This window comes from Balearica regulorum, chromosome 5, assembly GCF_011004875.1.
Source record: "Balearica regulorum gibbericeps isolate bBalReg1 chromosome 5, bBalReg1.pri, whole genome shotgun sequence".
NCBI classification, from domain to species: Eukaryota; Metazoa; Chordata; class Aves; order Gruiformes; family Gruidae; genus Balearica; species Balearica regulorum.
In genome coordinates, this window is record NC_046188.1 from 61,849,249 (window position 1) to 62,093,041 (window position 243,793).

Sequence of the window (243,793 nt, forward strand, 5' to 3'; positions counted from 1 at the left end):
TGAAGAACCACGGGACAAGCTCTTTCCAATTGTCTGCAGCATTTATTCTGTCAGTGAAGTTCTGGAAACTCACACATCAAGTATGACAGCAGTGGCAAGACTCAAGGATATTTGGAAACTTTTCACATTGGCTCCTCATAAAGTTTCTCACTTTCCGACCATATGTTTGTTTCTTGATTCTTATCCATTATTTCCTCTTTCTGCTCTGTAATTTTTAAGTTCTTCTTAACTAGTGCTATGGGTATACTTCCCTGTGTTTTATTTCTTGAAAATGCCTGTCTGTGACTCTAAAATCCCTAGACCATTCTTCCTCATCCACCACTCAGCCAGATTTTGTGGGTATCAGTTAACTTCAGGCACCCAGCATGCAGGATTGAGTACAACTAACAAGGAAAGTTTAAAAGTTTAGGCATTTGCAGTGAGATGGCTTTAACTAAGTATTGTTAAATATTTAAAAGGTCAAAAAATACTAAAGTGATCTCACGTTAAAACAAAGGATGATTAGTCTTACATAAAACAATTTTCAACCTGCACATCTGTGGTGGGTTGGTAGACTGGTTGGTGCTGCCAGATGCCCACCCAGGCTCTCCCTCCCTCTCCCTCCCTCTCCCTTCCTCTCCCTCCTCAGCTGGGCAGGGGAGAAAGTAAGATGAGAAAGCTTGTGGGTCAGGAGAAGGACGGGGAGATTACTGTCATGGGCAAACCAGACTTGGGGGAAATTTAATGGGGAAAATTGCCAATTAAACAAATAAACAAAGACAAAATTAACGTGAGACCCCCTTCCCCCCACTCTCCCCATTTTCCCTGGCCTAGCTTCACTCCTTCATTGCCAACTCTACCTCCTCCCCAAGAAGTGCAGAGGGATGGGGAATGGGGGTTTGTGGTCAGTCCAAAACAGTCCCCTGCCTCAGAGCAGGCCCCTCTCCCAGGCTGCAGTCCTTCAGGATAAACCTGCTCCGGCCTGGCTCCTCCACAGGCCACAGCTCCTGCCAGGAGAACCTTCTGCAGCATGGGTTCACCATGGGCCACTGTTTTCTTCAGGAAACACCTGCTTCAGCATGGTCTCCCCCCAGGCACCGGGGAATGCTTGCTCAGGCGCTTGGAACACCTCCAGCCCTCCATTTCCTCTTACCTTGGTGTTGCACAGCTGTTTCTCACACTTTTTCCTTCACCCCTCAGTGCCACACGGTGTTTTACACTTTCTTAAATGCCACAGGTGGCTGAGGTGGCTGGAACCGGCCATGTCCAACATGGGGCAGCCCCGGCCTCTCCTCACAGCGGCTGCCCTGCAGCCCTCGCTGCCAGCGCCCAATGTGAGATTACGTACTGTAACTTCCACGTTACATACTGGAACTATAGCCTCAAGCTCTCAATTTAGAAATTGTTTATAATATAGCCAGTTGTACTACATAACGAATACCCTCCTGGAAGGAAGGAGTTCACCATCTCAAATGCACAAGTTACTTGCAACAGGGAATTGACTGGGCCTCATGGCTCTGCTCTGGAGAAGATTAAAGACAAAGCACTAATATTACCTGTCAGAGGAGGTAATACCGTAGAGCTAGAAATGGAAATTTCTAGCCCCATGGCAGGGGGGTTGGAACTAGATGATCTTTCAGGTCCCTTCCAACCCAAACCATTCTATAATTCTATGATTCTGTGAAATCTGGGCTAAAAGAAGATATTAAACTGTTAGCTACAGCTAAAAGCATGAACAGTTTTGTTTCTTTCACCTCTCAAAATATTTTAGATGCTTGAAACATGTTGCTAAAAATAACAGGTTAGAGTGAATCATTACCATTCAGGACACAACAACAACTTGCACAAAGGGCTACACGCCACTGTGGTGGAAATTACAGTCCACACATCCTCCTGCTGTCTGCTATAAATTTAATGAAAAAAACCATGTTTTATATTCATCAGTGGAGAAAGAAATAGGAATTACTTCAGCTGAAGAATAGTTATATCAGGAAAAAAATTGCCTCTGTAACTACCTTGTTAAAAATGCTTCTAGTCTTCCTCAGATGGCATTCATTGCTACTGCAACCTTTTAAAAACAACTTGGGAGACCAGACACAAATAATTATTGCCGGTGTTCAGAACAAGTCATACCTGACCCATTATTTAATTATCTACAGATGAGGATATCACTAACAACAGAGTTTCAGAGACAACTAATAGCCTTCTATCTGTTGTGTTTAATTTTTAATTGTGAAACTGCATATGGCAAGAAGTTAGTCTAAAAATAGACAATTACCATTGTGATAAATTGTTCTGTAAACATAGCTTGCTAAAATAATACATAATGAGCTTCTCTTGTTTTGTGCAGTGTTGGATAATTGTGAACACTCATGAAAAGAAGCTTTACACACATTTCTGTCTATCTGATGAATATTTTTAGATCATTAATGTTATTTGCTTTGAAACCACTTCTGTCCTTTGCAGTGGAGAAGGTTACTTCATTTCTCTGGCTTCTTGCATAGGTAAATTTAGCAGGATAGTTAGGCAGAAAAAGGTTTTCCTGTCTTACTCTGATTTTCTGCAGGTTATTGCCATACCGTTCTACTTGTGTAACTAACTGCTATGCACAGCTGAATTTGCTATGACATTCGCTATGAGATGTTCTGACCAGTTAAAAGATGTTCCCCATTCTGCCACACAAGGGAACAGAAAGAACAATCTCTCTTCCTGGTCTTACAGATCAGCCATTGTCTAAATGCTGTTATGTTCAGTAGGCACGGCTCTAGTTTTAAAGATTCTGGGCTGTGCTTGCATACAACGGACTCTTTTCTGTCCTTGATTCTACACAAAGACTCACCCCCTAAAATCACTGCTACATAATAAAAATGTCTACAAACACATCAACCACAGAGTAATATGAAATTCACTTCTAGTGGTTGTAAGTCTAGCAGTAAAAAGTGCACCTCAGACCACTTGTGCTCATTTCCCACAAGTAAACAGGAAGATTGAAGAAGTTACAAAATATTAAAAACACTGTAAGACTTGCATATATTGATGATCTTCAGAGAATACTTCCCCAAAAAAATACAACAGTGGAGGAAGACGTATCCCTTTCTTGTAAAAGTCATGTTGCTACAGAGGGCAGCCTATTTCATCCTGGACAGAACAAGAGATGTGTCAGCACCTTTTGTTTTAGGTGCATAACCACAGCACAGAGACAGGAAATAGACCTGTGAGATATATGACATCTTCCGTTTATACATCACTTGTTTTCCATAAATTATGAAAATGTGGGGCAGAACTAAGAAAGCTAAAGGAACTGTGAATAACGACAGAAGTCACTGCACTTGCCAAGTTAAACCTGTCAATGATCAGTGGCTGGGCCGATTGGGATTGAATCATCAGTTCAGCTACATTTGAGAAGCTACATTTCAGACAACAGTGTTCCTTTTCTGGAATACTGAACTATAAAACAAACTTTATTGAAATGGAACATAGCACACAATGAAAAGAAAAATGAATTTTTACAGTAACTAACTAGGAAGTGTTCTTCACAGAGACAGAGTTCAAAAAGACAACTGTATTTAAGAATTTGGATTAAACAGAAATCTTTCCTACAAATTTTTCAATTGATTTCTTCACTTTATCTACAATTAAAGTACTGTGCTTAGATAAAACAAACCAGATCCTGAGCATATCTAAACAGAGAAAGCTGCTAGCAACTACAAGAATTCTGGCTTACTGGATTTTCTCTTGCACAGTGCGTGCAAGTTATTACACTAGTAACAGACTGCAGCTAAGAATAAGAATTTAGAAAGCTGGGAGTAACAAACACTGATATCTTCACTCTTCTGTAGTATCAACTAGGAGAGGAGCAAAGTTATTTTTTTTCTTAAAAATTAAAACCTTGAGATTCTAATATGTATTTAGAAATTGGTCTAACAAGAACAAGAAAACATGTAGACATCTTTTAAAATTAACATCTAGAGAAAAAACCTTCATTTTTTATAGGGAAAAAAAATGTAAGTATATCCTGTAACTGTGTTTCACTTGCCTTTTTCCAACTAGACAAAATGACTTAATCTTTAGATAAGCTTATATATAGCAGGAGAGGAACAATATTTGCATTCTGTTTCCTCCCCTTTTCCCCCATAAAAAAGGACAAGGAAACAAAAAGGATAATATTTTTTGGCAGGAAATCTGTTTCTAACACAAAATATTTTATCTAATCTAGTATTATATATTCTATGAAAAAATAGAACAATTTCATATTCAACATTCAAATCTTTAACTGAATATAATCCGATAACAGATAATTTTGTGGTGATGTCAGTCCACTGAGACTAGAAAAATTTAATTTAGCATATTGCAGGGAAGGAATATTTTCTTTCTTAAGGTCATATCATGCCCACAGGATATATGCTTACATTGAGACAATGCAAAGTTCTACTCAGTAGCACTACAGAGCTAAGCTTCTCCCTAGGTATATTTCAGATGGATTTTGGCTTAGGGTGAAGGGTAAGTAGTTGATAAACAATACTCAGAAAATGCAGGAGAAATTGTATCAAGTTTTTGTATGAATAGAAATACAAAGGTGAGAAAGTTGGCTACTCAGGTAAGGAATTGGTAACATACTGATAATATGGATTTTTAACAATTACACACCCAGTAAAACATAAAAGATGAGCTGTATTCAAAAGGCTCTCTAAAGTGTGGTTACTAGCCCTCGGCCTGTGTTTTAGTCAAAGGGGAAAGAAACACTACAGAGATGAACTCCAAGTGTCAAAGTTAGTCTTTGGAGAAACCTCTCCTTATTGACTGGAGAAACTACTCACCCAAGCACCTGTAAACTGCTCACACGCACTCAAAATAAGACAACAATTTTAAAATGTCTCAGAGTTACCATTCTTGAAAAAGATCCAAATTTAGCAGTTTGTCTTTCCATATTAGGAAGCATATATACTTCCTAAGTAAGTAAGTACGTAGTAAGTTACTCCTAATGTAAAGAAGGAGAAATGTTATTCCAGTTATGTCAAAGTTCTAGCTATGGTATAGAAAAACCTCTGAAGGCCTGGACTAGCAAAAAAATGGTATTTGTAGGAAAACACAGGAGATAGATAGTCACTAGAAATAAACAGCACATTGAGGTTGGTAGGCAGACTGGATAAACCCAATAGGGAGAGGAAGGCAGAGACAGCAGGGGACAAAACACCTGGCTTGAATGACATCCAGACAGCCCCATCTGTACCTCATCTGCCTACACACACGCTCTGCTTCTTATTCCTTCTTCAGAACTTTGAGTCTGCAAAGAGAAACCTCATGTCTTTAAGCCACCCCGTAGCTCTCTGATCTAGGTCTGCTCTACTTTTGTGACTGGATTATTCCTGTTTATCAATTGACTCTGTTCTATCTTGGGAGACATCAGTTCAGAGAAGTTTCTCTCCTTGGAGGCTAAGTTGGAAAATAATTTCCCTGTGTTCTAAGTAGAACAGTAGGAGCAGGAAGAGAAACAGGATTCAGGGTAATATTTCCATCCTGCAGTGACTGCCGAAGCCTGGCTCTTACATGATTCACGATTTGTGGCACAGAGCCTGACCAACAGGGATTTGCCTAGTGCTGACCCTGAGATGCCCTACCAGGGTCTAAAACTCTACAGGGCTTGCTCTCCACTCCTCATGATACACATTGTTCCTACCAAGGTCTGTAGACATTATTCTAAGCCTTTAAGAAGGAGGGGAAGGTGAGAATCAGATCCCCCAGTCGCAGTAGATTCAGCTTTCTCTGCAGTCCGTTCCAAGGGAAATAATCAGTAAAACCCACATTTTGACTATTGAGAGGTATTTTCAAAAAAAATCAATCCACAAATCAGGAGGAGGAAAATTTAACAAGAGGCTATAAGATAGGAAATAAGACCTGACCAGAATAATGAGGCCAAATAAACACACAGAAAAATGAGGAGCATTTAAAAGCAGCAGTGACAGAGCAAGGATTTACGGACTCATGTTCTCCATCAACCTCACTGATCTTTTACCTGAAAGTTGTCACTGAACTCAAGGTTTCACAGCCAATAGTTACAGATAACGCTAGAGTATGAGAGTACATCAGAAAAATGAGACCTTACTTTGAAACAAGCAGGAACTCATGACTGAAATACGTAAATTTATCTCGGTATTATTCCCCCCTGGGTAACTCAATTTTTCTTTCTTTCCAACAGTAGCAGCCTTTAATAAACAGGGAGTGCTCACATGCACATACATACAAATGGAGGCAGGCAGCTTTATTTGGAGCCTTTTCAGACCAGTTTGTACGCATTCTGCCTATTAACTTTGGCTATTCTGATTTTACTCACACAGTAGGGATGTGGTCATTAATATTAACAACAGCATGGGACAAGCTGGGGTTCACGTCCTATTCAGAAAAGCATCAAGGGGACACCGTCAGTCACACAAAAGTGGCACTAAATCCAAATAGGTAATGAAAAATATTATGTAAGCAAAAACCACAGCACAGAATCCAGACTATACAACAAAATACACCAAAAAGATCCACACTGTGTTCTTCCTCTCACCTCCCCCCCCCAAAAAAAATACCCCGGCATTTTTCTTGTGCCATAACACAATATCACTTCTACTGCTGTCCTTAAAACTGCTTTCCCGTCAACTATATATGTGCGCTTTTCATTGAGCCAAAATCCTGAATAACTGTTTCACTGTGCCTGTGAAGGGGAAGAAGAAAGCCCATTTCTTGCAATTGTACACAACTAAACTTGAAAACACCTTCTCACAACACTGCAACTACAGCACCACCGTACATTGATTTCTGTTTGAGTGGGCTTGCCGTTTCATTGTGGAAAGTGCTGTATGTAATGAACTTGATTTACTTTGCACAGACCACTTTTGAGCACTAGAACAGTGGAAAGCGTTTAAGTAACTGACCAGGCACTTTGTCTGCGCTTGGTGAAAGAGAAAAGCAGGGATTCCTTCCCACCATCAATTTTCCTGACAGACCATCTTCTTTCTGTGTTATCTCTTTCAGCATTTTACAAGGAAGGCTTCAGTAAAAGATATGTTTCAGTTAAAGGTTTGCTGTCACTGCAAGACTATCTAAAAGAAAAGCATCACCCGGGACCAGTATAGAACCAAGAAATATTACTGGAGGCTTTTGGGTTGGGATTTTTTTTTGTGGATATGGGGGGAAAATGTGTATATCCAGACCTTTTTTTCCCTTTCATAATTCAGTCTAGTTTGATAAATATATTTTCATCTTGTATTGATCAGTTATATCAAATGAACATACTTCTATGACTGTAGCAAGCAGGCTTGGCTTGCAGGAACAAGGACGGCTTTAATAGACTCCTGATAGAGTTCCTATTCATTTCTTGCTTTCTTACTCGTCATAAAACATTTAGCTCTCAGTCTCCATGAATCTGAAACTTGGTGTTACGTGAATGAGCCAGCTTGTATCGGATGCTCATGTTTCAAACTTTCCAGAACAGTGTGTGTAATCCAGAACAACAGAGAATTTGGGCCTCTACCTTTAAAACTAAAGGTATTACCTGAAATGACATGACATTTTGGCACACAATAGACTATACTAGTGTTATCAAGAAAAGCCATTTGACTCAAAAATTCCTTTCTACGTGATCGGAATTTGCGATGAATGGCAAGACATGGGGGATGTTGTTTTCATACTTGCTAGTAGGAAAATGGAACACGTATTTTCTGTCTTGTTTATTCTGATACCTATGGAAGGCAACAGTGTTGGAATTATTTAAATTTATTTTATAGGGTACTTTATAAAACTGTAGATATTTCTGAAGATTTGTTCACTCCTTATTCCAGAATACAAGTTACTGAAGTATTCAGATTTGTGCCCCGAGTCATTTGTGGAAGAGTAGAGATCTGGAACCTTTCACAAAGGCTTCTGCTTCTCATTTGAGTAAATTACCAGTCAAAACCAAACAATAATTATTTGAAATGATGACTAAAAACCTTCTTGACTCAACTGGATTTCAGTGACAAGGTTTCACTGATAGTTTCATCACATTTCTTTTGACACCAAAGCTTCCAAAAAAGGCTGAGTAGGCAGCATCTCTATTGCTAACATTAAGGACCTTTTATTCTAGGTAGTAAAACCTTCAGGTTTTCAGCCCTTTTGTATACCAGGAAGGAATAAAAAGTACAACTCAAAAAATCAAAAAAGAAACAAAAGTAGAAAAAGACATTTCTTCTTCCCTTTGTGGATCACTTTTTTAAGAGAGTATATTTAAGATCACAGTGAATTGCACACAGAAGTTCCCCTGTATTCAAAAGGGATCCAGAGAAAATTAAAAGGACCGCAGAACTTCTAAGTATACCCTTAGTCCTTTAAGATATGTTCCAAGGTTCTCCATCTAAAACAATCTCCCTCTCCTTTACTCCTGACAGCTTCAATTATAAAATCTGCTGAGATAAGGTCTCTGCTTCATGAGACTAATGAACATTTGAAATTATGTACCGAACTAATGGATATTGAACACAATAGCTGTTTGGTAGGGGATTTCATCATCTCACACTCCTTGGAAGTTGTTGTCAAAACGCAGTAGTTTGTAATGGAAACATATTGCTATGATAACAATATTAACTCTCTAAAAACCAATAGCTAGTGTATTCATTGAAACGGGGGCTTTGTTTGCACCGCTTGGATGAAAAAGGAATATTCCCATAACACAAAGACATTAGATAGAACTAGGGGTGGGTTTTGGTTGGTTGTTTGGTTTTTTTTAAACTAGGATCTGAGACCTGCCACTATATTCTGCTGATTTGATGTGTTCTTTTGATGATATCTTGGTCATATACTCGTAGTCTCTCTTTTCCCAACTATAATTGAACAGCATTTGAGGATCAGTTGAGCATCGATGTGATTCCCAGTTAGCCATTGTTTTCCAAATATATTCTCTCAAGAGCAACATTTACACGGTTTTAACACAAACTAAAATAACCTCAGTGTCAGTTGTGGTATAGAATATAGAAGGATATTAAACTATGAAGACACCTGCAACTTAATTGACAGGTTGCTAGGAAAGAATTACTTTTGAAGACATTACTTTGAAATGTGGATTTGAGATTCAGATTCCACTCATATAAAAATGTTTTGGGATAAAATACAACTGGTTTTTAGTAAGTTATTGCCAAAATAAAACTCTGCTGTAGAAGGACACTACCTCAAAATAAAATGGGTATAAATAACATTGATGGGAAATGCCCTGTTTAATGTTCTAATGGCAAAAAGAGCAAACTGTCATTAAGCATAAAGGTAATGCAAGAGGGAGTACTGGACAGGTGAGTCTGCATGAACTGAAAGAATAATTTTAAGCAGTAATTTTGGAATTACATTTTAAAACAGCAATTTCCACATTTCCCTTAAATCTGCTTGAACAATAAATACTATCATCTCATGCATGATAACTGCTAGATGACAGTAAAGAAGATTCAGATTCAACTGTTTAACTTCTGCTGTCACCTTAGGTCAAACCATTTGATCTCCCTGGCTAAGAACTTCAAAAGACACTAATAGAATTCAGTAATGAATTGTTTTTGCTAATGTAACCGTGTGAACTGAGTACTAACTCACATAAACACCTTTAAACCCTCTGCCCCCAAGTCTTCATCTCCTGTCATTTTCTTTTTCTGACCACTTTATGTCAATGCTCCTGGAAATAAAAGGAGGAACTGGGTATATCCAGGTCTTCGGCCGATGGAATGGTAAGAATACTGCACAGGAGGAAGTTACAATTGGTCAGCTAGAAATGTGCTTAGCCATGGATGCCAACTAACACACCATTGAGAACTGACAGTTTTGTACTAATATCTTTGATTTAAAGTTTTGCCACCTCCAGCAATTATCAATCACAGAATACAAAAAGAAAAACTTCTGAAACTGTGGAATAAATTTTGGAAAGTGTCATCTCTCTTTTTTTTTTTTTAGAGTACTAATTTCCAAGCTATTTTCTACAATGGCAAAGTTAGAAATTTTTCTTTAAAAGAAATTCAGATGAAAGTTCAATTCAAGAGCTGATTTTTGTTTTCCAAAAAAAATTACAGTTGGCAACAATATCCACTCTAATGAAAATATCAGGACCAAAGGGACTTTGTGAGACCAAAGGTGTTCCCACCTGATAACATCTTTTATATACGCAGATCTGACGTTCTTTTAGCAAGCAGTAACCAGTAAATAAGCAGTTAGGAGAAAGCAGTGACCATTTAAAAAATACCAAAATCCTCCCATTTTGATCTAAAAGAGGTCTTGCAGGCCATTATGTGATGGTGTGTACAGTTCCAGCATGCAAGTTCATTTATAGCTGGTGAACAACTGAGCCACCCTCGGCACCCAATGTTGTCTCTACTGCTACTATAAATGACAACAAGAGGTCTGGTGAATTTAACTTGCAACTGCAACAAACTAATTTCCAAATTTTAAATTTCAGCTTTTGATAACTACTTAAAAAGGATCTAAATGTCCTGAGTAATTCTCTCTGAAACAGGAAGAAAAATGGGGTTTTCTTTCTAAGGTGTCTTGGGAGCTGGCAGAACTCTCAAATCACCTGGGAGGAATTCTAATTTTGATGTTTGTTTTCAGTGATTATTTTTTTTTCTTTTTAAACTTGTAATAACTTACTGTTGCCAAAGCACAATCTCTAGGTACAGGCTGTGCAAAATTGCCTTCCATTTACACAACTCTCCTACAACAAAGTCCCTGGTGAGTGCACAAACAGAACCTGACCCAGCTGCCTGGAAAGTCTTTGCAATAGAAATGGTCCTCAAAAATGCTCCACAGGAAACTCTTGAGCTTTCCGCATCCTTCTGCTCCCAGCAAAAGATCTTTGTACCCAGAGGTGTGGCATGCTTTCTCAGTGACCAGGTACAAGGGTACTCAGACATTATTGCATTACAGTCATGTAGAATTTCCCCAAAACACTTCTTCCTGTGACAATAAAAACACAAGTGGATTTCAAATGGGAAAATCCTGTTTAAATAAAAAACCAAGAGCCTTTAGCACTGCCTCTGCTGGGAGCTGGAATGGTTAGGGGAAGAAGGCTGGGAGCTATTCTGACAGACAAATGAAAAGTAAACTGGGTAGAAAATGTGTCTAAAGTAGAGCCTTTTCTCAGAGAAACCTAGTTTAAAGGTTTAAGACACTCAGAAGTGAGTGTCTAACCCTTTTAAGTAAAGTAAGGGTCACCAAAAAAGTAATTTCCATAGGTGAAATAGAGAACATGAGGCCACAGGCTCAGAAAGATGACACAGGGAGGTGACCACTGTTTAACTAAGATCCTGCTGAGGGGGTGGAACAAGCAGGAAAGACTGAAGGCCCCAGAAACATTGTCTACAGAAGGATGAGACAATGCTGAAACATCTTCTACAGGTGGAAGACAAACACCAACAGGGCTAGAAATAGCACCTGCTTTCCTCAGATTTAAGAGACATTTTAAAATGGATCTGTCCCTGAATGAAGAAAAAATCCAAAGTACTTCATCACATGCAGTTTCAAGTATTCTTTTTCCATGCATAGACGCAGATTCTGTGAAGCAATGGGTACAACAACAACATATGACATAAGAACTAGAACTAGACGTAAGAACTAGAACTGGAACTAGATGATCTTAAAGGTCCCTTCCAACCCAAACCATTTGATGATTCTATGATTCTAAATTGCAGAAATTGGGTGGGGGGAGGCTATCAAAATATCAAGAGAACAGGAGATGGGGTGTCCTGATAAAGAGCTAACTGTGATGATTAACCAAGTTAGAACTATTTTACTCATGCCTGGGCACATAAAAATAATCTGGATGCTTCCTTTGTTACCTTCTATAGCACCCAGTGAGATTATGATAAAATGCATGGAATCAGGAACACAACTGAAAGAGGTCCCAGAAACAGACTGCCTCTGAAGCAAAAGATCCTATTTTTCTCAAGCACAGAGAAAATGTTCTTGAGTCATCTCCAAACATAACTGATGATGATCTCATTTTCCATTAATATCTCCACTCTAAGGAAGGAACTTCCCGTGCAGGTAAACCACCTTCATATCAACCTACTTGCACAGCAGAGGAGGTGCAGACTGGCTAAAATCTGTTTATGAGGAACAGTTCAGTGATGGTATCAGTCATCCCTTGGATATGATCCCTCCCAGTGTAAGAGGGGATCTCCCACATGCTTTATTGGCAGCTTGTGCACTTAAAATAGTGGTATGGGAGAAAAAATGGAAGCTGACTAAATACCTTGGGCAACAAACTCACTGGAACAAACCTCTTTTTGAGGTGTTTGTCATTGTAGTTCTGACAGGCTTGTATGACTAAAAAAAGGGATTGTGCAAACATGCTCATCAAGCCAATGTATTACTACAGTGAATCTCAAATTGTGTCTGTATAACAGCAAATTTGTACATAAATTTAATCTGGCATGACTGCAAAACCTGGAGAAATATGAATGAATACAGGTGATGTCCTAGAACTGCTATACAATTCTTTATTGATGTTGCAGAGCAGGAAAGGAGATTTATATATCATGAGTGGGCATATGCCCAAGTGCCAAGTCAGAGCCTTTAAATGCACATTTATTTCAATATTTTCTGAAGTCTCTTTTTAATAGTTAGGATTTCTCAATTGCTGTTCTTCCTGGCCATTTCAAATTTAAGTAAATCTAACAAGCTGAGCAAATATCTGAGGTACTGACTGACTGCCCTTTCTCTGGGAAAACGATTTTTCATTTTATATATCATTCACAAATCGCTGCAGAGTTCACACAAAATCAAAATGTAGGCTTATCACAGTGAAGGTGAACCAGATTTGGGTTTGATTAGAAGTTTCCACCTTCAGTGTCCTGGGTTAATAACAACAAAGTATCACATTCAAAAGTTAGGAGATTATTGAGCACCTTCAGCTTCTATTTGGATCCAAAGTAATTTAAAGCTATAAAGCACAATGCTGTATTGGATCACACAGGAGAAAACAGTGAAGAGCTGCATAGTATCAGGAGATGTTCCCTGTTTTAACCGATGTAATTTCTGTACAAGATGCTACACGCTCAGAAACCTTAATACCTTGGCTATCAAACACAAGTAGGAAAAAAAAAAAGGTAAACATTTCAAAGTAGGCATTGCTATTAACGTATTCAATTGCTGTCGATTGAAGTTTCTTCACTGGGTACACCTGTATGAGTAGTCTTGGTTTGGGTCATCATTACAGGTTCCAGCTTTGCCGGTACATACTCTCCAAGATTACTATTGCAAGACAGAAGAAAGTCATTTTTAAAAAATAGTTTTATTAAATTTAAAGTGAGCTTTGTGATGTTTCAGATGCATCTATAAAACTAATCTCTATTTTTGAAAATATTACAAACCATTTTCATATACATGTAAGATTTAACTTTTGTTTTTTCAATAACACAGAACTAAGAATTTAGTTACTCTGTTTATACAACTTAGTATGATTCCACTGTGAAATAGCTTAGAATGACCTGAAGTATTTTTCTTAAAAAAGAAATAATTTTATTGCAAGACAACATAAGTTAGAAGTTAAGGAAAACAGAAGTGGCACAAGTTAAGGAAATGTAACATAATAGTAAAAAAAAAGAACAAAACCAAAAAAAATCACCACAATTATTTAGGAAGTATTTCCATTCATTCTGAAACCAGCAGTTCAGTTCTTTCTAGTATATTGAACAAATATGTGTTATGGTCTGTGGCAAAGAGCCAGAAAATTATGGTCATATTGTATTCCTGAGCCATAGTGATAATAACAGAAGGTTTTCCACCAAAATCAGAGGATAACACAGTCACAAGATACCGACAGAATAAAGGCAAAAGAAATACAAAATAAATATGAGAAACTAGGTGAACAAAAGTCTTGTAAATTGTTCTCATTTGCATGTTTACATGGACATCTATGCAATCCTAAAAGACAAATGATTTCAGAGAAATGTTACACATTATAGCACTGTATCTTAGTTACTAGCATGAGAATTTATGAGCAGGCTGTCTTACACACATAAGGAATGTGGTTTTCACTCACCAATAAAGGCAAAATCCATAATTGAACTGCATTGCAGTATCCATCTTCTTAAATGGAGTCTCTAAAACCTGCATTTTTAAATTTAAAAAGTGAAACTGTTGATTATAAAGAAACTGTTGCACCCTCACTGTAGTAAAGCCATTTTTATTATGAACGCATTATTCATAATTAATCATAGGGTTATGACAAGTAAGTGGCATTACAAACAAAACAAACCAAAAGCAACTGTTTCAATTTGCTTATAATCATATCTTATTATGCAGAAAATTAGTGAATTTAGAAAGGAGGGAGTTGCATGAAAATATAATGAGCAACTTGGAAGTAACTATGGACCTGCAAGAAAAGGTTTTCTTAAAATTGCTAAAAATTGTGTCACTTCAAAGAAACAGCTCAGTAGGGTTGGACCATTAACAAGTAGTCCTCTTTTCTGAATTCTACATGGATAGCATTCTTAATTTAAAAAAACAAAACAAAACAAAACAAAAAACAAGCAACAAAAAAAATGCCAATATCCTACAGGAAAGATGGAAACTGAGGACAAAACTTAATTCATTGTGTTCCAGAATTTATCTGTGTGATCAAGCCTACACAATACAAAGACCATAGCAAAAATCACTGTCACCTTTTTTTCAAGCTAATTTACACTCCACGCTTAGATCTTTTTCCCATTCATCCCTACTTCTGTCACATTAAACATTTAGGTTGCAATTATGAGAAACTGTTCCATGTGACAGAGATAGTAAGAAATAATATATTGTAGCTGGAAGCAATTGATATAACTGTGATGATAGTGGGCATTCCCTCACAACTACAATATAAAAACTTTCATACAAAAGAAGGATATAACAGTACAAAGATCTGGATGTAGATAAATATTAAAGAGAATAAATTTCAGCTGAATGTGTTTATAGCTATATTGGGGCGTTGAAAGACATCATATATATTTAATGGGTAGTGAACAGGAGTCACAGAGTGTAGAGTCCTTAAAGGCAGGCAGTTTGACTGGGTATTAATTTATCATGGGAACTTTGCCATCCTTTGAAATGGTTCAGTGTGCTCTCCCATCCATTTATAGACAGGTTTAATTCTAGCAGAATAAGAAGGATGAATGTAGTCATGACCATGCTTCCCTTGAAATACACCTGCAAAGGAAAAAATTAGTAGATTATAAATATACCAGCCAAAACATTTTTGTTTGTATCACTTAGGCACCTACCAAAAATATTTGGGTTTACAGAAATTTTAATAGAGCTGTACTAATTCAGGAGGTTGTACTGTTTGGTTGTAGAAATGCTGAAAAGAATGCACAATTTTTATCCTGTATGATTTAACATTTTTTTACTCCTTCAAAAACCTCAACTGGATCTCATTAAAAATACACAGGGAAAGTTTTCAAGTACATCACATTATTTTTTATTCTTTGTTCACTATTTGCTTTGTTTCAGTGTAAATACTTCCATTTGTTCAAGGTCCAGAAATATTCTTTAAAGGGGCATTTCAAATTATTTGGCCTGGCTTTCTTATTCTTTAGCCACCGAAATGCAATATCTGCTTGCAAACATTCATTGGTTTTCACTTTAATTAATTTCCTTTTTCATTTTATCACCCTTATTTTTTCAAAACCTTCTAAACCAAAGAAAAGGGGGAGTCTAAAAGCATCAATCTTTCACATTTAATCACTAACATTTCTGAACCATTGATATTCACAAAAGTTAAAATGGAAAAGAAGAAAAAAGGGAACCTCCCCTAGATACTCAGTTTATTGTCTTCCTAAGAAAAACAAATTACAGAAGAAAAAAGGAGAAAATTAAAACTCTGTGTTCCTCCGAGGGAAGAAATCAAAACTCCTGGAAAATAACATTTCTGTTTCACTTAAAGATTCTAATCTAAAATTTATCTCAAATTGCTTTTCCATTTATGACTTTTCTATTGTGATTTTTCTACTAGGAGCAAAAGAAATTTCCAAGATTCGCGTAAGGTAATAAACACACAGAGGTGCCTGACTTGAACCGTAGTGATATTTTTATGGAGGAGAGATCAGGCGCATTCTAGCAGATGGGGGTCCCAAGAACGCTGCAATAATTTTGCCACATCCCCTTCTCTGAAAATAGTACATACGTATGGCCTCCATAGAAGTGGCTAAGAGGATAATAAAGCCACTGCTTAAATTAATTCTTTACCAACAGAGGAATCAGTATGCAGAGGACATATTGTCAGCAGGACAGATCAGCAGATCTGGGCCACCAAGAGAGCTCCAAACATATTTACAGGGTGTCATCATCTGTCCATTATGTTTGCTAAGGCAGAAATTAAGAAGGCTTCCAAAAAACATTTTCATTCTTTGGAACATGTTTAAGGCTCTGGTGACAGTAAGATCAAGAACTGAAGTCAGGAATCATTAGTACTGCCTAAAAAAATCTGAGTGAAAACACAAGTTTAGAATGTTAAGAGGCTTAATCGTTAATTTCTTGAACTACAAATAATATTCATCCCTAAAAATATTCCTTACAGAGCTCCTAAGAGACAAAATTACAATAGATTGCTTTTTAACAAATGCTGGTGGACAATGCCTTTCAAACCATTTATATACATAAGTCTCCTCAAGTGAATAATCAAATTTACAAATATGCAAGCATATCTCCATAAATATGCAAGAACAAGCCCTTCTACAAAATCAAAGGCCTGCTTTGATAGTTATTAAATCATCACCCAAAAACAATTCTAGAAGAATAGCAAAGTGGCAAATGTCAATCACATAAAAGCTAGCAAGCCCCAGCATAAAACCTCTTTCTGTTTATGTACAGTAATATTGCTATGATCACATTTCCCACTGAATCACTGGCTAATTCCATTTACAGAGGGATTGTTCTCATTAAGCAAGAAGCCGTTAAGTATTTTCAGTATTTTTTTTTTTTACTACTAAGCAGCTCCATAATCTACTTACTAAACACTACTCAAACTTCGATGGTAAAATTATCCATTTCCTCATGGGACTTTACAAGATACTTTTCACAAACATTAATGTAGTTTCACAGCTACTAGGAGGTAAGGGGATAGTAGAACCATTTTACAAATGGGGAGCTGACACCTGCAGAAGTTATGATCAAAAGTGCCTTTTAATTTGTGGATCCAATTTAAATGCCCCCATTGGATTTTTCAGAGTGACTCTCATTATATAAAACACTATACTGAACGTTCGACGCACAGTTTCCATTGCTTCTGTTGCTACTAGGAATGCTTAGCACTTTGCAAATCAGATCTCTAAACCTCAAAGAACACAATTAGGAAGTTCTAATGACACAAAGTTGTAATTTCTTTGTTAATAACATTTTTGTGAGCTATCAAAATATACTATAGAAAGGATTTTCAATTTGCTTTTAGTTAGCTTAATTTGTAAGCTTTGAACAGGCATCTACTTGAAGCTTGAAATTGCCAAATTCGATGTTCCCGAGTCATCCGCTTCAAGTTAGACAGCGTCACGGCACCCCTGTGATGCCAAGGCACTGATGGCAGGAACACGGGCAGCAGACATCTCCTCGTCCTCACTTCCCACCATCTGGGACTGATTCAGGGAAACTCGTGCTTGGGTTCTGCAACTCCGGCCTCGAACATGCCCCGTACAGATGAAAAGACTTAAAAGATTTAAGCTGCCAAACACACACACCTTTACTGCACATGTGCAAACTGCAATTTTTTTGAAACCTTGCAAGTTGGTTAAAATTGGGTTATTTTCAACAAATGCCACATTCCTGACTCCCTGCCAAATGTCAATCCCTGCTCCAAATTATGAACATATCAAATTTCTCCACAAGTTGTTACAAACAATATTTTAAAATATGTACAAAAGAGTGGTTTTGCCCAGTCTTATTCTCAAAAATATTTGAGTCATTTTACCTAGAAACTTCTATGTTATTCCGAAGAAAACATCTTAGGAAAGGGGAAAAAAATATCTGCCCAAACAATGACAGTCTGACAAGGCTACGAGCATAATGCTGTCTTGACCATAAGCATCACCACCAGTTGCATCTACAATATGTAAAAGATCAGTGTGGGGAAGGACTTAAACAGGATCTTGAACAAGCAATCCAAATGAACCAAGACACGCTTTTGTAAGGATTGCAGCATTATTATTGTAGAGTTACTGTGGATTGCTCATCTGTTTCCAATTTGTTTTGATGAAGCTAATTTTATAGGTTTTTTTGGTCCAATTTCCTCTTTTTCAGGCCATCTAATTAAGTACAAAAGAATTCCAGTTTTATGACATGGCTTAAAGTGGTTCATTAGTTTTTATACATAGATAGTAAATCTGCTAACACGTCACGATTCTGAAGGTGATCAGAAACACTGAGGCTCGTTCCAAATTGACTCCCCTTTATATCAGAGGAAGCTCCAAAGAATCTTACCAACCAAATGTAATAGATATGCATTGCAACAAAATATTAGTTGATCTGCAAGTACCAATATTAAACACTTTATTATTGAAATTACAGCTACATGCCATAGTTTAATGGGGTGCAAAGGTACATAAATTATTCATTATAATTGCTAATTTTGTATTTTAATGGGAACAGTAATAAAAGCCATCTTGATCCAGCCACATCCTAGTGATGCTCAGGTCAGCAGTGCTTATATGGCTTAAGTAAATGGACTCCAGGACACTGCTAAATGACCTCGACATCATTTCTCTCCTGTTACTAAACATGCATTCGGAAGTCCACAGGTAGAGATTTAAGAAAATATATATTTTTGTCCTTTTCCTTAAATTACAAAAATCAGCATGTGAAAAATACTGTGAAATTGTTGCTTCATGAAAACCAGCAAGATATTCAGCTCAGCAGTGCTAAAGCATATACCATCCTTGCCCATAGAGGTCCCAATTCAAATTAACCAAGAGTAGTGTAATGGAAAAAAATACGCACACTTTGGTTGTGTATTATGGACTGCACTACACACCCAGCACTTATTACTGTTTGATCAAGATATTATTCTACACACACTACCCAGACATTATTTCTATGGAGAATAAAAGCCACAGTTTGTACACATATAATAATATTAAGGGAAATACACTAATGGATCTTTATGAGAAACTAATGTCATAAAATGACTCAAACCATACAGCATATTATTTTATTAAGAAATGCTTAAAAAAAACCCAGTATTTGAGTAGTCCTGCCTTTCTGCCTTATCTATATACAACTGCCTTTACAACTGGACTGGAGAGGGGCTCGCGGATTACCTGAGCAGGGTAAATATTAGAATTAAGCCAAAGGCAAAGAAATTCTTTGACACGTGGTTATAGTACATGTAGTATAAGCATTGGTAGGCACAGCCGGAAATAGAAGAAAATTATTGTACCGTGATGCCAAAACACACACCTACACATCTGGACAAGATTGCAAGAGATTTTCAAAAGCAAAATGAGAGATATTTTCTTTTCTAGGTGGGTTAATGGAGCTACTCTAGTAGGTGAGCTCGAGTAGGCGGAGGTGACAGTTGTGGAGCATGCACACACTTGTGCGTGTAGTCACATAAATGTGACATTAGTAGCTCACCACATGTGTTAGTGGCCTGACAAAACCATCACTCATTGCAAGTAATATGATAATCATGAGGAGGAAGTGATTGAGAAACTGTTCTTTGCTTGCTGATACTGCCAAAATTACATGGAAGCGAAAGCGTTCCTGTTCTAACAAATACTGTCATGAATAAGACAAGGAAACGATACTCCTGTCTGACCTCAAAACTAATGACAATACTGTCCTCACAAGCCTTGTTCTCCTAAAATCAGATCTCTCATTCTATGCTTAGTCCTCTTTCTATAAAGCTTTTACTTCCAAACCAATGACTTGATTGTGCATCAGACAAGGACATTTGTAAGGGGTGAATTTATGATTGGCTTGAACGGAATGGCAGTTGGCTTACCTAGCGTCAGCAGCATTATCAGACTGCACAGTCACCGATGAGACAAAATGAACAAAGTTTATGTGCTACAATACAATTCTGGATTGATAGACTCGTGCATCTTCACTGAGATACATTTTAAGAGCAAATCAAACTGGTTGTCGTAATCCGCTTTCTCAACAGCATCAGTGAATGGAAGGTGTTGCTAGAGTTAAAATCCAGCCAGAAAATCACATCTAAAGAAATGAAGGACAATAAAGGATGCATGCTTAAGGATAGATACAGTAAGAATTCAAAATGAGGGGGGAAAGGCATAAGAAGAAAAAAATCTGGTGTCCCTGAAGTGGTTTCAGAGTAGCCAACACTTAAAGTATCTACTTTAAGGACTCTAAGGACTACATGTTTACCAACACTCGCACTGAGAATGCTTTTAAACAGTAGAGTTACTCTTAGAATGATGTCCAGAATTTGTCCAGAAATTTCAGAAACCTATATGGCAAATTCAGTTCAGAGTGTTCAGATATGACATTGCTGATCAATCCTTTTTATGAAAAAAAGAACTCATTACAATAATATCCAACTTCATTATATTTCAGTCTAATATTCCTACAAAAGACAGACAAGTAAATACACACATACAGTGCACTTCAGTCTACATTACCTTATTCTCTCATTTCAATTATGCATGAATTTACATAACATTAATTCACACAGGCAAGTTGTATTTATAAACCAAGGAGATTATAGATTTGCTACTAATTTTAAAAAAACCTCACATAGTGGATATAAATTATACCCAACACATTCAACAGTTTCTTAGAGTAAGATGCTATCGCATTTAAAAAAAAAAAAAAAAAAGACAAATGCAAATAAGTTAGTCTGTTTACAGCATTCAAGCATTCACCAAGCCTAACATTTCAGCATATTTCAGCTTATAGGGTTTCACGAATCATTCATGAATGAACACCACATGCTGCAGAAATATTTCACATCTGAAAATGTTTGCCAACTAGAAAGGACAATTAGTTCTCAGACATTGTTTTGTTTTCAGGTAGCTCTCTGTGATATGTGATTGCTTACATAGATGTGTTTTGATCCCTGAGTTTCTAAAATATAACTTCTTATAATATCATCAGTTTCCAGGATATGCCAATATCTTCATGAGTAATCAAGAGCTATCCAGTTATTCACAATCACAAATTGTGTGACCTTTACATAGTACTTCAAGCTCTGTTTTCTCAGTTCAGGATTTAATGAAACCTCTAGCAAAGTGACGGAGCTGAGCACTAAATGCCATGGAAGGGTACACCACAGTGACCGAAACAGATGAGGGGGTGGCACAGCACCTTCTGTTCTCGCTGCTTCTTCTCCCAACATATTCACACCCACCACTGGTGGATAAAAGCATTGCCTTAATCCTATCTCTATTTTATGTTCTTTAGTTTAAAGTACCTCTACCATGCCTCAAATTAAAAAAACAAAACCAAGCACACACACACAAAAAAAACCAAACCAAGCATGAAGGGAAGTGGGCACAATTTGATATTAATTATCTTCCCATTTGAGACATCCCAGAAGGAAAAGCATATTCCTAACACTACCTGACTGACATACAAATCCAGAACTTTTTCCTTCTTAGTAGTTTCTAACTGGCAAATTCTAACTACTCATTTTGTATATGTGTGATACACAGGAGCACAAAGTTTTTCTTTGTTTTTATTGTCACCACATTCACAACATATTATGTTTTAGAAGTAAAGAATGTGAATGTATATTTTCATAGATCAAAAAATAAAGTCAATAGGCATTTTTATATTGTAAATGAAATTAATTAAAATCAGTAACTACAGTAAGCAAAATAGTAAAATTAGTGGGAAATTCTGAAACAGAATTCTATTTAAAACATAATTTTACACTTTCTAATTGAGACCCTCTTACATAAATTTTTTCCCTCCCATCTCTTGAAAAATTAGGACACGGGGTTATTTTAGGAAACTCTCGCATATATGACTGCTAGGTCTGCTTGCAGCACCAGGGCTCTTGCAAATCAATGTAAATACAGGATGCAGCATCCTACATAGCCAATAAGCATGTTTTCAGACACCATAAATATTAACTTTGAAATTTATCTTACAGTTATCTAACAATAACAGGTCTGAATTGGATTATACTGCTATAAAATTGCACTTTTTGAAGCCTTTCATTTCCCCACACTGCTTCTGATGACTGTGATGGCATTTGTGGATCACCACCTGTCACTGTCATATGGTGATGTGATGCTAATAACAAACATTATGCCTTCTGTACTGTTTGTTGAACTTGGTTACATTATTTGACTTCCTGTTCTGGAACATTAGACATAGCTTTTTAAAAAAAAAAAAGTTATTAATTTTTCAGTTGGAAGATTGCTATTATTTTAATTGCAATCTGATGTTCCTTTTCCTCAGCAGGGATGTTTAATTCTACTCAGAAGAAATGTAGACTCTTCACAAAAGAAAAAGGTCATGCAACAATGGTGAAGAATTACTTTATTCTTGTAAGTGAGGACAGAAGTAGAAGAAATATACAAAATTCTGTTTGCTCTTGTAGTGCTCTTCAACTCTAGTTCAATGTTTCTAAGTCAAAATGTCTCTGCTTTCTACTAAGTAGCTTAAAAAAATAGATTTAAGCACAAACCCATAAGTAAGCCACATAGCAAAGCTATCCAGCTGGTTCATAGCTAATAATTTACAATGGATAACACCAGCATTGTCCCTGTCAAAGTCATAGATATGGAATTCTGCTATACTACTAAATGTATAACTGGTAGATTCTATTGCTTCAGGAATGGATATACAGTCTTTTAAAACTAGTATTGAAATATGCTGATCTTTCACAATGTTATTACCGCATGTGCAATTTAAATATGAACTATAGCTGTTCCTGGATAAGAGAGGAGTAGCAATTCATCACTCTCCCGATCCACACAGACCTGTAAAGACAATCTCCTTGGGGAAGCAAAATTACTGAGGATAGTTGAGACTTAAAGAAATATAAAATTGATCACAAATAGTGTAAACATCATAATCCAACATGTTTAAGAATTTATCCTTATCTTTAAAAAGCAAATTTAGGTATGCAACTAATTCAGAACTAAACAGACCTATAAGTTTAACAGAAATATCCAAAAGATGAAATAGCATAAACCACCAACACTATTCTGTTGTCAATTCACAAACAGAAAAAGTAAAACTCTACTCTTTAGATTGTGGAAATATTCCATAATCACATTTCAGGGGTTTGCACACTTGCAACAGTTTCCAGTTCTTTTTTATTAATAAGCCAATTAAAAAAATAAATATAGACCATTAAACTGTGCACTTAAGGGGATTAGACTTCTAAACTTTCCAAACAGCTTTCGTAACAGTTTGAAGATCATTACTTCTTTATTTTCATTATGATTGTGATAAGAAATATTCACTTTTTCTTTTGCAGATGCATTTCATTCATTTAAAACTTAACTGAAGTCTCCTCTGAGTCTTCTCTATCAGTTCCCACCCCTCATATGGTGCTAAAAGCATCCAGAAGCTCAAGTGGCTTAAGTCTCCTTGAAGTTCTCAGTATCGCAGTTGACGCTGTGATCACTTCAGGAGGAAGAGACCCAACTTCACTATAGGTCAGAGTTAAAATACGTTCTCACAGGACCCCAATTCATCCAGCTCTGCAGGCATCTACCTAGAGTTTTCCACATAGCAAGACACCCAACAAAGACTCAAATGCAGAAGAGCCCGGTTTGGTTAGAATAAAAACCTAGAGAAATAATTTGAAACAGAGAAAGCTCAGGGAAGTTGGGGAATGCAGAGCAGAAATGAGAAGGGCTTATTGATAACTGTCACCTGCCCACTGTATCCCTGTTGCTGGGTCCTTGCATCCAGCCAGCACAAGCGCTGGCTGAGTGACAAGCAGCTCCACCTTAGTGCCCTCCGTTTCCCAGGACTTTGTTTCCTAAGAGAGATGCCCAGGCAGACACGATTTCCATCTCCCTGCAGAGGGACCTGCCTTAGCCAGGAACAGAGCTGTTTTGCAGAATATATTGCTCTGTGGACTACAGTTCCTGTGGAAAGCGATCAGCATATGAATTCCCAGCTGGAACTCTCCCTGAACTTGCTAAAACCATTAGCTCTCACTTGCCAGATTTTTTTCAGAGGCAGGTATCGCCTCATACATATTTACATATGTTTGCTGCAATACTAATTCAGTACACACAAGCCAGAACAAAAAAGTTGAGAAAAATGTCTTCTGGCAGCTCCGGCAACCTTGTAACCCAAATTTATACCTTTGGCATGTAAAATTCCACTGAAATAGGGAAGACTTCAAAGGGTGCACAGCTGTTCAGAGCCAAACTACAGGGAGACAGAAGCAACAGGGACTAATAACAGTGAGGCAATTTTTTAACAAAAGGTAACACCATAATTCTATGTGTGGCTCACTCAATGATTCAAGCAATAAAATATCACACGGTAATTTGTGAAGGAATTTTCTACCTTACATCAATGAGCACTGCCACACCCAAACAGCCGTGCTGAACTACAGGTCTCTTTTAGAAAGCTCCAAGCTCTTTTTGAAAACTTCTAAGTAATAGTAATAACTTTATGAGTTCCTCTGTTTTGTGGAATATTATCATGTCACATCCATCCAGAAGTCTTTGTTTCACTTTTGACCCAGTCTAAGAAATCTTTTTTCAATCCATTTTACAGCTCTGCAATTTTGATGGCCATGTACAATAAACAAATGGATTAAATAATGCTAAAGAGAACTGGCCCAGCTATGGCAGTCCCAAACACAAAATAACTAATAGGCATATGACATGGGAAAAAATCATTAGCGTGATGGAACAGAGTGGCTGGGGAATCTTGTTTCTAGAATCAATGGTAAACAAGTAGCTGTTCAACATAACTGAGCCATGATTCAACCATGACTGCATCCAGGAGCTAAAAGAAAATGCTTAACCTGTTGCTACAGAAGTTGTGAGAAGTCCTGCCAGCCTTGACTTGCCACAGTAAGGAACACAGGGACAAAACTTGGGAAGAAGAAAGGTCCTAAATGGGTGCCTCTCTTAGCCCGAATATTGCACGCATAGTGATATATAGAGGCAAGCACATGAAGGTCTCCATAAGAGAGATTCCTACAGTCAAAAAAGACAAAAATCTGGAAACATTAAATTACAGCCCAAGATCCTTTGGGAAACGCAAGACATCGCTAGAACTACAAGCACTTTCTTTTCAAAGAATATTCTACATTTTATATTTATACAGATATTTCTATATCCATAGGACTCTTCAGAAAACTTTATCTAGAAATCAAATTTTCATTCATATGTGTAATTAAGAATTAGTAGACCTAAGTCCTAATAATACATGTCATCCTGAGAAAGTGCTTTGAAAATGTCAAATGACAGAAATGCTAAATTATAACTATGGGAAGTTATAAAATTCCAACTTTTCTATAAAAGACCCTTAAAAAAAAAAAAAAGAACAATTTTATGTATTTGCTTAGAAGAAATGTCTTGCACCTTTAACACACATTGTTTATGAAACCCTCTGGGTTCAGAGACACTCTCCACATCTACATTCCACTGTCATCCTTTGTGCTCCAGCATTTTTACAAATTGCATCTGTAGCTCACCGTATGGTTGACGTGTCATGGAAAGTTTCTGCAGCTACATTTTCTTACTGCTGTTGTTCAAAGTTGTTCAAAGCCTCTGCTCTGAGTGACTTGCTCCTTGCTCCTTAGAAATGAATACAATTAATCACATTCTCCAACTGTCATCAAATTACATTTTAATTCATGTTTATATTTTAAAAACATCAATTCAATTCATATCAGGTTTGGATTGCAATCCATATAAACAGAATAGCCCTACTACACTACTAGCGCTTTGACACACACCAACAAGAAACTGTGTTCCACATCTATTTTTGAAAAGCAGATGTTGGCTCAGCAGAAGTCCTTTCTAGGCTGCCTTCAGAATATATCCTTTTTATCATAAATCATTACCAAACTATGTGGCTCAGAGTTGTGCGTTGCACATATTAGATGAGAGCTGCATATCAACCAGTTTGTTTTCTCTCTGTGGCGGGAGAAGAACCAGCTTTATGTCACTTGCCATGTTACTGAGCATAGATCTTCATGGACCAACGCTTAAATTTCATTAGTGTGGGAATATTGTGGATAAGGACCTTTTAAATTAAAGAGCTTCAAAATTTTTGTTTGTTTGATTGTTTAACAGAGCAGTTACAAAATACAAGGCATTTCTAGTGCCTAGGTATTAACAAAGATACTATCAGCACTGATGGTCTATTCTGTTGACTAATTTGTGCAAAAGTGTAGGTATGAAATATCAACAGAAAATACTCAGATGCCTTATTTGGTGGTGATAAAATTCTCTGAAAGTACTCATCCACTGAATGAATAATTCATCAGATATTAAGAGTATCAAACAGTTGGATTAATATGTGTTAACATTACTGAAGGTTAAAATTTCTTCTCCACAACTAAAAAAAAATTTTTAAAAAAACAGAAATCTCTCTTGCCTTGACATTTGAGATTCTTCTGGCCAACTCTCCTTCTCTGGAGATATTCAAAACGCACCTGGACGTGATCCTGTGCAGCCTGCTGTAGGTGATCCTGCTTTAGCGGGGGGGTGGACTAGATGATCTCCAGAGGCCCCTTCCAACCCCTACCAGTCTGTGATTCTGTGACTGTGGACATCTACAGCATAAAAAAAAGGTTATATTAAAAAAAAAAAAAAGTGCCTCCATCTCAGCTAGTCATTGAAAGTTTCATTTATAGGCAGCAGAAAGAAATAAGCACTTAAATTAACCATACCTTAAGAATGTTTTTTCTTTTTCTTATCTTCAAAGGGAGCTCTAGGCGAGTAGCTCAGGCATAGATATTAGACACAGATATTGCACAGCAGACATCAAAAGTGAGGTGAGAGAAAAAACAGTCAGAGATCCTGTTCCAAAATTTGTCTTGCAAGGTGGACAGGATTTTCAGGTTATCCAAGTCTTTAAAAAGAACAGTTATGTTCCTACATTGTGTTACAGAACTGAAATATTGTATGGACTAGGTCTGGCAACAGATACCTTGCCACGAGCTCCCATCGCTGTGATGTAAGTGGACCTCCAAAGTGGGCAAAACAGGCAGGATGTGAGCCTGAGCTTTACACATTTTTCCCTTCAAAATAAAAAGCATGCTGATAAAATAGATGTCATCTTCTAAGTGTGAAATGCTTGTGCTGCAATCAATACAACTGAGTAACTTCCAACTACAGAATAACATTTCCTTCAGCACTCCCGCTCTTGATACACTTCGGGGCTTCTGCAAATCAAGCTCCTCATCGTGGCATAGCCATGCTGTGTCCCAGTAAAGTTCTTGTGCTATTTATAACGAAGACATACATAAAACATATACCCAGGAGTCGTCTGAACCGTCAGACAGAACAGCAGTCTAGCTCCTACTGCTGCAGCTCTTTGTCCCATCCCTTTCACAGGCTCTCTCATTTCCTCTCATTAGCAGGTTTAGCTGTTTAGTGCCACAGCCTACACAGCGTCCGCAGCATTATCTGAGGAAACTTCTCTATTCTTCGCACGCAGCAAAGCACTATCAGCCATTTCTTCCTTCTCCGAGGCTCAATTTGAGCTGCACTGGTTTTTTGTATTGTTAGCTAATGTTGGCCAACAGTAGAGCACACACTGATTTTTTTTTACATCTGCTTTTTTCACTTTCACTCCGTCAATTAATTTCCATCCTGTTTAATAATTTCATAGTGCTTTGGCTGTGCTTATCACAAACCTGAGTTAAACATGTTCTTGGCATCACAGTGAAAGTCAGAGATCCTGTTCCAAAATTTGTCTTGGCAAGGTGGACAGGATTTGTCCTGTCCACCATTCATGGACAGCGTCCTGTCCATGAATGCATCTATCTGAACATCATATTTCACATTTATATTCTTCCTGAAAGTTGTCAGATATATTATGTTGTGTCCAATAAGTACTTTATAAATATCATCTTATTTTAACAAGAGCAATCTTTTCTTGTGTGCCTGCATAAGGCGATACATCTCAGCAAATAAAATTTCTGATTGAAAGATTATTTCTGTATCTGCTTTGTTTTCCTTATGATATTAGTTCTTGAAATATTGAATTTCTTACTTCTTGTCTCTACAGTACTTCAACCCTACTGACAGCACAGAGCAAATTCGACTCAAACATTTTACTCCTATCTTGAAATTAACTTTCTTGAGGCAATTTCATTCTTTTTCATTTAAATACATCTATGCAATTTTATTCTCCATCTGGATAAGATGAAAGAAGGATTTTTGTATCATTGCTGAGTTGAAGCCTATAACACAAATTGTCATAAATTCATGTCATAAAGACAGTATAAGTGTGACTTCCATTTCAAGATGTCAGTCAAAACATTTCCCCCCAACTTCAATTTATACAGGTAGCATTAAAATACAGCAAAGTTTCCCCAAATTGAGATTTAAAGCATATAATTTCCACTGAGAAATTATTCCACAGGCTACATACCCATTACCTGGTATAAATTAACTTTAACATTGAAGCATGTTTGTGACATGCCTTGCAATTCTTTAGGGATTTTTTTGAGGAACTTGGATTAAGCTCTGGGCTAACAGAAGAATAAAAAAAATATTCAATTTATAATTTAAATAAATATTTTTTTAGTGGTATTCCAAAACTTTTTAGCTTTTTATTTTTTACATAGAAATGACTGAAAAGTGCTACTTTTTATGTCATTTGAATCAAGGGCTTTAAAATTTGTATTAAATTTAATACAAGCCACTACTGCAGGAAGAGTTATGTTAATACCTAGAAATAAAGTTGGCAAACGTATTGTTCCGTGAGGTGCCATTCCTTTATGTGGCTTTGCAAGTAAGACTTGAGACTTACTTTGAGTCCTCCTCCAGTCAGAGGACTTCTTTAAAGACTTTCCAAAATGCGCAAGTTTCCGCATAGACTGGAAAATGAAATCGAAGTTTATTCGGTATCTGCAGAGAATGAATATTGCATTTAACTAAACTATAGTGCAATCAGTCAATTTCTCTTTTTAAGAGAAAGCTGGGTTTGCATATCCTTTTTTCTACAACCTTTAAGAAAAACACAATAATAAATTTTACAACAAAATTTGTCAAACATATCTGAAATCTTAATTTCTGATTTTGAAAAGGATATTGCTGTAAGCACCCCATCTGTAGTAGCTAATTAGGGGCTTGCATTCCAGTTAATCAGAAACCACTTGAAATAGGGGCAGGTTTTGACTGAACATGAAAATTTCTAGCCATCTTGGCACGTGTGTTTCTGTTTAAAATATTCACTGGCTTTTTATTGCTTTGTCATTGGTGAAGAAAAAATAATTTGATATCAGTTGTCAAAAATTCTTTCATCCAGGAAATAAAGTAGTATGACTACTAATGGACCAAACTAAACTAACACATAATGTGCATGGTTAATGTTGATTTAATGGCACAAGATATACTTAAAACTGGTTCATAATCTGACAACAGTTCCAAAAATCTCAGCTCAAAATGGGAGGATAAATGCTACTCTGAGTCCCTAATTGTGTGGATAGCAAGTACAAAATTGCCTTTCATACCAGGCAAATTTCCTGATGTCAGGTATGATGGTATTATATCTTTCTTCTCCATTTTGCAAATGGTACCTAAGTACCTAGTGATATATTCTGCAAATGTTAAAAAAAAAAAAAAAAAATTTAAAAAAAATCACTCAGAACTGTTTCCGTTTTATCTTTTCTCCTTTTTTGGCAATATGTTATTGCAAAACTTAGCTAGTTTCAGTTGCCTCAAAATTCATTTCTCATGGATAAATTGTTTCTCAGAATGTTTATATTTTGTTGTCAAACTTTGTTATTATGCTGATTCCATGCTGCTAAAAAATAGTAGTCTGCAGCACATCAGAACACAAGTATTGAGCCACCAGTTTAATCATTAACAGATAAATAGACTAAATTCACAGGGGTGAAAGAAATGCCTTAAAGGGAAAAAAAAATTAAGAGAAGATGATATCTGTTTGTATAGATGTTTCTCTAAAGAGAACATGATTTTTTTCTTCCCTTGGGGCACACCTACACTCTAGCAAATCACTAAAATACCATGAATATACTGAGTCCTTGGTGTTTTGAAGCCATCAACTGGTTTGACTCATTTATGAATAAAACCCACCAGTTTTGTCCACAAAGAAAACAAATAAAAACAAATACATTCAAACACTTGAAATACCAATACCAGGCACTGCTGGGCATACTGTACTGCTAACAGACTGAATGCATATGGAAATCAGTGGGAGACAGACGTATTCCTAAAGTGAAGGATTCCTACTGAAGTGGGCTCAAAAAGGGATTAGATAAATTTATGGAGAAGAGATCTCGTCCCTCAGTGGCTATTAAGCATGATGATTCAGCTGAGCTCACTAAACTGATAATTAGATGGTAATTATTCAAACCAAACCACAGCACTTTACACTTGCTGTCTTTCTCACACTCTATCTCCCTCATTGTCAACGGTTTCGCATAGGACACCAAGTGTCCTTTGGGGTCGATCTTATCTTCTTCAGATTTAGTCTTGCTCCAAAAGACATATTTCAGCTACAACTGTCAGCTTAAAAGTGTATCTTCATAATGTAATCCATTACATTGTGCTTTATCTTAATTTTCCATATCAGCTCCATAAGTAAATAGTCACTGTCATGAGTACAACTTCTTGAAAGTATTTAGGGACATATCTGGCGAGATAGTAAGTGTTTTAAAAAGCATGAATTCATCAAAATACGGACTACCTATTGAATTTTAGTTGAAGTCAGGCACATAATTTTTACTTAAACGCCTGTATAGGATCATATTAAATGCCAATTCAACTGTTATGTAGCTCTGTAAATCCAGTCCGCAGCCTCAGCTAGTATGAACTCATCAACAGTAGCCATGTATACGTAGTCTCTGTATTCTTATGTTAAGAAAGTCATACATTTTTTGATTCAAAATACTTTGGACATGTTTCATAGAAACAATGCTTTCAAATCTCAATACACAAAGCAATACAGTACAGCACATACATGTGCTAGTTGTTGTTAAACTCTCCGTGATTCAAAACATACTCAGCCTCCAACGGCAACAGCACAAACTATGCACTATACATTAATAATTGTAATTTATCTACCAGAATCAGTACAAAAATACTGTATTTGTCATTTCCAAACACCAAGAAAGAAAGAAAGAAAGAAAAAAAAATCCCTTTCTATATGCTACTTTCATTAGAGTTGAATTCAGTGAATGAGTTGAATCTTGTAGCAGTGTGTTCCTACTGCTGATTGCTGTATAGATAATATTTAGGAGGACTGTTCATCTTTGCACTCGAACCACTGGGCCTCTGCAACCTGTGTAGAAATTGTGATGTGATTCAGATCTTTTCTTTATTTTGTAATCTGATTCACAGTGCAGAATTTTTCTGCAGATTAAGAAAGCCTTTGTTTATCCAGATTTCTTAACTCTTGATACTCTATGCAAATTAACACCCACTTTACAACCTCACTGCTAATTGTTATTTGCAGAAGGATTAGTGCCCTATGCCAGCAGTTGCTTTAGTTGCTACATGAATATTCATTAGAATTTCGTACATTGCACCCTCAGTATTCACAGCTTAATTTCTTTATTTTGTGGCTTTGTTTTCCTGCTTTACCCATCTGTACAAGTAACTGCCATTATCACAATCATGTAACTATCTATGTTTTAATCAGAAGATGTGTTTTGTCGCTACTCCTACACAATCTTCTGCAGGTGCCAATACAAATTACAGTCTTCACAGCTTCTCATACATTTTATCCAAAGACACAAAAGTACTTCTGGTGTTCTCAATAATGCACGAGTAACTTTGCAACAACGGGGGGGGGGGAAAGTGTTTGCATGTAGTTTTGATGTAACTATCAGCAGTACTCCCAACACTAAACCAGATTGGCCTGTTCAAGGCATAACTATCAAAAATGCCAGGATGCACCAGGCAGGCAGCCATGCTGGATGCGAACACCCCTTTTCCCAGGAGTGGTCAGGTTCTCAAATCCTATGGTGATGTTATAAAACGCAAAACTAAGTTTAAGGTTGGAATATTTCCAACCTTGTTTTATAGGAATATATTTCCTGATATGTATGTTTTATTCTCAGCAGTTATACCCTGAGAGCAATAGAAACCAAAATCTAGATTACTTCATGATATTGTGAGCCTTGATTTGGCACCTGTATTATTAACTGACTCCACAAACAATAGTCATTTCAAATTTGATCCAAATTCACTTATTTTCAAACAGTGTTTCTTGGAACTATTCATCTTTTATAAAGTGTTTCATCTCTAAGATTTAGATTTATGCTTCTGTGTCTTTTCCCTAGCCATTCCATTTTTTTCTCTATTAATAAACCTTGCTATACACAATGACCTCTCTGAAAGCCTGACTTTTGATACAAATATGAAAACTATTTCATACTGTTGTCCTTCTTACCATGAATAAACAACAAACAATGCAATTGTGGAAAACTGAGCACATCTGATAACAAACCACCTTGATGATACAGAAGAAACATTACCTGTAGAAATCGTCAGATTTGTAGCATATACTACTATACATAGATGGAGAAGTCAACTATTCAGGAATAAATCTACTCCAACCTGTCTAGGTTGAAACAAACTAGGTGTTTGACTACTGCAATTGACGACTGCACAATACATTAATTCTACTCAATCACCAAATATTACCAAAGCCACCGAAAGTAACTTCTTTAGCTATCTCTTCACAGCAAACATAATAAAATCCTGCAATACCATTTCCATATGATTTTAATTAGTAAAAAGAAATCCTTGCTGATGGGGTAGACAGCTGATTTTGGCAGGCTACCATGACTAAGAGCCATCTCTCTCTTGACGCATACAGAATTTTAGGTCACGATAACTAATCCAAGACAATGAAGAACCATTAAGAGGTTTTGATGTCAAAATCTCTCAGTATTTTTCACTTCTATCCAGCCAATAACCAGTAACGTCTGTGTTCAAAGTTCAGGTACCCGCTCTCTGCACGTGCAACAGCATGAGCTCACATTCTTTTCATCTTGAAGCTGCAGCTGTTGGTGGGTTTGAGCAGCTATGATCGAATGTAAGGTGAATAAAACCGATTTCTGTGGCCCCTGCTACAGCTTACACATATAATGAATCTTCTCAAAACTTCTGAAGTTACTGTCAAAGTTATATAAGCAACACTGCTGACATCTCGTTTCATATGCCACCCCTTAAAACAGTTTTTGATGTGTGGTTTCCTGTGTCTTTTGAAATGGAGCATGACTATAACAACATGTCTTTTTTCCTGTCTCTAGTTGACAGCCCCATAGCTTCAGGAGGGGAAGCTGACAGCCCTAAGAATAGTTTATACGCTTCTGCGTATTTAGTGATCTGGTAATCACAGCCTTAGAGAATTACCTCTACCGTGTCATATTGTCCTTTAAAAGCTGTTGCTGCAGAAAAAGCCATAAAGTAGCTGATAAAATTGCAATACATAACACAAGATGCTCATAAGAACTTTTCTCTAGAAATACAACACAGGTTTTCCTAATACAACAAATATGTCATCTCGTTAGCACTGCATACACGTTACAGTTTGTGTGCAAAATACACAACAGTGTGTGAAGGAACATGTACGTTATAGGAACATCATATGCTATAATCTAGCACCTCATTTTATGACATGCACAAAACATTTTATTTCCGTTCACGACTCAGGATAAACCATCTTGTAAAAAGAGAACATATATTCAAATGTGTTACATAAAGATGAAAAGACGTACTCTTCTAGCCTGCTAAATTGTTTTGCTGTTCACCTAATCTCAATGCCAGTGAAAATTGTCATGGCAGGCAAGGATTCATCCCAGAGCTAAAGCAGAGGAAGGGCACTGAGTTAAGAAATTAAAATATTTAAGACCCTTTCATGGGACAGGTTGGATGGAGTGGATCAGCTATAGGATACACTGAGACACAAATCTTCCTAAAATATTGCAACCATCCCATTGTGGTGACCATTTTAGACGCTTCCTATCTCTATCTGATGGAGGAACACGCACGTTGTTGAGAATTAACATTACAGGAAGATACGATGAAATAACCTGAGAAGTTTGATTAAGGATCAAGAATGAATCCTGGCCGTTACTTCTTCAGGACTGAGAAGTCAAAGTGACTGGAAGCTGTGCTGGGGACAAACAGTCTCTCCTGTTTGATTACTTTCACTTCCAGTGTAAGAATTTGGTCATTTTTTTATGAATAAAGAGGATCAAACCATAGAAGATCTGGAGTCTACTTATTTCTAAGCCAAGCTAGAAGAGGACCACAAACACTCATGTAGCTGTGAAGTCAGATGGAAGAAAAATAAAAATTATAAGTCAATCTAAATAATTTGGAAACTTGCTTAAATATCAGGAAATCAAGAAGGGGGAAAAGGCTTCAGTTCCTTTTATCTGCACATTTGTTTCTGCTTTTGGAAACTCCTGAGTCATATTTTTAACTTTTCTCTGCAGTCAATTAAGCCTGAAAGGGCAATTCTTTTAAAAATGAAAGCTGAGAGTCTTCCATCGTCAAGTGTCTCCAGCAAGTGGAGAAATATTGCAAGACTCACCAAAAAAATTCCGAAAGAGTCATTTTATATGAAACCAGAAGAGATGTGAGACTTCTATAAATTCCATTCACAGGCTCAATTGTATTTCTATTCTGCCAAAAGTCACAGTTTTCAAGTGAAGAATTATTTGGAAAGATAAAAATGTAGCAGCCTCACTAATATTTTCAAGATAGTTTTCATTACCATGTAGTACTCATTTTATCTATCTAGTGACACATCACAATGAGAAGACTGTTTCATTTATTATCTCAAATGACGTAAGAATCCTAAACAATATTTTAGCAGTACTGAAGAAAAAAGTAAAGTGACAAATGTTAATTTATTCATCCATGTTACAGCAAGACATCAGAAAAATTGAAAAGGACAAAATTCAACAAACATTTGTTCATTTAGTTGTGTGTATCTCCTGAATTTCCTAAGAAGAAAACAATCCAAAACTGCAACAGGAAAGACAGATCTGGAAAGCAGTAAGCCTGAGAAAAAAGAAACTTAGAAGAAGAGTGTATATGCAGTTCAACTTAAATGGCAATGTGGCAGGGGGAAAAAAAAAAAAAAAAAAAAGCTGGTGCACCTATGGACAGCTCAACGAGTGGTGTGAGAGCACCAATGTGCTGTAATGCACTCCAGATGATGCTATTGCTCAGTAGCTGTCAGAAATGTGCTATCCACAAATGGTGGAGGGAAGAGACAGAAAAAAGAAAAAAAAAAAAAAAAAGAAAAAATGTGAAAAAAGATTAACCACAGAAAGCTTAAGGGGACTGAGCATAAATCTATACAGAAATGTTAAGATTAGATACTAACCAAGCAACAACTGAACTAAGTGTGAATGTAGTTGTCCAGAAATATTTGACAAGCTAACTACTTAGGAAGTAGGGGAATTGTTCAGTGTGATACCTAGGGCTATAACAGCAAACAATGGGATGAAATTAGGAGGGAAGATTTAGGCCAGATATCAGCAAAACATCTCAGCAGAGTTATTGTACTGTGAAATAATCTCCCAAGGGATGTAGCTGAAACCCCATTGTACGGGAAATTGAAAAGTAGCTCCAATTAGAGCTAAAAACTTCAATGCAGCAAACAATACTGCCCCTGTGGAATGATGGCCTGGATTGACTTAATAGCTTTTTTTTCCCAATTTCTATTATATTCCATTGTAGAATGCACAATGTACAACAGTTTTAGAGGAAGAATATTTTTCTGAACAAAAGATATTGTTTTAGCTAAGTATGCTTAACAGTTTAAACATCTATCACCCCACCAGACATTACTACAGTATCTGAATATACCCTATAGATGATGATATTTTTAAAAAAGCGATCCTGGCCTTCAAAATTCTGTTTGATCTCCCATTTCAATAGCTGAAGCAGATCAATTTGAAACTCCATCTGAAGAGATGATTAGGAACATTCATAATATACAGCAGCATATCAAAACACAGAACGATATTACTGCAGTTTAAAAAAAAAAACGGATGCAATGTTTATCACACAAAGCTAAAAACCCTTTAGAAAGACGGCAAACTAATTGTAGCGATCCTACAGAGAATACACTTTTCAAACCTACTTGTGCGCAAATAGTTTGCACAAAACAGCTCGTATTTTGTTTGTATTTTCTTTCCCATCGCGTACTTACGTTTTCTGCAATGCCTTGCTTTGTATCTGCGCAGAGCTCCTTGGGTGACCCCACGAGCAATAAAGCCATGTAGAAAACACTCCAAGGGGCACGATCCTTCCGCACAACATGTGCAAGTCACTGGTATGATTCCTGGGTGTAGTTTTTCCTCAACAAGCTAAAACATTTTACTAAGCATGAAATGAGAAGCAGCAATAAGAAGACTCACTACGTGTAGACTTCTTCCTACATATATGTGTCTCTGATAATCGAATTTTCTACTGCTGTTCACATTTGCCTTCTCTTTGGTCAATATTTTCTACAGTGCTACCTCTGGTTAAACGCTGACGTGATTGCAACACGATGAGATACAGGCAAATTTCAGAAGTTACTAATTATTTTACACTATGCATGAGCAACTGAAAAAATAAGAAAACACAGCAATTTCATCAAAATTGTATGAACTACTTCCATTCTTTTTGCTTATGGATAAAAGGACCTTTTGTTTGACCTACTGACTGATTCTGAGTCCTGATAATAGCTGTGATATGAAGGAATTAAACTCAATCTTCCTGAGAACAGAAAACAGTCTCGCATCTTAACAGCTGGCCATATTCAATAACTGGTATGGTTATAAGCAATATCACAGAAAAGCTGATGTGGCTTTAAAAAATTTTTAATAGGCACTTGAATTAATCTAGAGAAACATCCTCTCTTTTGATGGTACATAAGGCAGCACATAAGTACAGAGTGTGCATATTTCAAATTAAAATTCAGTGTAAAAAAAAACCTCACCCAACTATAATATTTTCCTTTAATTTTAATTGATTTTTCACCTGCTTATACCACATACATGTTATGTTACAAACAACAGTAAATGATAACCAAAGACCAATCCGCCTGATATTCTGAATATATTTTATTCCTATTCTAGCAGCAGCTGCAGCAGGCTGTTGTATGTGCACAAAAATAAATTGGTCTACCAAAGCAACACGGTATTTACCTGTTTCTGAACAGATTCAGAAGTCTCCAGGCTGAATTAACAGCTGGCCACACATTGTCCAGATTTCAAAATCTTTCAAGAGATAGACTAAGTTGCAAATTTTACACTTAAGGTATGATTTAATAGCTCCCTTATGACCTACAGGGTGTGATACAGGCAGGAGCTGTTACAGTGCCAGGGATGAAACTCTAAACACATATTCTGTGCGTGGCAGCCATTCAGCCTGGAACAGCATTAGAAGCCACAGAATATTATAACACTATCAAGACCTCAGCTCCCGTTAAGCTGCTTGCTGAAGTGCCACAAAAGCTGTGTGGATGTGCATCCCCAGTTTCCTAGGAAACTTCTCTCTGTCACCCCAGCTGTCCCAAGGTGCCTTGGAAGTATGCAGCAGCAGAAAGCATTTTTGAGCTGATGAGCTGTGACCGGTGCTGTCAGTCTCCCCAGAATCCTCCCCGTGTCTAGAAACATCAGTGATTTCATGGGGAATGTTCATGACGTTCATCCCAACCAGTTACTGCAGTCTACCAAATGCATTTAAATTATCTATAGCAAATATGTGGCATAAGGGCTGGTACAAGGGTAATATCAATTTCTTGAAATAAATCACTCCAGAAAATCTTGCAGCTCTCTTGGGCTAAAGGTGAGTTTTCACCATCTCCAGTAGCTATAGTTTGAGGATCCACAGAGACCTGGCAGCAGCCTTGTAATGTAGGAGGATGATTACATTCTCTTTGGTGTCTTAAAAGTGAATCCCATCATCTTCCCAGGAACAGAGAGTCCATGGAAACTGCTTACACTTGCAAGAATTTGCAGAAGAGTTGTTTCCTGGTTTAAATAGAAAAACGCACAGGAAGCCTGAATCCAGCAGGTAAACAACCTGTTTTCAGAGCAACAATGCTTTTCAATATATATATAGCAGCTTTTACCTAAACAGAGCTCAAATTAACAACATGGCTGCACAGATTTAACATAGCTACAGTTTCAGGTGGTTTTAACTAGGAATTTAGGAGTAGGCTAAAAGAGAAAATTGTTAAGAAATTTTTGATGGACACAAGCAGGAAGAATTTTGGTTTCATGGAACATCCAAAATGCAGGAATTGCCACATTTGAGTACTCTACCACCAGGTTCAAAAGGGAGAGTGCCCCTCACAGATCAAGGCTTCCTGTAGTGGATAGATATTATTTTCAGCCAAATACTATTCTGGCCTACCCTCCTCCTTAACAGGATTTGCAAAGAAAAAGAAGGCTATTTATTTTATTTAAAAAATTTGTAATTTAGTAGGATTTGAGGTAGCAGTAATGCAGACTAGTTTTGATATTCATACATATGTAAAGTGTGCAGCTTTATGTTGCTAATACTGTATCTTTATCACATTTATTTCCAGTAAAACCTTTGGGTTCCTATAGTAACAACAGGATACTACCTTAGCACTCCTAAAGATAATGAGCTATCTCACTAGGAGCAAACCTCACACCACTTTTTCTGTCATTAAAATGTGTGGCACCTTCAGCAGAGGGTCCACGTACCTTTATTCACAGAATCACAGGATAAGGGAGGTTTGGAAGGGATCTCTGGAGGTCACCTTGTCCGACCCCCCAACTCAAGTAGGGCCACCTAGAGTCAGTCGCCGAGGACCGTGTCCAGACATCTTTTAAATATTTTTGAAGACTCCACACCCTCTCTGAGGAACCTGTTTCAGTGTCTGGCCATCCTCACAGGAAAAAAAGGGGGGGTTTCTTATGTTTAAACAGTTTTCCCTGCATTTCAGTTTGTGCCCATTGCCTCTCATTCTATCACTGGGCACTGCTGAGACAAGTCCGTGTCAATAATTGATTTTTCATGGTTTAGTTCCTTATGTGCCTCAGTTCTCATGCGAGGTTAACCTAAGGCAACACATTGGCATGGGGCACGAAAGCTAACGAATAAAAACTTGGCTTGTATCAAATGAAATATTTGATCTAAACCAAATATTTGTGCTTCAGTTTGGAGCAGTTTAACTCTTTAAAAAGAAAGCTAAAAGTGAAATCAGAAAACAAAAAGTCACATTAACAAGGGAATTCAGTGCTAGTTAAAAAAAGGTATCTATGAAACCTTCCTTCTCCTACAACTTGGTGGCTAATGCCATTCCTATTTGCTTTGCATCTGCTTCTCCCAGCAGAACAAAAGTCTGAAAGCTCAGGCCTACCTCGTGTCTTTCCTTCGCTTCCCCTCTCCAGGTCAGACACGGTGAGTCAAAGAGAACCCATGGAACCGCAGAGCAAACAGAGAGCATGAAGGAGGAAATCAGTTTTCCCATTCAGAGTAAGCTGTGTCTGCTGCTAGTTTCATTAAACTCAGGGGTTTTGGCAAATTAATCAATCACCAAGCTCTACTAAGGTCCTTGTGAATAAGAAACCGTGTCCCTTTTAAATAATAATAAAAAAATCATCCTTAATCATTTTATTGCTTGGTTTTTGTCTTTAAAATGGAGACACCGCCACTTGCCTCTACTCAACAAGTGTGTTATGAATAAAAATGATGTGCTCAAAACCTAATATAATAAAGACCAGATAAGCACCTCAGAAAGACAGTATGGTTTGGACTAATTTATCCAAACTAAACATTACTTTCACCGCTTCCTTAGGAGAACTTCTCAAAATATGGCAGAAGTAATAATGGACTCTGATTTTTCCAATGTATCTCTATACATAGGAATCTGCATTCTGATCCACTAGACTGCAAAGTACGTCAGCATACCTGCTCTTACCATTGAGGCACTAACTAGCAGCATTTGATATATCTGGTATCAGAGATATTTGACGTTAGAAAAAGGAAAGAAACTTGTCACACACTAGTGTCACAAAGTGATGGAGGGAAAGCGTTATCCCAATGTTTGCTGTAACTACATTTTCATCCCAATTAAACTTTCCCAAATACACAGAGGAATTTCAAAGAAGTTTGCAGTGATTTAACTGTGCAGCTCACAGTGACATTTCTGGGAGTCAGGATGATAAATCCCTTCACATTGCTCTGAAAGTTCCTCAGCATGTTGGAGGCATGCGTCAAAGTCAGGAGAGTTCTCCTAATGAGCCCTGCTCCCTTTGATGTTTCCGCTGGATAGCGTTCTGGCACTGAATGAATATTTTAGATGTCTTATGCAAAAAAAGTCAAACAGTTTTCACCTTTGATAACGGTACATCTTACTTTAAAGGCCTTAACTTCTAAATACTGGGGATGAAAGGTGATTCTTTTATGTTCTTTTTGCCATTGAGAAGTAATGCTTTTGTTATTAAAAATGAATAATGTTTCACATTTTGTAACCTTAGTATACATTAGTCAGCCAATGGCATTGAGGTTAGAAATCAATACATCAAGTTAAGCAGTGTTAATGTAGTGGATAGTTCATTTCTCAGTTAAAAGTCTTTTAAAACTAAGCACATTCATTTTCGTGTAGTCAGGTGAAAAAGCCTATGGAGAAAATATCTGGAATTTTAAGGAGATTCACCCAAGATTTTGCTGAGCCAAACTTCTGAATGCAAAGCTCAATCAACATGTCTGATTTTAGTGTCCTTAAGTACAGTGTTTGCAGTTCACAGCAAACAGTAACATTTAAAGAGAGAGTGAACATTAGCATTATTGAAAATCAGTGCCTAATCGACTTCATCAGGATGCACTTGCAAAGATCAGAGCAGAAAATATTCTGCCTCTTTTATGCAATTAGGGAGACATCAGAAATTCATAGCAAGGGAAAAAGGTTGAATATACATAAATTTAAAAGCCCTAGAGAGCAGGAGAATTATTTCTCCTATTGCTGTTTTTGCCTTGCAAACCTTTGCTTAGTTTTAGGGGAAGGAACGACAGCAAACCTTCCTTTAGTTTTAGGAAAGAATGACGGCCCCTGAGGTTTTGAGATGGTCATTTAAAATCTCTTTGCTGGTCTAAAAGGGTCTATGCCTTTGCTCATTCAAGAAAGTTCAGAACTTGAAGAACTCGTCAGTTCAGAGTCAGCTTCAGAAAAATCTAAGCAGGTTATGGGTAGGTTACAATGGGAAAGCAAAATCCAAGACATCAGAAAGCACACGACAGAGCATGTCTGGGGAAGATTTGCAGATAGATTTTTAAAGTTAAAAAAGTGGATTTAGCACTCTGATCCTCTAGCTCTAAGGGCAAATCTCCTTGCCCAGCTACAGAACCGAAGCCCGTGGAGACACAGCCGTGCTAACACTGAACGACACAACAGTGAAACAGCGTTGGTAGCTTCTGACTTCTGCCCAGGTATCTCCATCAATAAATCACATCCATGTGTGCATCCTAGTTCTGAGTTCTATTCCAGAAACACAACCACTAATCTAAGGAAGATTTGATCAAATAGCACATGTAGGATTTGACCTGGTGCTTTATAGTGAGATCTCCTGGAGACTATACCAAAAATCTCTGTAGCTACAACAGAGGCTACCTAAGGAAACCGAAACGTTTTATTACAATTTCTTTGCACTTTTTATTCTGATCCTGTGTGGGGCAGAGGTGTCAGAAAAGGTTTCTTGCTCACTTTTCATGGGCTGGTGTAAGGACCATCGCACTAGCGTACATACATGAGAGTTTGTTCCTCATCTCATAGATATCTCCCATGAGAAGGCTTCCACAGCTACAGTTGAACACAAGAAAACCTAGAAATAAAAGCTGCATCTGGTTTGTCGTTTTCAGCCCTGTTCAGCTTCATCCCACCAGCTCACTGCCGTAGGCCAAACTTCCTAAAAGCACTGCTGCAACCACAGTCAAGGACATGATTCAGCCAGTGCTGCCCAGTCACATGGCTCATTAAAAGCTACCGAGGCTCGTTCGTCGTCGGTGATTTTATTTCAGATGTTGCATTCACAGAGATACACCAAAAACAGGAGCTGGCTGGAAAGTACAGCAAAATGTTAGAAGATGATTTTGATTTTCAGTTATGAGGTGAATTTTTGAATGCCAAACTATCCAGCATTGATGAGATATTATGAAAGCAAGATTTCATGATGCGGTGTGCGGTGTATTCTCTGAGTATGTTTTGGGTCATATGTGACAGAGAAGAAGAGGGGAAAACTGTTCTTCTCCATCACTCTGACAGATATTGCTAGATATACCTTTCAAAGTTTTAGCTATCATCTGAACCAAGTGTCATTACCTATATAAGCAACCTTCTACTTTCCAATTTACATCCCTAAGCTCATGTTTCAAAGTGTCCCCACTGCATCTGCCTACCTAACGAGGAGGAGCAAATGATCCAGAACACATTTAATGCCTTCCTCTCACACAGAACCAAGATTGCTTACAAACACCAACTGTAAACTGCATTTACACTTGGCAAGTTTCCAGCAATACACAGCATCGCCAAGAAACAACAAGGAAAAAATTGTTGTACTCAGCAAAACTACAAGGGAAGGCTACTGTAAAAAGCAACTTAATACTATTATCCAACACAGAGTTTGACAAGGACACAAAAGTCCCAAGTTAAACAGAATTTTAAAAAAATTTCTATATCGTCTGACATCTGAAGGAAGAAGCTTAAGCACTGCAGCACCAGTGCAGTGCAATCATGAGACTGAGGCACTGAGTAATAATGAATTTCAGTATTTCTGCAGTAAGAAACACTTTGAACATCAGTAAATAAATGTAAGAGTGGAAGACATTCCCTGCAAGGTATCACAACTATTGCCTTGGATTCTAATGCATTTCAAGACATTAGAAATTGAAATGAAATTTAAATAACCAACTTTACAGGCCTCCCTGTAGAGCCAAATGTACATATTTGGGCATAATTCCTTGATGACAGATTGAGAAGAAATTAGCTTTGAATTAGAGTAAGTGGGAATTCTTTGCATCACAATATCTATAGCGGGAAAATCCCCTTACCCTGGATGACCTTTCAGTAGTGTACCAAAAGCCCCAGCTTTCCTCAGTATGCTTTATGCATAATACACACAAAAACTGTAATAACATAAAGCTGGCACAGCTAAACTCAAGAGCTTTGAAAAGAAAACACTATGATTTTCAGCATACATGAAATGAAAAAACTACGATTATCAGCATACATTTTATTTGCCACTCCTTCCCTCCTTTCAGCCTTCCATTCTGATGCAGTCTATAAATACATGATCTGCTATTTTTCCCACAAGATTGTGATTCATTCAATACACAAACACAACTGACAAGAGAGTTAAGCTCAAAATAGAGCAGCAGTTCAAACTGAAATCCATTAAAATTATTGCATTGTAACTAGCATCCAGAAGACAGTAAGCTTTTAAAAATAAAGCTGCATATGCAACAGAAAATCTACATGAAGTCGTACTGATATCACAATGAACACTTTTTCTGCTAAACCCAACAACATTCATTAAGGTAGCAACTACCATGGCAAAAAAAAAGTGCAAGATTAGAAACAATCATAGAATCAGAGAATGGTTTGGGTTGGAAGGGACCTCAAAGATCGTCTAGTTCCAACCCCCCTGCCATGGGCAGGGACACCCTCCACTAGACCAGGTTGCCCAAAGCCCCATCTGAGAAACTACAGTAAATGAAAGTTAAATTGTTCTCATCTGCCACCTCTAATCATGTCAGCCTATAAGCATACAACCGAGTGGACTGAAAAAAACCCGATTCCAAGTTGTGTGAGTGTGACTGTTGCTCCTATTTCTCCAGCAAAGGGTTTAGCTTGGTGGGCAAGAGGAGAGCTGTGGATGTTGCTGCTCAGTGGATCCTCACTGACAAACCAATGATGTACCAGATAAATGGACAATGAGCTGGAGTGGTAACTGGCCAGACCGTGGGCTCAAAGGGTTGTGACCAGAGACACCAAGTCCAGCTGGAGACCAGTCACTAGTAGGGTACTCCATGGGATCAGTTCTGGGGGTGCTGCTGTTTAACATCTTCATTAACAACCCAGTCAGCACATTTTGGAAAGTACTTTGCCTGAGGACAAAGTGGTTTTCTGCTATTCTCTTTTAAAAAAAAAAAAAAAAAAATTAAAAAGAGAGACACTGAATGGGCAGTGAGACTTTTGCGAGAAGGAAGCTCTGAGCTGAGAAAAGCTCTAGTTATTCAAGCACAGCTCTGCATTACAAATTTTCTAACATTTTTAAGACTAAATATCTCTTCTCATTATTACATCATTTACATCATTACTGTTTTTAGCAAAAAGTTTAAAACATCAAACGTATCTAAATTTTCAGTTCTAGTTTACAGTCACATTTTACTGTAACTCAAATGCTGAAGCACTGATTTTAGTTTTGCTTAAAAAAGTATAGCTAGATTTAAATTCTTAGTGAATGCGCTTCACTCAGGATAAATCACATTTAAACTAAACTCGGGTTTTTCTACTGTTTTAACTGAAGTAATTTAAAATTGTACTATTCATAGAATCATAGAATGATTTGGGTTGGAAGGGACCTCAAAGATCATTTAGTTCCAACCCCCCTGCTGCGGGCAGGGACACCCTCCACTAGACCACGTTGACCAAAGCCTCATCCAACCTGGTCTTAAACACTTGATTCATGAAACTGGAAAAATTCTGAATGTGACATAATCCGGGTGCCAGAAGCTCAGGGAAATCTAAGGGAAAGCAACCCCTAAGTGACTTTGCACCTTTAGCAATTTGATCTCAGACCTCAGCCACACTTCCCAGACATGCGCTCTGCATCAAGACCGATCAAATGGACAACATACCGCTTGCACAGGCACATCTTTGTAGCCTGTTAAAATCTGTTAAGCCTCCTAAACACAGGATTTAATCAGAGTTGTACCTTGGACACTCTTTGCCTCTAGGTAAGAATAGCTTTGAGAAAATTGCCAAAATGGTATTAAATCCCTTGCTAAAAGAAGCTGTTCTAGTTTTCCTTGCTACAGATAAGGACAAGGTCACGTGCTTTAGTCCTCAAATGTTTTTTTTCACTCTGTTTATTTTGATACAGGTTGGGTTTGGATTACAGCCTAGTTAATCTCTGCTGCAATAAAGTTCTTCCTCCTCCTCACTCCATCCTCCCAAATCCTTACAGCAAAACCTCACCCGACAGCTAAGTGCCTGCCATAGTGCCTAGTGTTGGTCAGCTTCAGCAAACAGAAAATAATTCCTCTAACAAGCCAAATGAAAGACTTTCATCTTTATATCCTGTTCCTCTAACGCAGCCTGTTCTCAGTAGTTTCACAAAAGGCCACTGTAGTGGGTCGACCCTGGCTGGGGGCCAGGTGCCCACCAGAGCCACTCTATCACTCCCCTCCTTCTCTAGACAGGGGAGAAAAGGTGTAACTAAAAAAAAAGTTATGGGTTGAGATAAGGACAGGGAGAGATCATTCTCTAATTATCATCACGAGCAAAACAGACTGAACTTAGAGAGGGAATTCATCTTATTTATTACTAAGCAAAACAGAGTAGAGGAATGAGAAATAAAACCAAATCTTAAAACACCTCCCCCCACCCCTCCCATCTTCCCGGGCTCAACTTCACTCCCGGCTTCAACCTCCGCCCCCCCTCAGCAGCACAGGGGGACGGGGAATGGGGGTTACGGTCAGTTCATCACGCGGTGTTTCTGCCGCTTCTTCATCCTCAGGGGGAGGACTCCTCTCATCGTTCCCCTGCTCCAGCGTGGGGTCCCTCTCACGGGAGACAGTCCTTCACGACCTTCTCCAACGTGAGTCTCCTCCATGGGGTGCAGACCTTCAGGAGCAAACTGCTCCAGCATGGGTCCCCCACGGGGTCACAAGTCCTGTCAGCAAACCTGCTCTGGCGTGGGCTCCTCTCTCCACGGATCCACAGGTCCTGCCAGGAGCTTGCTCCAGCGCGGGCTTCCCATGGGGCCACAGCCTCCTTCAGGTGCCTCCACCTGCTCCAGCGTGGGATCCTCCACGGGCTGCAGGTGGAATCTCTACACTCCCTCATCCTCCCTCCATGGGCTGCAGGGGGACAGCCTGCTTCACCATGGTCTTCACCACGGGCTGCAGGGGAATCTTGCTCCGGCGCCTGGAGCACCTCCTCCCCCTCCTTCTGCACTGACCTTGGTGTCTGCAGATGTTCTTACATCTTCTCACTCCTCTCTCTGGCTGCAAAAGCGCTCTCTAGCTGTTTTTCTCTTTCTTAAATATGTTATCACAGAGGCGCTGATTGGCTTGGCCTTGGCCAGCGGCGGGCCCATCTTGGAGCTGGCTGGCATGGGCTCTGTCAGACACAGGGGAAGCTTCTAGCACCTTCTCACAGAAGCCACCCCTGTAGCCCCCCCTGCTACCAAAACCTTGCCACGCAAAACCAACACAGCCACCTATGCCACTTTACCCAGAGAATATATTTTAGTGTATGATTTTGTGTGATTTACCTGCAGGGGAGATTTGAGTACGAGGCACGAATATGCACGGCATCAGCAGTTGCTCACTCTTCTCAGTTTCTGACAGTTATTTTAGTTATGGTTAGAGCTCCTTCGAAAGCTATAAAGGTCATGTAATTGTCTACTTTTACTGGTCCCATCTTCCAAGCTAGCATTGTCATATTTTGGGACAACACACACCAAGAGAAGGAAGACTGAAGTCACATTCCAGGGAGGATTCGCTAATGCTATGGACTGCATGCTGAAGATATTAAGCCTAAATATTCCACTCTGGTATCGCAGCTGATTATCACCTGCACCTATTTTAATCAAACACAAAGACCTTTACAGCACCCATTAGAACTAATGATGCAGGATAAATATGAAAGAGCATAGTCTCACCGCTGCTAAAAGACAGACATCAAACACATGCTACAAGTACCTCAAGGTAATACAAAAGGGGCTATTAATTGTTATTTCAATAGCAAGACTTGCTTTTTTGGCTGTGAAAACCATGAGTTTGCACAGAACACAACAATTTTCTATTCTAAGTCGGATTTTTAGAAGTACTTTACGTCTCCTGCAGAGATAGATCATTAAGCTACAATGCCTTTAACAGACTGTGTAATGATTAAGGCTTAAAAAACCCCCTTCTCTGCCATTTCAAGAAACTTTTCTTTCACCACCCAGATGAAATGGAGAGGTCCTAAAATTTTCATGCACCAAAAAAATCCAAAAGCAGAAACAAAAATAACCTCCAAACTGGAAAAGATATATTATTCCTTTACAAGCAAAAGAATATTTGCACGTGGCTGTGAGTGACCTGGTTCATGTCGTTACATCACAGGTAAAATGCCTTAGGTATCAGATTGCATGTTAATTTAGGGAGGGTCTTTTTCTTCTCTTCTGCCTGTTTTCTTTTTTGACCACAAAATCTGGTCCAGAGGTATATTTTTTGATGATTTTTTTCCCCCCATAACGAGAACATTCCCAAGAAAAGGTCTGGTTTCAATAATTCAAGCATTTCTGACAAACTAAGTTTCATAGAAAACAATAATTCCTGAGTAGTTCTACTAATTTGTGATGTAAAAAGAAATACGTAAATTTCTGACTGAAAACTTAAATAAAGCATGTCCCGGGGAAAAAAATGGTTTCCTTCTTAAAATGCGCAGGGGCCACAAGTGTAAAACACAGGGGACTGCAGAGAGAAATTCTGCCATAATGAGTGGAGGTTTACAGAATAGCTACAAATATATTTTTAAAACAGAACAAAAACATATAAAAAAAAATCAAACTAATGCCTCAAAAAGGTTCTTTTTGAAGCTGTTTCTAAAAATGGACAAAATCATGCAAAAACATAAGGTTTTCTTAGGTCATTGTAAGGGTAAAGAACTTGATTCAGATTAGCCTGTGGTATAAAGAGTGCGTCAACCTGGGTCATAATTTGAACATCAGTAAAAGTAATTACTAAAATATGTAAACTCACATCTTTTCATCAACTCATTTTTTAATGCTCCCTCAGGACCTTTTTGGACTCTGATATTTTCTCCAGGACCTCGTTATGCGTGAGAGAGTTACCTGACTAGCACTGGTCACAGGAAGATGCTTCTTCCAGAAGAACACCTGGCAACGTAACGTCCCCACGACGGCCCCAGTTGCTCTTTGGCTATATCTGTACCAATAAATTAGAAATACTCTGAGCTGTTCTCTATCACTGGGGCCAAATCCTCTGGAATGGTGCATACAGAAATCAGTGAATCTCCAGCACTGAGCTGGCCACATCTAATATCTCTATTGGGGATGCTCACATCATTAACTCTGAAAATACACCCAGGAATTGTCTGGGAGGGTGAAGCCAAAATTGTGTCAGGGTCCAAGAGAACTATTTAACGGTACCTTTATAAAACTATCTTCCTGTACATGTGCCTGCAGCCTGCCACTGCTTAATTTACTAAATTATATACTATAGGGGTGGCTTTTGCATATTCTTGAATTATTTGAAGTGCCACATGCATGAGCCAGTGTCACAGTTTAATGGGTCATGCCTATATAGGAATGGAGCAGTTTACAGTTTGACAGATTTTTATGGTTCAGCCTTATTGCTAGGTAAAATTTAACTCAGTGCATTTTTTTTTCAAAAACACAGATTTATGAAAATAGGACAAAGCCGCATTAGAACCAACATAGTACTAAAATTACTTTTTACATCAGAGATTGACTCAGCTTCTCAAATGGCTGCTAATGTAGGACAAATGTCTTCTACAATAGTCTCCTGACTATTCTGGGAGTTAAATATTGCTTGATCCTGTCACACCCCATGGTGTGACCTTCAACATCCTTATGCAGTGATATATCACAATCAGTCTACGGTTCCTAAGTATTCTCCAAATTACCCCCCAAAAGCATTTCCTTTCCTATAAAGAAGACACAAACAAGAGATAACAGGAAGAAACTGTACTCTTTCTTTTACACCCAGTGTGCTTAACCATGCTAGAATGCAGAACTAGGAAACTTCTAACTTCTGCTGTTGCTGATATACCAGTTACATTAGGGAGACGGGAGTTGCTCTGATAGAACTTGTCTTGAAGCTTCTGCCCAAACTTTTCCATTCCTTGCCTTGAATTATTTTTATACATGCTCTGAGCTATGGGAAACCTAAATTTCTTTTCCCAGGAGCACCGTGAGAGCTTGCAGAGCTGTCACTTACTTCACAGAATTTGTTAATTGTTTGTTTAGTCTAGGGGGAAGAAGATTTTTATAACACTTTGGTTTGAAGAAGGGTTCCAGGAGCATGATTCCTTATTATGACAGAGGCTATATCACAGCTTATTGTATTTCTTATCACTTCTTTTGATAAAAGAAAATAGCTTATTTTAGAATAAACTTTCTGTGGTATTGAATAGAATGCATAATCCCTGCTTCAGGGTTTGCAGAGGCTCTAGAGATCAGCAGGAATATTATTCATTGTCAAAAACTGATACTAATACAGCATTTTATTTGAGAATTTCAATGCCCAAAAGACAAAAGACATTCTTCAGTTCCCTGGGGAGGGGAAGGTTATATACTGGTGTCTGTTCTACATTTAGCACTTCACAGTTAACATGGTTCTGTCAGGCTTGTTCAGAATAGGAGCAATCAAAATGAGGGCATCAAAACCTATGCTTGAAGTAGTACTTCACAGTGCCAGAGGAACAAACTTTGCTGCATTAGATTCGCACCAGTTCAAAATATTAGTTTAGATTTTGCCCTGCCTTCATTTACGAATCCCTCCTGGATGACGAAAGAGCCTAACTGGTGTCTCACAGTTAATGGAGATTTGTTCTTAGAGGAAAGTTTGCTGAGCCCACGTATAAAACCAAACAGGCAGGACAAAATAAAGAAAAAGTTCTCTGCAGGGGAGAAATTCAACATCTGTGAGGACCGCTGCACTCCTGCTGCTTTAATAACAGTCAGAGCTGACTTCACTACTCTGCCCAGCCTATAAAAGGAAAATCCTCATTACCTGTTAAAGAGTCATTCTCTTATATAAGCAGGATGTATTTTGATAGTTGTATTTGTCCCTAGTGGAGAAGCCAGTGTCTTTAAATGTCCAGAAAATGTATTCTACCCACCTGCCTTCTTGCAATGGTTAGCAAAATAGAAATCACCATAATTACCAGTGTAAGCATCTCCGATGGTACTTACTAATAGGCTTTTCAGACCTGGGGAGAAATTTTATAACCTGTAAGGCAGGAGATGGCTGAATTCCACCAGTGGCTGAATTTAAAAAGATAATCACTTGCAAAATCCTCACGGTCAAAAAAAAGTCTTACCTTTTTTTCAATAAATTTGTAATACATTTATTTATCTACTTAATGCATTAGAAACACATTGCTTCATCACCTGAACACTGAAATGCACAGGGAGTAGCAGTGCTTCATAACCGCCGCAAAGAAAAGCCAATGCTATTCTGAAAAAAAACATGGGCTTTGACTTTTATTGAATTCTAGAATGACTTTTATTCATTTTTTATTTTGAAATCATACCAGAAACACATTAATCTAACTTTGGAAGACAATAGGCTCTGCTTGCATGAGGGAAAAATCTGTTTAAGGGTTGTTATTTTTCCTCAGAAGAAAATGGAAACAAACAACATTGTTTCAGACCAATTTAGGGTTGATGGGAATATTGGAATTCCTTGTATCCCCTCCCATGAGTTACACAGACTTCTAGTAAATTACATCGTGTTCAGCACAGCTTCAGATTGGGAATTACAAACAATACACCAAAAGCCTCCAGCTATCAGGCTTATAATAGTAAATATGATTTGCAGTAGATTATGTTTTCCTAAAATTATATTATTTTTAGCTAAAGAACGATGTGTGCAAAATCTTTTTTCATTTTCTTTATAGAGTATGACAAAAGTAAAATAAATGCTTCACTGAGCAAATGAAGTATATATAAAATGGCAACAAATAATTATCTGCAACAGTGTCTTAGAGAAATAACACATTTGCTATTTTTGGCATTTCCTGCTGTATACAAAAATGTCTCAATATTTAACTGTGATATATCAGCCACATTCACTGACCAGATATTTTCTAGACAGCTCCCTGAAAGGATAATTGTTCTTTTTCTTTTCTACGGACTAGCAGGCTGGAATAATGTTTACAGGTTTTGACAGACACCTTACAAAATAAAATTAATGTTTGCGGGAAGCAGACAGAGCACAACTTGCAAGCGACTGAGAAGTCTTGTTCGATATCTGGTCTTCAAATTAGGGCCCAGACACCTAAGGAAGGTAACTGGTTTTATACAACAGTTTAAGCATTAAAGATTGAAAACTGATCAATGTATTTACTTCCGTGATTAGGAACAAAAGAAAAAAAAAAAAAAAAGGCCATATCTGCCAGTAAAGAGTATAAGAGTGATACCATTTTTAATATCCAGAGGAAGTCACTATTTTCAGCCACCAAGTATTTCCCACCAGGTTCGGTGCATCTGTTAGAAGTAATGAGGACCAAGAAAATAAGGCAGGGATTGCAGTCCGGAACCAGTGCTTTGGCTGTCTGCTATGATATTGGAAATGGACGTGAAACATCTTCAATATCTTTTTTTAGATGTGATTGACAAGTTTAATTTATATGATGTACTCCTTAGTTATAGGAACAGCAATAATTCAGTGGAAGGATGCTGCACGGCAGAGTTGCCGTGGCAACGAAGCAGTCAAAGTTAAGGAATGAAACGCGGAGAGACTGGATAGAGAGAGCGAATTCTCTCTTGGCATGGGAGAATGAGAAGTTTTACAACACAAGGCAAATTGTAGCAATATAACACCACACTTGCCCACAACACGGGTAATATCTAGACTATACGACTTCAAACAACCAATGTCACAATTCCGAATGTGCGAACACTGATAGGCAGTCTGCAAATCGTAGCATCCATTTAGGAAAGCACAGAAGTTAACAGCCCAAATGAACGAGATAAACCAGGACATCGGCACCCGCTCTTGTGCCTTCTTACGGCTGCAAAAATGAAACCTAGAGGAAAACAGATTTCACCTTTTTCCCTATTACACTTCCTGCCCCGCACTACGGTGCCCTGAGACAGGTGAAGCTATCAAACCTCCCGCTTGCTGCCAAGCTGCCGTACGTTCTTCCTAGGGTAATGACAGGCAAACACAAATCTCGATGCTCTCTTTCCAAAGCAACTACTATTTTTGACAGATGGATGTAACAGCTTCCATTTTCATTAGCTTCGTAATCACCAGAAAGTGCCAGAAAGACATACTGTATTTGAGCGAGTAAATTTTCATGGCAATATTTTTAGGGCCCGCTTGTATTTCCTTGCAGCAGGCGCTTCCTTTGCTTCCTTCATTGGAAATCAAATGGTAACCAGAAACACTAAGCTTTGCATACTAATAGCTGAGAAATAATTGAAATACAGTACAGTTGCCACAGTGTAAACTCTAAAGCAGTCAGCCTGCCTTCTGGAAATATTGAAAACCCCCACGTTTTGTTAATTTGACTGTTTCTGGGATGTTGCGTGGCTGCACAGCGGGGATTCAAACATCCCAGGAGTGCGCATCCCAGCCAGGCTTCCCGAGGCACGGTGTCAACCCAGACACAGCGACAGTGCGCAGGGGAAAAATGACACCAACCCCAGGGAAAGAAAATGACTGACCTTTTCTAGTCACCAGTGCTGCTCCATGGTGAGGCCAGACGTTGGCAGAGGATGAGAAGAAATGTCACATGGGGTGGCAGCCAGCTGATGGGGACCTTTGTAGGCCAGAGGAAAAGGGAAGGAAAAAGGGTTTAATTCAATACTTCTTTTTGAGCTTTATTATTTCTCATTGCGCTTGCAATTTGCAACAGAACAACAGTTCGTTTTCACTGTTTATGTCATCTTTGGAAGTTCGGAATCACTTACGCTCAGTATAAAGGAAACAATCACAACAGTGACTTACAATGTAATTATTTGTGCTGTAGAATTTGTTTTCATTATAAAACATCTGCCCTGCTTTTAAGCATAAATGTACCTTTGGTTTTGGAGCACTTTCTATAGTTTATGTAATACTAAAGCTTAAGAGATCTTCTGTTCGCTTTGCACATGGCTTTACGATGAGCAATAATATCACAATTAAAATTTCCTCCATATATCTTTTTACCAGGACTGAAACTGGATCAATATGGTACACTTCAGCCTGCTGCATCTCTCAATTTAATGAGTACAACAAGCTGCATTAATCACTGCACGGTCAAATTGATAGCACCAGGCATCCTTGAAATGTCTCTTGATATTTAGCTACTACCATTTCGGATGGCTGTGGAGTTCATTCTATAGCAACCATGACAAAAGTGTCTCTTCCAGGAGTCCCCTGAGCACAACTACTCACTAAAATCCAATAACTCTATAGGCTATACTCTATTAACGTTTCATACTCGCTTCCCATTCAAGGGCTCTGTAGCAGCCTGACGCTGTTAAGCTGAACAACAATTATTTATCATGACCACCATATCCTTTTCTACACGTGAGAAGCTTGAGTACAGCATGCTGAAAATGTCTTTACCCCAAAACTTAAAGTTTTACATATTAAAACAGTAAGTGGACTATATGTTCTTGTGTGCTGGCGGAGTCGAGAAGAGAAACTCAGTACCAAGACCCCAACCACCCTACCTCCAAGACTGAGCTACTTCATCTAGTACATACTTAAGCACAGCGAAGTTCCAAACAGCCACAAAAATAATGTTCCGGAAACCAAAACTATTCTTGGCAATGACTGCTACACGCAGGAGTGAAATAGTACAGTTTCAGCTTGCAAGAACCGTTTTTTACCTACATTTCATATTAGTATGGTGAATAAAAGTGTGATAATAATTTGGAGGAAATTCTACAGTTACCATGGGATCATCAAAATGCATTTTATGTGCTTTGAAATTAGTTTTCTTCATTAGCATTATAAATCTATAATTTTAAAAATGTATCACTTGTACAAACAAATAACTTAAATAAACTTAAAAGTTAAAGTATGTGCTGTTAAATCTACTAACCGCTGAGGAAACCTGCTCTTCAGTGATTTCAGATGGGGAAACCATCCTGCACTATATGTGCTCAGCCAGTGGTTTGGTAAAACGACTTTACAAAAAAAACATAAGTAGCACTAATCGGCAGCTGAAGACACTTCTGCCTATTGTACCTTATTATTTTACAATCTCAATCACGTTGTAGTGCTGTACACCTTTATATCCATTTGTTATCTGTTCCAATAGAATTTCTTAATAAAGTTCATTGATTGCCAAAAGAATAAAGTTGAACTTCCAAACTACTTTAGAGAAACTAAAAAGTAACCTAGCATTGAAACTAGTTGTGTGCCATCCAATGACTCTATTTCTTTTTCTGCTTTCTGTTTTCAATAAAAGCATGAAAAAAATAATAGAAGCAAAAATACTTGCAGTAATTTTTTTCCAAAAAGACCTGCTAAAAATTAAACTTCACATTACAGCAATCGATAAAAAGGCCTAAGTGTATTAACTTAAGTCTTATTAACAAAGCAATTTATAAAGAATTAAAGGTGCTGCTTTATAGCTACAAGTAAAACTACAAGGCAAATACCTGTTCTCATGTCCATGCAACCATTACACAGCTTTCAGCGTTCCGCGCTATATTAATACCTATACATACTGCTTTTGTTCTTTACAATGAAACAAATGTTAAGCTACCCAACTGGTGGTAACTAGTTTCTGTTGTTTAGAAAACTCTTTCTTTGGTTATGTTTGGTGTCAGTTTAGACAGCAAGTTCTAGCAGTCATTAAAAGTTAGAAATTCAATGAGAATGTAAAAAGCAAGATAAATTATTTTCCCTTTCCAATCTATGAATGCAAACCAGGACGTATACTTTTTTTTAAACTCTGGAGTTTGGATCAGATGTTAAGATAATTACACACCCAAAATTAAAATTCACTGTCAAAGCACCTGCCTCTTTCTTTTCAAAATTTGAGTGGGAACTAACCTGAAAAAGTAGGTTTAAATATTGGGGACACAGAGAACAGAAATATTTCATTCACTACCTTTGGTGAGGTTCCTTTGTTCACGAAGCTTAAGTGATAAATAAGCATCAATTTTTTTTAAAAAACTATTTCTATTTAAAGCAATTATAAGATTAAAAGGCATTTAAGTTGAATTTGCATTTGTACGCACACAGTTGGATATGTGCAAGTTGGACGTGTCCAAGTAAATAAAATTCTAGAAAAAACAAAGTTATCCACCTAATGAAAATATGAAAATGAAGGCTCTGGATAAATGCATCTAAAGCTACCTAACTGGGCATACCCCTAAAACAAAGCACAACTTTGAGTACGTGTCACAAATCAACTTTTAAAAATTACACGCACTGAGAAATAACCTCTACTTGGGGGGAAAAAAACATAAAGCATATAGTTTTAACTAAATTTTCCGACAAACCTTTCAGGGGAGTAATACCTATGTCCTGTGTTCGTGTCCGGCAGAGCTGGCCGCCACGCAGCTACGCGAATACAGCGCAGAAAGTGCCTTTTTCTTCTTGCAATGTAGCAATCATGGGAGGATACTATTTTCTTCTCTTCCATTTGGTTTTGACAGAAATGTTTTTAGGAGCCCATGACACCCCTGACTCTGCTACATTTTCTCGTTATGGCAACGCTTTGGCTGCAGACACGCAGGCAGAAGGCTATTCCTTTGAAGGTATGTGGCATTTTCCAGAAAATAAAAAAAGGAGGGGAGTGGAGGGGGCACACATCATGTGAGGCCTCAGAAAACCTTGCTTTATAGAAAGCTTAAGGGCCAAACCGGGACTGAAAACATCGCTTTACTATTCCCGCTCTCGGGAAAGTACGCCAGCTCCCAGAAACGCGAGCTGAAGCATAAAGATAAATGAACTCCATCGTGCCAAGAGAAACCTGCAGCATTGTGTCCCTGCCTGCTGGGGCCGGCCCTGCCGTTCCAGCTCCTCCGGCTGCCAAAACGGGAGGAGTCTAGCTGCTGGAAAACGGAGGGATCTGGTCACGATTTCCCCACCTCTGCTCCACGCTGCCCGAGAGAGGCGTAATTGGCACTTGAGTTGAAGCATCCGCAAGGTCCTTTTGTATCCGCCGCTTGCTTAGCTTGAAAATTAAAAGAAGCCATTGATAGCAATTTATATGCACCAGGATGGCTGCGAGGGGAACTTGAGCATGCTAAATTGCAAGTAATAATTCACCCTTCTGTGACAGCTGAACAGAACGTAATCACAAAATTTAAGAAATAAGATTGGGAAAGAGGACAAGAGGACATCGAGTCCTTCGCTGCTCTTCTCACAGTTTCTATTTACAAGCTTTCCCATAAAAGCTTTGTTTGGGGATGGGAATTTAAAAGTGCCTAAGACAGTATGATTATGTGGAATTTCTGCAAGCAGACGTGCATTAAAAAAAAAAATCTCTTCCTGTGACAGTTAATCCAAAATTTGTACACAAACCTAACACCCTTCTCATTTCCATACTAGAGAGAATGCCACTTTGATAGAAATTATATGTACTCAAATGGATGAAAGACTAAATTTTGTAGATTGGACTTCACTTTTCTCATCTTTGTGTTAAAAGACTTCTTTGTGCCAGTAAAAAACCCAACTTTTCATATATGTCCTTTCTGCAGAATGTCCATATCAAGAGCTAAATACATATTTCATGTTTGCTACTGCTCCAAAAACCCCATTATCTTAGGAAGGGGGTTTCCCTTCTTATCTTCAATTGCAATTTGAAAATATTTCTTGTCCATTTCTCTTATCTTTTCAGCTTTAAATCAATTTCAGCGGCTTGAGAGAAATGCCGATGTTTGGTGCAAAGATGAAGGTGTTGGCAAAAGGCTGAAAGATAATACTGGAAAGAGAAAGCCAAGTGCCTGAAGAGAGGGAGGAAAAGGAAGGAGACCAAAAGCAGAAAGGAAAAGAGACAGATGTGCACACACACTAGACACACAGTTCAGGTAAAGATAAAAACCATACTGTATATAATAAGCTCTATAGTATTTTGTGCTAAATGGAAATACAACAAGCTGTGTTGAATGGAACAAATCCCCTTTCCAGGAGTAATGCTAATCCCTCAAACCTCAGGCATCTGAGAGACTCCGCACATCCCTGTTAAGCTACAAGGGCAGAACAAACCGAGTCTTTTTAATCTTGTATGTCTCACCCTGTGTGAATAAACTCATTTAAATTGCTGATTGCCTCACCAATCCACACTCACGCACGTGATTTATTGTGCTTAAATCATATCATTTTTGGACAGCAAATTAAGGTTGAAAATACTTCTCACATTTGATTTCAATTCATCTCACTTTCCTGCTCAGTTCATAAAAGCAAGAGGGAAAGAGACATTTCACCTACCCCCTCTTGCTTATTCCTTTTAAAATGACAAATGAAACAGACTTAAATACATTCTGGATTACTGCACAGAAGAGGATGCTTTCGCCACCAACACCTGAATGAGACAGAAAGTATCAACAGCAAATACATTCATATATGAGTTTTGGTATTACGCAGATGGTACCACTAGTCAGGAATTCATTTGAGTGAAATAAACCATATTTTTCCACAATCTTGAGATGGAAGAAATATCAGAGGGTAAAAATCTTATCTATGGGGATTCTTTATACCCTTACAGCGAGCGGTCACTATGTATTTTACTTCATATAAAAGAGATTTTACCCACCCGCTCTCCTCTGCCTTTATTTCCAACTTTCCTCACGTAGCTGCTCCCTTACCTACCGCGACTGCAATTGGTACCATAAAACAGTGTGCCGAAGAGCTTATACAGGGAAATTTATTGCCAAGGGCAACAACAACAGATACTTACCAATACTACAAGTGAAACTAATCACATTAACCCTTATAATTACTACTGACACTGAGTACAGCTGTGAGCCAAATTGATCACACAGGGGCGCCCGCAATGGCATTGTCACAGCCGGCGCCTTGCAGAGCTGGGGAGGCAGGGGGGAGCGAGTGGGAAGTCACTTTGCATCCAAGTTAGCATGACGAGGATAAAATACTGTCTCCTGCATAAACTGAAGGCAAAGTAAATCCTCAGCAAAAACCCTGAGACCTCCAGATCCAGTTGGTAAAGGAAGAGTCTGCCTGGCCTGGCTGCACAGGGTCAATAAACAGCGCTAAGCGTTTTCCGTATCACGGGTAAGAATCTTGTCCAGAAGCGTTCTGTCTGACACAGAAGCCTACACTTCATCACTTTCAACGGAAGTTGAAAAATACCCTATCTGGAGATGGACTATCTTCAGCCTAGATGCAACTGAATAAAACATATTTCTGCAGCAGTTATTCTTTTTTACAATCGAGATAATGATTTGTGAAATATCTTCATGTCTTGCAGAACTGATTTTCCACGGGCTAAAGCTTCTCAGAAAGATTAGCATGGCATAAAGCGGAATTAGAGAGTGGATGTGCATTAGCATTTAATTCAGACGAGGAGTAGACACTTGAAACAAACCTCCTGACGGCCTCCGCTCACAGCGCTCCGGCTTGCTTCGGGCGAGCCGCTCCAGAGCACGAGATCTGAACTCCTGCCAACGAAACTAAATTGGGAAGTGCACCCCGGCCACGAATCGGCACTCAGACCAGAGCCAGCCTGAAGTAAAGCCACCAAAAAAGCGCACAGTGCAGATGCTGAATCCTCAGTAAAATTTTACCCTACGTCTGGACCCACAAGGGTATTCACACACCTAACTACCTTTAATTTCGTATGCTGCCAGGGGGTTCAGGCTTCCTCAGTAGCTCAGCATCCACAGGATGTTTGCAAGTTAACAGTCTTAGTCTGCAATAGGCATAGCCAGCAACAATTAACCCCTTAATTACAAAGATGACCCCTGAAGGTCAAAGAGCCCTTTGCTAAGTAGTATGAAAAGGAATGCTGTACTGCGGTCGACATTACATTTACACTGAGACCAAAGGAAGATTTTCACCATCACAAATCTCAGCATGGCAACTTTCACAAGATACGCAGAAATACAGAATCAGAGTAAGAACGTATGTTTCGAGCTTTCCATACTAAGGGTTGTGGTATATGCTTGTTGCTATTGCCTTTTGCAGGTTTTCATTTAAGTAAACTCAGAAATACTAAAAATCACCTGTGAAGAAAGCATGCAATATATTCACTTGCACAAAAGGTCTTCTTCAGGTCAGTATTCAAATGAATTTTATTTTATTTCATTTTAGAACTTCTTTACAATGGCACCGAAAGTGCACCAGTGGGTAGAAGAATGAACAATGAAGGAGCAGATTCTGCAGAATTAATCCTTTTATAACCTTGGAACAGCAGGTCATAATAATATCTTAAGCACATTATAATGTATATTACTTTGTTATACATTTGAAATGCCATTTATCAAGGCAAACAGCTATTATTTCAGCTGAAATTTTGTAGAAATCTTAATTTTATCAATAAATTAGGATAAAGAGTTCCTTCAAAAGACGATTCCAAGGATAATAATTTTCAGTGTTCAAATCATCCCTACAGGACATGGCTGGGACTGGAGGACACAGACTTTTTGTCTTTTGGAAGAGGAGGGGGATGGTAAGAAGAGAGACCCAAAAACGCAGTCAGGACTGAGGCGGATTATCAATAGCAAGCTATAGAGGCAGAGGGGACAACTCAGGAACTGACGGAAAGATGACATAAAGCACTAGATGTTTTGAACAAGGATGGAAGAATGTGGACGTACTTTCACAGGACAGAAAGGGTCTATTTTCAGCCTGCTTTTGCCACACTGGAAGTTTCCATGATGGAGAAGAAAATAGCACTGTAGCAGAAAATGATTGTGACCTCCTCAACGAACCTGACCTCTGCTAGAAAATGTGCCAGTGTGATGAGGGAAACGAAGAATCTTAATGAGGTAAGAGGAAAGCCGGTCATTCTAACACAGTGGGCTTCTCCCAAGAGATCAGCTAGAAAGCAGCATTCACTGCATTTTGCAACTTTATTTGAATTCATCCTGGTTTATCTTCTAAAGAAAAAGCAAGAATATTCAGATATTGACATCATCTATTTTTAAACTTCTTTTTTCCCCCTCACATTTTTCCTCTGAAGAATTAAAATGTACATGCAAATCCTGGCAGCTGTAGTACAATCCTGGGGCAGAGGGGTCTGAGGACCCTGTGCAAAAGGCAGGGGACCGGGAGGTGCTCATCGGTTCTAGTTTGCAGGAGGAAGACAGATTAACAGAAGGCTCAGGAAAAGCACCTCCGCAGTCCGAGATACAATCATGTCCCTCAGATCCACTTCAGTGTTACAGACAACTGACAATCTCCTGACTCCATCTCCTAATAACCTGAAGAATGAGGTTAGACTGTGCTATAATGGGATCTTCCACCCTTCTCACCCATCTGACACCACACAGCCCCCAATGCAAAGCTTATGTCCATAGTACTAAATTAAACAGGCCTGCTCTCTGCCCCTGAGGGCATATAGCTCAGCATAGTTTGCATTCATGCATCTATGTTGGTTTTATCCCCAAAACAGGTCTCATCCATCCTGCTATGGGGAACCGTCCCTCAGCATTTCCCAAATCATCCATTATATTGACAGGGAGTTGCAAGGGTCCCATCCCTGCCAAAGAGCACACAAGCATTTAAATATTATAGCTGGTCACGTGCCAATTGTCAAATCTGTTCTCTAGCTCTGTTTAATTTATTGGTATAGACATGGCGATGGAAACCACACGGCATGGACGTAAGTCCCTTCTCAGAAAAATAACCAAAAACTTCCCACATGGACAGATTATCCCATGGTTTGAGGGTGAATACAGACAGCTGTACATTATTGTCAACATTACCATCCATTTCTCTTTTATCTATTGTTTCCTTTTTCTATGTCTCTTTCACAGGCAGGGAAGCAAATCTAAAAATAAAGTCCTTTTTTTCCTTGAAAAAAGTTACTTGCTGGTAGCCCTTTTTAATCTTCTTCCTTTGTTCCCAGTCAGCTGCTCTTCTGACACAACCTGCATTTGATAAAAGAAAGCTAAAGATGGAGGATAAAACTGGGGTTTTTTAGGAAAGCATCTTCCAAAGGAAAGCTGCAAAAATTATTAGATTTCAGATGTTCCACCCAGTGGAGAACCTGGAGATATTGTCCTGAACAATTGCTGCTTTTTATGTTCCTGAACTTGCTGGGGGTTTGTGGGTTGGGTTGGGTTGGGGTTTTTTTTTGTACGGTGGGGATTTTCATGTCATTTCCAACTTGACTGGGTAAAAAATACTAACCATCACTTTTCCTTCCCAAGCCTCACTTTCTAGCTTATGCATTTCTTTTTTAGGCTCCTGTGAGATCATTTTCTTATTTAATAATAAGGGTCTTATTGTTTCTCAGTATTCTATGAAATGAGTAATTTAAAAAATGCTCAGATCATATTGTTTTAGCTCAGAACTAGATCTTTGCACAAAGGACTGATAATTCAGCAGCACTAAGTTGATACTTCTGTGCCTAGAAGCTGATCTAACGTGCCCTGTAGCACAGGGTAACAAACCAGCAGAGGAGAGCTCTGCTTACAGCATTATTCCACCCCTCTGCTCTCCGGCTCTGGCACTCAGGGAGCCCAATGAGTTTGATCAAGCCCTGGTGATTCTCCCATGCCATAATATTCTGTAGGAGATCTTTGTATGAGAAGCTGCGTAGTTTCACAGCATTTCTTTCTCGTTCTTCATTTCTTGCACATTGAATCGACTCTGAGGTACAGAAAATAGCACATGGACCTTAACTCCATTGCTGTTATATTAGAACAATAAACTTTCACAGCACAAGTCACTACTGCTACCAGAACGGCACATGCAGAAGTGCTGCAGCCAGGTGTGAACTGGAGTAGTCCTGATTCCCTTCCAAATTGCACAGAGGTTAAAATAAATCCAGCACCTCAGCAGACCACAATGGGAAGAACAGAGAGATACGCTTGATCCTACCTGGCCACCTCTTACAGCTTCATCAGTGGCCCAAGGAGCAATTCAACCTTTTTTATTTTACATTTGAACTTTTTTCTGTAGCTTCAGCAAATTTAGTGGTATGCTTCGGTGCTGGATATATTCACTTCAAGAAATGACAGTTAATAAAACCAAATGCCATATCTTACCCTTTTACAAAACATGGTTCTAATCTGAAAACTTTGTGTATCTGTTACTTGTTCATTCAGAGACGTATATCCTGACAATCTAGATAGGCAAGTAATTTCAAAAGATTTAAAGGAGGACTCTGATGGTGGTCTATATTAGCAAATTACTGTGTGAAAAGGTTCTTTTTGGTGCAATTTGTCCTCCACCTGTACTTGGAGCCTTGTGGTGCATGCTGCAGGCAGCCCTGAGCGCTTCCCTGCTTGGTGGAACCAGGGTGGACTCAGCAGCAGGTAACGCAGGAACACTTAATACAGTGCAGTAGGTCGCAACTTCTTGAGCCAACGTACCAGGCAAAATTCACACTGGGATCCAATGCAGCCTTAACTGACGAGTCACTTGGAGCATAAACTCCACAGCTCAGTTTTTTAAGAACATTGGGCACAAAAGATTTGGTGAGATGACTCTCATATGCCCTATCTATGACAATGATTTCAGTTTGCAAAGTCTTTACAGCACCCTGTCTCTCACAGGAAGACTGGCCAGCAGTGAAATTTCCAGTCCTCTTAACTTTTGAAAACTAATGACTTTGCCCCTTCTTTATAAGCCAAAAATTGCTTATGTACATGTTCATAAAGACTATCAAATATTAAATGTCTAAGTGTCATAATGTACCACCAAATCCCTTTTGTCTAACTTTAGGTGCCAAAAGGTTTCAGCTAGATGCTTTTTATTCTTGCTGAAGAGTTAACAGGCATAGACAGAGAGTACTGTAAGACTTCAGTGGGATGAATCCAGAGCCTCGAGACCACCAAAAAAAAGGAAAATAATTTCTGTACCTTCTGGATTCTCCCAGTTTGATGCCAATAGGATGCCCATTATAAGTAATATTTTAGTTGCCACACAATATAATACAATCCCACAGTACAAAGACATGATGCCTGCAATACATTTGCAGAGATGGGCCACAGCATCCTTGAGAATAAGAGGATCAGAAGTTTTGGGCAGATACTTAAAACTCCTCAGAGCCAGCCAGACCGCCTTGCACCAACACAAATAAGAAAACTCTTCTCTGCAAGCTACTCCTCACTCGCAGTCCTAGCACGATACAACTAGTGGACTCCAAGTAATGAAAATAACATTTTTCACAATTTTTACTGTTCTCAGCTACGTAGAGTTACAAACAGCTCTGGGAAAGAGTGAAGGAACTCTTTACTTTTTAAACAAAATTTGTTCACCAAGTTCCAATTACAGGACTAAAACCCTACCCGCTTATCTGTACCTGCCATCACATTAAACCTGATGATAATTGAGTTAAACAGATGTATAAATCAGGGTAGAACCTGACCTGCCAAATCTCTACTATTAGTGATGTTATTCACTGCATAAAACTCAAATTAACTTTCAGACTCTGGCTGAAATCTGCATTTCTGCCCATTAAAGAAACAAAATATTTTTCATTTAATGCCATCCAAATTTTTAATTGGAATAAATAAGGAAAATGCATAGCCCCTAAATTGTCTTTTAGTGCCACCAAATACAAGTAGACATATAGCAAATCTTGGAAAGGGAACATCAGCTAAGCCTGGGCATACAATGGGAACAAACACTGTTAAGGAAAAGATTTTCAGCAATCTTTATAGGAACCTCAAAGATGGCATTAGCACACAAAAAGCAGAAGTCGGTATCTTGCATATCCTGGTTTATTCACAAATAATGATGTTTTCTTATCTAGACAGTAAATGTTTAAATTACATTTTCAGTGCTAGAAAAAAAATGTTGATTATTCTTCTCAGAACTAGCAATTTAAACAACTTCTAGCATTTCAGAAATGTTGCTCTATCACACAATGTATACGCCTCTCAAATCTTCTGTTTTGCTCAACACTTGTGAAACAATTTCTGATAAACAGCCACCAAGGACCCGGGGGCATGCCTGCTCCGGCTGTTCCTCACTGCGGCAAGACAATGCGCGTGTGCTGCCAAGTGAGCATGGTAGGACTGCTACCTCCGGGAGACAGAAATATCTCTCACTCCATTTATTACCGCTCAACAGACAAAATGTGCACAGTTCCTGTTTACAGAGAAGACAAGTCACACGTTTTCAACACTCTGTTCCCAGCAAAACCCAAAATTCATTTCTATTGTTGAAAAATGGAATATCTTTTGCCCCCCATCTGCACTGCCATCTCAGCTGGAGTTTGCCAAGTAGAGCTCCTACGCAGCCCTGAGGCACCTAACCTAGAAAGCAATGTATCTCTCAACAAGGAAACCCAAAATCAAGAACACTGCCAAGCCTTCCCTGCAATCTGTAAGCCTGTTCCTGCTTTCACCATTCCTTGCCTTCTTGAGCTCTCTATCAGGAAATCAGGTGTACCAAGCAACTCAGTTTAGAAATGGCAATGTCATCCCCAGAGTCTTTGAATGCAATGAATCCCAAAACAAAGGGAATTTGTCTCCAAACTTTTCAGAAGGCCAAGGACATCCCTGCCTGAACCTGGCAACCTCCTGTGAAATGCTCTGGTATCTTGTCGTTAGTCCTCTTTTCTCCAATCACCAGATACGTGTCTCTGCGTGTTAGTGCCAAGGAGCTGGCACCCCGTGTGAATACGACATCTCCCCAGCGTGACCCACTCCAACCAACTCCAGCTCCTGCAGAGCCAGTAGCAGTGGCTGGTGACGCTACTGCCCATCAGCTAGCGGCCAGCCAGAACTGCCACAGGTTGGTGCAGGAGCTGTTTGGTGGAGAGCTAAGGAGGGTTTGCTTCAGTAACCAGGACTCGCAGGTGCATATGGTAGTTGCCAGAGGCCAGGTGCAGCACCCTGGCATTGACTAGCGGCACCTGGTTTCTGACAGATTTGGTCCGTGTGGCACATGCTGTCACTGCGCTTGGCCCCAGTGTAGGAACAGAGCTCCCAGACAGCAGCATCGTCTCTGTGCGCCAGTCCAGCTGGGTGCCAGCATTTGGCAGGTGAGACCACCCCAGGCTCAAGCTCCGGGTCTGTGCATTACCTGCTAAGGCAGGGCTGTCCTGAGACACCTCCGATGCATCTCCCTTCCCAGTTGGCATCCTGCTGCTGCTGCGTAGCCAGCTCAGCTACACACAGGGCTGAGCAGCTTCCCTCTATGTTTTTGAAGAAGGCTGCTACACACAGGGCACCGGAGACCTGGAGGAGAGAAGATGGTGCAGGCCATGCTGCACAGTCCTGTGCACCATACAGTCACCTCAAGCAGGCAGAAACAGGCTCAGGTACCCATGCAACCCAAAATCCTAAAGACCAGTAACAGAGTGAGTCCAAAGAATTTTTCTTCAACATGCCAGTGGGGTGTTCTCAGTACCCCTCACCCATTACAGCTCCCTAGCTGTGCTCCATAGCCAACAGCGTGGACAGTCAGCAAACCCCAGCACTCAGGTATCACTCAGAGTGCTTCAACAGGATAGAATAAATTCAACCAACCTACGTCAGTCTCGTGTAATTGCCATTAATGTCAATCACAGCTACCCCAGTTATTTGCATAATTGAAACTACACCAGGGAATGAAATCCCAAAGGAGACATGATCTGTCTCTCCCATCTAGATACTGAAAATTACACTATTCTATTTTAATTCCATGTATCAAATTCTCACATGGGATCTAGAGCACACAATTTAAAGACCAAGAAAGCTGTTGGTGAATAACTGCAGACTACAAAATTTGAACAAAATCTGTGCAAGGAAAATTTGCAAATATGAAATCCATCTCAGGTGTTGAGATTACCAAGTTCAGTTTTTTTGACAATGGACAGACAGGAAAATCAAAACTATTAATCATAGAAAAAAGGTCTTCAGTACAGAAGTCTTTAATCAGGTTGAATGACTGAATTTTGTCTGAAAAGCTCTTACATAAAATATTTCTCTGTGATTAATAAGTAATTACTATGCATTGTTATCAATCTAGAATGTCTTATGACGCAGGGCATAGATCTATTAAGCTCACAGATAATAGACTGAATCATGAAGTTCTTCTTTACACTGATTTTACATGAACTATTGTTCCCATTTCCTTTCAATGAAATTGGTCACTTAGTATTGTGTTTTTTTCTTTCTTTAAATGTCTTAATTGGACAAAATAGGCAGAAAAGAAACCGTCTAAAAACTAAAAATAAAATTCAGATTAATTCATCCATTTGTCATTTTGTTCTAACGAATTAGTCATAGCAAAACTACAGTGTCAGGGACATCTGAGTTGGAAAAGAGTTCCTAAATTATCTGCTATGCCCTCCAATTCCTTAACTGTCAAGAAATATTTAGTTGTATTAAAATAAACTACCCTTACCTGTTGTTTTATTTTTCTCAATAATGCTTCTTCTCATACTGCATATTTCATGAAATACCCATCTTCTTGCAAACCTTCAAATGTCAGGTTTTTTAGTGCTGGAGAGGAACACCAAGAGCTGTGGTCTACATTTCACCTCGTGCAGTCCAGAAACTGCATTCTGCTGGCAAAGTGCTTAGTTCTACTTTTTTCACTTCTAAGCAACAACTATTTAAATTATTAATGGTATTTTTCTCTGGTGCTTAAATTTAACTATTTTCATTCTCTGGTGCTTAAATATTCTTTTATAGTTTTATAGTTTAATATTAACTTTTATTCTTGAGAAGGGTGGAATTACAAATGAGTGGATTCACTTAGCAAAAATCTTGCCTTTTAGCTCCCCAAAGCTTCAATAATTCCAGAGCTGAATTACAAATCACCATTTTAGTAGATGTCCTCAGTGGTTCATCTTAGACACACTGATTACTGCAGCCAAAGTGAGTAGGTAAGACCAGAAAATCAGTTCTGCAGTCATCTGTAAGGGAATTAAACACGCTTCACTTGAGCTGTGATATTCATGAATTTGCTTACCTTTCTGAGTTTGATTGGCTAGCATTTCCTTACTTTTCATTTTTCTTTCAATAGTTTCGGTGTGCTCAGGAATACATAAATTATCAGGGCTTGTGATCAAATCAAGTCACAGCTCAATAAATTATGATTCAGAATTCTTGCCAATTCCTGAAATATCTTTAATCTTTAATTTGCAATTTAAGGTTAACATCCAAAGAGAAACTATTGAAAAGGAGTACTACTAAGAAAAATATCAACCCCCTAAAGACAGAGATTTATTAATGTCACTTATAACTATTTAAAAAGAAATCTTCAAAGTTAGATATGTAACCAATACACAGAAATGTAGGTTTCTGAAAAAGGAGAAAAATCACTTTCAAAGCAAAGCAGAGATAAAGAGGTATTGATGTAGTGCAGACATCTGCCTGTGCAACAGCAGTATATTATCTTCAAATGATATATAGAAACTGTGTAAGTGCACTTTAGTTATTAGCATTTTAGAGGACACTTTTTTTCCTACAGTTGAAATCAGTTGTCATTATGTGTTAGCATAATATTTTACAGAATTTTTTAAAAGTGGACATACAATGGTTTTTCTCATAAATACATAAACAACACAAAAATGCAATGACGTAATAAATGTAAAGCAAGTAAAGCAGCGTGTTCTTTCTTGACTTCCCCCAAAACCTGCTGTGACCATCTCTACCTCAATTATATATATAATAAATGAATCTACCTCAATTATACATATAACTACCTTCAAAGAGGAACAGAGATATATGGAAAAAATCTATCAAATTTTAAAATTCAGAAACAAACCATACCACATTTACTCAAACAGTATGCTAGTTAACTATTTTGTTTCTTTCCTTGGAAGAAATTCATTACTCAGCACTAGATAGCAGAGTTAGGACCTTTATTTATTCTGAGAACACTCCCAAACAGTCCAAGTCCCAGTTCACTTTAGATAGTGTCCTGTTAAGTAAGTCCGCCATTGTTAATCAGAAATGCTGCTAGTTATAATAATGCAATTAGAGAGACATAAAGATGGACTAAGTGAAACCAGATGGAGCCATCCTCTCCAAATCCCTCTGGACAGTCCTCCATGAACTTCTCCAATGTGAGTCCTTCCCATGGGCTGCAGTTCTTCACAAACTGCTCCAGCGTGGGTCCCTTCCACCGGGTGCAGACCTTCAGGAACAGACTGCTCCAGTGTGGGTCTCCCATGGGGTCACAAGTCCTGCCAGCAAACCTGCTCCAGCGTGGGTTCCTCTCTACAGGGCCACAGGTCCTGCCAGGAGCCTGCTCCAGCATGGGCTTCCCACAGGGTCACAGCCTCCTTCAGGCACATCCACCTGCTTTGGTGTGGGGTCCTGCACAGGCTGCAGGTGGGTATCTGCTCCCCCATCAACCTCCATGGGCTGCAAGAGGACAACCTGCCATGGTTTTCTCCATGGGCTGCAGGGGAATCTCTGCTCCAGCACCTGGAGCACCTCCTCCCCCTCCTTCTGCACTGACCTGGGTGTCTGCAGAGTTGTTCCTCTCACATATTCTCACTCCTGTCTTCAGCTACAATTGCTGTTGCCCAGGGTTTTTTCCCCCTCTTCTTAACTCTGTTATCCCAGACATACTATCACTGTCACTGATGGGCTCAGCCTTGGCCAGCAGCGGGTCCGTCTTGGAGCCGTCCGCAACTTGCTCAGACATGAGGGAAGCTTCTGACATCTTCTCACAGAAGCCACCCCTGTAGCCCCCCGCTACCAAAACCTTGCCATGCAAACTCAATACAGGGAGTTAAACAAGCAATTCAGCTCATAAAAAAGCATCAATCCAGTTTACTCCAGATCATACACATTGGACAGTGTTATTTCCACATTAGGATACATAAACCTCTGTATGTTTTGCCCTATCCCAAACAGGGATATCACACAGCCTTCTTCAGGAGGCATTAGCTGGTATCACCAGTGGGAGGCAAAGGATGGAAGTTTTGCACAGAGCTCCCACTTTCAGCAAATAGTTGCAATGTTATTCTGCATACAGCTATCGAGAAATTCCAGCATCCCTTATCTCATTCGTGTATTAGCTTAACGCAGTCCCCTCTAGCACTCTCGAGGCTCAAAGCAGAAAAGAGCCCTGGCACATGCCATCTCACAGGATACAGCTCCAGAGGAATATTCTGACAATTAATCTCTTCCCTGACTAAAATTACACATTGGAATGAGAGCTCCTTTAATCAGTGCTCAAATGAGAGTATTTTTCCTTAGCAGTTGCATGGGGAAAACTTCGTGCTGACTCCCCCAGCCAAGCATGAAGCAACTCGAACACACAGCGTACCCACAGCACAACTGACTCCTAGGGCAAACCATCAACCCAGCGCTTTACTCATTGCCAAAAAGACAAGTAGCTGGAAAAATAATTCCTTGGCCAGAAGAAGTAGGAATGTTTCCTGTCTTTGACAAGGTGGGAGAATAGTGCTGATCAACTTGCTGGCAGGCTGTGTATATATGTGGTGTAGATGGTTCAAAAAGGAAGGGGGGGGGGGGAATATGTAAACAATTAATGCATCTGTGGCAAAGTCTCAAGTAAATGGGTTGGTCTGCCTTCTGGTACTTAATTAGTACGCTCTGTTCAGTACATACTGCGTCCCCAGTAAGCAATGCCTCCAAAGCAAATAAAAAGGAGCACAATAAATCTTGCTTTCTCTCCAGACATACAAATCTCCCTGTACACATATGTACACAAATACATATATATGTATATGCAGGGAGAGAGAAAAGATCAAAAAATCAAGTTGCAGGAGGAAAACAGAGCATCAGCCATCATGTTCATTTCTTATCTTTCTGAGAAATTAGCTTTGTAGGGCTGTAGAGCTGATGACAGCCTGCACAAGAACAGAGCTTGGTGAATAATTCAGACCCAGTAATTTTTAGATATCTCTTACAACTTCATCATTTTGCAGATCAGTTAAAGGTACCGGTATGTCTGAGAAAAAAGTAGCAAAATGTAAACTAATTCACGTAAAAGTTTGAATGCACATCCATGAAAAAAATGTATGTGACAATATTTTTTTTTTCTCGTGTCAATAATTTTCTAACAATTATAATGCATTTCACCTAAAGATGAACCTTCTACCTACTAGTGTCTTGGGGTTTTTTCTGCATTTGACTCTAGTGGGAGCAGGCTGTAACACCTGAGTGTTTCCTTACAAGTCATTAATACAGTAACGAGAGGGTTGGGCTTCTCAGCATTAGTATCCTTGTGCTTTTCAAAATGGCCACACTGTGTAAGATGCTGCTCACCCAGCAAGGGAGAAAGAATGACGCTGTAATTAAGGCAGAATAGTTTACTTAGAGACTTAAAGTGATACACAGCTTGTCTTTACAAAAATTCATAAGCATTTCAAGTGCACTCCTAAAGGAACTGCGTAGATGCTGCAACAAATTATGATATAATATAATTAAACACAAACCCCTGTAATAGTAAAATAGCATTAAGGGACAGATTTTCACTGCTGTAGCAGTGGCAGATTGCAAGCAAAGATCCCATTAGAGGTAATGGGAGCTGAAGTTATAATCCACTGTGCGCAGTGTTGAAAATAATGTCCCTGTGGCTTTGGCTTAACCTGGCAGAGTTAAGGCAGCAACCTGATTTCTAATTCTCCCCGTTGTGTGCAGGCAGCAACCCTCACAATGCCTCTCTTCCCCTTCTGCCGTCCACACACATTTTCAAGAAATCCGCAACATTTGAGCACAAGGGAGGAAGGGAGGAACAGAGGAACAGACATGCTATATATAATTGTGCATTTCCTTTGCTTTCGTTGGTTTAAATCAAGCTTTTACTTTATTTTAGCATGGTTAACGGTTAGAGCGAAGGGCTACCACTGAGAGCTCTGATGTTTTTCACATTGTAACCATGGGTAAATCACCTTTGGACTGGTGTAGCCAGGCTGTTAGCAAGGTGAAGTAAGCTGCTCTTCCTCTCTAAAATTACCCTTCACCTCTTAGAGGAACAAATTGCACCAGCCTGTGGCCAGTGCAAACCATCAGGGACTCCACAGAGCTACGGCTGGTAGCAGTATTTTTTAAATGAAATACTTCTTGTGACCTCATTTCGTATCCCCCAACCTCTTGTTACATGCTGCAACAGGTTGTACTTTGTCACTTAAGCTCTTTTAGAGGATGGCCAGCTTCAGAAGAGATGCCCACAGGCAAATGCTGCAGTCCTGCTCCAATCCAAACCTGTGGGCTGGGGCCGTCTCCCATCCTTAAATTAGACTTGCCTACTCCAAACTGCTGGAATAAAAAGAATGCACACGTGGAATCTCTACAAATGCACATAGGGGTTTTATTACTTTTCATAACTTGTAAGTGTTTGGGGTAACGTTTACTGCTGGAAAAGAGTCTTACCCATGCTGAGAGGAGGTGGGCTTTCACACCTGCACGTGGTTGATAGGGTGGACTGTGCTCTCTACAAGCTTGCAAATGAGACCAAACTGGGGGGAGTTAGAGGGCAGAGCTATCATTTAGAGGGAACTCAACAAGGTGGAGGAAAGATCAACAAAAACTTCATGAAGTCCAAAACCAACAGATGCAAAGCCCTGAATGTGGGATGGACCAGCCCTGTCAGTCCCTACAGAGAGGGGACTGACTAGCTGGACAGCAGCTCTGCAGAAAATAACCTTGGGGTTCTGACGGATGAGTCGATGACCACTCGCTTGAACTACGCAGCCTAAATTTCTGTATCATTCTGCCTTCCAAAAAGCTCACAGCAAAGCCATCTTATACATAAAATGGATTGCTTGCCCTTCTTCTCCATCCAAATGTGGCAGGGAATTAATCCCATTTTATGTCAAGGACAACAGACATCTGCAAACTTGTGTCTGGCTCAGCAGTAGCTACACTGGCACCAACCATCCAGTGAATCAGTGGCAGAAGCAGAATTAGAAAACAAGAATTACTGGCTCCCAGTTCAACCCGTTACCTGTTCAACCATAGTGATTTTACAGGAAAACCTTGTCTTGCCTGGGACTGCTTTCGTGATGTGTTTTAACAGCACTGAGCACAACAGCTTTCTGGCCTATGACTGATAATTCTTGGCATTACTGTAATGCAGATTATGATAATTATTAATAATGTGCTGGCATATGAATAAATTATGTAGAATATACAAAATTATTCTGGTGCAGAGCAGTGAGCTCTAACACAACAGAAAAAAACCCCCTCATTGCAGAGCATGTGTAATAAAGTAATAATTGTCACACAAGTGATAACCACTAGGACAAAGGTTTTTTGGGAAAAAACAGGCTTTCGCATGTATGTTTTTACAGTACTTAGCACTATCCTTAATCAGGCCTGCTACATACTATTATGCTCCAAATAAATTAAAAACAAAAAACAGAGACAAAAAAATAGAGACCTTGTTTCCAATACACAGAGAGAGAGAGAAAGGGCGAGGAGGATTCATGCAGTAGGGGAAAAGGTTTGCTACACCTACTCCTCTTCCTCTTTTTTGACCCTCTTGACTGAAAAATTTAATAACTGAGTAATCAGAATGAAAATTTCTGAATCAATATCCAATAAAACTAATGAACTTGGTTTACCATGCAAAGCATTTTTGGATTTGGCACACTGTTCAAGCCGCTTTTGTACTCCTCCAGAGTACACACAGTCACAAACTCATTGCAAACATCAGTGTGAATGTGACTAGGACAATAAAACGTTTTGAAGGTATTGTCCTGGCCTCAGCCATTCTGTCATTTCTAAAATTTCATAGACCAACCTTCTTGTCCAGCAGATTCAAAAGCTCACTTAAAAACCAGATATATATGACCTAGGCTCATTTCTCAGGGACAATACTAAGAATCCACCAAACTTGTTAATCCTCTGTAGTGAAAGGGTCAAGTACAAAGTCATGTTTTACTTGAAGTTTGTTCCCTCCTGGAAAAAAATGGTTTTCAGATGAACTGAAAAAAGGAAGGGAAAAACCCCACAGTATCGTGTACTAAGTCAGAGGCAAAGTCTATAAATATCACCCTGAAAGGATGAGAGAATTCTCTGATCTTTTCCAAGATACCTGGGATGTTATTCCACTTTCCGCACTGCTTTTGCACTAACTGTCTCTTAATTGTTTGATTGTTCTCTGCTTTAGTCTTTTGAAATATCTCTTATTACATTCTATCCTTAATTTTGTAACACACAAAAATGAATTACAAATGAAGCAGTAGAGAGTTGATACACAAGCTAAACAAAAATAATGTTTTTATCAATAGTATTTAATACCTTTCTCAAAATCCAAGGTTTGAGTCCTGCCTCCAGTAAAGTAAATGGCAGAGTGAGGCATTTCATCCCACTTTTTGGTACAGCTCCATCAGTGTGCTTTGGAAATGAGTGAGAAATCTAGGTAATAACACAGTATAAATGCTATGATCCTTTGGTTTTCTAGATGGCACCTGCTAGAACAGGTGCAATAATTACCAATTACTTGGGCCTAAGTGTCTATGGTCGCATGACAGCAAGGATGACTCACAATTCATTTCATATAGACAACTGGAAAGAAAATAATTTTCAGCTCTTGACTCTATTTTAAGCATTTCTAAAGCATTATTCACCATAGTATAAGTGAGGCTAGATTCTAAAATTGAAAGTCTTCACAGATAACCATTAGTCCCCTGGGTCATTTATACACAGGGCAACATTTATCATATATCCTTTAGGGTATGCCAGCAATATGGGCTCCTATCTCCACATTCAAATGTAGCTCTTAATGAGTGCAGTACATGCCCAGAAAGACCATTAATCTCTTGGGTCTTTAAAATGAAAAGCACTTTTCTAGCAATGACTACGAACAGCTAAAGTCATGGAAACATATTCATAATTGGTTTAACTAACTCATTTTGGCACCAAATAAAATTGTTGTTTCATCTTTTAATTCAGTGGAGACTTGCTTGAAAATTAATAATTTAGTATCTCCATTAAACAGAAAGAATCTTTATAAATTGTACATTTTGATAAAGTCCTAACAACTGTACATATAGAGCTACATCATTCATGCTGACACAGTCCACCGTTTACTAAGTTTATGTTTTAACAAATATCCATTTCACTTTTTTTTAAGAATTTACTTATTTTTAGATAAATCTAGAGTCAATGATGGTAATTCTGTGCCCCGGAATTTTTAATAACACATATTATTAAATGCCTTGAAATGTTTGCATATCTGAGACGCAATAAAACAGGATCTTTAAATAGAAGTTAAAAATATATTCAATTGTAATACATTATATACTTGAACATGGTATTATAATTAGCAACAATAAAAACTATGCTCCTACTCTCATATCAAAATCAAGTTGTGCTAGACACTGCACAAACACACAGACTACAAGAATTGCCAATCTGAACAGACAAATTAGCAAATGGAGAAGGAAATGGGTAAGGTGATTTGTCTCCTCTATCAATAGCAAAGCCTGAAGCAGACTCGATCCGCAGACTCCATTCAGTGGACTACATTGCCTCTTAGAGAAGACCAGGCACCGTTACGTGTTGGACTTGTACCACCACAACATATGGCACTAGTCCGTAATGCAAATACAGAGTACGCTAGTAGTTCTATGCCCTGAAATGGCAAGCACTTCCATGCAATAAATATCTGTTATAGCACTATGTTACACACTCTGAACACTGTAAGAAAAAAATGCCTATTAGGTAAAACTCTATGAAGAAAGCCTCACACTTACAATTTATTAGCATCTCCACTATTTAGAACAAAAACAATTCTGAGAATATGTGCCCTTCTTCACCCTACATCACTTGTGTTTAGGCTAATGAAAATAAACCTGACAGTAACAACCAACACATCTCTAACATAGCCCAGTGCCCACCCTCCATATCTTATTTTAAAAGCATCAAGAAGCAGAGGAAAAGACAAGAATATCAGTAAACCTCATTGTTCTTAGCATTACCAAAGCAAAAGGAGACAGGCAGTCAGACAATAAATACTAAATTAAACAGCAGAGATTCATTCTCTATACTCAAAAGAGTTCCTTCTAAAAAAGAAACTGTCAGCATTGACTATAAATGTTTGTTTATTATTGATCTTTTGGGACCTGCAGTTGTTATGAAGTACTAGAGATTGCAAACTCTCTGTGTTTTGGAAATCAGGTATTGAGCATTTTGATAGCAGAAGACAAGGGAAATAATTCATCTCTTTAAAAAAAAAAATTATCCTTATTTTATAGCTCTTCTTTCATCAGAGCTTCATTTGAAGTTTTTAGTCTCTCTTGTATTACAAAAGAGTTCTGATTCTGCAGGAAACACTCTCAGTGGGAGGTATCTTATAAATTAATACACAAAATTGAGGACACCTCTTACAGTGCAAGAGTATAATCTAGAAATAATTTATGGAAACCCAGATTGAAGACGACCAGGGGAAAACCACAGTAAGTTCTCAAAAGTGGAGAATAAGCTAAACATTAGAACAAGAAATGCTGATTAAAAAAGACTGTAATCATGCAATACCCTGGTTACAGTCTCAAGCCTAGGCAGAAGATATCCAAGTTGGCTTGCAAACCTTTCACTGAAGAAAATACCTTCTTTAGTGTTTACAGAATTAGATCTTCCAAAATTTTTTTTTGAGCTTTTGTTGTAAAATTTCATCCAGTTGCATTAAATAAATTATAGGATTAACTCTTCTGGCTATGTCTCATCAGCTGGGAAGAGAGGCAATTCCACCGCCTTGGGTGCACCTACACTGCAATGTGGGCCATGACAGGGGCACTGGACCTGCCAGTTGGGAGCCAGTTTGTCTACTGGGCTGTGCAGAGTTACTTGCTCCAAAACGCACACAGGACTTTTAAAAGCCAGTGACGCACTAGTCTAACATTACTATCGTACATCATGCATGGAAAGTTGGAACGGAAAACTAGGTAGGTGCATAACTTCATGCGTTCCAGCACAGCTCATAAACGTTACTGTGCTGAGCCGGAGTCAGTTTTTTAGGAGATTCTTTGGCACCCAAAAGCTCTCCAGGGAAAAACAAACTTTGGCAAGGAGAGACCAGGACAGCACTGCTGGACGGAAACAAAAACTGCAGGAAGATGAGATGGGGTTACTCTCCATGCTTACCAAAGTCTTCCACCATGAATCAGAGACACTCCCTGTGCAAGGGGTGAATCATGCTGCAAAGCAAGCTGAAAATGGAAAACTGGTCTTCCATCATGACGACAGACTATCAGACCTCTCCTGAAAATGAGCTGGTGAAAAAAGGCACGCACCCTCCTTAAATCCAAGGTGATCCTCACAAAATGAAAATGGAGTGGCCTTGGATCCCAATGAGTCAGCAGAAATGCTGTTTGGGAAGGAAATCAGACCAAGCAGGGTTGCAGATCATTCCAAACACTTGGACAGCACTTCAGTCCCCAGTGCTACAGCTGGACCCACTACCAGACGTGCAAGGACTCTGTGACCCTGGAGGTCATGGCCTAGGAAAGCACACAAAAGGCATCTGTGGTCCGCAGCACAGTGGATATAACGCTCTTCAGGATGTCAGTTGGAGCTCAGTTCTCCACAGGAAGAAATGAGCCATGCTTGAAGGAAAGGAGGATCTTCGCTGACAATGTCTGTATTCTGTATTTTGACGTACGTTATTGCCATTCAGCTGAAAAAACAGCCTGTGCAAAGGCTGTAGTAGAATGGAAGGGAGAATATGTAGCACAGAGCAGGAATTTAGTCTTTCTCAGATTTTTTTCATCTTTTTCTGCAGATTTACCCGCAGTGTTTTTCAGAGGGGAAGTGGTAGCTGATGCCGTCCCATCCCTTGCTTTTGATTCTTGTAAATCCCTATTAGGTTAAATTCTGATTTAGTAACTTGACGTACTGTGAAATGACTATAGATTCCAGCTCTAGCCAGGCAAGAAGCCAAGGTAACTGCATTGTGAGAGGGATGGGCCTTGGCTCTGCTCTTGAAAATTTAACACTTTTTAACAACTGATTTTCAAATGAAATACGCTTATGTCACATCAAAACAGAGCAGCATTGGGTTTCCTCCATACTTTGTGATGCTGAATTCAACTGCCTTGTTTGATCCTAATTGCAGTAAAAAAAGACAAATGGCTCCTCACATTAATAATACTAAAGAAAAAGGTAACCGCTAAAATTGCCTCTAGCAACAACCTGGGAGTCAGCACAACACCACTACAAACTAACTGCAATGTATATGAAGCAAGAGAGACAGAAACTTGTATTGTTTATAACTGAAAATTCAAAGCCATCTCTAAATGTAGTATTGCCAAGTCCAACAGAAGTAAAATTTTGCTGTGACAAAGCATAACTGCACCAAAACTGGCCCAAGAAGCCTAAACCAGCCCACAGTGGCACATGAGAAAACAGAGCCCCTGCTCATCTCCAGATGTTCAGGAGCACCTGACAATAAAGCAGAACAATAAGCTCCAAATCTGAATCACAATTCCCATATTGCAAAGCTATTCCTATCATGCCTTACTGCTGCTTTGAAAAAGCAAGGTTACTTGTTTCTTATCCTGGGCAGCTCTTGCTCATCCAGCCTCTGCCTGAAGGAACCGATCAAACAAACACACAGGGCCACGTCCCACCCACATACTTTCAAAACACACAGCTCCCACTGCTTCTTCAGCTTTCCTTTAACATTTTCAAACATATACGTGACTTTTGCTGTGGACTGGATATTTCCAGAAAGGAAAACACAACATTAACTACACGGATTTCTTTTTTCCTGGAAAGACTTCATTACAACTGCTATGTTCTTTCATATGAGAATCAACAAGCTTAAAATATGTTTCCCTGTAGAATATCTAATTCTAACTACAAAAATAACCAGGCTGTTTGCTTTGATCTTCATAATTGCTGTAAATTCTAAGTATTGCACTAATTGTATATTCAAGCACTATGAGCAATTGTGTTTATTTCAATCATTTTTCAATTACCAAATCAATTTTCATAGTCACCTTAAAAAATGTTTCTAACAGGGAGCTTTGGGTATTTTAACCTAAAATGACAAAGAAAGTTCAGGTGAATAATTATGAACCAGGATAAATTGTGACTGCACTATATACTTACTAAATTTTGCAGAACTATTAAGGCAATAGTTACTGGAATACAGTATCACATGAAGTTCATATATACTGCCAAAAATCATATTAAAATAATATATTAGCAATAGAACACAGAACGATGAAGGTCAAAGAAATAATGTTCACTTTGATTCATCTTAATGTGAATGAAACCTTGAATAATGGCATCCTTAGTTTGGAATTTCATAGCTCTTGTTGTTTTGTATCGTGCTTCTAGTATCATTTAGGAATCAAATTATCAAATAATTCAAAGGCAAATTTTAGATATTACATAATAGATTTGACAAAACATTACAAAAATTATTTCTATCTTTCTAATGGCACCATTTACATAAATAATACTACAAAGCTTTTAAAATCAGGTTTATTTTAACTTGATATTATTCTGCAATGTTAAAACCAAAAAATATATTGTGGTCTTAAAGATAATAAAAAAGAAAGTGTCTATACAGAGATGCGTATCTACTTTAACTTCATAAATGAAATATAAAAAGAAAACAAAATCTCATATGGTGAAAGACATACTGATTTCTAATATCAATCAGTATTAATAACTTAAATGGTCTTAAGTAGCTTTTAAAATTTATTTTATTAGACATTTCACATTATATGCAGTTTCTATATTATTTTACAGCAGGATTTTTTTCCCTAGAAAAAGGTAATTCTAGAAAAGGATTTATTTTAAATGAGGGCAATTACATAAAAATTAAGAAAATTTTAGCATGTTTACATTAAGTGAAAATCCAATACCGAATGCATCTCGGTAGATGATGAAACAAAAGATTTATGTGTGGCACCTGTTGTGCAGCACTATATAAAAGCAAAAAAAATTCATTTTGCCCATAAGATGCAACCAGCAGAGATTCTGAGCGTTATTTGATTAACATTTCCTCCATCTTTGCAAACTGCAGTGCTGTTAATAGTCATAAACTAATTGACCATCCATCTTTTAAAGTCCAGACATCACTTCCCGCGTCTTAAAATCCATGGCAGTAATGAACATGTGTTCATCTATGTTACTTTGATTCAGAGAGGGAAAAACCATATGAGATTGGGGCAAGGTTGACACAACAGGGATGTTATGACTGAAATGTCCTTATTCTCTTGCCTGAATTCCAGGGACAGATAACTACTTGAAGTCAAATTACTTGGATTTCCACAGTGCATGGTGAAAGCAAGTAGTTTCTCCCTGCAGTGAACCCTTCCCAGCGAAGCACGGTAATTCAGTAAATCAATGTTAATGTTACGATCAGCAAGTTAACCAAATTCCTTATCAGCATTCCTTATCCTTTCCTATCAGCAAAACCCACAGTCAGTATTTTGTGCAATACTCACTGTATACATACACAAGTGGAGTAAGGTCTGACCAGCTGTACAGAAACACAGCTTCCAACAAACTGATTTGTGTTAATCTAGAGAGAGATGTTCCACTGTTTCCTGGAGCATGCAGAGCAGCAGGATGTGGGAGCACAGCAGCCCTAAGTGGCCTCTCTTAAAGGTTGGATTTGTAAGGAAAACTCCATGGCTGACATTTGCAAAGCCAGCTAGGAAAATGGACACCAATTGTGCATTCATTTTAAAGGTAATTTGCCATCCAGGTATTTTTCTTCCTTCTGCATATCTAGAATTCTACCCTCATAAAATGGCTGCTTACAGGCTTGGAAATAACTCTCTTCCCTTTTCTTTGCTGCAGAGTTACCAAGGGCCTCTTTGTTCTTACGTTGTGTGATTCATTAAAAAAGGAGAACTTTAATTTTCCTTACAATGGACGTTGTGCCCTCAGAAACTACACATATCCCTGAAACAACCCTATGTGGAATCTGTTGATATCAGATACGTATTTCCCACAGAAACACTCTCACAGTGAAAGAGAAATAGCTTTTCATAAAAGAAACTAAAAGAACTTGAAAAGTAATAGAAAACACAATAAAAGAATTTATTTCTAGCAGTGCATTTCTGAAGTACCTATCCTTTTGGAGATGTGTCACAGTTTCCTAAAGGGTTTGTATTAAAAACCACTTTTAAAACGCACAGCAGGTTTCTTCAGGGATTCTACCAGAGATCACTTTTAACTGATTTTCCAGAAGTGTATATTTTAATAGAAAAAAAATCCTGCTACACTAAACACTAATGTCAGGTAGCAGACGAGATCCTCCACTGTAGCACTCCACTCATGTTGCACCTGAAGAGTATTCAGTGGGGAAAATTACCTGGCTCGACTGTTAGACAACTGAATCTCTGCCCTCACAGCCCCCCCATCTCGATCATTGAGTGAGCTGTGTGTAAAATGTATTTGCATTTCAGTGACATCTATTTTTAAGCTCATGCTGATGCTGCACACACTTGCTTGGACACACCACCTCCATTTACATTCAGTATGTTAAAATTGGAACCTTTCCGTTATCGCACTTTCACTACTCGGTAACCCCTTCCAGTTCTGAAGTTTCTTATCCTTCTTGTGACCCTTTATCTAACCAGCAGACTGACGGAAGCACCAGGCTGTGCTAATAAGGAGAAAGTCCCTAGTGAATCCAAGTCTGGTTTAATCCTTATTCTCAGACCGCTTCTTCTGCAACATATACTAATTAATTAATTTCCACATTTACTTGCCAAACTGTATTCTATAACAAGTGAACCTCCACTGTGACTCCTCTCTCTTTCTCTGTGGACCTCTACAGTAAGTACCCACTCCTTTTCAGCATGTCAAAGTTTCTGCCACCCAACACAGCAGCTGGTATTTCAACCACATTTCATCTTTGATCTGTCTCTGTACTGATAACAAGACAACTTAAGCCTTGCTTTCATCATTTCAACATCTCATCAACATTTAGTTTCTTGTCTCAAAAATTCCACCAGTTTGTTCCTTGCAGCAGCTGTCCCCCCATAAAGCTTTCCCCTTACCGTACACTGGACTTACTCAAATTCCACCCTGCTCAAACTTCTCAAATTCCACCTTCTCATTCAAAATCCTTCTTCGGTACTAGTAAGGGTAAAATAGAAAATGTTACAGTATCTACTTGCCATCCCTGCTCAGACTACTGTCTTATTTCAGCTCAGACTATGAATTAGGGAATAGGATCTAAAATGGCATGTGAGTAATTTCATGATTATACCAGAGCCATTTTCTCTAAGCTTTAGGTAAGTGATTTTTTTTCTGCCTTGTCTAAGCCCTCACTTTCTTGAGATATTCTTCACCAGCACAATCAAATGAGATATTTTTCAAATTGTCTTTACTGCAATGCATTATTCCATTATTATTTTTTATGAAAGTGAAGCACATTTGGATGACATTTGTGCGCATTCATTCCTGGATACCATTAACTCAATATATTTCTAGATGTCTGTGTGCAAAGCCACATTGCTGCATAGAGCAGAAGAGAATTTCAGTTAATTGGGAGCCAGCTAGAATGAGGTACTTAACAGCTGTACAACCTACACACGGACCTTAAATCAGAGTTAAGATTATCAATTGTCATGCTATGCAATATTCAAGAGAGACATCTGCTGGCAATGAAAGGAAAGAGCACCGATCATGAACCATCATGAAAGCACTACACATTTAATTATGCAGATATATACTTATCCATGAAAATGAACTATTCAGGGCTAATTAGAAATACCCTATCTGCTGAAATCATACATTTACTTTCATTACACCATTTTCCAGATGCATCCTGTTTCATTTATGATGCATTTCATCTGTTTATGTTGGATATGATTTGCTACATTACGCTGCTTCGCAAATGTTGTCAGTCAGATGGATGCAGCTTAATACAAGAGGCATTTATTTACTAAAAGGATCATACATCTGGTTTAAAGCTTGAGTACGTGCCCTGAGTGCAAGGTATTTCATAGATATGAGTTCCGTAATTTTAACAAATCAATGACAGGATGCCATCCAATAACTAATTAATATGTATCAGTTAATAGTAAACGATCCAGCTTTGATGATACCTTAACTAGTGCCATCCACAGCAATGGCACTGAAGCCAGAGGAAGTACGATGGTTAGGACAGCACCAGTGAGATGAGACTCCAGCCAGCCTTCCAGTGCTGAAGCTATTTCGCTATAACCGGGCCGAAGATTTAGACCACTTTCATGTGGGCTATAAAGGAAAAAACCTCCTTAGCCGAGGTCTTAAAATGACACTTAGCCACAGCCTTGTTAGCTTGGTTTGGTTTAGCTCACGTTTTAGTCTTCATATTTTGAACTTTGTCAAGAGCCAAAGAGGAAAATGTGCCACAGGTGTGAAAACATTTGTGACTGTCCAGCAGAGGACATTTCAAGGAAGCAGCGAGGCACAGGATTAGCCATTGCTAGTGCAATATTGTTGATGCAGCTGCCTCGTATTTTATTCCACCTACTTTTTAAATTTTCCAGCCTTCTTTTCCCAGCTACGAAGCAATTTCTTTCAGCCCTGCTCAGGAAGGAGCCCATTGTTCCACCACCCTTCTGCAAGATGGGAGAAGGTATCCGTAAGCAACAGTCATGCTGGTCCCTCTCCAGGATTTATCCTTGGGTCTTAGGAAAACACTTGTGACCAGACTTTCCATTTTCCTTTGGAATATACCAGATTACACAGAATACTGTATTTTTACAAAACAGCACTCTGAAGGGGTATCTTACGCTCTTAACGGCACATCTATTCACATGGTCCTCCTCCTTGTCCACTTCCCTCTCTTATTCCTTCTTCTAGGTTGTTTTGACAGACAGTTGCCGCCTCTGATATTTTGGTGACCGGGTGGCAATAGACAGCAAGTCTTCGCTGTATTTCCCCTCCATTCCCAAACATGTGCTTAAATTAGACACCCTTTTTGCATTCTTGCTACAATTTAGTCCTTAAAGAAAGAAAACAGGACAGGTGCCCCAGAATTAATAGCAAGTTCATCTTCCATTGCATTAGGGCATTGAACTATTGTTCAAATGACTCAATTGAAGAGATGGGAAAACAATTTCCCAAGAGGCAGCGGGAAATGGACAGTAACAGACTTGCCTAAACAGTAAGAAGCCCTAGAAAGAATACTAATGCTTCAGGGAAAATGTATTTTAACCAAAGTTAAAGCCAGGGGGAAAAAAAATCCCCAATCATTTCCCTTTAGGAGCTTTAAACTGTTTTCAAATTGTTTTAATAATTTCAGCTACATAATACAAAAATCACTTCCATGTATATAACCGCAAGATTCCTTCTAGGTTTCCTTTCTCATTCAGTCTTACCCTAAAAAGCCCAGTCCTACTTCTTGTCATGTCTCTCCCAGGTTAGGAGATGCCTTAACTCCTAATTGGCTCCAGTCTAATGATTTCCAGGGCTTTACTCCAGTTCTTTCCATCCACCATGATCCACCTCATCATCATAACTACAGGAACCAGGCTTATCTAAAAGTTCTTTGTCAGAAGTGACCATTTTACATGACAACAGGCTATCCACCAGAATTAGTATTTCTGAGAGGAATACTCATCACTCTACATCATCTGTATTTTTGAGGGCGTCAATGCCTAGAAGCACAGGTATTGTCTGAAACGCACTAACTTTAAAAGCGTGGAATACAATCTGCCTACTGCTCAGAGGCTGAAGCTTCAATCGAGCACGTAGGTGGTTCTCAGGGAGCTAATGAATAAGGTCATCGTACATCTGCTCTTACAGACAAGTATTTGGTGATCTTTTCAAACTCCTGGTTTATTAATTAGAATTGTCTTGACAAGATGATAGATGGGCACTCCATTGTATTTTTTTTTAAAAAAAGTTATTTTGTTATTGATTCAGTGTATTCTGTTTTCTCCTCTAGATTCTTTATACATAGGGTTAACCTCTCTGCTGGATCATTTGGGTTTTCAGGATAAACAGCAGAAAGAAATATACAGAAAGAACTGCCAAATGCAGTGCTGCAGCAACCAGCTAGCCACAAAGTTATCTTCCAGTGGAGGGAATGAGGTCGCAGCAGCTGAAGACAGAACTGCACAGAATCCATTTAAACCATGATATACTATTGATAGAGTCCATAAGTCATCCAAATACTTAAACTGATGGATCTTGCAAAGAAAAAAAGGAAGAAATTCAGTGACAGACCATGATCATCTCAAAAGCCTAAAACACAGCTAAAACATAAGGTCATGATTTTTCCTGAGAAAAATCATGGCCTAACTGTAAATCTGTTTAAGATTCATCTAATTTAAGCTGCTTAAAGTAAAAGAGGAAAGTTAAATAATCAGTCAACCTACACCAGTTGCAATTCCTGTTTATGAAACATATATCTTCTTCATACACTTAAAAAAATCAGCCTAAAGTAGCTTCAGAGAAAATGCTACCTTTATCATAATTTCTGTTCATCAATGCATGGCGCTAGTAACAGTGAGCAAAGGCATATTGGACTGAAACACTTGAATGACATCTTTGCTCTGAATCAGCTAGGCTGTAAGATGAAAATGCCTCTTAATGAAACTCAATGTACCATTATAATACAGTTTCACTGCAATCATTGTACTTTTATGTTTGGCATGAGCCAGTCTCCATTATTCCAAGTAGTTAATGTACGTGGCGCAGATTGTACTTGCTGATATGATTTCACATTCCTTGATAGGACGGGCTGCAGCTCTGAAGAAAATTATTAGTGAGTCAGAGACCACTCACATTCCAATGCTGCTAAAATTAGGACCCATCCACATCTCCAAACTGCAGCAATTCTAATCCTGAGGATAACTGGAGCCTATCTTTTACAATGATTATTGGCAAGTATGAATAAAAACTCACTTTATATGCCAATAATATTTACACAGTTCTGAAAATATAATCCTACAGAATGCTAACCCTTAAAGACATAACAGGTTTTTAGCACAGTGCTTAGCCCATAAGTATAGTGAAAATTAATGAAGAAATCTTACAGATCCGTGCAAAGGCTTTTTCTGTTAATGCCTATTTGAGTTATGAGTATAGGCATATTCACAGTAAAATCCATCTGAATTTTAGAGGCTTTGCATAAAATCTCCCAAATAAATTTTGATATATATAGACTATCATCATCTGAAAATGCATGGATTTATGACACTGTCAACTCCCAACACACAAAGGAAAATATTTGAGCGACATGCAGATTCTCTTCCAACCTCTGTCATTTTACAACAGGAAAAAAATAAAATATGCAACCATTCCAGTACTATTAAATAAACTTTATTATTGTCAAACGTATTAGTGTTTACTGAGCCAAAATGAAATAGTTCTGCAATTGGAATTTTAAAAGGTGTTTGGAGTACGGCACACGGACAGCCAGGAGCAAGGTGCAAGACTGCCTTCAGGTTTACTCACGAGTTCTAGTATTTCAAAGCTGGCATGGATCAGGCTCTCTTTAATTTTTTATGTGGTGAGCTGTGCCTTTTTTTGTGCAACCTTATCTGCTGTGATGACTCGTTTCATGTATGTGTGAGGTAGCACCAAACTCAGACCTCTGCTCTAAAGCTCTGTGGAATTCAACTTTCCTACTCCTCAGGGGGTCTCATTACTTCCTTTAGATTGCCAAGTATACTCCTAAAACAATATGATTTCCAGAAAAGAGATAGACAATCAAAAAATAACATTTCCAAAATGAAGTCGTCCTAGAGATATACTTGGTGGCAAGAAGTGGGGTTTGACAAAGGTTCATGTTTAAAGAAAAAGCACCCATCATTAACTCAGATGCAAACACAGCTAATCAAAGTACTTACCTGCTGAATTAACATGCAGGCATTACTCTGTCGAAATAATCTCATTCCTTCTCCATCACCCTACACATACTCATACACAAGATACAATGCATAAAAACAGGCAACTTCAAAAGATCTTTTCAGTCTCCAGGTACATCAGATTTTAATGCTGGTTTTATTCCACTTATGCACCCTTCGCCAACTTTGTCTTGTAAAAATGTAGCATCTAAACCACTTCCGAAGCCACTGGATTCTCATTCCAGATATTCCACAGAAGAACAGGACACAACAGCAGAGAAAAAACTCAAAACATACAAAGCTCCCCCAGCTACCAGACTTGAATGCCTTTAAACAAGCAACTCCGTCTTCCACGCAACTTCCATCGTGTTGTTTCTTACCTCACTTTGTGTTCTTGGAATAAGGCAGGCATTTGAACTCAGTAGCACAAAAAGCATCAGAGATGAAAAGAGTCATGGTCTCTCTGCCAAAATCTCCAACTTCTGTGATTGAACACATCATAAACATGTATAAGACTGAAACACAAGACACTGAAAAATAGTTTGACTTATACTTTCTATCCAAAATAGTGTATCTTCTTCTGATCCTAAAGATTGGTACAGACGTACCTGAAGAGAAAATTAAAAGTTCATTTCTTACACAGCTACTGCTTTTCACATTTCTGCTAATCAATCCAAATTTCTATTTCAGGCACTCAGTCTCTGGCTAATTTTGTATTTCAGTTGAAAACTCATCTCTTAAAAACTTTTTAATTAGCACTTGTTTCAAGTTGTATAATCGTTAATTAGTTGCTCACTGTTAATTTTAAGTTTGCTGGCATAGTGCTTTGAGACTTTATAAGTAGCCCTCTTCATATTGGTTTCTATTGTGGTAACGTGACAGATCTATCAGACCAGACACACGCATCAGGGAAGGGAGCAGCATACTTCTGAAATCAATTTCACTAATAAATCCTACAGATTATAAACTGAAACCAGTATGAACTCAGTAAAAATAATTATATTAATAGCAAATCATATAGATTAATATATTGTGGTGGGTTGACCCTGGCTGGATGCCAGGTGCCCACCAAAGCCACTCTATCACTCCCCTCCTCAGCTGGGCAGGGGAGAGGAAATATAACAAAAGACACGTGGGTCGAGATAGATAAGGACAGGGAGAGATCACTCACCAATTACCGTCATGGGCAAAACAGACTCGACTGATATTAATTTACTGCCAATCTAAATCAGCGTAGGACAATGAAAAATAAAACCAAATCTTTAAACACCTTCCCTCCACCCCTCCCTTCTTCCCAGGCTCAACTTCACTCCCAATTTCTCTACCTCCTCCCCGCCAGCAGCACAGGGGGATGAGGAATGGAGGTTGTGGTCAGTTCATCACACGATGTCTCTGCTGCTCCTTCCTTCTCAGGGGGAGGACTCCTCACACTCTTCCCCTGCTCATGTGGGGTCTCTCCCACAGAAGACAGTCCTCCATGAACTTCTCCAACATGAGTCCTTCCCATGGGCTGCAGTTCTTCACAAACTGCTCCAGCGTGGGTCCCTTCCACCGGGTGCAGACCTTCAGGAACAGACTGCTCCAGTGCGGGTCTCCCACGGGGTCACAAGTCCTGCCAGCAAACCTGCTCCAGCGTGGGTTCCTCTCCACAGGGCCACAGGTCCTGCCAGGAGCCTGCTCCAGCATGGGCTTCCCACAGGGTCACAGCCTCCATCAGGCACATCCACCTGCTTTGGTGTGGGGTCCTGCACAGGCTGCAGGTGGGTATCTGCTCCCCCATCAACCTCCATGGGCTGCAAGAGGACAACCTGCCATGGTTTTCTCCATGGGCTGCAGGGGAATCTCTGCTCCAGCACCTGGAGCACCTCCTCCCCCTCCTTCTGCACTGACCTGGGTGTCTGCAGAGTTGTTCCTCTCACATATTCTCACTCCTCTCTCCCAGCTGCTGTTGCACAGCAGTTTTCACCCCTTCTTAAATATGCTGTCATGGAGGTGTTACCAATGTCATTTGGCTCAGCCTTGGTCAGCAGCAGGTCTGTCTTGGAGCTGGCTGGCACTGGCTCTGCAGGACATGGGGGAAGCTTCTGACATCTTCTCACAGAAGCCACCCCTGTAGCCCCCCCGCTACCAAAACCTTGCCACGTAAACCCAATACATTTATTCAAATTATTACAATTGATATTAATACACTGTGGAAGTAGTCACATGTCTAAATCAGGATCGGGTTGAACACCTTTTCAAACACAGAGAAGAGAGGCCTTCTGAAGGGACTCCAAACACAAGGAAACAGAAACAACTGACAAATTAGATGCAGTACAATAGTTCACAAACGCAGTGGGACTCTTCTACTTATTAAGAAACAGCATGAAAAATGGCATAAATGTGAGACACAACATGCATAAGGAGCAGAAACGAACAAATGGAGTAGAAGTGTCACAGCTCACTGCCTGCAAACCCGTGCCTCTCAAGTACAGCACGGCAGTTCCTGTATAGATTTTTAGATTTTCCCCTATAAAGGAGAAAATGTAGTAATTTTTGTTGGAGAATCTGAATGATGGATAATAAAGGTTGGGGATTTGGTTACTGAAAGTGGGAAGTTGATATAAAATACATTATGGGACCAGCGAGGACACCAACATAATGAAATCAACTAAAAGAGGCAGAAAAAAAGATGACTAAACTAAAAAGCTAAGCTAAAAAGAAGAGATGACAGAATATCCATGCTGGAAGACCAACACAACTCTCAACTGAGTGCAGAAAATATGATTTATTAGTATACATTTAAAATAACACATTAGATGTTAAATCCAACTTTTTAACATAACTTTTCAGGGTATCTCAGTGATGAAAACATGTTTGGGTTTGTTTTTTTTTAAGGCCATACAAAATTCACTGTAAAAGTGGAAGACCTGTAGTTTCTGTGGCTTTTACAGATTCTTAGAGCAATCGGTATGAAAACATGAGTCCACACACGTGCACACTCAAGACTTCTGAGTATCAGTATTTAAACTGCATATGTTGCCAGCAGCTGTAACTTTTCAAACTGTAAGTATCAAGCCAAAATGAAAGACGCTCTCCTAGGTATCATTGAATGTAAGTACGAATGAATGTCTTACAAAATGCAAACTAAAAAAATCTCTATAGCTTAAATGGTGACACAAGCAGTTAACAGCACAGTTTACCATTCCCACCATTTTAAATGTTAATATTGTCACTGATGATGCAGACTGCATTGCCTGCTGCCGCTAATACAAGAATATTTCAGCTGCCCTCAGACTTCATAACCTTAATTGACTCTCCTTAACTTCTCTCAACAGAAAAGCCTTTCAAAAAGTTTTTGAGTACTGTAGAGGAGTGGTGGCTGGAAAACTATCACTACTGTCTTTGTTGGCTGGATAAGTAAAAGACTTGCTTCTCCAAAATTAACATTTTCATAAGCACTTCAAATATCAACACTTAAATACATGGAGATGAATGTGCTAAATTTATCAAATTATAACACACTACCAAGTGTATGTATATTACTCCCTCTATTGGATCAAATCTGTATAGTTATTAGCCATACTGCAATTGCTGGCCTACAAAACACATGTAGACATTTTTTGTCTCAGAACTCTGATCTTTGTATCATTTATGGTCAGTTTAGCTACATAAAATTTCTGTCTACATGATGTATTCATTTCCATAACCCAGGACTAAAGGATCCCAACTTTGGCAAAAAATTTTTAATGCCAAAGATGAGGGCACATGTCTGACTGCTGTGTAACACTGTATAAATATGGTAAATAAACATACCTTTCTTAAAAACAAACGGTTTTTCTCACATCTAACGGCATGACATCCTTTCTTCACCTCACACAACTAGCCTTCCTGGCAGGCAGACAGAAGTATTTCCTCTCCCTTCCCTGCCTCTTCCCAGATGTCTCACCTGCTCACAGGAGGCAGCATCCAAAATGCAATCCTGCTTTACCATGCACTAGCTTGTGCTTTAGGTAGGACCTGCATCGATGTGTGAAAAGGACCTTATTCCTGAGGCCTAGGATACTTCTAAACTCCGTCACTAAGCAAAACGACAGTACTTTCTCCCATGGGATAAGTCCTACTGTAACTCATATAATTGACTCAAGCCCTGAAGACATCTAACAATAATGTACATAGTGACAATTCCAATATAAAATTTATATAAACCCTTTTGCTATTTACTACAATTTTGGGGGTTATATTAATAGCAATGGACCACCTCAAGATGCCTATACAAAAATAAACCCTAAAATATCTTGATACCATCCCCCTCCAAAAAGGTTAGATTGTAACTCCAGATCATCATCATCTTAATTTTGAAGTATCATTACCAAGAACATTACTTGCTTCACAGTAAAGAAGGTATCACTAATTATACATTAAATGAAGGAGAAAATTTTAAGAGTTATCAGAACTGGAAATCTCTGAAACCCATACTATAAAGATGTGCATTATAAGCTAACTCTCCCTGCTGCAGTCTTTGCACTCCCAGTGTTCATCTTTATCTGATCTCTGTTATCTCTAACTTTGGATTCTTGCAGCAACCTCTTCTGTGCTCAGCACATACATCTCTGCATGACTAATGCCATCAGAAAGAAAAAGCAGCACTTGCAGCACGCTGTAAAAACTCCACCAGATGGCACCTAAAGACAACACGACCCACGACATCAGCATTAGTATCGCACACTTTTTTTGCTGTAAGGATTAAAAAAAGGAAGCTTCGGGTTCATGATTTTAGCATCTAGCATATAAAAACCACGGATCACTGTGATTCATTAGTCCACATGTTTTAGGAAAATAGAAATGTTTATAAACTGTGTATTTGACTGGTACCAAATGTTGAAAGAAAAAAAAAGTATGAGTACAAAAAGTACTCATAAATATCTGTGTAATTACATTTGTATTATGCTCTCTCCTCCAAAACTTTTCCTCTTTAGTGAATGCAGGTACCTTCCCCTTCTCAGCACCTTTTTTTCCTGTTTTGTCCCTTTCAGCTGAAAATCTCCATTCTCTGTATTCCAAAAGAGTTCTCTTTCTCTTTTCATTAAGACCTATCTTCAGAAACTTAGAATTGCTGCAATGGATCAGGACTAAGATCGACCTTGACATCTGTTGGCATCATATCACCGCTAGTTGTAATAAATTACTAAAACTTCACAATATACACACGTGTTAATGAATATCCACATTTCATCTCTCCCAAATTAAGTACAAATACTGGCTTTTACTCTGAAAAATGGCATTAATAACCCTGTCAAAATATTTATCAATAGCCTATCCTTGCTTTTCATACAAACATCCTTAAAACTGTAACAGTAATACGGCAGACATCCTTGTGCATCACCTATATAAAAAACCAGTATTTACAATATCTCTAGGACATTCTAGGATAATATGAATCACACCACTACTGATGAACAAATAATGGCTAAGACTGTTAATACCACAGCACCAAAAAAAATGTCAGTCGTAAGAGCTAGTTCATGAAAAAAAACCACTTTTACTAAAGATCTGATCTTTTTCTATTTCTCAGTTATTTTGAAAGAATTCTTTTAAATTCTTCTTAATTCTTTTGAAAGCAGATGCTTTTCTTTATCACCCCCTACATAAGGAATACACTATACAAATTTACGATTAGACTTTAAGGTCATGGCGACCTTACTGGTTTTCTAGTACACCTTCTCTTCCACCTACATATATTGTTACACACACTTTGATATACTTAGATTTTGGGTTTCCCTACTGAATACTAACTAATAATATTTTACTTAATCTGCTTTAATAGTTAAGAGGTGGGGAAGCAAGGATGTGCTTGATAGTGCAACAGCAAGACAGTAGTTACTCTGCTGTGGTGAGAGGAAAAAAAGTTCAAATCCAGTTATTCAAAGTATTGCTTAATAAAAAGTATGCCACTATTACCCCAATGACAAAGTGAATTGTATCAATAAAAGCTAAATGAGAGCATAAACAGATTGAGTCAGATTCAAATAAAATAGCAACGTGTCTGTTTGTTTTGCATGTTCACAGATAAAGAGAAATATATTTTAGGAAAGACGAGTGGATGCACTGGGCCTCCTGCTGGTTTCAAAAGCAGAGCTCCCAGCAAATTCTGCATGAGCACTGCTGTGCTTTCAAAAGCGACCCACAAAGACCTAAGGAAGGAAGGGTTATTGACTTTTACTGACTTCCCAAATTATCATGGGGGAAAAAAAAAAACAAACAAACCAAAACACACTTGCAGGTGCCATGTCCACCTAATGTTTGGCACCTCTCCTCACACCATCATGCAGAATCAACTAAACTTGTGGTTGTCTAATCCATTAAGGGGGGGGGGGGGGGAGAAAAAAATCTTATTGTCAGCATTCTTATCTGATGGGTGCCTATTTCAAATGTCGTATTCCATTCACAAAATATGCAACCCGTACTGGTATTATACTGGTACTAGTATTTTAATAACGTAAGCACACTGCATATACCACAACCAGTTCTGAGCTCGGTGCGCCGCGGGAGAAGGGGAGGAAGGAAACGGGCCGGCCCCTGCCCTGGCTCCCCCGGCGCTGGCCGCCGGCGCAGGGAGCGGGCCCGCGACGCCCGGTATGGAGGGCCCCGAGCCCTGCCAGCAGGCCGACTCGAGGCCGGCCCGTCTCCCGGACGACCACCGTTGGCGGCCGGGGGCTGGCGAGCAGCGCCATGACCGAGCAGCGCCCGCCGCGGCCCCTCTACTTCCCCCACTTCCACGACCGCGCCGAGGCCGTCTCATCCCCGGCCGACGGCGGCATCCTGCGGCCGCCCTTCGCAGACCTGTGCGGGCCGCGGCAGCCCTCGCTGCCTGCTGCCGGGGTGCCCCGCTGGGCCGCGGGGCTGGCGCCCATCGCCTACGAGCCGCTGCGCTTCTTCTGCCCGGCCGCGACGGCTGCGGAGGGCGGGGGCGCGGCGCGGCGGCCCGGCGAGCAGGCGCAGCTGGAGAGCGAGATCTGCGAGCTGGGCATCCGCCTCAAGGAGCTGGAGCTGCTGGCGCTCGTCGGCGACGGCTTCGACGCCCAGCAGTGTGCGTCCCCCCAGGGCCAGGGGGCGGGCATGGGGCCAGCCGCGGCCCCCCTCGCTCCGGGACCGTCCCACGGCGGCCAGCGACGGGCCACCGCTCCCGGGCCGGTGGAGAGGGGCTCCCCTGGGCAGCGGGGTACGGGCCCCTCAGCCGCTTGCTCTGCACACAGCCCTGCCTCAACGGCAGCAGGTTCCTCCGTGAGTAACCCCAAAACCTGATGTGAACAGGCGGTCTGGGGTACCCCTGCACCCACAGCGCCATCAGCCAGCCCAGGGGACACAGCAGTGCTCCTGCGGGGTTAGGTGCGAGGCTCGCCAGGTTTGGTGCTCAGCACCTAACTCTTCCCAGCCACAGGTGCCTTGGGGAGCGCGCATGGGGTGCGTGGAGCAAAGCTGTTGTCTGGTGTCATCTACCTCATCACTGGTCGCAGGCAAATGGCTGGGGGCACAAAGGAAATGACACACAAGAATTACAGATGTGGTTACTTGTGCACAAAGGAACAAAAACCCCAAACTCCCCAAAGTCATTAAGCGTTAGCAAAAAACCAAGTCAGACACCACTAAAATCAGAGGGAGTTTGTATGTGCAAAATGTATCCACTACCTAATGGGGTCTTGCAGCTGTAAATCAGCATTGATGTAAAATAAAGGTCACTGATGACTGCGGATAGTTGGAGGCATTAAAAAAAAAAATTAGTTTGGCATTTTAGTTTTAAAACCTACTGGTCATGAAGGAAATACAGGAAATAAAATAGTTCAGCAGATAGTGATTACTGAGAGTTCCAGTAGGGAAGCCAACAACTGTAAGGATGCGATGCTCATCATTTCCTTCAAGGCCACTGGCTGCCAGCTAGGAAACTTTGAGGAGTGCAAAGGTGACAAGAACACAGAAAGAATATCCATCAGATATACACATTGAAAGGAAGATCTCAAAGTAATTTTGGTAGGCAATTTGCATAGCTTTACTTTTTAGAACAGGAAATTAATAGGGTGGGGTTTTTTCTTTGTCATAGCTATACGTACCTTTTTCCATTTTAATACCTTCTATTTTCAATACATCTGAGAAACTTTAGTTTTCAGATATTTACTAGACAATAAATTGTCAGAAATATTACTAGTTTGCTTAACACATTATTCGATTTTCTTAAAGGTACTGTAAAGTGTTAATGACAAAAAATAATGACAAATTATGTTTTGTTCCTGTTTAGATAAACTTCTCAAGGCACTGAAAGAAGAAAAGATACAAGGCATGAAAGCAAGGCAGAAGCTGAAGAAATAGCCACCAACATGATGAGGATTATTTCTGCTGGATATTCTGTCACTATATCACTACAGAGTATTTTAATGGATCTTCGATATGATTTTTCTACTTGTTATATGCTATTCTCCTACCAAATAAAAAAAATACAATATATTTTGCTGATTTTTTTCGTATTATTTGTCTGGTACTAGTTACTGATAACACTACTATGTACTTTAATATTTTTTTTACTCCAATTACTATAGGCAAACAAGATGGATAATATTTTCCTCAAAACCACTAAGAAATTAACACTGCTGATGTCAGATTCCCAGCAGTCCATTGATGATGTTCAAGATACATGTAGCAGGGAAACACAGTTATTCCAATACAAAATACTGGGGGGGGGGTGTGTGTGTGTGTGTGTGTGTGTGTTTTAATTCTAAGTACCTTAAGTGCAACAGAGTAAATAGATATGGTCAAAAGTCCTATGCCTCTAAGCAAGCTTTAGAAAACTACTTTCACTTTAGCATAAAAATCTTTGCTACAAACAATCACAGTGTATTCTTTTATTGTCTTTAGTGTACTACAAAATTATGGAAGTTATGGCCTGTATTAGTTTTTGACAGAATAGTCTTATAACGGTGACCTTCAACTAACATATTACTATTGTTTTAGGACTAATAGTGCTTAGGCTAAAGCCTGTGGCAGTTCTTGGAGTGACAACATCCTTACGTTTGGAAGGCACGTCCTTTCATGAGAAAAAATGGACAGAGGCAGCGATGACAGATTGAAGATCTGGAGAACATCTCCCATTAAAAAAGTAATGCCATGTAGGGCATCCAGAATAACCTAACAAAGCACTAAATAGGCTCATCAGACTGATAAAAAGATACCAATTACTTTTTCCTGTTCTAATTCAAGAGCAGTAGGTGGCAGCATGAAATAAAGTTGCCAACCCTGAAGCTATCATATTTCAGCAAGCAGCTTTTTTTTTAAAAAGAGTACTATTTTAATCTGTTTTTTTTTTAAAACTGCATTCAAGTTGCTCAACTGTGTAGCATTTTAACACAATACAATATCAAAATTTTATTTCCTATTACTGCTTATTACAGCATTCACCCTTTTACTATCTTAATCTTTCCAGTCAGATTTTGATCTGCCCTACACAGAGTTTATATTAAAAATATATCTAGTTTATAAGTCCCATTTGTCAATCAGCAAACTATAATAATCACATTTTATCAAAGCAGCTAGGAGATCTTAAGCAGGATCTTACCATCCACAACTGCCGTTGTCAGCCGGGTGTCGCCACCAATACGGCAATTCACGGTTTCATCTGCCAATTAATATGGTTTTTAATGAAACAAAGCCTGAGCAGGGCCAGGGGGAGCACGGTAAGGTGGGGTTTTGTCCCAGTGCTTCGACGTGCCTCAGGCAGGGCAAGGCGAGGGCCCAGGCCCCAGGCCGTGCAGGAAGCCCAGGGGCAGGACTGGCGACAAGGCTGCCTGTAACATGGGCCCACGGAGGGCCTCACCAAGGCAGCCCTAACACCCAAAAGCCCCCTCGCAGGCACGCCAGGCCAGGGTGGGAGCTGGGGCCTGAGCTTAAATGGGGCAGAGAGCAGGTTGGGGGGCCCGGAGGAGGCTGGTCAGGGCACCGGCAGCCGCCCACACATGGGGTCAGGCGCACATAGGTCAATAGAAGCTATGGCGAGCTTCTCCTTCTACCCTAGAGAGGCGTTATTCACACTGACATACACACCCTCACCCTTCTGCTGTCGTAAATCTACTCTTAATGCCCACCTTGGCACCATTTAATTGCTGCTTAGCTCTTCAGAGCCTAATTAATGACATTGTGCTTCTGGCTAAACAGTTCTGTTTTCACTAGTTGGCATATTTTAAGCTGTTTTACTTAGCACATCACAAATAACTTCCAAAGTGGGCTTCTTAAACCAGTTATTTTTACACCTGCTAGGGAAATTCTCACATAACCACTGATTATTTATCTCTCTCTCCAACCACATCTTGGAGGCTGAGGCAGTAAATACACAAAAGGTAAATTTAGGTGCCTAAACCTAAAGTTTTATCAAAATACCTTGGAAATCTGGGCTTCGGTGGTTTAAAGCTCCCTCTACAGAATGAGGTTTAAAAGTCTCTCTCAGAGTTTTGAGGCTAAGCCTATGAACAGATACTGTAATGGTTAATTACTATGTAAATGGAGACTGTATTCATACTTAAACTAAATACCACAACACAAAGTTGGACAGGACAAAAGGGCCAATATACAGGGGCCTTCAAAGGCCTTGCACAGAAGTAAGAGTTTTTAAATCAAATTAGGAAGCAGAGAACTATCTTCATTTTTCCAAATCTCCAGAATAATTTCTCTCCTAAACCACTCTAAGTTTCCCATGGTTAATCCAAGGGCCTAACAAGGATATCCATTGCATATCATCGCTGCCCCCTAACTATTAGTTCCCCTCACCTTTTACCAACTCTTTCACTTTGCATCCAGCTTTCACCAGACATTATTGACTCAGGTTTTCTTGGCTTAAAGAGAGCTACTTTTCCCAGCACACACTTTAAATCTTTTTCCATCTGTTGTTCAGTTTCTGTCATATGGCCTTTATGCTAAAACAATGCTTCATGTTTAATTACTGGGTGATAACGCAAGGAATAACATCAGTTAATATGTAATTTCAATTAAAGTTGCCTGGGGACACACATCTACTGAAGAAAAAAAAAATTATTTGATTCACATGCCAAAACAAGACAGAATGGTTTCTCTTGGCCAGCACCAGCCCTGGCACTCTGCTGTCAGGATGCTTTGGTCAAAGTCCTTTCACTGAAGCACCTCAGCATTCCAAGATCATTACAGGATGGTGGCTGTCTTCACCAGAAAGCCAATTTGGCCTTCTGTGTGTGAAGTAGCACCTACAAAAGTAACTTAGAGACTGTAGGGGAAACATGGGACATATGATGAAATATTTCTGCCTGGAAAGAATCACTGTCTGTAGTTTCAGTTGGAAATGCTAACACATTCATGTGCATGAATTTGGTGAGAGAGTAATAAGCTTGTTTTAATAGCCTGGACAAAGAGCCAGTTAAACATAATAGCACATATGCTGGTTCTTACTTGCCCATGAATGTTTTATTTACTTTTGTTTTTCTTCTCTGTTTCCACCCGACCTTGTTACATCCACTAATTTGCTCTCATCTCTCTAGGCTTATGGGTTTTTTCCTTTCAAATCAGTGCATCTCAGAACTGTTCTGTTTATTGTTTCCTTCATAAAAATTAAACATATGTTAAACAAAACAGAATGAGCATTCTTACTACGTTATTTTTATTCACAAAGCATTCATCATCCATTTTTTCAGTTGTTTCTGTTCTTTTAGACTGTTTAGGGAAGGCTAAACCTGACATTTAGATGCAGGCACAGCTCAGATCTCTTTCATATCGCTCTCTAGTGACTCGACAAATCTATCATTCAAGAAACATTTGGCTACAATTTTGATTCATGGGCAGAGGTCTCAAAACATCAGTAGGTTGCTCCCATTTCCAATTCCTAACAAAGAAGGCTTCTCAAAAAGCAGAGTGCCATTTCTTCTGAGCCAACCTGAAGGCTGAGCACTGACAGCTGTCTCACTGAAAGAGCGGTGTCTACACCCACAGTGATACTCATTGCCCTCAGGGCTTTCACTTCTGAAACCTGAAGCCGTCTTGGCTGCTTGATGATGGGAAAAATTAGCTACAAAGTCATTTGAAAACAAGAATGCATTTAAGCTTTAAAGTATTTTATACCAAACAGTTGGGTTCATCAAATTTCAGACTGCTTTATTTTAGAGTTTGCTACATTAAAATTCACCAAATAGATACTCAGCCTTATTACAATGGATCATTAGAATGTAAATTAGTCTTCAAGTAAAGCTGCCTTAATTAGCTCAGGGACAGATTACAGAGGAAATCCAAAAGCACTAAGCTATCATAAAATGATTTTTCTGTTTTCAGTAGTGAATGCTGCATGATAGATTCACCTCTTCTGAAAATTCAGAACTAATATCTCAACATAAAGTAGAGAAATCAAGAGCAACACTTAACTCTAGGAAACTTGTCCTCTTTTGTTTGGTTGGGAGGTAGTGTTTCTTAAGATCACTGACATCTAGATACTGCATCAAAGGGGTTATATATAAGAGGTGCTAATCAGGAAGCAGTCAATTAGGTCTTTCTAAAGAAATACAGAATTATTAGTAACACTAGTCAGTTGTTTAATGTTACACAGTAAAAACATACGCTTGCAAAACAGGCTGAGATTTTGGTCTATCTTGAGAAAAGCCAGAACAACCCCTTGAGGCAATTTAAGCACTCACAGTCACAACTTTTATATATAAAGCTGTATCTTAATTTACCATCTGTCCAGAACCTTAGTCCTGATATGTACACTAGGAACTTCATTTATCCTCTATTTTGGGAAGATCCTTTCCTGCCTCTTTTTTACTCTGAAACTACAGAGGGCAGAAAGGTTAGATGTGTTCATTGTAGTAAAATGAATTTTTTAATTCCAAATCTCTTCCATGACAAATTGCACAAAAGCAGTATTGTCAAAAGCACGTACCTGCGTTTTCCTTTTTTTCATTTCACTTCAGACTGACAGCAGGAAACTCAGGCCTGAGTAAATACCAATAAACAAACACAGTAACCAGCTGAATAATAGGGAAAGGCATAGCGGGCATTAACGTGAGAACAAAAATTCACAAAGGAAACACAGGATCACAAGATGTCCTCAAAACCCACAGACTTCCTGGGTACTGTCCTGCTCACCTCTGTAGGGTAGGCAAACACCCTTCTTCAGAGGGAACGTCACCACTGAAATACATGTTTTTAACTTGCAGAGTTCTTAAAACTCCTTTCCTGTCCTTTGCCAGGTTCTGCCTCGAGAGCATGAGCAGTGGGAGCCCTGCACAGTCCAGAAGCCTGGCAGCTCCAAGGGGAAGGCATGCTCATGCTTTAAAGCAGCTGATCTACAGAAAAGGACACGGCAGGAACAACCAGTAAGTAGCAACATAGATTTTAAGACATATTTTATTTAATGTGCAAAATTGCCAAGAAAAAACATGTACAACTTCAACTAAGCTATAGCCACTAACATGAAAGAAACTATTCTATTTACTTGTAAGCTTCATTTCTAGAATCACCCTACAGTTCAGAGTAAAAACACAGCCATTTGGTAATGACCCAGAACATTTAAATGCCTCCTTTTCAGTGATATGTAAAATTCTACCGTTGGTATAGTTGTATGTTTGTAATTGCAAAAGGAATCAGTTCTTGGAGATTTCCCTTCTGATTGCATAGTATGAAATTTTAATTAATTATTTTCTTCCTCTTTCAGTTTAATCCTTAGACTTGGCTTTACAAATCACTCTTCAATTTTGCAGCTCTAACTGGCTTCAGAGAACCAACTTTCCCATTTACAGCTGAAACACATACATTTTGAGCAATTTTTGCAGACACAGCTATTACAGTTTAGTTGAATCAAGCTGTGAACAACAAGGTTAACATGAATATTTGTAATCATGCAGAGCTAGTCCTTTCTATAATCGAAAGACGTAAGAAAAGTTCATTTCATCAGAAAGTGAGATCTGTTGCATGTGAAGTGAGACAATTTATTGATATAACATCTCTGTAAAAAAAATGTAGAAGCTGTTACTGGAAAGGCTTCCTAGAGCATACTAAAATAGTATCAGGAGGTGTTTGGGGTGTTTTTTTTCTTGTAAATTCACATATATTTAAATGCTACCAGAGGAACAGGCAATTTATACTCTTGAACAATTACCAAGCTCCATGAAATACTAAAGAGTTCTTCATACTAAAGTACCACTTCCACTCCAGGGTTTCAGTTTTTCTAACATTATCAGTTGGTTCAACCTCTCACCAGGGGTGTGAGAAGACGCAGACCAAAATTATGAAGAAGGGACAACCAACCTCTTATATCCTAATTTTCCATCCTTCCAATCTTTGCACAATTTAAAGGTACTTGTGATAGTTGATTCACTGAGAGAATACTGGATCAGTCCTGCTCTCCTTGAAGTGAGCAGACGCTTTGCCAATCATTTCAATGGAAGACGTTATTTATATTCACATCACCTTAATACTAATATGACATCAGTAAGTATCACAAAGCAGAACATGGGCCAAAGCCACACAGTGCCATAGCTAATTAAAGATTATATCACACATGTTGGTTACTACTTCTATCACACCAGCAGTATATGAGCAAGCTAAAGAGGGAACCTGTTTGTGTACACCAATGTAAAAGTCAAATTCAAAATGCACAGCTACAGCAAGAAAGACATTAAATGAAAATAAAAAGTCAAAGAACAGAGGAGTATCTGTGCTATACATGTGTTCTTTCTAATGAGACCCAAAAAACTGCCCAGAACAGACCCTTGGTTGGGTCTGAGCTATTTCTGCTTGGTTGCTAAATCCTAAACCAAAATTCAAGCCTCAGTGAGATGGGTTCTATCTTATTTTCAAAAAATTTTGGCTTCACTGTCTTTTTTTTTTCTTTCTTCTATCAAGTATGACCTTGAATACAGTTTGAAGAACCCAATACCAACATGAAATTAAAAAAAAACCCAAACCCTTCCCAGTCTCTCTGTCATAGAAAGAAATACTAAAATTAATTTGGTGAAGAGTAAAGTTGGGGTTTTTTTTCTCCTACTTGTAGTGTTGAAAGTAGTAGATAAAGGCAAGGACAAAGAGTAAACCTTAAATTTACTTACATTCACATGTCCCATATTTATAACGCTGAAACAGAATATGCTGTTAATGTTGCTATTTTTGCACTGTTTAAACAAATGAAGAAATCAAAAGCTAACCAAATACATAAAATTGATTCCAAGCAGTTAACTTCAAGCCTCTTTGACCTGCCATAGTAATCAATTCACAATTCCTTAGTGTCCATCCACTGCTGAAATAGAAGGTTTACCACCTAATTCTTCTACTATAGTCACTTGCTTTTTAGATCCTGGTGAATCCCTGGCATGGGCTGTGGTATTCTGCTGCATCACATCTCAAGGTATCTATTGATGAGTTCACTGGTGATGCAGGACCTAAAAGCCACTGATTCATTGCAAAAAGCCAGAGTTAAGGACCCACAAATTTCTGGTTTAATAGTTTTAAAAAAATAATCTTATACACAGGCACTCTTTACTAGGTCCCACTAAAGGCTGCAAAAGTCAGTGCTGTTTGCCAGATATACGAGATTTTAACTCATGCCAATGTGCATTATGGTGTTTAGACGCTGGTTTACAAAGGATAGAAATGCATTGAGCTGCAATGAAGAGGGACATACTTCGGAAGAAATAAAATCACCTCCTCTCTAAATATTGTACTCAGTGGAATCAACTTTCTGTATAATTTACAATCCTTTGGACCCATTATTGCCTAGTATGTAAATGTGTATTTATAAAGTTACAAAATTATTTACAGAATGTAATATAGTTTCAAGCTACTCCTCAGGAATGAATGGAAATTCATGAAAAGTCAGGCACTTCTTAAAATAAGAACTATTTTTAACAAATGCAAAAGAATCAAATTCCTGAAACATCTCTTCATGGTATTTGCAATTATTTTCAAGATATCTGCTATACATTTGACCACCTAACTATTTAAAACCCATTTATCATCTTTTATGAGCTTCATAACAGAAAAACTGGGAACTAACTCTTCTTTACTGCCTCTGTACACCTTAGGGAACCTGAAATATATGGGGATGAATAGATAGATCAAAGAACTAGTTTTCAAAAAATATTTTTGGACATGCATATATATATATATATATGAGTATGATGCCATCCTTTAGGATTTTCAATAGGAATATGGTATCAAGGTGATTTTAAAAACATGAAATATTACATGAGTTTGGGGCATCTCAACAGCTTCAAAAATCAGGACCTAAACCACCTTTCTGCCACACCACTTTAGTGGTTGTAGTTTTCTCATCTGTTGGTGTTAAGGGCCACTCAAAGAGCAAATGTGTTACACAGGGTAGTCTACCCAGCTCTGAGCCCCATTGAAATCCCTGTCCCATCTCCCATGTCTTGTATACAGCCCAAGCAAAAATTTTTCTGGATAGCAGGAATCCCCAGATGTGCAGTTTTCCAATTGGTTTTCACTCTTTGGGCATGGCAAAACATTTTTGATCGAGGATGTGCAATGCAATTATTCTCAACAGAGATTCTGCGGTATTAACCAGGTTTGCCTTTATGACTTGGTCATCTCTAATCTTTCTTTTAAAGAGCAAGTCACTACCCGATTCATTTACTGACCTATATAAATCTCATTTCCACAAGTCAAGTTTTGCATTATTTATTTGTGAGAGAAAGGCAATACTTGAAAAAAAAAAAAAAACCAAAAACCCACACGAAAAAAAACCCCCACATTCTAAATGTGTACTCTTATCCTCATTTTGCATGCCTACAGTTTAAAATGGAAAAATATAACTTTGACATATTTTGATAAACAAACAAACAAAATCTTACTCAGTCCTGGAGTTATGGTGAAAAAATTAATCCATGAAAAGAAAATTTAGCACAGAAAGTCTAAGGTACCATTTGACATACTGATTCCACATAGCACTGTTACAAAGTCTACAGCACTATGTCAAAATAACATTACAGTAAACAACTTGAGCCAATTCATTTCTCTTTGAATATACACTGTGTTGTACAAATTGCTTAGCACACCAGTAATACATCTGGAGTGGCCACAGGGAACTAGATATGTGTTATTTACCCCATATACTTATTTTCAGAATTACAACTATCTTTAAAAAAAAAAAAAAAAAAAAAAAAAAAAAAAAAGCTGTGTGCTTGTACCTTTTTATGGAGGGGCAGTAAATGGCAAGAGGAGAGATCAGCTCCACCAGCCACAACAGCGTACTGAGCCCTGCACGCACTCAGACTAGGAAGCAGTCCTGATCTTAGCAGAGCAAGCTTTCCCTTTTTCACAAAGCATTTCAAAAAAAGACTAATGGTATTAATATACTAACGTACTGTATGATCATGTCTTCCCCCCTACCCCCAATGATGTAGTAGAATATATATAAGATGCCATACTACTTGGTCTTTTATTACAAGAGATTACTCTGAGTAACTGGAAACCACTCATGTCAATTATGCCACTCTCATGTGGACCTACACAGACAATGCACATGGCTTACACGAAGGAGTGGAAGCATTAATTGATACAGTCTGTTGTGATAGGACTGAGTCTTAATTTATACATATCGGTCACTGACAATGAAAGGAATGCACCTTGCTGAGGACAGCTGTCAAATACAACCATTTTCTGGTTGGCATGAGTAAGCACACAACAGAAGAACCACAGCTTCCAGACCATTAAGGTACTCCTGACCTGTTAATATCCTTCATATTATCTCACACTTGTTCTCTTCCTATCCCATTTCATGTCAGTGAGGTATGGGAACCCACTGAGATTTGTTTATGTACAGGAAATGCAAGGTCAGGACCATAACTGCTTTACAGCATCCTTGGGCACAGTACTCAGAGCTGCTCAGATGCGTACAGGAGGAACAAGGTCAGCAAAATGAAGTGACTTCTCCTGCTAGCTCAGAAAATTTGCGGCTTCCAGACTTTTACAAGAGCTAACTGCCAACTTCTATTTGCAATGAGGGACTAAAACCACACATTAAAGTGTAATTAATTCTTTACAGTCAGAAATATTGAAATATAATGAAAATTGTAGTTAGCTTGTATGTGTCATCTCTTAAATGAGACAGAGCCCTCACTTCAGGTCTGCCACTCAATCCAATGCTGCTTTTTCTACCTGCTTCGCATTTTTATCTTACATTTTCTTTCCTCTGTGTCTCAGCTTTTCAAAGTTAGTCTGAAAAAGAAATGATCATTACTTAGGATAATTTCCCCATTTCTATAGAGAGGATTTACATGCATTTCTATCAAGTTCTATCCATGATATTTTTAGATACAAATATTATTCATATTTCTACACTGAGTGCTAGAGCTTCTCTCAAATCCAGATATGTTTTTTCTCAAAAAATGACTGTCAAAGAGTACCCTCTTATCCTCTTAAAGTTACTCTTCCACTGATGTTAATAAATGTCACACATAGTATACCTATGAGAGTAGGGTATACTATGAGAGTATACTTCACATACTGAGAAGTAATTTTACGTGCATTTCATTTGCAGATGTTTCTACTGATGATTTACAAGTCTGAAGACAAATAGTGGTCAGAACATCAATATTTTTGTACACAGAAAACAGTATTTTCACCTAAACATTAAACATAATTTTAAACAAAATTGGGACATTTAGTAGAAAAGCCTTAATGACTGAATTTTTATCAGTAAAAATGGCATGAATATATTTTGATGAGGTTATAACTTTAAACAGGTACACTTTCTTCTTTGAAATCAATGTTGAAAAACTATATTGTAATTGTAGCCATACAAAATGTTTATTATATTACAAATTATTTGTACACTATATTTTCACTTTATCATTGCTTTGTGCTCAGACAGTATAAATATTACAGCATGATTTTTCTTTCCCAGAAATGTCCTTACTATCTTGCTATAATCTTACTTTATACTTAAGAAAAAAATACAGAAACAAATTACAAAAAAGATAAAAAGCCATTATGAATGCAGAATGTAAAATGTATTTGTGAATCAAGTGCACCACAATGGTTTTAGAGTGATGGTTGAGGGAATATTCAATAGACTGCACATCATCAATACAATACCAAACAAAATTAAGTTTGAAAGTCTAACAGGTCTTCCTCAGTAGTATGAAGAGTACTTTGTTTAACTTTACTGAAATGGTTTGTCTTTCTAGAAAGCTATTTAAACGTTTTTATTTGGGTGTTTTCTACTTGTTCTTTTTGTTTGCCTGTAGGCACTCAAGCCCTGTACATGTAGGTCATTTCCAAAGTTCTTACTTTCCAGTATGGCAAGATATATGCTTGGCTTTATCCTCACACATTTTTTGATAGAACTGCTAAATCGCTTAAATTTAAGAATTGGTACAGATTTACAAGCAGAACTAAGTGTCCCAAAGATGCTGTTTAAATCTGCTATGTCCTACCTCCTGTGACTCTTTTGGGAACACGTCGTAATGTTACCCTTCCCAGCTATATTGCTTCAGCACTCCCATCCATGTGATCGCTGCTGCTTCCGTACTTGCAGCTTTAGGGTAACTTTGCAAAACTGGAGTCTAAGATACAGAAATTTATTTCACAGCACATTTCACTCCTGTTGCATAGGAGGGCCTATCTACTTGCAAAATTTCACTGGGCTAAATAGAGGAATCATTCAAAAACTGAGGTAATAAAGCTGATGCAAAATGTGGCTGGCACAATTTAGTGTAGATTTCACTTACCGAGTTAGTTTAAGCCAGTTATGAACCAGCTTAGACTAAATAAAAGTAAAGCCACTCTTCAATTACATCTGTGCTTATGTTACAGTGATTTAAATGACTGAAAAATAGGCAGAATATTGTTTAAGGGATTCTAGTGAAACTTGCACGTGTAGATGAATCCTAATAGAGAAAACTCATCCTTGCTCTCAGCGAGTGAAGTTCCCACTGAAGCCACCCAGAACTAGTCTTTTTATGGCACACTGAGTTTGGCGCAGTATTTTTAAGTTGTCATATTAAAGAAGTGTGATACTCTTAGGCAGCTATTAAGTCAACACAAAAACACATTTGGATGTATTGTATCACACTGATAAGATCAGTATTAGTTAGCTGACAGGTAAGAGACAGCAGTCTGTCTTCACTAGACTTATATTTATATGAAAGATTGAGTTTCTTTGGTTGTTTAGTATCCAGGTCCCCAAATGTGTATTTGTGTACTCCAGACATAGCATGCTTATATTGAGCATTAAAATTACTTTTTTTTTCTTTTTTTTTTTTTTTTTTTTCAGTTGGTTTATGGAAATTTTCTGACTATAGCAGACTAGTCACATATAAATATACAGCACATATATACATAGAAATTACAAAAATACATTTTATTTATATCTGATTTTTAAATAATAAAAATGAAATTTCACATTTGTTGAAAGATTAGCTAGCATTCCAAAAGCTTCTGCAATATTTAAGGTATTGGAGCAGAAGAGATCTGTATATTTTAGGATAACTATATATCACAATCTCAGTCAGGGTTTATAATATAATTATTTGGGGAAAAAATAGCTCTGCTTTAAAAGTTTGTGCTTCATCAGTTTCTTCTTCTATCCCCTGTTCTATATCCTCTCTCCTTCTCATTTCACTGATGGCCAAAAAGCTAAACCAAGTTCCCTTTCTCACCTCAGTAAAGACCAAAGAAACTCAGGGAAAAGAAATGATCAGACAAAATAGCATAAGCAATTGAGGATAACTAAATAACTTACTGAAATGAAGGACATTACCTTTAACTCCCGTTGACATCAAACATGCCCAACACAACATAATTTGCAACAACTTCAGCTCCCGAAGCTAACTGCCAAAGGAACTGAAAACATGTTCGTGATCTCCAACTGTTTTGTACAACTGCAGCAGATGATCTATTGTCTCATTCAACTGGTTTGCTTTTCTTTTGGGATTAGATTCATACAACAATGCAGTTTAACAACTAGTGACCTTTATCTTGCACAATATAAAGTCAGCATAATTTCTGGAAATGCTCTTTTTCACAGAACATTAGTATGTTTGTTAATCCATGTAACCATCTACTTATTTACATGTTAATATAATAATCAGGTCCTCTACATTCAGAACTTACTAGGTGTGCATTGACTATTCCAGCATAATCAAAATCAACTGCAACTTCAGGTAGCACTTTCTGGCATCACTTTAGTACATATCATTGTTTAAGAAAAAAAAGCACTGTGTTAAACAGAGGTTTTCTTGTCCAAGCAGATGTATTCATTATTCCAGGTTTGAAAGACTTGCTCAAAGGTCTCGGGTTTACCAGCTTCACATGCATTCAGAGCAAAAAGCCTGAATATAGAGCAAATGCGAATTAACCTTTTTTCATTTCTCCTGGAAGCTTCTAGCACCAATATCCTTTGTTGGCTCTTCACACATTGTATTCTCTCATGCTGAAAAAATCTCCTCCATAACTCATCAGTGGCATTCAGGGACAAGGTAGCCACCGATTATCAAAATATCATTAACGTTCTTCACAGTCTTTTCTTCTTTCACTTCTTTGTACTGTTAATAGGATGAGAATAATTAGGGCTATTTACAGGACATTTATTTGTATTACTTACTCATCTCAAATTCTTTTGGTATGAATACGGTCTCTAGAATGAAAAGGCTGAATGACTCTGCGTTGCTGAAATCAGCATCCCTTATACAACGTCCTGCAGCAAACAATTAACACGGCCACCACCACACTACCGTGGCCTTTAGCTAACAGTGTTCTACTGTATTTTCTTCTTTAATCAAAGTTTTGACATGCAGAAGTTATTTTCAGCAGCTCTACCTTTGGGTCTGCAAATGAAACATGGTGTTGCGCAGACACGTTCAGCAGCATCTCTAGTGATGATGGGTCATAACACAAGAGCTAAGTAACGAACAATTGCAGATGATCAATTTTATCCATATTAAACAGTTACCTGGCAGCATTTGCTTAGCTGGCAAGCAGAATTATGTATCTTCAGAGTCCTGCTGCTCTACTTTAAGTCATTTCATAGTGTTGACTTTTCAGACAAAGAAAAATGCCATCACTTTGGCACAATTCACAGCAAGTTTGTAACTGAAAATTAAAGGAGTCACTTTCTTGGCTACCTTAGGTTGCATGATACAAGCACTGTGCACAAAAGGCATTAGACCTGGAACTCAAACATGTCTGTCTGCTTCTTAGCCAGTTTAGCAACTTCTTCTCTTATTGCCTTTACGAGGGCAGCGGTAGAAATGTTGGTGAGAGGAGCATCAGATGGGTCATTTTCTGTCAGGCTCTGCTGAGAAGCTGCGGTGGATGGCAAAGGAGCTTGTTCCAGGCTGGGATGCATGCTCGCTTGCTGGCTGTATTGGCGAGGAAGTCGTGAAGGAGAATTATGTTGGTAGCGGGACCTCGGATAAGCCTCGATGTATCCAGGTAATGGAACCTGTAGAGCATTGTAATTACACAAAATTATACAGAACAGTTGATCTGTAATGCCACCTGCCAGGTAACACAAACCTCCCTGGGGCAGAATAAGATGTAACAGGTGGGACCATATGAAGAGATCGTAAGCCTCATACTCCGAAGCGTCCATTTAAAACGTTTATCTTGGCACGTGCCATTTCCGCACATATTTCAATGTACCAGCTACTCAGCTCCCCAGACTGTGGCACCAAAAACAGCTAGGAGGGGAAACATTGCATGTCCTAATTTATCATCACTACAAAAAGTCAAAAGGAGAAGGCTTTTCTGAAAGCGTGTTCTCTGCTTACTATTCCTCCTAAAAATTTCATTTTTAAACAGACAGCACCACTACATTTCAGGACACTGAAAAGCCTAGAATAGAAAAGTGGAATTTGCTGATTTGCAGCCACTGTCTAATCCAAGTCAGCCAAGTCTCTGGGCTTACTGTTCTAACAAAAATTCACTAGATCCAGACAACAGGGATAAGCTCAGGTATGCCAACCTGGAAACTCAACACCAACAAGGAGGCTTGACTTCTCAGAAGTATCACGATTTCTGGCCACATTTAACAGATGTTTACAATTTTACTCTGTTATAACTTATAACTTCACTGATTTCAGCCCCTCATTACACTGGCTAAAACTAAAATAATAACATAGGCTCTTTAGTCACTGTGAGACATTAAATTTCCTTCACAAATCCACAAACCACAATACCAGTCTTTATAGTCCTCACAAGTTTTTAATGCATCAAATAAAAATAGTATTTATGTTTTGCAAAAGCCTGTAAACCAGGAATCTACAGCCCTTCGTTTTGAAGAAGGCTTTACACAGAAGGCAACCCATCACCTATTACTAGGACAAGATAATATCTCCTTGACGAAAAGGTTACCAGTTGATCATTCTAGTCCGTGCCAATAAAGGAAAGTTCAGTGATGCTTTTTTATGAACTGACTCAGAAGACCACACTTACCTACACTATTCTCAGAATACTACACTTATCAGTTAACTGATAAGTTTCCACAATGTTTATTCACTAAAAAGTTAACTTTGTAATTCTTTTTGCTTTAAATGGAAAAAACCCATGTTTTTTTGACTTTCCAGATACATTAAGGTCTCATATAAGCATATAATATTGGTGGCCAGGCAGATGTCTCAGCTAATTTTTGGTTTTCAGTCAGGCTGAGTTGTAAGGTGCTTCACCCACCAGGGCTAAGGATTTGGTGGGTATGCCAGGAGCAGAATTTCAGAACTTTAGGTGTCTGAAAGCAGACTGAAATGTCAAGATGTGAAACATCTGCCAATTTTATATACCTTCTGGGAAACGTGGAACTTCAGCATGGACTTCGGAATGACAGCTTTGGAATTTTGCTTAAATCCCATTTTGGCTCTGGCCCTGTGAGAGTTTAACAACCCCTCGCATGCTTTTGAAAATCTTGCCACTTCAGGCATCTAAGAACCTGTGAAAACCTGACCACTAGGATTTACACATGCTCTATGCAATCTTGGATACCCATCAAGCGACAAAGAGAACGTCAAACACGTTCATATGGTGTGATGAGACAAACATAGGAAGCAAGTATAATATGAAAGTGATGACTAAATGCAGTTGCATCTGTTTAGTTTACAATAGATTATTCAAGACAAACATTTTAGTTGTACAACATGTGAACATACCACTAGAGGCCACCAGGTTACTACCATCACTGAGTAGCATCTGGCAACTTGGAAAAGAAACGCTTTGTCGGATACAGTTCCCTTCTCCCACAAAAACTTAGTGCTTCAGTACTTACCTTTTAACTGAGAAAAGAGTACCTTACAGTAAATTGAGCTTAGATAGTTCTTTGTTGTCAATTCTTCTGTTTCCTATGTCCCCTTGTTTATAGTCCAGCCAGGGGAAATGCACGAAAAGTAAAGAATTCCAATTTTCACCTTATAGATATTAAGCCTCTGTTCTTACTAATTGTCAAGAAAACCTTGGAAGCATGATTGAGCTATAATGTAGAGGCTCAGAAACCAGAAAGCGTCCAGAAACTCAAACTCTGAGTATTAATTTAGATCTTTATTTTTCAGTTTTATTCAGGTTTTCTGTCCGTATTATGTTGCTAACACTATTACTAGTTCATCTAAAAATTATTTTCAAATAAAGATAATTTCTTGACAGATTTGCAGTCATTGGGAGGTGGAAATTCACTGTAGAAACTGAAGCGGTTTAATTTTACATTTTTCCCCTCTTCTCCTGCAAAAGTTACAGGAGGGCTGATAGTCTGAGTAACAAGAAGTTGTTAAAGCTCTATAACGGGTAAGTGAAGTTAAAAGGAATATTTCTTTCCTTTGAATTCTATATTGCCACAGTTCTTTTTCAGACAGCTTCTCATATCCCTCTCCATTCCTCTATGTACGATCCACTGGCAGTAACTGCTCTTCCCACCTCTTTCCCTGACAAGAGGGAAACCCACAACAAGATTACACTCTTCTCCTTCCAGAGGAATTACATTCTTCTCCCTCCAGAGGAAGGAACTAGGGGCTGAAGAATTGCATTCTAGTTTTGTCCAGTTTGTTTTCAGTCTTCCCTTTTGACAAGTGATATCTGGCTTTTTTTTTTTTTTTATGGGACTGCAGCCAAGGAGTAGGGATACAAAAGGGAAAGAATGGAAGACAAATAAAAAATTTACCTGTTTTGTTTTTTGGGGGGTGGGGGTGGTTCTTCTTAAAAAAAAAAGTTTAAAATGATTGCTCAGACATAACAGGCCTCCTGGATTTAAAATGTCAGTAGGGTTAAAAACAATGACAAAATTAAATAAACAAATGCAGAAAATAATTAAAAGAAAAAGGGTTTCCTTGCTTTAAAGGGCAGCTCTGGGAAGGGAATCTCTACGACAGCACCGAAAACCTCCAGGTGTCGGGGCACATGAGCAGATGTGCTCAGCTTACAGATGAACATACTTTTTTTTTTTTTTGACAGTTCAGTCTACAAATTCAGATTTGCATCTGACAGTCAAACTGAATTCTTTTCCTCACAGGCATCAGGAGCAATAATAAAGATTTGGCAACAAATAGCTGCCCCCAGGAACATTTATATGACTGTGCTGTCTCTTGCTTAGCTGCTCAAAGCCAACTATTAGACTCCAGCTGCAATTCACTAAAATACTCTGTTGATGGTATGCACAATACAATCCATCTCCCAGTTTGTTTAGCTGAATTGGTTCTGCATAAATACCAGATGTGAGCTCAAGCACCAGAACTGATTTTTTTTTTCCTAGTGGAAAAAAGCCCTAAATTTTAGAAATTGTTTCAAACATGATAGACTACTGCAATTCATTTTAGGATGTCTCAACTTTCTTTCTTTGAAATGTAGGTATACTTGCGCTAAAAATTACATCTATCCCAGACTAGGATTATGCAATTCATTATTTAATTTATGATCTGTCACTACAGCCTGCAGGAGTGACACTGCACAGCAGAGCTGCGGCAGAGCCAGGAGATAGGATTCGGGCAGCCGGGCTGTCTTGAGAGAAGCCTCCAGGACAGAAAGGTGCTCTCCAGTTTCCAAACAGCACAAGGCCACCTTGAGAGGCAGCATCACCTACTCCTGCCACATGCCTATCCAAATATTTAACCTCTGTCTTCGGAAAGAAAAAATGGAACCTAACCCACCAACTTTAAATGGGTGCCAGCCCCTAAACCTAGTGAATGATTTAACTTTCTGAAAGACCTTATTTACAGTTCATAGGATGTACAGCTATAGTATCTATGCCCCCTCTCATAACTTTTCACTACTAGAGATTATTGCCATTCAAGGAACTATTATCTCACTCAGATTCTTTGCTGATCACTTAGCATTGCTTAAAACCCCTCCACTGCAAATCACAGAAAATATATGTATTTAGAAAAGCAAGGATGCTTACCGAATCTGCCCACTGCCCTGGTAATTCATTCTCTCCAGCATAGGGCATCCAGGCTTGGTTTCTGTATGCGGTGGGTGGCGTTGGGATAAAATAGCCTGTGAAGCCAGGTCGGTTTGCTGCTGGTATGGCAAACACTGCTGGTACAGTATTTCCTATTAAGAAAGAGAGTGAGTATAATTAAGAGCTGATATTTTCAGTTATAAATTAGAAGATAATGCTTATAAAGTAACTAGCCTCAGTTGGGGTTTTTTGAGGTTTTGGTTATTTTTTTATTTGGTGAGAATGTGATCACCATCATTTGGATGTAAGGCTCCCACCATCTGACTAGAACATCTCTATAATGCTGGGAAATACCGGAGAAGGTAAGATTTGCAGTTGTCTATATAATCATGCACAGCCTTCAGATAAGGATATGAGGACTTAGTCCTTAGGACTTGATCCTTGTAACAGCTTATCTTCATTAAAACTTTGAATCATTAGGATAAAAAAGGCTTTTTTTCCCCTCTTACATTTGTTTCCTTTTATTCAATTTTTAGCTGTTGTTACCATGGGTTTCAGAGTAGTGCACCTTTCTTTTCAACCGCAAGTTATAGAGGATTCAGTTTGCGCAGTAAAACTGTCTTAATATCTCTAGGCACAAAATCTAAAAATGAGCGAGCGATAAATTTAAAAGGCTGTAATCTCAACAATCTCATCATAAAACTTCAACACTTCCATAATAAATACCAAGGCTCTACCTGCTCAATTCCTTTTCCAGGAAAAGTCTATGACTGCAATAAATTATGCAGCTATGACTTAAATATTTCCAAGGAAACTTGTTGACACCAAATCTCTTGATCACATCTTGATCAAGATGTAGGCATGAGGATGTCCAGGAAGCCTTCTACTAAAATTCCACTAACGTACTGGGTGGGAGAAAACAGCTTTCCTAGTGTGAGGTTCAGCCAAATCTCTGGATATGGTTACATCTGCTCTTTCAGGTAGGGTTTATTCCTGGGGTTCACAGAGATGCAGGGAACAACGTGGCTCTTGCTGCAATTACTCAGATTATCCACAGGCTATAACCAGGCTGTCTGGAAGACCAGCACCTCATTGCGTGCTCCTGCTATTTCCCTTGAGAGAAGCCATTCTAACTCCATGTATTTGCCAAGTTTAGAATAAAATACAACCAATTTGCTTGTCCAGTAAGACTTCCTTCCTCTAGTGTCTATAAGATTTGAAGACAGACACCAGCAACGTACCACTGCTGCACTATAGTCATAAAATCCTCATTCCTAAATCCTGGGTGGGAAAATTCTGTATCATTTTCATCAGGTAGTAAATAAAGCACGTGGATGGTGTGCTTTGAGTAATCAGTTATAATACATGGACATGTATTTTACTTTTTGGAATCACTGATTATAGCAAAAATAACATCATTTATATGAAAGCAGAAGAGCCAGTAACCCCCTTAAGAACACAATAAAGTACAACTCCTTTTCGCTGTGGAATAGAGGTACAGTAATGTTGCATAGATGGGCACTGGCTCTGTACTAGAGTCAATGCAGAGAAAATATAATTCCTCTCCTCTCCAACTGCACATCATTTGAATGTTACCACTAATTGTCCTCAGTAGATATGATACTGCTGTACAAGAGGTGCTGACAAAATGACATGACATGGGCATTCCCCCAAACTTCAGAGAATAATTGATAGAAATTAGCATCATTTACTGTCTACTTCAAATATCTGCCCCCCAGAATGTAATTTACAGCCCTGGCACATCCTCACTTCTGAACACTCTGCAAGAAGGTTATGCTGCCTACTCCAGTAGATACTGGGAATGCTGCATGGGCTCATGCATAGAGATAGAAAGACTTGAACAGTGACACCCATCCCCAAAGGAGTCTCCACAAAACCAGCAATTTGTAGGTTCTCAATGACCTCCCATACAGTTCTACGACAGAAGGGCTACGAATACAACCAGGGTGTGCAAAGAAGACAAAAATATATTTTATAGCACAATTGTCTCCAGAGCACAAACATATCATCTGTCTCAACGTGGTCTCAAAAAAAAAAAAAAAAAAGAAAAGAAAAACCCAAAACAACCCACCACCAGAAAAAAACTGGAAGAAAAATGAGGGGTATGTAATCCAAAATATGAACTAAAACCTCTTTACAGTTACAGAGGGTTTTCTGCTGTTAGAGACTGTCTTAGCTTTCATTTTGACATTGAGTTGTAGGTGAAAAGGCACTATGTCAGGGAGGATGCTGGAGTCACCCAGCCCTTGAAGAAGCAGTCATTGTGGAATTGCTATGGACCAGTGGGATCTACAGATCTGCCGTCTGTCTGGACGGCAGGTAGCCACACGGTATCTCACAGGACCTCTATCCCAGTTCCTCCAGCCCAGAAGTGGGCTAAGAGAAGGTGTGGGTGATCTTTGTTCTTCCCAGGTCACAGACAGCACAAGGGTTGCTATTTTAAATGAGTTAGCAAGACCGGAAATAGGTATTCTTTGGACACGTACAGAGAAGAAAGTGCTGTTCCTGTAGACAACGCATGGCTTCTACACCAAAATTGTCTTTTAATATAACCACAGCAAAATGAGCTACTATTCAAAATGAACATCCAATTAGTTGATGTAATACTTTATCGCAATTCTTAATGCAACTTCATTATCTAAAAGGTGATGTTGATGGGCTACATGAGCCAACATTAGGCTGTTTCATGCCAAATCAGCACCTGCACCAATGTTTCTTCATCTATTGAGGCAATAAAAAATTATTTTCCTATCAGAACTTTAGAAATCCTCCTTCAATTACCTCTGCAATTACAGTTGCGGGTTTCTGACAACTCTCCTTGTCTTTCCCTGTATTATAGCCATTTGTAGCATCTATCTTGTATGAAAGTTTCCTCCAACTACCCCCAGAATAATTCTGGCAAATTCCACAATGTACACAGAGGTCACTTGTCTCTTCTGAAATGCAGCCACTCTTCAGTGGTAACACAACTGGTTTTAACATACAGCAAGAAAATCTGCATGTCACTGGAAATTATAAAAAAGTATCTCACACAGAACACATTACTGCAGACATGAAGGAAGAACTCTTGGTAGCATGGAATATTTTATAGCTTGAATGCTTTAAAATGAAAGGGTGAGCATCTGCTCTTTTCAGATTCACATGCACCGTTTGCAGAAGGTATGACAAGTGAGGAGAATGGATCTTTCAAACCTACTATATTTAATTAATTGACAACAGATTTGCATATCCACATTATTATTCTCAGTAGAAGATGTTGAATACAATGCAGATAACTTTCTATTACTTCTGAGAAAGCTAAGAAAGAAATTTTTCTGGCAGATTAACAGGGCAATGTCTAACAAACCTCCTAATTTCGAAACTTTGAACTGACAACATAGATTTTTTTTTTAATCTTGTAAGCTCTTTTCTATAGAAGCTCTTTTCTGTTTTCTTCAAGAAAACATATTTTGCCAATGAGAAGCTATGTCAAATATTTTCCCAGCTAAATGTTATCCAGTTACCATCAAAACAGTGTATCAGCTGAATCTTATGATTAAATCAATTAATTCATAAACAAAATTCATATCAAAAGGACCAGGAACTCACTAGGCCTTTAAAACTGGGACATTTAGACCCAAAACAAGTTCTGCACTTGAGCAGGAACTGCCTTCTCCAAAACAGGAGGGGAGACGAGCTAACGAATTACCTTTGACTATGCAAAAGCACTGCTGCCGTGTGTTTTGGAGGGAAGGGGGACACATATCTTCAACTTACCCCCCTCAGCAGCCCACTGTTGTGACAAGACCAGGGGTTACATTTCTCAAGAGGAAACAGGGAGTCATAAAACTCATCCCACAGTCAGGTTGGAAAACCTCAATCTCGCACGCGCTATTCTGCACATCCACTTGTTTTTCCTCCCTTTCCTTACAAACCAAGCGGAGCTGAATGCCATTAAGCCTCCTTCTGCAGTACTCCTTACAGCTCCGTTGTACAGACTCTCTTTTCAGGCTCTCAAAGCTGCAAGTTAGGCCTGTGTTATTTTTTCACCTGAGTGAAAAGCTGATTGATCAAGCGGACCAACAGACATCGGAGCTCTTGAACCAGGTGCAAAAGATGCCTGATCATGATGCTGGGCCTGATCTGCCCCACTGGACTCAGGTATTCGCACTTTGCTGCCAATATCTGATGTAGACCTGTGCATTAAGAAAGAAAAAATAGAAAACTTTTGTCATTCTGACTGACAAATGAGATTCATAGCCACATACATGCCTATCAGCTACAGTATGACAAGCCAGCTAGGAACGTGCTATCTGATTTTGCTCTGGCATGACAGCAGTTTGGAGAACCACTGGAGAACAATAAGCCTCGAGAAATCTGAGAACAACTTTTTCAGCCTGGTCACTACTTTGTCAAAGCATGTTATTTCCATTGCATAAAGCCTTTGCTTGCTGCTTGAAACAAATGCCTGTGACATGCAACACGAAACCAGAGCTTTACCATAATTCATCAACACAAGACTGTAGACAGTAACATATTACTACATAATATATAATATGGTATCACATACTAAGAGGCTATTATGGTAATTAACGTTAACTGCACTTGGGAAGTACTAACATCTTTTGAAATGGCATGTCCCAGTTGCTTCAGAGCTAAAATGTAATGAATGAACAAGAATATGTCAGCAGACAGAGTCTGTATCCTGAATATTTGGAGGCAGCTACGATATCATTGGCAGCCACTCAGGCAAGTTTCCTTTGGCCTCGGAGCTCCGCAGCAACTCTCAGCAGGCCTGCGGTGCCTCGAATTGCAGCTGGCACCAGGCAGTACCTAACAGCACAGCACTGAAGGCTAAATGAGTTCATCCACCACAGAAGTGTAAAAATTCCTTGAAATGTATTTTATAGAGTGCCTTACTGTGAGGAAGAGACAAAGCGTATGCACTGAGCTAAGGCAGTCAGGCTTTTGCACGTATTTGGCTTCAGAAACGCCAGTATGAGATACCTGAAAGCTAGGCAGAAATCCCCAGACCCGGGGTAGTGAGAAACATCTTACAATTCATCTGTATCCTGTTGCAAGTCTTTACAATAGAGAAAAGCAGGGAGAATGACAGGGCGAGTTATCTACCACACATCTGCAATACAATACGACATTATGCGAGTTGAAGCAAAGCATGTTTTAAAAGAAATCAGAGCCTGGATTTCTTAATTTTATTGAAGTCGATCAGCTAATAGAAGAGCAAATTCATTGTTATTCCTTTCCTCTTCGTGTTAAAATGAAATAAAACCAACATGTTTCTAACTTCACGAATGTGTAAGTGCCTTGTAAGTGCGCCTTCAGGGTTTGCCCCAATTCTTATTACAACAGTGGGTTTTTTAGAGATCAAATCTAAAATAAACCAACAGATAAATACCTCCTGAGAGAGGCAACAGCCACAGGACCTGTTCTGGGAGGGACAGGAGGAGGAGGAGAACCCATTACCATCTCAGGAAGCTGAGAAAATCTGTAAGCCTGTAAAGGAGAAAAATAAATATTTTCTGAAACACCAATAGATCTCAGTCAGATTAAAAAGCAAAAAAAAAAAGTCAGAAATTAAATACCTGCTTCACGTGCCGGCCCACAGGAAGTTAACTTTTTGCGGCATCAACAGTAATCGCCTTTTATTTGAGAATTTACAGTGCTTGGGTGATTTTAGGATGTGGAAAAAAACATGAAAAGATGAGTTCAGAGCCAAGATGAAGTCTAATTAGAATAAAACGTATTAAACACTGTCTCTGACATTTGTAACCTTGCTGGCAAAGCAGATGTGTTATGATTGTGTGAGACTCAACAGCTGCTTTGGACAGGAAAAAGATCTCAGTATTTTCACTTCCTCCAGAAAGAAAGTATTTTAAAGATTCAGAAAGCATCCTCAGAGCAGCATCTAGTGAAGTGAAGCTGCCTGTAAGCAATGCATATTTCCATCTCTCCCTTTCAGCCTTGAAGAGATGAAAACAAATTCTTCACTAAAACCCCAAGCTCTGTAACTTTCTAAAGCAATAATGAAGGTCTCAAACAGTTCTGAAAAAGCAGAGGAATTCAGAGGAACACAGAACCAACCCACTAAGTCACAAAATTAAACATCTTGGCCATAGTAATTCTGGATTTCATCACTAATACAAGTGAAGGACAAGTAATCGTGCACACGAAACCCACGGCACCCAACAAGTGACATGTAGGACAACATTTCTCTTCTGAATTCTTTGTAATGCTATAGATTAGAGGTCATAATTTTGCTAAATATACTTAAAGACACAGAGATGATCTCACTCTCTCTCTCTCTAGCATTTCATTGACACTTTTCTTCAACACATTGTGGTTTTGGTTTTTGGGTTTTTTAATGATGCTTTCATTAATGCTACTTCAGAGCAACACACAGGATTAAAGATAAGATCAGAGCAACAGCAAATAGCAAATTATGGGGAGGCTGTCCAGTATCAAGACATAGGCATTTTGACAAAAAGTTCCTCAATGGTGGGACTTTGGCCCTCTAAACAAGAGGTATCTGGTTTGGCCCTCTAAACAAGAGGTATCTGGTTTAGCCAGAGAAGTTCCTTCCACAAACAGCAGAGAAAGCTAAAAACACCTTACCATGGGATGAGTCACACTCTATCCTCTGCCTGTAGAAAGAGCCTACAGGATTTACATGATTAGCTCAGACTTAACACCTACATCGAGGTTTGATTTTGGCAATATAAATCCCACACTAAACATCAAAACCCACTATCTTTCAGTAATCATCTTTAAAAATTACACATTTAGACAGTGTTCCAATACCTTCTTTCTCAAACAACTGCAAAGCTGGGTTAACACACAGGAAAGGTAACTTATCAAACACTGACTTTTGATGTCAGTGTCTCTAAGGGAAAAGCAATACAGACCAAGCATCTTTCTCCCGCCTCTCACTGCCACCCCTTTTAAACCAGGGTAGAGTCCCTCAAAGGCATGTCTGTGAAAATCATTTTTCCTTTCATGCCACCTACAAAGTCTCCTAATATTTACTTTCACCATGATACAATGATATTTAAAGTATTTCTATATTTAGGTGGGGAAAAAAAATCTGAAAAGGCAATGGTACATTTCCTAGCCAAGAGTTGGAAATACTGATTATTTTAATGAAAGAACTGTATAGAAAAAACAATTGCTATTCGCATCAAAGAAAACCTCAATTAGATTTCCTCTAATAGCACTGGACTTGAAATGGTCCACAATGCCTCTTCTGCATCTGAAAAGCTGGCAGTGCTCTCTCAGGCTGAACTGAATCCTTCTTTCTGGCTCCACAAGCCTTTCATCCCACATCTTGCTCTCAGCATGCATTTGTACCAAGTATGAAGTTCTTTCCCCCCGCCCGTTTTGAAGGAACAGCACATGAGCTCATGTTTCAGAGTGGTCGGTGGCTCCAGATACTATTTCAGTATAACAGGGTAGACATGGACTCAGAGAGAGATTTGGGGTTTATCTTGTGTGTTAGTGGATGTGCTTTGGAAGATGGACATCAAAGGAGGCATTTTAAGGGATCACAAAGAACAGTTCACAAGCATGCTGTGACTTCCACTGAAGATTTTTGGGGAAAAAAGTAAAATAGAAAATCAAAGCATTTATTTTGCTGCTTACATAGGAGATGAACACTTGTGAGTGAGTGGCAATATTTTGCTAATGGTTGGCCAGAGGGAATCGTATTACAGTGAAAAATCTTGTTACGACATCTGCTACGCCATGCCGAGGAACACTCCGTCCTGGTGGACAGCAGCCAGTCCTCTTTGTGCTAAGCTTCCACAGACACCAAAACTGTTACAAGAGGAACTCCAATAAAATTTCTAGAATTTCTCCAATGGGTCGGGGCATTAGTATTTTCCTACATGCAACACGTAAATAGAAAAAATGTTTAGAGGCTAAATTAAATCAAAGTTTTACTAAAGAGGCTGGTCTATTATAGATATAGATGAGCCCCTAGGGTTCTAGGTTCACTGTCATGACTGTAGAAATAAAATCACTTCACTGAAATTCATACACTTGATTTGTAAATCCAATCAGGAAAAAAAAAAAAGCTGATTTCACAAAAAAAATTGCTTAATTTTATTCTCCAAAATGAGTTTATCTTTAAAAAAAAAAAAAAAGTTGCATCACTTCTGTTCACCAAAAAAGAAAGAAACCACTAAAAAGCAAAAAATTTAAAAAGAGAACGATTCTGCATGGATTCCAAACTCTATTTTGCTGGAAAATGAGGACTTGTATAATACAAAGGCTATCACAATCATGGGCAAAAGTAATCGAATTTGAGATTCAGGACAGACTGCACTGGTACCAGGCTGCAGACCCCATGGCACCCTTTCAGGAAGAAACGCCAGTGAAGGAGTCTGTTGCAGCTAAAACACTGACAATTTAAAAAGAAAACCAATGAAGAATTTTAAAAAGTAGTAAGTGCATTTTGGCAGAGAAACGTCAGCCTTTGGGCCCAGGAGACATACAACACAACCCTCTTGAAGATGAAGTCCAGCCACCAGCAGATACCTGCACCAGTGTCTTCTACAACCCACAAAAGTATAAGGTAACGCCTGCCAGGATGCCGGAAAGAAAAGTTAAATCAGCAATAACTAAAGTCTAAAGGAGAAGCTTTGCAGTTAGCTTTAAGGCTACATTTCCCTGCTTGCGGTATTAAAATATTTTTACCACCTCCAACTTATAGATGTATTTGTCTTGGGTGAAATTACTCAATGTTACTTTCTAATTACAGAAATATCCATCTCCTGACATCTCACCATAGGAAGTAAAAGGGCAGTGTCTTTGCTCACTCATTGAATTAACTAATTTGATTATTAAATTGCAATCCACAAATAATGCAAACTTATGGATTTCAGCTGGATTTGGTTTTGCTTTGCTAGCTGTCCCATTTTAAATTTAGTTTAGTAACTGTTATTGAAAGCGGCTGAACTTTGGTAAAATACTATCAAATAAAGAGAAGCTCTGAGGACTTGGATACGTTACCAGCCACCTAGCCTGTACATCTGTCCATCAGTGCCTGCTGTACAGTGCTAGGTCTCACCTTGGGACCCAGAGCTCTGTTACTCTCACTCCTCTTTCCAGAGCTCTATGGAGGAGAGATGGGAACTTGTCCAGCCTTATAATCAAAAGGGTTTTTTTCCCTGGCCATAGCTCTCTGCTTCATTCAGCCGTGCTAATTTCCAAAGCAGTAACGTGGTACAACGCTGGCAGTCAGGCTTGTTATACACTCAACTCTAACTCCATCCTCCAGTCCTTATACACCAGCCGGATGACAAGGACCCAGCCAAGCATTGCTGATCCAGTGTTTGGAGGCTTCAGAACAACATTAAGAGTTTGCATTTTACTAGCTTTTCTCTGCCAGGAGAAGGCACGAGCTCCAGATGAAGGAATCCTGTTATCACAGGTCACCCATGAGCAGTTTGACAGACCGACATTCCCTCACAAGAGCTACAGAGAACCTAGGTATTAATGCCAGCATATAAAAAACCCACAGAAGGCCTCAAAAGGAAAAAAGAAAAAAGGGAAAGAAGATGCATGCATGCTATGGAGACCACACACAACTGTGTGATGGTGGGACTAGCCAAGAAGTTGACTGCAAAAAAAAAAATCAAAGATCCATAACTTGCAGAGGACCTGAGGAAACATAGACTTGAAGAGTGGTTCTGGTTCCCTGAAAGCATATGGCACAAAGGCAAACACTGAGATGGAGATTTGCATGCAGATTTTTGTTGTTTTGCCTCAATCTGTTCACCATTTCTGCTTTATAAAGCTGGAGAACGTCTGGTCACTTCCCACACATCTCAGCTGGATATTTTCAATTCTAATCCTCCATCCCCATTTAAGAACAAACCTGTAAATGGTTTAGTTAAAGTACAGCTTGTATTCGTGAAACTAATATGCAGAAAGCTATGAATTAGCAGCCCTTATCTGAATTCCAGCAGCCTGTGCCTATCTTAATCTGTGGTGATCAGTTATCTTCAGGGAACTTTTTAACACTATCTTCAAAACACCAGAAAAATAAGCAAATGCTTAAAGGTCCTAAACATGCAGATGATTTAGAAGAGTAATGAGTCTTAGAAAGAAAATAGTGAAGTAGTCACCAAAAAAGTATGGTTATTGCATTTTTTTAAAAAAATCTGTCACCATATAATATTTTTAATTTCATTTTAGAAAGACTTTATGAAGCATCAAAGTAATTCGACAACCCATTAGCTGTCTCTTAAGCTTGTAATCGAATTCTAGCCATAAAATATGATTATATGCTGTATGAAGTTCATCGGACTAATTTCTAAGTGCCAGAAATAACCTTTAGTATGATTCAAATAGCACCAGCATGAACCTTTGCAGGCAGTGCCATTGGCTTTCAAATATGTTCAGACTAGCTGAAAAGCAGCATCCCTTAATGTATTATTTTTTTATTTATTGTCATGGAAGGAAGCCATAGTAATAGTTGTTTTGAACTGAGGACATTTTTCTGCATTATTCTCTTATTGTAGCCAGAGTAAGGAACTCCATTTGAAAAGCATTCTTTAAAAAAAAAAATATTCATTTCTGACCAAAAGAAAAAAAAAAGCAAGCTTTAAAATGAACAACTTTGCACACTCTCATTGATAGATGGGCTATTTCTCATCTGAAAGCAATCATCTCTTATTTAGATTTGTGCCTGACATACGAGAAGGAAAATATTTTGTTGAGTTTCACAATACCACATGTGGGAATTCAGGGGTGGTTTAACATGCTAATAGTATGCACAGTGCTACTGTGACTGCTGTCTAGATACCTACAAAATTCCATTCACAATTTCCATCCATGGATTTCAGCTCTTAATTTACTTATTACTTTTTTTCAGGTAAGGACATATTAGTCGTGATTTAAGGCTAGAAAATGAGGGATAAAGAGTGACTTACATAAGGTCAGCCAAGAAACCTGTGAAATTAAACCATCTCTAGAGTCCCAAGTCAATAGCTATAACTGCAAGATTGTCAATCACAGCCCACATTTCAGGTCACTGTACTCTCAGTTCCCTCTCTTGCGATGATGCCCTTCAGTGATGGACCTCATGCAGAAGTGCTGAATGTTTCATACCCAGCTGCCTACACAGCTGTTCTACAACACCAGATTGCTTCCTAATGTGCATTCGGTGAATAGGAGGAAACATGCAAACAAGTTCTTGATCTCCTGAACAGCCAGGAGCTTAGTGCAGCCCATTCTTTCAAGCACAAATTAGACAAGACCATCTTGCTGCTAAAATAGATACTACAAGTCTTCATGCAAGAGATGGGTATGGGTAAGCATACATACATACACCCCACAGCTTTACATTTGGTGTTAAGCATGTAAATGGGGCTCCATCTTTAAAAAAATGTGTCTCAGAGTAGAAATATATTTATGATATTACTAAAGAGAAGTTTCACTTACTGGTCTTGGTAAACTGTACTGATACATTTCTGGTCTGTATGTGGGTACCCACTGTACCCCCCCTCTAGGTCGGGTCATGGTACCAGGAGCACTGGTCACAACCTCCGAGTAGGGCAAGTGCGGTGCTGAGCTGTACGCCTCCTGCCTGCTCTGTCCTCCGTGGCCTGCAGAGGCCAGGCTGAAAGCCTCTTCCAAGAGCATATGCATCTGCTGTCGAACCTCATCAATGGAGGGCTGAGAACTTAAAGTTGAGGTCTCCGAGTGGCCTTTGGCCTGACGGGACCTGGTGTAACTCCGAGGCTCATTGACACGGTCAACATTTGTTTCTTCTATAATTTCAGGCTCAGTCTGTTGGATGGAATAAAAGCACGTATACGTAAAAAGCTATACAAGACAGTATTTGTGCTGCCTCACATAAAACATTCTCAAACACAGATGTAACGTATACAAAGTCAGGAACTGTGACAATATAGACACGTGACAAATATTAAAAAGGAGTGATATGACGCAGGCAAGTATAATAGCCAGGGACTCAAAAGACCCGTTTACATACTCTATTGTTTGCTGCAAAAACTATCAGGGACACTCTGTAGCAGATTAAATTGTCAATGGTTCACTTAAAAACAATTAGAATTAATGTTTAAATTCTTTTCTTAGTTGTTAGTATCAATGGGAGTACAACTGTGCCAGGAGGAGTATGGCTTCTGAAATAGTACCATCACTATGAAGGACCCCTTACAAGGGACCGCTTGTTACGGCTACAGGGACTGAAATTCTTTTGTCCATTCTCACACGTTAAGATTTCAGAAGAATTAAAGTTTAGGAGTTTTCCTGAACTGTCTGACCTAGTGAGGACCACTAACAATGACACTACAAACTAGGTACCATCTCTTGCAGAAAATATCCTGACCCAGCTCAGTCAGCTTACCTAGCCACCAAACAGAAGTTACACAGAAATTTATCCAAAACTAACATGGGAACAGTGAATGAAGCACGTACTCTAATGAGCAGATAGTACTCGCGCAGCTTAACTTGAAGGGTTACTCCTAGGGTAACTCCTTCTGTGCAGATAACTACAAACAGAAATCACTCCCTTGACTTTTTTTTGCCTGTAACTCCAAGACAGAAAAAAACATCATATAAGAACTTGACAGTGAGATACCTAACTTCTTCTGTCTTCTGTAAGATTAGTTTTACAGGCTACAGATTCAAAAAATACATGTTAAATAGGCAGTCTGAAAAAGCAACCAATTTCTTATTCTTTAAATATCAGTAAAATAAATTCAGGATGTTAGGATAACTAGAATGAAGAATAGGATATGTACCTCCTTTTATGTATAGCATATGGTTAGAATTGTATTAGCATTTAAAATAGCCACAAATAAAAGAATACAACAGGATGTTATTAAAAATTCCAGCACTGCCCTGATAATTTACTTGAGTGCTCTGTAGTTCCTGCTGTGGCGTACTTTTTCAATGTAATAATAGTGCAAGAGCTTTCTATATATCTGACTAGAGAAACAACTGTGCCGCCAACCTGTTGCAAGCTATGTATGATCATATATTTTATAGGACAATCATAGTACATATTTCTTTATCTGCAGAGTCAAATATCAAACCGACTTTCTTCTTCTGTTGTCAGCCATTCAGAGAAGAGTTACATGGTTAGCCTAAAAACTGGCAATAAATTTAAATAAGAGATCTTAATTTGTTTTCTCTCTTAGCTGTTATACCTAAAGCTTTCTTTTGTATTTAATGACAATACAGCAATAAAAAAGGAAAGTGAAGACCATATTTAATCCTTTGAATATTAGAATTTAACTATAATTTATACATTTATATGGTATATTATCCAAATTCAAAACCACAAACCCAACTTTAGGCTTCCTAAGTGGTACACACATCAGATTGTTCCTCCCCCAATGTAATGACACAAAGTTATCTTAAACTGAAAAACTTTGTAGGAAATCTTCAACTAAATAGTTTTCCTTCATTTTCTTCCTGCATTTTTATTCCACTGTTATCTGTGCTGTTACAGGGTAGGATAAATAAAAATCAGCTAAATTTTAGAAGCCTGACTATAAAATGCAACGGCAGTTTGTATGTATAAGTGCAACCAAAGAGCCTCTGAAATCATACTGTCCCAACTGGGTGATTAATAACCATGGCTCTAAGATTTCCTCATGACTGTAAAAATGTCAGTGAATGGAATCCCACAAGAGACCTATTAGTACCCAAACCTGAAATAAATCAGGTTCTCTACTACAACCCCCTTGGTGAAGCCATTAGACCTCTAGAGAATGTCTAAAATATCTTGTATGAATAAAGGATGCATATTAGCAGTCAACATTAAGTCAGCTCTGATTTATCAATATAAAAGTTGAAGATTTATGAGGAGACTGGTGACCATTGCTTTTCCTCAAGTTTTAAAATTTATTTCAATTCATGCTATCACTTTCTGATGTATGTCATTTGCTTTCCTAACAATTGAAACAAGTAAGTATCATAAATAGATGCCATTATGCATTAATGTTACCATTATAAAAATCCAGATATTGCTTATACACCATTACTGTATAACACAAGGAACTGGAATTACATGAAGAAGGAAAAGAAAATCCTGTACTGAGAGACAGACCTTATACACTTCTGGCATAACTCTGCTCCTGCAACTATATCAGTAAAATTCTTCAAATGAACATTAATCCATAAGCTTTTTGAGGAGTTGCATTAATTTAACTATATCGATAAAATTATATCAGTACATTCTTTTGGATATTGATCTCTTAGATACGTGTAATATGGTCATTTTCTTCCTTTTACACCAAAACCAGCTTAAATATTTTCTGCCCTAGTATAAAGCACGTTAGCATTCTAGGGGTTCTAGACTCTCATTAAAGCATTTGCTATACTCACCATTGTCTGTGTTGGAAATAATAAACATGTTAATAAAGTCTCCTTAATCTACTTGCTAGGTGATAATACTAAAACCCTGTTGGGATTATTTAAAATTGAAAGATAGGTACTGTTCAATAATAATCCATTTATAAAAGATGATATAAAGGCAAATAATATACTCAGAACATCAAACAGTAGAATGTACGCTCCAAAATAATGTAAAAAGCTACGTATTCTATGTGGACAGGTATGTAACTATCGACCTCATATCCTGACCAGTTTTTAGCTCCGAGAAACAGAACCATGATTCAGAGAAATATCACAAAAAATATCATTATAGGGAATGAAATATTTTTGGAAAAGCATAATTGAAATATTAGAAAGGGGAATCATACTTAAAAAAACCCAATAGCATGGAATGGTGGATTTCTGAGTTCTTACTTCCCTCTCCTATTTAAAGGACATGGCAAAATCAGGCAGATCATAAACTCTCAGGATCCCGTTGTGCATATCAGTCTAGCAGTCTTTAAGGAGTTTTTCAAGAATCTTAGGATCTTTTCTTAAAGAACCTTAGTCTCTTTTCTTAAAAAAAAAAAAAAAACACCAAACAACAAAAAACCCCCCCACGCAAAGCATTTATCGTGGTTGGGAAGATAAACCTCAGCACACAACCTGGGCATACTGCTAACAGCTTAAAAAACAAACCAAAACAAAACCAAAAATACCACCACCCCACAAACAAACAAACCCCCCCAAAAAAAAAACCCACACCAAAAGGAACTGCTTAATTCATAAAAATATCTCATGACTTGAAGATAATATGGACTATTCATTAATTTGATCATTTGGAACTGCTTATGAAAGACAAATTTCACCATTCATTGGTGGGACTTGTTGCTAAATAATCTCGGAGGAAGAGGTTAGCAGGAGTTTGAGGAAGCTGGAACCTTTAGAATGACAAAGTGGATGTCAAAAAATGGTACAAGATGTTACTAGATAAAAAAGAAAGGACACAAGATCTAGCATACAAACCAGCCCTTTTTCAGAGCCCTTTTTCACCCATTTTCAGAGGTCAGATTTACAGAGGTGTTTAGTTGCACCACTGGTGAGATCCGTATGAATTCCATGCATAAATATAGATATAAGTGCCCACCCGTGGGTATCCTGGGAGACCAAGCCTGTCAGACGCTCGGCACAGCTCTGAGGAACCTCAAACAGCAGCGAGGGAAACCAGCCCACGCTGCAAGCTCAGGCTTGGGAACTAAATTTCAATATCCTGGCCCATTTTCCCCTGGCATTTTTCTGCTTTCAGTCAGGAAATACATTCAACGTTAGAAGAGGTGCACCGCAGTGAATCTGCAGTGCATCGGGCAAAAGGAATTTTATGTAACTTATCAGTAAAAAAAGACTGTGCCATGGACGGCTCGCCCAACCGTAACCTTAAAAAAAAAAAGGCTAAAGCAAACTTGTGTGTGATGTGCACAGATCTCAGAGGTTATTATTACTTTTAGGACATTTCAGAATCTGCATAAGCTCATTCACCTACTTTCAAGGTTTTAAACAAATTTTCTTTAAAATATATTTTCTATATAGTATACACAATATATGAAAATATATTTTAAAAATCTTCTGCTAACTGCTTATGGCATTCTAATTTTGAACTACTAGCAGAAGGCCATGCCTCCTCCTAAAATGTTTTCAACATTCATTTCAGGAAGATATCACCTATGAAAAACTACCTTTTATTAGCATATTAAAAAAACCTCTTACTTTCCTGAAGCATATTTTTCAGGATACTGAGGGAAGGCTGGCCTGACAATGTTTTTATTATCTAAGAAAGCTCCAATAATAAAGGAAACATTTAAGTGGGGTAAAAAAAAAAAACCCACAAAAAAAACAAAACCCAAAAAATATACCTTTTTGCAAAGTGTAAAATCTATTTTAACAGGTTATATAATTCTTTTTCCAGGCTACAGCGACGTATTCTAATGCCTCAGAAAGCGGTGAACCAGTCATCCCACTTGCATGGCACAACATGACTCATGCAATCTGATGGGAAGTGTCCAAATGCAGGAAATCGTTTAAGAAATCTGACACCTACAACATGCCCTGAAGAATTCTGAAAAAGATTTAAACTGCCCTGAACACATCCCCTGACCTTGGTACATTCCTTCACCTTGCTAAAATCGTCGCTGGCAGCTGAGAGAGTTGCCTGTTAAGCCCCACATAAAATGCTCATAGTCTACAGATTTTAGAGGATGAACAACCACCAGATGAACTTCCTGATTTTCCAGAAGTGTTTAGACCTTTTCCAGGGACTGATCTACAGGGTTGGCTGAGCCACAGCATTTTGTGCATGCAACAAAGGATTGAAAAGTTCTACGTTACCCCAGCGCGGGGACTATTTTTATCCTCATTCTGGGTGCACAGTGTCAACTTGCACCCAGTGTATGTTAAGACTGCACAAGACAACTAATCTGCCTTGTGTTGGCCGCAAGAGTTCCTTGGACCATAAACTAGTACCTCCTCTGGCTGGTTTTGATTTTTACCTATTCAAAACTCTCCCAGTTCTGAGGTAGAAAGAGGAGGACAAGAGCATGGCCAATACCTGTTCCTAGGGGATTTCCACAAAACACTGACATCTGGACTTAAGAAGTTGGTTGTCCATTCTTCTGAATCAAGAGAGCAGCATCAGGGGTACAGAACAAACAGAGGATTTTAATTGCAATGAAAAAAAGCTCAATATCATGTAAGTGGTTGCATACTTGGAAGACCTATCTAAATTCAAAAATCAATATTTTGGTGAATAATGAGTTTCAGGGCGAATGTTGTTTCCCTTTCAGACTGTAAAATGATGTACAGCTTAAAAGTACATGCAAGAGTCTCTGCTGTGAGTATCCTGAGTTTTTTTCAGGATGCTGAGTGCACATCACACACTGTAACATTAAATACGTGGTGGCACTCTGGCTTGTAGCTTATCAATAGTTTCCTGGGTTTAGGACTTAATTAAGGCTTTGCTGAGCAAATTCACTGCATATATCTGATGAACTTACATCATATCCACTGTTACGGATTCCACGTCTCGGTCTTTCTCGAGTCACTAGAAGATCCATCTCAGTTTCTCCTGGGCTAGGACTGTTCAAAGACTGCCGGCTTCTGTATACCGAGTTCTTCATTGGTTGCCTAGAAAACATGAAACAACAGTAAAATCAAAATAAAACAAACAAAAAAAAAATTACAAGCAGCAGTTTTCAATACTTACCTTTCCTCTAAAATGATGAGGTTCATAAAAATGTCACTTTATTATAGGATATTCTATGTATACGGAAGTGCTAGAAATAGTAACGTTATTAAGAGATCATTAATTTTGTTTACTGTAAAAGAAAATAAAGCTACGTAGAAGACATGGACATTGTATGTGGGAGCTTATCAGATGAAAGATATCCCAAGATGGTATCAGAACCATTTTAATCTCAGCTGATATGATTCAAATTAGTAAAAAAATAAATAGATGCTATTATCAAAAAAATAATAGGACCTCCCACACACTCAGATGGGGAGCAGAGATTTTGGTTGCTGATCCTGAGGAACGAGAGAGAAGCAGAATAACGCTCCACTGAAACAAACGCCCAGCAAAGTGAACAGGAAGGGAGACAGGAGTGGGAGGGAGCTGCTTGCAAGATGTTGTTTTTCAATAGTCGGTTTGGTAACTTGGCCACAACTTGATCAGAGAGCTGTACTCCCTGGGATTAAATCACTTCCAGCGTAACTGAGCAGCACTGGGGCAAAGGCATCCCTAGGCACTGAGCTTTCACCACTGCGTGCTCAGCGGCAAAGGTACTAGAAAGACAGCATATAGCTCAATACACGAAATATCCTAACACAACCCTTTCTTTCCTTGTTATTAGTTATACAAAAACAAATACAGCATTTCTCTGTAAGACACAGAATACATCTGTACCTAAACTCTTCAGGAGTGGTTGCCAAATCGTGATACAGGAACTTCATGCTTCATCAGGCTGCACCTTTTAAGAAGGCTACATCTAAACCAAAAAAAGTTTAGGAGATGCTGTTCTCAATGTGTCTGGCCATTAGTCTGTCTTGCATATCCCAGATAAGCGATCTTCCCATTGGAGATCAGTAACCGATAATTACTTACACCGTTATTAAAGTCTGCTATGAAGTTATCCTTGCCTAGTCAAGCTCTTTTTCTGCTTTGTGCAATTGTTCCATTCAAAATATTAACACCACAGATTTTGAAGTGAGTTGCTGCTTCAGTGTCTGCACTTAGGTCAGATGGACAACTATTCATACCTGTCAGGATACATCATCCCTTCCCCTGGCACGTGAAGCCAGTAGTTCCCAGCTAACCCTCACAGACTGACTGGAAACGTACACTAATTCCTTGTTTTCCCCAAGGTTGTTTTGGGTAGCTAGACTACCCAAGTAGCGATGCTGTAGCAACGTTGCGTGCCCACAACGTTATTTTGCTCAGTTATTCCTGAGCAAGTAAAGCCATCCCTAGTGTATCGCATTCATCCGAGTACATTTTTACATTTGATATGTTCAGTAAGGACAAGCATTTCTTAGCCTTCGATCAGATCTTAGCACAAAATTGCTGCTGTGGTAGGGGGTTCAACACAGCAGTGGGATGATTTTGAGGCTACAGCAAGGGAGGGTTACAGAGGCAATAAACATCAGTCAGAGCACAACAGCCTTTTGGCCATGATTGATAAATCTGTGGGAATCAGAGAAGAGTTGAAAGCAGAAATTTGAAAGGGGGCTATTGAAGGGAGAAGACTTGGGTGACTTTTCTGTCATTCTTCTATGCTTGCCAGGTAACTTGAGACAAAATGCGATCTTGTGCTAAGATTCGATTGAAGGACAAAAAATGCTTGTATTAAAGTGTAGTGAGCCTGTGGCTGTGAGCTCTATTTGAGTTAATAAGTGGGGTAAAAATAAGGTCTTCAGAGTTAAAATGTTTGGGGAATCCTGAACTGTTTACAAAGAGATCTACTACAATATTTAAGATAGTGAAAAGCCTAGGACCATTTCTTTAAGTGACATAAGATGAAACCACATTTAGTAGCCTCTGTTCCAGTCAGCAATTACAAAGACTTCATGGTTTAACATCTCAAGAACCATCAATGAAATGAAAAGACAACACAGCCCAAATAAATTCACTCATAGGAAGAAATAATTCTTCAGATATTACAGATTTGGTTAACAGAGCTTTTTTGCCTGGACAGATTAGAGCAGCAGAAACTGGTTTGCAGAAATCCAGACATTTACATGATCAGATAGGATAAAAAGTAGGGCAAAAAAAAAAAAAATCACACTTCTGATTAAGCTAAGTACTTAAGCACGTAGTTAACTTTAAGGCAACTTTCAAAAACTTCTGTGTGACTTTTAATCGCAAATCTCCACGCACATGTTTGAAATTCCCAAATGTACTGCCAAAGCAGAAGGCAAGCAGAGGTTTTGGAATAAAGTTCCCCTATAAATATGATATTAAATAAATATATATTAAAGTGCCTTAACTTGTTTCTTCCAAGACTACACTGTCGGTATTACCAGAAAACACAGGGAACTAGGTTATGCTAAGGCTAATCAGAGCTGACAATCTTTATGTTCTTACATAAATGTCTCTAAAATTTCATACACGTTTTACAATAGGTCCATAAATACTTAGTTGATGCAGGTGTGATATATTTTCTAAGGGTTTCAAATATACAGATCTCTAATACGTGCGGATTCTTGACCTGATTACGAACTATTAAAGAAAAACCCAGAATAGTGCATCTCATCAGTAGGCTCTTAAAAATTGCCTTGAGATTGCCAATTAGCTCATTTAAGAAAGTTTTCGTAATGAGAAAGGAGGTATGAACGCTAACAACTGGCATTCAAATGGGTTAGCAAGCGCCTTCTGGGAACACAACTGGAACATTTTAAAACGTGAATTTTATGGTACAGAAGACTCAAAGGTACTAAGAGCATAAAGCTGTTTGTTCTTGAGCAAATCAAATTATTGAGTGGCAATATTTTGTGAATCACTTTTAAATGCAATTTAAAACAAATCCAAAATGTAAAGGTGATCTTGAATAATGTAATCCACTGCATCTTTATTTTCTGATATATTTTGGAAATAATGTGATTAAAGTTAGTGGAATATACACAAAATAAAAAAGAGTGGAATAGACCTTTTCCCTAGAAACTTTAAAATCTTTGACTGACTCCTAAGTGATATTATTTTAAATTTCAAAAATATCAATTTTTCAGTTTTTAATTGCTGTAAATATAATGATATGAACAACGGCACAAAGCAGAAAAAGTCAGAAATCAAATCTTTTCAATTTTATGCTAACCTAGATTGCTTTAAAAGCAAGTTTATTTCATTACAGAAATATAATTGTATTGATTCATTTACCAATAACCAAAATGCACATTACCTTGCATTATTATTCAAGGTTTTCCTCCAGCAGTATGCCATTTTAGCTATCATTTTTAGGTAGAAAAATGAAGACAATAATGCTGTTGTGTGTTGCAGCATATCAAATTCGGTTCCAGGTCTTAGTTTGGAAATTTTAGCATAGACTTTGGAATTGGTTTGCTTGAAAACATCTGCAACATCTGTGAAGTTCTGCAAATGCTTTGTGTCTTTACAGAAAGTGCATCAGAAATGGTTCTTTTCTCTTCCTATGTAGCAATATAGCCTATATATTTAACAAGTAAATCCAGCAGTCAGCCTTTTATGGTTCAGCTACGCAATGAAATCATTGCTCTACAGCAGTATACCTGCCTTCAAGCAGTTTATATCCTGCCAGTGATCACTATCTCAAATAGACTATGACAGGTTTACACAACACATTAGAAAACACACAGGAAAAAAAAATGTATTCCAGGACCTTCCAGCACATTGGCACATGAACAAACATCAATCTATTTAACAAAAAGCAGATGGTTAGCATTAAAGGTTCATGTGTAATATTTTAAACATACCCTACACAGCATGTGACACATAATAAATATCCAAAGTAATGCCTCAGTCCTTCACTACATGCATAGCACACAGTCATATCAATGTTTCAACTGTTTCATTTATGTCTTCTGGACAGACTGTGCAGACAGAGCAGGACTCCTGTGTACTGAGGGTTCAGGATCTTACCTTTTCTGTGTATTTGGAGAAATTTATTCCTTCTTCACTGGAAAACTGTACAAGTAAATAATGCCCCAGACCCTCCAGCAAGGACATAACATGCAGTTAAGTCAGCATCTTTTTTCTTCATTGACCAACGCAACTCTGGGAAACAGCCCATCAAGGGCAGTATCCCTCAGTCATTTAACTCTAGACCTATAGAAGGTAATCTCATCACAGTTTTTGCCCAGGTTCTGAGCTAACACTGCTTTTCTGATTCCCATTACAGTCTTTTTCATCTCTGTGCCCCAAGGGTAATTGCTGAAGTTGCACTGCGTGCAAAGACTGTGTCACCACCGACGCTTTGATTGCAGTCATGATTTATGCTCATAGGAAAAATTTGGTCTGAACTTTCCAGGAGATGGGATACACGTCTGTACCTCCAAGCATCAGACCATTTCCAGAGGAACTGCATTTCAGTATCCCTTTTCCTCTCATGGATCAACTGCTGCTGGTCCCTGATTACAGTAAGAACCAGAGTCCTCATGGTGTGAGGTGCAATGGCAAACACTCTCACTTACAATCCTTCACACCACCACCACTCAAAGGAAGAGGAATCTGCATACTGTACCACTCCTGGGGTAGGACTGGTGTGATCTTCTCTTTTCAATGTGTCAACTTGTGCTTCAGAGAGCACCAGCAAGGGAGCAGGTCCACCCACCCACAGTAGGCTCAGGCAGAATCAGCATGTACACACACACCCCTCATTTCTAAAATAGGGAGAGGAATACTACTGGTGTGCCATCTTCAAGAGACAGTGAAGCATTAATCAAACATTAGTACTGTTATACAATATGCCAGCTTCACATCACAGATAAGCAAATTCTGACTTTCTCTGTTAAAGGCACAGGAAGATCACCAATAATAGTTAAACACACATCTTTTTAGATACTAGCCCTGCAGCGCGGGACTTACTGAAATGCATGGACAACATACTAGTTGGGTTATCTTATGCCTACCGCAATAGTTATATTCAGATAAAAATAATACCAAAATAATAAAACCACTGAACTTTGGAAAAGAATGAATTCAGATGCTAACTTCCTGGCTTAAGTTCACTCCCAGTATTACCAAAAAAATTACTACCACTTTATCTACCTGACTTGGAAAATGACTCACAAGAACTTGCAACAGTCCCTTCCCTTATTTGTTTGTCTTTCCATTTCTTTCTTTTTAACCACACTGCAGTTTTACCAGATAACATACTTTCATACACAATCACGGGTGAAACAGCCGAGCTGAAAATACATCAAACAATTGCTTATTAAGAACAGACCCTTTGATTCCCTACAACCCCGGGACATCAACTTTCCTCCCAGATGAAGAACTGCATATAAAAAGTCTCACCTGTTCTTAGGCTCAGCAAATGGAGACGAGACATCTGCATCTGGATCCAAAATGTGGTCCAGTTCTTTCTGGTTTTTTTCATACATTCTTTTTCTCTCCGTCAGCCCCTTGTTGTTATCAACCTGCGGGAAGTCATAGTACCCTTTCCTCTTGGCTTTCAAACGCAGCTTGTTGCGGTAATGTTCTATATCGGACTTCTGCTTCAAAGCCTTGTTCACCTAAAAGGCAAAAAGACATTTAAAGGATGGTGCTGGGCTGGCTACTTCGAAACAGTATTGTTGGAGTGTGTTTGATGCACTGCATGTGTCATTTTACAGAGCGCTTTTTGTACCACACCGTGCCATCTGTAAGCAGCAAGGAACTGCAAGTGAACAGAGTCGCTGCATTTTTATGGCTTGGCAGATGGTTAAATAATTTTAGCCTAAAATCTTTGTACCATCACAACAGTGACTCAGATACACCCACTGAAGAAAAACACCGATGATGTTAGCCAATTGTCGTGACCCAACGCCATGCTTGCTTTTGGGCACCACAGGGAGAACTCACCGATGAAAACTCTTCTAGGGTCCCGTATGCCCCTCACTACACAAAACCTTAAATAAGCCATCATTTGTGTCTGGGGAAGAATTCTGGTGAAATATCGTCATAGGTTCCTTTTATTTATATGCTTCCCTACAAATCTGTTACGGGTCCCTGTCAGAGATGGGATCCTTAAATAGACGGGTGTTTGGTCTGACCTGCTAAAGGTCAAGTCCCATGGATATTCCTAAGTATTGAGAAAATTTCCCTCCTGCTTCAAATTGTCATGGAAATGAGCAATTCACTTGGGCTTTGTGCTTCCAGAGTCAAATTCTACAGTCTTCTCACATATTTCAAGAAATGTACGTACAAGAGAGCACACAGCAGCGGGAGTGCCATCCTGCTGACTTACAGAAAATAGATGCTGAAATCTAAATAAGCCTTTCTCTGAGTTTGGAAACTATGTGGCACATCAGGGCTTAAAATACAAGTACGCAATGGAGCACGCCAGACTGCTGTAATCCAGGCCTACATGGGAAGCCTGATGACGCTCTTTTATTGTGTCTCTGGCAGCAGCCCTCCCTGTTGCTTTTAAACAGCATCAGGGAGATTCTGGCTGATCTTTAAATTACTATTGCAGCATGAGTTTGCAAACAAGACACCTCTCTGGCTTGTCCCCTTCATGTTAAACAACTACATAAAAGCCTCAGTACTTTGTAAATGGACCAGTCTTGATTAAATCTACATAAAACCACAAGCAATCATATAAGTGTTGGAGCCAAAGCATGGGTTTTAGCCATCAAATGCTTGTGCCATCCCACTTTGTTCCCAGGAAACAACTGCACCCTCTGTGCAGAGGCTGGAGTGCAGACTGAGCAAAGCCAAGGTCCTGTTTCACCCCTTCTTGCTCTGAATGGGATGTATCGCTCAGTATAGAAAGATCAGCTTGGGACCCAGATGATCTATATACATTTCCATGTTCAGCCACAGAATTCATGTAGACAAAGATCGTATTCTGCTCTCTGCCTTCATTACTCATCCTGTTAAAACTAATAGAATAGGAGAGAAGGATATTGAGAAGGTACGAATACAGACAATTGCCTCTTCCGAGGTCTCATGCATTCACAGGTGCATCACAAAACAGCAGATCTTAAATTCTCAGACCTCCAAGCCCCCAATGCTAAAGGGACTTTATACAGCATAAGGGTGAAAAGCTCCTACTAGTCCTCAACTCTAACAGGCTTAGGATTGTTCCACCCATAGATGCAGCCAAGGAAGCAGCTGGAGACATTATCAGACAGTCCTTACCTCTCCGTTAATGATGGCAGATTCCTGGCTCCTATCTGATGCAGCATGAACAGCAGGTAGCGCCACGGGTTTGATAGCTATCAGCTGTACCGATCCAGAAGAGGTGTCAAAGGGGTCGATGGCAGATCTGGCAATGTTATCAAAGAGAATGCCTCCTTCCTCTTCATCGCTTACAGGCACTAAAGCACATCAAACTTATTTAGCATAAAGACACGGATATTTTTACTGCATGCTCAAGGTGAAATTCAGCAAGCACATGCTTTATATTAATGATGTGCTCAGTAGACTCGAGGAGCAGACCTGGGAGACCTTTACACTGGAAAAAAGTCCCATTAGATTATAGATAACATTATGTATTCAAACGATTATCTAGTACTCCCCCAAAGAAGGTTGATTTCCAATCTGCACTAATGAGATGGGGGGAAAAAAAAAGGAGAAAGAATGACACAGAAAATTGTATGAAAATGACACTGAAAGTCAAAGTATATCTTTTCCTAGGTTTCATATGGAAAAGACATTATATGCATACACACGCATCTCCACATGCCAAGGCATCAGTAGTTATACCTGCTCTAACCCAGGTATTTGTGTGTTTTATACAGCAAGATCATGGACATTCTCAAAATTTGAAAAATAAACCTACTGATTTTAGCAAAAGTTATCAATGCTAAAAATGCCATCTGTTAAAATGAAAGCATTATGGTGCATGTTAAAACATGCTTAAGAAACTGATGGCGTCAAGTTTATAGGGGTTTTTTGCTTTGCAAAGCAGTACCTCAGGTGGCTGTAAGGTTAAACCATTAAAATTTCTTAAGAGACAGGAGAAAGCTTCTGAAAAATCTTTAAAATTAAATGGCATGATGAAGCATCTTTAGTTTTAGACTTCTATATAAATGAACAACTCTTTCACATACAATTGGCCACTTTCTCCTCCAAATTTTGTTTGTAAAACCTGCACCACTTTGTCAGCTGTTGAATCTTAACCCTTTTATCCTCATTTTGGAATAAAAGAATGACTCTAAAGCATGAGCACAAGTTCTACAAAGAGATTCTTGCAAACATTTTTGAATAATTATGCTATTAGAGGGAAGAATGTCTGCTCTATCTCCTAACTGACAGGAGCAGAGATCCTCTGCTAAAGAACAAAGTGGTCTGCTCTAAATGTATTTCCTCTGAAAATACACTCTGTTTTAATATTTAATCACTGCACAAATTACAATGGACTTGTATAAACTCAGCAGTTTAGACAGCCAGTGATTTTGGTAAGAAAATATTTGACAGTGGTAACATAAAATATGAACCCACTGAGTAAACTTATCTTTTTGTCTGTACTCAGTGTGGAGTGGAGTAGACACTACTTGAGCTATGAGAAATAGATGGGTTAAATCACTCTGTCATTAAATATTGTCTCTCTGGCTCCACAGAACTGTCCAAATATGATAGGGGAGTCTTTAGTGGGTCTGAAATCCCCTCGTCCCTCCTGGAGTTGTTCAAACACTCTGAACTCGTACGCTCACCGGAGCGAGCGGATCACAAGCCTGGCTCACTGAAATTAGCCACTGGACTGGCACTGACGACCACGCCGCCAGGACACCACACCAGCAAAATCAGACGGAGGAACTGTAACTTGCCTGTTACAGACCGCAATTGAACAGGAGAGCATTTACAATGAGTATAAAAGCGAAGCATGGATGTTCTTTCCTCGGGGCGTTTTGAATCAGTTTGATTCTCACATAAGTCACCAGATGCAGTTCTGGAAGACAGGTGGTGTCTGTAATCCACCGCTGAAACTTCCACGCTACCCTAACAACATTCCTCCATTGTGAGATGACTATCTCCAAGAGAGAAGAAGTTTGTCTGAACTTATTTTTCACCAACAAAGATGGTCTCTCATGATGATTACAGCTCAGGTAAACCTGGATAGTATCTCATCAGCAGTCCAAGTACTAAGAAGTTGTGAAATCGCTTCTCTTGGCTGCCTGTCCCAGCATTTGCCTGAACCAGGCATTCTTGAAAAGCTGGCTGAGCATCAACTTGCAAAACATGATTCTTTCCAAACATCCCCTGTATACCCCACTTCAAGCAGAAAGCACCAAGAAGTGCAGCTGCGTTTCCACCCCAGTGTTTCAGAAGGACTGCACTTGCTGAGACCTCGGCAGTGATCTCCAGGCACCCACAGAGAGCATTACTAGCTACAGATGCGTGGGTTGTCTCCTCAGACCTCATTTCGGGATCAGAAACCAAGAGTTCTGCTTAATTAAACAGAATTCCTCTGGTTCAAAGACTCATAAATAAAAGAAAAATTAAGGGTAAAGAGAATCAGGAATCACGGTCAATAGGTACTTCTGATGTTCTACGATTCTATGTGGTGTGTTAACACCAAAGAGGACCCTCAGTATATTGGGCCTCTCATTTGTGAACACATCTCCTGCATCTACTGCAGTGCTATTGGCATGGAAATAATAGCCAAATAGGACTAGAGATAAGAAGTTTATTCCACCTTAGCTTAGCATTTGTTCATTAATTGGCATTTATAATATAAAAGTAGGTTTTTTCCATTGCCATTTTTTAACTGATAAGTGATAAAGACAGTCTGTGATCTGCAGTTACTGGCATGCTGCTACAGTTTGTATTGGCAGTGAACCATAAGCAAGTACTGTGGGAATATTAATATTTGTTCCTATCCGTCCCCTTCTGAGAGAATTTACAGCAAGTATTTATAATGCAATTGAACCACAGCAACCTCTAAACTTTAAAAAACAAACCAAAGGGAGCTCAGAGAAAAGCCGGAGCGTTTGTTTCTGCTGTGTGTCCCTGCCCCGGGCCAGCCCACCCATCCAAATGCCTCAGCTGGGCAAGTGACTGACGGGCACAGGGACCTTCAGAAATCCACCCCATTGTTCTTTACGGTCACTCACAATAAGCATACTTGCTTATTATAATTAGCATCACAGATTTAAAGCAATGCTTTTGATTTCTGTTTTTAAACAGATGCATACCAATGTTTTTATGGATTCATTGTTGTTCTACTCTTGCTTGCACTGCCTGCATGCACACATAGCGAGACTTAGAACTTCAGTGGCGGAAAAGGGCAAAAAACCAACTTAATCACCTACTTAACAGTAATTTCCCATCTCTGAAACATCTTGTGCTAGAAATCTAATGCCACATGATCCATTGAGATTGAATTACTCCTCCTAATCTTCCTGTGACTGAAGTACATGAAGATAGATCCAAAACAATCATTTATTCAGGTTAAATGCCAGTTGTAGTGAAGATCAGCGTGGCGTTGGGTTTTTGAAAACCAGGACCATCGCTGAAGCTTTATCTCCACATTGCTGCAGCTATTAGTTTACAGGATTTGCTAGATTAAAGCTGCTTCAGGGGTGCTAGGCTCCGATTTGGGCACAGCTCTGCACTATTCAGCTATCCCCGTGGCAGGGGGGGTGGAACTAGATGATCTTTGAGGTCCCTTCCAACCCAACCCATTCTATGATTTTATTTCCCAGCAGGTGGTGCTACCCACTCGTGCCACTGGTCCTCCAGCCCGTGGAGGAAAGGTGCTGTCAAACTGTAGCTCTGAAGGGTTAAGAAACAATTAGGTGAAATATTCTGGCTTTACCTAGTTATTAAATTTTTATATAAAATAAAAATTATATTTCTGTCAGCCTAAGATTTCGATAAGAAGCCACACAAGATTTCTTCTCTCCTCTCTCTTTCCCTCCACCTTGTCTTTCCTCCCTCTCTCCAAATATGTTGGACAAAAGAAAAGGACTGAAATATCTGTAAAGAAAGAGTAAGGAAATCTAAATTACCTGCAGATCGGTAACCTTACAGCAAAATACTTGAAACAAAGATATGTGCTGTCCTGTTCAGAAGCAACCATTTGACCGATTTTGGAAGTCCTCGGAAAAAGAATTACATCAATGGAGAAAAACATGTAAAACCAACACCTGGGAAACTCACAAGCAGGTAAACATACTCTGCCTTTGCTTAGGTCATTCAAGGAAACATTAAAAATTTTCAAAGATTTATGAAGGGAACGTAAATATTATAACCACACCTATAGTGTGAAATGAGTTCTCTGAGTAATGGAAGGGCTTAAAATAATAGGAAAGCAAATAGATTATATTAAATGAAAATCATAAGTTTGACAAAGAGCAAACTATGTCACAGATCTAAAAGACAAGAGCTCTTAGCAATAAGAGGCATATGCTTCTGAAGGAGTTGGAAGCCTATAAGTAAAATACAGGTTTCCTAACATCAGTATCTGAACCTATTCAGGACTGAAATACCTCTCTGTAAGATACTGCAGTGCAACAGGAAACAAACTTGTGTACACATACACACGCTTTCCAAAATAACACCCATCTGTGAGACAGTGTGATTCTAAGCCTTTCATGCACAGCACAAATATGATATTTTCAGAGAAGCAGACAGCTTGCAGACTAATGGAAGCAGCTCATGATTCCTCCTGGATATTATTTTCTCAGATGCAGAGTCTGCTAAATGCCAGGCCACATGTCTGAGGTGTTGCAGTCCTGGGTTTGCCTGGGATTCTAAAATAGGAGTTACCTGAGCAGGTCATTTCAGATCTCTAAACTGATATTTGCAGGCTTTTTATGAAACCGTATACATGGGATGTCTGCTTTTCTAATAGCTGCTTGCTTCATTCACTTTCTATGAACATTTCCTGTCCTTATAAGCAGAAGCAAAGGTATTTTTCCCTGTAGATCCATCTTCTCCTTCAACCACATCTGCCTCATCTATGTATCAAAGTCTTTCAAAAAGAGACCATGAATTTCATAATGTTTGTACACAATCCATCAAACCCTTTTTTTGGCTGGTACTTCTGTAATACCATCCTAGGCATGTTTAATAATTAAAAAAAATATTTAACTGGCAAGGATGATAACTATACAAAGAAGATAGGAATGGAATAGAATTTATAGCAGGAGCTGCTTCTTAAAGAAATTAGTGCTCTATAAGCTTTGCAGAAATTTGCGGGTTTTCTGTTTGCACAATAGAACCATGCATTTGTCTTCTTCAATGCTGACATATTAGTGAAAGATCACAACCATCCAGACTGTCAGTGGATCTGATGGCATGAACATCTAACACACTCTTTGCACTTTTCCTTGGATGAGAACTGCTGTCAGACTCAATTAGTGGCAGAGTAAAGCTCATCCGGATGGGCAGGCAGACATGAATTAAGAAATACTTAATTGCTCAACCACCTGCAGATCCCAGTTCCTTCAGAGGTCTGCTGCAACAGGCACCTTAGCAACATAGGATGAGGTATTTTCTTGCCATGAGAAAAGCAATCAAAAAGATTGGCTGAAAAAAAGGTGAGCTGGGTTAGCTATGCTCACCTAAAAGAGGCCAAGCAAAGTATTTTCCACTTACTCTGTGCAAGTTCTACCACGCCTGTGAATAGAGCACCTGGGGGGCCCCAGTCACGCAGTGTGGACGGCTCGGAGGTGCTGTTTGTCCTCCCAACTCTCTCTCTGGGGAAGGAGGTGGTGGGGCAGTGGCACCTTTTGCTTTCGTAGTGGTGTGAAGAGGCTCAGAAATGTGGCTCAGAGTTCACAGAAGAGCTTACAACACTTGGCTGCCTCTTGCGAACCAAAACCAAGTGGAGAAAGCAGTGGGAAATGGTATTGGCTACGTCTGAAGAAACAAAGGGTTCACTGTCACCAGCAGGATGCTAGCAGGGTCACAGTGCTCTCTGTATTTAAAACAAATATAAAAAAAGGACAGTGGAAGAAATGGAAACAGTATGGGGAAATAGTAGGCTATGTCACACAAGGTGAAATCTTTGGAGGAAAAAAAAAAAAAAAAAGAGCCAAGGGGTAAAGCTTCTGGGAGGCTCAAGGAGAACAGTAACCAGTGTCAATATGAGGGATTTCAGCTGAACAAGTGGATTTTTTTTTTTTTTTTTACACCCTGCTATGGTTAAATGTCAGGAAATTACTCCAGAAAAGCCTAGGAGTTTACTGTGAGGGGGTGAAGAGTGAAAGATCCCCACTAACACTCTTTCTGGTCAAAAGAAGCTAATGCTTCAGGATGAGGAATGAATGATGAAAAGAATAGACTTCTCTCTCTACACCATAAATTCTTCCTAGCACTCTCATTTCTCAGCCTTTCAGAGACACAGGCATCATGAAAAGAATCCTCTCACTTCAAATCTGTGCATATGCTCTAAAGCTGCTGTCTGGGCTTCTTCCATACTGGAAAGAGAGAGGTGAGTACCTCCAGAGCAGAGAGATCTGCCCCAATTAGCTATGACCTTCTGGAGTCACTAGAGAGCCTACCTGCTTATGTTAGATTAGGAAGCCAACTTTAAAGGACCAAAGTTTGGCCAGAAGAAGCCCTTTCCACCATAACTTGTATTTCACCCCACCCAGCACAGAAAAGGCAGATGAAGGGTGCTGGGTGTTTGCTAGGATACGCCAGATCCTCCAGCTACCTCTGCATCAAAGCAGATGGCTACATTGCTGCTACTGGATTCAATTGCTGTTGCCATGTTTCATTTTCATTTGAGTCGCTACAGACAACTGCTCAGATTCAGAAACGCTGGCTCTGACACTGAGCTGCCACATCGGACAGTATGAAAACTGGCGGCCCACACTTCTGTAGATTAAAGGAGGCCGTGTATCATAGCTCGGCTGAGCTACATCCAAAAATCCCTTTGATTTTAGATAAGCCAATAATACAGCCAAGTTTTCCTCCCTGGTACTTTGTTCCTGCAGACACTTGATTTTCAGATATCCCTAGAAAGAACAGAAGGAAAAAAGAATTAAAAATTTATATGACAGCTTCTGCCTGGACAAAGTGATAGTCTTATTAGAGTCTGATATTCTAAAAAGCAGTGAGGCCCTTGACTGAACTATTTCTGAAAAGTTACATCTATTTTTGAAGACAATATCCAAATCCTTGGAAGATGAGAAGCAGTCCTCCAGCTGGGATTCCTAGGAGGAGGAAAGGAAGGTTTCTTATACAAGTTTGACTCTTTGCAAATATTCACCTGTGATGCGTATACTTTCATGATGACGAGGTTCCAAGTACAAAACTAGGCTCAACTATACAAGTTCAAAAAAACAATCTAGATAACTTTCACCACCTTCATTTTGTGAGGAGCAGGTGAAAGAAAAAACTTCTTCTTGTAGGCTACCGCAGTTCTTTAAGTACGTGTGGGTTCAGCCATTTGCTTCTCCCCGAGTGATGTTAGGCCTGATAAAAAGATAGGTGGAAGTGCTAATATCCTGTTGTTCTCTTGCACGCTCTCTCACAAACCTGTCTCGGAAATTGCCAGTACCTCTGTTGGCTGATTCATTCATGTCACAGTTCTCTAACATATGCAATAGGGCGCTTTTGGAAAGGAAAGTTCCTATTAAAATACTAATAAATGTTTTCCAAGAAAAACAAAATGAAAAACAAATGCAATTACCCTACCAAAATTCATCACTATTGTAATCCAAATAGATATTTTATTTGTGTTTTCTGTAGAAATAACACTCAGCTAAAGAGTTCTCCTGATCTTCCAAAACATCAGGTCCCTAAGCCAATCCTGTCAGTCTATGCTGGTTTCACATTGTTCACTCTCAGCCCTGACACACTCCATTTGGAGTCAATTTTGATACAAGCCATATAGAGTTTATGTACTGAGGTAACATCCAGTGCTGTCATTTTTCCATGTAACTAAATGTCAGCAAGAAATAGAATCTAAAATTGGTCTGTAACTATGGCAACTAATGAGCCATTCTAACTTGGAGTCCCCAAATCAAACATGTGACCATCAAGGGATTCATTCCAGTTCTAAGATGCTGCTTTTCAGAGAAGAAAATATGCTGCTGCTTTTGCTGACATGCGCATTAGAGGCATCAACCTACAACCAGGCTTCAGAGCTGGAACAGGTTCAGACAAACAACTAGGAGAAAAGTAGTTTCTTAAACTGGGAGGAAAAGCAGCCAACCTATTCTATTGATGCTAATCATGTTGGATAAAGATAAAACCCTGCAGAAACAACAAAATATCAGAGACAACAACAGTGTTTGAAATCATAGCACTGGGGAACAAAGCTTAAGCTTCATGATGAAAAGTAATGGGTGTCTAATTTCAACAGGCATTTGGGACCACACAACTCAAAAGTCAAAAACATGCATATAAGAATAAATGTGGGGCCATCACCATAATTCTGGTAATGGGGAGGCCATTTCATCTCCCATGACCACATCTTCCTTCTCAGGAGCTGTTCTGAAAGGGTTGTATCAGGAAACTCTCTTAAACGCATCTTAAAACATATGCCTACAGTTAAAATTCCCCATCTCTTTACCAGGGAACAATGTATTTATTCCCCTTCATATCTCTGCCTGGAAACTACCAGGTGACTCTTTGTAGGGCCATGGCAGTTGAGTGAAGGAAGTTCCTCTAGAAGTAGCTGAGGTCTCTACCAGGAGGGCTCTGTAGAAAAGATGTTTCATGCACAGATTCCTTCAAAGCCAGAATAATCAGATGGAAACAGCCTGTTTTGTATTTTTTCTGTATGCTGTGCTACTACTTTTTAAATGGGCAAACCCAGCTTTTCCTTTCTGCCCCAGGAGCTTAAGATCTTGGTGCCAGCATGTGGTAGGAACAAATGACAAGAATCCATAGTATGAATGGAGTATACACTAAAGATGTTTTCCCTGTGGCAATAGAACTGGAAATCATTTAGCTGCTTTTAACACGGAGCACTTTGTCCATATTAAGTAACATCATTATTCAGGCTTTTTTTTTTTTCCAGAAGACAGAAGAGAGAAAGTAAAATAAACATGTAAATAAAGCAGCTGTTAGTTTTCCACCATAATTTGAAAAGTGCATTGTTATTTTTGTCAAATAAAAGTTGAAGCTAGAATTATAATGAAATCAAGATTTAAAATAAAGGGTCAGTGTTCCCTTATCCTATATTGCAAGGTTTCTTTAAGTAGCATGTGTATATTCCAGAAATGCACTAAAGCCCAGATCAGAGGAGAGGATGTTAGGTGTTAGTCAATTCTTTAACAAAGAAACTGGAAGTTCTTACCAATTTTCTTTGAAGATTTGAAACCTAACAAAACAACAAAAAAAAATACCTTCACTAAATTACTTTGCCCATACATATAAACATCACCTGACACTGTTTGCGAATATTGGCTTTCCTGGGTAGAGAAGAAAGAAACCAGCATAAATTACAGCTTTTAACACTGAAAACCATAAATGTTGTTGTCTCGTAAAATGAGCTACATTTGAAACAGTGAAAAAATAATTACAACCCTTGAAATTTAGAACAATGAAATATTGTTATGCTGTCTGTGAGAAAAAAAAAAAAAAAAAGACCTCTTTGAGAAAGACCAGTCAGAATACTTATTATTACAGGTCTAGAGTAATCAGTAAAGTCAGAGGTCTGCCAGAGGAAGGCAGTACAGGTGACAAACACATAACAAAAGAAAATTAACAACTTCACTTCTCTATGTGTGAATTTGCAAATGTGCATAAATCTCAGTGAAGCTGATTTAAAAACCAGAGTACTACAGTTACATCAATGATACGGTCCTCGCAAGATGTCATGCTCTATGGTACGTGTACAGAAAGAACAGAGGCAACTTAAAAAGTGCTGTATGATTTTGCTGTACAGAACAAAGGCCATCTCTGGTGCTATGTATCTGCCTCTGTATCACAGTGTGTTCCTGCTAAAGCAGCAAAGCCTTTGTGTCACACCTTAGTATTGGGCAAAACGACCATCAAGGGATGATATGATTTGATACCAGGATCACCTCCACAGAGGTTACTCAGGTGATTTACTGGAGAAAGAAGAGATCTACACTAAGATTTTCTCTTTATCCGAGTGCTCCTTTCCACACTTAGATTTTTAACAAAGAATTACAGACTTGCGCTCATGACAGAATCTGATGACCCCACATCCAGTTTAATTCCCTCCCGTTAGAGGGAAATGATCAATCGGTTCAACCACAGCGTTTCCTATTCATACAGAAAATATAGCTATGGAAGCAAAGCTATAACTCAGGAGAAATAAGCAGAGAGACAGACAAAAGAATAGCAAGGAAAAAAGGGGATTGCATTCTGCTCTCATCAGATGTTCCTGATACATCTCCAGTCACAAGGTCACCACCATCAACCAAAGGCTTGTAAAAAACATCCAGCATAACATCCTAGATGCATCAGGAAAAGCTGTCAGTAAGTGTTAAAACCAAAAAGGTGTAAGGAGGATGATAAGAGATGGACATCTCACACTTTCTCAAATTAATTTTTACTTAATTAATTCATCTCCATCAGATCTGGGCCAGCTCAGCAACAGCAGTAATGGAAATTAATATATTAGGGCTCTACACAGGAAAAAAAAAAAAAAGCTGCAAACCCTGTCCACCTACTACACAGCATCATGTCTTCATTAGTTTACTGGTATTTAAAGGAAAAAAGAAAAAAGAAGAAAAAAAAGGAAAGAAAGAAAACTTGCAACGGCCCACACAAAGAGTAAACACCACACTGTTTTGTGTGAGGTTGAGAAACAGTTATAGCAGTAAAGAAAAAAAACAACAAAACACCCAGCTACAAACAGAAAATGTCTAAGTACTGCTGAAAGTATAGGAAGATGATTTCAACATAGCTAGTGCATGTGTGGGTACGGCTACCGGGGCAACCGCAAGCAGCTTTCATCAAGAAACACTTCTCACCATTTCTTTTCCTTCCTTCGTCTTTTGTCACTTTTTGCGGTGCCATTACTTTCTGGAGGGAGCTCCGGCCAGAGCTGGGCTTTCCCGACCCGTTGCTGATGATGGAGCCGTTCTGACTTGGAGACCGGCTGCAAGTAACCATAGCAACAAGAGAGGCTGTGAGTTCTTCCTTATAAACCTCATTTCAAGGTTATTTCGTTTGCACAGTTTGCATCACTGAGTTTTCAAGTCTGATTTTGTACAAAAAGGAGAGAGAATGTAAACTGCACACAGCAACACAGTAAAGGCAGGAGTGGGGTGACGGTAGGAGAACACGACTTCTCAATTAGCTCAGGGCTGATAGGCGTCTTAGTGGCATCAAAAGCAAACACTTCTTATGCACAACCCCCACAATGACAGAAGCAGCACTGCAGAGGACAAAAAATCCTATTATCAATTCAGTGTCATTTATACAGCTAAAATAAAGCAGACCTTTGTTCTTATATATATGGATAAACTAATTCCTTTATTATTTAGCCTGTATTTGCACTCAACTGTTTTGTCAGCCACAACGCAAAATTCACCCACTTTACACATACGTACATGCAACATGATAAGAACATTATCTTTTTTTTTTTTCCTTTTTGCACATTTAACCTGCTTTGCTTGTTTAACCAGCACCATCATTTGCTGAAACTCCTAAGAAAATGCTTGTTTTACTCAGCCATTACTTATCCTTGCCCTGAAACTGGTCCCTGCACAGAGTGAGGAAGGAGGGCAGAGAAGAACTGCTATGAGCATTCAGTCTCGATGAGGAGCAAGACCAGAAATGAGCCGCATAACTCTGGGCTGCACTGGGAGCAAGCTCTCGGCAGAAGTTCTCTTCTTTTTGGGGTGGGTAAATTACTCAAATCCTAATGCACAAGTTGGGAAAAGCAGGCCAAAGTAGAAAATGTTAAATCTGGTGCTACTCTACATCCAGTCATGGTATCACTTTGTTTCTACACATGAAACTTGCCACAATGGGAATGAAAACAAGCCACAGGACCTGTAGAGTTACTCATGCACCTATCTGCAATCTATCACTGAATTGTCATGGCCAACCACAGGACAATGTAAAGAGGTTGCACTGGAGGAAAAAAAAAGGAAATGGACTTAGTGACAAGGACTTTCATTTACAGAGAAAAAAAAATCAAATCAAGTTCTATTGCTGTCACAATGGCTTTATATCCAGAACGTTGTTCTGAAGCAAAACAACTATAAAAACCATCATGTAAATTATTGCCAGTACTATATGGCCAGCTTTAAACATTGATTTACCTCCAGTTCTGACTGCCCTGTCTGGTGTGAGCAGGGAGCATTTACTGTGGTCAGAACAGGAAGTGACAAGCATGAGAAAAGTAATTCTTAGGGACCCCCTTTTGAAGATAGCCCAGGTGGAAATACATCTAATTTGAGACAGGCTCTTTCCAGCTACAGGGCTTTAGGAGAACTCAGTGTGCAACCCAGCTCAGCCCAGCCCAGCCTGGGGATTTTCATGTGAAACTCTATTGAGAATAAATATTCCTGAAAAGTAGCATTTCTCCCCCATAAACCTGTCTGTCACTGCTAATGAATAATCTCAGCCCAATAAAAAAAAAATTCATCCAGGGACAGCCCAACACCTGAAGAAAATCTGCTCCACTTGGGAACAAGGAAAAGAGGCAAGCACGGATAGCTTGCACAATGGTTTCTGCTACCTAATATTCATCCTTTTTAAACGGCCCTCATGTTATTAACTGTGAAGTTTCCTTCAGTGGTAATATCAGAGAAGATACTCTGATCAGTTACCAGCCCCTTCATGGCAGCCTGATTTAAATTGACCTTTCCGGGCTGCAAAGTAGCCTGGATGAAAGAGCAAATACATAAAGGTCAAGAAATATTTCTTCATCTTCAGAAGCCATTAAATTCCATCCCCAGGCACAGCTCCTGGGAATGAAAAAATACTAAAATTCTGAATGTTCTCACTTACTCAAGTAATCACCCTGAAGGAGGGAAAACTCTTAGTTATTTGCTTAGAAAGGCATCAAGGTTCAACACATTTTATAATGAGAGTAACTTTCTTGTGAATTGCTGGATGAAGTTTGCTTATCAAGGTTCGTTTAAAATTGTGCAGATTAAGTAGAGGGGAATTTCTGCGCTCATTCAAAGGAGCGAGTGAAGTGCTTAATCACTTTTGTTAGAGGATTAATTAATAGGGCTGGTTTACATTTTTTTGTGCGTATTTACACATGGCTGTGGAGAGGCTTCAAAACATTTTAAAGAACAGTTCCTGCAAAGACTTAACCTGTGGTGGCCCAGCACCAGCCAGAGCTGGTGTCATGGTCATCTTCCATTTGTCATTTCATCAGAGGACAGAAGACTTCAAAAGGGATAAGTACTGTTTGGTTCACATGGACCATATAACCTGACTCTCATGGTTCAAGTGATTTATGGTGCCAACGACGCATCGCTGACATTAAAGGGCATAATAACAGTTTACGCCCAAACCCAGCGAAGCTGTTGCAGGAACCAGGGGAGTTCCCAGCTGGGTCACTCTTCCGTATTACCAGGCCCTGCAGAGAGCTCGCTCTGTATTCCAGAGGATTTACTATACAACCAGAGAAGTATGCCAAACCATGCATTAGCTCAGGCTCCTCCTGTTTCCATTTTTCTGTGGGGAAAGCCTTACAACCGATGGGGATGTCTACCCACCATAAAGAGCAGCAGCACCCGATCCTCCAGCCTTGTGACATGTGGGCTGACACCTTCCAGCCCAAGGCTGCAGCTAGCTCCAGTGCGTCCCTGTCACTGCATACAGCAATATTGGGCCGAGTTTTCTAAGCTTTTCTGTTAGTCCAAAGGGGCAAATATCATTGTGCATTGACAAGTACAAGATGAGGTGACTCAGCTATGAAGATTTGATTTTCTATAGAATTTCTCTGCACTAGCCAGATACTCTTCTTTTATGCTACCAAGTACCTTCAAAAGGCAAGGACTACGTTATGCCAGTGAACTAGACAACAACTGTCACCCCTATTCAGGCGGTTTACCTAACACTTACTTTCATCTGTTCCCTTCAGTATCATTCTTCAGCAATAAAAAGTTGATGATCCTCCACTCTAAATTAATTTCAAGGAGAGCAGGTCAAGGGGATGGACTTGAAGCATGCAAAACAACTAGGATAAAGAGATACACTGCTTTCCTTGCCTTGAGACAAGAAATAATGACCTTCATCAATTCTGAGGACGATACAAGGTAGAGATGAGGTAAAACTTCCTAATGGGAAAGGTAATGAAGAACAGATTGCTTGAGAAGTCTGTGATCATGGGATGGCTCTTATGACTGGAGTGTTGGAATGGAAAGATACAGGCTCTTAGGAAGGACAGGCAGGGGAGACAAGGAGAGGGTGTCACCCTCTATGTCAGCGACCAGTTGGAGTGCATGGAGCTCAACCTGGGGATGGATGAGGAGCTCACCAAGAACTTAAGGGTCAGGATTAAAGAGAGGGCAGGGACAGTTGACATTATAGTGGGAGTCTGCTACAGGCCACCTGGCCAGGACAACCAAGTGGATGAGGCCCTCTATAGACAGGCAGGAGCAGCCTCACATTCACAAGTCCTGGTCCTTATGGGGGACCCCAATACTTGTTGAAGGGACAACACAGCAGGGCATAAGCAATCCAGGAAATTCCTGGAATGTGTCAATGATAAACTTCCTTCTCCAAGTGACAGAGGAGCCAACAAGGAGAGGTGCCATGCTGGACCTGATGAGATGCATCCACAGGTCCTATGAGAGATGGCGGATGAAGTTGCTAAGCCACTATCCATCATATTTGAGAAGCTGTGGCAGTCCAGTGAAATTCCCACTGATTGGTAAAGGGGAAACATAACCCCCAATTTTTTTAAAGGTAAAAAAGGGAAGACCTGGGGAACTACAGGCCAGTAAAGTCTCACCTCTGGGCCTGGCATCATGGAGCAGATCCTCCTGGGAACTATGCTAAGGCACATGGAAAATAATCAGGTGATCAGCTACAGCCAACATGCCTTCATTAAGGGCAAATCATGCCTGACAAATTTGGTGGCCTTCTATGGCAGGGTTAAAGGGTTGGTGGATAAGGGAAGAGCAACTGGAGTTGTGCAAAGCATTGACACTGTCCCACACAACATCCTTGTATCTAAATTGGAGAGACATGGATTTGATGGATGGGCCCATGAGAACTGCATGAAGGCCAAGTGCAAGGTCCTGCACATGGGTTGGGGCAGTCTCAAGCACAACTACAGGCTGAGCAGAGAATGGATTGAGAGCAGCCCTGAGGAGAAGGACTTGGGGGTGTTGGTGAACAAGAAGCTCAACATGAGCTGGCAGTATGCGTTTGCAGTCCAGAAAGCCAACTGTATCCTGGGCTGCATCAAAAGAAATGTGACCAGCAGGTTGAGGGAGGGGCTTCTGCCCCTCTGCTCTTGTGAGACCCCACCTGGAGTACTGCGTCCAGCTCTGGGGTCCCCAAAACAAGAAGGACATGGACCTGTTGGAGCAAGTCCAGAGGAGGCCCACGAAGATGATCAGAGGGCTGGAGCACCTCTCCTGTGAAGACAGGCTGAGAGAGTTGGGGTTGCTCAGCCTAGAGAAGAGAAGGCTTTGGGGACGCTTTATAGCAGCATCCCAGTACCTAAACGGGCCTACAGGAAAGCTGGAGAAAGATTGTTTACAAGGGCATGGAGTGACAGGACAAGGGATGATGGCTTTAAGCTGAAGGAGGGTAGATTTAGATTAGATATATGGAAGAAATTCTTGACTGTGAGGGTGCTGAGGACTGGAACAGGTTGCCCAGAGAAGTGTGGATGCCCCATCCAGTCTGGAAGTGTTCAAGGCCAGGTTGGATGAGGCTTTGGGCAACCTGGTCTAGTGGAGAGTGTCCCTACCCATGGCAGGGGGCTTGGAACTAGATGATCTTTGAGGTGCCTTCCAACCCACATCATTCTATGACTCTATGATCATCCCACCACTGGAAGACTTTAAAAAAGGTAGATAAATTTCAGTTAGGGGTGTATTTTACCCTGCAGTGGAGAAGAGGAAGAGCCAGATAACTTCCTGAGGACCCTCTAATCTGTAATCCTACAACCCTGTAGACTTACTATGAAGAAACTGCAAACCTGGGACACTTTACCCTAGGCACTGATGTCATCTAGCCTATTCTTACACTCTCAAAAATTTTGTCCTGCTATAGACTTTGGATCTAGAGGTACTGCATAATTTAGTGGCTGTTTGGGGTTTGCCCTTGTGCTAATGTAGACTTTGGGTCCAATTCTATAGCAATAGAATCTGTCAGTGGAGCTACAGCAACTTGCAGTGGCTGAGGTCCTGGTTTCTGGTTCATCTGAGAAATGATCAGTGTTCGTATTCCAGATCCGATGTACAGTTTGGGTTCATCTCTTGTACAACACCAGCATGCATATGAGAGCCACTTCCCATTTACCTCCTTTATGTATGTACAATCTGTGAAGTCTTTGCTTTATTTTATCCTGTATTTTGCAGCAATCTTACACATCCAGCGCAGACCACTGTTATGCCAAGAATATATTGCGGAGGAACCATCTGCCACATGCAGAGCCTGGGTGCCAAACCTTACAGGTTTTTCCTAAGCAACCAGCAGCATGTACCCTATTCCACCCCTCTGTGGAAACATGCCAGTCTATACCTTTTCCTTGTTTCATTGGATTTGGCAGTTTTGATGGTGCTCCCATCCTGCGTAATTTCTCTTTCCTGGGAGGCAGGAGCATCTCTAACTGGAAGTGGAAGTACGACGGTCTCCTGAGTTACAGGTAAAACCTCATCTTCAGCTCCCTGCTGACCTAAGTGTTGCTTGGCATAGTCAAAGCCTTGTACTGGCTGCAAAAAAAGTGGAAGAAAAAAAGAAATTTCCAGCATGCATCATATGTTAATATAAAATTTCCACTTCAGTATAAAATTTTCCACTACACCTTAACTTCTTTAATTATGTAAGCAACAGGTAAAAATATATAGATTGCCATATGAATGCCCAACAAAAAAGCAATTTTCTGATGAGATCTCCATTCCACATATTTCAAACATGATTAGTTAGTATAAAATTTATCTTGGCTAACCTTTCTTACCCTGCCACAACACCCCCCGAAATTCCTTTAACAGACAATGGAAGAATCAATATACAGGAAAAAATTTAAGAGGGAGAAAAATAAGCCTGTACAGAAAATGGAAAACTTTCTTTGTGAAAAAATTCTTCTCTTTCCAAAGAGGGTGGGAGTAATTTATTCCAAAACAAGACAAAGTTCAAAAAAACAAACACATACATAAAAGTTTCATGGGCAACATTTTCCAGAAAAGGATCTTTTTCAGATCAGTGAAATTATATTTCCCCTGGCTTGCCAGTTGTCTACTGGGAAGGTTGTTATTGACTTCACTTGTTTCTCTTGGGAAGTGGCATTCGCAAAATCCTTGCAGCAAGGCAGCGGAGGGCTGCGTGCCCAGCCTCTCCTGCCCCAAAGCCCAGCTGCGTTTTCCCTGCTGCCTCTGCAAGGAACCAACAGAACTGACACATGCCCTCTGGGTAAAGAGACCACCAAAAGGTGGATTCTTTTAATGGAAAAATTAAAGCATTTAAGCAAAACTTTCCAAACTGCATTTTCTATTGGAAAAAAAGAAAAAAAAAAATCACTCAAAAAAATCCCTCGCCACCGGTAAAACAAAAAATTTGTCATATAAAAAAAGTTCTCACTACACTAAATTGAATTAATTTACTAAACTGGAAGGATGCTCTTCCAGAAGTACAAAGGCTACTGACGGAATGCTAAAAAAGCACCATAAAACACTTCAAAGGTGAGCAAGGTGATTTTAACCCTCAAACGTACTTTGGGAAACACATCAGAATTAGACAGTTAATGCCTGAATGGTCTCTCTCAGCTTCCTGTCATGTTGTTATTGAATATATTAGTTCCAGAAGAAAATCAGCTGGTTACAAAAATTTGCTGATGGCACAGAAAAAGGATGTGCTCTGAAAAAAAACATTTTCTCTTGTTCTGTCCTTTACTAGATTTGGGCTATAGCTACAAATACAGATAAATTTCACAGGCAATCTCAGTCTGAAAAATAAAAATGGGGCTGTCTTCTATTTTATGAAACAAAACATGCTTTTTGTTTATGGGGATCTACATCGTATTCCCAATCTCCTGTTTGAACCGAGGCTGATGATTTCTGATGTGCTCATGTACTTCAGTGTTGCTCTGGTAAGTAGCTCCAGTGCATCAGAGAGATGCTAACTGGGCTAATGCTGATTTGGGAGAGCAGATGTCTCCATACATTACCACGATGGAACTTGCAATGTACCAGAGAAATGCCAATTTACCATCACCACCCCATGGCAAGTCATGACGATATCACCCCTGACGGAGCCTTCTGCCTGCCCTCCTCTGAAGGCAGGGTACCACAAAAGCAGCCACCAAATTAGCTGTGAAGGGAGGAAATGAAGAAAGGGGAGGGAATGAAGAAATGAGAAGTAGAAGCTGTGTGAAGGACAACTAGGAAGAGCTACTGCACATCGTCCTAGACAATAATATTTTTAACCAAAATAATGTTTTTCAACCTTATTATCTAGATGACGTGTTAGTCAAGACCCTCCTAAATATTCTGCAAAAAAGGTAACAAAAGAGAACAGCTAATTAAATTGGTTATTTCTCCCTCCATGCCTTTAAAAGAGTAGAAGTTGTTACAACTTATATTGCATATCTTATTTTTAAAATAAGTAAGTAAATAATGAAAAAAGATCCAAACAAACCCAAACCAGAAGCAGCAAAACATCAGAATTACTAAAGAACTCTGCAGAGTCCCAGCTCAGATCTGCCAAAGGAAGAAAATGAAGGATTATTTTAATCTCAGTTCTACTTACCACCATGGCTAGTAACAAACTGCATTAAAGGAAGAGCTGAAAAAGCCATCCTCATCAGCAGACATATTGCGTTAAATAAAACTTGATCTTGGAACCCTGCTCTGCAAAACCCCACAGGAGCAGATGGTTTTACCACCCCTGAAGGGAACTGGCAAGACCAAATCACCATCAGGCACTGCTGAAGCACTGCAAGCATAGACATCGAATACGGCCACAATACTGAGAAAGACCGAAGGACTGGGATTTGAATATTGCTTTTGAAATAATAAATGAATGATGAGACCATTAAATGACATTGCCTGGCAAAGAGGAGATTGAATATAGGGAGTTGTTTCTGGGACTTTTTTCCTCGTAATGATCATGAAAAAGACACTCGTATTTAAAAAAAAAAGAAAGGAAAATAAAAAGAAAAGAAAAAAGAAAAAAGGATTATCAGCCCCTTCCCTCTACATATACACCCATGTACACAGACAGTTTCTCTAATCTTTTTTTTTTCCATGCCCTTTATCAAATTGATAGTGGTTGTTTTCTCATGGCCTGCAGTATTTGCTTTTGCTTGAGGGTCTTAGACTGCAGATCTTATCTCTGTTTACCTGCAAGCTTATTCTTTCATGCTCTAAAAGAAAGGAAAGGTGACAAATCAGATTACAGCCTTTAAAATAGCATGCTGTGAATTAGAAAGCAAGGGAGGTAAAAAGCTAACATATATCCAAAAACCTCAAAGTTTAAACAATATCTCAAAATTAAAACTGCATTGAAATAATATTAAAATAAATTCCAATCAGAATTTCACTGATTTTAATTTATATCACTTTTAATTTTAAAAATGTAGAATCAATTGGGGAAAAAAAAAATGGTAACAGTCCCTTTTCCCTGCAACTTAGTGCAGACGTCCCTGACTGCTAAGGCAATTCAGAACAGCAACACAAGATACTATAAACTCCGCCGCATATGAGAGGTCATTTTTTAAACTCCATTTATTTAGCCTTCAGTCTGTGACAACAAAAAAGTCATTCCTTAATTACCAGGCACAGGCAGCAATCCTGCTGTTATGTTCCATCACCTCCCCCGCCTACCGAAGGATATTTAACGCTAAATGTTTCATTACCCCTCCGTGCCGTGTTCGTGCATCCTATCCCGCTGGCACGGGACGGGGCTTCGGGAGGGACATGGCAGGCAGCTCCGCTCTGCGAGCGCCCGCAGCCTCCCGCCGCTCCCAGCAGCAGCAGGACCGCAGCAATGAGCAGGCAGCTCTGCTCTGCCAGTCCCCTTGGTACAGGACTTTTGAAATCCGAACGCATAAAATGGCACCGCTGTAAACAAAACCAGCTGAAATCCAATGTCGTGGGTATCCCATAATATTCTCTTTCCCTCTCTATACCGCTTGCTGGATATTCAAAAGAGATCCAAAAAATTGCTCCAGCGATTCAACAGCAAATCTCAGACGCACAAAAACAAAACATTAAAGCTGCTGCTTAAAATAAAAATCACTCTGCTGTGACTCCACTTACAGAACAGATCCAGCATTAATCAGTCGTGGGCACTCTTCTAAGCCATGAAATAGAATATATTCATTTTAAATGTCATATAGATATGTGCTCATCAGCTATTTGTATTGCCAAACTGCATGAAACATAGCAATTACAGTTCAAGTAATTGCCACTATTCCTGATATTCCTAGTGCTGGAATTAAAAATAAAAATAAAGCTGTTCTTTTCAAAATGACCTTCTTTCATTAGCTTCCCAAAATACGTTTCTTAGCCTAATTTTAAGTAAAGATGCCGAAATCAGGAATGACAAAACCGGTGTATTCCCAATCGCGCGGCAGAATTATCTTCCACAGTCCATGTAACAGCATATACTCTAAACTAGACCTGGTTGAACCTTTTGATGGAGCCATCAAAGTGAAACTAAGCAGAAATCAATTTAGCTTTCATTTTGAAATGCATCACTTTATATATAATGAATTAAATTAAATTTTATGGAATCTCAAAATATACCAAAAAGGGGAAATGCACTCTAGAAGTGGACCTACTGCACTCCAGCTGCAAATGTGAGCAAGTCTGCAGGAAAATCTCCTGAGATGAGTGTAGTGTGGATACTGGGAGCTCCGCACCAATTCTTTTGGTCTGCAGACCCGACTCGTGTCTGCCCACATTCACTGCTGATGCAAACGTAACCTGACTGAACAGGTTTTAACCTGACCATGTGTCTTACAGCCCGATTAAATCTCATTTCTCAGGAAAATCAAAAGTTCAACTTTCTCTTTCTTTTTGGAATGACAACTGTGGAATATTAAAATAATTTCAAGTTCTTTCTGCAGCATAGTTTCAACCAACAGTTTGTTGGTTTTTTTAAATAGCAACTTCTTCAGCTGTAAAGCATCTTATAATGATGGCCAGCTCAAAACAGCATACAAATTTAGTCTCACTTTGTCCTTTAGCTGGGACTAAGATTGCATATAAGAAGAATCAAGTGGTGCATAGTATTTGCAACAGTTCCTAATAAAGGACAATTTGCATTTTAGAGGTTTCAGTGGGACATTGTGCAGTATCGCTGCAGTGGTATTAATTTTTGTTTGTGTTTGCAATATTGCTTGTTTCACTTTTGCAGATCTAGTCTTAACACTAGTTTGATTACACCAGATAAACAGATGAGCATACTGGAACCAAGACGGAAATGTCTTTTTTACATCATTTTTGATACAAATGTCTTTTTCCAACTGGCACCAGCTGCACCCATCTGCAACTAACCTAAGATGAGGAGAAAAGAGCTGTCATATGCATCATGCCTGCCTTCAACTCTCCCTCCAATCTACATTTTTCAGCGAAAGCAACAGAGCTGAAATCACAATAATCCTGCTGTCTGTAGCGTTAAGAAACCAAAGAAAAAATTTATCATTTCCATCCCATGCCAATGGAGAAGAACAAAGCCAGCTGAAAGGGGTGAAGGAACAGTAGGGCTTACACACAGGCTCTGTAGGCTAAAAACTCCCAGCTTTGGGTGGGCCTGCTTAAGAGCCATTTAATAGCAGCGTTGAGAAGGCAGACTTTTTTCACTACAGAGACAAATCTGCATTCTGTGACATTTTTCTGTTAGAGACAGATAATCAAACTGGAAACACATTTGATTTGGGAAAAAAAAGATCTTACAATTGATATGGGTTAGTAACTTTAAGGAAAATATAATTGCTTGAACCCAACCAACAATATCCACAAATAAATTAGAAAGTTCAAAATATCTAAATGAAAAATAGCTGTGGGAGAAATTTCATTTCAGCCATTGCCGCTCACAGCAGGAAGGATCAGCTCAGGCCATGGGTTTTGTGGGTTTGAGAAGGAGGTCCTACGGGAGACGCACAGAGAAAAACAGTTAAAACCTCAGAAAGTAAATGGACATCTTGGATTTGATCACTCACTTTAGCTCTCTGAGGGAGGTTCATCATGGTGTCTGGTTTGAAGTCATTCTTGTTCTTTCTGCACAGAACCGCTGTGATGATGATGATGATAACCGTAACCACAGCAATGGGAGCCAGCACCGCTGCAATGATCCACAGGTTGTTCGGGGGGTTCTTCACCACAGCTGCAGAAAATTGCAAACCAACATTGGTGAATTTTACTGTGCAAATGCAAGATTTAAATTGCTTCCAACAGTCTTCAACTCTCTCCACATAATAATTAGTATAAAAGGATTGTTAGTAACCTAGCTATACCTTTGTATCCCTTAAGTTAAACAAATGAATCAGCAACACTGTTTAATTCACAAATCCCTGGGCTCTCTTACTTAGTTACAGCCAGCTGCAAAAGCAGCCATTAGCTCCCAAGTCAGATGCCATATTAGATATTACTCCAATGGTTCATTTCAGAATAATAAAAAAAAAGGTGCAAGTAACAGATCTTTAATTATTTTTCAAACACAAAACCAGCTTATAGTAAGGTAGCATGTGTGTCAAAAGTATACACATGGAGTCCATACCTGGTGTCGAAGACTTACTGGCTCAGCAAAGAGTAAACTGGCAGAGCTTTCTCAAGAGCAATGAAGCTAAGCACACTAACAGTTATTATTGATATCAATAGGGCAATAAGAAAAATGCTTCTTTTGTGCTCTAGAAACACTTTGTCATAGTTAGGGTCAAAATAAATCCATCATTTCTGAAGGAGGTTGGAAAGAACTACTTGCAGATGTATTAATAAAGGCACCAGGAAAAGGGTACATTTCAGAAATGCAATGGTGCCAAAAGGTTTTAGTTTCCATTCTATCAGAATAAAGTCTCTTAGTATGAACCTTCAACTTGTAGGCACATAAGAGATGTTCCTGTGGCACACCCCCAGTTGTCTCATTTCATTTCTTTCTGGAAAAACACCAAATAATCTCCTTATGATGCTGAATTTTGTTTTAGCGAAATATTTTGTGGACTTCACAATGCTATCACTATTTATTTTCCTATGCCGCTGGTCGCTGGCATGGACAGGCAATTGTGGAAATACCAGTGTAAAGCAGCCTTTCCCATTTCCTACGGGACTAGCACTTCCAAATGTCATCGAGCTTATTAGCCGTCAGAGGCACTCAGCAACTTTCAGGCTCAGACTTCAAATGCAAACCATCTTGTTGAGCAGCAGTTCCGAAGGCCAGCTGAAACTCTACTTGAAGTTTGAGCCTAGCTGCTTTGTAGATCTACAACTTTTTTGCAAAGGCAACGTAGCTTTTTGGGTGATGTAGGAATAGCACCATTAGGTAGATATCTTGTGCACAGTGTAACAGTAACCGCATGCCTAAAGACTGTCCAAAAAACCAGGTTGGCGTCTAAGATTAAGCAGCTTTTCAAGGTTCAATTTTCAATGGATTTGCATAGTTCTGAATTATTGACTTTGAACGCATAGTCTGGGAGTGAAAGTGCTGTGGGGAAGGAAAGTGAATCTGAATTTTATCAGATAACAGTAATTTTAATTATGGACTGCTGTTGTGGGAACAGCAAACAATTATCGCAAAATTATAATTATTCTTTCTAGGGAATGCAGAGGAAACGATGACCTTATGGCTAATAGGCCAGACATTTAGGAATCCTGGTTTACATCTTTAATTCAGTTACCAGCTTCCAATGTGACCTTGATCAAGTCAATCCACAATTCATTCAGCTCAATAAGACTTCAGTGGATTTTGAAGCAATCCTTTCATTTTGCTATAACTCAGTCTCTCACTTATAAAACAGGAACATCCATATTTTTTGTTATTATTCATCTGTCTTGTCTAACCAGACTATGAGCTCCTGAGGGTAGACGTCTCTTCTTACTGCATTTTGGTACAGAACTTTTCATTCTGCTGTAACAGAAATTATAATGAGTAGAAATGAAGTGCACACAATGTATTTTCTTTGGGAATACAAAGACAGACTACGAATACCACATCCAAAATGAAAGAAATTATTTTTTTTCCATAATCAGGTATAAAGATAAAACTATCTCCTACATTTCAAATACTCTAGCTTCAGAATCTCAGTTATCCAGAGTCATAATTTCAATTTCTGAATATTATCTTCTTACAATATTCTGTGCATATTTAACTTGTATGAAAATCTACAGATGAACGAGGCTGCTTTATCAGACCATGGAAGTATAGAGTTAAATCATGAGCAGCTGATGTCCAAAATAAGACCAAAGTACCCAAATAAATAACAAAACTGCACAAAGAGCTAGGAAATTGCTATGTACTATCTATAACTGCTGTAGTAAAAATTACATTAAAGAAATATTCTCATGGAAAACAAAGTCGTTCAGAATTTAAATGGTAGACTTTATGGAAGCAGGAATGGAGATCCCCAGTTTCAATCCAATTAAAGTCAGTAACAGACCATGATCAAATCAAGGATCAGGTACAGTATATAGTGCAGTCTCTGCAAATTATATCATACTTAGTCTTCTAACTCAATCGTATGTTTACGGATGATCATCAATTACTTATTACAGTGGTTCCTTCTTTTCCTGACACCATTAGAGGTAATTATTTCAATATCACTGCTCCTTCAAGCAGAAATAATGTCATCAGGGAGTCCCATTTTATATGCTGTTTATCCAGTAAGGAGATCTAGTACAGAAGCTCACTATATAATTTTAATTCCATCTGGATAAATTCCTTTGCAAAGTGGAGAGATTCAGTCAGCTAAAGGCATTGACGCATTCGTTAAGCTGTTACTGCACAAACCCCCCTCCAAGCTCCACAACAGTTTTATGACTGTGGGTCAACTACACAGGAATATCCAAAACCAATTTTTTAAGAAAACACCTGTGCTCACAATCAATCAGTAAATGGTGCAGTCTTAAAAGAGAAATTAGAAAACATTTTACTTTTCAAGAATGGATTACTTTTTTAGCCACATTATTCTGAATGATGCAACTGTATCTTGATTGTGACAATTGCCCATACACATCAGTAGTTCTGCCCAACTTCACTTTTCTGATTTGTGTCTAAACAACATCTTAAACAATCTTATGGTGCACTTTACAAAGCTCTTGGTGAAAATAATTTTTAAAAGAAATATCCTTTTGAGATAGAAATAATCTGCATTATTCTGAACAAGTCAGAAATAATGGACATCTTGACGGCCCCCACATAGTTTCATTTTACTTTGGGTCAAGTTATTTGAATAGCAATTTAGCCCTAGCAGTCATCAGTCTGTGATGTCATGGTTTTGTTAGCATCAGAATTAATTCTGAATTTACAGTTCCATAAAGTTGTTCAGTTCATAGAACTGCACATGTGTAAAATTAGTTGTACAGTAGAATTTACATGATTGGCTAAATAACAGTCAGTATATAGCTTTGATTTAAAGTGATAAATGATTAGTCTGTCTTCCATATGAAAGAGAGCAGCCTGACAACCAATTGCTTACAAAGGTACAGCTGAAATTTCTCTGTACGATCAATGGAGGCTCCCCACATCTACACTGGTGTCTTCACAAAGAAGAAAAAAAAAAAAGAAAAAGAGCTAAAACAGAATTTTTAAAAAGAACTCTTACGATCAGCTTGAACTTGAATAACATAACCTAGTGTCAAGGCCATCCGCTGGGAGTCAACAGTACTCAAAATTTTGGCAGCTGCAGTGCCCAGCAAAGGTTTCCCATTGTATAAAGTATAGTATGTCAGTTCAGCCGGCTCCTTGGGTCCTGGAATACGCTGGATTTTTACCATCTTTCAGGAAAAAGAAGAAAACGAGATAAAGAGAAATAAACTGTGTTTGTATTATACCATTGCAAAACCTGCCAGAAGCTACTTGAAGGCAGCGCACAGAGGGAACTCCTTCAAGACCCCATATAAAGCATAAGCTCCATGCAAATATTCTCACAGGATCAGGGCTTCTCTTCTTCATAGCCTAAACTATTAAGATTAGTGAGGACTGACTGCTGCCTTAAAAAATTTTTTTAAACATAATCCTAAGGTAAAACCCTATACTAAGAAAAGCATGCAGTAAAAAGGAGGAAAGGATCAAATGTTTGGACATTACAGTATTGTGTAAAGAGGAAATTCTCAAAATCTGTCCTAATATTGAAAATTATACTTTACTGGCATATTGCAGTTGAAAAATTCCCTCACATTTTACTTCTATACTCATTATTTTTGATCCCAGACTGACAACAGAGAGAACTATGCTTTTTCCATTTCATTCTGCAGAACGCCAGCAGATTTTTACATTGTACCTCTATCTTTTCTGAGAGTAGAGGAAGTGTCAAACACCTCAATGAGAGGAAAAAGGAGTTTTGTGATTCTTCTCCATTATGTTATGGACTAAAATATTTCATGTTTTCATGGAAAATTTTACAAAGGTTCACACTTTTGGCAAGTAAAAACGTGTTCCTTCTTTAAATTCTTTCAGTAGGAAAACACACAGAATTGTGGGCAAAGGAGAAAAGTATTAATTTGTTTTTATATCTCACAACCAGCAATTCTTGAGAAACATCATGTAATTAAAAAAAAAAAAAAAGCAATAACTTGTCATGCAATTTTTCAAGACAGATTCTCTGAATCCCCCACAACTAGCATCAGTTGGCTAAATTAGTGGGAAAACAAAATAAGATCATTGTAAAGTACTGAATGGGAAACATTGCTAAATAAGAGAAAGATGATTAATAAATTACTCAGGATTGAAATCTCTATTTCACAATGTGATCTGTGGCCACATGATTTGATGACTAACCCTGTATAAAGACTGCTTCATACATTTTTTTTATCAACAAAAAGAAAAAAAAAGAAGTTCTAGCTTTACTGAGTTACCTAGGAAAGAAAGACCTAGGAAACTTCTTTTTTTAATTTAAGAACAAAAGCCTGGAACTCTTCATTATGCTGAATACGAGACTTTATGCTAAAATATGTACTTTGTACTAATTTTCATAGCAACCAAAGAGAAAGTGTTTATTAACACTGATTAACTGACAATTTCTAGAAGATGAGAGGCATGCAAACATGGTTGACTTCAGAAAAAGCAGCCCATTAGTAATGCCACGCAGATTGCACTCGCTGCTTTGGTATTCATGAAAAAACACAAGAAATCTCAACCCAGTTAAACGATTTTTTTCCACACAAATTGAGGCAGTACACATGCAAACAAAGCCCTTTTTTTTTCCAACACATATCTAGGTGCAACCAATGTCACATTGACCACCTGCACAGTGTAGCTGCCCACAGTCGTGGCACGTTTGAATCGTCTTCCTTGCTGATGGGACATCATAAACAGTGGGGCCAAACGCTGCTCCATTAATCTTGCAAAGCTCTGATTGTTCAGCCCCAGTAATGCAATATCAACTCCTTGAATAACTGTGGGAATGAAGAAAATCACATATCAGCACATCTTACATGGACAGATTAAGTAACACGAGGTCTGCAGGGCAGTTTGGGACAGGGATGTACCAACTAACCTAAAAGAAAAATAGCTGGGCACTGTTACACTCCCTCAGTAATTCCCGACGGGGATATAATGTGCTTCTGATTCAGCCCCTGCACTGCTCTTCTCAGGTAACGTCAACCATGTGAACTGAAGGCAGCGCACAGAGGGAACTCCTTCAAGACCCCATATAAGCATAAGCTTATAAGAGTAAGAATAAAATTGTCCAAAAACATTCTTAGGCCTTCAGTTTACCAAAAATGGCTTTGGAAGCACCTAATCAGTGATCTTCAAAGTTAAAACTAAGGGAAAACCTATTTAAGAGCTGCCAGTTTTTATGCTTATTGCCAGATGCTCCTGTTAACTAAACGACAGTTTTTCATCCAGCAGTTTTGAAATCTGATGTTAGAATTCTGTACAATTCGGTTTGAAACAAAACGCTATTTGTTTGAGAGCACTGAAAACTGAATAAACATTTCCTAAACAAAAATAAAAGTAAAATTAAAAGGCACTGAATTTACATTAAGTTCAAATAAGTGATATTGCATGCTAATTTACTTTATATAAATGTATGATTTTTCAATATTATTTTTTAAAAAATATTTTGGTACCATCATGATTTTTTTGAAAACAGCATTTCCATTGTAATCTCAATAACAGTCCATTGCAGTAAGTGCACAAAGGCAAGAAATGGAGTGCCAGGTTCATGGGGTCCAGATGGGGAAGAGATATTCCCTTCAGAGGATCATAATCTCTGCATACACTTATTTTTAAACTCAAAATGTCTCTCTCAGGTACCAAATCACACTGACTTTTGGAAGCAGAGTATAGAATTTAATCTGTTTCACGTCAGGTTCCTTTTCTCTTGTTCTCCTGAGCATTAAACAATTCCAGGTACAGACACACCGATTAGAAAGCTTTTGGTATCTACTCACTCAAAGATGTCTGGGGAAAAGGGGCTATTTCTTGCCCAGTTATCACTTCTAAAGTCAAAATGATTGCGAATGAGCATGTGATACCAGTGAAATGACTGTGATAAAACAAGTATTTTGAAGCCTAATAGTATTCTCCGCACCTTCTTTCCCATCAACAGAAATTTATGTGCTCAATGCTTCAGGTGAAAGATGTAAAAATTCCTGGACCCAGAAAATCATAACAAACTTCCTCAGTTTAACAGATCACCTTTTTTCCTGGGTTCTGTCTACGAGCCTCTTTCGATTTCAGATTTAAATCCAAGTTCCAGGGGAAAACAAACAAACAAACAAAAACACCCCCTATTTGTGTTTTAAAACTCTGAGAAGATAACGCTACTCTCAGAAGCGCTTAAACCAAAGTGGCATAAATTCTGAGGTGAGCGTTGGATGCCAGAGACGTGTCTGTTCAAGATGATGAATCACAGTTATGCCCCAGAGTATCTTTACATTTGCCCAGTTGAATGCCACGCAAAGGTTCAGTGGGCAGCCACTTATTTTTGTGTGAAATTACTGCATCGATGTGGTTATATAATTGAGCACTAAAAATTATCATCTGAAGCCCACGGAGAAGGGAAGGAGATTAAAAAGTACCTGTTATCACCCAGTAGTCTCTAGTTGACTCTGAGACATCAAGGTTTGGATACTCCAAAGCTTTAAAAGAAAAGTTGAAATTATGTCATAATATTCCAATGTCCTACACTACATATGTCCCAAAACTATTTGGTTAACCAGACACTGATAAATAAAATCGGCCTATTACCCAGAAGGAGACCTAGAGGTGTAATTTTAAGGATTATAATTTCTTTTCTGTCTGAAAAAGGGCACCAAGTGTAAAAAGCACAAGCACTGCCACACAGAGTAGAACATAGATCTTCTGTTGCCAAAATATTGGTTGGTACATTGCCTGGGGCAAAGCCAAGGATTGCCCGTTATTAAAATGATACGTAACATGCATATGTCTATGTTATATACATTTCTGCTGCTTTCTCTCTGTGAGTAATCCCCTGGGGAAAACAAGATGACATTCTATGATGATTCCGTGATTTATTCCTTACTTAACCCAGACTACCACATTAACCTAAAATAATATTAAAATAAACCAGGATCAGATTCCACCAATCACAGAGCGAAGTTCCACATGAATCACAAACGAGGCTAACGAAACTGTGAACACACCTTAGAGCACAGTACTCTCACTCTGCACCATTTAGGGTATTACTACCATATGTGTTTACATCTGCGAGAAGCTGATGTTTGCTGGTTTGATACCTTTTGTTGCTTTTCCATCTCCAAAGTACATTAGGCTGTAAAGTTCAATATGCTGTTAATTCATTATACAGCTCGGTATTTTTTTCCAATAGATTTATGCAACGTGGAAAGCATTAATACTTAATTCAGAAATTAATTCAGAAAATATGCATGCTTTGCACATTGATACACTGCTATTGAGTTACCTTGATTTTTAAACTCTAAAGGGGCTTGAAATAGTAAACATTGTAAAGCATCTGACTACACACAGTAACTGCTTTTGAGGAGGGATTTCACGGCGTGTCCTGAGCTCTGCATTTCCACAACAAACCGCGAAGGCTCCGGAGGAGCCGCCAGAGTCTACTGGGAAATAACAGACTCTGGAAACAGCCGCAATATTTGTTTGATAAACTGAAACAACTGCACTGCCACATGAATAAGCATCAAACACTTTTCAAAGTAAACATTTTCACAAGACACACTACCAGTCTGAAGTCATAAATACTACATGCACATTAAGTTCATGAGTTTGCTGAATACCTGCTGTGCTGGGAATAAAACCAAGAACTCCAAAATGAAGCATAAGCCATTACTTGTCAAAGGAGTGCTAGGTAAAGACTTTATCAGGTCAGTTCATCACGTACAGGGAGCAGCAGAGAACTGCAATATACCACACGAGACACTTACTGCATGACAACTGTCTTCCATAGTTCCTGACTACCAAGCATACATCTGTATTGCCTTTGTGAAAAGCACCATAATCATCTTCCTATGCAAGAGGCCTACTTTGGAGGGCAAAACCTTGAACAGGGTGAAGCCATCATCAAAACTGCTTTCTCCTTGTGTTCCTGGATGCCCCGTGAAGACAAGTCCTGCACACATGGCACTTCTGACAGGCTCACCCCCCAGCCATGAAAAGGAAGGAGCTTGTCTGGTGATGAATAGTCTACATCCCTTTCTAGGTCCCCATGCAGCCTCCCTCCACCTCCCTTTGCCTGTGGAAAGACCTGAAGAAAACACAAGCCTACCCCGAGATGGGTCTCTTACCCTGGGATGGAAAGTCTGATTCAAAAGCACAGCAATGCAGTACAAGAACTCATCATCGAACAGCTTCACCAACAGGTTGCAAATATCTGATTTGGATTGGTAATGCCTCAAGAATAACATACGTTCCTTATAGAATCATAGAATGGTTTGAGTTGGAAGGGACCTTAAAGATCATCTAGTTCCAACCCCCCTGCTGCGGGCAGGGACACCCTCCACTAGACCAGATTGCCCAAAGCCTCATCCAACCTGGATGGATCCATCCTTCTTTTTCAACTAACCAGGGTTAGCTGTGATTCCTGATGGCCTCACACCAGAGAGCGACCACTTACCCCACTGACAGCAGAGTGCTCGTTGTGCAAGTAACTGATGAAGAACTGCACAAGATCATTAGTCTGCTGTTTGGCTGTCTGTAAATAAGATGGGCTGACCAAACAGTAACTTGTGTTCTCCCCAGTGCTTGCCTTCCAGCAGCCTGGTTTTGCTTTTTCTTAGAATCAGAAAATGAATAAGCACTGTAATAATTTTATGTAAAGTTACAAAATCCACTCACTTCAGTGTTCTGATCATAATGACATATTTGGTTCTACCCTTATATGCCCAATTATTTCAATACTTGTGAAATGAAAAATTACAAACTACTCCATCACTGGTTTAGCCTTATCAGTGAGTTTGATTGCTACCAGAAGCTTAACTAGATCTTTACTGGTATTTGAGCACAGTATTTCAAATTTAACAAGTATTTCATGACGATTTACACAGAGTGAACAGATAACCTGGCTCTACAGTGAGCTTAATTTCACGTGCCAAGTTTAACAAGCAGATTAAATCCCCATAATCAAATGCCCTGTCACTTTATTCATTTTAGAGAAACTAGCATGCATAGTCAGAGAGCATATATACTGCACAGGCTGCCCAGACACACAACTTTTGCTCTCTGTACCTCTGACTCTTCATTAACAATTGAAATGCAAGCAAATTATTGACACTAAAGTGCTTAGACCACATTTTTAAACTGAGGATGAAGTTCAGCAAACACACCAACAACTGTTTAAAGAAAGAAATGCAGATGGAGCTCACCCGCTACCCAAACACACACGCAAAGCGTGACGCCCAGCCCTGCGGCTGGAACAAGCACTGGGGGCTGCGTGTTCCACTGAAGTAATGGGCTAGGCTGCAGAACGACTTTATGTGCTGCACTAAGTTTTCCTGAAATGGAAAACTGGGGAAATTCTGTGGTTTGTTTTATATAAAACTACAATTTTATTTTGTTAGGAACCCAGCACAGGCATTTTTTTTAAATTAATGACAGCATATATGTGTTTTTCTTAATTATCTCCCAGTGTTTCAAGCAGCTGTAGTAATAGAACCCAGAAACTACCCCCAACCTAACCCTCCTCTATTTTTTTTTTTTGTGGTTTTTTTTTTTTAAAGAAAGAGTTTAAAAAACAGTCAGCAAACCCACCTACAATCTGTGAGCCTGACAAAAAAGCTTATGGTGCTTGCAAAACAAAAGCCTGACTGGCTAATCTTAAGGAGTGGTGTGCTGGGAAGTGCATACTTACATTCTGCAATGGTGAGAGGTGGGTAGGTTAGATAGAAACCCACCAGCTCAGCTGACAGCTGATTAAGAAGGTTGCTGGAAATCGTGCCATTTAGAGTTGTGCTTTGATTGTTCACTACATAAAACAGAGTGACAGCTTGGGAGACATTGGAGGTGTTCAGAATCTGAAACAGAGGTAAAGGTATAACATGTAGCTGTGTTTCAGCTCAGCTGGAAAAAAGAAAAAAAACAACACAAAAACCTACAAAACCAGTGCAAACAAACTGGGAAGAAGTTAACTTGAACAATGGATTAGATACAGCTCACTCAACCAGATTGTGTAAAACAGTTTGTGATACTTTAACTCCTATTTTAGCACATGCAGAGTTACTGGAGGACAGCAGCAGGCAGAAAAGGTGCAGGCAGGACTGAAAATATTTTCCCCTGTTTTTTACCAGGAAATGTAAGATGAGGGAAAGGATGCTTATCAGAAAGCATGTTTTCTCAGAAAACTCATGCCCTAGGACAAGGGGGATGTTTTTTGGCTACTGACACTGTAGATAGGGCCGACAGCATTCATGAATGTTATTTGAATACCCCATTTTTATGATTTGGATCACTAACTAAAAACATAAAACATGGTATAACAAAAGCGTCAGAAGAAGAGTTCGAGGTCAGACCAAAGTTCTGCCTAGCCAACATCCATTTCCAAATGGCAAGGAGCAGATGGTTGGACAATGAGCACAGGGCAAGAGGAGAGGACTCTCTTCTGCAGTGTAAGGTTAGCCCACAGCTACGGTCTGAGCCATAAATTATATGCTTTGGTTTAAAAAGGGGTGATGACTTTTTATTCTCTATGTTTGGCCAATTGCTTTTTGTAACTTCCATTCTTTTTCTCCAGTTATAACCAGCCATCTTCAAGATCTTATTACCCACTGTGTGAAAGAATTTTTATTGAAATCTGAGTAGTTCTATTACGGTGAAACGCTAAATGATCATTCCTGATTCACTACATCACTCAGAACCATGGCTGATGTAATTTCTCCTTGCATAGAAGTTGTGTCATGCCATTTACCCATGTTGCTGCTATTCTCTCTACTCTTGTAGTGCAGCAACACCTTTTCTGAATCAGCTCCGTCTGCTCCAGAACCGTTCCTCAGTTTGTATTTAATCTAAAACCCTCATATTATTTTCTGATGCACATAGTCCTTTGCATGGTACTGGAATAATTTCAGAAAAATTTATCATGAAGACCACATCCTTGAGCACCTTACTTGCCTCCAAGACCTCCGTCCCATCACTTTCTAAGTTGGCAATACCTGCAAAACCCACAACTACCACCTTCTTCTAGGGCTATTTACAGAATTGCCTTGGTGCTTTGTAAGATCTGTGACTTCTGTGAGAAAATTAGCCACCCTGAAGGTCCCCTCAGCATCACGGGTCCAGCTTTTGAAAAGCTTGATAATCACTCTACCTACTGCTGCAGGTGATCTCTTGCCATGTACTTTCCTGCCTCTCTGCGCTCCTCCAGTTTGAACGCAAGCTCTCAAAAGACAGTACCAAAGTAACTAAGCAGAGCTCTAATGACCAATTTTCTCCTGGTAAGCTACATGCAAACTATTCTGAGGAGCACGAGTCCATACACAGAGTTTTATCGCACGTCAAATACATATCATAATATCACCCAGAGGATAATTTATTTATTCCTGAAGTGTGGCACAGAGCATAAGGGTGTTGGCCCACTAAACATATAAAGTCCTGCAAAAATCAGGCCCTTAATAGTGAATTTGGGTCTGCGAGTGTAGAACTGGAATGCAAAAAAAAAAAAAAAAAAATATTCCATTAGCTTAGGTCTTACAAACAGCTATGCATGACACATGGCAAAGCACGCAAGGTTGTACCTGAACTGTTAAGTTGTTGCTGGTGTTTAAGACCTTTCTTTCAGCATCCTGAAACGCTCTCTGTAACCGTTGCTCCATGGTCTGAACAAATTTGCATGACTGTATATTGTCCGTTTGACCCACAAACTGTAGCTCTGGAAAAGGAACAATGTGTTTGTATGTGGATAAAATATTCTTGGTTGCATAACTCCTGAAATACCTGACAGCAAAATGATCAATTTACAAATTAAGCAGGTGCAAATAATGCCACATAAGATCAGTTTATGCCATTGAAGCACTGCACTAAACTAGCCTTAATTGAAACAAAACGTAAGAATTAAATTGTATTGTTAGAGCTGATACTCTCACAAACAAATGGAGATTGTTTCTGCAGTGATATACAAGACTGTAAGATCAGTTCACTGTACAAATACTCAGAGCCAGGCAGTAAGTGAAATCATTCTAAAACACAAGTTATACTCATAAATCTTGCAAGTCATTTGCTCGTGCAAGACATAATTAATCATAACATTGATTCTCATTCTGTTTGTGCTAGGAAAAATATACTTAACTGGGTAATTGCAGTAAGTGTATATAAACACGTAAGTACACACATAAGAAATCTTTTTACAATTGAATATGTTGTTTTACAGCACTCTCTGCCCTCTCGTAGCTGATACCTTTCTGCTGCACCACAACTGCTCTAGGTTACACAGTGACTCTGGGTCAGATGGCAGGGACCCAAGTCAAATCCAGTGGGTCCAGCCAGAACAATATATACATATATTATATAGCTATGTTTCTCATCTGATCATCCTTAAAAGAAATGCACAGGTTACTGCACAACCCGTAGATTAAAGTCCATTTTAAACAAACACCAAGTCTCAGTCAAGCATATCGGCGTGACTCATCCCTAATGCAACGCCACTTCATTTCACAGCAGTGTCAACGAGGTGACAGCAGAACACCACGCAGGACAGGGACGCACACGTTGGCTGTCCTGCTTGTGCCCAGAACATCAACACGTGGAACCAAAGCAGAGCTCATCCTGCTGCTGCGCTGGAGAGCTGGGGCTGAGGCAGGACAGCACAGGGGAGGAGGACCATCACCCCTGTGCGCTAACCATGAACACACACACACACAGCCCTGGGCACGGATGGGCAGGACCTCACTCACCTGTCTTCAGCTGGAAGTGGTACGCGGGAAGGGGGTTCCACGGCAAGGCCAGGGCTGCCACGGACTGGAGATGCGGAACGTGCTGCTTTATGTCTGCTGTGGCATTGCTAATGCCATATGCAAGAAGCCTTTCAATTACAGCAGCTGGCATAAAAACCAGTCTGCCCCGTGTAACGTAGTAACCAACTGTTACATTATTTGATTGCTCCAGGATTTCAACCTAAAACACACAAGGAAACATTTTTTTTTATTATTATTTTGGTTGCAATTCAAACACTTTTTGATGGGACTTCTCATCCTGAACGTGTAGAGTTTTTATCCTGTAATTCCCGATAAACCCTCCAGGATCAGTTAGTGTCATATCAGACACAGTGTTAGTGGAACCGCTCAGGGAACTTTAGACCCAGCCCATGCAAAATGTGCTCCAAACTGTAGCAGTGCAGTATTGCTACCACAGCTCACGTACCTCTAATTTAGACTGGGGCTTCATTCATGTGTATATACCAGGGCATTTTACTTATGAATGTAAAAATAAATAGAATCCAGAGAACATCCAGGTCCTACTTCGTACCTGAAGTTCACTGACTTTGTGCACGTGTCTGTCATTGCAGGTTTGGAGACAGATGTTTGAAAGACAAAAGTTTCCAATATTTGATTCTTCAACCTCAACTGTCTCTTCTATACTACTTTTCCTATCCTGTCCCAGATGGTTAAGTTATCACCTATATGAGTAGAAATCACAAACTACAACATGAACACACTGTGAGCCAAAACATGAGTTGAGTTTTACCTCAAAATTCTGTGTTTTCCAAAAAGTTTAAGCCATGGAACTGGTCTTCCACACTAAGTTTTAGCTGGTTACCTCTGTTAGGAAAAGGCAGCTTCTCTCAGGTTTACAAGAAGGTGGGAGAATAAGTCTGACGGTTTTCATTACTGCTGCTGAAACTCAGGAACTTACAATTCCCAAACCAAATAAAATTATCGTAACTTACAGCAATAGAGCATGGGGACAACATCAACCTGATGTCCTCTATGTGGAGCAAAACTACTTTTTCCCCTCCCAGTGGCTCGGTGACTATAACTCGTAACAGCCTTGAACTCAGCACAAACCCCTGCCTAAGTGCACGGAAACCTGTGCTGTAGAGAAGAGTGTCCCAGCGAGCCACCTAAGCCTGCTCTTACACGCAGCAATGCAGAGGTTTGTGCAATTTAGCTGCCAAGTGATGAACACGTCTCCCTCGTTTATTTTCAATAAAACGTGCTTTTTACCTGCTTGGGATTTTCATCCCTGTGCAATTGCACTTGTCAGGTACCGGGTTTTCAAACCAGGGAGCAGACTGACAGCAGTGACACCCCATTTACCAGCCCTGCTCTTGCAATTGACCCAGGCTGAGCCAACTGTGAACTGGAGCCATTCCTGAGCTACAGAGGGAGGAGGCAACTGCTGTCAGTAGTCATTTCCCAGAACATACCAAACAGAAAGTTGTGTTTCTCACTTGTACTTCATCAGATAAAACAGCAAAAGCTTTGGAGCGGTCCTTATCTTTTTAGAGCCCAGAGCAGATGCTACCTATGCCTGCTTTCCATAGGAAAAGCTTGGTGCTCTCCTCCAAGGTGTTTCCTGCATCCAGAGCCACCACTAGAGCTGCAACCAACTGGGATTCTCTTGGTGGGAGAGCTGTTTCAGCGAGATCACGCAGGCAAGCCAGGCACGCTTACCTGAGCGCTGACATTTTGGTTGAAAGCCTGTCTCAGCACTTGGCTGAGTCCTTTTCTCACGCTCTCCTTGAAGGGATTGCTGATCAGCATCCTCCTTGTGTTCAGAAACAGAACTATGGAACAACAAAAGCCACAGGTTAATTTGAGACATTACTACCGTTTACTTTTTTAAAATCGTTTTAGGTTGTGCTAGCTGGGTGGAGACCATCAAAGCAGCTAACATTTGCAGCAGCTCCAATAGGAGCAAGAACTGCAGGGGCTCAGCAGCGTCCTGAGTTCCCTATTCATCGCATGGCAATAGCCCGTTGTTTCCAGGGTGAGGTCTAACAAATGCAATTTCTTTAGCAACAACAAGAAGTCTTTGCCGTGCTGCCGTTCTGAGTGAGGTATGACGCCACGCGATTGCCTGCAGACAGACCGGTGCAGTATTCCCAGGGGACTGAGCTGGTGCCGCACAGGCAAGCCTACAAAAGGACGTGTGCTTCATACCTTCACAAACAGAGTTAAATAAACAAAGAAACACGTTACTCCGCTGCTACAATTATTTTCCATCTTGGAAGTGTCTGTACTTTATTAACATTATCACTAGCTTTTTCTCTTATAATTTGCAGAAATAGTTTTATAGCTGCACTTAAATACTTTCAATCATATACTGTATACAAGCTACTTCTACCTTCAGAAACAGTTGCTGTACTCATCATACTACTGATGTAGATATTTAGCAACTACTAAACACATATTAGGTCCAAAAGCTTCTCGGTTTATTATTCCCAGTATCATTCAGTTCTATACAAGGTCATAAACCCTTTTAAGTATCTATTCTTCTTTGCTGAGATCTCCAAGACACACACGTCTTCTAGTGCTGTGCTACCATAAGGCATGCATATGAAGCCTGGGCAAGGGACACCTCCAGATCCCCTTATTTCAGAGTTCTTACAGCTAAGGAAAAGCTGTCTGTGAAAAGACAGCTAGAGCCAGAAGTGGTACCATTGACATAGAAAGCTCAAAGTCCTCCCATTTTGAAGCGTTCAGCTATAAATACTAACCATTCTTTTCAAATGAATCTTTAATGATAGAATTAGGTGTTCACATGAAAACAAAATTAGGTATTCATATGTAAACAGGGACAAAGACTGAGGCAGGTTACTGTCACCATCTTCTTCAGTGATGCAGACTCCTTACTGCAAAGCAGAGACCAAACCATCACGTCATACCAGGTTGGCACTCCACGTAGATGGTTCTACTAGATCCCTGCAGTGACCCACTGAACTTCAGAGCACCTGATCTCACTACTTCATTTGACAAGTTCATTGTAAAATCCAAGCTACAAATAAAGCCAATGCCATCCCTAAACTAGTAACCCTACTTTTATCTGTCTGGTTTGGCAGTGCAGCAGCCTCATCCCCAGATTAATTACTAACATCCCCACGTTCTTCAATGCTTGAGTGTATTTCCCACTCGCCACCAGTTGCCCCTCATAGACAAGCGAGGTGCTTTCAGCAAATTCAGTGGCCCCACGTACCTGTTTTAACCATAAGGTTCTTGGAGAGCTGGCAATCCAGGGGAGGAGCTGCTGTCATGTTAGCAAAAGCGGCTGCTGCCGTGGTTTCGGGAGGAGCAGAGGTGCTTTCCACTGGAGTAGGGGGAAGCCTAGTTGTTTTCGCTGATGCTGTAATAGATGTCAAAGCTGCTGTAATTGTCAGTGGATATGGGGTTGATGTTTTGGTGATTTCTGAGCTTGGGAACTTCTGGGTGTCAGTTACTGTTGTTTCTATCTGCCTTGGTACATGTGCTGTGGGTGCAAGCGTGGAAGTTGTGACTGTGCTGCTTTTAGGGGTTATGAGCATAGCTGTCACGTCCACAGGTGATACAGTTGTGTTTCTGGTTGCAAAAGGAAAATCTGTATGTGTTCCTACAGAGCTTAGATCCGATGCCAATTTTGTGGCAGTGTTATTTTTTGTTAGTGTCAGTATCGGTGTGTTTAAAGCCATCACGGATGGCAAAGGTGTGTTTTCAGTGCCTAGAGAAAAGAAGGAAGAAGCTGGCACTGGTGAAGCTGGAGATGACTTTCTTGTTAGTGGTTTTGCTTCTGAAGTTCCTACTGTAGGTATTGCACCAGAAGATACTCCAGATAACACTGTAATGACAGAATGGGTAAAGTTGGTTGTTGACAAAAAAGGAGAAATTAGTGGTGTTGGTGATGCATGGACAGAGGTTATGATGACTGACTGCAGAGTGCTGGTGGTAGGGGTTTGTAATGGGATGCCCTTGGTAGCTTTATTAGATATGTTACTGGGAACTAGACTATGTCTTGTACTTGTGTCCCACTCCTCCACACTAAATGCAGCTGGATTTTTATCAGCTGTAACCAAATAACCAGAAGACTCTAATTGGTCATCTGCAAATTCTGGAAAATTTCCAGAACTGATGTCTTCTTCTGTAATAAAACTATACAAGAGAGTTGAGCTAGAAGGCTTGATTATGGGAAGGGGGGACTTGGTTGGCAGTATGCTATGGATGGCAATGTTTTCATAGCTGGCTGAAAAAGTCAAGTTGTCAGTGAGCTGAAAAGCCAACGTTGGTGTTGTGCCTAAGGTTTTTGTCAGTAATCTTTCCAGCATCAGTTGTTTGTGATTCTAGAGAGCTAGGGGAAGCACCTGTATCATTAACAGGAGGCACATGTAAACGGACAGGCACTTCATAGCGTATACTGACATCAACTTCTCCAACAGTAAAGGATTTCGCAACGTTTTCAGCTGTGTTTCCATGCTTTTTTTGCAGGGGGTGAGGAACTGTCAAAGTGGTAGCAAGTGATGAATACTGAACAGGAGACATTTTCAGTGCAAATGCATCTATGCCCAATTCTGGAAAACTATTCGACTTAATTCCAGCAAAGGGTAAATTTGAAACGTTTTGACTAGAGTTTGCATACGTATAGTTTTCAGAGGGGGCGGAAAAGAGTGATTGCTTATTTGTATTCATTTTCTTTTGCAGACTTGAAACTACTGAGTATGGAACATGGTACTCAGTTTCCAACGGAGAAGTACTTGGAGGAACTCTTATTGCAGTTTTGACTGAAGTTTTTACTGCACGAATACTAGTGCCAACTGAAGACAGCAATGCTGTATTGGTCCATACAGAAGCCAAAGTTGCTACTTCAGGAGAGTTGACATGATCTAAATTGCTTTCAGAGTCCACACTCAAAATCCTAGAAGAGCTGGAGCTGTGGCTATCCTTTGTCATGGAAACCAGCGTTGGCTGCATACCCCACGCCGGAGGCACAACAGAGGCGAGATGCTTTCTATCAACGGAACGTGAAGTCTGACCAGAGGTAAAATGATTTAAAGCTCTTGGAGGTGAATATTCTGCACGTGGGGTCACATCAGTGGGTACTCTCATATTTCTGTCTTTATTTGCAGTTACATCTGGACCTCCTGCAGCACCAGGTGGAAGATGTGCAGTTACAAAGACAGTAGTAGCAGTCATAGCGGGTTCAGGTTTTGAACGGCCTGTAGTGGAAGTAATTAACAGCACTGCAGCTAGATCAGGACTAGTCATGCCTGTTTCCAAAACAGTGCCTAGTGTCTTTGATCCTTTGGGGAATTTACTGTTTTGGATACCTGGAGAAACGTTGGAAAGCTGAGATCCATAAGGCTGCATGCTATTAGCATTAAAGTTCACGGACATCTTTGCTGTCATCTCTCTTGTGAAAGGCCATTGAGCTGTTCTTGCCACAGGAAAGCCGTCAGAGGTTGGGAGAGTACGTGCAGCAGCAGTTGGCCATCGTGTGCCATTTGCCTGATAAGCTCTATCAGTCAGGTCTTCTGCAAGAGTCGGACTCAGAGCCACCGAGTGCTGCAAGAAAACAGTCAAAGGGATTTGCAAAGCATCCTCATCAGCTGCTGCTGCACTGGGACTGTTTGTGCGTGCTATCCTAGTAAAGATGCCATTTGTCTCAGTTAGCAAGGGAGACCTTGTGCTTGTTGAAAAGGAGTGTGTTGCATTTCTAAAGAGAAAATCTGTTTCACTTCTAAATGCTCGTACTGGCAGCACTGCATTGTGAGCGTGCCTTGCATCTGGAACAAGTGATTTTGGCAATGAAAGGGAAGACATGCTCTCTGTTGAGATGGAGACCTCAGCCAGGCTCTCGGAAGCTGATGACATGAAAGGTGCACTGGTAGAGCCTGTAGTGCAATTAATCAGTGCTGTGGAAGACTGAGGATGGCTCGTGTCGGGTATTAGATGTGGAGTACCCACAGGACGGAAGACTGATGTAGGAACCTCTGCTTTATCCTGAAAAACTGGTGATGACAGAGGAGTGGTATCACTGTTTCTGTCAGTCAACGCTGCCTTAAATTGCTGACTGTTTGTTTTTACTCCAGTAGAAGATACATTATACATACTGTCATCAGGAAATCGTGACAGGCTTCTGGAAGTTACTGGGAGGGAAGACTGGTATGTTTTTGACACAGGAATATCAGAGTATACAGGCAAAAAAGAGGTCCTGTCTGAAGGGGACCCTTTTCCCACTATTTCTGTGAAATGCACTGTTGTTGATCCCAATAGATTGAAAGGCACGCTACCCGTAAATAACTTGGGACCCGTTCTGTGATTCACCGTACTAGAATGTACTACGGTGACTGTGCTTAGAGGACTATTTCTGCTTTCACTAACCTGCAAGCTGGCTGAATCTGTGTTGAAGAAACCTTCAGGATCTGCAGACAAAGGCACTTTGATGGGCAGTACAGCCGGTTTAGGAAAGTTAACAGTATGAGGTGACTGAAATACCAATGAGGAGAATGATGATGATGGAACAGCAGAAAGCATGTCTGATCCTGATGTGCTTTCTTTTGAAATGGATGGTGTTTCTAATGGTATTAGCTGAAATGGCACAGCTGTACTCAAATGTGTCACTGATGGTGTAGTGGACAATGTGGCAAACATACCAAGTTGAGGCAAACCTGATACAGCAGCTGTTTCATCTGCATCTTGAGCTGATGACCTCAGAGGTGACTCGGCTGAAACTTCAGCAGGTTCCTGGGATGCACTGTTTCCACTGCCTTGATAAAGGGTGGGTGACAGCTGAGTTTGATCTGAAGTCCTAGTACGTGTGCCAGTCAGTGTTGTTTTTATCATCTGAAGCAAGTTTGCATTCTCCAAAGTCTGTCCCATAGAAATATCAGCTACCGAGGAAGTCTTCGTTTCTGTGGAAGGCCGTGTTGGTGATAGTACAGATTTCCAATTAGGAAAAGATCCTGTAGACGGAGCAACATTGATATGCTGCTGCCTGATACCTGTAAAATAATCAGTAAAATGACTATATTCTTTCCCAGAAAGGAGTACTTGTCTTGTTGCAACAAATCACAACACAAAATGCATTATGTTTAGCAAAATTATTGAACTTATTTTTTATTCAAATGGCATAAAAATTCAGAGAAATTTAAAATTAAAAAAACCACACGCACAAAAAAAGAAAACAGTGAAAGATACAACATGACAGATTATAAACCCCTCAAGTTGTTTTATCTGACAGAAGAGTAAGGAAAGCTTCCTAGACCGTACTACTTTAAAATATACTTTTAACTAGGATGGTTCAACATACTAGAAGACACCTTCTTAAGCTTTGGACAATTCCTGAGGTTATCATCAGTCACGCTGTGACAAAATATTATGTGAGAAGATGGGTTTAGAAGCAGTGAAGAAAAGGAATAGATTTTGACAACCAAGCTTGACTGACTTGGCATGCAGTCTGACATGGGAACAGAGTCAGCATTGGCTGGGTTCCTGTAGGATGCATCTGGAGGTGCTCATCTTGCCAGTTCTAATAATGCATGCAATTATACACACAAAAGGAAGAAAATAAAACAGGGATGAACATGAGGAAGGGGGGGGGGAGGGTAAGATCCAAAACAAATTAGGAAATTAAACTCCTTTTTTGATATGTGCAGATGTACAACACAGCATTTCAAACACCAGTTTATGTTCAACACCATAATGTTCCTAGGCTTTGTTTTCTTAAAATGATTACAGTTATTCTAAAATCGTAGCATGGTAAATCTCACATTACTACTAATTTAAACATTAAGATTCACTCAAGAGTAACATTTAAGGGTTCCCCCCCCCCCCCCCCCGCAAGATTACAGATCGAAACTCAGTACTAGCGCTTTCTACCATGCCAAGCTGTGCCCCTTGCATAGCTAAACAGAGGCACAAGACGGAGCCAGTCCTTGCCCTCCAACTCCAGCGCATCTGGATCAGACACAGAGAATGCCAACCTCCTCCATACTCATAATAGCATGGAAGAGCAAGGAGGGGCAGACCTTAGGATACATGGTTATAAAACAGGCTGGAGGTTAGTTCCAGCCACCAACGAAGCCAAGGGTCAACAGAGCCAACAGCACCCAAGGGGATCAGCCTGCGCAAACAGGAGCCAACAGCAGAACACCATACAGCGCAAGAGATGAAAATGGGTCACGCTGCACCTATTTAGAGCTAAGTTTCTTTCTTGTGATGCCCTTGTACTGCACCGCCCATCATCCATATGTGCAGGCCAAAGTAGATGATTAGACTAGCTCCTTCAGGCTCCCGTGTGCATTCAACAGGAACGTGCTGGAATTATGTTCGGTGTGGCATTTTCACTCTATTAAAAAAAAACAAACCCACACAAAAACCCCACAACCCACCCACCCCCAAACAAATAAACCACAGATCTTCCCTTTTATCCCTGTACTTAAGAGCTTTATTAAGCCATGGTGAAGAATGTTTCCTCCACTGAAATGTGAGAATGAATACAGAATCCAGAAACAAGTTGTTTTAGGGGAGCAGCTCCAGGATGGGTAACAGAACAGAGCTCTGCCCTTCTAGCAGCTAAAGAAGTCCCTTTTGACATGGGCTAACTTGCACATTAACATTTTGGAGAAAAGCAAAGGTAGGCAGACACAGGGCTACCTACAGCAACGAGAGATAAGCAGGCTAAGGGGAAACCAAATCAGCCTTTATGAAGCTGCACCAGATATCAGCAGGCTGGAGAAGAGGCTGCAGAGTCCACCAAGGAACCTGACCCACCAGGAAAGGCTTGCAGCACAACAGTAATGCTTCTGCATTTGTGCCGTGGCTGCTGATGTGTCACTGGAGGACTGGAGACCTAAAAGACTGGCATGCCCTGATTTCTGATATTCTACATGCTCCGCGCCACATGTGGGGAGCCACACTGTGATTTATACTGTGTTTTGGTGGCTTTTTCTTCCCTGTTACAGTCAGGAAGCTTTTTAACAGAAAGTAGGAAAGACGACGACATGTATTTTGCTCAACTAGAATGTATTCAAACATATGCTTGAAATTAAGAACTAGATGATGTGCTTTGCAAGATCAGACCTTAGGCAACCCGCAGTTTAAGTTTCTGTGAGGTCATCTCTGCTGATAAAGTCATCATTACCCGATCTGTTACACCTCAAACTGTCTTGTTTCACCTCTGAACTGAAAGACCGTACTGAAAAGTGAATGCAAAGCTTTCACACAGGATTTTACCTCGCACTTAATGCGAGTCCTAAAGGGGAATTAAACAAGTCAATGTTTTCTTGCTTTCTAACATAGCAAAATCTGTCAACATCAATCTGCACACAGCCTGCACCAGTCCTCATATATTTCTTCACACTTTGGTTTAATGAGAATGATTATGAGCAGAGAGACAATACAAACCTGAAAAAAAAGCATTGAATTGATGTTACCACATTTTGACAAGAAGTAAAAGGAAAGCTCAAATAATGCAAAGAAGATAGAACACTGAATAAAAATGTTCCCTAACTACTACTCAATGCTCATCCTTCAGTTCTTGTTTCTTCCTTCCATACCAACTGGCAACTGTCCTGTTTACATCCATTAATGAAGTAAAGCTCCTGAGTAAGTCAAGGTTTAAAATATTATACAGTATTCTGCAACCAATATATAATGCTGGCATTCCACTGCAGCAAATTTTCTATGATTCTACCCTTACAGAAAGATACTGACTATCAGTATCTACTTCAAACTTCTGCCATAAATTCAACATCCTGGTAGTGACTGGATGCAGCATGGAAAAGGCAAAATTATCTTCCCAATACATGAGTTTAAACTGAAGTACATACTTTTTACTTGATAATTGGTAGGATGGTATCAACAACTACAGATTCTTATCAAATACTGTGCAAACAAGACTGTACCACGGAAAAAGGGCTGACATCGGGAAATATTTCACTTCTACATCTATCAACAGCTGAAAACACTTGAAGAAAGAAGGCGACAACCAATTCAAACCAACACGAAAGTTGCAATGAGAACTCCATCCTGCGTGCATTGAGAACCAAGCCATGCCTCTGGCTTACCTGTTATTCTCTCATACTTCAGGCTATTGACTAACCACCACCTCCCACAATCCTAAAACCCATTTAGCAGTAACGTCATTACAACAGCCATCACTAATTAGGGATCTTTCAATTTGCAATAATGCGTAACACTTCCTGTGCTCCTCACAGGACTACCTAAAACTAAACTATAGACTAAGAGCGTCATCCAGACCGTCCCTGAACTCTGACAGGCTTGGTGCCATGACTGCTTCCCTGGGGAGCCTGCTCCAGCGACCAACCACCCTCTCACTGAAGAATCTTCTCCTAATGTCCAATCTGAACTTCCCCTGATGCAGCTTCATTCCATTTCCTCGTGTCCTGTTGCTGGTCACCAGAGAGGAGACCAGCACCTCCCCCTCCACTGCCCCCCCTTGAGGAAGTTGTAGACTGATGAGGTCACTGCTCAGCTTTCTCTTCTCCAAGCTGAACAAGACAAGTTACCTCAGCCACTCCTAAGTCTTGCCCTCAAGGCCTCTTGCTATCTTGGTCGCCCTCCTCTGGACACACTCTAATACTTTGATGTCCTTATATTGAGGAACCCAAAACTGCACCCAGTACTTGAGGTGGGGCTGCACCAGCATGGTATATGAAGAGATCGAATCACTTATCTATGCTGCTGCTACTTGAAACCACGGTCCTGTTAGTTTTATGTCATAATAAGGCAAAGATCTACAACAAGCAAATTTAGCGTTCTGTGGATGCCACAGCACGTACTCTCTTATCTGCCCTGCCCTGCCCATCGGTAGGCAACCAGCAAGAGGAGCAGCCATGGAGAAGGCTGTAGGATCCCAACAGCAGAGCTTCTCTCAGGACAGATGAGTATCTGTTTGTTAACATGCTGAATAATGAATTCAGCTCCAACTGAATTAAAAAACCACCCAGTCAGGATTCAAACATTTCCCTCCACAAGAAGGCTAAAACAAAGTTTGAGAACCTCATCTGACTAACAGTCTACAACTCCACTGAAGGAAAACAATGACTATCCAGAGCTTCCCTCACACTGTTGTGGCAGACAAGAAATACTGTTTTGCCACATTTGAGCCACTACAAAAGATCCACTCAAAGGTATCTTCAACCACAGAAGATTTCTGCTGTCATGACTTCCATTTCATTATTCAGATCACCTGGGTTAGTAACATTTAAGAGTGAAACTGATAAAAGGGACATATGAAAATCTTATTGTATGACTGACCAAGATATCTGCCCATTATACATCAGGTATATATATTTTCTATAGTCTTCAGCATATTAAAGGCAGGATTTCAATTTTCAAATGAACTTGCTTAAATTATTACTTTCTGAGACAAAAAAAATATGACTAAAAACAATTCACAACTGCTGTTAATTATTGTAAAGGCTAAAGTTTAATAATACAATAGTATCAGTATAAGAGTAACTACAGCCATCTAAAGCACAGCAGAAATCCAAACAGTAAATTACAAAAGCAAGCTGGATTTTATACAGGTCCAAATAATCAATCAGCCCTAAGGCAAAGCAATTCCAAAGATAACTTAAAAAAAAACAAAACAAAAAACCCACAAAACGCCACACCCCAAAAAAAGAAACCCTGGTTTGTCAGAAACACAGTTACTTACAAACATACAGAAAATAACAGTCTACTGACAAGGTAAGAACTGTTGAGAGAGACCATTTGCTACTTTACCCCAGTCTACCCAGTAATAGACAGCACTATCCTAGGGCTGCATCACCTCTTAAAAACAATGTCACTATTACATGAAAAATGCATTTATTTTTTTTTTTCTTCTCACAACTATGAAGTTTCCAGCTTATTATTGTTTCACCATGAGAGACTGAGTGATCAAAAGGCAGATGTGATCCATATAGGATACGATAGGGAAATAAATGGAAAAAAAATCTCTGCTACACCAGTGGAAAAAGGCACCACCCTACCCAAAGGGTTATACAATGTACTTCTGCTGTTGAAGGATATTAAGCCTACACAGTATGATGTTAGCATCAACATGCATATTATCTGAGTCACTTCAGAGTTTCCTAAAATGTTTTGTTTTTTTTTAATTATTCCTTAAGAGTTTACAATTGGAAAAATGGCACAAGGAATGCCGATTTCATGGGTCAAAGGATATGAAATATACTACCAATAAAAGACAAATAGACAGCAAAGAGTTTATAAAAATAGCTGCGTTGCATATCAAAATTTTACTGTTACTGCAGTACATCGATGAAATTATTACATCACAACCTATACATCCCATACATCTCACATTCGGCAGCATTCCACGAAGATGTTTGCAGCTTAATTTCACACCTTTTGCGTAGCATTTAACCTGTAAGGGATTTCTAGCCATGTCAAAAAGCCTACCTACAAACACACATACTGAGCCCCGATGCACACGCCCGGAGCCGTGCCTGCGTTGGCGGTCGGTGTGGTTGGGGTTAGCCATCAGAGGAACCTGCCCAGAGGGATCCCCAAGGTCAGACAGTGCACTGGAAAGGAGAGTGCACTCATAAATGCATTTTTGGCAGCTGCCAACCCGCAGCTACTACGGCAGGAACGGATGGTGGAGAAAACCCCTTCCCTGGGATTTCACCGACTTCCTCAAGGGCAGGGCAAAAGCAAAGGTAAATAAACCAGCAAAATAAACCCTGTTCTGTGCTCTCCTTAATATCGATTTCTTTATGAAGATTGTGAGAAAAGTTCACAGTAATTCAATAGACTGATTCTCACATTTGTTTCAGTGGTAACTTCTCCCAAATTACACGTTGACCTTCTAAACCCAAATTTCTGGCCTGTATGATTAAAACACAGATCTTCTTACCAGCACCTGAGATTGTTCACATCCTAGCCCCTATTTACCTCTGTCAGCAGCTACAACAGCCAGTCATTAAAAACAACCACCGTCTCCCATTAAAAAAAAGCCCTCTTCCCAGTGATCTTAGAAGATGATATCTGAAAACTATTAATGATTTTTTTTTTTGACAAGCAGGAAAAATATTTTGTCCCCATAGCACCAGAATTATGTTTAAACAAAACAGGTTTTCAGTGAGAAAAACTGTATGAGAAAGTACTGCAGTGCACAAAATTTTCTTCTCAACAAAAAAAAAAAAAGGGGGGTTGAACTTTATAACGACTAACAGAAAAATGTTTGGACACAGTATTCAGTCATCTCAGTTGCACAGCCATAGTTTTGCCCATGTGAAAAGCCAAAGCAGCAATCTCTTCTGTTAGGAACGTTTGCACACCTTCCCCTCTTCCACACCCAGATTTCCCTTTGGGTACCAAAGGGAATACACCAGCAGCAGAGCTTTGCATCAGAGGCAACCTTTTAGCTATGAAATGAAGATATAGGGCTGCACTGAAAATGTACTTCTCTCCCACTTTCAACGTGTCCTGCCTTCATTGCTTACTCAGCCCAGACGTAAGCTGGCTGGGATTCAGGAGAGCAGAGCCGAGCCTGCAAATGCTTCACGGCTGTCACCAGTATCGCTTCAGGAACCGACAGACTGGTGGGACTTTTACAGAGCGCCAGCCTTGCCTGGGGGTGAAACACGTCTCCTTCGCCACACAGGCAGCTCTGTTTAATTGCGTCCAGCAAGCGGGGAAGGAGGTGAAGAGCGGTATAAGAGATAATAGATTAGCCAGGGTAAAGTAACACGCTCCTGTCGTCGAGGAAACAATTCTGCCAGTGGCAATTCCAGCTGCATCCTCTGCATGTAATATTCACAGAGCAGATGTTCAGCCGGATCATTAGGAAACGCAGGAAGGAAGAGCGTGGCAGAGGAGGATTTTATTGCCGTGCAGCGCTGCAGCATGATTGCACAGAATCCTACAGAAACCAGAGCGTGCTATGGGGGGGGTGTCTCATCCTTGCTCCCGCTGAACATACCCATTACCATTTCTGCTTGAGTTTAGCAGATTATTCACAGAATTTAAGTGAATGAGTGATATATATATTTATTTTTTATTTAAATTTTTATTGCTTATTCAGCAACACTTTTAGGATCAATGCTTTTGTGAGCCTCACAGCCTGCTTTTGCACACTGGTTATCTATTTATTTGTAAACATGCATTTATACAAACTTTTGTAAGGGAATTGTGTTTGTTCAGGGAAGTTTATATAGACACTGCTGGCATCAGCATAAATGATTTAATGAACAATGTAGCAAAAAATATTCACGGTCATTTGGGAACATGTAATACCAAAGCTGCTAGTTCTCATGACTGAATTTACCTTGAGTCTTACAATATTTGAGGGGCTTTTTTTTTTTTTTTTGGGGGGGGGGGGGCAGATCCCTTAAGTGAATCAGACTGAATTAGAATTTCAGCTTTCATTCTTTAGATGAAAATTCTGAATTCTTGTGGTCATGGGATAAAAGAAAAACTAAAACATTTTAAAATACCATTATTTTTAAACAAATTACATTTTTAGAAGACTTTTTTTATTTCCAGAACTCAGACAGACTGTAAGGGTGGTACCAAATTCTGAATGAGCACAAGACGACTGTTGGGGCCAAACTCTGATCTGCTTAGACTCTTTGGGAGTTAGGCAGCAAAGTACAGGAAATGTAACTACTAGTGGAAAAACTAAGCTGAGTCCACAAGTCAACAACAGCACAGCTTTCTTATTATAAGCAATAAAAATGTATTTTCTTAACTACAAGCTACTCCTTTAATAAAGCTTTCAGAGTTTAAATTCCCCTTGCAACATCAAATACAAGAGGAGACTGAAGAGAATCCCTGCTAAAAGCCACGTAGATTATTCTACAAAGAAAAAAAAAAACACCACACAAAACAAAAAAATACTGGTCTCCAGAACTTTTTTAAAGAAATGACAGTGCTTTCAAAAGCTTGAACTGTGCACCAAATTACATAACATGATATATTTTGACATGCTGGTTGGGTAATTGTGAATGTTCCCTTGAGCCAAAAAGCTTTCTGCTCACCAAACCAAGCACATCTCCAAGGGAATCTTTTTTTGCACGTAACATTTGAGGCCATAACCCGTGAGCGGAGAAGACCCTCTGGACTAGAGCTAGCCAGCACTAGGATGGCGACTCACTCAATCCACTGCAGTGGCAGCAGCTTCTGCCACCCTGCCTGAAACTCCGCTCCCGCGCCGGAGGGGAAGACACCTGCCTCGGGGCTTCAGCAGAAGTCCAAGTTAGGACACCCAAACACTGACGTGCAGGTGCACATGCCTCTGGCCCTGCAGGTGCGAGAGCCTCCAGCAGAGCGACAGGACAAGCAGGTTGGTGGCACGAGCATCTCTAGCCATCGCTACTGCTAACTGAGCACGAGCGTTACTCCTCCGAGCGCTGCTCGTTTTATAGACGAGCAAGCCTAGGAGCAGGGAGTGCACATTATAGACCAAAACAGTTTCAGAGAAGAAAATTAAGTCCAAGAATTGCTGATTATCACAGCATCAGCTCCACCTGATACATATATGCACTAGAGGCATCCACTGTGAAAGGGTACCTTATGCGGTTGTAGCTAAGCAGCGTGCAACCCAAATGCCTGACATCATGTACAGACAACCCTAAAACTTCTTAATTTCAACTTATTTCATCCATTTCAGAGCTTTGAAGTTACAGTTACTAGATGCAACACACATGCAAGCACCGAGGCTGGGGGAGGACAAGCTCTTTGTGTTTTCCAGAGACTATTTCAGGCCAAGACGTGAAGGGCAGACAGGGAGGCTGTGCCCTGGGCACCCCCGTGCTTGCCCCAGAGGATGTGGAGGCAGACCCTTTTTGGGGTCTATCCCAGCAAGATAACCAGGAGAGAAGTTAATCCTCTCTAAGGAGAGATACGGTCTCAGAGGTGCCACGTATACAGGATCAATACAAGGACAGAGGTTTTCACAATGCCTTTTGCTACTCTCAACCTCTTTCAGCTGCCTGTAGCCTCTGACTGTAATGAAGGATAAAGAGGTGAAGACCAGGAAAGGAACGCAGGTCACACGCAGAAGCATCCTGCTTTCTGTCTGCACAGCATTCAGTACTGCCCCACTGATAATGTTTTCCAAGTATGAAAGTCACTGCTCTTAAAGTGTTTTGGTTGGGTTTGGTTGTGGGTTTTTTTGGGGGGTGGGTGGGTGTCTTTTTTTTTTTAAATCAGTATCTCATTGATTTTTAGATTAGAAGAAAATCTGGTCACACTGAAGAGAGTGTCTGAAAAGACCACTCAACATTTGAAGTAGAGTAAATAACATACCTTTTTTAAAAAAAGGCAACAAAACCATAATCAAGTCCAAATTCTACACTCTCCAAGATTTGCACCAAATAACCACTGTTTATCCATCCTGGTGTACAATGCAATTTCTGAACCCAAAAAAAGCAAAGTCTATGACTTGGCCCCAGAGCATACAAAGGTTAAGTCAGTGAATGTGTAAGATCCACTACCATGAATGAGCTAATAGACAAATAGCGAGTTGAGATGTTGCACATCCTTCTTTGCCATGGACTCCTCCGTGTCAATGAATGAGACTACAAACATAAGCTCTTGCTGAGAAAGAGGCCATGTAAAATGGATGGTTTTTTCTTAGATTAGAAAAATTCTTTTCCTGGACAGGTTTGACAGCACTGAAGATAAGGGACAGCACAGAGAGCTGCTTTTTAAGGCGTTGGGGGTTCCTCCCCCCACTTTAAAAGGGACAGAAGCTAGAAAGAAAGCCTTATACACATCATCTTAATTCATTCTTTCTTATGTACTGACTTTTCAGAAATTCTCAATTTAAAGGTGATCCCTTTTAAAAAAAAATCTGATTTTTTTTTTTGTTTGTTTGTTTAAATCCAGTATTGCCCTCTGATTCCTACCTTTTACAAATGTAGCAAGGGCCCTCTCTCAAGAGGAGGGAAATCACTTTCCTATGAAGGAAGCTTTCAGCTTCCAGGGAGCTGCCAGAGACTGTCCTGAGGTCAAGTCAGGATGACGGAGCAGCAACTAAATTCCTCTGAACAACAAATCAACCTGCAACTTTGCTATGATCTGCAGCGGATATTCAACATGAAGTGCAATATATATTACAATTAAATATTACATCTTAACGAACTATGCATATCAACTAGGTAATTAATTCTTAAGCTCCTTGTTTGCTCTACAGTAGATGAGGACTTGGCTCAGGCTAGAAAGCATCATGCAAGTGTTTAAAAATGACTTCCATTTTCTATGACTGTCACTGTGCTTTGCACAGCTCATTAGCCTTTATTTTCAGGATCTTTTCGTTGCTGCATAAAAGTGGCAATAGCTCAGGTTTATAGCAATATGTCGCCTCATTTCACTTTCTCACCTCTTGGAAATCACTGCAAATACTTGTTTGACAGGACACCATTACTATCAGTAATAAAATAAATAAAAAAATCAGCCACCCCTTGACAGAGTACAAGAGGCTAAATGCACAAAGGGGGAGTCCACTGTCTGGTGGTGAAAAGGTCAAATAACTGCCCAGTCAAATCTAACTTTCCAGTCATGAATTAAAACCCAGAAGAAGTGTTATACAAATTCAAATAGGTGACACCTGTTTCTAAACCTGAAAAATAAACGGTAACATTGGCAGACTGTGGGGTTCCAAGAATGCTGGAGAAATACCTTAGCCCCCAGCCCAGCTCCGGGCTGCCCTGCGAGCGACGCACACTCAGACCAGCGCCAGCATCCAGATGCCTCCATCTGCTCCTCACCTATGTCCCTGCAAAAGCAACAGACCTCTCCACATCGTGCGGGAAGCCCCATCCCTCATACAGAGGGCTCGGTCCTATACAGGCTGTACCCCTGCACTTTTCTGACACGTTCAGATGCAAGTTATATATTCTACAGTGACTCAGTATTTAGTTTACAGGCGTCAAATGTCGCAAACTCAAAGCTCACAAAGACCCAAGCGCAGGGATTAAGCAGGTAGACGTACTTAAAGACTGCAGCTCTGCTCTTGCATTGGCTGCCTAAACATGAAAAATGTCAGTACTAATCAGTGATGGGGTATTAAAAAGTTGATTCTTTTCCCTAAGATAAAAGGTATTGGCATTTTCTGTCAAGTAGAAAACAACATCTTCCCTGTGAAATGACAGGAGTCCTAAAAAAAAAAAAAAAATCATAAAAAAAAAAAAGCAGGATCACTGCTACAGGCACAATCATTTCTTACTAATAGCTGAAGTCACTTTTAATTGTAAAACCAGTAAATAGTTAATAGTTACCAAAGTGAGCAGCTAGTTTCTCAAAAATAAGATGCACTGCCTGGAACAAAGGGCATTATTAGAAACAACAGATGCTGCTATTTCCAGATGGTGCCTGAAGAGCACTGCACAAGTTGGTGAACGTCCTAATTTAAATTTCCAAAATCCTGTGGAAAGGTTTGGGGTTCACAATTGAAAATAATTAAAATATTCCCTCTGAAAAGTTTAAAAGAAGCCAGATAAGATGCTTTTTACCTCCATAGCAGCATGGTTTGCTTGACTGTCTTCTGCTGTGCTTTAGTTCATGGGACTCGCATGCTTTGTCACATTGCACCTTACAGAATGGTAAAAATTACTCTGGTAGGAAAGCAATAGAAAATGCTTCCCTCTTGGATCCCCAACTGAAAGCCATCTTTCTAACTTCTAATTTAACTCAGGATTAAACCCCCAAAAAAGCCTGGCTCTGTGACCCACTTTGAGTACTGCCACAATACTTCTTGTCACTGGATTGCTGCTCTTTTTGCTAAACTTTTGTAAGAATTTGTTCCCTAAAAATTCCTGGAAGCTATTTCCAAAACCAGCCTCTAACCAAGCCAGACCCTAATTTCTTTCCAACCACTCGGTTAATCTTTAGAGACGCGCGCAGTCACTTTTAACAAAGAGAAAGACGATGCCCTATTCGGACAGGCTTTTCCTTTGTACATACACTATGCAAACATTTTGCATTTATATAAGTATAACCGAGTGTCTAGATTTTAAAGCTCTCAGGCTAACCAGGATTTTAGGAGCATTACTACTACACTATCAGACACATGCTCTATAGAGCATGTAAGAAGGTTTTCCATTAACCAGCTCTATGCTGGTATAGAAATGAGATAGGTATAACAGAGAAACTAATGAATACAGAGGGGTTTTTCCAATGAAAGATACATGAAGAGAAAAGGCATGAGGAAGAAGGTGCTAAAACCACCAGGTCATGCAGCCATTCATTACTCTTATTATATCAATTAAGAGTTGCTCAGGCGTCAAGATACCAGCGTTAAGATCCGAGTCCCTGATGTTACCAAAAAGAAACCCTGACCATGCGAGGCTTTACTCCAGGAAAGCTCAGAAGCCTAACGTGAAAGTTTCTTCCCATAACCTTCCTGTCAGGTGACTTATTGCACAGATCAGGGCACCACTTAAGCAAATTCCTCAAGTTAGATTTATGCCACTTCCAGGTGCTTTTTCAACACACTCTCTTCCTCACTGTCAAGATTTACTGGCCTGGATGCCAGGAAAACGGGGAACCATGCACACAAACATTAGCCACAGAGGTGACACGTCACACTTATGAGACGTAATTTTCATTGAAAGAAGAGCAGCAGTCTTTGATCGATCAGGACACATTGCAGTAAGCTGGTGACTTCATGGATGAACCACCATTAAGTAGAAAAAAAATTGTGAGTACAGTGAAGACTTAAAGTGTGGATGCTGAACATAGAAAGAAAAAAAATCAGAAGAGGCTCATGACACTTGCACAAGCAGAAAAAATTCTGTAAATTATTTTTTCAAATATTCATTTGGCTTAGATACATCTACCTTGTGATTAAATTATCTCAGCAAACGGTGCTGCTCTGCACCTTCTCCTCCAGGGTCTGTCCTTCCCAAGAGGAACAGTAGAGTTAGCTGTGGGACCTACCCCGCTCCCCAACAGCTCTCACACTACATCTGCTGCAGCTCTGTCCGCCTTCCTGCCCCTCAGAGCATCCAGGTAGGAGCCTGGATCGCCTGCAGAGCAAAGGTGAGCCAGCACAGAGAGTTAACACAGAATTAGAGCTTCATTGGCCAAAAGTAAGCCAAGGAGAAAGTCTTTTTTGCACAATGCCAAACAGGCTACCTTGAAAAACAAAAGCAGCTGGGGGGTGAGGGGGTAAATAAAATTTAAAAAAAAAAATGAAGAGTTCTGGCTTCACTATTATCTATGCCCAATGCCAGTTCAGACCCGAGCAGCAGCAATGGATCCCCAAAGACCACCCAAAATGCTCCTTTGCACCTGCATAGTAAGAGCACAACAAGGTGAAGAACACTCTCAGGGCAGTACCTCAACCTGCTGGAGACTCCTCTGGCCCCAGAAGAGACCCCCCACCTTGGTGTCTGGGCTAAAAGGCAGGTGCTACTTTGAATTACCTTAAACTGAAAGCAAATGCTTTATTTGCAGGACAGGGCAGAAATGAGATTGTAAATTCTGGTCACAGTCTAAGGGTTTGTCTTGTTGACTTTCACATTAATTTCTTTTTCATGGTTTTGCTAAAACTGATTTGAATCTTAAATAAAGACTAAGAATTCATTTCATTCTTCACTGACTACTGCTTTTTCATTAACAGGTGATACTTAAAATAATAGAAGGGATGTATCCAGAAATCCAATTAAAAAACTAAATTATAACAATTTGCTGCATGAATCAAAGATTTGTCATCTCAGAAATTGTAATTTCAAAGTGATAAATATGCTCCAGTCACATTTCCTTTCTGCAAACCACCAGGCACCATGTTTCTCATCCAAAAGCTTCTTTTATTGCAGCAATTATTTAAAACTCTGCCTAGAAGTATTAAAATGTTGACAATAACAAAAATAAATTTTGACAACAGAACGTGGTATATTACATGACTTAATGGCATCAATCACAGGATCTCGGTTTGTAACTATCACGACGAGGCTGCATTGCTATGAAACAAGATGGTTTGTCGGCAGTGCAAAATTTAGCTTGAAGCTAAAAAATTAATACTACACATTTATCCCCATGATAAAGCAGCAATGCTATAGCATAGCAGTGGATTAAAAAGGGAGCCTATACTACAGGGTAAGCCAGGATGTGTTTAAGCTCTGTCTCCCTGTGTGTGACTAGTTGTGTTGTATCATGAAATTACAATTTTCTTATCATCTGAGAAAGGTTTTGCACAGTAGGAGAGGAAAAAACAAAACAACCATGATTTGATCCAAGCTGTCAATTCAATTTGTTTATGAGAACTAGTTCAATCGAAATATGGCCTGCTTTCTTCTTACTCTTTTTTTATTTAATTACATAAATACACTCCAACCTGTTGTAAGCATAGTAAATCTAACCCTCACTACCCTGAGCCTACTGTTAGCACTTGCATTTTTGTAAAGTAAGCATAAAGCTCATTTAAACTCAGATCCCTTAACCCCATCTCATCACAGGAAGGGACTGAAAGTGCTAGCATTATATCTCAACTCCTGTTTTAAAGTCCATCCTTTCTACAACAGTTGTATAAATCTGCCTTAATGCAAATAAGAATAAATACTTATCTTTTGATCCGACAGCATTTTGAACTTGCTTTGCACAGCTGCAAGAGCAGCAGGGCAGGGATGAATCAGGCCCGCTGCAACCGTATACACTTCAGCGATTCACTGCATCGCAAATCCAGCAAGTGGCAGGATGTGCTCTTGAAAAGTTGTGGTACTTTTTAACACCCCATAAAAATAACCCAGAAGTCTTAAAAAAAAAAAAAAAAAAAAAAAGGTTGAAATTTTGGTCACCGTCTTTCCCAGGTACTTGAGGCTAACAAGAAATGGAAAGTCTAAATGAGAAATCACCCAGCAAGTATATCCAGTCAGGCCAGGTGTAAAAGCAATAGAAAGTAGTACGTGGATACCACTACGGGCAAGTTATACATTCTGGATTCCAATAAGAAATACATTAATTTTTATTTATCTATTAAGTCCCTGGCTGTAGGGTATTGGTTTTTTTCCTGTAAGCTATTGTGTTAATCACCTTCATTCTCCAGGTATCAACATCACATGGAAAGAGATATGCTAAGAATCAGTAACAAAGTGTACTATACATCTGCAAGTAATCTAGGTGGAAAAAAATCCCCAATTTAAATTTGATACTCAGTAGATCAAAATACAATATATAGAAAAAGTACTGAGTAGATCGCAGAGAGCAGGTTAAAATGGGAGACCCTGCACCTCTGCTCAGGCCACCTCAGGTCATCTAATTTACCAAGAACAAAAACAACATAATGGATGCAGTGTAATTACTGTCAACATCAGAGTCTTTGAAATCTCTTGGCACTATCATATGGAAAAAAACACAACAGAAATCTTCAGGAACTTTATTTAATTGTAGATGCACATTAGTCATGCTATCACACTGTGCCTGGTGTCACACAACGTGCCTAGAGGTACGCATTTCAGTTCAGAAATACCAGAGTGAGCTAAGTGAAAACAACATCTGGAAGGCAACAAATATCAATCCGTGGGTCCCCTCAGTGTGGCAAAGGGCTCTAAGATTAAAAATAAATTAGTATATTCAGTCTTCCATAAGAGTTCAGGCATTCTATGCTGATTCAATCTCTGAGCCGACCTGCAGCCAAGCCATGTTTGCTGTGGGGATTACAGAGGAGTAGTCACCGTTCACGTAACTACAACTTTCCTCAGACTAACAAAATTAGTCCTTGCTGGCCTACAGTTTCTTCAGGAAAATGTGGTGTCTTTAAACAAAGACAAATAAATGCTGGGGTAAGGTTTGCACCAATGCTAAGAATAACATTGCTCCCTACTTACAAGATATAATGCCAAAAGAAAAAAAAAAAACACAACAAAAAACCCACCAAACAAAAAACCAAAACCCACACACCATTTAGATAAATATCCTGAAGACGATACCATTCCCTTAGAACAGGCAGAGGACAAATCCATGTTCAGCGATCCTTGACCTCTGGTAGATGACCTGCAGCTTGGCTACCAGCTAGCTCACCACTCAACAAGCAGGCGTGCCTGCAGACAAGCCATTTCTTTAAAATAAATAAATAAAACCCACTACTGCATTTTCAGGTAGATAATTGATAACCTTTCTTTCCAGATGTTATTATATATTGAATTATGCGTCTATAGTTGCTTAGGTGAACTGAAATGCAACAACTACTTCCACATCCAGGTGAGTCACAAAGCATCATCAAGAAAGTTTCTATTCAAAATATTGAGTATCTACTTTAACTGAGCACTAATTTATTTATTTTTTAATAAGAAACAAGTCGGTTACCCAAACTTTACTGTCCTGTGGCATGCTGATTTCCTCTCCTTACCTTCTCTGCTGTGTCTAGAAGGGTTTCAGACGCAGTCTTGCGTGCCAGGCATCCTAGGGAAACCAATGTTAACGACCAAGCTCACAGAAGCACCAGTTTGCGGCAGTGGTTTGGACCCCGGGGACAGCCCACACTCACCAAACCCACTTTTGCTGTGAATCATTTCCCTACAGGGGCAAATCCCATCTCCACGCTCACCCACAATTACTGGCTTGTGAACATGTTCGCTCAGAAAGGATCTGCTGAGCACAGACATGTAGATCTGTGCAGTATTTTCCATAAGACGTTTATCCTCTGCATGGGAAGAAGGTGGTTATACAAAAGCATTACTGAATTCTGTGCTCAACCAGCCTTCTCTCCATATTTCCAATGCATGTAGGGACCAGCCTGAAAAAACAGAGTGACAATGTTGCGTGACATGTCAAACTAAAACTGCCCAAAGCCTGCCAAGTCAGCGATATTATTTATTTATGGCAACATTTACAAACTCAGTGGACTAAATTCCAAACAAGTCACTGAAACAGAGCAACCCGATTTCCCCAGCTGCTTACCCCTAGCGATGGCCACCGACTACGCAGTGGCCTGAGGATGCTCAGCACTTGATAGATAAGCCGTTTCTAAAAGATAGCTAAATATGGAATTTCGGACCCAAAATTAAGACCCCAAATACATGAGTTTCAGCTATTTGACCTAAAGTATATTTGTTGCTAAACATAGACACATTAATTTCTAAGAAAATAAAAATATAAATAGAGGAACCCAGAATTAAGAATATTGCATTCCTGGGGGATCTCTTCTCACCATCCCTCTACAATGAGGTCACTAAACAGTAATTTAAAATTTTATGCGTGTACATAACATTAAAGATTTATACAGTAGCTTGGTCTCCAGCTTCTGAAATACATACATATATTAACACAATATGAAGGGTCCTCAGATATTCATCACAGTTCTGGAGGCTTTGAAAATGGTGTTTGGTTTTTTTCTCCTCCCACCAACTTCACAAAACCCACAAAAAGAGCTGCAAATCCCTATTACTATCAAGGGAGCCAAAGCCCTCTGGTATTTCAGAGGGAGAGAGCAGCCAAACTCCCAAGGAAAACGTCACCACACCATGATTAAAGGCCAGACGAGAAATATTTAAATACAGATTCCGTGGAAGAGGGTTGAGAAGATGACAGCTGGAAGGCAATGAGGAGCAAGGTGATGGCATGGGAAAGGGAGCACCCAGCAGCGTGAGCAGGGGATGGAGCACGTCAGGCAACACATGCTCATCATCCAAAGAAAGGGCAAACTGCCCATGGGGGCTTCTGGTGGAAGAAGATCAGCATAAAAGGAAAAAAAAAACTAGAAAGCTTTGCTAACTGTTTTAGACTACCTCAACTCAAGTCAACCTTGGTGTCTTGAAACCTGGCTCACTGATTTTGAAAGTGCAGGAATAGCAATTAGGCACATATAACTCACATATTCTTCAAAAAAGAGGCTCAATTTGCAAGCTACTCATCAGCTGAAGTGCCTGAAAATAACTTTATAAACATCTAATAAGTACTTGGCATTTACAAGCTGCCAGGCACACAGCAATCAACATTTGCATGCAGAGTCTGGACATCTGCCCTCTGTTCTGCCCTTTCAAAAATTTATTAAATTAAAAATAAATTTTAAAAATAAAAATTTATATATTGTGCTATTCTTTTCAAGGTTGTTTTTTGTTTGGTGGCTTTTTTTTTAACCCTAAAAAAAAAGTCCTGAGTACATTGCTACTTTGAGTAGATAACTGAGTATTTTTGAGAAAGGTGAAATTTAATGTCAAATACCCATTTATGGAACTAAATACACTTGCTTTCCAAGCATATGCTGGTCTAAGTGGTGCTAGAATTAAAATAAGGGCAGAAAAAAAAAAAACAACAGGGTGTGATTCCAAACCAGCTGAAGACAAGGGGGAAGAAATGTTATTTTAAATAGTTCCATTAAAAATGTACATTTTAATTAAGCTATTGAAGCATTTTGCTACAAAAATCTCACAAGGAAATATTTCTGAAAACAAAGTAATTCACATTTTCATTTTTAAATAAAACATTCTCTTTTTTTAGACATGCTTAGAGAGTGAAGGTAAATAATATCAGGATTTAACTAAATATTTTGTTGCATGTCAATCTGAAACACTTGAGAGGGCTGACTGACTCAAAACAGAGATGTTGAGGAAATTAATCTGAAGCAAAATACTTTTTTCTGGTTTGTCCAAAGTCAAAACAAAAGGATCCATTACCCTAAGTCACTTTGATCCAATTGTTTGCTGTCTTACAAAGTGTCGTATATTTCTCATTAGGTAAAGACAACTAAAATAGTCAACCTCTGAGCAGAGAATCACATTTTGCTGTAAATAGTATTTACTGAAAAGGTTGGACGTTGGGCTGTCCTTGCTGCAGGCTCTCAGCTGTAGCATCAGAAATATGGAAGAGAAGTACCAGCCAGGAAAGAACAGGGCATACGCACCAGTCACACCTGCGGCCACACTTTCAAAATGTCATAGAATCATAGAATGGTTTGGGTTGGAAGGGACCTCAAAGATCATCTAGTTCCAACCCCCCCTGCCATGGTGGGGGACACCCTCCACTAGACCACGTTGCCCAAAGCCTCATCCAACCTGGCCTTGAACATTTCCAGGGATGGGGCATCCACAACCTCTCTGGGCAACCTGTTCCAGTGCCTCACCACTCTAACAGGAAATAATTTCTTTCTAACATCTAATCTAAATTGACCCTCCTTCAGCTTAAACCCATTACCCCTTGTCCTGTCACTACACTCCCTGATAAACAGTCCCTCACCATCTTTCCTGTGGGCCCCTTCAGGTACAGGAAGGCCGCAATTAGATCTCCCCGGAGCTGCCTTTTCTCCAGGCTGAACAACCCCAACTCTCTCAGCCTGTCCTCACAGGAGAGGTGCTCCAGCCCTCTGATCAGCTTCGTGGCCTCCTCCAGACCAGCTTAAAAACACGGCAACATCTCCTGAAAGATCTCTCGCTCCTGACCTCAGCCGAGGGGACGCACGGCTCCCCTGAGAGCCCGGCCCTCAAAGCACTCCGTCCTGCAACACCCGACGGAGTAGTTCTCTTTTCCAGAACATTTGTCCCCCACAGCAAGGGAAGATAGAGGTGAGTGATTGGTGTCTCGGGTCACCCCACAGACCCAAGACGGAAGAAACTAGACCACGTCCTATGTAAACTTAAACTGCAGTGCTAGATGTTAAACATGGTAGTGAATTTGAAACACTGATAAGAAGTACTACTAAATATCAGTAATGGGGCAAGCTATGCAGTTAATAGACCATTAGGTTACCTCCCTATTAAATGTGAATCTTTTCAAACACACTGAAATGCATCAGTCCAAGTTAAACAAATGACTAGAGCCACTAGCACTGCTGGGGCCGTAATTAAACCACAGACACCCAAAGATACGACATACACACCGCTGTGTAACTACCACGGAACGTATTGCACTGGGCACAGCTTTGGGACCAGCCACTTCAAATCCCCACGCCTGCCAGCGGCGTTTGGTGCCCATGGCCAAACGCACTCCAGCAGCCGCTGCTGACCCCCTCAGCCTCCGGGTTAACGAAAATGCCGACAGAAAGTGCTCTCATAGCCCTCCATCAGAAAAGGTACTCGCTACGCTTGGCCATGCTTGTTAACTGCAACACAAACACGCCCAACCTTTGATCCTCTCACAGTGACAGCTTCCAGCAAACAATGTGCAAATTGTGTATTGGTATAAATGGAGTTTATAGGAAGCTTGTTGACACCTAAATAGACTCATAGAAGGGCAATTACATATTTGTATATAAAATTTCTCTGACTTGGATGCTCATTTCAGATACAAACATCTGTTTTAATAGTTTGTGGGGGTTTTTTTTAATAAATTGTACACCAGAAATAAAATCAGATCATTCTTAGAAAAGGGTTAGGTTGAGAGAAAACAAGTATTTTCTTCTGATAATAATGGAACAAAGTTGCTGCATTTCCAGCGAGACCAAAACCAACCTTTCCCTCACACAGATGGGCAAGATTTTACAAAGTATTCACCCAGAACTAATGTCACAGTAATAATTCCCAGTGGCTGCTCATTAAAATATCATAGCACTAAAAGACAGGGCATAAAATACACATTTTCCTAACATCTTCAAGTGCCAGCAGATGAAGAAATGCCTCTCAGGATCTCATTCAAGAGAAAAAGAAAGAGTTGCAACTGGAAGACAAACAGGACAGGCTTTCTTTTCAAACTGCTCAACCCGTACCAGCTAGCATCATCCTGGCTCTTCAGCACGAATTCAGTGACTGTACTGAGTCCTGAGCTGGATTAAGCAGTCATGGACAACCCTGCTGACCATGCAGCAGGGGAAGGGGCACAATTTCCCTGCTTCTCTATTCCAGCACATATGTTTTTATTTAACAAGATAATTATTCTACCCAGAACCACATGAGAAAAAAAAAAAAGTATGTTCTTTACACAACAAGGAGAGCCCTGCATGCATACCCAGTCCTCTGAAAAGTTCCTGTGAAAGATCCAGAAGAGACCAGACACGTGCGTGTGTTTACACAGCACCGCATCCCTCTAGCAATCAGCTCCATAAACTCTGCCCGGGGTTTAACAGCATTTATGCCTGTTTTCTGTGGTGTGCTCTCATCCATCTGTTCTCCAGCGCAGATTTTGACTAACATTAAAACCAATGCCGCACCACGAGTGAAGTCACAGCCAGAGGATTTGCATGGCTCAGGAGGGAAACACTTTGCTATTCTCTTCCTCTGTCCCTAGCTCCGCAACCCAGCCTCCTCACAGCATCTGCTTCACACTGCAATGACCATTTTTCTCCTGCTAGTTCATGCTGCAAAACAAATTTCTCCTCTAGGACAGATACTTTTCCAGCCTGAAATGCTACATATGTTCCCAAAGCACTAGCAGAAGCCCTTTAGCGAGCTGTCAGATCGGCCAAAACCTATGGGTCCAACACCCCCAGCAGGCATAAATCCACCTGGGGCCACAAGTGAAAAAAGGGAGGAAGATCAGGTCACAGCAATAAAACCAATACTTACCTTGATTTCAGATCTGGTCTATACAACCTGCTGTCTTCAGCAGAAAATTCAGCTTCTACTAAAACCAGATCATTTCTTTCAGGGGTAAAAGGGGAGAGCGTGGCACCAGGTAACTACACAGAGAGGGATTTCTTTTCAGCCCATCACTGCGACAGTCCCGGAGCTGCCGTAACCTTGAAAGGAGCATTTGCAGACCACAGCACCTGCTTCTCCTGATTAATGGCCCTGCCCTCAACTACTCAGTGGCAAACATTTACAACAAGGAAGCTAATTATGGGAGTGGTGAAAGAGGAGGCAAATCATCCTCAGGGGGTAACTGACCTTCTTGGGTTGATGAAGCTTACTAATAGGTTTAGTAGGTTATTATTAAAAAGATTTTCTGCGTGAGGGATTTTCTTTATAATCCACAGTCCCAGGACACACAGAAAACACACTTTTCCAATTAGTTAATAGCCATCATTTTATTTTTCAAGTTGCATAAGTAGCCAAAGGATGATAAAAATATGCATTAAATAATTCATTATGCTCACACACCTGCTTCCACAGAACATCCCACAGCACAGTCCTGCGGAATCAGTGCACCAAAATGACATGTAAGGGAACTTCAAGAGACAGAAGCCTAATTTTGCTCTGATTCAAGATGAAGAAAATTTACAGCTGAAACTTCTAGGCACTTAGAAGGTCAAGAACATTTGTATTTATCACCACCCAGCCCCTGTTTACTCACTGAAAGCTAGGTGTTGCTTTTATTGGTCCAAGAGCAGTGATAAACTATATGCTTCCCATATTTTCTTCTAAATGAAAGTACAATTTTCTGTAACTTACTTCAAAAGAATACATAACGCACACAGTGCTTGCAAGTATTGTTGCCATCAGTCCACAGACAATTGCAGATTGACAGGTCCTGAGAAAAACATCTCAAATTCCTCAAACAAAAAACCAAAAACAAAACCCTATAATGTGGAAGAAGAAAGAGTAAAAAATATGACAAATTAAAAACTCAAAAAATGATTAAAATTTTGTTCTTTCTTTTCAGTTTATCAGACATAATGCATGCTGATTCATTAGGCAGAAGTAGGCTTGTTTGCCATTATCATTAATATGTCTGCATGATTCCTTAGCAAATTAAAGGTACTTAAAAAAAATTACCTGTCACTTGTATTGGCAAAACAATACAAGAAAGTAGCAAATACTTTAGAAACTGTTTTTCCAGAGATAAGTAGTTTCATTTTGGACACCCTGATTGACTGCTGTGCATATGCGAAGGCCTAAACATATTCCTCTGTGAAGCACAAATATGTGTTGACAATGGTTTACATTTTTGTTTTTCTTAAAATCTGCAGAAACTTAAGGACAAACTGATCCATACAACTCTGAGGTGAAGTGGTTTACAAATCTGAACTGTCAGCATCACAAGACCATTCCCTCTGCTTTTTGCTTCTAGTATGAGTTCATCAGTGTAACTCTGCAGTGGGATGCTTTTTTTTTTTTTTTTACAATGTCAGGTAGAGTTTTCACTATACTACTAATTCAAACAAATCATGGGAAATTTGAATCTTTTCTCTCCTTAGACCAAAGACCCCAAGATGCTCAAATGTCATCAGTTCCAAGCATAGTAGTATCATGCACATTTCAGGCAGACAACCTGAAGCCCTTGATCGTGGCATTAAACACACCTTGGTGCAGAGATGGTACATTTAATGCTTAATTGACTAAATATACAAAACTGTGATTTATTCTTTTAAATATAATTTCTTTACCTTTTTAATTAGTAGTCATAGCAATATATAAAAACTTTAGAAATAACATCTGAGATGGAACAGTGATTTGACTTGCAGGAAAACCATGCTTTCCCTTTTATTCCCTAACTGCTAGTCACACAGAAAAGGTCTCCTCTGCTTCATCTAGACAGGAGAGGATTAAAAGTCATAAAATGTCTAAAATGATAAAATCATGGAGTTTGCCCTGATTTTTTCTCCCTTCAAAAGAGCCACAAGAGACATATGGATCTCACCAGCTCTTTGCAGGCACTCCAGCCCGCTCCTCCAGCCTGACTCTCAGGAGCCTGGAGAAACCAGAGCTTCATCCCTCAGTGGTTGCATCTCATGTTTCCATTTAGTGGTTGGAGAGAGAAGGGAAAGATCACAAAGAGTTTTCTGAGCAGGACAAAGAAACCGAAGATCTGTGGGGCTAATAAATGGTTGCTACCCTTCTCCACCAAACACAGAGACCAGGCAGGTCCCACGCCCAAGATCACGAATTCTCCACAACAGCTTGTAGATGACGACCAGTGCTACCGAGGCGCATGCAGCGTTTGTGTTTATTGATCGTAAAATGAGAAAAGATGCAGCATAAAGAGTAAATGCTAAAAATACGTACCGTGCCGGAAATGTGACTCATGCCCACCCCTGGTCTCCTGCCAAACGTTTTAAATACTCGCTCTCCCCTCACGTATCTGACCCACTCTCATTAATTCTTTTCAGACAGCTACTTCTACAGGGCGCAGCCCCAAATGTGAAAAGTGCTGTGTTTTATCCGCCGTGCTACGCTGTCACCTTACGACCGCTGCAAGGTCGCAAGCATAGCAAATACATTTGCCATGCTGTAACCACAGTTTAACATAGCTCAACATGAGGCTTTGGGGGACAAAGTGGTCTTAAGATGATTTTATTTTTAAAAACAAAACTGATTTCACTCGCTCACCCCCTCCGACCCACACCCTCCCACGCAGCATCGAGCCATTCCATCAGGCACCAAGAGCACAGCCGCAGCCACGCCATCTGGACCAGGCTCCCCACAGCAATGCTGGGAAAAAGCCCCATCACACCCCCAGCATCTTCCCAGGCTTGCAGCCTGCTGCTGGGTCTGGCTATGCTTTTTGTACCATACAGGTCTGACACTGGGCTATGATTTCTGTCTCCCTGTGGGCTCCAGCCCTTCTCTTCATCATTCTGCCATTACATCTCGATGAAGAGCTCAGTGACTCCCCATTTGCAGTTTGTTTTAGTCTGAGTGCAGGCTTCTGGTCGAGGTGTCCTGAGATGTGTTTCCCTCTTACATCCCTTTTCTGCCATCCCTTCCATTGTTTCTGCACCCAGACATCCCCACTCGTTCTCTGGGCACACCAAACCCACCATTCCCACCAAACGTCTCTGCAACGGAGTACCATGGAAATGTGTTCTCACAGTATGAACTGTGACACCCATGACACAACATTCCATAACACGTTTTGAAGGCAGTTTTGCTTAAGGTCACTTAATACTTCTTCCAACATAAATCCTAAAAAGCAAGGAAGTGCCAAGTAAGTAGAAGCTTTCTAGTCGGTGTTTCACCTACAACGGTGATTTCTACATGAGTATAAAGAACTTTTTTTTACCCCCCCCATGACATGAAAACACATATTACGCAATACACCATCTTTACTAATAGTATGACATACTTTAATGATTACCCCATTAGCAAGATCAGCATGAACTCAAGTGAACAATTTGTTGGAGAAGGATGAAGTGATAATAGTCTTATAAATGGATTGCCAATTAGGTCAAAACAAAATGGATTTTACAGATTTTCCTCCATTATCACTCATTTAATGGCCTGCCAGACTTACAGGCCATACAAGGGCAGGTTTACTGTGAAAAAATACTGCCTTGGAGAATGGCCTTAGAGCATTCCTGGACTTTATAACCAGCCGTCACGAAGAGGCTGCCATCCCACCACCCACGGCTCTGCAATACAACAACAGAGAGCTGAACAAGAGCATTCGCCTGACTGATAGAAAAAGGATCTTTAATCTCATCTGGCAGCTTCAAGACAATTACAAATTAAGAAAACAAACACTTTGATTAAAGTAAAATTCATGGCACTATGAAGTCTAAGTGTTAGGAAATCTGAGTAGTTTCTCTCAAAGATACATCTGATGTTACCTGACAATTATTTTAGTATATAGGAAGCCTGAAGGAGAGCAAACCAACCGTTCAGTGGCAAGAAAACCCACCCAGCTTTAGTGCACAGAAGATTACAAAGTTATAGATTCATTTTAATGTTCCAAAAATATTTTTTTCAGATAAATATGATGAAAATATACTGTGATCTTCATACAGACCAAAAGATTGAATAGTGACATTTAAAGTACATGAAAAATTGACTGAAACTTCAATATCCTAATAGAAATGGTTCCACAATTAGTACCTAAGTGTTCTTTTATTTTTTACATATCTTGTAATGATATTTCACAAAGAAAATCAAGAAACGGTGAATTCAATAATTATGTTCTATGCAAAATGAAGCAGAGGTTAATCTAATAAAGTATTCATCTATATGCAGTACAAAGCTGATCTTTTCATAAACTGAAATTTTCAAATATAAACTACCATTACAAAATCCTGTTATTTACTGATGCATTATCATCTGCCCTATTTTTCCCAAACCACCTGCCTCAGGGAAGCTGAGGCACAGCTGGTAGGGGTAACTTCTCAAGGGTCTGACAAGTCAGAGGACACATGCAACACCAAAGTCAGAAGCCTTCACTCTGAGTCCTGGGTTTGAGAAGCTCAACACCATTTTCTCCCTTTCTATTATTTTTACTGACGTAATATAAAGATTTTGTACAACAGTGCTGAATATCACATTTAATCAAAAACTAAAATCTGATGTTATGGATGTTACTCAAACTGGAAAGTCAAGTATTCCAAAATTAGAAAATGTTCCTTTACAACAGCCTTTGATTGCACACAGACATGCCTCGCTTTCCTCCAACTCCTTGCCTTATTCAGCAGAGGGACTGGATAGCAATCAGGAATTAAGATGTCTGTTCACTTTTTTTTAAATGACTCTCTTCATACCATATATCTCCCATATTTGCTGTGTGCACCAGAGTTTAGTTATGAGTTCTTGTTTCAGGTTTATCACTGAGGATGCTGTCCTTAACAAAACTGAATTGTCTCGACTATTCCCCAAATAAAATAAAAAAAAATTTAAAAAAGATGAGTTTTCACACCAGGAATCTGAGGTACAGGAAAATTAACGCCAAACTCTGTCAACTCCTCACTGCTTTTGATATAAATGTGAAATCCCAAGAACCTGATTTTTCAGAGTATATTGCACACTCAGAGTCCAAACCAGATAGTAATTACTTCGTTTTCTATACTGTCTTTTGAGGGAAACAAGTATATTCTCATAGACAGAAAAACATAAATAGAAAGATAACTGATATATATGTAAGCACAGGAAACTAAAAGGACTCAAACTCTGTACTAGTCATGCATTTTTCACGTCCTTACAAAGCCATCTCCATCTTTCTCCGTCTTCTCTGGTAACATCCCCAAAGATACTTTAATTCATACTTTAACTATACTCTGAGCATCTGTATTCATGCATTTAGCTTTGCAAGCTGCTGCTTTTCTTTCAGATTTGAAAGATGAAGAAAGGCTTGTGTATCTAAAACAGGCAATTTTGCCAACTCTGCTAGTTGTTCCTAATAAAACATCCATCTCCTCCTATAAATGTTGTCTTGACTGTACCCCTAGGCCATCCCAGTTACAGCAGTGCCGTTAGCAAGGCAAGTTGAAAAAGTACAAAGCTCATTGCAATGGAAAAATATGAATCCTGAATTCGCTTCTCTGCTGACCATCTTCTCTGCGAGATGATCTTTTCTCCTCCAGCCCCATCAGAGGTTTTGTATATGCACCAAAGCATAAGCAGAACACATACAAACACTAAACCTTAATAAGCCAAAGACACGGGGAGCAGTATCTGAGCTCACTCACAATATATCCAGGTCTGTATAGATAGCAAAGCCACAGACTCTGCGCACTGGGTTTATAAACTACGAAACATCAAAGTCCTGTTGCAAATAATCCTAGGATTTGCATTCTTTAAAAAAAGGCTTAAAATTGTCAATATGGAGAGCAGTATGCTTTACAGCCATTTCCTGTCGAGTTGGCGCTAGATGGGAAGGTGTAATAATTTCTGCTGAATTGGGAAAAAAAATCAGCGATTGAATGTAAGGGGTTAAAAATAGCTGAATCGAGTCATTAAAAAATCATTAGGATTTGTATTTTCCTTTGTTCCTGTTGAATGCAACAAATATCTCATTTAGCAGAAATATTCATGGTTAAGAAATTATTTCTCTGCAGAAGAAAATGAGACAAATGGTCTATTTTCAACAAATGCTTTTAATTTACAGAACGGGTTTTGATGTGCCTCCGATTATCTGTATTTCTGGCTTGCCCCTAGTTACAGAGAGATCAGTGCTTTTCTAGAGGAGCTTGACTTGCTATGTATGCTCCATTTTTTATACAATTCAGCATTAAATCAGGAGGCATGATTGTTATCCTTCTCTTCAAAAGCTTTTCATGCGTCCAAGCATTAAATAATGCTAAAAAGTGTTTATCAAGTAGTTTGTTTATAATGCAAGCCACCGGCGTAATTGGTACCATTCAGTTAAAAGTAGTTACCTCTGATTCACCCGCTGAAACCAAGAGAGTCAGGACCAGGGTCAATGCTGCTCTGAAATACGTGTTAATCATTTCCACCATATTAAACTGATCAGATTTTTATCTGTTATAAATCAATGTAAATCCACTGATGTAACAGTCAAATCACACCAAGGAAAGATCTGTCCGCTTTAATATTGTTTCATAATCACTTAAGAAAGTACATATTCTTAACGGAACCAAGCACATAATGTTCTTTTGCAATTATTTAGCATTTTAATGATTTTGTTATTTGTGATCAGCTTGCTCGGAAAGTATTATTTTACAAGAGAACTTGTGATTTCTCTTTGGAATAGATTTAAATGCTTGGAAAAAGAATAGCGATCCCCTCAGAGTAAGTGCTACCTGAGTAGCACCAGCAGCATGCCCAGTGTGGTTACGGTCCCTTTCGACTCTTGGAACAGAAAAGAGCTTCCACAAGAAGCAGGCAGAGACCGTGCCCAGCCGAAGGGAGCTTTCGTGAGCCAGAGCAGGGGAAAGCGGGTAAAACAGGCAGGCCAGAAGGAGATGGGTAGTACGTAGGTGGCGTGTGCCAGCAGGAAAAGTGTGAGAAAAGAACTGACGTGGTGGGATCATAAAAGTGAAAATTATGCATCCACACATTTTATACAAATTGTTTCCAAGTACAAACTGAAGAAATGCTTCATATGTGCAATGTGACAGTAGAGCCCTAAAATCAATCTTACTGGGTGGACAACGATGAAGTATGAAGAAATTTTTAGACTTAAATTGGCAAGCTTGAAAAGGGCTGTAGTGGTCTCTGACAACAGATTTGTTATTAACTGAAAGGATGCAATGAATGCACCTTAAAAAGCAGCTGACAGAGCACATGAGAAAGGCTAGGATATTTTTTTAAGACTATCTCAGAATGAAGTAGACATTTTCACAAAATGTACAGACAAAATAAAATAAAACCATTAAAATATTCATTATAGAAATACATCAGCAACAAGTGAAATCCAGAATGTGAAGGGACTCGGCATTTCCTCTAAAAATGAGGTTGTAAGATGAAGATTTTCAGGGCAGTAGCTTGGGTTGCATTTGGACAGTCAGAGGGAGTAGATATTCATCTGAATGTTACCAGCTAAAAATGCATGTGCTGCAATTATATTCCACTTGGAAAGGCGTTTTTTAACCGGGTGTCTTAGAAACTCACTTGCCTGCATCAAAGTCACAGAACGCTTCAGTACTGCAAAAGCCTCTGCAATATATAACCTTGCCACGTCATTCTATCAGCTCCTACAAACCCAAGACTAACAAATCAAAATTCTGATATCTTTTCTACAAACTACAAACAGTCTTTAATTAAGCATGGAGTAGTTAAATCGGAGATCAAAGATACTTGCATTTTGAGTATCCTGTACGTTCAGCACCCAAGGGAACCATGTGAGGGATTTCTGCAACTCAGAAATGGATTCAGGACTCTAGGGCTCAGCTTTTGACAATAATTCATTGTGTGAGCCTCTGGAAGATATTTAATCTCTCCGTGCTTTTGTGCCCCACTTGCAGTACGTGTAAAAAGCGATCATTTGAGAGGCAGTGGTCTCATCTGAATTAATTTGACGTTTACAGAAGTTCAGCGAAATTCTTGAATAAAGGCATGACAAATAGAATAGGAAATGCTATGGCTGTTTCCCTTCTTAAGAAAACTGCAAGGGGGTTGGCATACATCATTGTAGAAAATCTTTACCTGAATAGGTAGAAGAGTGAGGTATTTCAGATATGAGAAGAGTGGGTTTTTAGCAGGATAGTGAGTCTGCCAACTAGGCTAACTGCATGTGAATTAGAGACCTTTCCAATAAGGGTTGTGACAGTGCAACACACTATCCAACTAGAAAGAGGTAAAAAAAGAAAATCCTAAATCTGTAAAATAATTAGCTTTCAATGTTACTGTAGAAAACACAGATGTGTAAAAATCGACCAGCACAAAACTGAGATTATGATTCAGTTATTCTAGAGGGTTTCTATTTACCAGAACAGCCCAGATGATCAGTTAGTACAGCAAATACTTCCATGCAGTTCCCTGGAAAACAGCTCACGGTAATAAATAAGGCACAAAATAAGTATATCTTGTAGGAAATGCACTCGCGTCACACACAGTTTTAGAGCTGCTGTTATAAATCCATTGCAAAGAGTCAAAGCTTCCATCAGCCAAAAAGAATCTGCCCAAAGCATCTGGAATTTGCAGGAGGCTATAGGAGGTCTATCATGATGGGATTAACAGCCCAGGTCTTTTCTCTTGGATTTGTTGCTCAGAACATTTGTATCATCAAAAATGTAAATTGGGTCTTTGAAGTGGTCTTCCTATAATGAATCTTACTGTTTTTTAACCAAAGGGTATAGAAACTGCAACACACAAAAATTAAAAAATCAGTGTTTAGTTGGACTCTTGATGCTGTGGCTGCGGCAAAAGTATTCAGTGCTTTGGATAAAAGAAAGTAATAATTTAGTATTGGAAGACATGGAAGGATTCATTTTACAACATGCAGGATCTAAGCAAAACCACAATGATTTATTTTATTGCCTTAAATAATTAAACATTGAATCACTAAAGAAATGAAAAGTTTTTAGATTTCATTTTCAAAGCAATTCTGAAATGGCTGCTCTTTGGATTTGCTGTAATGTAATTGTTCCTGAATGAGAATCGCTGTAGCTACGGACAAGAGATAGAGTCAAGATCCCTGTCAAGAAGATGCAGACCTTCATGTTTCCCTCCAATCCCATGGCTAAGAAAATATTTTTATTGAGTAAGCTGTTCTGGGCAAAGAGCTCTGAATTTTCTCCCCTTCCAGCACAAGCAAGCCTTAGAGATGGCAATGAAAACAACTGAGTTGTGAGTCTGGACCCCATCAACCATAATCTCAGTTGTGCAGTGGGACTGACCCATCTGGACAGACAAGGAACCCTAATTCATCCGTACTTTCAACCATTCAGTCATGATGCTCGTAAGACATTATTTCAGTGGTAAGAAAGGAAGTGAAGCCAGTGATTCCTTTCAAGTCTCTTGTCACTTAAAGCTTGTACAAAAATAGTCCATGGGTTAATGGACGTTTTACAACACTTTTATGGCTGCCCTTCTGCTCATGAGGTCTCACTATTAGTAAATATTGTCTGAAAATTACTGATCATATATACATCACAAAACGATACTAAGTATGGTAATGGATAGATTAAATTTGTATTTATCTGTTTTGTGGAGGAAAAAACCTACAGCAATAAAAGACATTAAAGACAAAAAGGTGTGCTAACATAGACTTACTGCTTCCCATGGGCACAGGTTAACGCCACGGGTAGCTGGTGAGTGGGAGGCTGCCTAATAGGCAATGGCAAGTGAGTTGGTAGATGTTTCACTAGAGCTACATCAGCAACTCTACAGTGAAAAGATTAGACATTGGTTACATTTTGTCAGTATTTCCCAAAGGCCTTATAGCTCCTTTTCTGTCCCCAGGCTAACACATAATTATCATTCAGTCAGAAAACCTGCATTATGTGGTGCACCGGCCTGTATCCACAGTGGGATGGAGAAACTGGTGTTAGGCCACAAAAAATGCATCTGTAAGGTAAAAGTAAGTTGTGAAAGGACTCATGAGTTAGGAGCCATAAATAAAGTGGTTGTTCTGGTACCTAACACTGATTCATTCTTCTAAACCTCTCTACATTATCAACATGACTATTACAGGCAACAAATGCAGAAGCAGCATTAGGTAATACCCTCTCAGGCACTATAATAACGTACCTTTCTCATCATAAGTTGGCAGCAGGAGAAGCTCTGAGGTTTTGGTCCAGAGCAGTGTATTTGTCAGGCTATCCAAACAAAAATGTATCAGCAGGTCCATGTTTTTCTTTACAGCCCAGCCTTCTTACACCAGTTCCTTCAGCTCCCTTTCATTACATTCAATTTATTATTATTATTTTTTTTTTACCCCCCCACACCATCTCTATTCTTCTTATGTTGTGGAGATGGTTCTTCAGATGGCAAATTATTTTTAGTAAAGCTAATTCCCTAAAAAAAACAGTAGATGGGACACACTAATATTTTTTTCTACCTAGACAAAGTTTAGGACTCAGCAAGTGCTTTGAATGGACGTACTCAGGGTTTCCACTGGCTCAGACACCCTTAGGATGATCGCACTGGAAACATATAAAAATATGTTTAAAATAAAATACAGAATGAGGCCAAGAAATTTAACAGCTAAACTATTCCATAGTACAATGAGTATTTAAATAGAATCAAAAAGCCAATGCTAAGATTATAGCAGACTGGCCTTATAGTCTGGTTTAATGGGATTACTAAAGACAGTTCAGCTTAATTGTGAAGGTCCAAGTTGTATACATTTTTCCCGTCCCATTTCCAGCACTGGATTTTATAAATTTTGCATAAAGCGTTTGCAACACAGAATTTCTTAAGAGTTTCTTGCTTTTCTACAACTGCACTATCATTTGTGTGCCATACTGTTCCATTTTTCACTTAAATGTATCAGATTTTACTGAGATTTATTTTTTTAATAAGAAAATCTGAAAATATTTGACATATTAGAGCATAAATGTACCTATACTCACTGGAAAGGATTCTCTATAAATGTTATGAGTGATGTCAAATGATCAAATTAGGATTTCCTTTGTCCATAAGCATTTTCCAGTAGCATCTGCTACATCCCCTATGATGAACTGGCAGTAACTGATACTGACTGAATCAGTCTATAGGGTCTATAGAACATTTCACAAAAACAAAGAGAGAATCAATTACTGCTTCTTGCATACACTGGAGAAGGAAGAACACTTGAGGTTCTGTACTGATTCACTTCCAGAAGATGCCAACTCAAATAGTCACAAATGCAGTTAAAAAAGATTTTCCACAACTAGGGAAGGACAGACAAGTATAGTCAAGGATTTCTCAAGCTCTAAGCAAGCTATAAAATGTATGCCACTCATCTCCACCCTCACACTAAATAGTCAGCAACTGTTGTGGAAAAGTACATTACCTGGCAAAAATGTGATTTTGGGTTCAGTGAAACAGTTAATGAGTTCAATCAGACATTTCAGAGAACACTTTAAGTGTAAAGTTTCCATGTTTCTACCCACAACCGTGTTAGCTGAACTTTCCTGCTGCTGGCAGTTCATCTAAGAACACACCATTTTGGAACAAGCAAATAACAAGTGCCAGGGGTGACTCAGCCAACTTTAACTAAATCTGAAGCATTACAGTAGTTATTGACAGACTGAGGGGGAAAATGGGAGAAAGCAGAGTTATGTGATGGTCTCAACTTAATAGTCCTAGAGATATTTACACGGTCAGCAGATTGACTGGTACAGTCAGGTCTCATTCACAGTAGGACTATAGCAGCAAAGGAATATGTTTGTAAGAGATAGATGATGACAAGGCTATGTAAAATTTTTTGCACTGTGCCTGACTGCGGTATAATCAGTCCTGGCCAGTAATCCTACCATCAGCTGTCACTGGGAAATAGATGTATTTCATTTCTAATGTGAAATTTGAACCTTTGAGATGTACACAATGAAAAACCTTGATGAATCTGAAGTATTAACAGAGTTCACAGTATTATGTTGTCTTTTCAAAAGAGGTCTAGCTGGAGAAATTCTTGGTGGAGCTTGAAAAAGACATCCTGATTAGGCTCCAGGATTGCACGTGCATGGTCAGCATCATCTCATGTTTTCTCTGTTGTTTACTGGATTGCTTCTGATAATTCATGTAATTTTGTTCCTGTATACCAACTGATCCAATATTTCAGTTGATTTAAGAATTACAGCTGACATATTTTATCTTGTCAAAGAGCACTTGCCTCTTGAGGAAAGTCAAAACTGGAAGCAAGGTACCAGAGGGAGATTACTTCAGTGCCCCTGGAGCAGGGAGACCTGCAGGGAGCAAAACTCTTGATATTACTTGAAATCCTAAGGACATAGCAGGAGAGAAACAACTATGGAAGCCAGGAAAAGTGCCAGTGAAAACATAGACCTTCAATCAGATCAAGTGTGTCGTATCAGTAAAGAACAGATTTTGACCAAGCAGGCCACTGCTCTGCAGCAGAGGAGAGTTAAGCTACCAGAGCAGGCGTAAGACTTTGTGGTGCTGACAAATCATGTAAGATATCACTCACTACTGCCATGGAAATAATGGCTTCAGGAACCTGCAATACACCAAAAAACTCAAAACCAAAAAAACCCACATATGCTTTACCTCCTGAGAACATTACTCACATTAGCAATACAATTCTGCATTGCACTCCAAACCAAAACTTTGGAGACCTTTCAGAATGGGAGGCTGGAAGTGGCTGTGGGCTGAATCCTGTGAGCAGCATCACAAAACACCTGAGCTGCGCAAAGCCAATTTACTGCACAGCATTTTGCTGTAAGGCAGCAATAACGTCCACTTTCCTCCCCTCCTCTCTCGGTTTTGCTGATAGTAGCTTTTATGCGCTACTGGATCACTCTATGTAATGACCCATGTTGATATCATTACGAAACAGTTCAGGTTTTTCTACATTAATGACTGACACAATAAACTCTGTCTTATTTAACTGCTCCATTGTCAGAGCTTATAAATGTAACTTTCCAGAGCTGCCTTTATTTTTCACTACCTTTATTTCTAATGGCCTTAGCCAAATCACACGGAGATACTTCCCGTGTGAATTAAAAGCCTACTTAATTATTCTGTGGAATAACTCTGATATGCATACGGATGGTGAAACTGAAGCCGCAAGGCCAAATTTTACTTCTATGTACCTGCATAGGATGTAAGGTGACTTGATATAAACCTCTAGGACTGGTGTTGAAGAGCTCAATTTGAATGCATCCACTCATTATTTTTGGAGTTATTCTATAAAACGCTTTGGATTAATCACATATAACCGCTGAGTCCATAATAATATAATAATATGTCCACTGTCAGACCTCCGTTTCACTCTAGCAGTCCTAATAACGCACCTCCAACCTGCTCCATATTCGCAATACCCATCAGGGAACCTTGGGTTTCAAGCTCAGATCGTGTACTCTTCTCTTTGTCCCCATGCACGAGGAAGGAGGTTAAGCACTCACAGGGACAGCACTAACAACAACAGTGCTATCCTTTCTGAAACAAAACACACAGAAGAAAGAGCCAACAGCCTCCAGGGCTGCGTTAGGCAGCGCGTTGCCAGCAGGTCAAGGGAAGGTGATCCTTCCCCTCTGCCGCACCTGGCAGGGGAATGAAGTAGATGGACCCAGGCCCTCCTTAGTGGTCCCCAGTGACAGGACAAGAGGCAATGCGCACAAACCAAAATACAGGAAATTCCATTTAAATGTAAGAAAAAATACTTTTTTATTGTCAGGGTGGTCAAACACTCAGTTTGCCCAGAGAGGCTCTGGAGCCTCCATCAGTAAAGCTAGCTGCCCAACTCAGTGCACTAATACTTCAAGTATTTCCACTGCATTTCATTACTAGAAGTTCAGGTGCTGACTTGTACGCTGAGGAGGAGGAAGACAGGTGGCTTCAAGGAGTCATGAAAGTGGAATAAACTTTTGCAACAATGTTCTCTATTTGGCAGCATGTTGCTGTCCCTGTCCATGCCTCCTAGCAAAAGTCACCACAGGAACGGCGTGCTACAAAACTGCTGGCTAGAGAGTGGGCTGACTTGATGGAGATCATGATTATTACTGTTATTCTGCAGGTGAAGAGACGCAAATGCCCTTCTGAAGTTATTTACAAGCCAAGGTTTGCCTAGCTCACATATCTCCTCTGACAAAGTTGGCCAGACCCTTGAACCTTGCAGAGAGACCACCTGAGCCAGGCTTGCAATGCCTGGCTAAACACACCACAAAGTCCCCCCCGCCCACAGCTGTGCCCCCATCCGTGTTACCGACATGACTCACCTCATTGCAGGGAAGGGGCATGGGCAGCTCAGCCTCAAAAGCATCCTTTCAGATTGCAGAAGTGGAGAGGACCCTAACGTACACAATTTCGGATAGAAGATCACTCTGGTTAAGACAAACACATTTCCTTGCCAGGTAGTTCCCAGGAACAGCCGGTGAAGGAAGGAAGGACAGGTTTGGGTGATGCAATGGCTGCCCGGTTAGCTGGGGTACCAGCTTCATCGCGGTGGTTTGTTTGCAGCCTCCTCGTTTAGGGATTTCAAAACCACCAAACTGAGATTAAGCACCACAAAAACAACTCTTAAATTCTCTTCTCTGATGTAGGACTTGAAAATTGCCTTCTGGGCATGAAGCAAACCATAAACAGAGATGTTAAAAATAATTTTGCTAATAATTTCACGAACTGCTAAGGAGGGGTCCTTGTCTTTGCAGCGACTCTGTGATTTTAAGTTTCATATACTATGTTGTTTTATTTTGTGGGTGACCTCAATACTGCAAAGGCTTTTAGGTGTGTTGTCATAAATTTAAGTCTGAAATGAGCTGACCTGCTTAATTAGGATGTCTACAGAGTTTAATGAAACAATTTAGTGCTTCAGTTTTTTTCCTGCAAAAGGACCCTGATTTCTCACAGCTACAACAGAAACATCTAATCTCAAATTGTGATTTATAATGCTGTTTAAAAAAAAAAACTTCTGTGCAATTTGGCCACATCTACCATTCCATTCACCTAGTGGAGATCTTGCTTTTTTATTTTCCTGTTATCTTCCTGGAAATTCTTCAGTCTCTGTCTCCACAATTTCAGGGAAAAAGTATATTTGAAAATCTCAGGTCTTCACAAAATGGTGGATTTGGGTTTGCTCTAGAGCAGCACCTGTGACAGCTGGTGCGTTGATTGGAGCAGGCATAACATTCACTTGTACAGCGCAGGGTCTAGCTCATTGGGGGAGGAAAAAAATGAGTAGGTGGTCCATATGTTGTTAGTTCAATTCTTTCTTGTTGGCAGATGCAACCTTCTCTAGGGGACACCATCTTGGACAAAAGCTTCTGTTATTAATGTGCTATTTTTTCCACCTCTGCCTCCTGCTATCTACTGTTTTCCTAAGATTTTTTGAAGCTGTTTCTTCACTACAGCTTTCTTCCAAGCAAGGCAGCAGAACTGACAGCTGTTGCAGCTGAGAACAGGCCCTGGTATCCTGCAGGGTGTTCATGGCTGAGACCATCACTGATTGCATGATAAAGTTTCTCCTTCCTGAAGGAGTTCTGTAAATCATCGCCTCAGACCTCTGGGCAACGTTGCAGCACAGAGTTATAGTGCAGGTTTGTTATCCTTGGTAATGGGAATGAAATAGGAAAGAGTACAGCTCCTTTCCGTTTTAGTGCCTTTTAAAAAAAAGAATTGTTTAAAGGTCATTATTAGCGTGGTGAAGGGCTCCCCTGAAGTCACACACAGATACAGTATTAACTGTGCCACTGTACATATAGGAATTACGACGCAGGGGACACTCTTCTCTACCTGTTGGTCAACTAGAATACTGATGCTGTGCCAGATCCTGTCTATGAGATCTATGAGCAGTGGGTCACCTTCCACACATGGGTCTTGCGCATTGAAGCATGGTAGGTATGCTGGGATCCTGCTCTGCATGATGGAGTATATTCCAGGAGGAGGCTGATAAGGTGAATAGGCAGTCCTTGGTTCTGCATGGACAAGACCTGGAATCTTACATCTATGCAATGACTCCATAACTTATCTTTAGTCACTATTTAAGCACTAATATTCATTCTTTGGAGCCCTTCAGAGAGGGGATTGTTGTTCAGGAGAATAAGGTCATAGACCAGATATGTCCTGACAGACATAGAGTTGTTATGAAGGCATTTGGGTCTGAGAGTACCCACAGGTCTCTGCAGGTCCTAAAGAACAGACCCCGGCACTTTGTTCCCTTACTATGGTTCCAGTTGTGTACCTGTGGGGTAACTGGATGGGAAACACCTTAGAGAAAGTCATACAGAAGGGATGAGGGTGGCAGGCACGTCTGGAGGTCACCGAGTCCAGCACCACCCATTAAAGCAGGGTCAACTACAGCAGGTGGCTCAGGGCCATGTCCAGTCTGGTTTTAAACACCTCCAAGGATGGAGACTCCATAGCTTCCAAGGGCAAAGTTTGAGCATTTGACCACCATTACAGTAAAAAAGTTTCTTTCTGCCAAAGAGAATGACACTTTGGCAGAATGAATAAGCTGAGGTTGTAAACCATTTATGGTAACATACTATGAAATTTAACAGAGTATGATCTGTTTTCTATAGAACTCTTAAATGACCCTATAGGAATCCACAAAGTGCTCTCTGCTGAGCTGTACAGGTTTTTAAAAAAAGTTTAATTTCTGTAAAACCCACCAATTCCACCCTTCAAAAATTCTACAGGCCTATTCTCCTGGGGTTTGTTATCCCAGAAATCCAGGTCAAGAGCGGTATTCATCTACCGCTCACTCCAAACCTCAAACTAACTGGAATAGGTACTATGTAATGTCTGCAAATTGCACGCTTCTCCACAGCAGATTCGGCAGTTGAACAGATTCCCTGATCAGCATTAGTGCTACCGCTGCAAGCACTGCAGGTGATTTTTAGATTTTTGTTTCCATAACAAACCAAAACAATCAAATGTGAGCATAGCAAACTGCCACCGTAGAATTGTTCACTATGAACTAGACATTTTCAAACTAGACATAAAGCTAAATACTACTTAATTATCGTTGCATATTAATAGACTTTCAAAAATGGCTGATGTGAGCTTTTGATGCACCAGGAATTTCGACAGGTCAGGGGCGGCCAAAATCACATCTGCATTTGTGGTACTAACTCTAGTCACTCGTGACAAAAAACCACAGGAAGAGCATTTTCCAAGCAGGGAAGGACAATGTTTCTGTTCCTCTGTTTATTGCACCAGTGGCTGAGTCATCACAGCCTCAACAAATATTCTGTAATTAGAGTTGTTCATTTTAATAATACTGAAGAGCTCCGGAGAAATAGCTGTAAATATTTATTACCATTTCAAGACTGAAATACTTCTGCCACGCTGCATCCTGCCAGGTAACCTCCTTGGCAGCTCATTTAGAGGGGAATGAAAATTTCCCTCTAAAAGGAGAGCTAACACTGTGAAGCCCTTTTCACAAAGCATCACGAATCATAACCAACTGAAAACTTAAAATGAAAGAAAGGCAAGAAATACCCTACTGCTGATGTACAGGACTGGGACTCAGGACGTGGAGGCTCAACTCCCAGAGCTCGTCTACAGCTTTGATCTCAACACAGCCAATGTGACAGGCGGTCCCGTATCGGAGGCATCACTGGTGGGGACTCCTGTAGCTGAGGTTGCTGAATTCTTTCCACAATGCCCTATTTTCACTTCCTTGCATGTTTGCTAAACTGGAATATTCAAGAGGAGGTTTTATACATAGATGATTCTTAAAACAAATTTGGAGATATAGGGACGTGGGTTTTCAATAAAACAGATTACTTTTTTTAAGAAAACAAAATTAGGGAGGAAATTTGCTGGTTTGTCCTCTCAAAAATTACTGCATCTCTTTCTTTGAGAAATATAAGCATACAGATGCTTTTGAGCAGGGGTGTGATATACAGAAATGGAGCTATCATACTGCAAGAAATGTGTCGTTTACTGTCCCTATGACTATCCAGCCAAAGCTACTCATTACAAGCCTCTGAAAAAATGACAGTTCATTCATTCTAAAGACCTGTAAGAATTTGGCAGCATTGTCAAAACTCCCTCTTGTCAACACATATCCAAAATTGGGCCTTAGATTTCTCAAGCTAGACACTCAGAAAAAGAGAAGCCTCAAACTTGATTTAAATTATTTGCATTAGCATCACGAACAAACTCTCTCGTGTTCACTCTTTACATTCAAAAGCACAAAGCCTATCTCGGCTGCCTTGTCCCGAGAGACCTTTCCCTTTCTGCGGTTCATTGTCCACAGCAAAAAACATCTTCCAAATCCCACAACTGAGGCAGCGGTCTCACAGATAACAACCCTCGCTTCACAACCCTGGTTCATTCCTAGGGCTTGATGTATTCTTTACTGAAATAGATAAAAGCTTTCAAGGGCTTAAAAAATAAATAAGAAAAGAGATTACGATATTAAAGACTATTCTGTAAGCATTCAAAAGACAATATTAGCCTATATATTTCCAGACTCCTGCACCCTCTTTGCAACGTCATTGCTATTTCAGTGCCATTACTCTGGTTGTACACTAATAAAACAACAGCAACAACAGTTTCCCTCAGCCACCCAATGGTTTTCAAGCCTGAATATTGTACATGAAGGTAATGGCATTTGTTCTTTCCAAATATATGATCATAAAGGGGCAGGGGACTCATACAAGGGTAAAAATGAGTAGTACAGTTGTAATGCATTAATACATCACCTTACATTTTACAACCCTACTGGTCAGGCCACTATAAATTTCATAGGAAATACAGATAATAAGCAATCTACTAAACAAATAAACCTATTTTAAACTAACTATAGAAGGATCCTTATTTACTTCCACACACATCAAATAAAATACTAATTTCACATTAAATAAAATAGTCATTTCTATGAGACAAGAAATGAAAATCTTTAAGATAGATCTACTTAAATGATTTTAGTCCACAATTTGAAATGCTGTCTGGTAATACTATGCGAGCAAGGAAAAAAAAAAAAAAAAAAGAGCTATCCAAGTAACTATTAAAATCTCCTTACCTTGGCTATAATTAATGCAGTTCAGCGTAAGCTGTAAATTATACTGATTACATTTGCAACTTAAAGTCCAGTCACCTCATCACTTAATTATCAACATATATAGTTTAATAATAGTTCACCTATTTCATATGTATAACAGGGAATTCTGCTATGTAAAGAAGACAATAGCAAATCATGATGTCACATTGTAGCGGTAGGACCAAACTGGAGTGCTGTCACCAGCAATGCAATAAAAACAGTAACACAGTGGCCTCTCCTATCTTGCTCAGCACTATTTAGCAGTTTTCAGTAAATTAATAGCAAACGAATTCTGCTCGCGATGCAGAAAGTCTCCACGCTGGGCACACTTCAGCTGGTGAGAAGTGGCACGGAAGGTGCTTCGCGTGGCTCACCCCCCCCACCCGCTCCACCCGCTGAGCCCATCCAGACGCTGCCGGGAGAAACGAGCTGCCCGAGAGGTTCAAAGAAGCCAGTGCAAAAACAGGTATCAGATGTTAAGACAAAAAAATTACCAGGTGTGTATCAAGTTCATACTTCCTAATGCGATCAAACTGTTAAAAAAGTACCACTATCAATGTACACCTTGAGGTATTAGTGTAAACAACTCGGATCATAAATGACGCCAATAACGCAGTGAGTACACTGAGGGTGAGAAAAATCAACACCGCAACGAAATGAGTAAGAGATTTCATAGCTGTATTTAGAAATGAACTCATTAAAGATGTAAAAAATTTAATGATTAGTGCTACACTACACATGATTTTCCATTTTGATAGGAATATGAGTTTATTATACTGCATTTATAGTCCAAATATCTGCCATAGCATTTGATATAATTGGTTTTTTCTGTTAATTTCATTAAATTACTTTCGGTGTTCTAAGTAATAAAATGCTGACTCCATTTCACCGCTGACTGACAGACACTGCTCAATGTATCTTGTTCACTATCAAGATTTAAACTATGCTCATAGAGTTTAAAAGCTCTGAAAGCCCTAATCCAGCAGAATTCAATATGTTTCCTGAGGATAAGTAGCAGCCTACATTCGTGTCATGTTTTACAATATCTATTCAGAATTCAGGAGTCTCCCAAGAATTAGGAATGCCGGAAAAATAGGTTACAGAATAAAGTTGAAGAGGTTTGATTAAAAAAATATTAGCTTGGCAGAACAGAAGGGATTTTTAGAGAACCTTCCTGTACTATCTTTCCTTTATGTTTGCACAATGATAACTGGAAAACAACCCAAAGCCGCTGAGTTCAGTTCCCATGATCACAATCATGTAATGCAATTTCAACATTTATGGAAAAAGATTAATTAAAAAATGTCCCATGCAGTTCCCTAAAATACATTGGCTGTACTTTCAGCTAGGAAAAGTGGAAGACAGACATTTTCTCACTTGCAAATGCTGTCATCACCAAAGAAAGCATCACTGGGGAAAGGGAGCAAAAATCAGTTTTGTGGTGCCAGAAGTAAAATGTTCACATTTTGTTCCTGAACACCTGATTTAGGAAATTACATTAGCTGGATGGCATGAAATACCCACAGAGTCATTTGGGAATCTGAGCGGCAGAGAAGAGGAAAACTCGAAGCAGTGAAGAAGGCTTTGCACCACCAGCAGCAGACTGAGCAGGACACAGAAGCATTATGAGGTGTTGGGGAAGGACTACCTTTTAGTCTGGTAGTCGTACAGCAATTAGTGGTAAGAAGCCCAGGTTTAGAGAGACATATAATAAATAAATACAAATAAATTAATATAGTCAGTAATGACTCACTATTCACTACCATGTTCACTTCCATGAATGATAATTCATGATTCCAGAAATCTCCCTTTGCTCACCTTTTTTCAGGCTGAAGAATTTTAACGTGTTTCTTCCTCATGAAGCAAAGGCCATCACCCAAGGATAACGACAGTGATGGAGCTGAGCAGACGGGGTAAACAGAAGTGTTGATCTATCATCTCCTCTAACAAACATGTCACCGTTTCCATGTTCCTGTCACATTAATTCCATTACTGACCACCAAGGAGAGCTATTAGGAGGCACAGAGAACTACCAGGTAAAGGTACGCATCCCTTCTACGGCAATGTGCCGGTTAAAGCACACATGCAAAGTGCGCGTGATACCTTTGGCAGGAAATACTGCAGCATCTGCAGTACGCTGCTGCTCATTCCATACACAGGAGCACCCCATCCTCAGAGCGACACCAGCTCCGGCTGCGTGCGCGCGCGTGCGCGTGTGTGTGCGCGCGTGTGTGTGCACGCAACGCGTGCTGCAGCCGTCGTGCAGGGAGCCAGCGGCTGTGGCTGGAAGGCTTCCTCCATTCTTTCACGTTTTGCAGAATAATTTTGTGAAAGGGGAAACCGGGGTGATTATTTCCAGGTATTCTGCCCGGTTCTTGCCGGGCAGATGCCTAATGGGGTTGTGTGTGGAGGAAATAAAGGGTAGTTTGGAAGGAAGACAAAATCTGGACAAGTAAAGGAGCACTATGAGGTTAAATATCCTGATTACACGAAGAAATCCTACAGACGGTTCAATGCAGTATCCCGAATTGGCATCTTGCAGAGGCGTAACCCTTTTGGCACCCACTGGCCAAGCTGGGAGACAGCCCTGTTTCCCATTGCAGGGTGAAAGGCAAACGTACATCCACGCGCAGAGAGCAAGGAGGAAGCGCTGCTCGATGCACGGCGGCTGCATAGGCATCCGCAGCCACAGTCGCAATCTCCGTATAACCAACCGGTGTGAAGCAGCGTGGGCAGCTCCAAAGTCAAATGCAAATCATGAGTGAACACAATTTTGAGGAAATAAAGACAGGGAAAGAGCTAGTTTCTATTTCTTTCACATATTCTGAAATTGCGGTGATTGTTAATTGTTAATCCTTTAACATATAAATCACAGATCCAATATTCACAAAATCAACAACTTTAAAGCTATCAATCACCTTCAGAAAAACAGATGCTGGCCTTACAGAAACACAGGAAAAACAGGAGGGACCTAGCAACATACATACATTTACATACAAGCAATACATTTACATACAAATACATGCATTTACTTAATATGCCAATCTATCACAGCTACCAAAACATTCACTGCCATATGAAAGAGCAAGAAACACATATGGGCACGTGCATGGGGCAAAGATTCTTCTCACCTATGAAAGGGCATTGGTGCACCATCTCGAGAGCCGTCAGTCAGAGACAGAGAAGTAAGCAGCAGTCTTTGCTCGCAGGCAGTACTGAATAACCCAAGCATATTGTGTCAACTCTGCTTAACCAGCACAAAATGAACGTCATTTTGTGCCAACTATTTTTAATTCTTTAGTATTAGCAACATGAAGGGCTGGTGCTTTTGATATTTAGCACTAAAAGCAGATACAGATATTTCGAGCTGAACAGAAGCTACTAAAAGAATAACCTGCAATACGTAACCTTGTGAACGAGATCAGAGAAGCCAGTGCCTTGCACAGATGACAAAACAAACACGAAACTAATACAGCACTTGGAACAATTCATCACGAGCGCCTCAGGGGCAGATTTACAAATGATGCATGTAAGTGCTTCGTAAGACTTGCAGGAGCTGCCAGCTACGAGAGCTGCCTAACACCTACTCACTTGAGAAGCCACCAGCCCCTTGAAAAGGCAGTGCAATCTCTGCGCCTAAATACCTCCTGTGATCTTGCAGGCGCCCATCTGCAACCGTAGGCATCTCAACGCCTTTGTAACTCTCACCAGTCAGCGCTCCGGTACCTACCGAAAATTACTGAGCACTGCTGTCTGAAGTACCTATGGTACTTTTAAAACTGAGCCTTAGAGATCCTTGGGTACTTTTGAGTATTTTTTTCTTGGCAAAAGGACAAAAAAGACAAATATGAGAAGAAATAGGGTGTTGTAAAACCTCAGCTTATGGCCCATGAAAGCCTTGATGTAAGCAAGCTAAGTTGCAGTATTATACCCACTAATAAGTAGTATCTAAAACATCTCACACCAGGGCACGGGCAGTAACGCTACTAACTACAAACTAACAGTTTGTCACGTCAAGAGCATTACAGGGTCATTTCAGCAAATTCAGGCAAGGAGTGAATTGTTCCTGGCATCCTCCCTTTTCCCTCTGGTAGCCATGGGAGCACCTTCGCAAGCCCTGACCCAGCTCCCGGGCAGCGATCAGCAGGTTCCAGGAGGCAGCACCTGGGATGAGCAAGAGGGAGAAGCTTCCAGGAGCCTGACTTGCTATTTACTTTTAAGCATTTTCTGCAAGCTCCAACTGGAACATATTGCTATTTTTGCACCAAAGTTTATGTTAGTTTTGTCTTGTTTTACCATAAAATCTTAAATCACACTTTGTTATAATGTAAATCACTGTTCTGAAAACTACACACTGGAATGTGTCCTCTTTTTCTCTCGCTCCAAAGAAAAGGCTGAGCACCAGTGATCTGCATCACCTCTTTGTGGGAATAACCCATAAACTTGATACTAGTTAGCAATTTCTGAATAATCTCTCAAAGAAAAAGAACATTTTATTTTCAGAAAGATGTTGCGTGTTTGACACTTGATATCTTGACTGCAAGGTATCTTGCAAGACAGAGTATAATTTTGTGTTTTCTCTAAAAATGCGCACTGAGGGTTTTTGCTTTTTTTTTTTTTTTTTTTGACAATAGCATTGTGGAAAAGTGCTGACAAGTTTCAATTACTGCCACAGTGATAAATACAGGACCTAGAGCTGCAAGCGAGTACTCAGCAGGATAATGCACATGGAATAAAAGAGGACTATCGCATGTGTATACGTGCTTGTGTAAACAAGACCATGTGCTGACAGGATTTTTGTTTCAAATAAGAAAAGTCTGGAGAAATAGGTCAGAGCTTTTAAGAGCTAATTTGTATTTCTTGTACCTTCTGTTGGCTGAATGAATCAACAACTGTGCTTATAACGTCCTTCCAGTTGCACTTAGAGCAGTTGGTTCCATGGAAGTGGTGACAGATGTTTGTCATCGCCCAGAAGCCCAGAAGCAGCATCACGGCAAAACTCCAGTTTGCTTGCCAGGGTCAGGGCAGGACCCTCCTGCCACAGCCCAGCAGGAATTGCTGGGTAGGTATCCTGCCCGCACAGCAACCCCCGAGACAGCTGGCTCCATCACCACTTCTGGCTGGGAGCATCAGGATACGGCAGATAACGGCAGAGCATTCGTTATCAGCTCCCTTCCATCTTCGCAGGCACAGATTTCTACGAAAGCAGGAAGAACCTGAGGCGGCAGACATCTCTATCTCTGACAAACCTGATGGAAACTGGCCAAAGGATTAAAAAGTTACTGAGGAGGGTTGTACGTTCGGTCTTTCAAACGGACTGACAAAAGAAAGGAAGGGAAAATCCATTGCTTTAGTTTTCCCTAGGAAAGCAAGCAAAATATTACAAAATGTTAGCTGGTGTTTCTTGCACGTTACCTTTCAAATTGTATTGAAAATCGATGCATTTACAAAATCCCATAGAAGTCAATAATATTTTTGTTAAAGATTTCTGCCGGCACCATCACTCAGTGAACTGACTAAGGGAAGATAACCGAGTATCAGAGGGCTTTAGGCAGACTCTGCAATACATCGGTATTTTGGGTATACCAAACTTCAGGGTCAGCGCTCCCACCCCTTTTCAATGGGTTTTGTGCCAACAACTAAGCAGCAGAATCCAAACGTAACTCAAGAACAAAACGCTACATTTGTTTTGATCACATTAAAGTCAGAAGGAGCTATTAAAAGAAATCGTAGCAGATGACTGGGTCCCGGAGAACCACAGGCAATAAATTCATGTGGCAGTTTTGTTTCGTAACTTAAGTCCTACTTATTCTTTCTTTCTTTCTCTATTCCAATTATTCCCTGATACGGAATTAATGTAGAAATCAAATTAAACGCTCAGGACAATGTACAAATCAGCTGGCCTGAAAAAGCAACCATTACAAACAACTAGGTAAATATATCCATTTAGAAATGCGCAACGTCTAGCTGCCTGAGCGAACGTGCAAACACAAAGCCAAAACGGAGACTTGGGTTGCCAAGAAAGGAGCATCACCTCTGGGTCTTCCAGAGGTGTTTGATATTACCGTGCTGGTGGCCAGGTCTCGATGGCCCGCTGCCCTCAGCCAGCATCGCTGAGGAGAAATACATTCAGATCTATGCTGCCTCTTTTATGCAAAACCTCCCGAAAAAGTGCTATTACACTAAGATGGCTAACACTGTAAGCTTGTAGCAGGGATATAGCACTGGGACTACACAGATTGTCTAGACTGAGTCGACCAAAGTTAACATAAAGTGGAGATGAAAAATTGATGGTTGACACTGAGATTAACCCAGCAAAAGCAACCGCGGGTAGAGAAATAAGTCACAGTAAAATGGATAGGTGCCTGCTCTCGCCTCTGGATTACAGTGAGAGAACTATCCCACGAGAACTGTTTCACAATAAATGCAGAAAGAAAAGAAATGGTTTTCAGTACAGCAAGATCTATTAATGTATTACTAACTCAGCATTGGTGGTGCTCCTACACTTCATGAAATGTTGGAAACAAAAGGTGCAGTAACCTGGGTTTTAAAAGCGTGAGTTTATTGACTGTAAATACTGCTGTCAATACAGCAAATACAAACGCTAGTTAAAGTAAATTAATTCTTTAAAGCTGATGATATGAGTAAGTGTACATAATTTTATCTCTTAGAGCCTCCATAATCAGGAGCCATGTGTCAAAGCCCAAGCAGCCACCAGAAGCAGTAGTGTATTAGTGTAACTAATACCTTTCAGACACTTGCACACTCCAGTAAAGACCATGAAGTATTTGACACGTGCCAATACAGTACTTGAGGAACAGTCAGCAGGCAGGCAATACAGAAAGTACTTACTCTACAGAAGCCCTGCAAAACTCAATGCATAGCACATGTGGCGCAAGTTCCAACACGAAGACATCACAGAACAGTTGAAAAACTCCAGGCGACTCAACAAATCACTGCGCCACAGACACTGCCTATTTCTGGGCTCCGGCCACTGCCTCTCCGACCTCCGGCACATCGGCATTGAGCCCAGCGGGCAGGGGACACGCTCAGCGCAGACCAGAGGACGTGAACCCTCCCGTGGACAGTGTCTGCAGCCACTGGTGCTTCACCTGGGACTTGCTGGTGCTTTAGCTGGGACTCGCTCCTTCGCCTCAGCGGTTTGCTCTGGCAGGGGGAAGGCTCACTCAATTACGCTGTGCATTAGTACCGCACAATGACAAGTAGAGAACGGAAGAGAGAACTGCAGGTTTAAACATGAGGCCCAATACAAAAAAAAAGATGTTACCCTACAAATACTGCTTATGTTAATCTCTTTTTTTGCAAATAATATTTACTATTTCTTCAAGAAGCTGAAGAACCTCCCTGGTTTCCCAGCTGAGAGGATACAAAACCCCCTCCAAGTGCCAGGGGAGCCACAGGAGACACCTGTAAAGCCACATCAGAACGTTTAAGTGACTTCGCCACCTCTTTTCTTGAATATTACTATGTGTTCTCAAGCAAAGACACCTTAACTAGTGAGCCTAAAAATACTCCTAACAACAATTTTTACCACACAATACTATACATACACGTTGGCAAGTACTTAAAAAATGATCCCTATTAGAGTCCATTGACAAAAACATTCATCAGAAACTTCATTTAAATGCCGGTCAACACTGTCAGTACATATTGGAGGAAAAAACCCTCAAGCATAAAACTTCATTTAATCTAAGTTTTACCCCTTGTCCTATCACTCCATGCCCTTGTAAACAGTCCCTCTCCAGCTTTCTTGTAGACATCTTTAGATACTGGGAGGCTGCAATTAGGTCTCCCCAGAGCCTTCTCTTCTCCAAACTGAACAACCCCAACTCTCTCAGCCTGTCCTCACAGGAGAGGTGCTCCAGCCCTCTGATCATCTTCGTGGCCTCCTCTGGACTTGCTCCAACAGGTCCATGTCTGTCTTGTTTTGGGGACCTCAGAGCTGGATGCAGTACTCCAGGTGGGGTCTTACCAGAGCAGAGCAGAGCGGAAGAGTCACCTCCCTCGACCTGCTGGTCACGCTTCTTTTGATGCAGCCCAGGACACGGTTGGCTTTCTGGGCTGCAAGCGCACACTGCCGGCTCATGTTGAGCTTCTCATTAATCAACATCCCCAAGTCCTTCTCCTCAGGGCTGCTCTCAATCCATTCTCCGCCCAGCCTGTATTTGTGCTTGGGACTGCCCTGACACATGTGCAGGACCTTGCACTTGGTCTTGCTGAACTTCATGAGGTTCACACAGGCCCACGTCTCCAGCCTGTCAAGGTCCCTCTGGATGGCATCCCTTCCCTCCAGCGTGCCGACCGCACCACACAGCTTGGTGTTGTCAGCAAACTTGCTGAGGGTGCACTTCATCCCACTGTCCATGTCACTGACAAAGATGATAAACAGCACCAGTCCCAATATCAACCCCTGAGGAACATCACTCATCACTGATCTCCACTTGGACATGGAGCCATAGACTGCAACTCTTTGAGTGCAATCATCCAGCCAATTCCTTATCCACTGGGTGGTCCATCCATCAAATCCATGTCTCTTTAATTTAGAGATAAAAGATACACTGGAATGCCCAGATATATGCACAGATACTGAAAAACTGGAATTTGCTGCTCTCAGCAGCTTTCACACACACAAAGCGACTTACTGTTTTAAGAACCTGGTAGTTTCCTAGTGGATGAAGTGAGGTAAGATGTACGCATTTTTGAAGTTAATTGCTCCCAAGCTATTTTTCTATAATAGCAAAGGAACCACAGAAAGACCTAACTTTTTATAAAACAAGAAGCATGAATCTCAACCAAAGTGTATTTGGATTTAAAAACAAAGCCTGAGTGAGAAGGCTTAAAATACACTTATCACTGTATTTTTCTCTTCCTTCTAGAAAGAGAAGTCAACAGTATCAAAACAACAATTATATGCCACTCTGAACTGAAATAAAGTTCATGATATTCTTGAAAATGTCATATCCACATAGAGCAGAGGCACAGATGTCTCAGTGCTTCATCGGTTTAACTAATACAAGTAATTTTTGTACTCTGCTCTCGGGCTAATGATCATATCTACTGAAACAACCCACCATTCATTTAAGGGGGAACACTGATTTTAAGAAGGCATAGATAATTCAAATATTGCACTACATATATTTAGCTTCCAGATTAATCCTTACTGCATTCTATTCACATTGTCCTAGTCACTGAGGGGCTCAACATATTAGCAGTACAACTTGTTGGGCACCTTAAAACGGCACCTTTAATTTGTTTAAGCATGCACTTCAGCAGAGCATCAGCGTTATCCTATCTTTGGTCACTACTGTAGTACAAACAGGCAAAATTCCCCCTTCTGAAAACACCTCTCCCAGGTGTTTCTCTATAAACTTTGTGGTATTTCACAAGAGAAACAGCCCGTACTTCAGACCTGACTCGCAGATCAGAAACTCAGTCCACACCCACTGAGGTCCTGGGGACTGCTCCTATTGCTTCCCATGCAAGCAGGACCAGGCCAGATCTGAAAGCCAAGATACTCCTTGCTAGGACTAATTAGTCATGGAAATACCTAAATAGTTTAAACGATTCAACATCAATACAGTGAATTTAGGCTGGCTACAACGATGTTAAGAATTTTTCTGTGCGCACAAGTAGATAGCATTGATTTCAGCAATAATTGCCTAGAAAGACAATTTTAGAATCAAATTAGCAGTTAAATAATTGTCGAAATTATATAGAGAGATTTCTTTGATTGGACAGTTGTAATAATAGCTATAGAAATCTATCCTACATGTACTCTGCATAATACGCTACATTATTGTAGCCTACAGTTAATATTGTTGAAAACAAATCGTGTTCCCAGAATATGTTCCTGTAAGATTATCTCTTTGGGGTGACTTTAATTATCTGCATTACACTGAAAATACTGGCTATATTAAAATATCTGATAAATTTTGAATATTCCATACTTTATTATCTCGGTCCTGTTCCATTATCTATTACTTTTAATTCATCAGTGATTTTTCAAACGAGCTGTTGGCTTTTCAACAAAATACACACTGCACAGCCAGTTCATCTAACAGGGATCAGCGTTCTACAGTGTGTTGGAGGACTGCAGTCTAATTTCAGATAAGCATTATAAGTGCTTCCCTTCGAGCACTCCAAGAGTTTCATTAATTGCAGTGGCTGGCTTGGGGCCTTTTAGAGGACAAGGAGGAGATTAATATTAAAACACCATTCCAGTCTCCTACCTAGGACACCGAGACCAACGCTGCAAACAGAAGGAAGCCAAAGTCATCACAAAAGGAAAACAAACCGACTGAAATCTCGCCCACATGAAAACCAGCGGTAGAGTTTCTGTGGGCTCCATCCAAGCCAAAATTTTCACCAGTGTATTTCCAACTCCCAAATAAATTATTGCAAGAAGCACAAGAGGTTGAGCTCTAATACAAACCTAATAACCCAGCTCTTTAGATGCATTTGAGGAATAAAGTCTTAACCGTGTTCACCTAGCATCCCATTATCTCTGCCTGAAATACCTACAAAGAAAAGAATATTAGACAGTTCTGCAACTGGAAAGAGTATTCAACTTGGTATGCTTGTCATCTTCTCTTTGCCTAATCCCCTCCTCTCTTAACCTCATTCCTACGCACAGCTATCAGCACTTGGCTTCATAAATTAGTCTCAAGTTTCAGCTGCACCAGCACCACCAGGAAGGCTGCAGAGCCCTGAGCACTGGTTGTATACAGAGATACCAGGGACACATGGACACACATTGACTTCCAGGTGTCTCCATGGTGGTTCATGAAAGTAAGGCACGAAGCCCTCAGGGGAAGTGTCCCTTATGCCCAAGAAGCATTTGGTTTTTTAGGAGCTTATTTTCCATGCATCTTCTTATAGCTTATATTCTTTTAGTGCTAATTATTCAAATTTTGGATATTCTGTTTGTCCATACAAGTACATAGGAAATGTCATCCTGAACCAAATAGGATCCATCCCGTCTCCATCAGTCGGCACAACCAGGCACTACCACAGAGTGCGACAGAACCTACATTTTGACGGTCCTTAAAATACCTGTTTTTGTGTCAGCGAGTCCTACAGCTAGAGGAAGTGGGAAGTGGCATTGACTGGTTTTGAATTAGACTTTTCTTCTTCTCAGTTGCTGATTGTCCCCTTATTCCGAGTGCAAGGAGACAAAGCAAACAAAGAACAATATTTATCTTTGTTCTATAATATTGTGACATTTAAACAGGGTAAATGGGAACTGTCAAATAGAGATTTTGATATTGCTGATGATGATGGACTGGATTAGCAGAGAAAGGATTTGATTAATGATGAACAAAAAGAAGATGGAATAATTAATGCCCAGGAATCAATTTTTACGGACAATGAATCACTTTAATTTTATATTTCTCAGACCACAAATTTGATCTAATATTCTTAGATTTCAATGAGGCGTTTGACTTTATATCTCACATCTTTATTAATATAAAATGAATACTGTGCATATGCAATAGATTTTAAATGATTAAATTGAGCAGCAATGCTTCTAATAGATACCCATGGGGACTGATTCTCAGCCTTGCACTCAACATTTTTATCGGTAACCTGGAGGAAGTCAAAACTATCTCTGATAAAAGTTCTCAGATGACAACTGGGAAAGCGATGAATGATGAAGCAGGCAGACAGTTGCACATCACACATCTGGAAATACAGACTATAGACCAATTTCACAGGATAAAAATGTCCACAGATGGGAACAATGATGAAGGTTTATGTCTACCGGGCAGATTGCATCTTCTACAAGTAGGAGAAGCATTGTAGCTTCAGGGGTCATTAATCCTGCCTCTCCCAGTTACACCAAAATCTGCAGAGTAGACTTACTCTAGAAGAAAATGTGTCTTGGAAGCAGAGGTGAATAATCAGATCAATGGGAACTCCTACAGGAGTAACCTTAATTCAGTCCTTACATACGGGGAGATCAGCACTACAACAGAAGATTACATTACCTCTGACACTGATGTCAATGCTTGTTCCTCATGAACCAGGAACACCAGACGAGCTCTGGAGGCTGCAGTTCCAGAGGGACATCAGACTGGAAAGACTTCAAAGAAGACTCATGAGAATGATGAAAGATGTGGAAAATATGCCTTTGATTGAACCATCTGAGAACTCGAAGTGAAAGGCATGACCTGATCACAGTGTAAGAGTAGCTGTGCATGGAAAAGAGATTTCAGAGTGCTCCAGTCTGGTAGACAGGATGGCCAGAAAACACAGTGGGACAAATCCAGTTTTGAAATTATATACATTTCCAAACAAGAGAGTAACACCCTTCACCAATAATTGTGTTGAATTGCCCAGCCAACCGAAAAATTTTAATTAGGATCGCATAGTCTTTTAAAGGTTATTCGCTATCCAGAGCTGCCACGCTTGTATCAGTCACTAAAACAAGTGAAATCTTATGGTCCACCTTATGTAGAAGACAAATTTGACACCAGTGACTCCTCTGTGCCCTAAATACCTGCAAATACTTTACCAATACCCTTTGTTCCATGTTCTGTGCTTCTTCTTATGGCCAATCACTACCCTTCTCCAACTTGCACTCTTCTCTTGAATGTGAGATGACCAGAAGAAATGCTGCATGTGTTCAGGAGCAATCCAAGCTGGTCAACAGGATTTTTGTATATGGCTCCTCAGTAATACCTAAATGTATCTCAGAGCTTTTGGTAGGTGATAATCTGGTAAAATTCCTTTTGAAAATAATCAATATTTTCATATTAATTATGTGACAGAACTCCATAAGCTTTTTATAGGTGTTTCATTAGCCAAAGAAAATAAAAGGTAGGTACAGAAAATAAATAAAAAATAATGCTTTTTTAAATAGCAGTAGAGCCACAAACAGCACCAATAAAATGTCTAATCAACACTCCCACTTGATTTCCCTAGCAAAAGACCACTGCCTGCGGCCAATTTAGAGCCCAAGCTCTAATTCTCCAATAAGGTGAACTTTTCTTTTTAAATAGCAATGAATTTTGGATACCAAACCTTGCATAGGGAAATACATTGATAAATTCAGCAGGTTTCAGCTTTGAAAACATCTCTGTTGCTAAACAGAGTGCCCAGTGCTCGGAGTGAGCAGAAGCTGGGCAATTCCAAGTATGTTTATGGACTGCCAGTCAGTGATGGATAGTTTTTTCAAGTCTACTTCTATGTGAATATCTAATTCAGCAGCTACACTCAGTACAAAAAAAAAAAAAAAAAAAAAAGAGAGTTTGAGACTTTTAGAGTTGGTGAACATCAAGACAAACCTATCTGAGAATACTGAACCGATACAAGAATCAAGTCCATATTGGTCTTAAAATCGTTCAGCCAAATGTTTCACCACAAGATCAGAGAAGTATTTTTAAAATTACAGTATCGTGGAAGGCCAGATCAGAATATGCTAAATAAAACCAAAAACATCAGTTTTAAGGATTTCTTAAATCTACCCCTAAAAATTTCAGCTTAAAGATCTCGCATCAAAGACATACTACAAGGACAGAAAACTAAAAATGCATTCCTTTTCTTAACCAGCCACGACCCTTAAAAAACCCCGAGTTTTTCACCACCAATATATTCACCTGTCCAAGCTACTCATCAGATTAAAAGAAAACTACACAAAGAAAGCGCTAAGCAAGTCTGTAATGGTTTCTTTTAAATCAGCATTTCAGAACTTCAGTGACGAACAACATCAGATAATCTAAGTAATTTTTATTCTTATCAAAACAAAGAACAACTATTTGGTAACAAACTGTTCCCAAGAATAAACCTCCATTTTTCAACTCTTATCTTACCATTTTTACATTAGTTGCCAACATATTTTACTGGCCTCAGTTATTTCATTGTTTAAGAGATACCACGGAAAACTACTGCGTCTTTGTTTCCCATTCCTTTGGAATGTGGTTTTTGACATTTTAATTTCCATGCATTTAAGTGTTTAGCCTTTCTTTTGACTTACTAACACTCAAAAAATCTGTCTCTTAGCATCGCGAGTTACACATATTTATGTAACAATCTTCTTGTATTATCTTAGCTAGTAACTATATGAGGTTTAATTTACAAAATCCATACCTCTCAAACACTGAGCAACAATTTATTTAAAGACTTTTTATTTATTTTAAGCCAAAGACACTGCAGTGAGATCATCGTATCACTAAACAGTGGAGTGATGCCGGGTAGTTCTGCTGCTTTTTTATTAACTGGGATACAGATGGATTTTAATTTACATTGGCTTGCTTCAGGAATTTTTTATCACCACCCATCTGCACGAGCACTTAGGAAAACACATGATCAGTAGGTATATAATGTACAAAGACTTTCCTAGAGAGCAACCAAAATCACTACATTCAACATACAGGCCTTTTAGTCATAATAAAGAAAATATATACACATGCAGGCAATACAGGAGACATTTCAAATAAAGAGCTGCTGCTGCTTCCCCAAGTGATGCATCAGTTCACCTGATGATAATACCTGAAAACTGGAGAATATGCCCCAGAACACTTATGTTCTGTGTTTACAGTCTTGCATAGCTTTTTCTCTAATTTCTCCCATGTATTCTTCCTATTCAAAGTCAGCAGGAATCAACCAGGGTATCTCCCTTAAAAAAGCAATACTGGTATATTGCTAACAGGTGATAAAGCGATAGACAAGGTACTGTATATAGTTTCAAATCTACAGCAATGTGTGGTAGAGAAAATGTGGAAGCAAGTACTGCCTTCTAAGTCCTGGGTTTTATTTTTTCCATCTCTGAATGTTTTTTTCATTTTTCTTTCCTTCCACCTGCTCCTAGAATCCAGAAAGGAATTTTCCCTGATTTAACTTCAAGATCAAACAGAAATATTATGTGTCTTACATTTTGCTATACACAAAGTATATACCCCTTACCTGCAAAAGTAATTGTTATTTAAGCATTAATAACATTTATAATTTCTTTTCACCCAAAAGGGGCCCATAGTACTTATATCTTCAGACTTTCCATTTTCTGCAATAAGTCCTATTTTTAAAAGGTAGTAGTCAAACTGAGTCACTTACGGCTGCTGTTGAGAGGCCCTTAAAAGCATCATCTGTGTTCAGAGATGCACTTCAGACACCTATTGGCATCGTAGCTCCATTTCAGATTTTAAGCACATTACCGGCCTTTCTTCTTGTGACAATAATTATGAGATGCAGATGTTCCCTTTATCTCCTTCCACATGTACGTAGGACTGCCACTAAAATGTCAGTTCAAAGCCTGGACTTGGCTCTTATTTGCTTCTTTTTCAATTCCAGATCTTTTGTCATAGACCTTTTCAAATCTAAAACTATTGAAGTTATGTTTAAGGAGGGAGAAGGGAGGGTTTTTTTCAAAATATTATTCAATTACTCTCTTGATAAACTCTGAGGATTAATTTATGGAATCGAAAGATCTTTGCTGTGGATCCCCGGTTTTGGCAGGCAGGACAGGAAGACAATAAATGAGGTATTACTGAGCAATTTATGGGTGTGACGGTTTAGGCTTCACTAACACTGGAAAGACAGAAAGTTCACAGCAGTTGCCCATCTTCTGCTCAACTCCTCTTGGAGCTGCCACCCTAGCTTCAAACCGTGAATGAAGAAGACAGTGAGCGAGTGATCATGGGTGAGACCATTTAGGGTAAACGTAAGGATTAGTCTTCCCTATCTCATACGTATGCCATCCAGCAACGATTACAGGAGTCTCGAATGCTCTGGTGACAAGGGCCATGAAACGAAGCCGTTGGTATGAACGGTGGATAAAGGAGAATTTAGCAGCAACAGCGGGACCCCGCAGTCTCAGGGCAGGCTGCAGAGGAAGGAGATGTATCACCCAGGCTACAGTGGTTGAGGTTCCTCATCGCTGGTGCTTTACACAGCCGCGCTCTCACCTTCCCGAGGGCAGTCTCTGAACAAGCACCAATCTCACTCAGGCAGGTTTAGCACTATCTGCTGTGCTCCGTACCAATCTATTTTACCTGGACCTTTTTTCTGTTCTTTTTCTTTTGGTAGGAAAACTCCTGCGTACCTTCAACTCAAGTATACAAGTGTGATTTCCTTGAATTTTTTTTAAAAACTAATTTCTAGGTGACACGTTTGCTTTTCTTCACGAACCTGACCCTTAATATTCGAGAGGCAATTTCAGGCACAAAGACCAACTGTGCCAAGAATACTACAACTACTCCAGCAGCAACCTACTCCGTGTGAGACGCACAGAAATTGTTTTTCCTGCATCCTGTACTTCCTCCAACTAATACCCTCAGTGGGAATGTTTTTCTGTGGGGTGTTTTAGCTGAGAAATGCCCTATGTCCAAAGCCCACCAGTGCTGTCCCACCTTGCTAGTAGGAAGGTGGTGTCTTACCCTTGGCCCTCAGGATGAGCAGTAAAATGCAGATGAGTTCAGCAAGTGCAGTAGTTCCTTCCTGGGACTCAGCAGAAGGGAGTTAAAACAGTAAATAACCACTGAAATGCTCATTTTTTTTTAATGAAATGTTGACATGTTTGGACATTGAAGCCTAAATTCATATGCAAATATCATCAGTATTTACTTTAGCAGAAACAACCATTCCCACATGACTAAGAAAATGCCATAAACAGAAAATTACTCACAGCCCGCTTCCTCTTGTTCATCAACCTGACCTCAAGCAAGTGTAAAAGCTTTCAGAAAACAGTGCGGTGGAGATTAGGAGGATGCAACACATCCAGTACACTACTGGATGACTGAACATGACTGAAAATAAGATTTAAAAGTTCTTCTCTAACCGTAGGTCTCAAACAGCCAGTGAGCATTCCTTACAGGCAAAACACAGACACCCTTCAACCTCATCTGAGATACCAGTTGCTTACTTCAATCTACAGAGAACTGCTTCACCAAAGTTGTTTCAGTATACGTGAATTTAAAGTATCCTGTATCTATATGAAAACTATAACCGGATTATTTATTATCAGCTAATGTGGGGAATAACTCAGACCCAGGAATGTAGTGGAAGAAGGTAACTCGTGACTGGTGGATCTGTACCAACCGTACCCATCCAATCTTCAAATCCACCCAAAGAAGCACCTCTTTGCATGCTTCTGGTGGCCTAATTCTTTCATCCCATGCTGCAGATTCCTGTTTTGAATAAAATGAGTCAGAATTTGAACTTTTCCCAGTTCTTTCACAGGGTAGATATCTGCACGTATTTTATTCTGTTGAGATACTCATACAGAACATTAAAAGAGCAACGTGACCAACCTGAAACTACTGAGTTCCTAATATGCTGGATTGGTAATTCTGGAGAGCAACCACAGGAGGTGTGGAGTGCCTTTCTCTACACCCTCAGCATTTTCCTCAACACGGAGCTGGATCTAGGGAACAACTCGCGTCCCAACAAGCTTGCGGCCCTCGCCTCTGCTGCAGCTCCTTTGGCAATGGGAACACTGACCCGTACGCTTCCAGATGTGGCAACCCTGGTGCTTTTGGAGGAGTTTCAGGAGCTGAGAGGCGTTGAGTCAGTGCTCAGGTAGCTGCCATCCATCGAGAGCCACGGTCTGTAGGAGGTGGGACTGGCAATTTAGCAGCTGGCACGGAGCACTCTCCGAGTTGTTCAATCAAAGCTCCAGCTGCGAGAAGCAGCCACTGCGCTGGAGGCATAGTTATTGTTTTTGAAATTGTTGTTAATTAAGGTGAGATCTCACTGTGCTAGTGTTCAGCAAACGCAGGAAGAAATGGACCTTCCCCTGACAAGTTTATCATTCAAACCTGCTACACAAACAAGCATAAAGGATGATGGAAAATGAGAAAAGGTATCTTTTAATGTTCCTTAAAACTTCATTTCCCCAGGCTCCCCACAGCAGCCCCTCTGATCAGTTGATTAAGCTCGTGGGCAACACAACTGTGATCATCGTGCCTTTTCGCCCATTTTACTCAAACAATACTGCCATGTGTATTTATCAGCTGAGAGATGGTCCACTGAGACCAGATCAGCTTTCAATAGCTGCCTTTCAAAGCTACATCTGTTTCAGAAACTGCCTCTCTCTTCTTCCCCCAAGGAAAACGGTTGCCCACAGTTCATTCCTCTGGTTCACGAGGGAGTTGTGCCTGGCTGGAGGATGGTAGGAGTCAACCCAAACCCACACGTTTGCTCGTTCGTTTTCTGGCTCATTGCTTTTTCTTTTCTTGGCAGATATATTCATTTTGATTGATTTTTTGTACTCATTATTCTATAATCCATCAGAAATCACAGTTACATATTTCTGATTAGGGTGGACAATGTAATTTTATTTTCAACCTGAATTCAAACAGTGGTCTTGGAGATGACATACTGTGGAAATTATCGATTAACTCTGCATCTCACTGAGCAACTTTGTATGTATCTAGCTAAAGAAACATAAAATACTTCTAAAATTAAAAAAAAAAAAGCTTCTCATCTGCTGTTTGAAACCTAATCACTCTGTACTGGATGGTGAAAGTGTCCCGAGGCACTGACCAGCACTGAGGTCTGCTTCTGCGCCCCTAACACAGAGATAACCAACTTCCCTGCTCCTAGCCCCTGGTAGCGCAACGCCTCGTCCTGTCAGGATCTCTTTTCAGGGAGATCTCTTGCCTTTGTGTTGAATTTCTATTGAGGTCAAAGGAAATATTGTTACCACAGCTATATAAAATCAACTCGGGGATCAGGAAACAGGAGTTGTCCTTTGAAGCACTAGCACCAGAGTAAAACCTCTCTCTTTACTCTCCATGCCGAGTTCCCTGCTTCGTCTTCACACACAGCGATGCCGCGTGTTGCGCGTAAACCCAACAGAAGCACCAAGTATTTATCTGTGAGTGTGTACAGGCATCATTTTCCCACAGATGCCAATATTCACCAGTGGAGGAAGCTGTAGTAAATATGATGCGTGACAAATGCCTTTCCCAGTGTTTAATTCCTCACGTGATGCCACTTGGACTTCACGGCAGTAGACGTGCTCTATGAACCACATACATACATTACAGTAATAATCAGAGAAATCAGTAAAAGCACATTTGCTTAACAGCAATGCAGAATTACATGTAGACTGCCCTATGTAAATGTATAAAAGTTAATCTTCTTAGACAAAACTAATGTTCTTGATTGAAAATCTGGCTCTACTATGTGTTTGCCCCGTAATGGGAGACAGTATTTCAGTATCTCACTGGCAGATAGCTTTCTATGTTGACACCTAATTTACGCACCTTACCAATCACAATGCTGCACAGGACTAATAAAGTTTTACTTGCAATATCAGCTGTAATGTTCAAAACTATTAGCTACAACAGATTAAATACCTTAACATGACTACCCGATCATTTAAAATTCTCAGGTAATGCCTGTCGGTGACAGTACTTTTCACTCTGTGTGCTATGCATACTATCATTATGTACTTTGGCTTGGCACTATTGCAGCTTCTCATCTCTTTTTTTTTTCCAAGCCGTAGGCCCTGAGATACTTACAAATATATTTTCTAACTCTTGGATTTCCTCACTTAAAAGTGAGATAATGGCTGTGTCATAAAGACATACGGACCGCAGAGGAACAAACAGAATACCAATGCTTTTCATTCTACTCTTGAGTCCAGTGATCAAGTGTGAAGAGGTGTCTTGTTGCATTGTCAGAAATACCTCTGGTTTTAAAATTCAGCTCCGAGAGACTGGCTATCTCCGAGTGAAGATGCATTTCATAATTTAGACTTGGCGCGAGAGTTCATGTGAAATCCAGACCGAATTGTCAAGCACAGGTAAAAACCCTAGCCATTCCTCTGATCACGGGTCAATTTATCTTACAGAGATAAATCAAATCGCAGTATTGACATGTTCAGAACAAGTAATGAAGTACGAGGCACTGTTCCTACAACGTGCAAATGAGGAACCTTATTATATTATGGCTATAAAACTGACATCAATGTATATGATTACTGTACGTTCATGTTAACAGCTTCAAAACACGGATCTACATCCCAACTCTTTTCTTAAATCCATGGGATTAATCTGGCCATATATCAATTTTAGCCTCTTTCTATTATTTGAACGTAGCCTTAGAATTATATTTGGCATCTGTATCTAGCACGTACAATAACTACTCGCAACAGTCACCATTTCTGCATTGAGGTCACTGAGTATATCGGCTGCCGTAAGAAGTCGGGAGAGCGCAGAATACTGCCTGACTCAAAAAGTCAAGGGAAATAGGAAAAATATAACCCAGAAATTGTTGGAGCTCTCAGCTGCACTTGAGATGTAGCGCTCAGATCTCGGCAGAGCTTGCCCTCTCCTAACCCCTCCTTATCTTCCCCTCCTCCCCGCCACACACAGGCAGAATCACTAGAAAGGATCCTTTGGTTTAACAAAAGCCTCTACTCGTCCCTCTTCCTCTGGAAGGAACAAGAGCTAATCCGACTAGACCGTCCCATAGGAAAAGCTGTTATTTGTGCGTTAGCCAGGAAGACCAGGGAGATGATTGCAGTGCAGGCTGCCGACAGGAAAAGGCAGAAAAGCCCGAGCATCCCCTCCGCACAGAGGAGCCTCTGTTCAAAGAGCGGGTGAAAAAGGATGCAGAAGACAATGAGGAAGAGCCTGGATTTTTCCCCACTTACAGTATTACACGGCACAAGGTAGATGTCACGTTTTTCAAGCTCTCGCCTTTGAAAGCACGGCTTAGGCACACAGAGACCCTCTGCCACTGCAGCAGGTGAGGCTGTTCTGCAGGCGGCGGCAACTTCCACGCAGGGAAGCCCGAGCCTCCGCGCAGAGCCGCCCTTTACCACGCGAACGGCGCTTTCTCCGCGGGCAGGGCGGTGGCAGCGGTGCTCCGTGGCAGCGGTGCTCCGTGGCAGCGGTGCTCCCCGCCGCCGGGCCGCCCCGGCCGCCCACCACCCCGCGCCCCCGCGCCGCGCTCCTTACCCGGCTCGGCCCGGGCGCTCGGCAGGAGGGCGACGATCACCCCCAGCAGCACGACGGCCCCGGCCAGGCCCGCTCCGCCGCCCGACGGCGGGGCGCTGCGCGGGGGCGCGGTGCCGGGCGCTCCGCCGGGCCCCGCGGGGCGCGCCCCGCTCCGCCCGCCGCCCTCCGCCCGCCGCCACATCCCCGCGCCTCGCACGGCCCCGCCGCGGCTCAGCGGGCAGCGCTGCCCATCGCCCCGCCGGGCTCTAGAGCAGCGGCTGTGCAGGGAGGAGGCGGCGGCGGCGGAGGAGGAGGAGGAGCGGGGAGCACCGCATGCTGCCGGCGGCTCTGCCCGGGCGCCCGCCCCGGCCGGAGGACGCGGTGCCGGTGCCCCTCAGCGGCGGCGGCGGCGCGGCCCCTCCGGCTCCGGCGCGGAAAGCGCCGCGGAAAGGAGCTTCATCGACAAAGGGCTCACGTCGCCGCCAGTCCCGGCCCCGCTCCCCGCCCTCCGAGCGCGGGGAGGCGGGGAGCGGAGGCGGCGCTGCCGGGGCCGCGGGGACCCCCCTCCGCCGCCCCGCGGGGCGCCCGGCCCCCCGTACCCCGCCCGCCTGCTCCTGCTCCGCCCCGGCGGCGTCGCGGCTGAGCCGGGGCCGTTCCCGAGCGAAGCGGGGCAGGGGCCGGCCGGGGGAGGCGGGGAGAGCGCTGTCCGGCGCCGCCCGATCCCCGAACCCGCGGCCGCCGCAGCGTTCGGGAGAGAGACGGGTGGTGGGGAAAAGCCTCCCCCCGCTCGGTGCCTTGGGAGGGCACGTTGAATGCAATATCAGCTCTTGGCCCTGATTCCCTCCCTAGGCTTTTGAAGCAATTCTGCCCAGCACTACCTTTTAGGCGTAGATGAAGACGTGCCCGCTCACAGTGGTCCTGCGACCTGGCAAGACTAAAAGTCTTTCTCTGCTCCCCTTGGGAGCCATTTATTGCCAGCTGATGTACCTGTGAGTCTCGGGGCCAGGACATCTTCCAAAGATGGCCCTCGTTATCTGAGGCGCCAGCGAGCACCGCTTCTTGTGAAGCAGCCCAAGCCCCGGCACAGCGCAGAGCCCCACTGGCAGCATTTCTGCAAGCGCGGAAGCAGCTCTGAGAATAAAGAAGCTGGAGCGTACCACAAGGGTTGAGCAAATGGGCAGATGCGTCCTCAGCCACCAAGTGTGCAAACACAGGAAAGGTCTTCTCCTGTCACCCCTCTTCTGCACGCACTCACTCACCTGGCCACCCCCTCCCTGCCCGTGAACATGCTCAGATCTCCAGGCTTGAAAGGGGAGCTTTGAAGGACAGACATTTGCCTCTGTGATGCTTAAAGGTACACCAGGAGACCAACCGGCACATAAAGTGTATCATGGACATCAGAGGAGGTGAGCCCCAGCGAGAGGCAGAAGCTGCCTCAGTCACAGTCAGACCAAACAAAGCAGTAATTCATTTACTGGTTTTTGTAATTAGTATGTTCAGCAGAGGCAATGTGAACTCTTTATTCTAATGTCATCTTTTTCCTGGCATGGCTTCCTTGAGTTCTTTTAGTTCCCAGATCGTGTCTGTGGGCAACAGACGGTGATGGTGGGAGGAGGAGCAAAAAGAAGGTGGGCTTGGGGCAGAAGGCGCTCCAGGACCCCGAGAGCTGATTCTGAAAGGGCAAAGCATCGCTTACGTGCAGGAAAGCTGTCCCAGCCTCACGGCAATTCTAGCAGAAAGCAAGAAGTCTTTCTGATAAATTCTTACAAGCCAGGTTTGAAGTAGAGCAAGCCCCAGCATGGGCAAGCCACAGCTTCGCATCCTGCTACCCAGCTACTGACAGCATCCCCAAAGTCATGATGACCTATAATTGCATATTTATCCGACCAGTTTAGCACACTCCAAATGTCACCAGTACAATTAATTGGCCACTAATACGTCCCATTTGTGCCATTTTACTCACTTTTTCCTCAAATCACTAACTCATTCTATGCAAAATTAGCTTTCACATGATGACTGCTAACGATTATCCACAGAGAAAAGATGGCAGTTGTACGAGTATTATAGTAAAATGGATAGCTTACTCATCCCTCCGGTTTATTTAGGGCCAATGTGTTTAGTGCAGGGCCCTCTGGTGGTACCTGTCGTTATTCTTTAGGGAGTCCTGCGCAAAACCCGTTTCAGAGTTTCCCTGTTTTTCCAGGTTTTGTCATAACACCATCTTTGTAATTGATCCATCAGTAAGTTAATTTTGACAGTGCTTTTTGCTGATCTAGCTCTTAACCATTATAGTAATCTCTTAATTTTCCATTATACAGTATATGTGTGTGTGTGTGTGTATTTAGTATATATTACAAAATATTTCTTCTCCTAGCAGATTTGGTTGTTATTTCAAAGGAATTTTAAAATGCATATTTTCCAGAATGATGACTAGATAGGATCTCTTACAGCTAGTGAAAAGTCACTAAAGTTTTGCCAAGTAACTGTAGTTAACTACTTCCTAAACTTACCTTTCCCAATCCTATTTCACTTCTTTTTCCAGAAAGGTAATTTCAACATCTGGCGGGTATCTGTGCATCCGCACTTGGCGTCAAGATTTGCTTTCCTACATACGTGTTCTCCTACAGCGTGCACGTGCTCTGTATGCACCTGATTATCAGGTAAATTTTTTGCAAGCAGCACATGTGCGTTGCCCCTGTATTCCCTTCCATGGTTACACACACGGAACATGGAGGTGAAGTGTATGTACCTGTAACCTGGTCTCCTCTCAGCTATAGAATCCTTAATGCTAGAAAGTAGTCCATATTCTGGAAGAGATGTCTCATTATGGATAAAGAATCAAGATGCACCATGTCGACAAAGATCTACTCTAGTTGGCTAAGGAGATTTTTTTTTATTGACTATTTCTCCATAGGACCAGTATGCTTCTCACTGGGGAAAGTACTACTCTACCACGCTGCGTAACAATAAAGCACACACACTGAGACCGAATTTCACATTTGCATGGATTCTCCTACCTTTGCCCCACAGCAATAGGTTGACATCATCCGTA

General features: G+C 39.9%; 2 protein-coding genes across 10 annotated transcripts; one reads left to right on the forward strand and one right to left on the reverse strand.

The window, feature by feature from the left end:
• Positions 1 to 92,334: 92,334 nt before the first annotated feature.
• On the forward strand, positions 92,335 to 94,268 carry C5H11orf91 (chromosome 5 C11orf91 homolog). Of its 2 annotated transcripts, none has more exons than XM_075753080.1 (2): positions 92,335 to 93,081; positions 94,091 to 94,268. In XM_075753080.1, the coding sequence occupies exons 1-2, from the start codon at positions 92,530 to 92,532 to the stop codon at positions 94,109 to 94,111; spliced, it is 573 nt and encodes a 190-aa protein (XP_075609195.1). In that variant the 5' UTR covers positions 92,335 to 92,529; the 3' UTR covers positions 94,112 to 94,268. The 2 variants fall into 2 exon arrangements, with proteins under 2 accessions (XP_075609195.1, XP_075609196.1); XM_075753081.1 differs by having other exon boundaries at positions 92,335 to 92,887.
• Positions 94,269 to 102,981: 8,713 nt separating this feature from the next.
• KIAA1549L (KIAA1549 like) lies at positions 102,982 to 241,346 on the reverse strand. 8 transcript variants are annotated; one of them, XR_012835811.1, is made up of 23 exons: positions 240,763 to 241,345; positions 178,948 to 179,295; positions 175,524 to 176,138; positions 174,002 to 174,114; positions 172,283 to 172,502; positions 171,128 to 171,261; positions 169,249 to 169,411; positions 165,983 to 166,042; positions 164,199 to 164,350; positions 162,559 to 162,730; positions 158,965 to 159,128; positions 153,324 to 153,514; positions 147,626 to 147,753; positions 145,978 to 146,001; positions 136,914 to 137,092; positions 135,087 to 135,304; positions 129,598 to 129,727; positions 123,647 to 123,994; positions 117,600 to 117,697; positions 116,234 to 116,379; positions 112,184 to 112,335; positions 106,574 to 108,256; positions 102,982 to 104,028 (listed from the first exon to the last, which is right to left on the reverse strand). XR_012835811.1 is itself a non-coding variant. In XM_075755248.1 (22 exons), the coding sequence occupies exons 1-22, from the start codon at positions 240,941 to 240,943 to the stop codon at positions 107,975 to 107,977; spliced, it is 4,203 nt and encodes a 1,400-aa protein (XP_075611363.1). In that variant the 5' UTR covers positions 240,944 to 241,345; the 3' UTR covers positions 104,601 to 107,974. The 8 variants fall into 8 exon arrangements, 7 of the variants coding, with proteins under 7 accessions (XP_075611363.1, XP_075611362.1, XP_075611368.1 ...); XM_075755248.1 differs by lacking the exon at positions 102,982 to 104,028 and having other exon boundaries at positions 104,601 to 108,256; positions 178,963 to 179,295; XM_075755247.1 differs by lacking the exon at positions 102,982 to 104,028 and having other exon boundaries at positions 104,601 to 108,256.
• Positions 241,347 to 243,793: the final 2,447 nt, after the last annotated feature.

What these genes read in the sequence shown, in the direction of transcription:
- C5H11orf91 (XM_075753080.1), top strand. Translation starts at nt 92,530, where the DNA reads ATGACCGAGCAGCGCCCGCCGCGGCCCCTCTACTTCCCCCACTTCCAC. An exon ending in CAACGGCAGCAGGTTCCTCC is followed by an intron (nt 93,082 to 94,090) that starts GTGAGTAACCCC and finishes GTTCCTGTTTAG; the next exon opens with ATAAACTTCTCAAGGCACTG.
- KIAA1549L (XM_075755247.1), bottom strand. Translation starts at nt 240,943, where the DNA reads ATGTGGCGGCGGGCGGAGGGCGGCGGGCGGAGCGGGGCGCGCCCCGCG. An exon ending in GAACCTTATGGTTAAAACAG is followed by an intron (nt 174,115 to 175,523) that starts GTACGTGGGGCC and finishes GTTGTTCCATAG; the next exon opens with TTCTGTTTCTGAACACAAGG. An exon ending in GCAACAACTTAACAGTTCAG is followed by an intron (nt 169,412 to 171,127) that starts GTACAACCTTGC and finishes CCTCTGTTTCAG; the next exon opens with ATTCTGAACACCTCCAATGT.